General features: G+C 45.3%; 5 protein-coding genes and 1 long non-coding RNA gene across 11 annotated transcripts; 3 read left to right on the top strand and 3 right to left on the bottom strand.

Moving 5' to 3' along the window:
* The first annotated feature begins 51,289 nt into the window (after positions 1 to 51,289).
* On the top strand, positions 51,290 to 57,542 carry PCBD1 (pterin-4 alpha-carbinolamine dehydratase 1). Of its 2 annotated transcripts, none has more exons than XM_077350501.1 (4): positions 51,290 to 51,458; positions 55,650 to 55,781; positions 56,404 to 56,484; positions 57,057 to 57,542. In XM_077350501.1, the coding sequence occupies exons 1-4, from the start codon at positions 51,456 to 51,458 to the stop codon at positions 57,153 to 57,155; spliced, it is 315 nt and encodes a 104-aa protein (XP_077206616.1). In that variant the 5' UTR covers positions 51,290 to 51,455; the 3' UTR covers positions 57,156 to 57,542. The 2 variants fall into 2 exon arrangements, with proteins under 2 accessions (XP_077206616.1, XP_077206617.1); XM_077350502.1 differs by lacking the exon at positions 51,290 to 51,458 and adding an exon at positions 55,223 to 55,241.
* On the bottom strand, positions 57,503 to 109,297 carry SGPL1 (sphingosine-1-phosphate lyase 1). Its single transcript, XM_077350500.1, has 14 exons — positions 109,065 to 109,297; positions 88,726 to 88,891; positions 84,968 to 85,035; positions 82,533 to 82,680; positions 81,729 to 81,808; positions 74,764 to 74,892; positions 68,799 to 68,887; positions 66,822 to 66,927; positions 66,398 to 66,496; positions 64,754 to 64,903; positions 62,671 to 62,909; positions 61,246 to 61,392; positions 59,234 to 59,354; positions 57,503 to 59,137 (listed from the first exon to the last, which is right to left on the bottom strand). Exons 1-14 carry the CDS (start codon positions 109,065 to 109,067, stop codon positions 59,000 to 59,002), a joined length of 1,683 nt encoding a protein of 560 aa, XP_077206615.1. The 5' UTR covers positions 109,068 to 109,297; the 3' UTR covers positions 57,503 to 58,999.
* A 2,022-nt stretch (positions 109,298 to 111,319) lies between these two features.
* TBATA (thymus, brain and testes associated) lies at positions 111,320 to 136,431 on the top strand. Of its 3 annotated transcripts, none has more exons than XM_077350498.1 (10): positions 111,320 to 111,465; positions 113,826 to 113,882; positions 117,851 to 118,101; positions 118,658 to 118,831; positions 121,485 to 121,570; positions 124,821 to 124,985; positions 127,637 to 127,718; positions 128,762 to 128,912; positions 130,063 to 130,115; positions 135,486 to 136,431. In XM_077350498.1, the coding sequence occupies exons 2-10, from the start codon at positions 113,836 to 113,838 to the stop codon at positions 135,563 to 135,565; spliced, it is 1,089 nt and encodes a 362-aa protein (XP_077206613.1). In that variant the 5' UTR covers positions 111,320 to 111,465; positions 113,826 to 113,835; the 3' UTR covers positions 135,566 to 136,431. The 3 variants fall into 3 exon arrangements, with proteins under 3 accessions (XP_077206613.1, XP_077206612.1, XP_077206614.1); XM_077350497.1 differs by having other exon boundaries at positions 111,321 to 111,465; positions 113,738 to 113,882; XM_077350499.1 differs by lacking the exons at positions 111,320 to 111,465; positions 113,826 to 113,882 and adding an exon at positions 117,215 to 117,400.
* Positions 136,432 to 138,410: 1,979 nt separating this feature from the next.
* LOC143843825 (microsomal triglyceride transfer protein large subunit-like) lies at positions 138,411 to 171,883 on the top strand. Its single transcript, XM_077350496.1, has 18 exons — positions 138,411 to 138,601; positions 140,311 to 140,498; positions 142,886 to 143,020; positions 143,923 to 144,030; positions 144,451 to 144,567; positions 146,910 to 147,049; positions 147,854 to 148,004; positions 149,101 to 149,258; positions 150,959 to 151,127; positions 152,560 to 152,667; positions 152,801 to 153,013; positions 155,067 to 155,281; positions 158,963 to 159,063; positions 160,254 to 160,375; positions 161,762 to 161,986; positions 164,396 to 164,520; positions 167,432 to 167,596; positions 169,565 to 171,883. The coding sequence occupies exons 1-18, from the start codon at positions 138,535 to 138,537 to the stop codon at positions 169,707 to 169,709; spliced, it is 2,652 nt and encodes an 883-aa protein (XP_077206611.1). The 5' UTR covers positions 138,411 to 138,534; the 3' UTR covers positions 169,710 to 171,883.
* LOC143843827 (uncharacterized) lies at positions 144,888 to 157,379 on the bottom strand. Its single transcript, XR_013233705.1, has 3 exons — positions 157,320 to 157,379; positions 145,926 to 145,976; positions 144,888 to 144,927 (listed from the first exon to the last, which is right to left on the bottom strand). It is a non-coding gene; the product is annotated as an uncharacterized LOC143843827 (long non-coding RNA).
* A 13,072-nt stretch (positions 171,884 to 184,955) lies between the features above and the next one.
* On the bottom strand, positions 184,956 to 271,309 carry ADAMTS14 (ADAM metallopeptidase with thrombospondin type 1 motif 14). Of its 3 annotated transcripts, none has more exons than XM_077350492.1 (22): positions 270,958 to 271,309; positions 266,731 to 267,149; positions 246,623 to 246,779; positions 243,733 to 243,929; positions 224,561 to 224,644; positions 222,788 to 222,944; positions 210,723 to 210,828; positions 208,500 to 208,643; positions 208,095 to 208,227; positions 206,844 to 206,957; positions 204,999 to 205,147; positions 202,567 to 202,742; positions 200,802 to 200,935; positions 199,744 to 199,867; positions 198,388 to 198,471; positions 196,763 to 196,926; positions 195,908 to 196,073; positions 194,150 to 194,282; positions 192,531 to 192,738; positions 190,255 to 190,384; positions 188,947 to 189,057; positions 184,956 to 186,360 (listed from the first exon to the last, which is right to left on the bottom strand). In XM_077350492.1, exons 1-22 carry the CDS (start codon positions 271,043 to 271,045, stop codon positions 185,750 to 185,752), a joined length of 3,789 nt encoding a protein of 1,262 aa, XP_077206607.1. In that variant the 5' UTR covers positions 271,046 to 271,309; the 3' UTR covers positions 184,956 to 185,749. The 3 variants fall into 3 exon arrangements, with proteins under 3 accessions (XP_077206607.1, XP_077206608.1, XP_077206609.1); XM_077350493.1 differs by having other exon boundaries at positions 222,797 to 222,944; XM_077350494.1 differs by having other exon boundaries at positions 266,731 to 267,097.
* Between the last annotated feature and the right edge of the window lie 1,742 nt (positions 271,310 to 273,051).

Genomic DNA, 273,051 nt, shown 5'->3' with positions numbered 1-273,051 from the left:
ACTCCATGGCAGGGGTCCCTAAACTTTTTGAGCTTGCAAGCACATTTGAACTTCTGACACAGCATAGTGGGCACAGCACTAAAATGTCTGCCACAAAATGGCTTCTGCAGGAGGTGTGGCCAGACACAAAATGGCTGCCACAGCTTAACTTTAGTAACAGCACAGATCCTTGTACTGTGGTGGCAGTTGCTGCCAAAGCAACATTTTAAAAAAATCTGTACAACCAATTAGATTTCTAATAGTCAGTTGGAAGCTTTGCTGGGCTAAAGCCCCCTTGCCCTGCCCACTTCCTATAAACACAGAGGGCATCAGAAAAGGTGTCAAAGGGCACCATGTGCTCACGGGCACCACATTGGGGATCCTTGCTCTATGGCTTTATACCCACTGAAGTCCCTCCTCTCCCCAGGCTCCATCCCCAAATCTTCAGAAATTTGTCAATCCAGAGACCCAGCTTGGTGTGGTGGTTAAGGGCAGCATCCTTGAATCTGAAGAACCAAGGTTGATTCCCCATTCCTCCTCCACATTCAGCCAGCTGGGTGACCTTGGGCCAGTTCTCTCATAGCTCTCTCAGCCTCAGCTACCTCACAGGGGATCTGTGGTGGGGAGAGGAAGGGGAGGTAATTATAAGCTGCTATGAGACTTCTTTGAATGGTGAAGAGCAGGGTCTTCTTCACATGGTTTCCTTCAGAGTTTGCAACCCTAGTAGACCAAGCAGATTCCTCCTCCTTGACATTCCAAAACACTGTATTTCTTTACTTAAATATTTCCAAGTCTCAAACATTTTGAATGAGTGGTCCAAGACAGCCATTATAAGCCCTGCTTGGAAGTATAAGTTCAGCTCTGGATCTTGTCCCATCAATATTTAGTATTAGTATTAGTATTAGTATTAGTATTAGTATTATCAATTTATATACCACCGCATTTCCTAGGAACCCGCAGTGGTTCACAGAATAAAACATTAAAATACAATAAAACCCAATAAAACCCCAATTTACAATAAAACACGCAAGTGGTCAAAAACACCAATAATCTATCCCATCCCACCAGGGGTAGTCAAACTGCGGCCCTCCAGATGTCCATGGACTACAATTCCCAGGAGCCCCCTGCCAGCGTTTGCTGGCAGGGGGCTCCTGGGAATTGTAGTCCATGGACATCTGGAGGGCCGCAGTTTGACTACCCCTGGTTCAGACGGTTCAGATGGTTCATATCTCTTTCCCACGTCTGACCCTGCTCCTAGGACAGGGTGGCTCCCCTGATTTATTTTTATTTCAAGGCTACAGGCCTGGGGATAGAGAGGCGATGATCCTAGGCATTTCATACTCCTCTAACCCCCAACTCACAGAACTCCCAAGTTCAAAACCAGACCTCTTATGTTCACCTGAGGCAAACTTGTAACAATTCATTCTGAAAACACTGAAACCTCCCTGAGATTCTTCTGTTCAAATCAATATGGATTTTGATGACCTGAAGCCAAACGCGGGTTAACTGCGACTGTGTCAACAATAGGTCACCTTCAGTCAAGCAAATAAAACACAGCAGGCTAATATGGGATGCAGATCCCTATACAACAGTCATAATTTTTTTCACTTAATAGTAAGGAGTTAAGACTTTCCTCTCAAGCCTTTTAAGTATTTGGCTACTGTTGCTTTGATCTCCCTATCCTCCCCCCCCCCCTCTCCAATAAACTGTATGGCTGTTTGCTTTTGGCTCTTTTGTAAGTACTGTTTTTTATTAATGCATTTGTGTTGTTATTATTATTGATTCTACAATTGCTTTATGATTTTTAATCTCCTCTGCCACCCTGGGCATGTTTCTGGGAAGGAGGTTAATAAATCTTAGGACGAGTCTAATAACAAAAGAGGCTTGTAAACAGGAGCCCACCAGGGATCCTTTTGATTATAGGGTGAGGGTTGCCAAGATCCCCCCTGGACACGGAGACAGGGAGGCAGAGTGGCCAAACCCAGCCTGGAAAACTCCTGGAGATCTGGCAGGGAGTCTGGGGAAGACAGGGGCTGTAATGGGGTGTTGGAATATGCACCATCTATAGTGTGCTGACTCAAAGTCATGTGAAGAATATCCTGCAGGGAGCATTGGAGGAGATGTGTATTTATCATACTTAGATTAGTAACTTCTTGATATTTTTCAGCTAGTCTCCTCCTATGACCTGATTGACTCATTTGGAGACTCCCTGCTCCTTTGAGCATTTCCTCCCTGCTTGCCTCCAGAAGAGGCTGAATAAATACAAAGCAACAGTTAGACACTCAGTGAGGTCTCTTCCCCCCTCTCTTTCCTTACAAAATGTTTTCTCTTCTAAATAAAACTATTTTATTCTTTTAAACCGGTTGGTGCTGCAACCCCCTTGCATATTTAAACATCCACCCTCCAGATCATCCCTTTTCTCCAGGGGAACAGATCTCTGTCATCTGGAAGTGAGTTGTGATTCCAGAGCATCCTCAGTCCCCACCTGGAGCCTGGCATCTCTAAGGAGCTTGTGTATATGTTATCTTCTTTTCTCAAAACCTCATGGTGCTAAGAAACCTACAGTAATCTAAGGGCATTCCAGTTGTGTTACCCCATATGCTTGGTATGTTGGGACTCAAGACATGTGCATGAGAGAGGGGGATGGATGGATGGGTGAGTAGATGGATGGATGGATCTTTTGCAAGGAACACTCATAGTTCCCCTCCCCAAATCAGTTTCGAAAGGCACTGCTTTTCTTTTATCCTGTATAGACTTGAAGACGACATTGCAAATGGTGTCAAAACTCATTCACCATCCTTAATAGTAGGTAGCCCACTGAGAAGCATCCCAAGCATGCCACGTGTGCAAAACTGCAATACACCCATGCAGAAAAGGCACCATACACAGGTCATCCTTCCACATAATTATCCATCACCATATGATGTTGCTGAGCCAGCTTGGTGGAGTGGTTAAGAGCCGTGGCTTCTAGCCAGGTTTGATTCCCTGCTCCTCAATATGCAGCCATCTGAGTGACTTTGGGCTAGTCAGAGTTCTCAGAGCTCCTTCAGCCCTACCTACCGCACAGGGTGTCTGTTATGGGGAGAGGAAGGGAAGGTGATCGCATGCTGCTTTGGGACTTCTTTGGGTAATGAAAAGCAGGGGTATAAAAACCAAGTCTTCTTCTTCAAAACAACATCAATGGACCCCCAACACACTGGACCACTCAGGTCAGGTGAGGTGACTTCACATGTCCTGCCCACACTCTCCTCTCACTGCACTCGGGGATGAGTGAAGAGTTTTAATCTGCCCGGGTTGTCATGCTCTGGCACAGCTCCCACAGTGTCCTCCTCCTCTTCCAACAAACAAATCATTCTGCCACTGAAATCACCGCTTAAGCATCCTTTCGAAAACAAATTGCCTAGCAGACAGTAATCAATTCGGTGTCTCCGGGTTATTACAGCTATAACGGAACCCTAAAAATTAACCTGTCTTTTGGGAATACCTTTCAGAAGACACAAGTGAGCAAATCTTGAAAGAAGAGGCGATTTGCCCTTGTTCTGTCCAAAGCAGGGGCACAAATATCTTGGCCCTTACAAAACAAGGATCCCTCCTGGCTTGCAAAAGGTTTACCTAATTCTGGAATTCAGTCCATGGGTGGTAAGCAATTTCAGTTTTGAAATATAATACTCAGAAAGGACTGAAGGTAAGCAGGGTGGTGGAAAGAATAAGAAGTATTGGGTCGTTTTTACCCCACTTTGTACTACCTGAAGGAATCTCAAAGCGGCTTACAATCGCATACCTTCCTCTCCCCACATCAGACACACTGTGAAGAAGGTGGTGCTGAGAGAGCTCTAAGAGAACTGCTCTGAGAACAGCTCTAAGAGAATTGTGAGTGGCCAAAGGTCACCCAGCTGGCTGCAGCCCGCAGAGAACTGGGGAATCAGCCTCTCTAATCTCCAGATTAGAGGCCAGTGCTCTTAACCACTACACCACACTGGCTCTCAAAATAGTTGGCCATATGAAAAACCTCTACCTGAGACCCTGGAGAGCAGCTGCCATGCAGAGCAGACAATACTGACTTTGCTAGACCAATGGTCTGACTCAACATAAGGCAGCTTCATGCGTCCACACAGCTAGCACAGAACCAGATTGGCTCAGGGCTGCTTTAGATCAGAGGAAGGCTGAGTGGTCTAAGTGGCTGAAAAACCTGTGGAGATGCCGGTGTGCCAACCAAAGGGCAGGGGAAGAGATGAAGGTTTCCAGTCTCTCCCATCAAATGCATGAACTTGCCTTATACGGAGTCAGACCCTCAGTCGGTCAAGGTTAGTCCTGGCAGCTCTGACTGGCAACCCCTCTCCAGAGTCTCCAGAAGGGCGAATTCTATTCTTCCTGTCCTCCCCAAACCCCGTCCTCCATAGGATCCACCTCCAAATCTCAAGGTAGGGTTGCCAGCTCCAGGCAGGGGGAAACCTGAAGACTCTGGGGATGTAGCCGGGAATGGGTGGGATGTGAGATGATGAGGGACCTCAGTGGAGTATAGTGCTGATGGAACCCACCCTCCAAAGCAGCCATTTTCTCCCGGGGGAAACGATCTCTATGGCCTGGAGAGGAGCTGCAATCCCAGGGAATCACCCGGAGGCTGGCATTCTTATCTCCAGAAAATTTCCCTAGTCAGAGTTGGTGACCCTAGCAAATATTACTACAATAACACAGCCAGAGAGCCTCTTGTGGCGCAGAGTGGTAAGGCAGCTGTCTGAAAGCTTTGCCCATGAGGCTGGGGGTTCAATCCCAGCAGCCGGCTCAAGGTTGACTCAGCCTTCCATCTTTCCGAGGTCGGTAAAATGAGTACCCAGCTTGCTGGGGGGTAAACGGTAATGACTGGGGAAGGCACTGGCAAACCACCCCGTATTGAGTCTGCCATGAAAATGCTGCAGGGCGTCACCCCAAGGGTCAGACATGACTCGGTGCTTGCACAGGGGATACCTTTACCTTTACTTAACACAGCCAGTCATAATTGAAAGAGCCCATTTCTAAATGAACTCCATGCACCAAATGCTATTTTATGTATCCCCAACCTCTCTGGAAGGAAGTTATGGTGACCACTCACCAGCACCCTGGGCCTCCCTCCCACCAGCACCCAGAACTCCCACTCCTCCAAGCCATTCTGTATTTTTATGATACAGCTCAGCAGGGAAAGAGGGGAAAGATCTTTAAAGGGTTGTGGGGGAGAGAATCACACATGGCAGAGCCTCCCATTTAGCTGCACAGGGCAGGGAAGTACCTGCCCCCAGCCCCAATTCCCCACCCCTCAGAGAAAGAGATGAGGAGAGACAGCCTGGAGCACCATCTAAAAGTGACATCATGTCCCTCCCAAACTTCACTCACCACAAGGAATGCCAGCCAAATATCCCAGTGTTTAGACACAATCAAAATGGGCACCAGCCAGAACATTGCATGGCTGAGGGAAGCAGTGCAGGATCATGGCGACAGCTGTGCCATGAGATCGCCAAGAGTTGGACACGAGTGAGTGGCTGACAACGACAATAACCCCAGAGCATGTCAGGGGTAGTCAAACTGCGGCCCTCCAGATGTCCATGGACTACAATTCCCATGAGCCTTCATGGGAATTGTAATCCATGGACATCTGGAAGGCCACAGCTTGACTACCCCTGCTTCAGACTGTCTAAAAAACCACACAATTATAGCACAGATTAGGATGATCACTAAACATCAAAATATTGTCCTCAGAGAAATTCTTATGGATACATATTTCAGCCAGGCTGCGAAAGTTGGACCATAAGGAAGGCCGAGCGTCAAAGAATTGAGGCTTTTGAACTCTGGTGCTGGAGAAGACTCTTGCGAGTCCCTTGGACTGCAAGGCGAACAAACCGGTCAGTCCTAGAGGAGATCAGCCCTGACTGCTCTTTAGAAGGCCAGATCCTGAAGATGAAACTCAAATACTTTGGCCACCTCATGAGAAGGAAGGACTCCCTGGAGAAGAGCCTAATGCTGGGAGTGATCGAGGGCAAAAGAAGAAGGGGACGACAGAGAATGAGGTGGATGGATGGAGTCACTGAAGCAGTAGGTGCAAACTTAAAAGGACTCCAGGGAATGGCAGAGGACAGGAAGGCCTGGAGGATCATTGTCCATGGGGTCGCGATGGGTCGGACACGACTTCGCACATAACAACAATATTTCAGCCAGATTAAAATCAAAGTCTGGGAGTGGGTAGAAATGGCAACACGGATCTGAAAGTTTCAGAGTCTGTCTGAAGAGCTTTGAGGCTTATGCCAAATTTATTTGCAGTATGTTACAGACATTCTCCCTCTGTCAATATGCAGGTGTGAAAAGCAGAAGGGCAGAAAAACAGACTCAACGGATGGCCGTGCAGAATCTTCTTGCACTACATAATGCATGAGTAAATTTGGTGTTAGTTAATGAGCTTGTGGTAATACATGCAGAAAGTAAAACAAAGATGATGAACTTTTTTGTATCCTGCTTTTTGCTACCCAAAGGAGGCTCAAAGCAGCTTACAATTGCCTTCCTTTCCTCTCTCCCTGTGAGGTAGGTGGGACTGAGAGAGCTCTGAGAGAATTGTGACAGGCCCAAGGTCACCCACTTTTTTCTCCTAGGGATACATTCATCCTCTTATCTCATTATATATTGTACAAACACATGATCACAAAATCCCATAATGGTACCTCTGAATCTCATGTCCATGTCAACAAAACATTTCACCATGTTTCTTGCTGGGTATGCATTCATAATGCATGGACATTTCCGCTCAATCAGGTTTTTGCACGACAAACGTGTCTTTGCTTTCCATTTGTGGCACGACTTCCCTCAAGATAACACTTTCCTTCTGAGGATATTACATTTTCTTGACTTCTCAAAAGTTCAATATTTTTGTGAGGAAAAAGTGAGAGTCGCCCCCTGAGAGCAATAGCTCTTGCGGTTGCTGAATAGAAAGTGATCGTCTCCGAGGGGGGTTGGGATTGTCTGTGCTTCAGGAAATGCCATGCCTTGTTTAATTGCTAATTTGAGATTTGGTCTTTGGCCCGCTGTTTCTGTGTGGCAGCACAGCATTCGCTGGATTTTGTAAAAAGGTTTTTCTCCCCGTCTCCATATTTCTTAATTTGCAGGTAGGATATCATGGTTTTGTGTGTTTTCCACTGCTCAATATCACCTGTAATAGGGTCACAAGACAGCTGTAAGATCCTTTATTGGGAGCTGGCATTGCAAGCTGCTATACGCCTGTGCCATGATCTATGAAGTCCTCAGTTCAAATGCAACCTTTGTCATGAGGTCAGTGCCATTATTATTATTACTATTATTATTGTTGTTGTTCGATTAATTTCCCGCCACTTCTGAAGCCGACTTGTGGCGGGTTACGGTGTCCATTAAAAACCCATTAAAACCCCGATGAAGAAGAAGAAGAAGAAGAAGAAGAAGAGCTGGTTCTTATATGCCGCTTTTCTCTACCCGAAGGAGTCTCAAAGTGGCTTACAGTCGTCTTCCCTTTCCTCTCCCCACAACAGACGCCCTGTGGGGTGGGTGAGGCTGAGAGAGCCCTGATATCACTGCTCGGTCAGAACAGTTTTATCAGTGCCGTGGATACGCAACATGACAAATTTATATGAGTTTTATGAAGCCTTATCCAAAGAAATCCTGGAAATCTTACTTAATCAGATAAGAGAGCTAAATTTTACTTAATCAGATAAGTCACTATTTGAGATGTTAGTCGTCTACACCAGGGGTAGACAACTGTGGCCCTCCAGATGTTCATGGACTACAGTTCCTAAGAGCCCCTGCCAGCACTGGCTGGCAGGGGCTCATGGGAATTGTAGCCCATGAGCATCTGGAGGGCCACAGTTGCCCACTCCTGCTCTACACAAAACTGCAGTGTTGGTGTTCCCTGATGTCAAGAACTTTTCAAATCTGCAATAGGGATATGCCCTTAAACTCATTAATTTTGCTTGAATTTCATTTCCTGAGCATATGAATTCTGGTCTGTTGCCCTTCCTTTTATTTTATTTTTTTTTTAATTTTTCATCTCAGCACAAGTATTTCTTCCTGCGTCAGGAGTTTCATTATATAAACAGGTACAGCTTTGCTGAAAACAAATGAAGTTGATTTAAGGGGTCTACATAATAATTAGTCCCCTATGTTATTTAAGAATATCGACAATTTGGAGGCCAGGCACAAAAAGCAGTTTATTTTCATTTCAGCTAGTAATTGAAAATCAGTGGCTTCGTGCTATTCAATTACTAATTATCCTCCTTCCCTTCCCATATCTCCCCTGCCTCCCATTCACATTTGGCTACTAAGTCACCACCCATGCTTAACAATGTGAAATGCTCTACCGGGACAGACATTTTGCTCGTAGTTTATGGATTTCATGCCATTTTACAAATATGCCTGCAGTCTGACAGAACCGATAAGCGACCTGAGGGAAAATATAAAATAACCACATTACACGATCTTCCATTTTATGTTAACTGTATACCACCATGCTTTGGAAGTTCATTATCATACTTAAGCTATTTCTCTTCTCCATATATTTCAATTGCGCTTGAGTTTCCCCCTTCTTTTTCACCTCTCCTCTCTTTTTACAGTCGCAAAGGGTGAAAGAACAGCAAAGGTGCTTGTTAAAAAGAGCAGTCGCTCCTCCTGGGAGAACACTGCTCCTGAGATTTGATGCTTCTTTCACACTGGATTCTATTATGTGGGGTTTTTTCTTCCCAAGTTTTTAAAATATGGTGCCGCCCACCCAGCAAGTACTGGAAAGCAATAGCACATATGTATCAACAGTTATGAGGGTTTATATTTTTCCTCCACCAAAGAGGGAAGGCATTGATTGAACGAGACATCTCTTTATACCTGGGGAGTTAAGGGACTGCTGAGAAAATGTGAGGCCACAGTCAAATGCTGCCTTCAGGAAGACAGTCCACAGCAGACCACAGAAAATATGAGGGGGAAATAGTACATCTGCTGTACTGTGAATGAGGTATCTGAAAAAGCATTAACAGACTAAGCAAGAGTATTAACATTTATCCTCCAAAGGCCCTCTAAAGCAACCCAGCCTTATTCTTGTTCAGAACAGAAAGCAGTGAGGGAAGAAAGTAAACTTCTCCAACCAAAGACTTGCCTTACTTTGAACTGAATGCTGAGAACACTGTCTAACCCCATGACAGAGGTTCCAAACAATCCGTTCTGGAGGAAAGCAGGGAGGAAGGATGCTCAAAAGAGCAGGAAGTCTCCAATTGATTCAATCAGTTTGCTGGAGAATATTTTAAAAATATCAGGAAATACCTGATCTAAATATGTTAACTACACATCTCCTCCCATGCTCCCTGTAGGATACCCTTCATATCCTGCTGAATCATACACATGTGCAAGAGCATACACATCTTGCACATTCCAACACAATTTACTAAAAAAAAGGCTGCCAAGGGATCAGTCACAAAATGTTTGGAAGTTCCAAGTTAAGCCTTCTCTTGGGACAGGCTAGCTGTTTCTGAATGAGTGCTCCCTGAAGACATAAAAGCTATTCCTTGTGGGGTCTTTTGAAGCCTCTTTTCTTCCAATGATATGAAGGAAAGCCAGGATTGGCTTTTTGTTTGGGGAACAGATGCTTTGGGGAGGAAAGAAGTGGGCACAAAGAAATACATTGATGGACCCAGTCATCACAATGGGGGTGACTGCCATTGGATGTGTATAGGTAGTTCTGCAACATTGCCAGTTTGCCCTGTCCATTTTTACCTGTGCTGGCCACCCTGGGACTTCCCTGGTCCACAGTACAAAGTAGCTGGGATCAGATGGAAGAGCTACATTCTCCACCACGGTTTCTCTGGTTCGCTGTACAGACTGGATGAAAGTGAACTATGTTAACTCAGTCCCACTAATGAATTCATGAAGCTGTGTAACACCACTTCAGGTCAAATTTTCAGTCCAGTGGCTCCTTTAAGGCCAACAACATTTAATTAAAGTTGCCACTGGACTCAAACTTGGTTTGGTTGCTCCAGACCAACATGGCTACCCACCTGTAATGATCCATCTCAGATCATTGATATGTCTTGTCCAATACTGCCTAGTCTGAGTGGAGGCAGGCTTCTGGAATCTCAGGACTCAATGATCTCCCTAACCTCTCTAGCCACAGCAGAACACTACCCTGAAAGAGCATTTTGCTCACTTTGTCAATCCACACCTTCCCTGGTTACTCCCTTCCCAACTAGCTATTAAGCTCTCACCAAAGGAAATGCTTTTCTAACTGTAACTTGACAAATGTAATCATTCCCAAATTATTTTTTTTTTACAGACTGCAGGTTACCAATAAAAATGTTAACCTAACAGTATTTTTCACCTTAATGTAACTTCAAATTAAAAGGACGAAGAGGCCAACACAAACTCTAATACATCTTGAAATCTCTCCAAATGTAATTTTCTTCCTACCAGATGCCAGCTGCATTTTAACAAGTCCACTTGCTTTTTTTTTTTTCCTTCTCATCTTTTCACAGTTTCAATCCAATCTAATTTCTGGGAACAAAATAATGTTTTCCCTCAAATTCTGGGAGAAAAAAAATCCCATTGAGTTAACACTGAGCAGAAACTCCAGAGAAGCGAAAATGGAACCCTGCTGTTTTGTAGGCCCAACTTTAACGTCTGAAAAAAGGTGACGTTAATTTGCAAACCATCTTTCTGATTTCTAAATCAAACAATGGGTCAAAATGCAAGTATGTAGTCCATTCTGTCTTAATAATGATTTTTTAAAATCTTCCTCTTTTTACAGAATTTTATTAGCTAGAATGATTCACAGAGGTCCACCACAACCTGAGACCCACACAATTGAATCCATTGTTGTGTGGCAACTTTAATAAGTCTCCAGCTTTCGTGGTCTCTGATGGACAGAAAAAGTTTAAGGGGGGGTTATTAAAGCCTTAGTGTGCTGCCATCCATATCTGCAGTGAGTTATAATTATCTTGGTAAGTCAGGACTACTTTAAGATGTTGCTCTTCTTGGACATCACACTGTTGACGTGGCTGTGTTGGTAAAAACGGACTGCCCAGAAGCAGCAGTGATTGTTGGATGAAGAGAAAGAACCAAAAGTGGAGCTTAGTGGGTAACAAACATCCATATTCAGGAACATTTACTTAGCCTTTCCTGGGAAAGTTTTCTGTGCTCTTCAGTAGTAGTCAACTGAAAGCCAAGTGTCTGGCTTCTAGAAGTCTAAATCTTGGAACTGTTTCTAAGAAGAGCCCTGTTGGATCAGACCAGAGGTCCATCTAGTCCTGCAACCTGCCTCAAACAGTGGCCAACCAGTTCCTCTGGAGGTTCAACAAGAGAGCATATAGGCCCATGATTTTTCCTCCTGGCTCTGGCATTAAGAGATTTTCTCCCTCTGAATGTGGAAGTTAGGGTTACCAGGTCCTCTCTAGCTCCGGTGGCAGGTCGGAGCATAGAGTTGCCAGATCCAGGTTGGAAATCCCTGGAGATTTGGGGATGGAGCCTGAGGAGGGCAGAGATCTCCATGAGATGCAATGCCACAGAGTCCACCCTTCAAAACATCCATTATCTTTAGGGGAACTGATCTCTGTAGTTTGGAGATGAGTGTAATTCCAGGGGATCCCCAGGTCCCACCTGGAGGCTGTAATCCTTAGTGGAGGTTATGGCTGTGGTCCTGAGGAGGTACAGCCATGTCAGAAGAAATCTCAAGGAGGAAGCCACATAGCCTCAGCTGAGGCAGGGTGAATGTGTTGGGAACCAAGCAGTTGAGACCCGGCAGATTGACACAACAGACATCACTCTCGGGCTTCAGGCTGAAGCTTTAAGTAAAAGTCGTTATTTGGAGAATCAAGACAAAGATCAGCACTTTACATAAGCTCATAGACAGGATCCTTGACAGAAATGCTGAGGAAGGGGGTTGCATAGCATATATACCTTGGCTTGGGGAGAGGGGCATAGGGGCAGCATTTGGCAGGAACATTGATTCACACAGAAAGAGCAATACAGTTTCCTCTGGTCTACAAGGTGCCAAAACAACCCATCCGGCCATCTGGTATTTAGTCTGAGCGAGGACGGCCTTGTGAGAAAAGATAAGGAAGGGAATACAGGATGAGGCTTTAAAATGCAAGCAAGGGATGGGAGGGGCGCTCTCGAAGGTGCCACAACTCAGCGGTCCAGGAAGGTGCCACAACTCAGCGGGAGATCCAGGAGCACCAAGAAATGAAGGGGGCGAAAACTACGGGTCAGGAACTAGGGTTCATGACAGAATGAGAAGAGGAGAATAAATGGCATGGAATAGATGGTATGGAGATGATGGTCACCTTCCTCCTTGATTAGCAGATGTTCTTCTTCTTCTTCTTATGTTCCTGTTTGCAAATTTTGTTTGCTTCTTATCTGTTTTATGTCTGTAATACATAGACTATTGGTCTGTGACTGTGAATAAATAAATATATGAGAAATGAGAAGGTGATGGTGGGACTGAGAGGGGCAAAACAACAGAGGCAACCTGGCAGAGAAGGTACAAGCAGGAAGCAGTTGTGGCTAGTAGACTGACAGTGTCAGAAGGACGCAAAAGCAACAGAGAAAGAAAAATGAAGAGCCCTTAGGAGATCCACAGAAATCAACAGAGGGACCAAGGGAGACAGAACAGGCCTGAAGGGTGAGGGAGATGACACTAGATAGGCAGAGACCATAAATACCCGGCTATGAAACAGGAGCTTGAGACGAACCCATTCTTGTACGAACCCACTCTTCAAACGAACCCACTCTTGTCTGGTGTGCATGTGAAATACACATGGCTTTGCCTTTCCTTTGATTTACAATAGCACAGAATAAAAAAGCTCTACCAGAAGAGCTGGTACCAACCACGAGTCTAACTTTCAACACAAGGCCTCACCAACCCATGTTAAAATCCATCACTGTCAGTCATTTCCTTACATCAAATTCCCCCTCCTCAGACTGTTGAGATGATATTTGGCCATTTACAGCTGCTTCTTTTTACAAGCACCATGTGATGTATATTTTTATATGGAAAATCTATTTAGGCCAGTGATGGATGAGGTAAGATAAACTCAGGTGATCCACATTTTCCTTTAGGATTTCTTACGCCATCATAAAAAAAGAGGTTATAGTTTTCCAGAATATTAGTTATAAAACTAGACCTTGTTAAAAATTACAATCTGAGGATGTAATAACTCAGTTATTTCAGTCTGTGGTATAGCATGGGTCTCTTCTTGGGATATTTGGATTACTTGTGTGGTATATAGCCTTGGGCTCCCAGGACCACAGCTGTCTTGGCAATCACATGGTGCCTCCCTTAAATAATGTATTCCCCTATAGTTCTAGCTCTTGACTTGTTCAGAAACAGTGTCTTTAAAATTTAATCAGTAGCTTTATCATTGCCTGCAGGCAAAAGGTGCCAGAGCAAAAGTGCCTTCAGAGCAAGGAAAGCAGACATCTAAAGGAATAACACCTTCTTTTGTTTATGCATTTTCATTTAATCCTCATACAAAAATATTAAGTCTTTCCAAAAAAAGGGGGGCATGGGAGAACTCTGGGCATATGGTAAATATCTGAGTATGTTTCAGTAACCCCACTTTAGGTAGGGCATAGTAACTTGCAGAAGGGGAACCAACGGTTATTTGTAAGAGTCCAGACTGCACGAAGAATGAAGCAGAAAAATTGACTGCTGTTTTTTCAAAGGGCATCCATTTCTTTTGGTTTTGCTTTTGGTTCCCAGCATGCCACGGGTGCAACCCGATTCCTACTGGCCACAGGAATCCTACCAGCCAGCCAGCCAGCCTGCAAAGTCTTCAGAACATTCAACATAGGGTATCTGCTTAAGTCAGCAAAGGATACATGGGAGCCTTACGAACATGACCTGTATAAATGGGCGATTGGTGGTCCTTGGTATGAGAACTAGCATATTTCAAGCGTGATTCTGTTTCATCTATGATCTGAAATGTCAGAGGACATGGTGGGCATAGGTCTCCATCTGGGTCTCATTCCAGTCTCCTTACCTGGCTAGTGTTTACATTGATTTTAAGGAAACTGTTTAGTTTATCTAGTAGGATGCTTCAGTGTTTTCAACAACAACAACAACCTAAATGTTAGATTATTTAAGTCCGATAAACCTAAGATGGTTTTCAACTGGTTTAATTGTAAGAAAGTCTCGCTGTCTAATTTTGTAAAATTATCTGTTGAAATGTGGAGTCAGGGTGTAACTTTGCCCTTTGCTCATGGACCCAGTACACTATATAATCAGGTGGTCTATAGGCATCGGCCCATTACGTACGTACCTCTTACTGCAGACTTTCAGAACAGTAAGTCTTTAAATTTGACTTCAGATTCTGTGCACCATTCTTTTTCCTGCCAGTGTATTTATTAAGCAGCTACAATGGGAAAAAATGCACTTTGCTAAATTGGGGCCGAACATCACTTGTGACGTGTGGGTGTGGCATCCAACTTTGTAACAAAAAGTTTACACAGTTGCTTTAACATACACCTTCCATTTGAATGGACATGTTTCAGGTTTTGCACATGCATTTTGGGGTTAATTCATTGAATGGAAGTGAATAGAAAAGAACACAGGCAAAGGCAAAAATTGAGCAGACTCTTTGTTTGTTTGTTTTTTGAAATTGAAAAGCAGCTGTAAAGCCCTGTTTCCCATACTGTCAAGCACTAGGGGATTTTCTGCTGATTTATCAGCCACCATGAAAAATGTGACAGAGCACATAATCACATAATTTGGGGGAGCATTTTGGGTGTGCAGAATGCATGGCAGAATCCACTGACACCGAGACTACAAGCTGTGATCACTGGCAATGTGTGTGAGGGTGCATGCGTGTGCCTGTACAAAGTCGGCTGCAACTCCACCATGCTTTGCACAGGGTTGCAATTAGTATGGAGGCTGCCAAAATGTCCCCCTCCACCAAAAATTGTTAATTAAAGCATTAAAGGGGGAAATGTTTTAAAGCATCTCATCCTAGTCTGTCTGTCTGTCTGTCCGTCCATCCGTCCGTCCATCCATCCAGGGGGGGGGGAGCAATCTGAGTAAATCTGTACATTCTTTAATTTCCTTTAGGTTGGAAGTGAAACAAGGAGAAAATCAGCAAAAAAGCACTCTTGGAAACCCTGCGGAAACGGCAGCCAGAAAGTGAAGCAAGATCTGAAAGGAGGAAAATCAATGCAGAACAACAAAGAAAACCCGACTGATATAGCAGACATGCATAATCGGCTATCGTTTCCTCCTGAACTAGTCACAAATCGCTCCTGTCAGATCAGAGAGACTGACTGGTTAAGCCAATGCTGTTCAATTAAACTGTTTTCCAGTTAAAAGCTCCCTCCTGCTCTCCTGCCCCCTCATGTTTTAATTTAGATTGTGACTTGGCAAAAGAAACCTGTCTTACATGCAGTTCTTAATCCATTTTTATAAAACGTTTAAGAAGAAAATAGGGGTGATGATAGATCCATATGGGCCACCAGCATGACGGCTATGGCTAGCACACCATCAGTAGCACAGAAGATTCTGTGGGCAATAGAAAGGGACAAGGGGTCACAGAGATAACAGAACATCTTGAGAATACCCACTGATATGGCTCACCTGTGCCTGTTGAGGAGGCAATCATTATAAATCATTGTCAAATGGTATCTTACTTTCATTAACTCATTAATACCCACGAGCAGGTGTGGTATAAAACAAATGTCCCACCAGATATGCAGTGAAAGTATGCATATCCATGAACCAATATTTCTGGGTCTATGTGGACAACATAGACTGGATGGTTGGCCACCACAGAAAGAATTCTTTGTTTCCATTTGAGTCTACCCTGCTTGTCTGCTAGAAGGCTCAATGTCATTCAAAAGACTTGCTATTCCCCTGCTCCCAAAGTGTTCTTATGAGCCGTATGACCTTCCATGTCAAGAATCAGAAATGTGCCACTCATCACTCTCAGCCTTAGAGAGGGGAAACAAACATGCTGCGTGCTGGTCTACTTCTCACCCATCCTGGTGGTGAGCACATCTGATTTCTCTGGTTGACTGCAGGGAATGTCCTGCTGGCCTGTGACACCCACTACAGGGGAGAGCCTCAATCCTCTTTGTGCCGAACCGCCTTCCACTTCAGGAATGTGTTCAAATAGACCTCAAAACCTAGAGGGATGACAAAGGCCGGGAAATGTCACAAACTTCTCTGAAATGTGACACAAATTGACTCGTGGGCAAAATTAACACAACTGGAAGACTTCACTCACTCTTGTCAGCCTAACGAAATGTGATATGTGCGGCAGAATGGCACAATGCGCACAAGTTTGGACCACACTGCAGCAGCCATACCCCCTTCAAGCAAGTAACTTCCTTGCAAATTTTAAAATAACCTTTGAATGCAGAATGCCCTCGAAACCGAAAGAGCATTATTCTCTCTCTGTGAAAGTGAATATATTTTCTATTTTTAATTTCTCGGCTGCCTTTCCATAAAACAAAATATGCTCAAGGCAGCCTGCAGTCTACAGTTTAATAACGTCTCAGTTTAAAACAAATTAAAGCAAAATTTACAGCAGCGGCACAGTCTTCATCAAACTGGGGCTCTGCTAAATATTCCCCCTGTTTTGATTTTTAGTTGAAAGGGGAGGACGGGACAGGGAAAAGGACAGGGAGGGTTTATTGTTAGAGAGTCACTGGTTTTCATTTCTGTCTGGCGCTGTAGTTTTTCCTACCCGCTGCTGCATCGGTGCCATTTTTATATCCTCGTTACTCCATTTTATATTCCTTGATTACTGACATGGGTGGTAACTATAGTGACACAACTATGCCATGCAGCCAAGACAATCCGTTGTGGCTTTGTGTTGAAATCATAAAGGGCAAAGGAAGCCTACTGCAGATTCAGGCCAATGCTTCATGGAACAGCTATACAAGAGATCCCAGAAATCCGAGATCCCATTTTACATTTGATGACGTCAAGATGATGCAAGCCAGTTGGCTTTTCTGACAGGCTGACTGCACTGGGACCGTGACATTCCCCCAGTAAAACCTAACATGGTTTTGAGTGTTGTGAATACCTCCTTTGAAGGAAGCTCTTTGATGGTGGTGATGTTTTTTTTTCCGCTGTCGAGTCACGGCTGACTTAGGGTGACCTTGTAGGGTTTTCAAGGACAAGAGGTGTTCAGAGATGGTTTCCCATTGCCTGCCTCCATGTCACAAACCCAGGAGGAATCAGGCTAGCCTGGGCTATCTAGGTCAGGGCTCTGAATGCTTCCATGACTCACCGCTCTTAGTGCCCCGCTTTGGTGGTGCTGTATATGCCACCTCTGGAATCTTGTCTCAAGCCTGAGCAGCTACAAAGAGAGGCATTGTGCAGTCTTTCCAGGGGCAGTTTCAGTTTGGAAGACCATTGTAAGTTCAAGGAGTTCAGTTGGCCTACCACAGTTCATTCACCTGTACCCAAGATGTCTCCTGAGCAAGGCCTGAAGATGTTACAGTTTTTCCTGCTCATGTGCTTTCATCTAATCTTTATGACTGGTTATTTTACTTGGACATGGCAGAGAATCACCAGACACAGCTATGTTCCTTAACTGCCCCTTTACTGGATTTTGCAAATGTCCACACAGGCTTCCTAAGAATCTCCGTTCCCTTCACCTGCCTGCTTTTGTCCCTTCAAAACCTCAATGTGCTTGGCCTTGAGGCTATTCCACCAGACTTGTCCCCATTTGGTAGCCTTTTCTTGCCCCAGCTCCTCCTTTAGGTCCCTCTTTTCTTTGCACCCTTTCAGTCTTGCTTAGCCAACCTTCCCTGTCTTTTGGTAGACTTCCCCTTTTATTCCTGGGGCTCTGCCCCTCCCTTTTCTGAGCCTTGTTGCTCTCTGAACCCCTTCCTTGCCTTGCCCCACCACAGCTGTGTTTGCATAGGGCTAGCCAGAGGCTTTGGATGCCCCCAGTTAATGCCCTGGGCTGGCGAACCTCCTCCCACTGCTGCTGGGCCCAGCTACTGCCTGGTACGAGGCAGCCTGCCCTGCAATTGCTACATGCTCCTCCCTGCTCCTGCTGGGCCCATCAGGCCTCTCCTGCTCTTTCACTGATGCCCCGCCTTATCCTGGAGTAGCAGCTGCCCTTTGTCTCCTCTGCCCTCCCCCCTGCAGCCTCGGGGCCTCATGTGCTTTCTATGAGTATTGTTTTGTTTACATTGTAAGCCTCCTTGAGTTCCACAAGGCAGAAAGGTGGCTAACAAAAGTTTTTAATCAATAAATAAACTGGAGCAATGATGTGCAGTTTGACTGATCCAGGAGCCTACTTTTCATCATTTGGGGAGATTCCTGACAATAGAAAGTGCATAAGTATGTAATGGTGCAGCGGGCTGCAGCAAATCAGTTCCTGGCGTTTTTTGGAGGAAACATCGGAACTAGATCCATTCCAGTTTGGCTTCTATTCTGGCCACGGGGTGGAGACCATGCCGGTTGTTCTGACGGATGATATCCAGTGCCAGGATACTGGATTTGGCTGGTATCAGCAGAGTTGGATTGGGGAGATTCCATTACTACCAGTCTCACAATTGAGGGACATTGTGATCCATGCTATTATCTCTGGCTCCTGTAGTGTCAAAGGATCATTTGCCTCTTGGCAATGCACCAGGTGTGAAGAACTCCTTGGCATTATATATTTATTTATTGGACTTATAAGGCCTCCCTCTCAGCCCAGCCATCTCAGGGTACTGTTCAACCATGAAAACATATAATAAAACACCAGCTGGACTGGGAGCAGCAGCATAAAAGTAGGACAAACAGATCCATAATCAGTTACTTTTTAAAACAGCATTTGGCATCCTTTGTTCCGATGGCTTGCCACATGACTCACAATGTTTCCCCCCACATTCCTTGCCACATCCAGGGTATTATGAGAGACAGTGTTTCAGAGGGAGGGGGAGGTCTTAGATTATAACTTGAAGCTGGGTGGTCTGTCTAAAGCTTTGTTCTTCTTGCTCCCCTCCCTCAACTCCTTTTCCCTTTTCTGAGACAATTTCTGAGACAGCCAATGCTATTGTTTTTTTTTAACTTTTGGATGTTTTTTTCCAGAAGAAGAAGAGTTGGTTCTTACATGCCGCTTTTCTCTACCCGAAGGAGGCTCAAAGCGGCTTACATTCGCTTTCCCTTTCCTCTCCCCACCACAGACACCCTGTGAGGTGGGTGAGGCTGAGAGAGCCCTGATATCACTGCTCAGTCAGAACAACTTTATCAGTGCTGTGGCGAGCCCGAGGTCACCCAACTGGCTGCATGTGGGGGAGTGCAGAATCGAACCCAACACGCCAGATTAGAAGTCCGCACTCCTAACCATTACACCAAACTGGCTCTCACTTCCAGATGACCATCTTCCAGATGACCATCTGAATCCCATATGAATACCGTCTCTGACAATGTGACAGATTTTCCACCTAATTGATTTGGCACAACAGAGTCTTTGTATAAATATTTTAACTGCCCCGCCTCCAAATCATTTAAATGTGAACGATCTCATTATTGTGCCAAGTTCAAGCCATCCTTTGGGATGCACTAAGACACAGGGGCTTTTCGCACCGGGATCTTTGTAGCAAATTGGTTGCTGAATGAAAAATCGCCATTTAAAATAGTGGAATTCGTCGTTATGCATACCTGCCTTTGTAGTGGAATCCAGTTGCGTTTTGTAGCGTTTCCCACAGGCTTCCGGTCTCGGCAAAAATCGCTAGAAAGGAAGCGCTCTTGCCAAGCTCGTCCCGCCCCTGGCCGTCAAGCAGCCAATGGGCAGCCGTTAGCATGCTTCCAAACAGCCCCTTTCCCTTTAAGAAAGTTTAAAAAAAAAAAACAGACCCATTGCAATGAATCTGTGTTGATTTGTTGCAACGGAGAGACCCATCCAGCTGCCTGGTGTGTTTGAGCTGTCATTTATTCGTTGCCACGCTCCCTCCGAGTGAAAAAAAAAATCCCCCCCCCTCTCACGGGCCCGATTTTCGGCTGAAAATCCAATGGGCAGCCGTTAGCATGCTTCCAAACAGCCCCTTTCCCTTTAAGAAAGTTTAAAAAAAAAAAAACAGACCCATTGCAACGAATCTGTGTTGATTCATTGCAACGGAGAGACCCATCCAGCTGCCTGGTGTGTTTGAGCTGTCATTTATTCGTTGCCACGCTCCCTCCGAGTGAACCCCCCCCCTCTCACGGGCCCGATTTTCGGCTGAATGAATGTGTAAAAAATAAAGGGAAAATACATCAGCAAACGGGCTTCTCTTGTTTGTGCTTAGTGACTGAAGGGGAGGGACTGAAGCCGGGGAAGCCTCTAAACAGAGGCTCGCTGGTGCGTTTATCCCCGCTCGCTCGGAGAAAAAAAAATGGCGATCGCTTCGCCGGAAGATCAGAGGAGAGAACCAGGGGGAGGGACTTTGTAGAAACCGCAACAATGTTAACGCACAGGTCTTTTTCGCTAGTGTTGCAGATTGGTTGCAGGAGTGTATCGCTTTCCGGAGGGTGAATCCACTTTTGGGGATTTCCCTGAAAGCGCTACAAGGAAGCGCTTTTTGCAGATCATTTTCAGGTGTGTGGCAGATTGTCAACGACGTTGTGCATAACGGCAAATCAGTAGCGTTTTCAATTGGCAACCATTGTGCGATTTTGAAGGCGTGCGAAAAGCCCCACAGTCACCAGAGTTTGGTACTTGGCCATTGGCAGAGTCTAAATTTGCAAAGAGGAGCTGAGCACCAAGCTGTTTAAAATAATAAAATAGCTTTGACTGGCAGGTGGTGACTAAACCCCAGTTTCTTGGCAAATAACATGGCCGCAGCCTTTTATTAACAGACCAACCTCCAACAGAGGGTTGGCCGTATGCTGGTGAGCAAGCCTGACCCCCAGTCAGCCGTCCGGCTGCTTGCCATGAACCGCGGCGCTCCGGCTCCACTCCTCACTCCCAGCCAGGAGGATGGGATGCCTTCCGCCGCAGAAACCCAGGGAAGTGGCTGCAAGAGACCCAACGGGCGTCCGTCTCCGCCTCTTGGCCCCCCGGGCCCCTGGCCCCCCAGCCGGGTAGGCCGCGCCCGGGACATTGCCGGTCTCCTTAATGAGACCCCCAACTCAGGGAGCCCTGCATGCAGGCGGGCTCCCTGCCAACAGGCTCGCTACCAAGCATACCCGCAGCTGCGACAAAAGAATGCTGGTTACCCATTCCTTCTGCGTCTTAAACACAGGGAGGGAGGGTGGGTGTCTGTTCCGGCGAGCGGCTGGGGCGCGAAGAGGGCGAGCAGCCTCGTGCTTGGCCTTTTATAGGCCAGCTGCCCCGCCCCTCTTCAGCCGCGCTTCAGGCGCGGCCGGATGACGCCACTGGGAGCCGCGTCATCTCGGGGGCGCCCCGCGGCGTCAACGGCGGCCGCGCCGAGCCGCGGCTGCTATTTATTGTGAAGAGAAACAATTAATATAGGAAAGGAGAGGAGAGGGAGGTCTAGTATTCTAACTGGCAAAGTGTTCTGTTGTTTATTCTGTCTGATCTGTTGGCAAGCAGGGAGGAAGTGTGTTCAATTGAGACAATCAGGACACAGAGGAAGTTATTTGAAAATATCAGGAAGTTCCCAGTCTATGTTAAATATACATCTCTTTTTATGCCCCCTGAAGGACATTCTCCATATTCTGTTTAGTGATGCACGTTGTAGATATATTCCATAGGCGACGTATTATGGAATCTGAGGCAATAAGCTCACACAAGGACCTATAAATTGTGAGAGAACCCTGAATTGAGAAAGGCCACTGCATAATAAAACCTTAAATCAGTGAGGATTGTGATTAAATTAAACAAAGTTGAAGGGGTCAGTGTGAACATTGACACAGGTTTGCTTCTAACATAACACCAAACTGTGGTTCAGACATCAATTATGGAAAGAATAATTAATTATGTGTGAGAGGAGGAAACATGCATGGTCATGGCTCCAACAGGTTCATTCAAATCTGAAGCAATACACACATACCCCAGATCAGTGAGAACTACACTTTTATATCATCGTGTTTAAACAGCTCAAGGTCGTATGAAGGACTTTGATAATATGATCGCGCACAGGACCTTTTAAAAAAGGGGACTTGGAGAATATCTCGGATCTGATGATAGATATGGACAATCTGTCCACTGAGAATTTGGAAGCATAATTAAAATAAAATGTTAATTCCTCTCAGCTGGGTTGCACAAGACCTTTCACTTGGATAGATTTCAAAGTTGATCATGTAGACCTTTTACATTTTTGACTGGGATATAATCATTTTCAGTCTCATTGTTGCTGGATCCTACGGGTTATCTTTCTAATTACAGGAATTAATGTGAAGCCTTGTCTGATGACTATTTTGTTGGATTTTTTTGGTAATCATTTTCAAGTTGTTCTGTTCTGATCTAGTCTTAGCAACAAAGATTTTCTTGGCCAAACAATGGAGACCAATAGTCATGCCAATAGGCAGCAACTGGCCAGCTATAGAGCTTGAGATTGCTTAGATAAACATATAGACAAAATTGGTAAAAATAATAATAACAACAACAACAACAACAACAACATTTTTACAGCCTGCTCTTCCCGGTTGGGTCAGGGCAGGTAACAACATGTACATGCAATGATAGGCTTACATCCTAGGTTCATTTTGGGGAAAATTGATATTGTTAATTGCAGAAAAGATTGGGATCTGGGATCATATAAGGATAGAAAAGCCCACCCTCCTCTGTTTATGGTTAAATCTGGTTGTAACTGGTTGTGGTTGAACTATGTTCTGGTTTTATGTGTTATATATATATATATTCTGTCACAGCCAGCAGTTTGCATGGAAGGGAGCCTTTGTTTTTTTTGAGGGGGGGGGTCCAGCCTGCGTGTCGGACTCCCCATGTTAGGGGCCTTTCTAAAGAGTCGGCAAGTGGTGAGCGAGTGCCGACCTGGCTGGGAAGGCAGGGGCTCCTCTTGCCAGGTGGCCTGGGGGAAACCTGAGGAGGTGAGCACCCCATCCTGGTTCCCCAGCTAAACACTTCCCTGAGGGTGGGACTCCTACAGCCAGGAGGCCCAAATTCCTGACTGGGAACAAAGCGAGAGTTCTGTGTGCCGTTTGGTATCCCTGCAGGGGTGATTGGATTTCACCCATCCTGGCTCCCTCTTCTATGCAGGGCTAGCACTCCTTTGGGTTGACTGTTGGCATAAAATCCAAATACATGTTCTGTGTCCTTATTGGAGCCCCCCAAGATGCTCTCCCATGCTAGTCAATTTGGGAGGAAAACCACCAAGAATTCCAGGGTCACTATGCAGAAGCAGGCAATAGCAAACCACCTCTGAACGTCTCCTGCCTTCAAAACCCTACAGGGTCCCCATAATTAGATTTCATTTGGAATTAAAAGAAGCATTGATGCTTCTATTTGCATTTGCATGTTGAACTACTGCTGTATGAATGCATGAACCATATTACAAAAATGCATGGCTCCTAAAGGGAATTGCTGTGCCCAAAACGCTACCTGTTGGGATGTACAGTGGAAAGACTGGTGGAGCCAGTTTGGTGTAGTAGTTAGGAGTGCGGACTTCTAATCTGGCATGCCGTGTTTGATTCCTCGCTCCTCCACATGCAGCCAGCTAGGTGACCTTGGGCTTGCCACGACGCTGATAAAACTGTTCTGACCGAGCAGTGATATCAGGGCTCTCTTAGCCTTCCCCACCTCACAGGGTGTCTGTTGTGGGGAGAGGAAAGGGAAGGTGACTGTAAGCCACTTTGAGCCTCCTTCGGGTAGAGAAAAGCGGCATATAAGAACCAACTCTTCTTCTTCTTTTTCTTCTTTTTCTTCTTTTTCTTCTTTTTCTTCTTTTTCTTCTTTTTCTTCTTTTTCTTCTTTTTCTTCTTTTTCTTCTTTTTCTTCTTCTATCATTTCAAAACAGAGGGGTGAAATCAGGATGAATGGCAGCCCACACATTCACAAGCAACACTGTACTCTGTTCCTTGAAAACCGAAAATATCCCTTTTTCTTTGGTGCTACCGAAGAGCCGCCAAAGCTTATTCGCATGTGACCCTTGCAGACAGCTATGTTCATTTGCTTTATCAGTCCTGTCACCGCAAGTAAAGATGGATGAAACCATTTGGCTGTGCTCCAAAAAGTTTGGGCAGAAAGTAAAATGGAACCATTCGTCCCTGCCTAAATTCTGGAGTGAATTGTGGAAACTAGAGTGGATCCCACATTCTAGCCCGGGCAAACACAAAGGACGCTAGTATAATCAGCCTTTTCCTACATAACTGGAAGGTATTTGCTCTGGCTCGGCCTCACTTGGAGTAGTGTTCAGTTTTCGTCACCACAGTTGAAGAGAGATGTAGACAAACTGGAACATGTCCAGATGAGGGCAACAAAGATGATGAGGGGTTTGGAGACCAAGACATATGAAGAAATGTTGGGGGAGCTTGGTCTGTTTAGCCTGGAGAGGAGACGACTGAGAGGGGATCTGATAACCATCTTCAAGTATTTAAAAGGGTGCCATATGGAGGATGGAGCAGAATTGTTCTCTCTTGCCCCAGAGGGACAGACCAGAAACAATGGAATGAAATTAATTCCAAAGAAATTCCGTCTAAACATCAGGAAGAAGTTCCTGACAGTTCGAGCGGTTTCTCAGTGGAACAGTCTTCCTCGGGAGGTGGTGGGTTCTTTATCTTTGGACATTTTTAAACAGAGGATAGATAGCCATCTAACGGAGAGGCTGATTGTGTGAAGGCTCAAGAGGATGGCAGGTTACAGTAGATGAGCGATTGGGATGTGAGTGTCCTGCATAGTGCAGGGGGTTTGACTAGAGGACCCATGAGGCCCCTTCCACCTCTATTATTCTATGATTCTGCTTGCATACAGGAATTGTTAAAACACTGCTCCATGGAGGTGTTCTGGAGCAGGGGGTGGACTCTGTTCTTCTTCTGTGACTGGACAATGGATGACCCTGTTACCAAGCGCAGACTTTTTTGTTCCATAAAATCCTGACAGGTTGACTTTTGGTCTTCATCCAACCCACAGCCCTCTGGGTAGCACTGTATAAACCAGAAAGAGAAGACAACAAAACCACAAGCAATGCTTGACTCTCAAGTGTAATTTTTCAGAGCAGTCTCAAAGCACGTGTAGAGTGCAGCCAATACCCAGTGGCCAGAGCGGTCAAAATAAGAAGAAAGGATGTTTATTCAAATGTGCAAAGAAGATAAAGAAATGCAGATTGGATTAGGGAACAGTGGCTTAAACATCAAGCTAATCATAATGCAAATGACTTCACCAAGGTAAAAGTCCTCTCACAAAGTATGCACCTAACTCTAACTTGGTATCGTGTTCTTTTCCAGGGTCCTCTCTTCTGCTGGAGGATCTGGGCAGCACATAATTGCCAATCTCCAGATGGTGGCTGGGGACCTCTTAGGATTTCAACTAATCTCCAGGCAACAGAGATCAGTTCACCTGGAGAAAATGGCTGGACTCCATGGCATCATACCTCATGGAAGTCCCTCCCCTCTTCAAACCCCACACTCTTCAGGCTCCACCCCCCAAAAAAAGATTTTCAGGTATTTCCCAACCAAGAACTGGCAACTCTATTGAACTGGGTTGCCCTTTGGGAAAATGCATAAGAACAAAGACAAATGATGCTTTTAATCCAACATTTTAATTCTTAAAACCCTATTGTGGGATTCACTGCTCTACTCCCATGGTTGAAGTTCCTGTATGAGCTTGTTGGGTATAGTTCCTGCCTGAAAACAGAGGAGAGGCTGCTCTAATCTTCTCCCAGGGAGTAATGATCATTGGTGATGGCCATCTGCTCAATGACCCAATGGTGTATCTAGGGTTTGGCAACCATGGCACCTGCCCTGGACACCACTTGATGGGAGCACTGCTGCTCATGAACAGGGCACCATCCCAAAAACCACTGGTGGTACTAGTCTCATGCTCCTGAATTCAAGGGCCTCCTCAGGGCTTGGTGGCTGTAGAGTGGCTGACCAGGTGACTTTTCCACACCTGACCTGGCCCCATGCCTCCCATCCCAACCTCACTGGAGCCCTCTCCTCAGGATGCAGACCTTCTGTTGATTACTAGAACACCCTTGCCCCCCCCCCGAGAGGCATGCACTTGGTGCCCAGCTGTGTGACTCCATAATGAGGGCATCTCTAGATCATGCTAATTTCATCCTTTGCATCTGCTTCTCACATGACATGGAATGGTAAAACTGCAATGGCAACAGGCCAAGAACCAATCATATTTTGGTCCTCCCGGATTCTATCATGAAAACGGTTGCTCTTCAACTAGCATCCAAGGTTATGAAACAGACATCAGGTTTGCAGAACAAAGTTGCTTCTTTATTTCTGAGTTGAAGTTGATGATTTGGAGAGGGGTAGGGATCACCCAAGTCGAATTTATTTGTAGTTCAAAGGACCTCATTTGCACCAAAGGTGCACTTTGATACAAGAAGCTATAGAGTAAATTCACCATCATCTCTACCTTTTTAATGGGAGACTTCTGACTGGCATGATTCTTCTTCTTGTATAGCCCTGAATGGTCCAAGCTAGCCCAATCTCATCATATCTTAAGCTAAGCAGGATCAGCCCTGGTTACTATTTGGATGGGAAACCACTAAGAAATTCCAGGGTTGCTACACAGAGGAAGGCAATGATAAACCAACTTCATAAGTCTCTTGCCTTGATAATTTTACAAGATCCCCATAACTCAGATGCATTTGATGGCACTTCACATACATACATACATACATACATACATACATACATACATACATACATACATACATACATACATACATACATACATACATACATTAAACAAATGGAAAATCATGTATTATATTTATTATAATCACTAGTATTATAGTTGCTTGAATTTGGAAAGCCCAACCATGACAAAGAACGTGAAGACTCCATCTTGTTCTGAAGCTTATGAAATACTTTTTAATTCCCCAGCTCCCAAATGGTTAGGAGAAAGAAAGAGGTAAGGACAACTAAAGGGTGAGGAATGCAGGTGGAAAGGAAGATGGAGAGATGAAATAATCCTACTATTTCCACACAAGTGCATTGTTAATTAGGAGCAATCCCCGTACAGGATTCAGCCAGGTGCAAACCTAACATTCTCAGTTAATAGAAGTGAAGAGAGAACATTTCACAAGAATCTTAATTGCCTAATTAAAAGCCACCTGAGCTGGAGGTTCAGAATGAGCAAAACTAGTGAAATGTCCTCATCCGATATTTCTGGCTTATCGCTTCTCACGGGGTCAGTCTGGTCGTTAAGGCAACTGTGGGTAGCTGTCTGGTGAAGGAAGAGGCACAGAAGGAAGTTGAACAGCTTCCTGTGCAGTATATGAAGGGCAGGAAACACAGGCTGGGGACCGGCAGTTGGATTTAAGAAAACTGAAATGAAGTGGGAGGACGTAGGCTTTGCTGGCAGGACCACTGCCAATGAGGGCCCTTTGCTGAGGCCTTCTTCTTGAGAGTGGGCCCATCACAGACCAAGATGCTTGACTAGGGTTGGCTGGTCCAGGGTGAGAAATTCCTGTGGATTTGATGATACAGCTACAGAGGGTGGGGTTTGGGGAGGGGATCTATCTCTGTGGGGTATAATGTCATATAGTCCATTCTCCAAAACTGCCATTTCCTCCAGAGGAACTGATCTCCATAGTCTGATCTGTTATAATTCTGGGATATCTCCAGGCCCCATCTGAGGGTCACCACAATGAGCCAATGGACCCCAAGTTCCATGTCCATGCCTCAGCTCCATCATCTTCCCCCCATGGCTAGCATTGCTGCTTTTACCATTGAGATTTCCTCGATTCCCACTCTAGCAGTCTCCAAGTGAAAACACCCCTCAGTACATTTTTTGCTTGGAAGGCCAAGTGGCTTGGGCTCAACTCTACCTAGGGTTGCCAGTTCCAGGCTGGGAAATACATGTAGATTTTGGTTGGAGCCTGAGGAGGATGGAGTCTGGGGATACAATGCCATAGAGTCCACCTTCCAAAGTAGCCATTTTCTCCAGGTGAATTGATCTCTGTTGCTTGGAAATCAGTGGTAATCCCCAGAGGTCTCTAGTCACCACCTGCAGGTTAACAACTTTACCCACCCCAGTCCTCCTTTACTAGAACTACTTAATATATGTTTGAGAGATTCCAGGTTAGATAACATAAAACAGAAGCCACAGTATTTCTTCCCCATTCCTCTTCCATACAAGAGTCTAAGACCTTTCAGCACTGTAGATTTCCCTTCCCTTTGGAATACTTCACCTTTTATTTGTAAATCGGGCCACATCTTTGGTTAAATTCTTTCCTGTATTATCAGACTTTTTTTTTACACTTTTCTGTTTAAAAGTTACTGCAGACTACGCTCTGAAATTAAATGTATCCCAAGTACTTTATTGAGTGAAACTTATTGAGTTACGGCTTGGCCTGTGAAAACACACAGTGTAAAAGAAAACAATATTATGGGTCAAGAACGAAAACTGGAATTCCTTCTGACAGGAACTGCTTCAAAGCTGGCTCAGGAGTGGTAGGCGGAGCCCAGAGTCAAAAAGAGCCAATTTCACTCTCATTATTGTCCCATTCAAGAAAACTGGTAATTGTAGCTATCTGGAGAACAAGAAGATCTCAGTCAGAGGATTGCCAGGACCTTCACAAAACTATAACTTTCAGAATTCTTTTGAGAATATACAACCTGACTGCCCAGTGAATGACCTGTGTATACTCCGTGCAGATTTGTTGCTAAGTACCCTGTGAAAGCTCTGTGTAGGTGGATCTGAGAGCTGTAAGGAAGAATCCAATGTAAATAGAATAACTAAGTAGATGAAAAATGAGATTTGCACAATTGGCAAATTGCTTTCTCATGATTGTAAATATCTATATTAGTTAAAATACACATTCTGGGCTCGAATGCAGCCAGCGTTCCAGTTTGGTGTAGTGGTTTGGAGTGAGGACTTCTAATCTGGCGAGCTGGGTTTGAATCTGCTCCTCCCACACATGCAGCCAGCTGGGTGACCTTGGGTCACCACAGCACTGATAGAGCTGTTCTGACTGAGCAGTGATATCAGGGCTCTCTCAGCCTCACTCACCTTGTGAGGAGAGGAAAGGGAAGGCAAACGTAAGCCATTTTGAGACTCCTTCAGGTAGAGAAAAACTGGCATATAAGAACCAACTATTCTTCTTCAGAGTTCAACTCAAAAGCCACAGGACTCCTAAGCCAGCCTTCTTGTGCATTTCAAGAAGGGGCTGGGCCAGAATGACATTCGAAAAATCCAAAAACCCAAATGCAGGGGAAGAAATGAAATCCAGATTTCAGTCCCAACACCTCCACAAGCATGATGTGTCAGTTTAGGGAATTTTTCTTGCTGCCTTAAGGAAAACACATAAGATGGTTTTCTTCCAGGAGACCAATGATGGACGATGGACTGTTTTGGCAGGTAGGTCTGTGTTTTGAACTGTGATTTTTTTTAATAGCGCATTTTAATTATATATATATATATAAAGTTTTGCTGAATGCTTATTGAAGATGGGCAGGAGAATGCAATTCAGTTCATGGTTCATGGCATGACTAGTTCATGAATCACAAACCATCAAGAATTCATGAGGCCAAATGAACTGGTTCAGTTTGTGGGGTTTATAAGGTAGTAGAACAGCCCCCTGGAGTCTTGGAGAAACCAAACTCATAGAAGTCCTCTGTCTGACTCTCCTCCGCCTGCTTGACAAGTTTGGTGAGAATTGTATTAATGAGGTCTGAGTTACAGGCCTCCCAAAGAAGATGTTATCAAAAAAGTGCTTTCTAGGAAATTGACAGGAAGTTCAAAAGCATATAGAACTGACCCTGCACAAGCTAGAGACCTCAAAATCACAGGGGATCACCCCCAGCCCCCAAGTTCCATCAACTCATGGCCTGTAGTTTTGCCAACTCCGCTTTGTTCTCTAATGCAGTCACTAATCTGCATAACTAAAGAGCTTCTCTGCATGGCTGATAGTTCATCTCAGGCATGCAGAAATGAATCGGTTAAAAGCATCTTTCAGAAACAAGGCTTAAAAAACGCTTAAAGAACCGAAGAGGCGGTTCCACTATGCAGAGCAAAATCAGTTTTGCAGAGTAAATTAACTCTCCTGTGCAGAGATCAGAAAAACAATGAGGTATTTAGTGAGTTTTCATCAGCTTATCCATCATGCAGAAGAGGCCCAGGCCATTCTCCCAAGATCCTCATCTCCACTTCCTTCTTACTCATCAATGGCCCACCCATCATCTGTGTCCTTGCAGCTTTTGCAACTTTGTTTGTGTCTTTGTGTCTCAGGCGACAGGGTAGGTATAAATATTTGAAATAAATGCAATGCCATTTAGCCAGATCCTCTTTATCAGAAGAATCTTTACCCTCTGGTACATGCAGAGCCCTCCATACATTTAGCTCTATAGATACAAAGAAAGTCCTATAAGCATCCTCCTGAAATTCCCCTTCCCTTCTGGCTCTCAACAAGGGCCTTGCCAAATACCATTGTCAACAACACATGCCAAACACATGCCAACAACACTTGCCAAATACCATTGTCAACAACACATGGTCCTCTTGTACCTGGCCCACAGTTTATCCACCAGACCAGGCCTGTTTGCTACGAGCCATAACCATAATGTTTTGGTGTGGGGTCATGTGGATGTAGGCATCATTATTTAAATGAGCAAAACCCTGAACATGCTAAAAGTTATTCCATTTGTTGGGTTTAATTGAATCAGATTTTAAATACCAGGTGCCCAGGTAGGTCTAAATTCTAGGGTGACCACTGACAAACATTTTCAGCTAGGCAGCCAGGCCAGTCGACAGTAGAAGAGCAAGATCTGGATCCAAAACCTTCAAGACTAATGAGATCCCCAGGGTATAGGCCAGAGGTAGTCAAACTGTGGCCCCCCAGATGTCCATGAACTACAATTCCCATAAACCCCTGCCAGCGTTCGCTGGTAGGGGCTCATGGGAATTGTAGTCCATTGACATTTGGAGGGCCACAGTTTGACTACTCCTGGTATAGGCTTTCAGAAGTCTAAGAGGCGTCTGACAAAACTATCTGTCAGAGGGACCTAGCACTCTCAAATGTAAGTTTCCTGGAAATCTTGCTAGTCTTTTAAGTGCTCCTGGACTGGTTCCTCAACAGAGAAATAGATCTTTCAAAATAAAAAGGTTAAGTCTTGTCAGCATAACATTTCCAGTCCAAGCAGTGTTTGTGTTTCACAAATGTTGAGAGTAACTCTAAACAGCTGAAGGAATGATGCAATACTTTTATTTAAAAAAATGAAAATGTGTACTTCTGAAAAATCTGAACTCAATTAAGAGTGGGACATTTACTTTATCCAGTACAGAAAATGGGAAAGTTAAATGTATTTGAAAGGTCTTGTTGGAAAGCAGACAAACAAGCAAGCAGCACAGTTTCTAAACTGCCTTCCACTGAATTATACACGTTGTTATTAACACAGCTCAGGAAGTATTTTATTCCAGGTATAGATTTTTACCTCGGGCAGGTCCCTTTAAAAAGAATTTCACTGACAATATTGCTGCAGAATGTCTTCTGAAATCCCCTAGATTTACAATTTAATCAGAAAGAAATAACAGCCGGAGAAGTGTGTGGAAAATTAAACATATACAAACATTAAGAAAGACAGTAAGTGATGTATACTGCCCAATGAAACTTTATAGTTTGTGACCGATAGCCGTATCTGAATGTGTGATTTACAAGTTTGTGTTAACAGCCTGGATCTCAATCTAAACACTATAAATAACTTGTACTGGTAACTCCAAGGAACATTTTTCAGCAGAGTTCTGAGACATTAGGCAAATGTTTTGCATTCAAAACTATTGGGAGGAATTCTTAAAACAGAAAATAGAGATGGTTTCTGAGTCTTTCAGTCCGGTCAGGAGGGAACATTTATAATGGAATTAGGATTGCATTCTACTACAATGATTATTCTAGGCGTTATTTTCTCCTTTTACAGCATTGCCTTCTACCTTCTGAATTCCACTTGTTACGCTACTTAGACATGATGATATTTGCGACACATCTGTGGTGTGCATGATTCAAAAACATATGAAGACTATCCAGCAGGAGGCATCAGAGGAGATGTGTATTTAGCATAGAGAGATTAGGAACTTCCAGATATTTTCCAAACAGCCTCCTCTCGTCTCCTCTTTAGGAGACTTCCTGCTGTTTTGAGCAAACTTCCTCCCTGTTTGCCTCCAGAACAGACTGGAGGATATAGAACAACATACAAGTTAGTTAAGACTCCCCCCCCCCCGCCCCTTTCTATACAAAGTTTGTTCATCTTCTAAATAAAATCATTTTGTTCTTTTAAGCAGTCTGGCGGTTAACCCCTTTTGCATATTTAAACTCTGCCAATAAGGCAGGCTGTTGCTCCAGTTCTCTTTTTCTTCTACAGCCCCACAACAAGTCTCCAAAGACAGATTGAGAAGGACAGAAAAGCAAACATGACAAGAGACTTCTGACAGCAGTTCCCCCCAAATTACCCCCCCACACACACACACACACAGATCTTGGCAGGCCCCTTAATCCTGCCAGACCAGTGGATGTCAGTGTGTTCCCTTTAGAGTGATTAGTGATGCAAACTGTCTTACATAGTAAAGCAAGAGTCTCTTGCCCAACCAAGCATTACAGATTCAAGAGCTGACGTAGTACCTGGGGACTATTTCAAGTATGTTCCTAAGTAATAGTTGTGCCTCTAGGGTTGCTTCCGTAGTGCGTGTTACGACTGGCTCCTCTACAATCTCTCCAAATCAGAAGCAGATTATATTTCTGGGGTCCCAGGTACAGACCCTCCTCCCAAATAATTCTCCCACCCCTCCTGAGTGTGAACATCTCTGTGTCGTGAGGGTAAAAGAGGTGCCATGGATCACAGTGGGCCACACTCAAGCTGCCATGGATCACAGTGGGCCACCCCCCCCCCCCAAGAGGTCCAAAGGGCTTTGTGGAGGGCCCCGGAAGCAGCCACTTGCCTTGCTGTCAGGAAGATGACTGCTGTGGATGGCCAACCCTTCTCCCTCATGGAGGACGTAGCCTTTCACCAGCTGCAGTGGGGATGGTCAAGGCTCAGGTCTCCGGAGGGCAAGGCAGAACTGTACACTTCACAGCAGCCTTCTGAAGCAGCCAGCCCAGTGGAAGTGTCAAGACATGGCCCAGGCCCCAGGAGGGGACATTCCTGCCACTGGGCTACAAAGTGGCGATGCTCCATGTGCACAGAATGGATGCAGACCACATGGTGCAAAATATCACCACTGCCATATGATACAGAGCAGCACTATCAACTGTGGCTGCATCATCACGAATGCCGGCAGCAGCATGCTGGCAGAAGTGAAGCATATGCCCCTCAAGGGTATCATCTGTTTGGTGCATGTATTTCAGCTGGTGGTGAAGGATGCTCTGGGGCTGAAGAGCACTGTCACAGCCCCCTGGGGCACTGCCCTCCTTGAGATTCAGTCCTTGCTCAAGATTTGGCCATGCCTGACCACCCACTTCCAGTGTAGCATCAAGTCTGCCTATATGCTTCGCAAGAGAAACTCCACCTGCGTTTACCATATATGGTGAACATGTAATGAAGCCCCCAAAATGGATACAAATGCATTCATTGATCCAAAAGATTTTAAAGATTAATGCGCAATTGAAACCAGAGGTTTTTCTTTTGGGACTAATGGACAGGCAATTAGAAAAACGCCATGGAACATTGTTTACATATATGACCTCAGCTGTGAGACGATTAGATGCGCCTAAATGGAAAGACACAACATGACTCACAAAAGAGGAATGGTTGGTAAAGAGGATGGAATTTGCAGAGATGGCCATGCTTACCTCTTTGATCAGAGAAAAAACAATATCCCTATGACTGGAAACCCTTGTGTGGAGGGGAAAGGAAACGTGATTGTAAGCTGTTCTTCCTAATTTTTTGTGCAGTTTATGCTAGATTTTATCTTACTTTTTACTAAAAAGAAAAAAGCTTTAATGAATTTTTTTTAGAGGAACTCCACCTATGCCACGATTGCGCATTTGGTGGCGCTGAAGAGTGCCACGCAGGGTGCGCTATCCTGCACAGGGAAGAGGAGCTCAGCATCAGTTCCAACAACTGCCTGACCCCCTCCCAAATGATGCTGGGCCTCACGCTCTTCCAGGAAGCCACCAACACACTGTGGCACCCAGACCACCAGCCAGGAGTAACCTGGACCAGGGGCTTGCCATCCACGCTGGAGCCAGCTCATGGATCACAGCCTCAGCAGAGAGGCTGCAGGAGAGCCTCACAGCCAGATTGCATCCTCTCTGCAAGAAAGGGGAGTTCCAGCAGGCCTGTATAGTCTGGGACCACCTGGATAAAAGGCCGCATGGCTCTCCTGGGCCTAGTCCGCACACAATAGATAATGCACTTTCAATGCACTTTAGAAGTAGAATTTCCTGTTCTGCACAGGAAAACCCAGCTCCCAAAGCACATTGAAAGTGCATTATCCTATGTGTGCAGACTAGGCCCTGAACACAGAACTCTTGCAACGGAAGCATGAGCTCTGCAAAGGCTGTGGAGGCAACAGACCAACAGATGCGGCCGGAGGGAACCGTGTGGATGGAAGCAGATGGAGAAGAGGAGGAGATACAGCACCGAACTCCGCCTCAAGGAGCCCATCCAGAGTGAAGCCCCACTGCTGGTTGTCAACAGAGAACTGGGAAGTCAGCAACAGCAGGGATGCCAGGTGCGTGGTGGCAGAGGATTGGGGAGAGGTGATGGTGAGGGGGTACCTCACTAAGTCCCCTGAGATCACCAATGCCAATCCCTTGAAGTCCTGCTCATGTGAGGCTGCCATCTGGCCCTCACTCTCATGCATGGCCTTGAGTCCCAAAGCCAACTAATACCCAAACCCCAGCAGGGGAGCGAAATGCACCGTCAGGAGGGGATACATGAATGTGCTCTGCTCGTTGGCTTTTAACAAGTTCCCTGCCTCTCTGTGAAACTGCGATGAGAACAGCCGACAGACCAAAAGGTGTGCAGCTGAGATGAGCTGAAGATATATATATATAGCTTTCTGATCCCACAGAGCAGAATGGGAACTTTGTTACTGGCAGCCAGCAGTGCCTGTCAATCTTTGGAGGGCACCTACTGGTGTTTCCAAGGCTGGAGAATTCCTTCTCTCCTCCTGTCCGCCCCCCCCCCAACCTGGTTGCCTTGGGGGGGGAGGGGTTGTAAACAGTTTAATTGAGCAAAAACTGCCTGGAAATGTATTCATTCACTGCTACAAAGAGCACCAAAGGTCATGGAATGTGCATGCCAGACACCCTTCTATGAGCATGACTTCACAAACCACAAACGGGACAAAATTTGCAACAAACTTCTCTTCAGGGCAGATTCATGCCCATCTCTTTTTTGGCAGGCGTCAGAAACTAAGCAGGGTTGACCCAGTTTAGTATTTAGATGGGAGATCACCAAGAGACTTGAGAGTCACCAAGCAGAGGCAGGTAGTGGGAAACTGCCTCTGAGCCTTGAAAATCCTACAAGATCGCCTTAAGCCATCAGCATTTTGATGGCACCATCTGTGTTTTGATGGCACTTTCCGTCATCGGCAAAGGAACACTGGCTATATGGACTCCTTGGCTCACAACAAGGCCTGTTTGTAGTCCCCAGATGTCAATAATCTTGCCAACAAAATGTTTTCCACAGACAGATTTAAAAGGTGCCCCTGGACACAGACTTCGTTCTCAGGCCTGTTCATTAGCACTTGTATTTGTATGCTAATTTACAGCCATTACCAACCACCTTAATTTACTGCCATTACCAACCACCTTAATCCAACCGCAGCTATAATCTTCCAGTTACTTATGCATCTTGACTCTAAATAGCCCTTCATGGCAATGACCACCCACCCACCCGCCCACAGAGAGAGAGAGAGAGAGAGAGAGAGAGAGAGAGAGAGAGAGACCTATATGTAATGGCTGCTGAAATTTTTTCACTGCATCTGCCAAAGTATGCATGTACACAAAAGCTTATACCCTGGACTCAAGACTGTGCTCTTTAAAATACATGTTCACACGACTATGTTATCATTGTGGAAAAATGCTCCAGAACGTTAAGCTTGAGTGTGGGGTATTATTTGTATGATTTCTGTTACCACCAACATGGCTAAACAGTGTTTTTTCCTCTCAAGCCAATGGCCTACCTAACCAAGCACGGTCCGGCCTAACTAGGAGGTGTGGGTAATCCAGTGTCATGGTACATGCCAAGGCCCACTGAGCCATTATGCTCACTGGGCAACCTTGCGCTGATCGCTACCTAGCATACTTCAGACTTTGTTGTCAAGGCAAAACAGGGCCGTCTTCCCAAAAATGCTACTGCGAAGCCACAGGGGAATGGTGTCGTACAAGTGGGATTAATCATCAACAATAAGCCAAACCCTAATAATTAGCCCTTGTCCACTAACAAAAGATGGCATAGACCAGGGGCGGCCATACTGTAGCTCTCCAGAGGTCCATGGACTACAATTCCCATGAGCCCCTGCCAGCTGGCCACCCCTGGCATAGACTGAGCCTGGGGGTTCCGGAATGCCAAGCAGCTGCTCTCCTTCTGAGCTCTCACCTCGTCCTGTCTGTTCTCTGTACTTCATGCAGTTCCTCCACAATAGCAAGGTGCTCAATCACGCCGCTGCCTTTTTCTCCTCGCAGGCTTCCTCTGCGCCTGTCAGGCCAAAATCCAGCAGATGCACTTCTCCTTGTAATGAGGTTGCTAATGACACAAAATCCCCACCAAAACTTCAGGTGACAGCCCTAATCACTAACTGTAAAAATAGTCAGACCTGAGAACCCAAAGACTGCTGCCCTTGGAATACCTGCAGTTTAATCAAAGAGACAGCAAGCAATTCACTGCTGGTTGCAACAACAGAATTTCTTCTTTGTCGAGGACCGCTGGGATTTGTTGGTTCATATTCCTTACAGTTGTATACAACTAAAAGTCTCAAGAGTGCTTCCTAAGTATGTTGCGGGATGAATTGGCACCTCAAGCCTTGGAAATGCATGAGAAAAGACAGTTCTCTGGCATTATAGGACACCATATACATGGGAGTCTCTTTATGTTTTTCTCCAAAGCAGCTCACAATCACATCCTCTTCCTCTCCCCATAACGGGCACCTTGTGATGTGCAGTAGGTAGGGTTGAGAGAGCTCTGAGAGAACTGTCACTGGCCTAAGGTCACCAAGCAGGCTTCATGAGGAGGAGTGGGGGAATCAAATCCGGTTTTCCAGGTTAGAGGCTGCCACTCTTAAGCACTAGACCACACTGGTTACCCCACTGGTTCTGGGGACATCAGACAGAATAAGGCCTAGTGCGTAGCTGGAAAGAAGGTTCTGTCATTGTGAAGACTCAGGAGGAGGGGAAGGAAGCCATTTCTGCCATCCTCAAGATGAAAACATTTTACAGCCACTAGGACAGAGGCAACGTTTGCACGAAGGGCTTGCGGCTCCAGACCGCGCACGACTCCTGAGGTCTTCAGGTTATTTCCCAAGCGGATTCTGCTGAGCAAGTGGGGAAGTCAATTTTTAAGTCTGGGAGAATAGTAATTCAGATATCAATGAATATTGATCTTCTTTCTTGACCTACGAAGACATTCTCAGATTACTTACAAAATGAGGGAAACTATACATTATTTATCCACCTCTTAAAAGGTTCATTTCTCCATTTTTGTCCTGAAGCGACACAAGCCAATCTGGAGGGAGGGAGAGAGGTGATGAAAAGGCACAATTATTCGGACGTACCTGCCTGTTTAGGACGCTCTTGTTTAGGCATGGTCTCCCTTTTTAAACCCCATTATTCCCCCTTTTTTCCCTTGTCTTCTTTTCTTATACTTAAAGCCCAACATTAAAATTAACCTTCTATCATGTCTATAGTTTCAGGTAGGCATATTGGTCTGAAGTAGAAGAGAAAAAAAGGTGGGTAAAAATACTATTATTATTCTTAATAATAATAATTAGATTCCAATAGCACCACAGAGACCAACAAAAATATGAGTTTTTGGGAGTCAAATCTGATACCTGACAAAACTCATATTCTGAAAATCTTTTGGGTTTTGAAGGTGCTACTAGCCTTAGATCTAGCCATCAAGTGTCTATAGCTCAAGAACGTTGTGAGAAAGGGAAGATGAGACATTGGTCACTGAAGCGAGGAATGTCTTTGTTGTGATCTGGAAATGGACCAATGATTCCAATTTTAAGAAGCAACCTAAAAAGTATCCTTACCGGTTGTCCATTGATAGCAGAAGGTAAAAGGGAGGAATCCATAGAAGAAAAAGGCCAATGGCCATCCATCAGTCCCTCTCTGGTTCCCGCATGAGAACATTAATGAAGATGGATGGAGCCATCCACACAGTTGGCCTCTGGGTACTAATGAAAATTATTTAATGGTCAAGCGCTGTCACTGGGAGAGTTGATTCATTAGCAGAGGATGCAAGGAGAGGAACTCTAATGGCATCTCGGCTACTAATAATAGAGATCCAATCAAGCCAGGTGAGCTTGTGTGTAAAGTTGATGAGAGGAGAGCACAGCTTTGCGCTCACCTTCAGCACCAGCCACAAAGGCAGCAGGTGCCCTCGGTGGCGGCCTGACCCCTGCAACAGAGGGACGGCCCAAGATAAATTGCTGCCTTCTCCAAAATTAACTTTAGCCTTAGATCTGAAAAGCCATATGGCGGGGCCCTTGAAGGAAAGAGCTTGGAGAGGCATAATGGTGTTTAAAGGACACTGTGATGCCCGTTGATTCTCGCCCGCCCTCCCCACCCCCCCCCCCACCCCGACCCATGCTCCTCTCTGTTGGAAGTCAAAGAAGGCAAAACATGAAACTCGAGGCAAGGATACTTTCCAGTGCACTCCCAACAGACCACCTGTCTGGATTCCCTCCTCCACTCTGCCTGTCACCTTCCACTTTTAATACCCTCATCTTTTCCTCTTCCCTCCCCTTCATCTACCAGCTTTTCTCCAGGGGAACTGATCTCTGTAGTCTGGAGATGAGCTCCAATTCTAGGGGATCCCCAGGTGGTCAGGACCCCTTGGAACTGAAGGCTCAGAGCTGGTAGGACAGTGGTAGGGGCAAGAAATACTAGAAGAGATGAGAAAGACTCTCTTCTCTCTCTGTGTCACCTTGTTTGGGCTTTGCCTCCCAGAAGAATAGCCTTGTTAGTTTGCAGAACAGGCACCTCCGAACAGCCAAGCTGCTGTTTTTGAGGAGTTATTTTGTTGCGGTTGCTAGACCAAAGTCAATTTATTTCAATGAGTGCACCTAATTCGGCATAGAATTGCATCTGTGCTGCACAGTCCTAGCCAAAGTTAGGTCCTCTAAGCCCTTGGAAATCAAGAGGCTTAGGCACGCCGGATGCTGCATAGAGTCGGGCTGTTCATGTGATACTTCTTTTTCAGACACTGTAAACTCAGATTTTCCCTCTTGGTTCCGCAAAACCCAAATAAAAATGACAATGCATGTCCTACACATTATTGATAGACACGGATAAAGACAAAGATCCCTTTGATACAATATCTTTCCCTCCACCTTCTTCATCCTCATGCATCCCTGCACAATTTACAGGCCCAGCATCCTCCTCATGAAATAAGAGTGACATCTGGATTTTCAGTTCTGGCATTGTGCATACAGATTGCTCAGGATTTTTTCCCCTCCTGCAGCTGGGGAACAAGGTGAGCACAAAACTTCTCTTTTCATGGAGGCATTTGAACTCATGTTAACTGCGGTGTGAGTTTTGTGAAAATACCAGGGAGTTTTTTAATCTTCTTGGGAAATATAAGCCACTCTTCAGAACACGCAGGGACCAATACATCATCTCAGTCCTAAAATATTTAAAAATAGGCTTTTAATAAGTTATGCTCCATCTGAGCTCTAGAAGTTGTCAGTTCAGCAGAGCAGTAAACCTTTCGGAGAGAACCCATATGGATTCCAGATTTTATTTTGTATTTGCTTGATGACTCCAGGGATTTCTCTCTCTGGTGCTATTCCAGGCTCTTTACATAACCCCCCAAAACATGTAGTTAAAGAAACTCATGGGCATTACGCCTCACTTTGTTGCTTGCTAGAATACCCATATTTATTTCTATAGCTAACAGAAAAGCCCATTGTACCTAAAAATACAATGGGTGCTAGGCTAAACCCACCGCCTTGCCCCGGGCAGGCCAACTGAGGATTGGCCAACTGTGGGCCTTTTCAAGGCAGAGGGAATGCTGGTAGGGATTCCAGAAGCGGGACAGATGGGCACCTTACACTGGTGGGGACTCTATTCCTCCCCCCCCCAACTAAAGCATGCAACAACAGCAAGCACCTTCCCACCTGCCACACTGAATGCTACCCACTGCAGATGTAAAACCACATTGCTCCTTTTGAATGGTAAACAAGTCGTCCATCAAGGCATAGATAGAGTTTAAGAGAAAACCAGTACTTTAGCAAAGCACATTTGAATTTCAAATATATCTTTTGTGGCAATCACAGTATCACTATGTACAATGGTGGTGGTGTGGGGGACCCAGGAAGTAATTTCAGAAGATAGGTTGTATCCTTGACTCAGCAACATGTATATATAGCAGTGGACTTCCACATATACTTTTCCCCAGGGCCTGGCAAAACGCTCTGCTAAAGGAGATGAGGGCCCTGTGGGACCTCAACCAGTTCCGCAGGGCCCACAAGACAGAGCCCCGCCACAGGCCTATGGTTGAGACCAAACAGGCCATCAAGAAGTTCCAGCCTCACTGCCAAAACAGAGGAAGATCTGATCTCCTGGATTTCAGATCCCACCCCCCCCCCCACTCAAATCAGACGGGGGCTACTGTAAATTATAAACATGCTTGAATGTTTTAAAGTAATATTGATTTTATTTATGAGATTGTTTTAAACCATGTTGTCACCCACCCCCAGCTATCTATGAAGGGCAGGATACAAAAATAAAGTTATTATCATATATTAATGTTGATGCTTTATTGGGCTTTGGATAAGCTGCACAAGCTTCATTAACACTGGAAAATGTCTCCTGTCCCCTTGAAGACTAGCAAATGTATTGGGGCATTAACTTCTGTGAGCCAGGTCACACTGCACCAGATACACAAAGTACTACACATGTTTCAAATTATGAAATTATTCATGTGATAATTTTTTAAAGAATACACTGATTCACTATGAAGCTGGATTGGGTGTGTTTTATAACTCACTGGTGGGTGCTTTCAGGATTTATGCAAAGGGGCATTGGCATGATATATTTAAAGGGTGCAGTAAGACTTTGGTGCTCAAACCCTTCACCCGCATTGCCCCAACAATACTCACCGTACTAGCTCTAGAGCAGGGGTAGTCAACCTGTGGTCCTCCAGATGTCCATGGACTACAATTCCCATGAGACCCTGCCAGCATTTTCTGGCAGGGGCTCATGGGAATTGTAGTCCATGAACATCTGGAGGACCACAGGTTGACTACCCCTGCTCTACAGCACAGCTGGCCAGGAGGAGGTGCAGAGTCATGGAAGCTTACTAAGGTACTGATCAGATTGACCCAGAGACATCTGGAGCCTCTTGCAGTCTCTGAGTCCAGTTCAGTATGATGGACATTCTGCATCTCCACCCCTCTTATGCTGCTGGACAAGAATCAAGGAGGCTTATTTGAAGAAGAGTTGGGTTTTATATACTGCTTTTCGCTACCAGGAGTCTCAAAGCGGCTTACAAGTGCCTTCACTTCCTCTCCCCACAGCAGACACCCTGTGAGGTAGGTGAGGCTGAGAGAGCTCTGTGAGAACAGCTCTACCAGGACTGTGATGGGCTCAAGGTCACCCAGCTGGCTGCACGTGGAGGAGTGGGGAATCAAACCCGGCTCACCGGATTAGAAGCTGCCACTCTTAACCACTACACCAAGCTGTTTATCCGAAGAGCTCTACCTCACTTTTGTCTCCCCTGGAGGCTTTTGCTGCCCAATACTTTACTAGTTAATACCTACAATTTGTTACAATGCAGTAGGAGTCCATATTTGTATCATAACAGAATTTCATATGCGTTAGTTGCCTTGTGTGTTCTTGTGCGTGTTCTTTTGGACAGGAAAGCAGGCTATAAATGCACGTGTGCATGTGTTAAGTGCTTCAAATTGCTTTTGACTTATGGCGACCCTATAAATCAGCCTTTCTCAACTTTTTTACCATTGAGAAGCCCCTGAAACATTCTTCAGGCTTCGAGAAACCCCTGAAGTGGTGTGATCATGCAGAATATAGTTGGGTAGCATAGCTGTGTATATATGCCCACCTTGGGCCCCTCCCTTTCCCACCCCCTCCAGGCCCTGACAATTTACCTTTTTACCCTCCCGCATCTTCCCAAATCAAAATCAGCTCTACATACACACTTGTTAGCACTTTAAAGGTGGGGGGAGGGGGAGAGACAAGTATCTAGTATCATGCCTGTCTTTTTATTCAAAGAGCTGTAACTGTGCAGTTTTGTACACCAAACTTGATCTGTTCTTTCCGCACACTGCTCGCAATCCCACTGGTGCAAACCCAGCCAAGAGAACCATACTGAGAGTGCTGCTTTGAGGAGAATGTGCCCTGCACCTCCCATTACTACAGCCAAACACCTTATCCCGTCTCCGCTGCAGGGACCGTATGATACCACAGGCAGAACATATTGTTGCCCGGCTAGTCCCAGCAGGTAGGTCAGACCTTTGAAGCGCTGTCTGCTGAGCAAATGAAAGAATCATACCACCTATTCTTACATCCTGGGCAGAGAATCAAGGGCTCAGAATAGATTCCTTCATATCCTTCTCTACTTTGCCAAGTGTAATTTTGGCCAATTCCGGAGCGTTGCCTGGGGAAAACATATGCCTGGAGGCAAAAAGATGACTCCCAAAATACATTTCGTGAATAAGAGGACAGGCCCGTTCCCTAGAATTGGTTTTAGAATTCTCAAGAGGCAACTTCAACATGAATTTGAAACAAAAATCTCACTTTGGATCAGAGCGAGGAGTACATGGAGATGAGGTGTACAAGGCATTTGCCAGGGAAACTGATTACAACCTCTTCAGTTCCTGAAGTTTATTCTCTCTGCAAGTGCTGATGGGAGCTTTAAGTATATTATGTTGGCTACCCCAGGGAGCACATTTTAACACATTGACAGAAGGTCTGGACTGTGAAAGGGGGTGGGAACCATCAAACAGTAAATTTTCTAGGTATAATTTTCCTTTAGATTCCTAATTGAGTTTACATGGTTGTCACTATCTCAAGAGCTTTTCCCTTTAAAATAAACTAAACTAAACCGAGGCTCTTCTTATAAAGCCACTCTTAGAGATTCTCCAGTAGCTATCCCCTGACCCCTAGTGGCCAAAGGAGAGTTGTTGCAACAGGTAAACAAATAGTAGACCAGACCTATACAAGGTGCACTGTTCTCAGTGGGGAGTTGTGAACATGGTAAACCCCCTGATTGTATTGTATAGTTACCTTTAAATCAGTGGTCCCCAACCTTTTTATCACGGGGGACCGGTCAATGCTTGACAATTTTACTGAGGCCCGGGTGGGGGTAGTCTTTCGCCAAGGGACGTTGCCGCTGCCACCTGATCCCCTGCTCCACTTGCTTTCCCGCTGGCACCCCTAACTTCCTGCCGCCCACTGGGGGGCACTGCCAGCAGCAGCTGCGCAGTGCCATGCCGAGGGGGAGCCCCAGCCATGGTGACCTCTGGAGAGCCCCAAAGGTGAGCTGGCGGCAGAGTGGCAGGGCAGCCCCCGAGGCAGCAGCCGGGGAGGAGAACGAGGAGGAGCTGTGGCCCGGTACCGACTGATCCACGGACAGGTACCAGTCCCCAGACCGGGGGTTGGGGACTACTGATTTAAATGATTTCTTGAAGAAGAAAAAACTTTGCTTTAGTTTTACTTTTCACTTATGTTGGTCGCTGGTTGTGGCTGGTTATGACCTAGCAGGGCCTAGACCATAGGGATATGGCTCAAGGTGGGTCCTAGGGATCCCCCAGAATTACAGTTCATCTCCAGACTACAGAGTATGGTTGCCAACCTCCAGGACATGGCTGTAGATCTCCTGCTATTACAATTATTCTCCAGGCAACAGAAATCAATTCACGTGCAGAAAACAGTCCCTTCACTGAAGTCAAAATCTAATACAATTGGTAATTAAAACTCAATAAAAGTGCTCCTCAGGAAGGGGATTCTTGTGGTGTAGGGGTTAATGAGTGGCAGACTGTAATCTAGAGAACCGGGGTTGACTCCCCACTCCTCCTCTACATGCAGCAAGCTGGGTGACCTTGGGTTAATCATAGTTCTCTCAGAGCTGTTCTTGCAGAACAGTTCTCATGGAGCTCTTTGACCCCCACCTACCTCACAAGGTGTCGGTTGTGGGGAGAGGAAGAGAAATGTGCTTGTAAGCCACTTGTACATCTAACATAAGGTTACAGGACAACTGCCACCCCCTGCGAGGGACAAACCTTGTCCAGCAGGAGGTGGGTAACAGTGGTCACTAACTGCATGAGCCCCAGAAAGAGGTGGCTGGAGCAGCTATTCCCCCTAAGAGCTCGGCGTGAGTGGCGACAGTGGGAGCCTGCACTTTTTAGCCCTACCTGAGCCCATGAACTGTAAGGCAGGGGTAGGCAACCTGTGGTCCTCCAGATGTCCATTGACTACAATTCCCATGAGCCCCTGCCAGCAAATGGGAATTGTAGCCCATAAACATCTGGAGGACCACAGGTTGACTACCCCTGCTGTAAGGGTCCTCCCATGAATGGAACCCTGGGCAGCTGTCCCTTCTGCCCATTGGCTAAGACTGCCTCTTGTTACCCAGGCAGGGTTGCCAACTCTGGGTTGGGAAATACCTAGAGACTTCAGGGGTGGAGCTGGGGGTGGGCAGGATTCGGGGCAGGGATGGTCCTCAGTGGAGTATAATGCTATGGAGTCCACCCTCCAAAGTAGCCGTTTCCCCCAAGGAACTGGATCTGTCTCCTGAAGATAAGCTGTAAAACCAAGGAATCCCCAGGTCCCACCTGGGAACCAGCATTCCTATACCCAAGTTTGGAAGGGAGAGCCCTGAAATGAAGCCCTCCAGTGTTCAAATCAATTGGCAGATGTACAGTGATAATTGTAAAAAGTTTTAACTTAACATGGGATTTTAATGTTATTTGTGATTGTATTTTACTATTGTGATGTAACCCGCCTGAGCCTTATGGGAAGGGAAAGCAATAAGCCTAAAGTTTAATAATAATTAAGTCCATTTTTCCTTCACACACAGGCCCAGTAAAATTACATTTGCCTTTTAAAAACATTGAGGAGGAGGGAGGGCCAGGTATAATATTTTTTGCAGCATAATATTTGGCTTTGAATCTCACCACATTCAACCAGTATTACAGGTAAGGTGGCACAACTTTGCCACTTTAAGCTTTCTCTCACTTCCCGCCTCTGCTTAGGCTATTTAAATTCATGTTCACTTTCCGCAGTGATCCATTTCCTTTCTTTAAATTAAAAAAAACATTTTGGGCAAAGCGTAAAAATGTATGACTGTTCCCCAGCATGGTTACAACAGACTATATGTCCTCAAACGTATTTTCAATGTCAAACTCTTCAAAGTTTAGAAAAGTGAACTTTGACAATTATTAACACTGTGGCAACAGGCCGGGAAAAGAGCTCTTGTTTTCTGTTGCTCTGTCATGCACAAAGTTTAGTTTAGGAGATTTAAACCAATCTAATAATGAAAGGGGAAGGAATGGCAAACCACCCTGTATTGAGTTTGCCATGGAAACGCTAGAGAGCGTCACCCCAAGGGTCAGACATGACCCTGTACTTGCACAGGGGATACCTTTACCTTTTACCTTTTAGGAAATGGGTGCCAGTATTAAGGGATGGGAACCAGGACAAATATCTGTGAGCCACTCATGACAGGGATTAAATGCCAATATCAGCAGCTTTCAAAATCTGTGCAGGATTTTGAGACTGTTTGGGTCCCTGGGTGGAAACTAGGGATGCCAACTTCTAGGTGGGACCTGGAATTACAGCTCATCTCTGTGTCTCCGGAGAAAATGGATGCTTTGGAGGATGGCCTGTGTGGCATTGTGCCCCACTGGGGCCCCTGGCCTCCTCAGGCTCCATCCCCAAATCTCCAGGAGTTTCCCCGCCTGGATCTGGCAACCCCATTCCCTCATCCCCCTCCGGAGGCCGGCAGTGGGTGGGAGCTGACCCCCCCTAGTGGAAGCAACAGACATCTCTGTGTTTACATAAATGTTTAAGGAGATCCAAGACACAGTCTAATGTCGCTGGCCATGATTCCTGCTTGTCTTTTGGGGCTAGTTCCCTCTGTGTCCTTTATACCAAGGGTAGTCAACCTGTGGTCCTCCAGATGTTCATGGACTAAAATTCCCATGAGCCCCTGCCAGCAAACACTGGCAGGGGCTCATGGGAATTGTAGTCCAGGAACATCTGGAGGACCACAGGTTGACTACCCCTGCTTTATACAATTGAAATCGCATCAACTACTACTTGAAAGCCGTTTGGCCCACAGTGAATCACAGTGCTGCAAAGCAGCTGTAAAGCTGCCATAAAGCATACCACTGACAAATGTACTAAGTCACGAAAGACAGAGCTCTGCCTGAATAGCATCCTGACTTATAAGTAGCCAGAGGGCTTCTGCAGGGCTCAGTAATTGCCTGAGCATTTCATCATCATAACCCAACCATCATCTCCATAACCAGTTAGAGATACCGGCCCCCAGGTGGGACCTGAGAATCCCCTGCAATTACAAATCATCTCCAGATTAGAGATCAATTTCCATGGAGAAAATGGATGCTTTAGAGCAAGGATCCTCAATCTGTGGTCCTCCAGATGTTCATGGACTACAATTCCCATGAGCCCCTGCCAGCAAACGCTGGGAATTGTCGTACACAGACATCTGGAGGACCACAGGTTGACTACCCCTGCTCTGAGGCACCACACCCCACTGAGGTTCCTGTCCTCCTCAGCTCCATTCCCAAATTTCTAGGTGGTTCACAGCCTGGATCTGTCAATGCTGATCCCTATCCCCTGCTGGTGGCTAGGGAGAGGTCTCAATCTGGATGCAGGAGAAATTGTCCTTTGAAAATGGAAATCCCTTCCGTCAGCAGAAATTACAGAACGCTCTATGCCTTTGAAACTACTGGGTCTAAGAAGCAAAAATAATTCCATACCAAATTTTATGTATCATGCAGTACAACCACAGGAGATTTAGATCTGTTTGTGAATGTATGCGAGTCCTTCAGTCTATTATACTCCCTTTTGCAAGAGGAGGGAGGCTCCTGTTTCTAGAATTGCAATGTGGTTTCTGCATTGTTGAACATCTAATATTAATACTTGTGCTTTGTTTCAGCTTGGTTTCAGATATCCTCAAAATCTAACTGCATTGTTTTTTAGATTATCTGTCCTGTTGGTTTCACTGACTTCTACTGTATAATCAAGCCTTCAGTCTCGGTATGAAGGTGGACTATAAATAATATGGAGGGTAGGTAGGTAGGTGGGTGGGTGGGTTGTGGGGGACTTCAATATTCATGTCAAGTGCACCTTGTCTCACTAGCTCAGTTCTCATGGTCAGGCCTGCCAAAGGCATGAATGTGTTTGTCACTTCCTTTTAGATCCATCCGTAGAGACTTATGAACCTCTTTAATGAAAACTTTTAGAAGGGAATTTCTGTTGGAATTTTTAGGAATTTAGATGAGTTAGCAAAGTGCTCAAAGGCTTACTGCACAGTAGAGGCCATCTGGTCTGTGGTCATATTAGTTGAAAAAGATAAGATATTTTCGAACTAATATGAGCCCTTTAATATAAAGAACCCCATTCTAGTCAGGGTAGAGAAGAGATAAGAGTTCTAATCTAGTCTCACAACTAGGAGGGGGTGGAAATGCAGGAAGCCATTGCATGATGCAGAAAAGATGGTGAACAGGCTGAGGGTGTGGGGAGAAAAAGTGTGTGTCAAGATGGACGAAAGGAAGATTCCTGGAGATAAACTATCTATACGTCAAAGGGATACCAGCAGAGAGTGGAAGACGTTCTGCGTCTTCTTTCTCTCTGACTCTATTGTTGTGCCCCTCTGAAGTCTCAGCCTAAGAGACAGCATTGCATTCATATTCTTCACAGATTGCGTCTGTCATTACACTGGGGTGAGAGACTTAAAGGGAATATGCTTCTATTGAATTGAATATGCTTCCGTGGACTCTTAAGAAGGGGGGAGAGGTACAAATGTCTTGAAATTCTACCTGAGTCCAATTTTCAGGACTGCCTGTATCCATTTCATCCATTTCTCTGAGTGACTCCAGAGTCCTCAATGACTTTGGGGAGGCAGCCTGAAGAGAGAGTGTGGTGTGGAGATAATGAATAGATTAATAACTTATCCCTGTTTATCTGGCTCCGTGGTTGTTGTAAAGGTTGCCCCAAATCTACTAAATCCCAAACACCGGCTTTTAATTAAGCCCTTTGCGTGACAGCAGCAATGTTATAAATACTAACAGAAGAATTGGAAGAAACTGTACTCCCTCTATTCAGGCCCAGCGCAATAGAAATGTCTCTGGCTGACAAGTTGGCAGAAGCTGTAGCTGAGTCCCTGCCCCTCCTTAGCTTCGTTGTTTCCATGTCTTCATGTGGAATTATGCCCATGCACATAACACGTGCTCTTATTTTAAAACGGCAAAGCCACGACTGTTATTTTTCTTGTAATTAAGCAATCCAAAAGTGTTTTAAATAAATCTGTCCCTTTGTGACTGCCTCCTTTCTTATGAGGGGGGGGGGCAAAAAAGTAACCCAACAGAATCTGCCTACAGGTAGAGAATGGACCTTGGAGTGTCTTTGAAGTGCTCGGCCAAGGAAATCTCTTGTGGGCATTTGGCAGGTGAAATCAGGTGTTTCCTGGTTACCGCTGCTTGTTCTCATCTATATTATTTCTGTTGCTGTATGGGGAGTCTATTTAAAACGGCAGTCAGAACTGCCCTTTATTTTATCATGCCTCTCCTGGTGTGTTCCTCCCCATCTTCTCCAATAACCATCAGAATTTATTCTGTCTGTCCAGCATCAACAAGGGGAGGGCCTTCTCAGTGGAACCCTCTGGCTGAAGAAGTGCATGCCTTACTAGGGCTCCGTGGATTCCACGGGGCATGCAAGGCCGCTTTTTTCCCCAGCAACCTTTGGGTGATTGCGATCCATCAGGCAGCTGGCAAATTGCGCCTCAGCTGTGTCTTCACCATCCATCTATCCTACTCTGCTTGATAGTGAATAGATTTTAACTGAGACTTTCCATCATTTCATATTTTTAAAGTTTATTTATTGTATCTTTCACACTGTTGTATCAGGTGTAGTTTATATGCTCTTAGCCACCTTAAATCCCATTCTGAGAAGAGAAAAGGATACAAATTCGATAAATCAAGCAATCTGAACAGTTTAAAAACCAGTCATCAGCTGAGGATCCCCCAGCATTACAGCTCATCTCCAAGCAACAGCGATTTCCCTGAAGAAAATGGCTGCTTAGAAAGTGGACTCTTAGGGCATCGTACCCCATTGAAGCCTCTCCCCTCCCCAAACCCCACTCTGCAGGCTCTGCCTCCAAAGTCCCCCGGTTTTTCCCAGCCTGGAGCTAGCAACCATAATTTGAAAAGTTGCTACCTAGAGGAGGGCAGGGAGCCACCCGTATTTGCAGGACTTGCAATTCTGGATTTGAATTCTGGGCAGATGGGTACTGGCTCGATATTAGTCCGTGAGTGGGGGGGGGGGGGATTTACAATAATAACATAAGAGAAGCCATGTTGTATCAGACCAATGGCCCAGCCAGTCCAACGCTCTGCATCACACAGCGGCCAAAACTCAGGTGCTATTAGACTGAATTTGAAGGATGCAAATGAGAGTAAGAGTAGGGACCAAATGTGAAGGAGCTATGCCAAAAATATCCTCGGATCTGGGGGGCTCAGGCTAGCCCAATCTTGTCTAGATCTTAGAAGCTAAGCAGAGCTGACCCAGGTTAGAACTCAGATGGGAGAACATCAACCAAGTCCAGGGTTGCTACACAGATTCAGGCAATGGCAAATCTCCTCTATTAGTCTTGTGCCTCAAAAACCCCATAGGGTCACCCTTAAGTCAGCTGCACCGTTTCCACCTCTGCCACTTTGAGTCCACGTCATTCTTTCTGCCCCACAAGCACAGTATCTTCTGTGCAGCTGATCCTGCTTCACGGCCCCTAAGAGATGCAGTGAAAAGAGACTACCTTTTTCTCTCAAGCTGGGAAATTCTGAAGGCTGTCAATGGGAAGAGTTCAGACTTGGAAAGGAGATCGGAGCTCTTAAGCGTGGAAAGCAAATTCTAACATTGAGAAGATAATTCCCCCTCCTGCCCCCAATACGCACATACATGTGACACACTTTTACCCTTACAAAGCCATGCTATCCAGAGGCTGTGGCTGTCTGGCGTGGAAACAGGGCCCTGGCTTGTCCACTGAGGTGGCTCAAAAATCAACAATCAAAGGCTTTGTGAGACAGAAGGATGCATTACACAGAAAGGTGAACGGTTGTTCTAGAGTGCCTTTTCTCTTTCCATATACAGCAGAAACGATCCCTATGTCAGTGGTTCTCAACCTGGGGGTTGAATGACCCTTTCACAGGGGTCGCGGCAGGGCAAGCAGCTTGGCCAGGGGGCACCATCCACACAACAACCTTGCGGGGTAGATCGAGATAGAGTGTTCATCTGTCTGGAGCCTGCCTAAAATGAGGAATTCCTGTCCATCATCTTCCCTGTCGTTTTCCTACACACTGCTACAGCTGCCCACAACCCCCCTCACTTAACAAAGCCTCCACGTGTGGAAATGGGCAGGAGAACCTTTTCATGGAGGAGGGGCAAATACAATCTCTGTTTTTTGTTTTGTTTTTAATACCCGGCTCTGAGGGCGGGCGTCCCAAAGCGGCTTACAAGCGTCTTTCCCTTCCTCTCTCCCCAGCAGACACCCCGGGGGGTAGGTGGAGCCAAAGAGGGCGCCAAGAGAACCTGACGAGGAGCGGGGAATCAAAGCCGGCTCTCCAGGCTAGAGGCCGCCGCTCTCAGCCCCTCCACCCCGCGGCCTTCCGAGCCAGTGCCGCGGCTACCGCTCCGAAGACGCGTGCCCCGAAGCGCTGCCTGAGCCCCGCTTCCGAGTCTCCCCGAGCCCGTTTCCACACGCGCAGCAGCGCCCACGGGCACGGGACTGCGGCTCTCCGCGGCCCACTGCGGAAGGAGGACCCTTGAGCCCCCGCTCTCCATCTCGGCCGCCCAAATGACCCCCCGCCCGCCAGTCCCCTCGGCCCCGACGGCCGCCCAATGGAAGGCAGCGCCGGGGCCGAGGCCCTCCACTCCCCCGCGGGCTCGGCATTGGCTCAGCCTCCGCGGCCCGGCCGCGCCCTCTTCCGCTCACGCAGGGATCGCGCCGGGCCTTAAAGGGACGGGGCGGGCGCCTGTTGCTCGTTTGCGCACCCGAGGTGGGGCCGGCGGCGGGATCGCGGGCTGCAGGCATGGTAAGCGCGGGAGGCGGCGCGGGGGAAGGTGGCTCGGCCAAGGCCTTCGGGGCTGGGCGCTGCCCGGCCAACGAGTAAACCCAAGGGACGCGCCTTGCTCGCTCCCTGCAGGACCTGGGCGGCCACGCTGAGCGGCTGAGTTCCGGCGTGGGGGCGGGCAAGGAGCGGGTTGCCGTGCTCTTCCGTGCTGCCATCCTGCAACAGCTTCGGCCACACCGCCCCGCAGGCAAAGAAAAACTGGGTGATAGATAGATGATAAAATAGATAGATATCCCGCATTTCAGTACCCGAAGCAATCCTAAAGCGATTTACAAACGCCTTACAACAGATAACCTGGGAGAGAGCTCTAAGAGAACTGATCCAAGGGAACTACGACAGGCCCAAGGCTACTAAGCGTGTAGAGGAGTAGGAATCAAGCCCACTAGTTCTCCAAATCACAACATGCTGGAGGGGTGCTTGGACTCTGCTCAAAGCTGGACTCAGATCAGTCTTCCAGGGGTTCTGTGCTTGGACTAGTAAAGGTAAAGGTATCCCCTGTGCGAGCACCAAGTCATGTCTGACCCTTGGGGTGACGCCCTCCATTGTTTTCATGGCAGACTCAATACGGGGTGGTTTGCCAGTGCCTTCCCCAGTCATTACCGTTTTACCCCCCAGCAAGCTGGGTACTCATTTTACCGACCTCGGAAGGATGGAAGGCCGAGTCAACCTTGAGCCAGCTGCTGGGATTGAACTCCCAGCCTCGTGGTCAGAGTTTTCAGACTGCATAGGTTTGCCAAAGCTAAAACAAGACTGCGGGGTGTGATCCAAGAGGCTTGAAGCAAGCAACCTCAGTTCTCGATTTGGAGGTAGAGGGGTTTTCATTGGGAGTGGGGTGTTACATTTCCAATTGTGTTGGGGTAATAGGAGCTGGGTTAAAGCTTGGAGATGCTGACCCTCTTAAACTAGGAGCAGGATAACGGAGAAACCTCTCAGTCTATGTGGTTTCTATGTTGGTTCACATTGGGGCTTCCTCAGGTTAAAACGCAACAAGGTTGACGTCACCCCAACTGTTTCTGGCCCGCTGCAATAAGATGCATGTGGCCTTCAAAGATCACAGCAAGCATCCGAAAAGCGCTACTTTCCCTGGGTGGAAGGAGGAATCCCGTGTACGAATCAAATCCCCGAAAGAATTGAGACAGCCACAAAATTGAGCAGGCTGAGAAGAGGTAAAGCAGAAGGTGGTGCCCCTTTTGGGGCGTGGGAAGATGATACTTAGAAAAGGCTGGAGCTTTGCTGAAGTAGTAGAAATGAAAGCTTGACGTTCTAAGATCCCATTTAAATGGGATTTTATCCCATTAAGTCAGCACAGGGGCTACTTTGTGTAATACGTAAAGGGACCGGGGTGGGGAGGGGGAGAGGCATGAAAATCAATATCTTCCAGGTTTCGTGATCACTCGTTTCTCTCTCTTCTGCCATGATCAAGGCCAGGGAAGGGATGTGTGGCCATGCCAGGGCAGTGCTGGGTTTTAAGTGGAAAGGGCCTGGATCCATTGCGAGGGCCCCTCACGTTGATGCTTGCTATGGACACAGACCTTGAGCAAACAAGCTTAAAGAACTGTTTGTCCATTGCCACATATCCTGAATTCTCAAAATATTACCATCCTTTGAGCTGTGACTGGACGGTGGGGCTCCCGTCAGCCTGCTTGTCACCTTCCCTCCCTGGAGCCCCGTTGCTAGGATACTCTGAACAAGCTTATCGAGCGATCTCTCCCCAAGGGCAACGGCTGGACTTTTTTGTGCTGAACAGCGGCAGCCCTGTGGACCCTCCTCTTTACCAGACAGGGCTTAACTTTGGCTGGCGCAGCAATCAAAGTCAGGGGGCTTGAAATGGGGAAACCGTTCCTGGGCTGGTGGAGCAAACAGCATGGGTCAAAAATGAACAGGCCAAGTTGCCACCCACATAGGGAGCCTGCGCGGCCCTCCCTGGGCCGTGGGAGGTTGCAGGGTGGCCACGTAACAGGTTTGCTTTCTTTTGGACAAGATTTTAGGGTGTGCCTGTCATCTCTGCACCCATCTTCCTTGACCTTTCTTCAGACTTTCTTTAAACCTGTCTTGTGCCAGAAGGCTGACTGGTACTGGGTGTACAAGATTTTTTGCAGTCAGTCGCAAGGGAGGGAGGAAAGTGCTGGCTTAATTGTGCTGGGTCCTTCATAGCTGTGGGATCACCTCCTCCCTTATGCCTTAACCACAGCCTGTAAAACAGAGCTGTCCCACCAGGCCTACACTTGAGGCCCACATATTGATAACAAAACAGGCCATACACAGAAGCCACATAGGAATAACATCAAATGCTAAATAACGAGACCAACGCAGCAGCCCCCTCTCCATTGGACAGACATTTTGAGATTTTGAACATGAGACATGAGATTTTGAACAAATTTTATTATAATATGTTGTAAGCTGCCCCAAGCCCATGGGGAAGGGTAGCATAGAGATGGAACAGTAAGAATTGTGTCTTTTAATTAGCTCCCTGACAGATTCGTGTGGATATATAAATGAATCAAATAGAGTTTGGAAAGGGCCGTGTGGGGTCTGGAGCCACTTGCTAGCCCCTCAAGGCCATCTGTACAAATGCCATCCAGTTGTGGGCAGCTGTGTTGGCCCGAAGCAGCAGAACGAAGTTTGAGTCCAGTGGCACCTTTAAGACCAACAAAGGGCCTACACAAGATTGGTCTTTAAAGTACTACTGGATGCAAACTTGGTTCTGTGTACATACTTGTGTAGATTATTTGTTCTTATTCCCTGCCTCCTTCCAAATGGAAGGCAGACACACAAAACTTCAAAAGTTGCACAACAATTACCCTTCAAAGAACTATTTAAAGAGTCCCAGATGTGGTACGGAAAATGCTGAGAATGGCTGCCATATAGTCTCCCCAAGCGGGAAAGAGCAAACTAACCATTAACCACACAAACTGGCTAATAGGGAAGTGTTTTTCCACTCATAGAAACAGATGCCTGCTAGCTGATGGCTCCAGCTACCATGTTAATCTGGTTTCTGTCTAATCAGATTAAGCTCTAATGTTGTCTAAGCATCACTATGGAACCTAAAGGTTGAGCTACTTAACATATGAGCAGCAGGCAACACTGAGAGTGGTGGTTTTTTAACATTTCACTATTTATTATTATTATTATTATTATTATTTGAATGTATTGCCCGCCACTCTCAGCAAAAGTGGCTCGTGGCAGGTTACAAGATAACATAAGTAAAATACAAATCCCCTGGAAACCCCCCTAAAACACAAGTTAATAAAATACAAACCCAGCAAAAACACAACGGTAGACCAACCCTCCACCTCCCCCCCCCCCACTGGGGACCAGGGGAAACAGCTGGCCACCATTATTAGAATATGGTCTGATAACCTTCCCTCCTTACTCCTCCTATGTGGGCTCCATATTAGACATTCTTATATGCAAAACGTATTAGTTGGAGCATTACTTCGTAGATTTATTTACCACCTAGTAAGTAAGCTCTAACATTATATATTTCTATACTGTGTAAGTGCATTTAAACTTATTTGACCCCTGAAGAAGATCCCAAAGGGGTCAAAATTCATTTGGGTTTTGGTCTTTACATGTTCCATGTGTTAATGTTGATTCTGCAGTTTTCTGTATTACACAGTATGCTCAACGGAGATTTTATCAATGTTTTTAACTTACGTTTACACACAATTATAATAACAATGTTGATTTTAAACAAAAACATTTCTTTTTTGCAGCTCAGCCTTTAGGTTCGTAAGTTGCCAGGTTGGTTTTTTGTTTCCCCTCTTGGTTGTTTAGTTTAAGCATCAATCACAAGAATTATGTGCTTGACTTACCACTTTATGCAACTGACATGGCAATGTGAAGCCGCATTACGCACAGTCCTCCACTGACCCAAATGTCACCAGGCCTTTCCCATCGTGTGTGACCTGATCTTAGTAGTGGACTGCTAAACCTAGAACTTCCCACTACACAGCATGTGCTTCCCCACCACCACAAGTCAGCCATCAGACTCACCTTCAAAGCATGATACTTCTCAATTAAAGCAGAGATGTGATTTTGCTGAAATCCTCTACCAGGCTCCTACTGCAAGTCTGTTTCATGTCCTACAAATTCAGCTGAACGCTTGAGTCTCCTCCATCCCAGCGATTCCTTTTTCCCCCCCTTTCCTAGGCAGGGAAGGCCCACCGACTAAGTGGCGAAGAGAGAGATCAGTTGCTGCCAAACCTCCGAGCTGTGGGGTGGAACGAGGTGGAAGGCAGAGATGCCATTTACAAAGAGTTCCACTTCAAGGACTTCAATCGGGTAACCGGATTCTTTCTCATTGTTTTTCCACAGGGAAACTTTAGGCAGTTAGCTGCTGGTACAGACGTCAAGGCCTTGGCAGGGGTGCCAATTAGCAACAAGGGGCGTGGGGAGAGAAGCTCTGTTTGGGTGCATGTGTGGATAATGCTTAGGATCTTTTGCAACACCGCAGAAGATACTGGGGTGCTTGGATGCTATAACCGTTTTCTGTCAACCTGGAAATAGCTGCCGTATCAGGCTACTCCAAAGCAGGACAGAATATCATGGGTACAATCTGGCAAACCATTGGCCTCTGTAGTCCCTGCTCTATTTCTTCACAGTAGTGTGATGCTGTATATGCCATTTTGACTTTGGGAATTCTGTTTGGCTATTTAATAGCATTCTAGGGTGCTGATTAGATCAGCAGTTTGGAATGCTTCACAGCTTGTGCAGAAGCCTGCTTAGGACCCCCGTTTCAGATTTGCAGGGTCTGTTATCAAGCACTCAATCTGGGTACCTGAGGCTCAGCTGTGCCTCCACCTGGAGGGGGAAACAGATGAGTGTTCCAGGGTCAGCTTAGGGTTGAGTCATTCTCGGATTCATGACATGGGTTTTCCTAAATTGCCTTGTCTTTCATTGGCAGGCTTTTGGATTTATGACCAGAGTAGCTCTCCAGGCAGAGAAACTGGACCATCACCCCGAATGGTTCAATGTTTACAACAAGGTAAGAGAGAGGCAATCTGGTGACAGCTCTCGCGGAGTATGCAAAATGACCATCCCAGCAGAACGAAATGCATTCTGCATTCGCACCAGGCCTGAAAAGGCAGGAGCCATTCACCTGGCACAGTGTTTGAAAAGCGGAGGGGGGCAGCTTCCTAAACGCTCCCACCCACTTGCTGTTCTTAGACTTAATCACCTGGCAGGCTCAGGTCAAGAGTCACGTGGGGGGGGAAATAAGTCGGGAGGGGAGGGCTTCCTCCAAATCCTTTTCCAAGGTGAAGCCTGACTGAAGGCGCAGGGGCTGTTGGCTGCTACACACCCCTGGCTGCAGTACCATGTGGTTGCCCTTCTCTTCGAAGGAGGAGAATTGCCTTCATTTGCTGTTTCAGGTGTTTCAGTGTCACCTGATACTCTCCTGGAACCCAACTGAACCAGACTCCTGCTCCTTGTACAGACAGGAAGACAGCATGCTTTGTGGTGTTAACAGTGCCTTAATTCTGAATCGTGCAGCTAGCTCTATTTCAGGAAAGTCTGAAGTGTAAGGTGTAGTTTAACTGGATGCTTTTTGTGTTGCAGGTTCATATAACCTTAAGCACCCATGAGTGTGCAGGCTTATCTGAACGGGACATTAACCTGGCCAGTTATATAGAACAAGTTGCAGGTTCTTTGTCTTGAAACCACAAAGTACCCAAACCTGAATCAAGTAAGAAAAACCGACCCCTAGACCCTTGTGGCTGAAGAGCATCTTGGCAAATGGACTGTCTGAGCAAACAACGTTGATGCAGATGTTTGTTAACCCCCTATCAGTATTGCTGTTTCTTCTCAGTTATGGAACTCACCCTTGACTGTACCCATCCCAGTTGCCTTGGTTAAGGAATCCATCCTCTTACATTTTTTTTTTACCTTCAGAAAAAATCTCGGGTTAAGTTGCTGGGTTCTGTGGTTGGTCTGTGTTTGGTCAAGAAGTATCCCTTCAGCCCAGTCAAGGTTGAGTTGCCCAAATAAAAACTACAGGCACCATGTTTGTCACAAAGTTTTTCTTTAAATAAAATCTGAACGGAGTTTGTGGCTCTTATTTGACAAGAAAGATCAATGCAGAGATGGAAACACTGGTACATTCAGTTTGCTGGATCAATTATACAGTGATAATGGTTCCCTTTTGAAGATTAGGTTTTGGTTCCCACTCAAACAATAGCCCTCCCATTGCGTTGCATGCAAGTGGGTCCCGGACAAATGTTAAACTAGACTTTAGACAAGTGCAGAAGACTAATTACCCTGGTTCTGAACATATTGAGGCTGAGAACGAGCCCTCATTCAGATCTCATTTGCCTGGGCTTCCATAAGGTAGCAGACATCTGTTAAGCTCTGACTTCAAACTACATCCCACCCTTACTTCAACCCTTGGGGGGGGGGGACCAGCTGCAAACTGAAAGGGCTACAGGTTAAGGTGACTACAATGCAAGGAGGGGTAACTCTGAAATTCTAAAAAGAGGTCAGGGTGGGACAACAATACATAGAGGATGGAGTGTGTTGTACCTGAGGCTGTTTTCAGTGTAGTACCGTCAAGCAGTTCATCAGTGAACAGCTAGCTGGTCTTTGGAATCCCAAAAGGACAGCTATCCGCATTAAGGCAAACCTGTAAGTCCCCTTTGAAAACAGAGACAACGGCTACATAAAGAGGGTCATGCTGCACTCAAAGCGGCAGGCAGAACGTTAACGGAGGTCGTGCCTATCCAAAACCTCCCCCTTGCAGAGCTGGAGTACGGTCCAGTAGCTGGGCTGGTTAAAATATGATGCTGGACCCAGGAATCCTGATTAATTTTCCAGGGAGGCTGCCTGCAGCATCTTACATTCACACACACTCTTCAGAATTAATACTGGGGAATGAATGACCATTTTGCTCTCCACCACTCCCAAGATATGCTCAGTTCAACAAGGTGGTTTTGTAAAAACTCCAGAGAGCAGCAAGGCTGCCAGGGTAGACCCTGGGAGTAAAACCCATGAGAGTAGGGAAAGGAGCCAAAAATTAGGACCACGGGCATTACAACCAAGTATTCCACATGGTGATCTGAAAAACCATTCCTCTTCTCCGAAGAAAAGTTAGTCAGTGGCTGGCCACTCAGCATAAGAATTACAACACATAAAATGCAGGAAAGAGAAGGAAGTATAGGATCAATTCAAAGGGAACAAACACCTGAGTTACGAGGGATTACAGAACGATTTAGCCATATGGGTGGCTATTTCTTGCAGGTCTATGGCAGTGTGCCCTAACCTGAAAAATAAGCAATTAGTATTGAAGGTTAATTAGTTGTGAGAATTCACAACAAATAGTTCCCTGCAAAAAATTTTTAAAAACCCTAACATGACATCTATGCCACTTTCAAACAGATGGATGACAGCAAGCCGCCACATAGCCTGCACCTGCAGGAAGAACAGCGACTAACACACGTTCTCTTTCCATGGAAATCTTGAGAATTTCCCGCTATCTTGAGAACCACCCGCTAGTTGGAAGGCACAAGTCACTGTGGGGACCCGTTCAGGACCTTGTCCGGAGCAGCTGGGGTCTCCGTGCTGTACAAGGCATCCAAATAGACATGAGAAATATCCGTGATAATGCTTCTGTCAGGGATGGCTTGGGCCAGACCGTAGATGGCGCCCTATAAATTCAAACACAAAATATAATCAGATGTTTGGCCCAAACAACTATATTCCACTCAAAGGGCCATCTAAACTTGCTCTCAGAATTGACGTACCACACCAGTGGTTTTGGCTTTGGGGTCCTTCATGATCTCGGAGACGGACTCTCGGATATCCTTCAAGAGTTGTTCCGCCACGCCAGGTTTTGTGTGCAGTAATGTTAAGGATATGTGGAGACTAGGGAAGAGAGGGCATGTAAGAAAATATGTTAATTTTTTAATTTTATTTTTTGAAAAACAAAAGAAACTCTTTTGGTTTGGGCATATACCCTTCTTTAGAAAATCTCTGGGAAACTTGAGAAGGTTCTACATCATCCAATACATCAAGAGTACAAATGGAATTTCCAGTTTCTACAAATTCCAGCTGCTGCTTGACACAGGCCTAACAAGGACTCACTGCTTGGGCTCCATCTTTCCTTAACATCTAAAGAGGGATAATCGCTCCAGGGAGCACAGCATTCATCACGAGGTTGCCATGCCCCGCCTTTTGAATACAGAAGGCACCTGAGTGACTTTGTTTAAAAGAGTGGAACAGTTTGTGCACCATCAGTATCATTTCAGTTCACGGATTTCAAGCCTTTTGCCTTCAGCTGAAAGTGCCAATAACCTGAAAACAGATTCTACAAGGATGTAGATTTAAAGTGGGGGGGGGGGGTGACTGGAGAAACCAGTTTAACCTCTGGAGAAACTAGACCTGCCTCTGAACTGGTCATCAGAGGTTATTCTCATGAGCAGTCCTGCTAAGTCCTGGCAGAGAACTAGAAGTGCACACCTGGTAGGAAACGAGCCAGGTGCTCAGAGAAATGGTGCAGTCCTGGACTCAGGAATTAGATCCAAGAACAGTCCGGGGAAGAGAATGTGCTACCTGGTCTCCCATCCCTGCCTCTGCACCTGGTTCTAACCACAAGAAAGGGAGGCATCGCAAATCTCCCTCTTCCAGACTATTTGATCAGAATTAATAAGAACCTTTCAGCATAGCTTAAAAACTAAGTAGGCAAAAAAGGAAAGTATATATTTTGTGTGACCAAAAGGAACATCCATATGCAGCAGCTGGAGCCTTAGAATACCTTGCCCTTGTAACATAAAAACGGACATCTAAATCTTTCATTGCTTTAAACCTGTAGAATTTACCCTAAAGCAAGGGCACATGTTTTAGCACACACTTTTAACCCTGACTTTTCTGAAAATAAGAAAAGGGAGGCAGGGATGGAGACCTGAGGAACAAACATGCTTCGCAAAAAGTTCCCCTCAAATAGTTAATTTCACAGAAGTCCTATGTCCTATAAGAAGGAGAGCGACTTTTTTATGCCCCACTTTTCACTACCCAAAGAGTTGCAAAGCGGCTTACAAAATACCTTTCCTCTCCTCACAACAGCCACGGGCCGGCACACTGAGAGAGGCGGGGTATAAATCATCACATAATATAAATAGACACCCTGTGAGGGAGGTGAGGCTGAGAGAGCTCTGAGCTAAGTGTACCTGATCCAGGGTCACCCAGCTAGCTGAATGTGGAGGAGGAATGGGGAAATCAAACCCGGCTCACCAGATTAGAGACCCCTACTCCTAACCACTACCCCAAGCTGGTTCTCAAGGCACATGGGACAGCAATACAATAAGGTTTTCAATAAATCTATTGGCTCTCTTCTGAGTACCACCATGGTCATATAAATAAAGCCTAAAGAGATAAATTAAAACATGGATCGATTCAATGGTTGTCTCCCCTTCTCCTTGGGAACACAACGATGCTTTCCTTTCTAGGCAAAGCTATGGACAGACCCTTTCAATACTCATTTCTGATTACAATGCTACAGTCCTGCTGTTGTCCAGATGAAGCAGTTTGCAGAGACAGGATCCAGCCCAGAAGGCAATAGCTGTCCAACCATCTTGCAGAGCAGTCCTTCTGAAGGCTTTTAAAGAGGGATACGTCTCTTTCTGATATTTTCTAAAAGAAGAAGCTGTCACCTGTGCATGTATCAACCTCGCAGGACAAGTGTCCACAGAGAGAAGGCACCGCCCCCCCTCCCCCGATGGCTGGTCACCAACCGCGCTTAGGATCACAGGGAACTCACCCTGAAGGGTACTGAAGTGTCGTTAAATTCCATCCTTTAGACAGCAGCATATTTCCCAACCGGAATATGTCAAATGTGTCAGACCAAAGAGAGATCACAGAGACCTCAGGCTTCCCAAAAACGATGATGTGGTCGGTTTTCCGCAACCTTAGCAAAAATGTTGAATGTTACAGACCATGTTATAATACTGCCAAAAAGAAAGCAACGGAGAAAGCACAACACGCATTCCCATCCAGGCTCTCTCTCATCCTTAACACTGGCAACAAGAACCCCCGGAAGGCCATGAATTGCAACATATTTTATTCCTATGCCTAAGTTCTCTAAATTCTGAGCACCCTTCCTTGAAGGATGTCCTAGTGAGGGAAGAGGATGCCAGTCAGTGGGCGGCAAACTTCCCATGCCGGCCCAGTCAGTAATCAGTTCAGTATGCCTGCCTGCATCTGAAGGGGGGGGGGGTTGGGGAGTTTTTAAAAGTATTACCGCCATGTTGTTTTAGCTCTGTTACGATTTTGTTGTCTGCTTTTAATGGGGCTTTATTGGGGGTTTTATTAGACATTTTCTCACCCACCAAGAGTATTTACTCTTGGGAGTAAATACAGACAGAAGGGACGGTTTGTAGTGTCTACACAAAAAGAGAAAAAAACCTATCCCAAGGCGACTAACAATATTAACAAAATTAATACAAGATAAAGAAAAGTAAAGAGCCTCTTGTGGTGCAGAGTAGTAAAGCAGCCGACATGCTGTCTGAAGCTCTGACCATGAGGCTGGGAGTTCAGTCCCAGCAGCCGGCTTGAGGTTGACTCAACCTTCCATCCTTCCGAGGTCGGTAAAATGAGTACCCAGTTTGCTGGAGGGTAAAATGGTAGCGACTGGGGAAGGCAATGGCAAAACCACCCTGTATTGAGTCTGCCAAGAAAACACTACACGGCGTCACCCCAAGGGTCAGATATGACCCGGTGCTTGCACAGGGGATACCTTTACCTAAAGAAAAGTAAAAAGTCTCTTCTTGCCTCCATGATTTACAACAACGCTGAACGCAAATGGAGGTCCTTCTCTCCACAGAGAGCACCACTGCCAGCAGCCGCTCTTGAGTGACTAGATGGGTGGTAAACAAGTCATCAAGCTATGAAAGCTATAAAAACCCAAGAGAATGATAGGGGGGGGGAGCCAAAGAGGGAAGGAAAAGACCATTTCTCTCAGCCTGTGAGTGGAGGAAGGGGAGGGCCTTTCTCCCTTCCAATCCGATGGTTTCATGGCCGATAGGAATATAGCTTAGCCGACAATAACACTTGTTTGTGACATTGACAGTATCTGGGTCCTAAAGCCAAACAGCTACAAAACAAAAGAGATGAAACACTGCCTGTCTTTGTGAGGAGGGGAGAAGTGAAATGAGGGGGGGGGGGGTCCTTGAAGCCGCCTACATACTCTGATTCGATGAACCGTGCTGTTGAAATGATCTTCCTCGTGGCTTCCACATAGCCATCTTCTCCAATGTGCATCATGGTTGCCCAGCAACCTGCAATGATGCCACCAGACCTGGAGCCAGCCATGACAGGGGAGGCGTAGATCCCTCCTTGCCAGTCAGTTGCCACAAAAAACTGGTAGTACCGATATTTCTTCTCACGGTACATTATCACCGAGGAGCCCTTCGGGGCATAGGCATACTGGGAAGAGAACAACAAGTTCAAATTGCAATACAGCTGACATAAAACTTCCAGACAAATGCCTTAATGCCCCAGGCAGACCTTTAGAGAGCCAGCTTGGTGTAGTGGTTAGGAGCCTGGCAAGCAGAGATGCTGGTGATGCCTAATCTGGCGAGCAGACTTTGATTCCCCGCCCCTCCACATGCAGCCAGCTGGGTGACCTTGGGCTGGCCACAGCACTGATAAAGCTGTTCTGACCGAGCAGTAATATCAGGGCTCTCTCAGCCTCACCTCCCTCACAGAGTGTCTGTTGTGGGGAGAGGAAAGGGAAGGCGACTGTAAGCTGCCTTCAGACTCCTTCAAGTAGAGAAAAGAGGCATATAAGAACCAACTCTTCTTCTTCTTTATGAAATAACGGCTTGGGTCCAACCAAGTGTTCTTGGTACACAGGGTATTCCCATATCCTGGTCTGCTCCTGCAGTCCTTACAGACCCTGCGAAAACTGACTTCATATGAATAGATTAAATGATGTCACCTGCTTTCCCATCTTCACTGTAGCCTTACAACCTGTGTGGCTTTTCTTCCGTACAGGCTCTGTGACCCCAGGCATTCAGGAGTCCAAAGAGACTGCAGGAGCACAGGGGCACATAAATTGAGACCTTCCTACAGACCATACGTGGGATTCACGCCAACAAAATTTCTCTTTCATAATATAAAGTGTATGTATATACCGATGTATATATGTATATACCGATGAAGAGCCTCTTGTGGCGCAGAGTGGTAAGGCAGCGATATGCTGTCTGAAGCTTTCTGCCCATAAGGTTGGGAGTTCAATCCCAGCAGCCGGCTCAAGGTTGACTCAGCCTTCCATCCTTCCGAGGTCGGTAAAATGAGTACCCAGCTTGCTGGGGGGTAAACGGTAATGACTGGGGAAGGCACTGGCAAACCACCCCGTATTGAGTCTGCCATGAAAACGCTAGAGGGCGTCACCCCAAGGGTCAGACATGACTCGGTGCTTGCACAGGGGATACCTTTACCTTTTATATACCGATGTGCTTAAAGATCAAGCTTCACATGTGTTCCCAGCATCAAACAACCTAGATTCAGAAGTCATATATTTGGTGTTCATGTCTTTGGGTTGTTTGGGTTGTTGTTTTTTGTTTCATTTTTAATTACACAGAAATTTTAGTACACGCAGTATGCCAGCTTTGCATCAAAATCTTAAGATGACATTCCAATGGATTTTAATGAAATTTGTTTTCAAGAACCCAATTTTAGGGCTGAAAAATATCTTAAGACATTTGAGTTTCAGCCAATGGGAACTAACAGTGTAACCTCCTCTTATACCATAAAGAGTTCACATTAGGAAGAAGAAAAGTTGGGTTTTATACCTTCTTTTTCATTACCCAAAAGGATCTCAAAGTGGCTTACAATTGCCTTCCTCTCCCCAAAACAGACACCCTGTGAAGGCAGGTGAGGCTGAGAGAATTGCTCTGTGAGAACAGCTCTAACAGGACTGTGACTAGCCCAAGTTCACCAAGTTGGCTGCATGTGGAGGAGCAGGGAATCAAACCCAGCTCTCCAGCTTAGAGGCTGCCACTCTTAACTAGGTTTGTGCGATTCAGCCACTTTGGCGGCCGTTCCCTCCGGGCGCAGCAAGCGCCGCGCCGTGGGGGGGGAGGGCGGTGTCAGCAGCGGTGTGACAGCGGGCACAACCACGCAGGTGTGGAATTCAGCCGAACCGCACAGCCCTACTCTTAACCACTGCACCACGCTGGCTCTCTAATGCCCTAGAATTCTAGCGCTGCTTCCAAACAGGAGCTAGAATGTCTGATCCAGTTCATGCCAAACTTATTTTCACTCACTTTGTGGGTATCTGCAGAGATGCTGGTGACGCCTTTCACTCGGAAGTCAAACCGATGTTTCAAAGGAAAACCTGCCTTCTCCATGAAGACAATGAGAAACCCTCCTAGGCAGGCATCCACATGTAAGGGAATATCGTATTTCAGTGCGAGCTATATGAAAATTTAAAAGCAAAACGGTACCAATTAGGTCATGCACTCAAAACACTCTAAATATTCTCCACAAAGATCTGAATGTGCGTGGTCCCAACTTTGATTGCGGCCTGCTGCTAGCTGGCTTTGCTGGAGTTAGAAGGGAAAACAACTCGAATTTCAAGCAGGAGGCTTCCGGAGACTCCATCAACCAAGGCTTGTTTCCTGGTCAACTTCACCCACAATGAATCCCTTCTGAAGTGACATGCTGTTTTCCCCAGAGCCCCCTGTCTGGCTCCATTGCCAAAATCCCATTTGCTCCCATCTCCAACACTGAATTTTGATACTCTTCCTTCCTACCTAAGCAGTACATATGAATGAACAAGCCTAGTCAGTTGATTAGTTTGTGTATCCCAACGTTCACTGACATTCCTTGCAGCCACTGAATAATTTTATTTTATTTAGTGTTTTTTTTAGGGGTGGGGGATTTATCCTGCCTCTCCAGGAAGGTCCCTCAATGTACCATGGTGTGGGAGTTTTCAAAACGGCAGCTGGAGAGAACATGCCCATCCTGTCAAAGAAAAAAGGATTTTTAATTCTTTTTTAATCTACCCATTATTTGGGCAGGGTGATCCACCCCCTTCCAAAGTGGTCAATGATGTGCCTGGGGGAGTGGGAAGGGGAGGGGGGCCAGCCCTTTAAGCATCTGCCACCCAAGGCTCCTCTCACTTCTTGGGGCATGGCAGGGAGGCGTGGCCAGCTGACATCACTTCCTGGTTCCTCGAAGCCTGAAAAATATACCAGTGGTACCTCCATGGTCCCACATTGGAAGGAGGCTGGTTTAAAGTAACAATTTCCAGAATAAAACTGTAGTTAAAGATCATGAGAAGGTGCCATTAAGTTGCAACTCCAACCCAGGCAAGAGAGGAAGAGGTCACCTTCCTCCTTGTAGTATCCCTGGCCTTCGTTGGCAGCCAAGGACATAATGTGGCTTCACCAAATTCGGGTTACCAGGCTGTCCAAGTGGCTCATCAAAATATCAACCCCTTGCTTCAAAGCCTGCATCATCTAACAACAATCCAGGAGAGAGCAAACAGGGACATGGTTTATCGTCCAAGTGTTGCTCCACGGCTGAGTGGCATCATTCTGGCAGTGCGTCTGTGCAAACTTGAGTCCTTGCCTACATGAACAGTGGCAGTGTTGCAAGCCCACAAAATTGGGATATCAAACCACTCACAACTGGAAGCGAAGCAGCGTTCAGCTACATCAAAATCAGGCCAGTTTTTGCAAGTGCTTGGTGTGCTCCTGGCCAATAGACCTGAGCATGAAAAAGGACTTTTCTATCTACAAGGGGGCAGGTTGAACCATGCATGCTTAACAACGCTCCCTCCTACAACCCGCAGCAGTAATCCTGTAGGAATGCAATCTCCCGGACTGCAAGGACTGTATTTACGTTCCGCTTTCACTGGAGAGCTACAGCAATTGCGTGTGGAAACTGCAGGGAAGTGCTATTACCTCTGCCACCTCCTCAACTGGGTCTACGATCCCATGAGGGAACTGGGGAGTGGAGCAGACGAGCATCGCTGTGTTTCTGGAAATGGCTCTCTTCATTGCCTGGGGAGGGAAGGGGGCACAAATAGGAAATTATTAGCTACTCAACGTCCTCAAAATTTCAAGAATTTCAAAAGCTTATTCTTCATTCCAAGTCATTTTAATTCAGGGGTAGTCAAACTGCGGCCCTCCAGATGTCCATGGACTACAATTCCCATGAGCCCCTGCCAGCATTCGCTGGCACTGGCTCATGGGAATTGTAGTCCATGGACATCTGGAGGGCCGCAGTTTGACTACCCCTGAATTAGAATCTTTCAACCCAGACCTAACAACTAGCGGAGCAATGCTGAGAACATATAATCAATGTCTGGAAAGACCAGAGCGATACCTTCACGTCTACTTGCATGTTCTCGGTCAACGGAATGTGCACCATCTTCATCCCGAAGTAATGAGCAGCTTTGTCAAACGCCGCGTGGGCGCTCACTGGAGCCAGGCTGAAAGGCAGAAACGGAAACGACACTCCTCAGCAAGGGTCTGCAGATGGTCACAAGCCTCCATGCTCACCTTACTGCCCCCACTGGGGGGGGGAGGGAGACAGGAAAATGGGGCTTTGGATACATCTTTATCAAATGGACAGTTTTTAAACTCGGTGGGAGTTTGGATTTGGGGTGTTTAAATTGTACCCACATGCAAAGATACAACTCACAACCCCTGCTGCAGCATTGCTAGGTCGTTGCAGCCTACAAACTTATTCTACACGCTCAGCAAAGATTTTGCATACAGAAAACAGAGAGGGAGAGGGTATGAAAAGCAGGTGAGTTTCCCACTAGCTGCACGAAGGGGCTGATGTTAGCAGACTGGTTAAAATCACTCCAAAGTCCTGTAGGATATGCATGAATCTCCGAATCTAAAGCTCTCTGAATTTGCTACTCTGTATTGAGTTTTTTTGCTCAGAAATAGTAGAGAAGACCAAGGGCTAAGTGGCAGAATAAACACTTTACAGTGCAAAAGGTCCTGAGCTCAGCCCTGGGCATCTCCAGTTAAACAGGCGACGGGAAAGACCTTTCGTTGCCTCAAGTGCCACCATCACGTGATGCTGGCCTAGAGGGTCTTATTCACAGGTGTACAGACCTCTGAGCAGCATCCCCTCAACTCTGCCTTTGGTCTGCCTCCTTCCATAATTCTGCCGAGTATTTAAACCAAGCTGATGCAAAACAGCCTGACCTGGATAGCCCAGCCTAGGCTGATCTCGTCAAATTTCAGAAGCTAAGCAGGGTCAGCCCTAGTTAATTACTGGATGGGAGACAAGCAAGGAATATCAAGGAAGAGGCAGGCAATGGCAACCCAACTCTGAGCATCTCTTGCCTTGAAAATCCAATGGGGTTGCCATCAGTCAGCTGTGACTTGAAGGCAAAAACAAAAGGCAAAAACATGCAATTTATGAGGTATCCAGTAGATGGCACTGGTGGGAGTTTTAATCTCTGCCTACTTTCCATACCTGCTTTGCAGAGTGTTAAAATACCAGAAGGGACAGCATCCTGAAAATATTCAAAACATTGACTCTCTTTCACATTAAGGTCTCCTACTTCAAACAATACCCACCTACTTCACAAGAGGAAGAAACTGCAGGCTGTGAAATCAGAGTCCAGTGGCACCTTTAAGACCAACAAAGATTTATTCAGGGCGCGAGCTTTCGAGTGCAAGCACTCTTCGTCAGTCTTAAAGGTGCTGCCGGACTCTATTTTTGTTGTGCTACTTCAGACCAACGCGGCTGCCCACTTGAATCTATCCTTGTGGCAGGCAGGGAGTATATCATCTGCCGTGGTAGAAAGTGCCATCAGGTCACTGCTGACTTATGAGGACTGCTGGCAGGGGCTCATGGTAATTGTAGTCCAGGGGCATCTGGCTAGCCACAGTTCAGCCACCCCTGCCATAGGGCTTTCAGGGCAAGAAGCATGCAGAGGTGGTTTGCCATTGCCTGCCTCTGCGTTATGACCCTGGTATCCTTGGAGGCCTCCCATGCAAATCTAGCCAAGGCCGACCCTGTCTAGTTTCCAAGATCTGACAAGATGAGGCTAGCAGAGGCAAAACTCTGTCCAGCAGATGCAGAGCCCAGAAGGTATGCAAGCAGCCCTGCTAGAATGTACAGAGCTGTACTTTAATCAGAATGTTCTAACTCAAAAGGTTTCAAAATGGCTTTTGAACCTGCTTCCCACAATATACATCTGGGTTACATTTGAAAGCTTAACTAAGTAATAACTGGATGGGAGAGGTGGCTGATAAAGGTAACTTGCCCCCCAACTGAGAATGGGGGTGGGGGGTTAACACTTTCTTTTTTAAGGAAAAAAGAGAAAGAGAAGCATACATTTCTGGGTGCGTGATTCCTTTTTCATGAGCCATGTCCCTGTAGACTTTACAGGCCATCAAGATGCTCTCTGTCCCACCAGAGGTCACCTATTAAAAAAGAATTCAACACACGCTTACATTTGGATCATCACATAACCAAGCAGTAGCACAGGGTTACACAGCACTCGATTGTGAGCTGAGTTTCAGTGGCCGGTTCCAGAAGGAACTTCAGGTTTAACAGAGCAAAGGAGTCTTACAGGCCAGCTGTGTTTGAAAGCGCAAGACTTTTTTTAAGCAGCAAAAAGGGCCCATGAGAATCTAAGCAAATGTTTGCCCATTGAAGGGTTCCCCTGAACCCCTTGCTTTTCTCCACCGTGTAAACACTGAGCAACTACTGGGTCCAGCTGCAAACCATAAGAACTGCAGAACCTCAGCGCATGATACTCCCATCGCCTGCTGAAACCTCTGCCCTCAGACTTGACCCCACAGTATTGTTTGTCTGCCTTCTTCCAGCAGAGACTGCAATCTCCCCCTTGTTACAGTGTGAATCACGGTCACAAGACACTTCCCCTGGCCTTTGCATATGATTCAGCAACAACAGCTGACAGCCTCTTCAGACATTCTTCCTCTCCACTTCCTCCAACTAACAACAGAAGGAGGCTTCGGCAGGCAACAAGCAGAAACCGGACAGACAGCGCTTGTTTTGGAATGCTGGTCTTATGTCAGCTACAAAGCGCAATCCAGAACAAAATCCAATGGCACCCTTAAGCCCAACAGGGTTTTATTCAAGGTGAGGGCTTTCATGTTCAGGCACGCTGCCTGAGGAAGTATGCATGCACATGAAAGCTCACACTTTGAATAAAATCTTAGAATCATAGAGTTGGAAGGGACTTTAAGGATCATCTAGTCCAACCTCGCACAATGCATGAACTCCCAACTACCTGCCTACCCCAATTTCATGCCTAAGTGATCCCTCCACCGAAAATCTCCAGGGTTCAGCCTGGCCTGCAGGGAATTCACCTACCATCCCACAGTGGCGATCAGCCATTCCCTGGGTATGTAAGGAAGGGCCACAAGAGACAAAGACGGGCACATCCCTTCCTGCCCACCCACTCACAGTCTTGTTGGGCTTAAAGGTGTCACTGGACTCAGATTGTGTCCTGCTACTTCAGACCATCATGGATATCCACTGAATCAAAGCACAAGCCAGTTCTTGACAGCATAAAAACTTTTTTTGTTTGGCTTCAAGGGAAAAACAATATTCAAGGAAATAAATGGATGCTACAGCACAAAACTTGCTTTATCGTTCTGATTCTTCGTTCATAGCTGCAATGAATCTCGATTCCTCTGGACAATTGTATACCTTTAGCAGTGGTTATTTTTCATACAGATAAAAGGATCTTTCATAAGAAACAAACACTTTATCACGTGTTCCTGCCAGGCTGACTACATTTCAACTTATTCCACAACAAAACAGCATCCTAAGTTTCGAAGAAACTTAGTTACTTCCTTGGAAAGTTTGTCTGCGGGACACAAAGATGGCTCTGTGAAATCTCAACATTTTGTTTCATTTCAATAACACAACTAAGGATAATGCAATAATGCAATGGCAGCAGCTGGGGGAGGGGCGGGAATGCAAAGCTCTATAAACCCACACACACGAAATTGGGGTGCGTGTGTGCTACACATACATGTTTGAAAACAAGCACGTGTGAGTCTGAGGACTGCAATTCACATGCTGCTCTCAAGCTGCACCAGTGGGTGATCAAGCATTTCTGCTTAGCAAAGATCTGGGAGCCCCGTGCCCCATGTGCTCCTTGGAACAGAAGCCCAGCAAGTCCTTTGGCTTGGGCTGAATTTACCTTTGCAACAGGCTCAATGTATGCAACTCTTGGGTTTCCCCTTCCCTTTCCAGAGTGAACAGAAAAAACGAATAGTCTTACACTTAGAGAGCCAGTGTGGTTAAGAGCAGTGGCCTCTAATCTGGAGAACCAGGTTTGATTCCCCGTTCTTCCTCCACATGCAGCCATCTGGGTGACCTTGGGCCAGTCACAGTTCTCTCAGGGCTCTCTCAGCCTCCCCTACCTCACAGGGTGCCTGTTGTAGGAAGAGGTGTTTGGGAGTACTGAAAAGTGTGGTATAAAAACAGCTCTTCTTCTGTAGGTTTGAGAGATCGACTCTCAGGGCCATTTCGCACGGCTTCAAAATAGCACAATGGTTGCTAATTGAAAACGCTACTAATTTGCCATAACCCACGACGTCGTAGACAATCTGCAACAATCCTGAAACCAATCAGCAAAAAGCGCTTCGTTGTGGCGCTTTCAGGGGAATCCAGAAAAGTGGATTCACCCTCCGGATAGCGATACACTCCTGCAACCAATCTGCAACAGTAGCGCTAAAGACCTGTGCGTTACCATTGTTGCTGGTTCTTCAAAGTCCCTCCCCCTGGCTCTCTCCTCCAAACTTCCAGCGAAGCAATCGCCATTTTTTTTTCTCCGAGCGAGCGGGGATAAACGCACCGGCGAGCCTCTTTCTGTTTAGAGGCTTCCCTGGCTTCAGTCCTTCACCTTTAGTCACTAAGCACAAACCACTTAAAAGCCCGTTTGCTGAAATAAAGTCCCTTTATTTTTTACACATAAATTCAGCCGAAAACCGGGCCCGTGAGAAGGGGGGGGGGGATTTTTTTTTATCACTCGAGGCAGCGTGCAAACAATCATACAATCAAACGACAGCTCACATTAGGCAGCTGGATGGGTCTCTCCGTAGCAACGAATCTACATAGATTCGTTGCTATGGGTCTGTTTTTTTTTTTTAAAACCTTTCTTAAAGGGAAAGGGGCTGTTTGGGAGCATGCTAACGGCTGCCCATTGGCTGCTTGACGGCCAGGGGCGGGACGAGCTTGGCAATAGCGCTTCCTTTCTAGCGATTTCTGCCGAGACCGGAAGCCTGTGGGAAACGCTAAAAAACGCAACTGATTCCACTACAAAGGCAGGTATGCATAACGACGAATTCCACTATTTTAAATGGCGATTTTTCATTCCGCAAACAATTTGCAACAAAGATCCCCGTGCGAAAAGGCCCTCAAAATGCACAATGAGCACAGACTATGAGCCAATAAGAAACCAAGGGGTTTCTTAGCCATGCAACAGCAATATTTTTTACTGCTGTCAAGTAAGCAGTTTCCTCCAGTTGTGTTTACGCACTAAGGTCAACATGTTTTCCTAAATGGGAAGTAAGGGCTAGAAGATGTTTACTCACTGGGCCTTGATGTTTGGTGGATCCCTAGCTGCCAGAATTCACGACATGTGTCACGTGTTTGGGTGAGGTTGAAAGGGGAACAGGTTAGAGATGGAAGGGTCGGGGGGGGGATCTCAAAGGGTTTTTGCAACGGTTCGACAGGTCTTTTCTAGAAACAGACGCTGATTTAAAACACACCACCCAGCGGGCAGAAATCATTCACATGTAATGTACACGTGGCATCAAGGAAAGGCACAGAACTAATCACAGCCATTGTGGATGCTGGGTTGCTACTAGAATGCTTAGAAAAGGAGAGTGGGAGTTATATGCTTTTCCATTTTTGTGCATTAGCCTGTGAGAATGGCCTTGGAGCACATCGAGTTTAAGAGCAGGCCGAATGATTCAAACAGAAACAAGGCAGCCACTTGGTGTGATATGAAAGAACAGGAGTAGGACACTGAGCAATTGGCCCACACACGTTTTAGCTACATGAAAGAAGTACCAGCAGGAGGAAGACAGAATAATATAGAGCAGTGGTTCTCAGCCTAATATAGAGCAGTGGGAGTCAGGACTCCTTTTGGAGGTCGAACGACCCTTTCACAGGGGTTGTGGCAGGACAAGCAGCTTGGCTGGGTGGGCACCATCCTCACAACAGCCTCAAGATAGAGCGTTCATCTGTCTGGAGCAGCGGGAAAGAGCGAGATTGGTATGGTGGGACAAGAGGCAGAATGGTACTGAGAAACCCCCAGGGGGAGGGGAAATTATATACAATCATGAACAATGGATCTTCACGCCATTGGTCAATTTTGGTTTCATTTCTGTGAGAGAACACTTGCATAAGTTTATGGTTGGGGGTCACCACAACATGAGGAACTGTATTAAAGGGCCGCGGCATTAGGAAGGTTGAGAACCACTGATACAGAGGAAGAGATGGCAATATGAAATCCACCCCAGAAGCATCAAACTCATTTGTTACGAGGCATGGAACTGTCATAAATGTGACTGTCGGACCGGCCTGTGTGTGCCATAAAACATAATGCCAGGCAACAGAGATAAAATTGTTATAAAGGACAGCTGCTGGCAAGCTCCGAGTTGGTGTGTCCTCATTGCAGGGCCCCGTGGAGCGAGAAACCTTATCTCACACTTCATCTCCAGCCACATGCCGCACTAGCTGCACATAGCAAAGTCTACTGACCTCCAACCTTATCGCCAAGTCCTTTTAACGGTTAACAGAGGCTTTCAAAGTTCTCCTCTGCATGGGCTGCTGCTTCCCTCCAGGTTGCTAGAGATCGGGGGCAAACAGGCAAGGGCAATTTAAGGAAATTGCAAAGAGTTGGAATCACCCAGCGGTTCCCTCGGGCCTTCCTCCGCTGACAACCTTGTAAGCACATTCCACGATGACCTGCAACACTCACAGCTGAAGTCTACGCAGTTATTCCAGCCTAACCCCAATGAAATCAGGGGCCTAGATTAGCATGACTTCACATAGGACTGCACTGCTACGGCCTTCCTTATGCTCCTGTCTGAGAGCTGTCTTGCTCTGTGCTGTTGACACTCTTGCACTTAGGCTTAGCTGGCACGGGATGGAGCACAGAGGCAACTGCTGACTTCCTGGCCCTTCTTGCTTTGGAGGTTTGCAGGGCAGCAAGGTTTTATGTGTTGTTCGTCCAGGTGGAGAAATGGCAGCTGCATCTCAGGGACAGAAGACTGTCTTGAGAACTGTGCAGAAGAGGATCTAAGAGCTCCATTTTCCCCCCTTGTTGGTAACAGTCCATAGAGAATGCCGATATTTCCAGAATTTCAGAAACCTTTCTACAAAGTGGTCCAACTTCAAAACAAATCTGGCCCGTGTAACCTAAATCAGGGGTAGTCAACCTGTAGTCCTCCAGATGTTCATGGACTACAATTCCCATGAGCCCCTGCCAGCAAACGCTGGCAGGGGCTTATGGGAATTGTAGTCCATGAACATCTGGAGGACCACAGGTTGACTACCCCTGACCTAAATGACTAACAAGGCAATTCTTTGGCAGATTTTCGTCACCAAACATACACAATGCTTGGATATTCTATTTCGGTAGAAACTGCAAACTAAGGAAGTACTTACGATTACGTAACTTCATGCTACATACAGGACGACGACTGCTTTTATGAATGCCAATTACCAGCAGCTCTCAGCCTGGCTGAGCAATCAATACACTTCTATATTGGCAGCAGGAGGAGGCTGAGAATAGGGCTCCCCCCTCCAGGTAATGCGGGAATATCTGCCCAGTGCTGCACCACTGGCTCTTCAGTTCGCCCACAGGGGTTTTTCTCTGCACTCCCCCCCCACACATACACACACACCCATGGGGCCTGGCAGCAAGCAAGCAATATACTCCTGCAACCTATGTACTCCTGCATAAGGTACCCATGATAGCAAATGGGTTTGCCATCTGTTTATTTTTAAGATTTGCATTCTGCCCTCCTACTTACAAAAAGACGAAGCAACACAGAATCAGTGTGCTAGCAGTTTTGGGAAAGATCAAGGGCATATTGCTCCAAAGGCAGTGCCAATAGCGACCTTGGCACAATGTAAACCCATTTGTAGGTGCCAATTCAGCTGGCGAAAGAGCCTTCCTAGGGTGTTTTGCAAGTAAGTCATTGAAAAACTGGCCTTCAATGTGGAGAGGAAAATATTATCATTGCAGCCAGTAAAGAGATTAAGAAACAAAGCTATGCTGGGAACCTCAGGAGATGGCTTTACTTACTGCGCCACAAGAATTGGGCCCACCATGGAAGAGTGTACAAGTCATTCTGACTATTTCTGCTTCCATTTTCCTCACGCCTGGGAATACATCTGGATGAAGAGGGTTGCTCCAGGCAAATTCTTCATGAACCTTCAGGAAGAAAAAACAGCACATTTGAGCTAGAGTGTGATCACACCAGAAACATTAATAAAATCACTCCACACACATACACACACACACACACATCCCAAATAGTGATTAGGCTGAACTATTCAAATGTTTCTTGTTGCAGAGAAAAGTTGTCCATCTTTGTGTCCATCAAGGAACATTTCACTGGGTGAAAATTGACAAGGATATTCCATGGAATTTCCCTAGGAAAGTTTCAAAAATCCTGACCACACCAGCCATACAATGAATGCTATTGCTTTACAGCTTCATTTCCTACAAAAAACTGGGAAGCGGGGGGGGGGGGAGTTCAGATGTCACATCAAGCCAATATGAAGCCTACATGTACAAAGAACCAAGTTCAGCGATGTACTTGTGCGTCTTTCCTCTCCTTTCCTGCAGGAAGGAATGCTGGTTAAAAACTAACTTCAATTACCAACGATGTAGCAATTCCGCTGCTGTGGCTTAACTAAAATTAGCCCCCTCATTCATCTACCCATAAGGAGCCTCAGCCTGGATTAAACCTTGATTTGCGGCCGGAAAAAGATAACTCCAGTTAAGCTATGCGCCCACATCTGTATGTCGCAGATAACTGCAGTTATGTTTTGCACCAGAAATCTTTCTGTTCTCTGGTTACATTCTAAAGAACTGACCGGAGAAGCAGCAGATACACTTTTTTGAAATGTAAATATATATATTTGTTTCTTTCCTCATTGAGCTCCCCATTTCATGAGATTAAAAAAAAAAAAGAAACATTAATGGTTTCCTGACAAGAAGCATGGTAACTTTAAAAGGGGGTGGGTGGGGAAGCATTTTACAAAGCCAGCTTGGTGTAGTGGTTAGGAGCGGCAGCTTCTAATCTGGTGAGCTGGGTTCGATTCTGCGCTCCCCCACATGCAGCCAGCTGGGTGGCCTTGGGCTCGCCACGGCACTGATAAAGCTGTTCTGACCGAGCAGTGATATCAGGGCTCTCTCAGCCTCACCCACCTCACAAGGTGTCTGTTGTGGGGAGAGGAATGGGAAGGCGACTGTAAGCCTCTTTGAGCCTCCTTCAGGTAGAGAAAAGCGGCATATAAGAACTAACTCTTCTTCAAAGATGGCTGTCACACACTGGGGCACAAACTGCATTGACATGAGTAGTTTCCACTGACTTGCAGCACACTCAGGGAAATTGGGGTGGGGGGAAGAAATAAGCACAGTGTACACACACAGCTGACATCTTAATGATGTGTTTTAGTGCACAAAACTACTTGCCTTTAGTCCACACACCTATTTCCAAATTCTGTTCACCATTTGCCAGCACAGAACTGTACAAAACAGGTGTAGGAGGATTTATGTAAATATTATATGCAAACCTCTCTTTTTTTAATAGAAAGAAAAATAGAAGAGCGATGTCATGAGAGTGCAATTTAAAATGGCCATGTAGCAGATTTTTCGAATACATATTTCATCTTTTCTCTGACTAATGCTTCCTTATTCCAAATTTTGGTAACATAAGCAGGGGAAAGGATATTCCTCCTAAGGAGTCTTCCCCCAACTTGGGCAGCTCTTCCATCGCACAAGGGCTCATGAGGAAGAAAGGAGAGATAAACAGGGTAGGCCACAGTCAGTACTTAAATAGGAGGCTATTCAGGAAAGCTGGGGTTGCTATGCAACAGGAAGACCACCTCTGTGCATCTTTTGCCTTCAATGCTCCTTGGCTGGAGATCAACATGAGTTTATTGCAACTGTACAGCACAATCTTCTTCTCCATGCACATGTTTGCTATTGTGAGCATGTCCTGGAATCCTGGTTGGGGTGAGAGGGGGGCTATCATGGCACTGTGCAACAGAGGATTAAACACCCCCTTCCTCATTCCAAAGCGGCTTTTAAGAAACTGTGTGTGTATGTGTGTTAAGCTGTAATACTGTCACATATTACAGCACAATACCTAGTTATGTCCTAATCTTGATACTATCATCTTTTATGCATCATCTGGATACTTCTTTGGGCTGATCCTGCGTTGAGCAGGGGGTTGGACTAGATGGCCAGTATGGCCCCTTCCAACTTTATGATTCTATGATTCTATGATTCTTTAACAGTGACTCTACACACAACATATCCTCCCTTTCCTTTTCAGATCCAGCAGGTCATGACCACGCCCCGAGGTAGTTCAACTCCCAAGTCCACAGAGGGAATTACTGGAGCCAACCCATTTTATGGGTCGTAATAAATGGGTCGTAATAAACTCCAAACAAGTATAAAGTGAATAAGAAATAAAACCACCCTCCCATCAAAAATATGATCCTAACTCAGGCTTTCCCAACCAGGGTTTTGTGAAAACCTGGGGGTTTCTTGACAGCCCTGGAGGGGTTTCCTGAACGGACAGGAGTAATTAATGAATTAATTCAATTTTTAGGCCGCCTCTCTCAAGCGACTCGAGGCAGGTTACATCAGAGATAAAACCTATTAAAACCCTTACCCCCATGAAACCAAACATAACCCCAACCACAAGGCAGCGTAAAAATCCCCCCCCCCACAGCCAACCACCAGGGAGGGTTCGCTCAATGATACAGTGTAGCCTGGGGGGGGGGGTAGATCTTAAATCTGGCATCAACCAAAAATTAACTTTAATATATTATTTAAATTTGTTAAACATTTATTGGGTGACAGGACCATATATGGCCATGTTGACCCATCTACCCTTCCTTCCAAAATAGCCAATTATGGGCTGCACTATTCTGCACAATCACACAACTTCTGGGGTTTCTCAAAGGCTGAAGAATGTTTCAGGTGTTTCTCAATGGTAATAAAAAAAAGAAAAGGTGAGAAAGGCTGTCCTAAACAAAGGGGAGAAGATTGTTGGGTGGGGGAGAGAAAGAAGAAGAGACTGGTGGGTTGGATACTGGATTAAATGTAAGCCGCTCTGAGCCTTCGGGGAAGGCGGTATAAAAATATGAATAAATATGAATAAATCTGAATAAATAAAGGAACATGAAAAACAGGAAGCACTGTGCATCCCAAGCACTTTGCATTTAAAATGAACCCACCAATGCAACAGCTACTTTAGGTGGATGTTAACCATTAAGTAGTGCTACTTTATTCATTCCTACAGATGGATAAAGTCCAAAAAAAGTTTCTGATTCAACATCAGCTGTCATGACAGACTCGGATACAAGCACTGTATAATTCTGTGCCTGGAGTATAAACAAACATCTTGCATATATTTTCACCTTTTTTCTCTTACATTGATATGGGGTAAATATCAACCATACCTAATTTTTAAAAGAAAACTCTGGTTCCATCTAGATTCCATTCCAACAAGCTCCCAGAAAGTGCCTTTGACAAGGGTGGGGGAGGTTTAGCCGAGCATGTGTGCTTATTTTGCCTCCATAAGAATACACCAGCATGTTTCAGAAAGCACAGAGACTTGAGAGAGGACCCAGGGGATTTACATCTCTCTCGGAAGTTAAATTTTGTTTGGAAACGCCACGCAAGAACACAGAGATGGTGCAGACCGGCCCTGCAAATGTGGGTGGGAACTAAAACAGAAGGACCCATAAATATGGCCAGACCCACCCCCCTTCTTGCAATGAAAGAAAAGAAAACATATGGAGATGAGGGAAGGCTGGTGAAGACATACCCTAAACAAACAATAGCCACATGCCTGCTCACCAGCTTCTCAATATAAGGCTTTTTCTCCATAGTTCTTAAGAGGATTTTATTGGAGGGCAGTTATGCCACATTTTGAGACAGGACAGGGAAAATCCCAGGCACCTAGAAATAAGAAATATTTTACCAGCTTGGCTAGGTCCCTAGTAAGAACATCCATCTTCACTCATACAAATCAACAGTTTCTGCTTCATGGCATTCAGCCATGTACTCTCCCAGTGTCACCTTCTCCCAGCATGCCCCTGAGAACCGGAATTCAAGGTGACTCCAAGGTGAAATGTACCCCTGTGTAATGGGAAACCCTTGGGCAGGGCTTTCAAGTGCACAGATAAGCTTTCCACCTTGAATTTCGATGCTCTAGGAAGCAAAAAAGAAGCACGTCAAGTCTTAGATTTGGTATACTGATGCCCACCCCTCCACACCCGTTTCAGTTCAGAAGAGCATCGCAGTGGGGAAGATGCAGTGGCACAGTGCAGGCACACACTCTCCCAGTCTCACATCCTCTTGCTCAGTGTGCAGTGAGCAAATACTTAGAAGAAATCATAAACCTCGTGGAAAACACCGACAGTTGATCGACTGAATAAAAGGTGAAAAAAGAGGTGCGAGGCAGCACTGGGGCACACCGCAAAGAGACAAAGAAAGACGGGGAATGATACTGGGGACGAAATTCAGTTGTCTGAGAACCTCTGCAGTCATTAAGCCAAGATGTCTAGAATGTACAGCTAAAAGATACTCCTGACGGTGAGTAATGCATGCTGGAATCCCAGAAGCTAGAAGAGTAATCGAATAAAGCGGCCGGTGGCTGGAGGCAGAACGTCGATGAATAGTTTCCCTGTCTTTCCCCCAGTCCCAATCAGCATGTCCTACAGAATAATCACTGCAAAATTATGCAAAATACAATTAAATAATACAAATTGGCTCAAGTTGTATAATTCTGCTTCTCTGGCATGCTGTATATGCTGTACATACAACTGTGGCTTACATAGATCGCAAGCTTAAAGAAGATGCTGAAAAGCAATCTTATGAATTCATCTGTGTTAAGTAAAAGTCCAGGTGCTCCTCTCTATCATTATTGTTATTATTAATTTAAAAAGCAGATTTCACCCATAGAAACATGCACCGACAACGGTCACTATTTTGGGTGCCATCTTTAGCTTCAAAGACTATCTCTCCATCACAGTTCATATGCAGGCCACTGTGTCTTGAGACTGGTTTTACTCCTAGTCTGTTGAGGTGGGACACAGTCAGCAAAAGACCACAGAAGAGCCAGTCAGGGGCTAGTTGTGTGGCACAGCCAGACTTGGAATTCTCCAGTTCCTCTCCAGATGGGCTACAAACCCCCGCTGTGATCTACACCAGGGGTAGTCAACCTGTGGTCCTCCAGATGTCCATGGACTACAATTCCCATGGGCCCCTGCCAGCAAACGCTGGCAGGGGCTCATGGGAATTGTAGTCCATGGACATCTGGAGGACCACGGGTTGACTACCCCTGATCTACACCACTTCCTAAATCATTAAGCTGTTTCTGCAGCCACCTCTCAACTAACGCTTCTCATTTCTTCAACGCGATCTCAGTGAGATAGTACTGTAAATATCCCTCTTCATGCAAAGAGGGACAGGACCATCTGACCGTCCATGTCTGGTCTGAACTAGTACGGGAGTCTAGTGAGTGCAAAACAGCCTAGCTAATGGAAAGCAGCAACATCAGGAAACCTGTAAGAAACATCAAAATGCCACTGCCCCCCTCAAACACAAGACTGAGGATACCCCCACTTGTTTTTTCTTGAGGAAGGCAGGACAAAACCAAACCAAATATGTACACTAACGTGCCAAAAATACATTGTACTTTGGTGGCATAACCTTGCTACTAAGATCGCTGGCCTGTTAGGAAGCATATGTTACATAAATTATGGAAGGTGTTGTTGTTCTCAATTCCCCTTAAGTAACAAAACACAGCTGGCTGGCTTTCATTTAAGAGGCAGGGAGTGGAAAGTGCCTACCTGACAAAAGAAGCAAAACACCCACTGTCTCTAAGGGAGCGTGAAAACCTGGATGCAGGAAGTTTTAAGCAATTATTCAGTCAGCCACAAAGAGAGAAACAAGGTGCTCCGTTCCCACATTTCTAGGGCCAGGTTTAGCATTCCACAGAGCAGGAGGTGTATTAATCTAGCAGAACTGATCTACTGAATTGCCTTTTGAATTAAGTGCACAGTATCTCTGTAGAACAGAAAAATGGGTGAAAGTCCATCTTATGTTTCCCCATCCTAAGTAGTCATTATTGTGTTTAGGGCAGGCTTTCTCAAGAAACCCTAAGGTTTTTTGACAGCCCTAAATGGGTGTGAGTTAATTTTTTTAAAATGTGTTCAATATTTATCAGGTGATACAACCATATATGGTCATGTCAACCCATTCCCCACCCCCAAATGATGGGGGACCCTGGTGGGGGTGGAAAGGGGAGGGGCCCCGGGTGGGCATGTACACAGCTGTGCTTCCCAACCATCTTCTGCATGATGGTGCCACTTCTGGGGTTTCTCGAAGCCTGAAGACTGTTTTGTGGGTTTCTCAATGGTAAAAGAAAGTTGAGAAAGGCTGGATTAGGCCAATGGGAGGGAAGAGACCAACCTGAGTCCTTTCCACTTGTCACAGATGTAGCTTGAACATTTACAAGCTAAGCTGAACCCTAAGTGGACAGCAGGCACCACAGGAGAGCTGCCTACAGAAACTCAAGACTGGCACAGCTAGTTTCCTTCCCTGCAGTACCAAAATGAATTCGCATGGCTTCTCAAGACAGTCCTATTAAGTAGGATGATACAACTGGTGCCTCATGTTATCGTTGACTGCAATAAAGACACAGCAGGACACAGCCAATAAATACATTCCTTTCTGGTGCAAGTGTTGAAATATGTTCAGGTCTTTTTCCAGGGTACCGACAGCAATGTTCTGCCCAACACATCTTGCGCAAATCTATTTTACTCTGCAGCTATTTCACCAATACTTTTCCATACCTGCACTTCTCCAAAGTTTTGTCTTCATCACCTGAAGAACGTGGGGGGGGGGGGGATTTTTTAGTAACTATCTTACAGGACAAAATCCAGAATAACTTTTGAGTCGAGTGGCATCCATTTTTAAATGCACACACATTCAATAACCTTAAATGCGCACTGGATTACCTTCACTAGCAGTTTAGTCAGTCTGTCTTCACCACTGTAAACCGTCCCTGAAACCCTGCCATCTTCCCAGCGCAGCGTTCCTGGAAGCAGTGAGACAAAAACAGGTAGGCATTCATCTTATTTAACAACACTTTACTGATCAATTCTGAAGTTTATCCTTTTGCTTTGCAATCACTACAGAAGTTGACATTCTGCCATTTTCAAACTGCAACCCAAATGCATCTTAATCAAAACAGACAAGATCTTGAACTCTCTCAAATCTTGTGTAGGCATTTGGCAAATTTTGCCAAATAAGCAATAAGGTTTTTTCTTTTTTGCTATTACAGAAACTAAAGGTCTAGATCGCTGAACCCAGGTTCAGTAAGCAACACTTAACCCTGGGTTTTTGTTTTTAACCTTTACATTAAGTAAATTTAAATTTTTTGAAGTCTTTCTGGTAGAGAAAAAGCAGGGTATAAAAACCAATTCTTCTTCTATATGCACAATAATAATAAAGTAAAAGTAGCTAGTTATTCCTCTTATGTCAGGCTGAGCTACAAAACTCACAAACCAACGTAAGATTTCCACATATACGTAGAATTCGGTGCCTTCCACCATTATTATGAAACTCCAGCAAGGCTTTCTTGATCTACCACAACCATTGTCTCTTTCTCTTTGGGATCAAAGGGAAACTATTTAAAAACAAGGAGGGATGTCAGATAATGTCAGTCATGTAATACCAGGGCTTTCCCTGCACAGGCAAATGGTACTCATGAAACTGACTATTTGAACACAGTTATGAAGCCAGCACTCTCTCAGACATACCCACTGAGCTGTAATCTTTCAGCTTCTCTAATACTTCTGGCTGACTCAGGCCTTGGGCAGGCAGCATTCGGACATATGGCTTTCCAGTGTCCAGAAAAGACAAAGCAGAAACCACATCATTCATGGCCTTCTTCATTTTCTTTGTTATCTACAGGAAGAGAAGAGCACAAAACTTAACAGGCTGAATACTTACAGGGTGAATACTTACCATCCTAGAGATGTTTTCAAGGGCAAAGCCCTTGCAACAAACTTGATCACCAGCACTGCGGCACTCTTGCAAGCATGCTCCGTTTTAAAGAATGCTTGACTATCCCAATGGCGATTGGAACTTGGATCCTGTAGAGCAGACACTTCATTGGCTTCTGTCTTCTGCACTCTCATGGGCTCTTCAAAGTGCAATTCTGTGGTAACGGACCCAGGGACTAAGAGCGAGTTGTCTCCACGGTGCTAGAGCTGCAACCGCATCTTCCCAGTCACAACCCTGAGTGGTCATGAAACTTGCTGAGAGACTTCAAGCCCGTTTTTCGCTCTCAAAAGGCCAGCAACTTACGGCTCAGGAGCAAAATGTGGCACAGTACGGAACTAAATAAGCTCTGTGAGGACATGGCTCTGTGAGGATCACCCCAAGCCCCTAAGTGGAGGGGCGGTACAGAAATGGATTAATAATAATAATGGGGAGAAAGACTCACTTCCTCCTAAAAATCAGACAGAGGAGGAGGAAGTAGGGATGGAAGCCTGACAATATAAAGGAAGAAAGGCACTCTTCCACCAGGCATTTGGTTGAGGCCAAGGTTGCACTGCTCCTAAGGACTGCTCCTAAGGACTGTTCCTTAGAAGGCAAGATCCTAAAGATGAAACTCAAATAATTTGGCCACCTCATGAGAAGGAAGGACTCCCTGGAGAAGAGCCTAATGCTGGGAGCGATCGAGGGCAAAAGAAGAAAAATAAAAATAAACCAAGTAGACTTTCAGAGTATGAGCTCTAAGGAGCTGCCAGATTCAAACATGACATAATGTTTACTGCACATTGCTTCTTAATTGAGGTTAAAATCTTCCATTTGTTTGCAAGTGTTGATGGCTTGTTATCAATTTATTTTTTCTGGTTTTCCCAACTTTAATCTATCCTTAGGTACATTAGGATATAGTACTTGCCATTCTATCCATTGACATTTGGGCAGATTTGTATTGTTGTGTTAAGATAAAGATATTTTTTGATTTTTAATTTCAGAAATATAATCAAATGGTACAACTTTTTGTCCTATTGTTATATAGATTAAAAAAATATATATTCATACATCCTCTTTTCTCCCAAATAACTAGAACATGAGAGCTGGTCTTGGTTCCTCTTAAGCTAGCAGCAGGATTCTTAAAGGAACAAGCCAGATGTTAAGAATGTACCGCAACCATTTTCATTTCTTCTCAATTTTCAATCACTGACTTTGAAATAAGAAGCTGCCATTTTCTCCACAGCATTAACATTTTTCGAAATCTCACCTCCCTAATTCAAACACTACTATAGAAGTGCAAATATTGCTAGCAATTTTATCTCGCAGTTGCCTATTTAAGGAAATAAGAGCTAAATAAACTTTTCACTTTTCAAATGTCGAAAAGCCAGGGATTTGTTCAAAGACATTTTGGAATTCTCTTGTTCTTATGAGATGTAATCTCATCTCATAATCTCTGTTTTTACAACAACAAAAAGTATTTAGAGGCTGTTTAAACGATGTAAGAAGTACTGGCTACTCCAAGATCATTCTAAAGATTCTCTGGCCACTTGGGTCCAAGTCTTCCAGTTTTGAGCACTGGAATCCCCAAGTCATCTTGCATATAGACATGCAAGGCAGCCACTTCTTACTGTTACATACCAACGATTCTCGGCACAGTTCTTCAGGCGTTCCCTGATACATGATCATCTCTTCTAACACTGGTCTTCTATATGATTGCCCAATAACCTTATCGTGGACGAAGATATGTTAGAAACATCTCATAAGTAAATATCCTAATGGAAGGGGAATCTGATGCCTGTCATCTGCCTCCTGTCCCTTGGAGGCGTTGCTATATAAACTTCCCTAGAAGTCAAATATGTCTGGAGATGCTATGTTTTTACATCTTCCCTTCTCATTTTTTGTAAGAGTATGACGTCTTCTCAGTTACTAACAAAAACGGCATACCTGCAGCTTTTTTTTACAAATATCGTTATTATGTAGTTTCCAAGCTTTTGGACCCAACCGTTGGACAAGGGAAGATAACCGGCTACTAATCTTATTTTTTTCATTTAATTTTATGTTAAAAGTACAAGGCACTAGCAGTTACCTGGACATTTGTATATAGCTGTGTTCATTTTGCGACTTTGAGCATTGAAGGAACTGATACAAACAATAATCATAAGACATTCTCCTGCTGCAGAATTAACTAGGTGGCTATGTCAATACTTACCAAAGAGCCAATAATGGGCATTTTTCGTACCATTCTGAAGAATGTTTTTTTAGCTTGTGACTTTAAATCTACAAAGAAAGTACAAAAGAAAGTCATATAAGCCCCTGGCTTCCGAAGACATATATCCTATCACTCCAATGAGCAGAATTTAAACTTTTCCTCTAGATCAGGGGTAGTCAAACTGCCACAGTGTATAGTGGACAAATAAGCATCCTGGTCACACCAGCCAAGGTCAGGTCTGTTTTCTGCGTTTCTGGAACTACATTAATGTTCTAGACCGGGGGTCCACAACATGGTATCCGTGAATGCTACAATCCCCCTAACACCTAATAAAATGGAGGCCTCACTTCATAAAGGATGCAGACAAAATGGAGAGGGTTCAGAGCAGAGCGACAAGGACGATCCCGGGCCTGGAGACGAACTCGTATGAGGAAAGGCCAAGGGACTTGGGAATGTTCAGCCTGGAGAAGAAGAGGTTGAGAGGGAACATGATGGCTCTCTCTAAGTATCTGAAAGGCTGTCACTTGGTGGAGGGCAGGGAAAGGTTCCTGTTGGCAGCAGAGGATATGCTCTGCAGTAATGGGTTCTAATTACATGGAGAATGGTACAAGCTAGATATCAAGAAAAAAATTCACAGAGTATCCAGCAGCAGAATCAACTGCGTAAGGAGGTGGTGAGCTCCCCCTCGCTGGCAGTCTCCAAGCAGCAGCTGAACAGATACCTATCCTGGATCCTTTAGGCAGATCCTGTGTTGAGCAGGAAGTTGGACTAGATGGCCTGTATGGCCCCTTCCAACTCTATGATTCTATGCTTGGTGCCTGCCAACTGCTTTTAGAAAGTGCCAACTGCTTTTTTTCCCATCAAAGCTACTGATTGGTCACTGGAGATTTGGCGGTGCAAGTTTTTAAAAACATTGCTTTGGCAGCAGCTGGCACTACGGCATGAGGATCTTCCACACACACACACACAAGGCTTTATTAGCGTGATTAAAGAGACAACAGAATTAATAAAACCATTACAGGCATGGAAAGGTCAAAGGACAACAATAAAATTAATAGAACCATTATACTCACATAAAAATAATGGAAATAAACAATTCTCAACTTTGAAGTTTAACTACACACATCCTAATGGCAGCTGACAAAAACATCGCCACCCCCTCAATCAATACAGGGATCTGGCTATCCATTAAAAACAGTACTTTAGCTTGGTCAGAAGACCTGGCACACCTAGTTAAAAAGGAGGATAAAAGTTTGACTCAAATCCCTTTATAAAATGGACAATACAATAGAACATGCAAGACAGATTCAATACAGCTCAGTTCACAGGGACAAATTCTATTTTTATACGGAATGTTGTTGAATCTCCCAGTTAGCAAGGCAGAGGGTAAAACATTTAACCTCGCTAACATAAAAGCCCCTCTCCATTGTGGATTGATTAATCAATAAAAATACGGGACTGCAGACTTGAGTCTAGGTCAAATTCCTATACTAAGTGGGGAGCATGTTTTATCAGCTACACTAGTTAATTCTTGTAATTCAATTTCCAGAATTCTGCACTTGATTTTCCTATAAGCAGACCTGAATGATTCTAAATATAATGTGTCCAAAGGTATTCCAATGGTTCTGATTTTATGTTCAACCGTTTCTATCCAACTGGATTGGTTTTCTGTGAGCATTAAATATGTAAGGCTCGTTGTTTCCAACTAAAAAGCAAGCGAAGCCAAAATTTAATGGTTATCAACCAGGCTTTAGTAGTCAAATGTATTTGGTTAAGTTCCAGGCATAGCACTGCATGTGGTACACAGTCTGGAACACCTAAAATCTTTCACAGAAAATTGGATTGCACATCTTCAAGATCTTGATTGAGTACATTGATCCATATAGGAATTCCATATAGCAGCTGGGGGCAAGACTTGGCATTAAGAACCCTTAGTGCTGCAGGCACATATTGATCTCCTTTTGTGTAGAAAAACCAGACTACTGCCTGAGAACTATTTTTTGCAGTATTTATAGCATATCTCCTATGTGTAGCCCAGAATAAATTATACTAAAAATGAAGCCCAAGATACTTCAAATGTTTAACTCACTCCAGCATATTACTCCCTATATTCCAAGTTTGGGGTTTCCAAGCCTTGGAAAAAAACTAATATCTTATATTTTTCGTAATCCAGTAGCAGCTTGTTTACTTTGCAATACTCTAACCATCCATAAAGCAAACATTTCAAACCAATGCATCAGCAAGAATGTAACACAGCATCACCTGCATACAGAAGAGCAGGGAGATGTAATCGCCCAAGCTTTAGGCAATGTCCATCAATGCTGCACAGGGTAGGAACAAGATCGTTCAAAAAAAAGATTGAAGAGAAAAGGAGCCAAAACACAGCCTTGCTTTACACCTTTATTGGTTGTAATTTTAGGTGTCAGATTTCCAAGCTGGGTGTATCTAACTTGACAGCTGGTTTAGAGATGTAACTTCTTTAATAAGTATAAAAGTGTACCATCAATCTTTATCAGAACCAGTTTATCCCATAGTAAATCTCTAGGGATAGAATCAAATGCTCCCTTCAAATCCAGAAAAGCTGCATACAACTTTTTGCCGTATCTCCCACTATATTTGGTAACTAAATGAGTAAGTGCAGCACAATGGTTTGACACTGGCTGCCTCCACGCTGCCTCCAGATCGTTATGAGCTTGCGCGTGTACGCCACCGCCACAGTTGGGGTCGTGGTGTTACAGCAGTTGAGACTCACTGATTTAGATGTTATATTTCCATGTACGTCATCGATGATCCCCTTATTAAAGAAGCTAAGCAATTCCAACAGATATGCATATATTATTAATAAAACCTCTAAAGAGTAAATTAGCATCCACAGTACAAGATTAATTAAATCTCCCGGCTTTTATACTCCCAGATTTTTTGTTGTTGTGTTTGGAAACAGTTGAAAGAGTTACATGAGTTTTAAATCTTACTCTTGAAGTATAAAGTCCCTTCTAACTCCCCAGTCATGAATCTGCTGGGGCCCACAGAAACCCCTCCCCATGAACGGAAACTGAACTATCCAAGCAATGGGACCACAGTCAACAGGTTGACATTGTTATAGTTAGCTAGTGTTGGAATCATTATAGAAAAAGTTACTGGACTGTCATTGAAACCACTTTTACTATTGTATGTATTGAATTATACCGTATCATTCCTACGTTATATGTAAACTGCTCTGAGCTGCAAGGGAGAGCAGTATATAAATATAATAAATAAATAAATAAATAAATAAAACACATGTCTAGAATGGCCATGCCCTTCCTGCACTAGGTATGTTCAGGACTAACAGACAGGTTAGAAATAACCTTGAACTGGAAAGGGCACTACTAAGGGATGTGATCTCTGCAGATTGACTGGCTTTATTCTATAATATGCAATGAGAACCCCAGTCAGTTGTTGCAAGATCAATATATAGTTTTGGAAATAGTGAAATAGGACACATTTAACTCATCTCCTTTCTGAGTATTTGCATGCTTCCTTTTATATTTTCCAAGCATCTCTTTGCAATCATGAGGGCCAGCTGCTTTTTGACACAAAGTCTAGCACTATGCTAAGTTGTAATTGCTGCTCCAGTATCTCAAAGGGGTACAACTCAACTTTGTCACCAGGTTTCAAACCAGTATTCATCCTCAGAAACATTGATTAAGGCACAAATCACATTCAAAAGCATTGTATAGTCCAATGCTTATCTCTCTTTAGACACAGAAAACACTTACCATCTAGTTGGGTGAGGACCATATATAGCCATACCACCAGAAGGGTAGTTGCAACCGTTACTGCTATGAGTTCTGATGGTTCAATCCCAGCAAACCTTTCATTTATATGACTTCTTGCTTTGCTTAAGTACTGCAGGAAGATGTCCTTGTACAAAATAAGAGCATCCTAGAATAGAGAACAGACAAACAGTTAACATGGAGTTCCGCAAGGCCTGCAAAACAGTAACAAACAAGGTTAGCTAAAGCAGCACTGCCACTGTCTACGAAAGATCCTCCCCTCGCATCACCTCCTTCTACTGCTGCTACCCTTCAGGGATTCCTCCATCCCCATCACCACTACAACTGTTTCCCCATCAAGAGAACACAACTTGCAAAATAGCCTAATCTGTGAGATGATTTGTATTCAGCAGAAATCTCTCAGCTAGAGAGACTGTCTACCCACAAAACCATAATCCTAGGAACTGTAGTTAGACCCCAAACCAGACCAAAAGTCCACGTAGTCTGGCATCCTGTCTCACACAGTGGCCAGCCAGTTCTTATGCTAACAATAGGGCACAGGGAAGTCGAGGGAAGATGAAGTATCCCACACCATTCTTCGTGTACTTCTGATTCAAACTTGGGTAACAGCTACTAGAGGCGTGCAAAAACCCCCTAACAAACCAGTATTCCTTGGGTTTATTGACCCGCCACCTCTCCAAAAGAATCAGTATTTCCAAATCTGAATACCAGTATGGTATTCAGATTTAGTAAATATTTGAGAATCCGGAATTTTTGGTCCCCAAACTTTTTATCACCGGGGACCACTCAACGCCGGGGACCACTCAACGCCTTTTACTGAAGCCCGGTGGGGGGGGGGGGTAGTTTACTCCTCTACTCTCAACCACTGCCCTAGCGCTCTCTGATCGCTATGGTAATGTTTAAACATCCCTTCAAAATAAGATACAGACATGCCACAACAATGAAGTGTGTTGTAAAGGGCTGGGGGGGATGAAGTAAAGGGCCGGGGGGGGGGGAGAAGGCGTCTTTCGGGGCCCACCTCCAATTAGTCGAAGGACCACATGTGGTCCGTAGCCCACAGGTTGGGGATCGTTACATTAGAGGACCATTATAGTCAATATTCACTTTGGGTATAATGGAGAATCAATCCAAAGGTATCTGGGGCTCTGTGGGGGCTGTGTTTCATTTTTAATACTTCTTTATGGTTAAGAAAAAACCTCCTCCGCCTATTTCCTCTGTAGCTGTTAAACAATTTCCATCTTAAAATATTCCAGAAAGTGTCAACAACAGAGTTGTGCAACAAGAGTCCTCTGTCAACCAAGCCTATCTTTTGTTCTGCCTATCTCCCATTACAAAAACACACATTTGCCTCACCCCGCATTGCTCCTCAGAACTGTTGTTCGGTTTCCGACCTTCCCAAGGCTATTCAATAAAAGGTGACTGCCCAGATGTGGTATTTCATTGATTTCATTGAGACATAGTACCATCATGAGCAACATGACATATATTATGTAAACTCTGCACCTCAGTTTGACATTTGCACCTCCACAAATGGAGAGATTAGTCATGAGACTAAGCATCTTAAGCATCTTATAGGCCTGCTTATTTTTAAGTATTCATGTTCCATAGGTGTGCCTGACGCTTTGCGTAACACTTCAGGAAAGGGACTGCAGTTCTTTTTGTTGCAACCGACACACAATAAAAATAAAATTAATCACAAGAATTGCAACCAGCTTTAATTTCATAACTGCATTATATTATTGGAAATTTCTTCAGGTGGTACATAAGTCTCCTGAATAAAATAAATGGGATGAGTACTAGCCACCACAAAATCAAATTATTTCTAGAAGCATTATCAGATTTATGTCCTTCTAACAGTCTCTTTTAGTAAGAGTGAATAACAGGGCTGTTGTTCCCTGAATGTTTACATTTGGTTTAACAACTCTGAAGGTCCACTGATGGCATTTCAAAAGACTTTAAACAGAACAAATTTGTTCATTTAATTTTATTCAAAACATTTGAATGCCACTTTTCCATGCACTAGGGTCTACTTATCAAAATGCGTATGTATGCAGACATGGGGGGGTGGGGGGATGCTGGATTCAGTTTTAATAATATTTCATGGTAATTTGATATTCAGCTGTATTTCAAAGTCCAGCTTAAGCATTTCAAAAGTTTTCACATTTTGCTTTTGAAACTGACCTCTTTAGAATACTTCAAAATAAAAAAAATTAAATTGGGAACTAACCAATGAAGTATGTGTTAATGGGAGCATATAGCAACTACTTTTATGAACACCTAATCTGTTTTGTCGCTTGATGCTGAAAATGTTTTTAAAACTTAAAATCTTAACTTTAGCTGTTGGATGCAGGAAACAGGACCGAGTTACAATCTGCTTTCACAGCCCTTGTCCCTTTCAAGACATGCCCACCTGTTTTCCCGATGCTACCTATCTAACCTGAGGAATTCACACTGCCTACTTTTTGGAGCCATACAGAGGCTCACATGAGTTTGGCAGCTGTAGATGCAAGACGCACATTTTGTTCGTTTTACGGCCAGCTCTCAAAGGAAAGCTGACAGGATGCCCAGGGGTGGGCAAACTGTGGCCCTCCCTGCATTCACTGGCAGGGGCTCATGGGAATTGTAGTCTATGGATGTCTGGAGGGCCACAGTTTGCCCACCCCTGGGCTAGTCAATGAACCTGTTTGTCTTACACATCTGTGCTTTTATGCCGCCGTGGGTCACATTCCGGTTTCACAGAAGATCGAAGTCCATCACGTACAACGCCATCTGCTATTTGTCAGTATATCAATACAGATCGAACGATTAAATCCTGCTAAGCCAGTGTTTTCTACTAGAATACAAGAGATAACGATTCCCTTAACTTGTAATCTCCTCCTTGAGAGGTCTCATATATTTTATTGCTGCCTTACAGCTGCATTGCACAACGGAACTGCTGAGCTCAGAGGGACAGGGAAGACACCCATCTGCCAATCTCTGATAACCTTCCAAATCCACCCCCTGAACATTCCATGCCCAGACCCGGATAGCCCAGGCTAGGTTGATTTCGTCAGGTCGCAGAAGTTAACTGGGCGAGCCTTGGTTAGTGATTTGGATAGGAGACCAAGGTTGCGTTCTGGAGGAAGGCAACAGCAAGCCACCTCTGAGGAGATATTCCATTCCACCTGCTGCAAACTTAAGATTAGCAGCAGCAAGCAGTATTATTTGTCAGGTGTGCAGAATCATTATTTATTTTAATTTCTGGCCCTCAGGGAAGAGAGGGTTCCCTGACTGTGAACAGATTCAGAATATGGGGTTTCTAGTGTCAGTCAACTTATTGATTACAGTCTGAGACCAGCATAAAATACAAAAAAAGGAAGGAAAAAATATGATTGATATAAAAAGGATAAAATTGTCAATAAAAGTGACAACTCAATAGTCATTCAAACAAACACAATTAGACACATTCAGATTTACTGATATATGGCTCCAAGCCAGGTACAAAAACACCTCAAAACCCAGAACAATACAGTAACGATCACAAAATATTGTAAGCCAGTAGAGAATTGCAAGAATAGGGAATCTGAAATAATAATAAACAACTATTTTATTTTTGATTTTATTTTCTTTCTTAAATTTATTCCTCGCCTCTCCCCGAAGGCCCGAGGCAAGTTACAACATATAAAAATCCCCACTAAAACCGTACAATAAAACATATAAAAACATATCTTACACAATTCCCCACACAATAAAGCAAGATGCGGTAAAAAAACTCAGCTCAGAACTACACTATCCCTCGATACCCCACTAACGAGGGGGGAGAACAGAGGGTGCCAGATGGACTTCGCTTTTAAAAGAAAATTAAAACACCAAAATTCATAGCAAGTTTCTAGTCCTAACATATGTTTGACATAACCTGTAAGATGCAGAACATTTAGCTGTTTAGAAACATCAGTGTTTTCTCCCAAGAGAAGCATTTTGATTTTTCCTACCTCTGATGCTCCAGGAGACCGACGCAGAAGGGGAGCAAATGATCTTATTACAGGCATACCACATGAAGTAGGCACCTAAAGAAAACATATCCAAGGGTCTCCCATTCCCTTGACTCATATACGCATGTTCTCTTGGCCTTTCGGAATCTTTTTGTATCACCCCTCTAACGTTGCAGATGGCAGGACAGCAATTAAACATCTCTGCCATAAAGCGATTAAACAATCTTAAACAAGTGACCTCTCGGCTTCTTATGAAAAGCGGCTGGATCCCCTAGGTTACGGGTCAACATTCCTTTATAATTAAACAGTCAAATTACATCAAACAACAGAGCGTGAGATGAACGAAGAAGAGCCAGTGTAAGAAGGCCCACGGCATTAAAGAAAATATACAGCATTTCATTACAGACAGTAGCATGTTGATTAGGAAGTAATCCATAAAGTTTCTGTTTCTTGCAAGTACACTATTGGTAAAAGGCTCATAGCAGGTTTCACAATATGCAATCTACACAGGCTAGTCCTGCACAAATGTTTTAGTACAGTGGCATAAATCTGCATACAGACCACCGTCAACTATTCACCTCTATTATGTCCCTTTCTATGATAATGATGATGTTATCCATTCAGCCAAAAGTGGCATAATCAGCCATACCCATTGCCCTTCAGGTCGACCAGAAAGAAGGGCAAGAACTGAGAAGACAGCCTGGACCCAACCCCCCCCCCTCCATCCCATGCCACAACCAATTCCCCCCACACTTTGATTTTAACACCCATGGTCTACCCACTAAGACCTCTGGGTGGAGGTAGTCAGTTCCCTAACTTGTGGCCAAATCCATTTAGGCAGGCGGAGAACGGCCACAGACCCTCTCTGGAGCTCCCGTGGACCCCTGGGTTAGGAATCCCTGCTCCAGAGCCATAAGTTCTATGCTTTTAGTAACATTATTTAAAACACATTAAAGAAACTGACTGACGTATAAGGAGTGTGTCATTGTGACTGATACTATCACTAGCCAATAAGAACCACACCCCTGTTCTAAACAGGGGGCAGAATAACTCCCTCCCAGCCAATCTAGACTGGCTGACACAAGGGCCTACCAATCAGTGCTGTACAAATCCGGCTTCTGATGAAATCCAGGAAAACCAGTCCATTGGGTATGATCCAGTGGAGGAAACAATACATCTCTAAATGGTGATGAATATGCTTTCAGAGTGAGCTGGCTCGTGCCGCTCCGCAAGTTCATATGCTTGCAAGCTTTGTATGCAGCTGTCAGCACCTAAGACTCAGCTCTTATGAGGAAAAACCCAGTAACAACTAGTGGCCAGTTCAATGGGAACACTAAAGGCTCGTGTAAACACAATGGCCTCTTCAGAACAAAAATGCTTGTCATGCTCAATTTAAAGGCTTGTTGTGGTTAATGCTGATGCCATCACAGAACACAGCCATTTCTTCATAATGATCAGGGAAGGCGGGAAGAAAATCCTACAAGAGATGGGGTAGACTAAGAGTGGTGAAGCACACCATCCTACATCCTACTCATAAAACTCTTCAAAATCATAGTTAGTAGTCTCAAATTGAGTACTGGATGGTGGGTTTTTGTAGATGGCAAGAAACTTCACGTATTAGCAACACAACGACCATCCAGTCCCCTGTGACCGTGCCAGTATTATAGTATTTTGATTAGTTGTTTTGCTAACTAAAGATTCTGATGAGACCTTGGAACAGCACAAGGGTCTTCAGTGAGTACACACATACTACCCTGAGTATGTAGCCATTATGTTTTCAATGCCAAAAATTAATACAGCAGATATTCTATGGCAGCCTCACAGATACTGCCCAGGCTTGTCACCAGGTACACCAATTGCTCGAACAACAGCATAAACTCCAGCAAACTTCTTGTCTGGTCCACTTCTTGCCTGAAAGAATAGTTATTTGACCCTGTCAAAATGATGAGCAATGCTTCTAAAGGTGGAATGAGATCCCGGACAACATCAGGGCCCTGACAGAGATAAGCACAGTTCCACAGGGCTTGCAAGATGAAGCTCTTCTGCCAGACATATGGTTGAGGCCAGTCTGCCCGGAAGATCAGAACATCACATGGGCCTCCCCTACCAGTTTGGAGTCTCCTCCTACATCCTCCCGCATAATAAACTGTAGGATATTTATTGTTAGCTTTAGTGGTTTTTACTGTATTTATGTGTTTATTTGTTTTATCTATAATGCTGTACACCTCCCAAATACAACGGGGTCAAGAGGGGCAGCTTAGAAATCTAAATAAATAAATAAACTACAGGATTCCCCAACCATCAAAAGCAGCACCTTACATGGCATCTCAGAAACCATCAAGGATCCTCCATGTGGCTTCCAAGGTTATTGGTGAGGTTGCTTTTGCCTGCAACCTCTTCTTCCTTCCTCAACAAGAGCTGGTGGCATCAACAACTTCTTGCCTTGCTAGCTTCTGCCCCCTCTCCCCTACCCACTCCGTCTAGGAGTCTTCACATGCATCTGTACCTACAAGAGCTGGAAAGTGGCCCCTCGGGTTGAGAGGAAAGGAGTACTCTCTTAGTGGGGAGCCTTATGGAATTCCCCTTCCCACATCTTCCTCCAGCCAAGTTTCCCTCCCACCCTCCGTGGTTGCCATTTTTGCTTCTTATGATTAAAGCCAGGCTGGAAGGCAATGAAGTATATGTGCACCCTGTATATAATTTGAAACCAGCTTAATGGCGTAACCTCTGCTCCAGCTGAGCTGCCCTTTCATTCACTCTCTACCTGTCATTCTTTTCTCTTTTTTTATCGGCCCCAATTTTTACAGCATTTGTATGTGTAAATTTAAACCATAAGGCAGCATATTTATTAAGAAATAAATCTCACAGTATTCCATGTATTTAGGACTGCAATTCTGCCATCCAGTAAGTCCAGTAAATCAGATTCATAATCCAGGGTATTTTTAAATTCTTCCTAGCCTATGCATATGCCACAATACTCCTGAAAACTGTAGAGCATGGTTTTTTCTTTGCCATGGACAAAATGAAAATCCTCAGCTAATAGCAACTAGAGTGAGTGGATTTAATAGGAGAGTTGGGCCTCTAAAACTATGCTTTTCATCGTGTTATTTATTCAAGGATTATACTGAGACTCTGAACCTGCTGCTCTGTTAAAAATTCCGTAATATAGCTGCAAAAAAGCGCTGTTTCGAAGTAACGAAAAATTTCAGATAAGCACCATGTCCTTAATGACAAACGGACCATTCAGTGCTTCTTTGTTTTTTAAAAAGGATAAAGCAGTTTGCCTGGTATGTCTTGGAACTGTCTCTGTATTAAAGGAGAACAAGGTTAAAAGGAACAAGGAGAACAAGGTTAAAAGGCTCTTTGCATCCTGTCACAAGAGCTACTTATTATATCAAGGAGATGTGCAAATGACAAAGATAAAATTTCTTTTTTTAATAAGTGTTTTTGCAGCAAAACAGATTTAAAAATTACATTGAAGAGAACCTGTCTACTGTAAGGGCCAGGAATCAGGCTGCTAGATTTATTGCTGAGAGTGGCAAACCATTCACTGATGGTGAATTTGTTAAAATACAAGTAATGGAGGAAATGTGCCATAAGGTATCTTGTGTTAGTTGTGCCAATTTATCTTCATCTACAATCACCACGTATGTTGAAGAACTAGAAGAACTTCATATGCCTCTGATTGTCAAGGCTGTCCCTGCCCCAAGATACCACAGTGAGGTGTAGTATATTGAATGAATGAATGAATGAATGAATGAATGAATGAATGAATGAATGAATGAATGAATGAATGAATGAATGAATGAATTTAAAGGTGTGGTTTTTTTCCTTTGGTATTAGATGAGAGCAATGACACCTCAGACACCAATCGGAATTACTGAAGAATTGTGTACACTGCAAAGTCTGAAAGGCTGTGCGCTACAATGAACTAAAATTTGAGGACAGGAATTTACAGTTCAATGTTGAAAGCCACATCAAAGCACTGAACCTATTGCAGGTGACTTTGCAGAACAGATTCACTGATTGCCATAATTACGGAAAGGAAATAAGAACGTTTCTCATTCAAATGAAGTAGAACCAGAAGATACACGTAACTTTTTTCAGATGGAACTAACTGATTTGCAAGACTGTGATCATCTCAGAGACAATGATGAAGAAAATAGTCTGCTTCGTTTCTATTCTGGTCTAGCTGATCTATTTATCAACCTAAAGAAATTTGTTCATATAGGAGCCAAGCCAGTGCCGTGTAACCGGCAATACCTGCACTTTAACGCCATTTAGCACCATACACACAAAATAACACAGGCATTCAGTACACTCCTAAACAGAAATACAACCCCTCCAAGTCTATTCAAGCCAATGGTCTTAGAAGGCACAAACTCTCTTCATTTGTTTATTTCAGCATTTTTAGGTAGGTTTTTTTTTTTCTCCCAGAAGAACTCGAAGCAGGTTTACGAAAAGATAAAGGTGCCTGTTTGCTAAAAACAAGTATCAAACCAAAGGAAATCTAAGCTGGGCTGGGCCTGGCAAGCTGCAAAAGAGTACATAGTTTGACAATTCATTTGCAAGTCTACTTGTAGCATGAGGGCTAATTCATGCATACCCAGGGCATCACGGAAACAGCTTCTGTTGAACCTCACTTAGCTCTGCTAACTTCTATAGGTAATAAACACTCTAGTGCAGGGGTAGTCAACCTGTGGTCCTCCAGATGTCCATGGACTACAATTCCCAGGAGCCCCTGCCAGCAAATGCTGGCAGGGGCTCTTGGGAATTGTAGTCCATGGACATCTGGAGGACCACAGGTTGACTACCCCTACTCTAGTGAATCAAATCGTTCCATGGCTAGATGCTGTGCCAGCAGTAGCTCTAGCAGCAGCAACACAGGATGCAACATCAGTCACTCACTCATTTGCATTTTGTATTTTTCCCACATGATTGCTTCCCACTCGCATTTACGGGAGCTGCAGGAGTTCCAGCACAAACAATCTTCCGCACTGCTCTGAAAAGCTGCTGGCCTGGGTGTTCATATTTTAGCAGAACCGTCGTGGGTTCAGATGTATTTATGCACACACAGAGATTAGCTCGCCAGATAGAATGCAAAGTTTGGGAATGATGTAACAGTTACAGAAATATTAGGCTTTTCTCAAGCCCACTGGGACATTCCTGAACTCTTCACGCGCACAATAATTCTGTGTACTGTATTGTTTAGCATCGAGAGGTTTTAATGTCTGATGTTCGCCAATCCAACGACCCATTCGGGTGAAAAGGAATCAGAGAAATGGTTTAAATAAAAGGAAACTACTCTAGGCACAGCAAAATGTTGATCACCACCACTATTATTCAGTAGCAACTTTCTACATTCAAAGTTTGCCTAAAACATGGGCACCAAACAGCACAACAGGAGAGCTTTGCTATCACGTGCCAGGATGTTTACATGGACCCGAGTCATTCTGTGCACCGTCAGATCCGTGAACAACAAGAGCAGCAAGACAGTGAATACCGCTGAGCTCGGCATAAATGGAATGCAAACATCCAGTCACAGGTTTCCGTCTCCCAGCTGTGCAGTTGTTTGCAGGGCCCGGCCTATTTCTTCCCTCACTTATTTTTAGCATTTTCAGCTCCTCCTTCCCAGAGATATATTCCAGAACCTCTTTGAAGAAGCACAGTGGTCATAAAACGTATCTATTTATTATATATTCGTTATATGCCGCCCTCCCCTGTGGTTGTGTGTGTGTGTAACTACTTGCACTCTACACGGGGAGAGGGGACTGTGACTAACCCTAGGCCACCCAGCTGGCTGCATATGGACCCACAATATCATGAATAGTTGCAGCAAGCCATAGGGTGTTTTACACCACACAATACAGAAATGTTCACCCCAAAACAATGAAAGGGGGTAGAAGAAGAAGAAGAAGAGTTGGTTCTTATATGTCGCTTTTCCCTACCCGAAGGAGGCTCAAAGTGGTTTACAGTCACCTTCCCATTCCTCTCCCCACAACAGACACCCTGTGAGGTAAGTGAGGCTGAGAGAGCCCTGATATCACTGCTCGATCAGAACAGTTTTCTCAGTGCTATGGTGAGCCCAAGGTCACCCAGCTGGTTGCATGTGGGGGAGGCGCAGAATCGAACCGGGCATGCCAGATTAGAAGTCCACACTCCTACCCACTACACCAAACTGGCTCTCTGGGTAGGGGGAAGAACATGGCAAAGGACTTTTTATTGTGCATATGCAGAACCCTGTTTGGACTAAGGAAGTGAAGGCAGTGCAATTTCCCTCTCCCTTCTATAGAGATAGGCCAAGTCTTTTTGAAAATGAATGAGAAACTCTGGCTCCCACACAGGATCAGTCCAGGTAAGGTGTTGCACACAGCAATAAGAACCAAAACAATGGACTATGAGGAATGCCCATGAAAGTTCATGGAGAATGATCAAAGACATTCTCAAGACCTTTCTTTCCTCCCTTCCCATAATTAAGAGCAGAGAATTTCTAGAACTGCTGCAGTCACTTAGCATGCCCTGAAAAAAAATGTTCCTTTCTCTCCGTTTGTTCTTGTTCCTTCTAGATTTAAGGAAAAACAGGCAAAGTGTCAAGGATCAAGGGACATGCTAAGTCCTAAGCTAAATCAGGCACATTAATGGAATTAAGGACAACTTGCCCCACATTTTGTATTCGAGCTGGCTGGGCCTGCACTTACGCTGCAAGAACAGTGTCATCGTTGGTTTAATGCTATAAGGGGAATTCTGGCAGCTGATTTTGCTAGATGCTCCACCATGTTGAGACCTTGCAGATTTGTAAACAATGAAAAACCTTTAATGAATAAAAATTTACCTATTGTACAGAAAACATTAAGCAGTATTATTAGCAATCAGCACAGGAATGAGACAAACACAGATTAAAAGATATGTTTAGAGCACAGAGAATAGTCTCGGAAACCGCGTCCTCGTGAGCTCCATCACACCAAGGTACCAAGACATTAATTAATCCTACGGTAGGCATTCTACTGTACTCACTCTCACTTGAACAGCCTGATGTAAGTTCCACACAGCTTTAAAAAACTCCACAACTATTTCTCCATAAATGTAATAACTTTGTTATTTCTGAAACCATTCACCCAGCACATTTGGCTTCACAATTTATTATGATTCCACAACAGAAGTTATGAAAAACAAGACGACACATACGACCGAAAACAAAAGCCCTATGCAAAATGCCGCCTTCTCCCTTCATGTGGTCTAGCAGCACTTCCTGCCATTGCAGTGTATTATTAGGTAAGGGAGTGGAATTGTGGGGAAAGGACAATCAACTGATTGTAGGCTGAGTTTTTGCTTCCTTCTCTTTGCAGGTAATTAAACGCTAATTCAGCCAGAAGCTCTTTCAGCAAGGGAGGAGAACTGGAGAAGATGACTTGCAGCTGATGGGTTAAATGAACTCGTGGGTTAAATGAAAGTCTCAAATTGTTATCTTTTAGATAGGAGATAAAAACAGAGTCAGATCATCTCTCTCTGACTGTTTCTGCATTTGGAGATATACCTTGTTTTAACCTCGCTTTGGATTTCCTTTGGATGCAGTGAGTCTAGCTTTTCTGTAACTGGGCTTATCACCCCCCCCCCCTTATTTCCCAGGCTGAACTTTGTGACATGCTTTCCACTGAGTCCGATGGAGGCAGCCTCTCATCATATTTTGCTCCCTTTCCCTTTGCAAAATGGTGCCTGCTAGCACCTTTGTTTTCATTGCACCCCTTAATCCTATCATTCAGTCCTTTAAATACTGGTTATAAATTCATTTCCATGCTCAGAGGGGTAGTTCGTTAATTAACGTTTTGAGTGTCCCTTATTCTTTCAACTGGCTAAGCAAAATGTCAAAGAAATTTCAAATTATGGGTCTGGACATCTCAACCCTTAGCATGCAAGACAAAAGGACTATCCTAAAACTAATATCACAGAGCCCAGAAGATCAGGATACTCAGATTCCGGGCTCCAGTAATAACAGTGTATGTTCTCCCTGCTTCTGGGATATACTCTTAACATACAAATCCATGTATCTCCAAATTTTGGAGACACACCAGTTAAGAAGAGCATTTCTAGTAGCTCGCTTAAACATCTTTCCCTCAAATGTCACCCGAGGTAGATTTTTGAAGATCCCTCCTCTGGAGAGATGCTGTTAATATGGATGTAGTGTCCCTGACACGTTGTACTATATACTTCTGGTGTGTCCTAAGTTTGAAGTATATCGTCGCCCGTTAGCTAATTATTGGAAGAAATTGAAATTCAGCTGTGTTAATGAGAAACACTGGATTAAAATGATACTAAATGTGAGGGATTCAGCAACTATTATAAAAGTAGCAAAGTTTTTGCTGGCAATTTTAAATGAAAATCTTTTTACGATGGATTTACATCTGGAACTGTTTGAAATTTTTGTTTTATGCTTTGCAATTTTATGCCAATGAAGGTACTCTAAATCTTAAAAAAAAAAATCCTATCATTCTGCACCCTTGATCGCCTTCCCCCTTCCAAGTGTCCCAAATGTTATTAAAAAAAAAAAAGAACCCTGGGTTATAATGTTATAACGCTGCTGTGCAGGACTGCTTTTTTAAAACATAGAAACAGAATTGTAAGGGGATCGCCCCCCTTTTTTTTAAAGGCAGATTTTTCGGAACAGAGGGAAGGGAGGAAGGAGGAGGAAGGATGACGATGAGGAAAGGGGCATGCCCAAGTGACTCAAAATGGCAGGCACACATTTCCACACTGGACAGTCCCAAATCAGACCCCATTAGATTCCGCTTGAAAAGATTAAATTGGTTTTCTGGGGCTTCCTTTGCTGTGGAGCAAGTGAGGGGACAATTCAGGACTGCACCTGTAGATTCCAGTCCAGCATAGGATGCTTAGAGTAACTTTTATTTCTGTTTATCTACATTGTATTTTGCTCCTACATCCCAGAATCCTATCCCAATATTTTTAGTAAAATGCTTTGGATCCCCACTGGGGGGGGGGGGGGGAGTTGGACCAGAAATAACCTAATAAATAAATCTCAGTGTTTTTCTGCTTCACAGCACTGCCAGGCTGTAACGGGAGAACCTAGTTCTACCATTCTTTTATACATAATACCATGGGAATCAGCCTTTTCTCATTGTTTACAGTCTTTTTTAATTAACTGAGTGCCAATGTGTTCAGGAGGGAAGGCTGTGGGAGCTACAAGGAAGATATACTGGACAGGTTTACAGCAAACTGAAGCCGGATCTTTTATATCTGGCTACCTGATACCCATTAAAAGAAATGGGACAGGAACACAACATGATCGCATTACTTCCTGAGGAATGAAAGAACTCTGGGCAATCTACCTCAACACCCTCTATGTAATGCATGCTTGATCCCACCGATTTCCAAGGCCTGCAGCACAGTTCACAGACCCTGATTGTGAGCACTGCAAATACAGTCATTGGCAACAGGGTCCATTTGCAGAAATGGATGTTTCATGACTGGCTGGTTAGTTCACCCACTGCTTCTTGATCCTGATTACCATGCTAGGTCAGTTCACAACGTTGAACTGGCAGCATAAGCCACAACGTAAAGGTCTTAAAGGTGCTACTTCAGACCAACACAGCTACCCAACACAGCTACTTGAATCTACAGTATGCATTTTACTGAGGTCTATCTCAGTAGACCCTGGTGCAAGTTCCACACACCTTCAAAAAGCTCTACAACTGTTTACTCCATAAATTGAATACTTAAGTTATTTCTGAAAACATCCACTCTGCACTTTTTTCAGAAGTTCAGAAAAACAAGCATTTATTTAACTCTCCCCCCCCCCCCCATCTCCTGGTCCCTTCCTCACCAAAGTGAACCAAAGGGACAAGAGGATCTGGTAAAAGAAGCGTAGATTAGTAATTACACATGCAAAAGGGGGATTGAAGAAGCAGACAGTAAAAAGCTCTAAGAAAACAATATACACTTTTTAAAAAATATCCAGTCCACGAATCCAGTTGGCCACTTGGATGGCCAAAGAATAAAAGAACTGCTGAATGAAGACGAGCAGCCCAGGCTGGCTGAATCTCATCAGATCTTGGAAGCTACCCAAGCCACAGAGAATATTTTCAGGAACAGTCACTGGAAATAGTTCTAAATCTATTGGGGAAATTTTAAAAAAATGTCCAGGTTCTTATAGCATACATCTGAACAGCTCAAAGGTGAAAATTGTTGATTTCAACAGTTTTCACACTTGAGCTCTTCAGGTGTATGCCCTAAGGACCTGGGCATGTCCCTTGTTATTGTACCTGGTCTTTAAAATCAGCCTCTGTACCAGAAGGGTGGAAAGTAACAAGATGTAACCAGATTTTTTAAAAAGGGGTCCAGAGAGGAACCAGGAAATTACAGGCCGGTTAGCCTAATGTCTACCCTATGCAAATAACTAGAATGTAATTAAACAGAACAGAAGATCAAAGACAGAAGATCAAACTCCGCCTCACTAGCCTTTTGGAGTTCTTGGAAAAAGCAAGCAACGATGAACATAATGATGACCCAGCAGAGAGTATATCAGAAGGCTTTTGACAAGGTACTTCACCAAAGACTCCTGAGCAAGGTTAGGAGTCATGGAATAAGAGGTTAGTCTATGAACAATGAAATCAGTGAAAGAAAGCAAAGAACAGGAATGAACGGACAGTGCTCTCAATGACAGGAAGCAGAGCTGTTTTTCTGTACCCCACTACCCAAGGGAATGTCAAGGTGGTTTACCATCGTCTTCCCTTCCCCTCTGCACTGTAGGTGATGCTCAGAGATCTTTGAGGGAACTGTGACTGGCCCAAAGTCACCCAGCTGACTATATGTGGAGGAGTGGATAATCAAGCCTGGCTCTCCATATTAGAGATTTCCACTCTTAATCACTACACCAAGTTTTCTCTGGGAGTTAATATCAGTATTAGGGCTGCTGCTATGTGATTTGTTCATAAATGTATTTATTTATTATTATATTTATATACCGCCCTCCCCAGGGGCTCAGGGCGGTTTACATAATAACATAAGAACAATACATGGAACAGTCTATAAAACATTTGAATAACCGTGCAATAATAACTAATAATTTTAAACATATAACATTATAATTGTATAACCAATAAACAATACAACGTTGCAACATACAAACAGGTCCAGAGTGTATAGGTGGTGTTCTGAGGGGGGGGGGGCGGGGAGCAGGGGCCTTTGGTCACTGTTGGTTATATATATCTGGTCTCAACCAAATGCCTGGTGGAAGAGCTCCTCCTTGCAGGCCCTGCGGAACTGTTTAAGCTCCGTCAGGGCCCTGATCTTCTCCGGGAGCTCGTTCCACCAGGTGGGGGCCAGAACAGAGAATGCTCTGGCCCAGGTTGAGACCAGGCAGACTTCTTTAGGGCCAGGGACCTTTAGCTGGTTGGTACCAGTGGAGCACAGGGCTCTTTTGGGGATGCAGGGAGGGAGGCGATCCCTCAGGTACACTGGGCCCTGACCGTGTATGGCCTTGAAGGTAATTACCTTTAGTCTGAGCCAGTTTTGGAGAGGACACGATATTATTCTAGGCAGCTACAAAAACACAGCTGTGAAGAGCTCCCGAGAATCTGTTTCAACAAATCAGGTGAGTGAACAACCATGAAGTATATGACATTCAATGTAGATAAGGAGGATGTGAGAAACATAAGAACAGGGAAAAAAAACCCAATTAGGGGTGAGCGCGTTGGCACGGTTCAGCCGCCTTGGCGATCCCCAAAGCCCGAGGCAGCCAGCACCGCGGCGTGGATGGGCACAACAGTGCCAAAACGCTCACGCCTAATTCCAATATCTGGTGTATGTGAACAGGGTCTGAACTGGCTGAGCTGAAAGAATCTCTGGGGTCACAGTAGATAGGTCAGTGAAAATGCCAATCCAGTGTGCCATAGCCCTGGAGAAAAAATGAAACTATGCTGGGAAATATTAGAAAAGAGACTGAAAATCAAACACCCAATAATATAATGACCTTGTGCAGCTCTATGGTGCTACCTCATTTGGGATACTGCATGTAATTCTGGACACTGTATATCAAATAGGACACGGCAGAGCTGGGAAAAGTATAGAAGACGGTTACCAAGGTGATCATGAGGCTGAAGCATCTTTCCTTTGAGGAAAATAGATAATTAAGAGTGGAAAAACAGAGGTTTATAAAATTACGGGAGATGGGGGTCATTAAATTGATGGGAAGAATCCCATTTCCCCCCACTACACACACACACACAGCTGACCTTTCATGATTGCAGCTCAACCACCCAGTGCCGGCCGCCCCCCATGGCAGGGTCTCAAAACACCTCCCAGTGCCAGCCACCCGCTCCAGCAGGCCCCAAACAACTCCTGGCGTTTGCTGGCAGGGGCTGATGGGAATGGACATCTCCATGGACATCTGGAGGACCCCAGGTTGACTACCCCTGCCTTTGGAAACAGGCTGCACACAGGGCTACACCTTTGCTCCGTTTCAACATACACTATGTGACCTTACTGTATTACTAACCTACAATAGAAAATATACCATACATGTACATCAGTCATCTGTAAGCATTTTCATTTTCAACTGTCTCCCTTCAAATTCTGTAATTTGCTGTTCATTTGTATAGTTTCTTAATCTATTCTGGCACATCTAGGCTTGCATCTCAAGCCAAAGAGTGCACACAACTTACTTGGGCTTGGTTTTTCTGTTTACATGCCATGCGTTTGTCTTTTCATTTTTAATTAGAGGTTTGCAACCCCCTTTTTCTGCAGACTCGACTAGTCTCACCAGTGTGATTAAAGGCATTTCTCATATTCTAGGAATGAGAAGAACTGCAAATGAGGATGAGCGTGTAGATAAGAGGCAGATTGGTGTAGGGGTTAGGAGTGCAGACTTCTAATCCAGCAAGCCGGGTTTGATTCCCTGCTCCCCCACATGCAGCCAGCTGGGTGATCTTGGGCTCACTACCACACTGATAAAGCTGTTCTGATTGAGCAGTGATATCAGGGCTCTCTCAGCCTCACCTCCCTCACAGGGTATCTGTTGTAGGGAGAGGAAAGGGAAGGCGACTGTAAACCGCTTTGAGCCTCCTTCGGGTAGAGAAAAGCGGCATATAAGAACCAACTTTTCTTCTTCTTCTTCTAGATCTCAGACCTTTATGTGTCAATTGTCTGTTGGGAGGATCCCTCTAAACCACAGCATCGAGACAAGGAATTTGCTTCCATCTAATGATAGTTATGATGGACACTTTCAAGAACATCTCGTGGGCTAGCTATCTGAATAAAATTTGAGTCCAGTGGCACCTTTAAGACCAGCAAAATTTTATTCAAGGAGTGAGCTTTCATGTGCATGCACACTTCCTCCACCAATGGAACAAGAATCATAAAAGTACAGTTATGAGAGAGCAAAGTAGTAGTAAATTAGTAAAAAGCGTCACAACAAATATGCAGCATAATGAAGATTGGATAATTCCTTGCTAGAATAATAAAATCAGTCCTTTGGGTTCAACTGTCATTCACAAACAAATATAGGGGGAATAAAGGTTAGTGACTAATGGCAGACGCTTTCCCAGTTGTGAAAAGAAGTAATTAAAAGAGACTTGTTGCTAGTCCCATCCGCCTCCACCCAAACACAAGTGACAAGCCCTGCTGTGTTTGTTCTCCTGTATGAAGCAGCTACCAACCTGAATATATCATCTGAATGTTTATTATCTAACACTGAACACAGTGCTGCTGTGGGCCAATCCAATTAAAAAACCCAAACGCATAAGCAGGTTTTTGTGCATACTGATTAAAATCTGGTTTCCTGTAACAATGCTTGAGGATGAATACGTCATCAGATGAACATGCGCATCTCACAGACACTACTACATAAATGACTAGAGCAGAATTCCCGCCTGTACTCTTAAAATTTAGGACTCATTTGCAGCTTACCCTGAACAATGGGATAGTAAAGGGGAAAAAACACAACCTGAAACACACACTTTCTGAAAGGGGCACTTATGATAAGAATGGGTTTTATACTAGGAGCAAAAGTAATGTCATACCGACCTGATCCCCCGGGGAGGGTGGTATATAAATATAATTAATTAATTAATTAATTAATAAAATTAACCTGTGGTCCTCCAGATGTCCATGGATTACAATTCCTATGAGCCCCTGCCAGCAAATGAACATCCGGAGGACCACAGGTTGACTAGAACACTCGGTTCAGCATGCAGGGCCAGTTCTCCACCCAGCCAACCGAAAGTAGGTATCCAAAGCACCTGGCAGTACTACTGGAATCAGTAGCAGAGGAAAAGAGGCATGGTTTATGCTCATCACTGTTCCAAGCCACCAGCTAGGTCTCAGGTGAGCCCATTGGCAACATTTATTAGGGCTCGGCTAGCACAAAGTACAACTTTTGTCTCCTCACTCTCCTTGTGCTCTGAGCCCCAAGCATCTTCACAGGTAGAGTCCACATTCAGCCCAAAAAAGCCCATTCATCCCCAGTTTATATAACGGGGGAGCAAATAGTTAAGTGACCACACACAACTACCCATCTTTGCTCCAAATTCACACCTCTCCCCAACCATTGCATTAAAAAGTCAGTCCACATTTAGGCAGCAGGGGCATGTACACAAACAAATAGTCATTTCACACACAGGCTCCCACTGATGACATGTTTGAAACACTTCTGCAGGCAGTTCCACCCTTTGGCCATTTTGAATGTCCAATATGAATGTCACCTATGCGTACCCCATCATCTGCAACCAATTAACATCTCCCCACTGCTAGGTGAACAGGTACAGCAAAGCCATGGTTGAGCCCAAATACTCAGGGACTTGGGATCATTGCCCTGGGCGATCTTTGTTCTCCATGGTAGCAGTAACAGATGATCACATGAACAAACAGTGCACAGGTTCACTCTGCATCCATTTCTGCAATCCTGACTATGGTTTCTCAAGCAGCTCTAGCAGCAGGAATCAATGCTTCATTTTCAGCCCAGTTTCTCCTTCTCAACAATTCCCAAGTACACATATTGAAAGAGAGAAACAATAAGTTTTGCTGTTTTGATGGTGTACTAAAGAGGCCCATTTTGTAGTGGCTTCTGCGATAATTTTCTTTCCGGAACCGCTAAAACCACAAGAATTACCGCAGAATGCACTTGTGTGATACTGCACAGAGAAACGCTGCTCCATGCAATTATGTACCCGAGAACAGTATGCAAGGAGGAAAACAAATAGAAATAAACCTGCCTTTAGTTTCCCCAAGTACCAAAACCAACACCAAAACCACCCAATCAGTCTCTTCATGACAATCACCGTCAGAGGTTAAGCTCTGATACTCCTCTGAAGCTCTCTGAAAGAGCTATATTGAAAGATTAAACTTCGAAAGACATTTTGATCAGGGCCTTGGCTTCCCCATTTTCTTCTCCTTTTATCTTATGGGGCTTCCTTATTCAGAAAGGGGGGGGGGCTGTCAGTTTCCACAAGGGCTAATGCCTGCAATTGAGGGAATACCCCTTTGAGTCAGTTTCATCATCTCGTCTATGGAGGGACTTTCTCCTCTTTTTTTTACTGTTGGGCAAGGAAGGGGATTCACAGAACAGAAAGAAAAAAAGAGAAAGGGGGGGGGGGATGAAAAGATAACTGACTAGAGAACCAACACAGCAAAGCACAAAGAAGGGAAGTTTGAGCGCTGGGCTGCTAACTCAGACTTTGGAACATCCATCCAACTACGGAAAAGAATAAAATCCAGGGAGAAAATAAGCACGGATAGGGTAAAGCAATGGCATTAAACTGTGGGGCAGTCGTCGCCCCCCCCCCCCAATTAGGGAATCACTCCATCTCTAAAGGAAAGAGAGAAAAACTGAGGCAGAATGAACCCAAGCCTCTCCCCTCAGCTCGTAAGCAGCAGCAACAGCGCTGGATCCACGAAGCAGAGAGCCCTCCTAGCCTAGATTCGCAGAGGGGGGCGGCTCCCCCCGCCCCACACTTGCCCCATCGACTTCCAAGTGTTCTGAACAGGCCCGTTTGCTCCTCCTGAACTTGCCCTCTTCCGAGGCCGGAGACCCCCGGGCTGCATCGCCTTCAGCAGCGCTGCTTTAGGACGCCGCCCCCCCCCCGACCCTGAGCGCCCACAGGACGAGGTGCTGGGGGGCAGGGGTAGTCAACCTGTGGTCCTCCAGATGTTCATGGACTACAATTCCCATGAGCCCCTGCCAGCTGGCAGGGGCTCATGGGAATTGTAGTCCATGAACATCTGGAGGACCACAGGTTGACTACCCCTGCTGGGGAGGGGGGTCAAAAAAGAACAATGAGGAGTCCTGTGGGGGGGGGGTGGCCCTGCCTCCCTCGCAGGTGCCCGAACTCCCCGCTCACCCACCATGGCTCTCTGTTGCGTCGCGTCGCTCGGCTCCTACTGGCGCTTCTCCGCCTCCTGCTGCCCGCCGCGGCTTCCTCGAGTGTCCTCCTGCGCAGCGGGAGAGAGGCGGCCGCGGTGCGCGCCAGTGTCCAGGAAGAGCCGCCCCCTCCGCGGCCCGCGGCTGAGATTGGAAACAAAGGCGCCGCCCTCCGGTCCGGAAACAGGCCCGGGCGCCCTCCTCGCGCGCGGCCGGAGCGCCTCTCGAGCCCGCCGGCGGCCACAGCGCCCTCTGCTGCACACGAGCCCGCCTTCCGCACAGCAGCGGGGAGCCTCTTCGGAGGAGGAGGAGGAGGAGAGTTGGTGGCTCGCCCCGAAGGAGGCTCCAAGCGCCTTACAAGGGCCTAGCAACAGGGCCTGTTCAAGCACATTCGAACAAGTAGATTGGCCGGGTCCACACAGGAAGGTCCACAGCTGCAAAAGCAGATTGAAAGGGCATTAGCCAGTGTGGGCACGATGGGTCCCCGGCCCATTCCGCATACATTGGATAGTGTGCTTAAAGTGTACTTTTGCAGCTGTGGGTTTTCCTGTGTGGAACAGGATAATCTACTTCTGAAGTGCTTTGAAAGTGGGTTGTTCACAATTGGGACAGCGTGTGCCATTCATCACTAACCTTAAGATTTTTATTCCCTTTATGTTTTTGTGAGTGGCAACTGAACCCAACGGACTGATGGACTCCATTTGTTCTTCTAGCTGTTCTTTATTCTGCTACACATTTGTTGAATATCTTCATGGTGCTGTTTGCTAATTTACTAACTTCTTATATCTGTACTCTGATGATGCCTATTTCATTGTCTGATGACACATGCGTGCACACGAAAGATCACATCACACCTTGAATAAAAATGTGTTGGTCTGAAAAAGGCTCCCTGGACTCCAATTCTGTTCTGCAACATTCCAAAGAGGAAGTTGGCCTCTGCTTTCTTTTTGCAATGGAACAATCTGTTCTTGGCCCTCTGCTGTTCAAGGGTAAGCTTATCCAACATCATGGCTTTCAATATCACCCTTATGCAGATCAGACAAAGTTCTTCACTACCTCAAAATTTTCTTCCTCCATTTAAGCCGACCTCACCAGCAACCTGTCTGATATCTCTGCAACTCAATGCCTTTGAGCTAATTTCCTCATCGGATCTTCCAAACCTCCTCCTTTGTGTTCCATATCAACAGGCAATGTCACCATCACCACTGTGTTAGACTCAAAGCCTTGGCATTATCTTTGATGCCTCTTTTATACCCTATACTTGGGCTGTCAACAAGTCAAGTAACTTCTGCCCACACAACAAGTACATCCATTTCTTTCTGTCCCCTTGGCAAAAACTCAGACTCTCATCATTTCTCATCTTGAATACTACATCTCATGCTCTGTGGCCTCTGCTATCAGACCCCATACTTCTCACAACCAGCCCAGAACTCTGTCATCAGTATATCTAACCATTCTAATAACTGTACAAGATTGTTGGGGTGGAGCCTTGGTAGGGCTAGGGTTTGGAGATGGATATATAATGCCATAGAGGCCACCCCCCAAAGCAATAGCCTTAGAATATCAACTGGAAGAGGGCAACTTGATAGAGAATGCTCAAATATGGAGAAAAAATCCTCAAATACGAAAAATCAACTTAGACATGCCATTAGGATCTACAAGCAAAAAGAAACAAATATTTCTTTGAGCTCCATATAATAAATATAAATGTCTAGTGTGGGTGGGAGAGTAAGAGAATCTTGGCAAGAGTATCTTGTCAGTAAGAATTTTGGCACCTAAAACTTCAGAGAGAAAGTACACCATGAATTAGATTTCTATATATCCAAGGACCACTGAGAAGAGCACTTTTCTTAACTATTTAATGATCAACTCCATGAGAATAGCATAGTCAAATGCCCTGTGATGATGATTCCATTAGCTAAATCACCTGAGTGCCCCCTCCCTGTATAAATAAAATCCCTAATCTCTCAGATTAAGAGTAATAAAGCCCCCAGTGATCTGGATCCTGGGCTTATGCCTCTGTTAGGTCATCCGTTGCTGCTTTGAGTAGCTGTTTTAGCTTGTCTGTAAAAAAACACAAACCAAATAGTTGGCTTCTACTGAATGTCTCAAAGGAAGCCAGAATGTGACTTAGGTTTCTTGAGAAAGGGGAGGAGGTACAGCCCTAAACACAGGAAGGCAGAACAGATTTGGAGGGGGGGGAGCTCAGGGAGAGAGGGGGGATGTGCTTGGCTGTTGTCAAGAAAAAGTGTTCCCTAGCAACTTTCACACAATCCGGAACAAAGCAGGCAAACTTTTGTTATTCACAAGAGAGCTTATTTTCTAGCTGTTCTCCAGAATGTAAAGCAAAAGTGGACACCCATGATCCTGGCAGCAGTTTAAATGGTGAGTAGCTCCTTTATAAATATTTAAAAGAAGCACATTCACTTTGGCTTATTTTCCTCCCCCAGATATTGCATCTGCAGGCCAAATTCTTTTATGCCAATCCTCTTAAAATGATAGCTTTCTGAGAAGGGAGGTACAGATGGCACCTGTTACGTCAAGTATATATTACTACACCTCACCTTGTTACAAAAGTAGGTTATCTTGATGGGTGTAACTGGGAGAGAGGAGCATCTAAATGTTTCTTTGAATTTCATTCTATGCATGTAAATCAACTGGACAGTAAACCAGCTGCTTGGTATAAATCAAGGCGAACACCAAATTTTAATAATTATAATGATACCAATTCAATCACATTAGGTGGAGAAAGTAGAACAGACATTCTAGTTCTGCCCATTTCCACTTTTGAAACCAGGTGTTTCATGGGGTTATTGCCAATGAGTCCTGGATAATACTTCTGACAAATTACACATTCTCACTCCCATTCCTATGCCCAGAAAATCTGTTGCTTTTAAAGATTATCTCTGCTCCTACTTTGTAGAATAAATAATGTGTAACCCTAACTGCGGAGTATGGGGTGGGATGGAAACAGTCCAGCCTTTTATGGGACGGGTGTTGAAATTAACTAGGCCAAAAGCTGCTTGTAAGTGGTAATTTCCCCATCTCATTGACTTGTATGGAAGCGAAAAGAAAAGGTCAGGCCTTCCCTCTGCCCCTACAGATATCAAACTATGGTAATGGATTAAGACAAGTGCTGCCACAGTAGCAGTAACAGGAGATCTGTGATTGCTGCTTCAGAAAATAATAGTCTGTAAATGCAGATTGAATTTCCTCCTGCTCTGAGCCTACAACTGCTACCCCATCCATCAAACTGTCTCCTTTTTCCCTTTCCTGTTCTCTATCGAAGTACATTCCTTTTTAGAAAGACCAGTCCGTACCACCTTTTATCTTGTTCTAATTCACCACACCTTCTCTGGTTCACATTATTTCTTCATCAAATCTCATATCTTCTTTCATGTTTGCAGCACACTTTGGCAAAGCACCAGTGGTAGGTTAGCAGTCCACAGTGTGTCTCTGGCATGATTAATCCGCGGTGACCCTACCTTTCCCCCGTGAAATCCAGGAGCAGATATAAGTTGCTATATTTGAAGAACCAGCTTTTAAAGCCCCCAGTAAGCGTAGATGTTCTGCATTTTGCCGAATTAAGTTCCTCAAACACTGACATAGCAAAGCAGTCTTCCCTGATTGGCCTGGGAATCAGTTCAAAGACTTCCTGGTTCCCAGTTACAAGACGTCCCTCCCAAGACTTATTTTTGCCCTGTTTTAAAGTGACCGCGCTTCAGCAGAGATTTGCCTTGTTCTCTGTGAGGCTGCTGGTGCTCCCCCCTCCCTTCAAGAAAAGAGAAAAGAAGCAGCATTTGGCTCCTTTCCCGGCTTGCTCTGGTTTGGAGTCAAAAGTCAAGGCATAAAGTGCTCTCCTTTAACGATGGTTGGATTTCACCGGAACCCCCCCCCCCCTCACTGTTCAGGAAAAGAAAAATAAATAGTAGCTTCGTGACCACCATTCCCCTCCTCGCTGTGAACTGCCTCAATCAAGTGCAGAATGAATAGGAAGGGGATAGGAAGGGGGATAGGAAGAAGACCTGGGTTCAAATCGATCTGAATTCAGCAGGATCGACAACTGAAAAAACAAAGTAAGTGCCGAACCAGAATGCGGCACAAGATGGATCACCAGTCTGATCCAGCAGGCTTTTATTTATTTTATTTATTTATTTATTATATTTATATACCGCCCTTCCCGGAGGCTCAGGGAGGCTCTTAATATTCTTAGGTACTACTATGGGAAACCAGCAGTTTAGAAAGATGGGCCCCATCACCTGTGTCATACAGAACATCTAGCACTCTCTTGATGATGTTTACATAATTAGAGTAATAATAAACGAGTAGCCCTTGAGCAGGCACCCCACCTCTGGTTCCCTTCGAGTGCTTATGCTTTTGTTGTTCAGTATGCAAGCTGGAGAAACAGGAGAATGCTCTTGATCTCTAAGCCAACAAATCCTCTGGTCATGAGTAGCCTTGCATTGTCTGGAAATTGGCATACGAAGAAATACAGCAACATTCAATCATTACAAGATCAAATCCAGACAATGTAACTTCATTTTTATAGCAGCCCTCAGGAGAGAATGCCGACTTCTTAGCTGATGTATCACTTTGGATTCGCTGTGCTATGCTGTCCTCTGGCATTCAGAGTTCAGGATACTTCCTTGCCTTTCAGGTGACATGGAGTATCTCCCTATATCCGTGCAACTCCTGTGTTCCAGAAGGGAATGCAATAGTGACAGCTCACTCTTTTATTGTTATAGACATTTTAAAATGGCTTCAGATATGAAGAAATCCAGCCTTCATCTACAGCAAACAAAGTGAGTATCCGTGTCCCACCACTTCCCCTATTTAAGTAGGGATGGGTCAAGACAGCTGATCGGGGGAGTAGAACACACACACACCTTTATTCTGTTAAAAAAGTAGTTATTTGTATTACAGAGGCAAACTCAGACCTTTGGCAAAAAAAAAGGAGTTTATTTCAACAGATAACCAACAGCATCACAGGACTCCTGTAATGCTAAAGACTAAAGCAATGGGGATCAAAAGGCAATTATAAAGACAAATCCCCATCACCATCTGTACACAATTCAGGTTAACACAGGATGGTCATTATCTTCAAAGGACAGTACTGTTTACAGCTTGTACCTTTAGGCCGGAAGGAAATAGCCAAAACATCTGAAGATGGGATAAATGGCCATCTGGCCCAGAGCATGGGAACAGAAATGTACAAAGTGGGGAGGGGGGGGGAGTAGCGCAGTTCTCCACCAAGGGTCCAGAAATTCATGGTAGGAGCCAGTGGCTACCTAACAATTCCAAAATTCTGCAACAAACTGCAGAATGAAATTCAAGTCTGATACTGGTTAGCTGTTGCTGAAATAAAGTTACCAAAACTGGCTGGACCATTTTTGTGTGTGTAGACAGGTGTGTTTTCCCCTCCACAAAGATAAATGAGGTTTGCTTTACACTTCCTTGGGTGGTACAGGTCAACGAATAACGGAACAGTACATTTTGTAGGTGCACACCCTACCATGATCCAGGACCTTTGAGGATACGTATCCACAAGCATGTTTGGAGGAGACACCATGGAAAAAATAGAGGAGGCAATTCTGAATTCCCAGGTTCCACTTTGTTGGCTACAATGGAATAGATCAAAAGACACATAAGTATTTAAGAATACAATGCAAGCAATTCACTGTATAAGCAACAACAACAACAAAAGAACCAGCAAGAACCAGTTCAACAAACACTTGGTGTTATGAAAGGAACTTGCCACTGTGCCTTCCTTGTTGTGGTTGCATGAAAAGAGTCCCCTAAATCCAGGGGAACAGGAGGACTACATGAAGAAGAGAGGGGTTCACCAGAAGATGGAAACTTTATTAGAGGGAGAGACTTAAAAGGGTGGTTGGAGAGAAGGTCACCAGGGCTGAGAAGTCTTTGGGGCAGAAGTGCAAGGGATCAGGATGGGGATGAGGCCCACTAAGGCGATGCTTGAGCTGGGGAGTTGCTCAGAGGAGGAATAAAAAACAGACCCCTTTGGAAAGTAGGAAGGAAAGAGAAACATGGCCAAAGTTGAGAGGGCAGGCACAGAGAAGCAGAACCACTAAGGATTGACTAGGACAGAGAGGGAGAAGCAGGGAAGTAGGGAGGGAGATGTGGGATTGGCCAGGAGCAGATTTCCTGACAAAGGGGAGAGGGTGAAAAGAAGACCAGGGTGTTACAAGTACAGTTGCCAGCTGCAGACTGGGAAATGCCGAGAGATTTGGGAGCAGTGCCTGGGGAGGGGAGGGCCTCAGCAGGGAGTAATGCCAGACAGCCCACCTTCCAAAGGGGCCATTTTCTCCAGGGATACTATTCTCTGTTGCCTGGAGAACAGCTGTACTAATGAGAGATCTCCAGCCACTGCTTGGAGGTTGGCAACCCTAGTCAGAAGGAAGTCCTCATTTGCCTGGTCTTGAAATAGGAGCATTCTTCAATGCTCAGGTGCAGAGGCACTGTGACACAGAGCTGTTTGGGGGTGAAAAGACCTTCCATTTATCTTTCAGGTTATGTGGCTGGAGAGAAGGGCCTGGGATTCCTTCACTGGGTGTTACGGTGGGGTCAGGGGCCATCAAATGCAGAAGGCAGGTTGTTTAATCCTGGACGGGAGTTTGGTTGCCCTACCTAAATAGGAGCAGATATGTTGGCATCCTTATTTTTATTTATAGAAGTCAATGTTTGTTTCCTGCTTTGCTCCCTGAAGTGACCCACCATGTAGCCACAATATATAACCCACAGGCAGGCAAAATAGCAAGCTCTGTCTTGACTGTGTCAGGCTTCAGGCACTGACTAAGAGCAAAAGAGCTACAAGTCCTTTAACACTTGCTGTTCTTCAGGCACCCGAGGTTTTGTGTTTCTCGGCGCAGTGGTTAAGAGTGGCAGCCTCTAATCCGGAGAACCAGGTTTGATTCCCCACTCCTTGACACGCAGCCAACTGGGTGGCCTTGGGCCAGTCACAGTTCTCTTAGAGCTGTTCTGGCAGAGCAGTTCTCTCAGAGCTCTCTCAGCCTCACCTACCTCGCAGGGTGTTAGTTGTGGGGAGGGGAAGGTTATTGTAAACCACTGTGAGGCTCCTTCAGGTAGTAAAAAGTGGGGTATAAAAAACCCAGCTCTTCTTCTTCTCTGGCCACATCCAAGCCCCAATGGTCAGCATGATGTTCTTCCTAGTCACTCTTGCCCTCCTTGCTGGGGCCACAGGGAAATCGGTCAGATGTCTCACTGCACTGGGGACATTTCAGCAACTGACCAGGACAAGCCTCCTAGCTGAGAGGTTTCAGGACTTCATTCTATTTTCTTAAAGGGTCTTCTAAAGTTACCTTGAGTTTGCCAAGATGAGCCATGCCGCTGCACTATCGGCACAGGACTGTCGTTTGAAAATCAACGTAGGTGGAAATGCTAGCAAATGCTGGAAGGCGTCCTTATGCAATGATATCACCAATCCACACTTTCTGGGACTGCAGCACTGAAATGAGCTTCCAGCCCTGATCTTGGGCTCCAGAAGTGTCTTGCTGGCTCCATTCACCCCTGCTAAAGCAAAACAGTCTAAAACCCCCACATCCTAACTTAATTACACCCTTTCCAGGGAGCACATGCTGTGTTTATCTATCCCATGTTCTCTAGTCAGGAGATCCAAGGAAGGTCTGGCAGCCAGGCGGAGGTGGTTTGCCATCGCTTGCCCCCATGTCATGATCCCTAGCGTCCCTTGGAGGGACTCCAAATCCTTGGACGTCTCCCATCTAAATTCTAGCCCTGCGTAGCTCCCAAGGTGTGATGGGGTCGGGCTTGCCTGGGCTATCCGTGTGTCTCTAGCAGAAGGAGGGTAACATCAACAAAGCAAGGGTTGTGCTGAAAGGTCATCTTTCTCATTTATGAAACATTGCCTGTGGGAACAAGTGAGGCAGCGACGTAGTGGTTCAATGGTTCCTCACAGTGGCACCTTCTCTTCTATTTATGCTTATGATGCAAGGTCCCTTCTGATGACTGGCCAACAAACATGTCCTGGAATGATGGGGGGGGGGGGTGAAATCTGAGAAGAGGATTTCACTAAATGGTCCAGAGAAGGCCCTTTGTCATCTTTGTAAAACATGAGAAGAGAAGAAGTTCTTAAATGTTCAGCTTGTGCACATTCTTTTGGAGCGTGCATGTCTCAAGTTCCACGCTCAGGCAGATCAGGGGACCTCATATAGCCTTTTGGGAGTCTGCCTCTTTAGTATACAGTGGGACTTCACGCGTACCTACAACTATACCACACATCATCATTCTGTTTCTCAAGATAATCCGTTTCACAGCATTCTTGCAGGTAAGGGCTAACTTCATAAAGGGGGGAAATATACCCCCCAAAAGGAGTCTGATTCTTGGGTTGTCTAAAGTACAGGCTATCAGGCTAGTTGGATTCATTGGGATATAAATGACTGCAAAAAAAAAAAAAAAGACAAAAGTATTGTTATTGCCAATGTTTAGCTCTCTCAACAGTTTCAGAGTCAGGGAGTTAAACATGCCTTTTTTGTTTTCGGAATCGCTGGGGTTTACAACGGCTCAAAATCTTCAGAACCATCTCCTCTGCAGCATTCCTATGGAGAGAGTTTCACTGGTTTGGAATGATAAACCTGGAAGGCAGGATTGTATTACATAAATGAGAAAAAGGAACTAAACGATGTTGCTTTCCTGGAAGATCTGTCAGATTCTAAGGTGGATCTTTATAACATCTCCATTCCTATCCTTCTCCCCCCCCCCCCCCCGCCCGACCAAGAACTGAGGACACGTCAACTACAGAAGAAATGGAGAAGCCGAAGGGTCCTCCTGTTATGAGCACCTTTCAATGCAAGGCCATCGCCGCTTTAGCGGGGAAGTTGAAGCACATGGCTCTAAATGTGCCGCTCCGGTTTAGCGCTCAGGCCCTGAGGCCCCAGTCAAAGAGCGCCGCTCGGTTTGGTGGTCTCAGCCATCACTCCTTCTTCTCACGACACAACCCCCACCCGCACCGAGTGACTCACATCCAAGGTAAGCATTCGGGGTCGAGGAAAAGCATTAAAGGACTTGTCTTGCGCAGCATTACTTTCCCCTTTATTTATTTGTTAACTGATGTATATACCACCTCTCTCAGACATTGCCATTAGATAAATTATGATATAAAACCAGTCATATTAATCTACGAATAAAATCAGATTAATAAGCTTTAAAAATCACAAATAGGACCCATCGGCACCACAATAATTACTGAGATTGGTAGTATTTGGTAGTAATTTCAGCCAGCAAAGATGTTAAAGGTAGGGAGGAGTCGGAGGGAGGGAGGTCTGGAATTTAGATGTTTTTCTGGCTGGCCTCAGCCTCAAGCCCAGCAGAAGAGCTTCGTCTTACAGGCCCTGCAGAACTTAGCAAGCTCAGATAGGTCCAGATCTCCCCAGGGAGCACACTCCAGCAGGCAGAGGCCAGGGCTGAGAAGGCCAGATGTATTTCTTTAGGGCCAGGGATCCTTAGCTGATTGGTGTTACTGGATCAAAGAGCTCTCTGGGGAACATATTCAGAGAGGTACCATGGCAGTCTCATTCTTTTGCAGGCCTGAATGGTGCTCCTGTTTGCAAAGTTAATGACGAGTGGGCCGAGCGGATGGCGCTTCCACCTCCTCCCATGATAAAAAGCCAGTTTCATACTTCTTTGGTTTTGGGAGACCCCGGAGTCCAAAGGCCCATTGGAGATCCACAGCCTTTCCCAGTCCCCATGCTAACCATAGGTCAGTATTTGCATGTGTTCTTCAGCTAGATTTATGCTCAACAAAGCTGCTGTGTTCAGGGCTGAGAGACACCTTCAGCTGCAAACAAGGGGCTGTAAAGCCCAACTATAGTTCCTCCATGGAAAAGCAGTATCGGTGGAGGGGGGCAACTTTGGAGGACAGAAAGAACAAATGACCCTGCCATTTCCCCCTCCTCTGGATAGCCCAGACAAGCCCAATCCTGTTAGATCTGGGAAGCTAAGCAGGGTCAACTCTGGGTAGTATTTGGATGGGAGACCTCCAAGGAGCACTAGAGGTCATGACACAAAGGTAAGTAATGGCAAATCACCAACAAATGTCTTTTGCCTGGCTGCCAGACAATGTGCAGATCTGCTGGGCAAACTACACATGTCATAGGATAAATAATGATAATAAGGGCCATTCCGCACAATTTAAATGTAGCCGAAGTCTTACCTTTTGTAAACGCTATTAATTTAACGTTCTGCATGACATCGTAAACAAACCGCAAAACTCCAGCCAAACTCCAGCCAAACTCCAGCAACAATTGGAATTTTATAGCGCTTAGAGGGAAATCCAGAAAAGTGGATTCCCCCTGAAAAAAACGCTATACTTCTGAGCACAATCCGCAACACATCAGTGAAAGACAAGTGCGTTCTCAAAATAGCGTTAGAAAGAATGTCCCAACCTCACTCTCACCCCCGAACTTCCAGTGAAGCTGTCACCATTTCCCCCCCTTAAACCAGTGAAAGCAACGAATAAGCAAGGCTTCTTCGTCTGAAGTCCCTCCACAGAAGTGCTTAACAGTAAAACAAAGCTCCCTTCTGCAATTGTCTTTAAAGATTCCAAGCACAATACAGCCCCCTGTTCGACACTGCCTGTAATTTTGGCCATAAATTGCGCCCGGGGGGGGGGTTACTTGAAGAGCGTGTAAACGATTAAGTGCCAGATCCTATGCCAGCAAAAAAGGTCTTTCTGAGACAATGGATGAACAAATATTTGTTGCTACTGGTGTTTTCGGGTTTTTAAAAAACAGTTTTTAAAGGGAAAGGGGCTTTTCGGGAACACAAACACAGCAGTTCATTGGCTGTTCTGTTCGATTGACGGCCAGGGGTGGGAAGAAGCACGGAAAAATATTGCCTCTTTTGTTGCAATTCCGGCAAGACCGGAAACCTATAGAGAATAAATAGACCGCTACTGGGACTTCAATATTCTGCTAGTATTGAAGGTGAACGGAATGACGAAATTCCACTATTAAATATAGTGTTTCTGCATACTGCAAACATTTAGCAACATTGATCCTTGTGTGGAATGGCCCTTAGAGTTGGTACTTATATGCCGCTTTCCTCTACCCGAAGAAGGCTCAAAGCAGCTTACAGTAGCCTTCCCTTTCCTCTCCCCACAACAGACACCCTGTGATGGAGGTAAGGCTGAGAGAGCCCTGATATCACTGCTCATTCAGAACAGCTTCATCCGTTCTGTGGTGAGCCCAAGGTCACCCAGCTGGCTGCATGTGGGGGAGTGTGGAATCGAACCTGGCTCGCCAAATTAGAAGTCCACACTTCTAACCACTGCACCAAACTGGCTCTAAATAACCCTCCCCCTTGAATATGGCAATGGTGATGTCCATTTTCCAGGAGCCATTGTTCATAAAAAGGTGGTAATAGTGCTGAGACTTGCTGAGTTCATTGAGGTCTCTGACACTAATGCTGGGTAGCAACTTTCACTGGCCACTGTGAGCAGTAGACAAAGAGTCTTTGTGTCTTTGACAGAGAGATCATTTTGCCCTTGGCATAGGAAGCAGGTCTCCTGTGGCCTCTGCTGCAAGTTTTCTCTGACCACACAAAGCACATGAAAGCAAAGCTAAGCTGATCTAAGAGCCACTTCATTGCCTGCAATCTGTCCTAATCAACAAGAAGCATCGGAGTAATTAAACCACAGTCTTCACCATTAAATATCGTCAAGATGAAAAGGGTTTGCCTCCCGAGAATGCTCATGATTAGCAGAATCTCAATTAAAGCAGAAAGAGAAAAATTATTTCCAGGGCTGCGTTCCAAGATCTCAACAGATTATATTGGGGCTCTGGACCATTTTGGAGCCTAAATAAGGACAATCTCCTCAAGCTTCCATAGAACGTAATGTAAGATTGAACAGTAAGATTTATTAAAATAAAAAACCCAAGGCTTAAAGTGTAACCTCATTAAAATCAATGTTTACATTCCAGCACATTAAAATCCAGCAAATCAGGAAGAAAGTGAGGGTAAAACATGATGGGAGTTTTCCCAAGAAACCCAGATTAGGCACTAAGCATGCATTCAGCAAGGAACACACCCCGATCCTGGTTTCATACTTGTGAAATACATGTGTTTACATATATGAATCTCTTTCTTGCACCCATTGCATTTTTAGGAGTAGGCGTATTGTTGAAACATCTTAGGTATATTCTTGAAAAACGCAATGGGTGAACATGGTTTTACTGAGGGCTTTTCCGCACAGTGGTCAAAATAGCATGATGCCCACTGGGTGGCAAAGCACAATAGTTTATTCGGGGCTGAACATGGGACCGTATGCAAACAAGTGACTGCATTCTGCCACTTAGTAGTGGCACCTTTTCTGGTGCCTCCTCCCTTTCTTTTGGATCTTCTCTTTGCAAAAGGTTCTTTGTCTGAGGCATGGAGGGATGAATTGCGAGAACTCACTGCAAGACTGAGAGCTGCTTCCTTCACCAAGAAAAAGGAGGCGGTACGTATTTGTTTTGATTTGTCTGTGACGCTTCTCTCACTTACCAGTTTGATGCTCTAGCCAGTATACAGTGATGTCCCACAAGCACAGATACTAAGAATCAGTATCTAATTTTAGTAAGGCATGAAAATGAACAGGATAACATACAAAGGCACATACAATGGAGAAATTTTACTTAACAAAAAAAAAGGATCACTTGCATAGTGAGTTTAAAACTGGGAGAAAGGTGATTGGCTGGCTGCCCAAGGTGATTGGCTGGCTGCCATGATTGACAGGCAGGGGGAGACTCACGGGTATAGTGAGTCCCTCTCGTCTGCCATTTTAATCAGCCATACGGAGTGCCAGGAAGCAAGATTTTTTATAGCGTTAAGCAATTGCGCTGGCTTAACGCTATGTTCTTATATGTGTGGAATGGCCCCCAGTGTAGCAGCAGTTGGTTCTACTACAATAAGTTGTTATAATAAGGCTACATGGTCCAAACTGGTTTAACAAATTTACTGGAACAACTGCTTGGGGCTTGTGGTCTTTACTGCATATTGTCCTCTTACATAATTTCTGTACCACTTAATGGGTTGTGTTAATGTTTATGCTTTACTTCTGTTCCTTCTGGCAGTTCCAGCCTTCTCATGTCCTAACACACTGGTTCCTGAATATCCAGTTTTGTTGATTATACAGACTCGTTCCATGTACTCCGCCTCGAGTCCATATGAGTAAGGCAGACTATAAATAATGTAACTGCGTAAATAAAAGAGTTATGCACACTTTATGTTGTATTGAAAACAAGGGGGCTTCGGCATGCAGAACTTTCAGGGGTGGCCAAACGGTGGCTCTCCAGAGGTCCGTGGACTAAAATTCCCATGAGCCTCTGCCAGCTGGCCGTTTGGCTGCACCTGTGATGGTGACCGTACGTCAGGGCTAAAGGTTTTTTTTTGTTTTTTTTATAGAAGATTTTTATTTTTGTTTTCCAGAATTAAAGACAGTGAAATACATGCAATCTACATTGTCAGTACAAAAAAAAAAGAGGGTTATGCTCTTCATTTAATACACTTAGTTCCCCGTTTCTATCCCTTTTGTATTATTTTCTTAAATAGTTCAGGTAAGGGCCCCATTGTTCTTGAACAGCCTCTTCTGTTCTTCCGTTAACTATTAGTGTCAGTTTAGCCATCTTGGCAAAGCCATCTTGGCAAATGCTCTGATTTATTCAGCCAGTCTTCTGTCAAGGGTAGTTCTTGCGTTTTTCATTTCTTGGCCAATTCTAGTCTTGCTGCCGTCGTCGCGTAGAAGAAAAAACTCTGTGTGTGGGTTGGGAGGCACTGCGGAGGAACACTTAATAACATAGATTCAGCTTTCATAGGAAATCTAAGACCCCACATTTTCTGCATAATAATATGTATTTTTGCCCAAAACTTATAAACTTTTTCACATCTCCACCACATATGAAAAAAAGAACCTATTTTATCATCACATTTCCAACATTTGTTGTTACAATTTTTGGCAATTTTAGCAATCACTTTTGGTGTTACATACCACCTATAAAACATTTAATACCAATTTTCTTTAAGTATTTGACTATTAGTATACTTTGGTATTCTAGACCATACTAACTCCCATTGTTCCATTGTCACATTAATCTCAATATTTTGCATCCATTTGATCATACATGGCTTAACCCATTCCATTTCTGTCTCATACCTTAATAACAATTTATATATTTGGCCCTGTAAATGTGGTTTATCTTGGATTACTAAGTTTTCAAACTCTGGTATTGGAGCCTCTAGATTTAACAGTTGCTGAAACTCTGCTTTGAATCTAGATATTAGTTGGTGTACTCTAACCATTGAATTTCTACTCCTTCTTTCTTTATTGTTTGTATGTCCTTGAACTTGCCGGTCTTTGATATTAAGTCTTTGTACTGGAGACAAGTCAACCTTTTCTGTTGAGCTTTCCCAAAATATGCCTCAATTGGCGATTTCAATATTGATGGTGCTGGGGATAGTCTCTTATTATATCTTGACCATACATTCAAGAGCCCACTAGCCCAGGTGTTTGCTACTGCTTTTTGTTTTTGTTTTCCTGCTGGCCATAGTCTTTTATGGAAACTGTTACCCATGGTTTTTCTTTCAAATACCAATTCTCTTGAGTGCGGTTCCCGAATCCAGTCCACTATGTATGTAAGTGCTGCTGCGTCTTTGTATAGTTTTAGATTAGGAACACCTTGGCTTCCTCTCTCCTTCACATCTTGAAGTATTTTAAAAGCAACTCTTGGCCTTTAGGGCTAAAGGTTTTTAACAACTTCCAGGTCCAGAAATACCAGCACTGGGATTTTTCTGATTCAGTACAAGAGGCAAGGACACCAGTCAATTCTTGAAGCATTCCCGGTAGCCTAATCTCTGTGGCTAACATAGTCTAACCTCACACACACTCATATCCCCCCCCCCAAATGCTCTAATTGTAGACAGCCAGTTTCAGAACCACACTAGAGAGAAGTGATTTATGGAACAGAAGTATATGAAAGAGCAGCAACAGAGCAGTAGAAGCAAGGGGGTATAAAAACAGTAATTTTCACAAACAAACCTGAACAAACAAACCTCAATGGGGGTGGCGGGCCAGCCACCACTCCCTAGAGACGCCTCTGGTTCTGTTTCCCTGTGGCAGTCCCCGCCCCCTTTGGAGAATTCTTGTGGTCTTTTCACATCCACGGACCTCTACAATGTGCTCTCCTTTATAAACAGCAGGCTCAACATGGCTGCACTGAGCTGTCTTTTCTTCACAAATGAGAACTATTTAGACACAGAGTGCTTAAAAGCAGGGGTAGTCAACCTGTGGTCCTCCAGATGTCCATGGACTACAATTCCCATGAGCCCCTGCCAGCATTCGCTGGCAGGGGCTCATGGGAATTGTACTCCATGGACATCTGGAGGACCACGGGTTGACTACCCCTGCTTTAAACCTCCCATCTCCGTCTCTCCTCCACCCCCAGCTGGTCAACAATACATGGTCCATGAACTTCAGTCCTAAATAAAAGAGTATCGTAACACCAGTTCTATGCAAAGGGAAGTATAAAGGGAAGTATAAAAGGGTTTTTTTTTAGAACAACAAAAGATAAGTTGTTGCCTGAGGACCAGACTTCCCATTGCTTGGCGGGTGGAACCTTAGATGTCTATTCCAGCTGCTAGAGCCACCCGCATCGCATTCTACCTTGCCTGGCTTGTGGGACTCCTAATGGGACAGCATCTGGTTGTGTTTGCAGACTCAGAAGCCTCAGAGAGAGACTCAATACTCTGAAGAAACCGGGCGTCTCATCCCACCTTCCTCTCGAGCCACAACGCGCCATTCATCCCGCCGAGTGCACCGGAACGAGGCCGGGAATAAAGGCAAAGATCCCATCATGCCTTTCCAGGACCAAGAACTAATTGTAAGCAAAGTGTAGAGAGATGGAGCAACTACTGCCTTGTGACTTAACCTCATATTGTCACCCCAGGCCATGATTTAAATAAAGCTGTATTCTGAGACCCAAGATGAGAAATTCTCCTCAGAATTATTCATTCTATTAGAACTATAAAACTGATCATTATTTCCGGCTGCAGTTAGAAAGCATGGCCCTGATGTTTAAGCAACAGAATGGTCATACCGTGTTTGGAACAATGGGGGTAGGGTTACCCACCTCCAGGTGAGCCCCAGGTGAGTCTCCCACTATTAACATTGATGGCAGAGACCAGTTCCCCTGGAGAAAATGGCTGCTTTGGAAGTGGGTTTTGTGGCATTACATCCTGCTGTAGCCCCACCGTCCCCAGGCTTCACCCCCCAAATCTCCAGGTATTTCCTCTCCCAGAACGGACAACCCTAACACAAGGGAGTAATTACTATTTTTTCTCCCACACATGCAAAAATGTCTCTTGTGCTTTGGGAAATTAATGATTAAAGCAGGGAAATGCCAGGCGGAAGAGCTGAAGCTGACGTCAGTGACTTTCTAACACACACTCAGAACCTTATTAGAATTATCTGCACTAGGAAAACCACGGGAGTGTGATTCCAGATTAGTCTTTTTGCAGCATTCCCTCCCCCCAACCTGTGAATCCTGAGGGCCTTTCCGCACAAGGACCAATGTTGCCAATTGGTTTCACAAAGCGGAAACGCTATTTTAAATAGTGGAATCTCGGCGTTCCGCATACCTGCATTTGTAGTGGAATCCAGTAGCGTTTCATTCGTTCCCCACAGGTTTCCGGTCTCACAAAAATCGCTAGAAAGGAAGTGATTTTTTCTGTGCTTGTTCCCGCCCCTGGCCATCAATCAAATGAACAGCCAACGGGCAATTGTTATCATGCTCTGGAAAAGCCCCTTTCCCTTTAAGCACAGGTTTAAAAACACACACGTTGCAACGAATATGCCTTGATTCTTCCTAACGTAAAGACCCATCTAGAAGACCCATCTAGCAGTTGTGTGAGCTGGCGAGTCATCGTTACCATGCTCCCCCGAGTGAAACCCCCCCCACACACACACAGGCGTGATTTTCGGCCGAAAATAAAGGGAACTTGCAAACAGGAGGCTGTGTTGTGCTTGGGGACTTAGGGGAGCTTTAAAGCACTTCTATGGAGGGACTGTAGCCGGAGAAGCCTTGCTGGGTGAATGAAGCCTTGCTGGTTCGTTGCTTTCCCCGCTCGCTCTGAGGGGGAAAAATGGCGATCGCTTCGCTGGAAGTTCGGAGGAGAGAGCCAGGGGGAGGGACTTTGTTGCAGCCGCTACATTGAGAACGCACAGGTCTTTTTCGCAAGTGTTGCAGATTGTTGGCAGGAGTGTAGCGATTTTCTGAGGGTGAATCCACTTTTCTGAATTCACTGGAAATCACTACAACGAAGCAATTTTAGCGTTAGTGTTGCAGGACTGTTTCAGCTTGTGTGCGACGTCATGCGGAACAGCAAATTAATAGCATTTACCATTTGTAAGCCTTCTGCTACTTTGAACTCGTGCGGAATGGTCCTGAATATTACCATGTAGTCTGGAGATTCATGTGTTTCAGCTGAATTGCACAAAGGGAGAAGCACGTGTTGCAGCATTCCTTCATGTGAAACAACCCAATCTACTGTAAAGGGCGCCACTCAAGAGGATGCACCTTGTTACTCCTCCTTTCACGCTTCTCACTCACCATTTAGGGGGAAAGGAGCCAGAGTTTCTTCCTAATTCAGCCCCATGCCTCAGCCTTTCTCTGCTTTCCCACCATGCCTGTTTCCTGCCCCCTTTTTCTTGCTCACAGATAGGTCCTTCATCTCAAGGAATCCTTTAGTTGTGAGCTAACATTGCACACAAATAGGCCTCCCTCCTGCTCATAGGAACAAATGGAGAATAGGTTTAGGGACGCCAGCCTCCAGGTGGGACCAGGGGATCCCTCAGAATTACATCCCACCTCCAGATTACCAAAATCAGTTCCCCTGGGGATAAATGAATGCTTTGGAAGGGACCTCCAGGGTCATTGAATCCAACCCCCTGCAGAATGCAGAAAATTCACAACTACTTGCCCACCCACAGTGACCTCAATTCCCGATTTCCCTAGAAGCGCTACAACGAATCGCTTTTCGCGGGACTGTTTCAGGAGTGTTGCAGATTGTGTGCGATGTCTTGCGGAACAGCAAATTAGTAGCGTTTACAATTTGCAAGCCTTCTGCTACATTAAAGTCGTGCGGAATGGACCTGAGTTAAGTAAGGTGGCCCTTCCAGGGTTCAATAAATGTCCTAGTTGCTGCTTACTTGGATCTGCAAAACTAGAAAGAGGTGAATAGCTACTGCCCTGTGTTTGGCTTGGTTGGCGGCAAACTACCTTCTGACATTTGCATGTCATCTGCCCACTTCCTTGCACAGATTTCCAGAGTACAAGTTGAGAAAAGGAACACCGACTGTCTTTCCTGATTCCTCTAAAGGTACTCCATTAATGAGTCACAAGGACAAAGTTCACAGTGGTGCAGAAAACACCTCTTGCATGCATCCAACCTCTTGAGTCTGTGTTTGCTCTGTCCGAATGTCACTCTGACCTCATCCTGCTAATATTTTCCTACTGTATTCATCTGTCAACAGGTTTTAGAGCTGTTGTGTCAGATCCTGCAGACAGACTCCTTGGCAACTATCCAGTGCTGGCTGCTGACTGCTGGTCAGAAAGGTGAGGGGACTGTGGAGCCTGCAAAGGACATGAGGGCCAACATGGTTGCTTCTTTCCTTTTCATACTTCAAATCCTTCATTGTCTTTCCCTTGAGTCCAAGAGCCTTGTCCCATTTCACTGTTGAAAAGAATTCTTGCACTGAGGCTGCTCTCTACCGGTGTAATTGGGACTCTCAGACTATGGCCTGGAATGCCATCTGTAATACATGTGCTTTAAAAACTTTCCATGTGTTACACAATCGCGGACTTGATTTGCATCAAAGATTGCACGTGGTAGGGGCCAAAAGCCAATCCCTTACCCCCAGGGTTGGGTTCCTTTATGACACATGCTGCTTTAAACCCATGTGCCACATTTATGCCTAGAATTTGGATATGTAAGTTGTTTCTTGAAAACTGATGCAGGTGGAAAGGACAAATTGTTGGGACCATTCACAAATGCATGGGAAAGTGCAGGCCAATGAAGGGAAATCCTAGCATGAAATGTTATGCATACAAGTGGAGCAGGTGAGTTTTTCTGATTCACAAAAGCTTTTGGTTTCATAGATTCATAGAGCTGAAGGGGGCCCATTTTGCCCCCAGTAGATAATGCACTTTCAATGCACTTTAGAAGTAGATTTTCCTGTTCTGCACAGGGAAATCCAGCTACAAATGGACATTGAAACTGCATTAAGCAATGTGTGCGGAATGGGCCCTCGTCCGACCCCTTGCAGAATGCAGGAAACTCCCAACTACCTGCCCACCCACAGTGACCCCAATTCCATGCCCCAGTTCCATGTCATTCCTCTCCAAGAGGATGACAAACCATTGACAAGCACCCTTTGGGTACAATCTGTCAACCAGTTATCGATCCACCTAACAGTAATAGGATCCATATCACATTTTACCAACTTGTCAACTAGAATATTGTGTGCAACCTTCTCAAAAGCTTTACTGAAACTGAGATAAACTATATCCACAGCACTCCCCTGATCCAGCAAGGTAGTAATTCTCAAAAAAGAGAGATAAGGCTAGTCTGACATGGCTTCTTGTGTCCTTCCCTGCAGAGAAGAATCTTGTTATGGGACTGCTGCAGATTGCAACTGCCAACCTAAATCTTGAGGCCCAGGAGATGCCCACAAGCTTGGAAGAGAAATTTCCAACACATAATGGCACAGGTTCTGCTTCTAGAGAACTCAGGAGAAATAATCTAACCAGGTGTCATTTTAAAAACTTTTTTTCATGTTTGCAAAACAAAATTTCTTTACAGGAATGTTTGCACTCCCCCCAAAAAAAGTTCTTTACAGATCTATTGGAAATGGCATCTTATTGATTTCAGTGTCTACAGATCATAAACTTTTAAAAAAGATCCTCCATAGACAAATAGTTCAGATTTGTCTAAATCAGTCGCCTCTGTTGGATATAATGGAGGGATGGGGGTACCCCCTCTTCGGGAGCCCCTAGACATGGACCCCTTGGATCAATCATTTTGAAATTTGGAGGGGAGTCAGGGAAGAGCCTCCTGAAGCTACCCTGAAAGTTGGATGCTGTACCCCAAACCACCACCACCACCCCAGGTCCCAGGAAAGGCGGGAACGGCAAAATTCCCATTATAGTCTAGGACAGGGGTAGTCAAACTGCGGCCCTCCAGATGTCCATGGACTACAATTCCCAGGAACCCCTGCCAGCATTCGCTGGCAGGGGCTCCTGGGAATTGTAGTCCATGGACATCTGGAGGGCCGCAGTTTGACTACCCCTGGTCTAGGAGAAGTATGATTTTTAAAAAATTAATTGGCATCATGGGACCTTTAAACTGCTGGAGAAAGGGAATTGGTTGCCTGAATTGATTGACAGGTGGAAGCACAACATGTATAAGGTGCATTGCTCTCTTCTGCCTCTTCCAGCAGCAGGTGAGGAGGGTAAGATGCGCAAAAAGAAGGCTGAGAAAGGCGAGACAGTTGAGGAGGAAAGGTTGAGGAGGGCCGGGAGGGCGGCGATATAATGTCATGCTTTGCCATTCTGCGGGCGTGACGCTATTTTTACTATTGTGCAGAAATGCCCTCAGAATTGGTCTTTTGATGTTTACCTTGTATGTAAAATACAAAATAACCTATGAAAATACCATATCTGAACATGAGGCCTATAGGTCTTGTCAGAGATGGTTTTATTGATTGCTTCTGTTGGAAAGAACAGCTCTTCGTCACCTGTGGAAACATATGGAAATTAAGGAAATAAACAAGTTGTTGGGACAGATGATAAAGCGATATATTTCTATTGCCAGTTTTTTATTTTCATAACTGTTCTGTTGTTTAGAATCAAGAGGTGAATGCCATTGTTATTGTGTCAGCTCTGGTTTATGTTATTACAGGCTGCCTGCAACAAAGCTCAAAAAACAATCTAACCCAGAGGAAGAAATGCCAGGTAAAAACACCACTGAATGCTCTTTATTATCATGTCAATGGGTAGAAATACTTTGAAAGACATCCAATGGCACCTTTAAGATCGACAGTTTTATTCAAGGTATGAGCTTTCGTGTGCACACACATTTCCTCAGATACAATATAGCTTGAAGCTAAGTGCGGTGGCAGATTATAGCACCCTGATGCCAAAATGTGCTATGACCACTGATGAGAGTCTTTAATGGACATTCACGTGAGTGTGGGGCTTTGATCCTAAGCAACTTTACTTGGATGGAAGTTTGACTGAAATCACTGGACACATATACGTGTGATAAGCAGCACTGTGACATGTTACCATTAGCAACATAGGTCACGGTGACTTGTAATGTACAAGAAGAGGAGCAGCAGGGTCTGGCTGCCTCTACCATGCTGTGAAGTTGCCTGCTCCTTATAGTGATTAGCAAAAAAAACCCTCCCAAGGTGGCTTGGTGAGCATTAGATGTAAAATAGAGGTCACTACACTAGTACTATTCCATACCTAAGTCTGAGTCCAGTGGCATCTTTACGACCAACAAAGATTTATTCAAGGCGTGAACTTTCATGTGCATTGAATAAAATGTTGTTGGTCTTAAAGGCACCATCGGACTCAAATTTTGTTGTGCTACTGCAGACCAACGCAGCTACTCATTTGAATATACCCAAGTCTGTATTTCTGACACATGCCCATAAGGTTGGCCATAGAGTTGCCAGCTCTGGGTTGGGAAATACCTGGAGATTTTGGGAGTGTCTCCATTTGCAGTGGGCCCTTTTACATTGTCCCATGGGAATCGTAGTATTACACACATGCCAGTCTCATTTAATGACCTAGAATCATAGAATAACACAGTTGGAAGGGACCTCCTGGGCCAGTCCAACCCCCTGCACTATGAAGGACACTCACAACCCTATCGCTCATCCACTGTAACCTGCCACTCCCTTGAACCTTCACAGAATCAGCCTCTCTGTCAGATGGCTATCTAGCCTCTGTTTAAAAATTTCCAGAATGGAGAACCCACCACCTCTCAAGGAAGTCTGTTCCACTGAGAAACCTGGCACAACTGTGCAGGCACAAAAGTGGCCACAAAGAAGGAAATTATCACAACCAGTGAAAAACAGATATGTTCACCTGTCAAGCGTGGCCATCATGAAGTATTCATATCCCTAGTTACAGCCCAGGAGGCTTTGCTCCAGTTCTGCAGATTTTAGCCAGGGTTGCCAACTCTGGGTTGGGAAATACCTGGAGATTTTTGGGGGGTGGAGCCAAGAGTGGGTGGGATTTGGGGTGGGGAGGGACCTATATAATGCAATGGAGTCAACCCTCCCATGCAACCATTTTCTCCAGGGAACCGATCTCTTTACTCTGGAGATGAGCTATAATGACCCAGGTCCCTCCTGTCAACTAACATCCCTACTTGGCCACCATAATTTTTGATGTATGAAATGTGTACAAAGCACTTTGCTGGGATCCTGTGCTATCTCCTGCGATCTCACTAGGCATTGCCTTGCATGTGTTGTGAAGCCTAGTAACCAGGAGCTAGAAAACAGATTGTTTATGTGAAAGATGAGGTTCACAGGATCCTGTACTTGCTTACACAGTGAAATGTTAACTGCTGGCCACATCTCAAAAAACTCCTAAGTAGAGATGGATTTTCTTTCACCTTCTTGTGATTTATGCTAAAATCAAAGGGGAATAACCATTACAAAATAGATGCCAGGAATTGATCTTGGATTTCTAAGAACATGTCATAACCTGAGCTTTGTTTGAAGAGCCAAACTTTTAAGCAATCCGTATCTATTAAAGAGCAACACTGGCACTTCCTCAAAAGTTTCAGGCTTATCAAATTGATCTTTGACTTGAACAAGTTTCTGTTTGCTAATATATATATATTTTAACCTTGGCATTACGGCTGGTCAGAATCCACAAACGCTATCTTCTTAGGGAAGGATTTGGTCTTTTATAAAAAGTCACACAGCTCCACAAATATGTGGTCACCTGAAATGTCCCAGGCAATTAAAAGACATGAATCATGCATAACCCAACTTAGATAGCCCAGGCAAACCTGATCCTGTCAGATCTCAGAAGCTAAGCAGGGTTGGCCCTGGTTAGCACTAAGAAGGGCAACCTCCAAGAAAGACCAGGGTTGTGACATGGGGGCAGGCAATGGCAGGCCACCTCCAAACTTCTCTTGCCTGGCAGCCTGACAACCTTAGGATCTCCAGGTGATGTTACATGCATGCCATATGATAAACCACAAATATCCCTTGCTAGATAAGGCGTTTTTCCTTAGATAGCATTCTGACACACTGAACTTATTATGAAGGAATTTGTGAACTCACCAGCAATAACGGTGACTTGACTTCTCGTTATTGTCTGTGAAACAGAAGTAGGTTTTCTTCTTATCAGTATAAGAGAAATACAACAGATGTGCCTCTCTAGAGCAGCCTTTTCTAAGGCTTTGGTCATGGATGAGCCACAGAAATATTTTTCAGGCTTCGAGGAACTCTGGAACCAGCAGAAGTGAGGTCAGCTGGTCACGCCTCCATGCCACGCCCGAGGAGGACTGAGAGGGGGAAGAAAGGAGGCGGTTTAGGGCAGGAACGGGAACCACACAAGAACGCCACCCCATGGCCAATGGAAGCAGTCGGTTCTGTCACAGCAATGCCAGGAATAGCTTACGGCCTAGTCCATTAAGGCAGGGTATAAGGGAAAGGCTGGGGAGTCCTTGAGGAGCTCTCATGGAGCCCTGGTTGGAATCCCTGCTCTAGAGAGACACAAATCATATGTGGAAATGGGGCAAAACCTTATTAAAACCTCGTAAGTGCCAGTGTGATGCAGTGCTTAGATTATCATGGTAGAGTCTGAAAGACCTACATTCAAATTCCACTTCTGCCATGGAAACTTGTTGGGTCACCTTGGGCCAGTCATACACTGCAAGTCTAACCTACCATATAGGGTTGTAGTGAACATGACATGAAGTAGCAGAGAATGATGTGAGCAGCTTTGGGTTTCCATTGGGGAGTAAATTAAGTGAATAAAATAAATTTGAAACCTAATAGAAGGAGGCAGGGACCTGGCACATTTATCTTATGGCATACAAATATTTCAGATAAATCAAGAGACATGTTTCACCTGCTCATGGTGCTCTTGAGGTTATTAAACTGGTATCTCAAAAAAGCAGCCAGCAGACTTATTAAAACTCTCCTGCAGGTTATCTTCCTTAATGAATTTGCCCTGATTTTATATAGCATCTGTGTCTATATGTAGGGTTTTAATCAGGGCTGTTCCTATAGTTAGGCAGGGTGAGACAACCCACATCAGAGGGCAGATTTTGTCATATGTTACGTAGGTTGGCACTTTAAAAAAAATGACTAAGTTTATTGATCTGTGTTCACTATCACTTGTATCATTTTGATCTTCTGCCTCTAGCATCCAAGTGTATTGTCATTACTTTTTACATTCCGTCCTGACATTAATTCATTATATAACTGCCCCAGTTTTCAGCCACACATTAGCTTCCAAAATCGCTCACTGGAAACTAACACCAATGACAAATTTTAATTGAGTGCTGATTCTGGCATGAAGAATGGAACATGATAACCCAGATATATGCCATACTGAGAGCCAACTTGGTATAATAAAGAACAGTGGCCTCTAAATTGGGGCAACTGGGTTGATTCTCCACTCCTCCACTTGAAGCCAGCTGGATGACCTTGGGCTGGTCACAGTCCTCTGAGAACTCTCTCAGCCCACCTAACTCACAAGGTGTCTGTTGTGGGGAGAGGAAGGGAAGGCGATGGTAAACCACTGTAAGACTCTGTTTGGTAGTAAAAAGCAGGGTACAAAAACCAGCTCTTCAAATGGATATAGCAAATAGTTTATCATTCATGCAGACTACACTAGTAAGACTGAGCTTGGGAGCCTAACTTTATCAATTAGTGGGAGTTTAGAGCAGCAAAAAAATTAATGAGAGTACGACAACAACAATAAAGCCTTTATTGGTGTAACAGAAGTAAAGATTTTTTAAAAAGCCTTGCATATGGATACTCTCCAAGCAGGATGACAAATCTTAACAACCCATGTAGGCACAGCCTTTGGGAAACAGGGGTCTTATTAAATCTGCCTTTCATTAAATTAGGAGTTCATTCAGGCTAGCAAAAAAGCTCTTCTTGAAAGTGAATTATCTAGTGTGAAACGATAGGGATGTATTTCTCTATAGTTTGTTGTTATTCCCTAGAGCTTTGGCCAACACAAACTTAACTGCCTCAGATCTCAAAAACTGAATTCCAAGATCCTCCAGTCTACGGATAGCAGCAATATTGACTTCTCATCATGGCCAATGAGAAACGATAGACCTAATCCCATTGTGGCTATTTTCTGCTGGACTGACGCTGACCAGTTGGACACAAAGGGATCTTCCAGTAAATTAGAAATCAGACTCCCCTGGTGGGTCTCAAAGTACAACCCAAGCCAGTACTTAAAACTTTGCTTCCACGCTCTTGTTGCAATCAGGCGCTGACCAAGTTCCACAACCAGAGTTTTATTGCTATCACAGGGAATGTGGAACATATGTCTGCTCTGGGACTCCCTCGTTATGACCACCACCCTTGCTGTCACAGACATGTGCGCACGCATGCACACCCAGTCACAGACTCCTTCTCCCCCCGCTCCCCCCGTACCTCTCCCCCTTACCTCTCCTTCCTGGTCCCTCTCCCAGATACACACACAGAGACTCCTTCCCCCTCCTTACCTCTTGCAGCAGGAGGGCCACCATGTTCTGTGCCCTCTGCCTGCAGTTGGCAGCTGTGAGACTCTTTCAGGGCTCTGGTGGTGGCATGGCAGAGCATCCAGCAAGGCTCAGGGCTGGGCCTCATTGTTCTGCTGCTGCTGGTTGCGGCTCTCCTCTTCCAAGGCCGGTCCCACTCTCCTGGGAAGACTGACGGCATGGTACCAGAGCAATGAGGCCCAGCACTGAGCCCTGCTTGTTGCTCCGGTGTTGCAGCTGGCGTTGAGTGTCTTCTGAGGCTTGACCTGCTTTCCGGAGGGTGGGACCAGCCCCAGAAAACTGGCCCCATCAACACTGCCAGAGCAGCAAGTGGGGTTCAGTTCTGGGCCTTGCTGCTTCAGTTCTGCCACAGCTGCTATGGGACAACTACTGGCATGCTACCTGAGGTGGGACAACAGATGTCACATCCATTATCATTTCCATGACAGGGACCACACCAGTAGATGTGTTCCACATCAATAATGATTCCCTTTGGTTTTTTGGTTTTAAGATGACCACAATATCTGGCTCTGATAAGTGTAATGAGTTAATCAAAGCATCCTCCTCTCAAACATGCTTTCCATTTTCAGTGTATGTTGGCACAGCAGAGGTTCTCCACCTCCACTTATCCCTGGATGAGAAGCAAAATCAACCAGACCAACCCAACTAAAGAGAAATTATACTATGCCTGCCGCGTGTTTCTCTCCAGCTGGTCATCCAATGGGAAAGAATGAAGAGCAACTGCCATGAGACCTAATACCACAGAATTTTCATCATGCAGAGCTGCCATCATGCATCATCCCAACATATTGCTTATCGGGCCCCTGGGGAATTCTAAGATTGCTGAAATTACCAATTCTACTACAACGTGTTCCATCTTGGCAAACACCTTAGCAAGATCCCAAAGGAGGACACAAAATAGGTTTTATGTATTAAATATATATAGTAGAAGCAACTTTGCAGAAGGGTTCTAGAGCTTGTAGAACAGACTTCAAAAGCATGCAACTGCTTAAAAAAAATACAACTAGAATGTTATATGTACAGTCCTTTAGGGTTGAGCATGCAGTCCTTTAAGGAGTTTAGGGTTCATTACATACATTGTACTGAAATTATTATGTTACCTTTCTGCTATAGGACAGATTAGTAGACCAGGAGGAAAGATATAGGAGTCTGAATATATGTTCAGAGTCTGGAGGATACCCTCGAAGACCAGAATGTAAGCTTAATCAAAGCAGATGAGTTAGCATTCTACCACTGTGTATATTGTCACATAAAAACTGACTTGGAGATTGCGGGGGTAGAGCCTGGGAGGGCTCCTGCTGTAAGGCAATGTCACACCATCAATAAAGTTAAGCTAACTGCCCGCTTTTATCCCTTATACATTGCATGCAAGATTAGCCCCATGTCCTATAGAATCTGCTTTTTATCTTTTAAAATTTTGTAACAGCCAGCCTGACAAAGAGTTCTGGTTGAGTGCAAAAGTTTCCAGAATGTTTTGTGTCCAGTTGGTTAGTCCTAATAAAAGGCATTATATGATTTTGGTTCTTGTTTTGGAAAACTCCTGGCCAAACTGACACTATTTATATCCCACTAGGTAATGGTAGTTGCCCTGACTTGGATAGATAGATCAGACTAGCTTGATCTCGTCAGATCTTGGAAACTAACCAGAGCCGGTTAGTAGTTGGATGGGAGACCACCAAGTAAGTCCAGGGTTGCTATGCAGAGGCAGATGATGGCAAACCACCTCTTGCCTTGAAAACTTCACAGGGCCGCCGTATGCTGGTTATGACCTGACAGTGCTTTGCACACACACCGTCATAGCTATTAGAACTCTGACCTAAAATGAAGGTTCTTTTCCGAGGTTTCTAAAGTATGTGAGAGCGAGCTGGGAAGTTTTATATTTCCCTTTTGCCATATGATGAGGATCTTGATGGCCCAAATGAAATGAAAAAAATAAATTCAAAATGTCCTCAGGTGCCTGAACCAGGGACCGGGACCGCTTATTTCCTTATGTCCCCCCCGCAGGGCACTCTGCTCTGCTGGTATGAATCTGTCGACAGTCCCCCGGGAAGCATGTCCAGCCTCAACCAGGGCCAGGGCTTTTTCAGTCCTGGCCCCTACCTGGTGGAAGGAGCTCCCGGACGAGCTAAGGGCCCTGTCGGAGATCTCTGGGTTCCGCAGGGCCTGCAAGACGGAGCTCTTCTGCCAGGCTGTTGGTTGAGGCTGGGCTAAATACCAGGCTATGAGTATGGGTCCTTCCCCATCCCTGTGTGATCTGGATCGCCCCCACCCCCACCCCGGGACCAACCATCGCCCTTGGATTTAAAACTCCCTAGTTGCAACTGGGAATGGACGAGGAATGAGGGCCAATAAGAGTAGTACTGATGCCATCTTGTTGTTTTGTTGTTGTTTTATTGTTGTTTTATTTTTCTACTTATATCTAGGATGTTGTACTGTCGGTAAAAGGGCATAGCTTGCCGTCTTAAGGGGTTAATGTTTTTATCATTATGCTGTGAACCGCCACGAGTCGGCTAGTCCGGGAGTGGCGGTATAAAAATCCATCCAATAATAAATAAAATAAAAATAAATGAGGGGGGAAAACCCAACTAGAAGTTCACATCACATGTCGCCCCCTTAGTTTCTCCCTCAGCATCCATTACTTATTGGAAAAGGCTGCTCTAAACAAATGACAAAGTCTCTAAACCATCTAGGTCTTTCAATGGAGGCCTGAAGCTGCATCCCACAGCCGCTTAGCCATCAATTAAAGATCCCTCCTTCTTTGCTGGGAAAGCATCTAGCTTTTGTGCTGCCACCTACTTACCGGTAACATTCTCAAATTAATGGTATCAAAAGAACACTCCAAACTGCCTAACCTGGTCTACAATTGTCTACCGGCATGCAAAAGCAGCACCCTCCCAATTTTAATATCTTTTTGTTGTTGTTGTTGTTGTTCTGCGTTAATTCCTTCCAAGCGGTTCCCTTAATGCATATATGCTAGGAAAGCTCTGTGCGCAAACCGTGAACAAGCCTGGCTGAACAGGCACCACCTTCACAAAGCCTTGCTTCTTCCTCCTTCACAGACAGCCCCTGGAAGTAACTTGATCCAGGCAGCTGGAACACTGAAGCTTCTGATGCTGAGGGAAAGAGGGAGTGAGAGACACCTCCTCTCCTTCACTTTGGCTGGTTCCCTTAGGAGGAAGGGCGGGGGGGGGGGGCTTTGCTGCACTTTCCCAACAGAGGCGGCTGATGGGAATGGAATACAAAGGGTTATTTGACAAAAGAGGGAGAGAGAGCTGTTCTTTGCATAGGACCTACACAGGCAAATCCCCAGGGCTGGTCTGTGCCACTTTCTTTTTCTTTTCTTTTTTTTTTTGGCACGAAAGCTTTTTCACACAGATTCCAGTGCTTGAATATCTTGCCGCATCTTGTACGGTTGCCGATTAATCATTTGCTTCCCTCTGTGATGTGTAATTTAGGGATAGGGAGCGGATCAGGTCTGCCCACATGGCACTGTGCATCTAACTGTTTCAGCCGTTCTTATAGGGTCCCTCTCTTGAGCTCGCCCACCTCCCCGAACAGGCTGGATTCTCTGTCCAGCAACACTGCCCTGCCTTTTGATTTCGGCACACAGTCCACACCATGACCTGCCAGGCAGCCTCAAGATACATCTGGCTACTTTTCTTTACCTTTCCCAGCACCACAACAGGTAAGATAGCATTGACATTGGGGAAGGGGAAAGCAATGCGAATATATCCAGTTCAGGGGTGCATGTGTGTGTGTGTTTTAAATTGTCTATAAAGCACACAAAAGGTATACAGAGTTATCAGGTGCTTGTTGCAACTGGGAAAGTAGTGATTACAACATAGCCAAGTTCTAAAAAGGCTGGCTTTTCTTGTCCTTTTCCGTCCCAGTTACTGGCATGGCAACTAACAACAAGTGAATCTCCAGGGTTTACAGACAGTTCTCTTTGAATCTCTTTCAGATTCTTGGGGCTCCAAAGAGGATCTCTGAGTTTTCTCAGGGTAGTGGGCACCTGTTGGCTTCACTGATGCTGAGAAAGGCAAAACGCTAAAAAAGTATGAATACTATTTGCAGTGACTTAATGGTCACTGCACAGGGTCCCTGCACATGTGGGAGGTATGCTTTCCTGTGCTTCAGATAGGGCTAACACATCAATTATCATGGCATTGTATCTTTGATCATCTCAGGGGCAGGGGAGTGATGAGACTGGGCAGATGGGATGAGTGGCATGTTACAAGTTTATGAGTGGCATGTTACAAGTTTATGTTGTCGTCGGGGACATTAGCTTTGTGCCATGTCAATCCTGCACAATTATTTACATCTTTGCAACGTCCTTCTCCTCTCCTCCATTTTTCATCTTAGCAACCACGCTGCAAGGTAGGCTCTGCCAGGAGAAATAGATTGGCCCAAAGACACCCAGTGAGTTTGAATGGCAGAGTAGGGATTTGAACCTGGCTCTCTCAAGTCCTAGTCTGGCATGCTGACCACCACACCATGCTGCCTGAAGACGTATCTCCCCCACCCCTTGATATCTGAATGGGGCACCTATGTGGAAAAAAAATGCAAGTACCTGCCCCAATCGTATCAGCTTTGGCCCTGAAAGACTGAAGTTTACAGGCACATGTCAACCCATCACTACTTTGCAGGTTAGATTTCATTAACCTTGGGTCTGCTGTGAACATTTTAAACATGTGCTTCCGAATTCCTGATTTGAAATTGATTATTTTATTATTACAAACATTCAATCATGCATCGACAAAAAATATATATAATATAATCTTTAAAACTAGAATGAAATCAGGGAATTTGTTTCAGTTCCCACTTCAAGAAGAAGAAGAAGAAGAGCTGTTTTTTACACTCCACTTTTCACTACTCCCAAAGCAGCGTACAAGCAGCCTCTCGCCACAACAGACACCCTGTGAGGCAGGTGGGATTCAAAGATCCCTAAGAGAACTCCCCTGCAAGAACGGCTCTAAGAGAACTGTAACTGGCCCAAGGTCACCCAGCTGGGTGCAAATGGGGGAGGAGTAGGGAATCAGGTTCTCCAGTTTAGAGTTTGCTGATTTTGAATCAATACACCATGGTGACTCTCGACAACAACCCCCAGGAAGCTCTCTTGCAGTGCAATCCTATGCACGCTTACCACAAGTAAGCTCCACCTGTATTCAAGGAGGCCTACTCCCAGGTTAATGTGTACAGAGCTGTAATGTAAGTGACCTTGAGCCACTGACTCACTTAGACTACTCTCTCTCATGGGCCCACTGTGACCATTAAGCAAGGAAAGGGGGATTCCTGGATCCTGCATTTCCAGCAGACCCGATCCCAATCTTGCTTACCTGGAACCGTTTTAACTCACACTTACCTACTGCCGTTTAACGTAGGGCTCTTTTGCAGGGAACCTGGAAGCTCCATCATTCCAGCCCGGAATCCTGTATCAGTACCGATACTCATTGGACACCCAGTTCAGTTATCTCTCCAGGTCGTCATGGCAGAGAACCAAGGTCCAGGCCGAAGCATCAGTTCATATCCACGTCTTACAGAGGAATGCCAGTGATGCAAGGGGTCATCTTCTCCAAGTCGAGGTCAGTGACTGGAATGGTTTTGCCAGCTCTAGGTTGAGAAATACCTGGAGGCTTTGGGGTACAGCCAGGAGTAGGCAGGATTTGGGACAGGGAAGAATCTCAGCGGAGTATAATGCTATGGAGCCCATCCTCCAAAGCAGCCATTTTCTTCAGAGGAACTGATCTTTGTCACCTGGAGATGAGCTATAATTCCAAGGGATTCTCAGATCCCACCTGAGGACTGGCATTCTTTGCTTTTAAGCCACTGGGGAAGACACCGATACTCCATTACTATTGAATGCTGGGGATTCCTTTCACCACATTCACACATTATGGGCTAGCTTCAAAGAACTGGGAGCAGAAGGAAAATAGTCTGCAATCCTTTATTAAATCATTCATTATTGCAACATTTACATCATGTCTTTCCCTTGGGGCCTACTATTCTAAATTAAAAACATCTCTATTGAAAACACTCAGAAATAAAACAACCTCTTGGTGCCTCCTAAAATCCTCAAAGGATGGCACTTTCCTCAGGGAGCCCATTGGAAAGATCTGGGCCTGGGCAGGCACCAAGCAAGAAGTCATCTTAAGGGGGGGGGGGGGCAACGGCAAGCAGGAGACAGCTAAAGAACTGCAAGTAGGTAAGATAAGTCCTACACCATAAGAGATTTTAAAGATCACAAACAGCACCTTGAATTGGACTTGGAAACAACCTGACAGCCCACACTCCTGCAAGTTCCTGCCCTATTCTGAACCACTTGCGGTTTCTAGCTTGTCTTCAAGGACAGCTCCATCTAGAGCTTGTTACAGTAGTCCAATGGGCTTTATGATTATGGATGGATTAGCATGGCCAAGTTGTCAGAGTCTCAGAAATGGGAGAGTTGGTGAATCAGACAAAGCTGACAGAAAGTCCTCCCGGCTAGCATGTCAAGCTGGTTTACAAACAGCATGGCTGGGTCCATGCGCATTGCATTTCTGAGCTCTCCAAATGTCAGGTCCACTCCACCAAAACAAGCAGATCTAATCCCTCCAGTGCATCAGCCTTCCTGACCAGCATCACCCCTATCTTTTCTTGACTCAGATTCAGTTTCTTCTGCCTCAGATAGCTGACCAAAACCTTAAGCTTTGCCTCAGGGGTGGACATATCCTGAGGTTACACTAATGAACTATGCAAGTGGGTTAAGGTGGAGAGCCATATCAATCTGAAACAGCAGAACAAAGTTATAGAACTAGATGTTATCATCATATTGGGGTCTAGCTGCTGGCCTCTGCTGGGGAATAGACATCTGGCCATGCAGCTGGCAGAAACATGAGGCGGGGAAGGGCCCTGGACAGCTCCGTGGCTCATGGGGTGGGAGGGAGGGGAGTCAGCCTTGGCTTAGCTGCTAGCTGTCACTGGAGCCTAGATTTCAAGCCATGCAGCCAGCAGAAGAGTGAGGCCAGAACAGAAGATTTATTTTCCCCATGATCTAACAAAGTAGGAAAAGGATGCTTCCCCCTGTCACCCTTTACATGCATGGTACTGGAATGTTAATCAGTTTTAGTGGTTACACATGTAGAAAAGAAGTCAGAACTCCCAGTTCAGGCACTAGATTATTGGATTATTGTAGTTGTCGCTGCTGTTGTTATTTATTATTACTGCTGCTGCTGCTGCTGCTGCTGCTGCTACTACTACTACTACTACTACTAGCAATAAAACCCGTTGCAGCCTGTGAAGCTAGGTGGGAGTATTGAAAGGGGGCATGGGCCACGTTACAGCGGTGGGGCTGTCAGCTGTAACGCAGGGTCCTGGTCCCTTTAAACGCTCCCTGCCAGCCTGCCAAGGAAGGGGGAAACATTTAAACACAGCAGGCCCCCTGCATTATAGCTGTTCATGGCAGCCCTGCAGATGTCATGATCAGCTGTAACATGGTAGCTGATAAGGTATCCTAGGTGCAAAAATGTGTCTTGGATTTAAGAACTGTATACATTTACAGCTTGCCCACCTTGTTGTTAAAAGCATTTCATTTGATCTAAAAGACAAAATGTTTCACAGAAGGCTTTTCTCAGTACTCCCCAAAATTGCCATTTTACTCATCAGAAAAACATGGGGAGGGAGAGAGGATGGGAAAAATGGGAGAAAGTGTCCCTTCATGTCCCCTCTTCAGTGATTCCACTGATTCAGCAATTCAGCTGATTCAGACCATTTATATTTAACTGACCGCAATGTGGCATCATCACTTCTCACATGCACCACATCACAGCAATGCTCTGGTATTTTGGCCAAAATGTGGAAAGTGCTTAAATAAATACATACATACATAAATATGATGGCGTAAGGTCACTTCCCTTGAGGCCTGTGACTATCAGAATCCACACTACGTGCACTGAATCTTCCTAATGTCCTTCTGTTCATTCGTGTAACTTAGATACATAACCTTCAAGTCCATCACAAGCCAGAACAGAGGAAGAGTCAGACTATTAGCAACAGTCCCTCCAAAGAGGTTTCTCCAAACATCACTGAATTGCAGCAGCCCATTTTCCTTCACTGGGATCATGGCAAGGTATGTTAATATTTCTTGGTGTATGTTAATAATCTTGTTTTCATTCTGACTTCTGATTCACGCAAGTTAGCCAGCATTCTTCAAGATGCAGATGAGTTACAGTCACCCTTACTTAGTGGGACGGTAATCTTGATTTGCCTAGCAGTAACCCCAGTAAGAGAAACTCTTCAGAGTCTATAAAGACTGGTTTCCACCAGCTGGTGGGAGTAACTGCAGCCTTAGTGGCGACTCCCTGCTAGCAAAAAAGCAATGCCCCCTCCACCCCCACAGTCTAACCACTCAAAGCTCAGAGAAGGAGACTGCAGTGATGGTATATGTGATCACCGTGTAATAGTTCAATGTCTCAATCATTTTGTGCTTTTACATGCTTCTTAGTTAAAAATAGGCTAGGACTAGTCATCAGTCCTTGATGTTTATAGCTAGAATGGTTGTTTATCAGATGTTATACAATATACATGATAGTATATTGATACATGATAGTATACACACAGCTCAGCCCCCACTACATATCCATAGGGAAGAACATTCATTAAAACCCGTTTGTGAAAGACTGGCTCTTCAGATGCACCGAAATGAAATTATTGCCTCCACAGTACGGAGCATTCTGCACACAACTGTGCCAAGATTGAGTTTTACTTGTTCTACCACTAGCATGTATCCCTGACACATAGATAGCAAAAAAAAACAAACCCTGATGTTTTCCATAGTTCTTACAGTTGCACAAAACTGACCTATAGTGTCTACCACTTTATACCACAGGTATTCCAGAAAAGGTAGCAAAGAGAAGAAATAAGAATTAGTCATTGGTTCACTGAGGCTTTGTAGCATGCCAAATTTTCTTGTGACTCTTTTCTCAGTTTCATATGGATTCTTCCTCATAGAACTTGACTTTCACTTTGCAGGTTGAAGGCTTTTATGAGAACAAAGCCAGAAGTCCTCTAACTTTGGAACTGAAGCGAGGCCTCGCCAGCCTTCTCCAGTTTCAGACACATCCTGGAAAAACAACTGAGGTAAATAATGAAATTTTATGTCACCAAGAATCCTGGGCTGATTCTGCACTTACTTTGTTTTTCCCATTGTGGATCCTGCTGAATAAACGAGGAAGAGTAGGTCATAGTCTCCAGGCCAGTTTATTGGGGAAGTAGATTTTTTAAATGGCATTGAATCCCAGAATCCTACTTATAAAATAATGTGGATGAAGAGTAATACATTTCACACACATTGAAAGATGCACTTGCAATGTGCTTTTGCAGCTGGATGTTCCTGTGTGAAACAGGAACATCTACTTCCAAGGTGCATCAAATGTGCATTATCCAATGTATACAGAATGAGCCCCTCCAACTCAGTGTGGTACCATCAAAGCAGTCACAATGAAACATGCAATGCTAAACCAAGAACTCATTTCATCCTGTACTATTTGTCTTGTTCAGGAGGACATTTCTGGAAGTTGTCAAGTAACCTACACCATCTCCAATAATTCTATTCTGAAGACAAAAGACCTTCATAGCTGCAGAAGACCAAAATTTGGATTCAGCTCTGTCAACAAAGCAAGTCCATTTATTTTACTGTTTCTTCCAATATTACTTCTTTTCTCTTACCACCTGCTTTCACACATGCTCTATAATGCAGTTTCAATACACTTCAGCAATGCCATTTCACACATTAAATTCCAGTTGCAAAGCTAATTGAAAATGCATTATTTAATGTGCGTGACATTTTGAAAATACCACCATTTTGAAACTATTTCAGACTTACTTCAAATCATTTCTGATTGTGAAGTTTGGGTGCTCTCTGCTTGAAGAATCTGTGATCTGCTCCCAAATCAAAACCCCGTTCCTCAGCAAATCTGATCAGTAGACAGAGCAGAGGGCTAGAAGTACTGGATTTGTCGGAAGGCTGAAAGGAGACTATCAGAAGGGAGGAAGAGGAAATATTAGATTGTTGATATGATGGAAGAACTTTCTCCACAGAACTTTTGCTCTAGGGCAGTGGTCCCCAACCTTTTTATCACCGGGGACCACTCAACACCTTTTACTGAGGCCCGGTGGGGGGGGTAGTTTACTCCTCTGCTCTCAACCACTGCCCTAACGCTCTCTGATTGCTATGGTAAATGTTTAAATATCCCTTCAAAATAAGATACAGACACGCCACAACAATGAACTTAAAGAACATTTTATTTTCATGGAAATTTTAACTCATGACAATGACAAATCAATGGGAACCCTGAGCTTGTTTCTCTGCAACGAGAGTGGGAGTGATGGGAGACAATAACACCCGAAGTGTGTTGTAAAGGGCCGGGGGGGGGTGAAGTAAAGGGCCGGGGGGGGGCGGAGAAAGCGTCCTTCGGGGCCCACCTCCAATTAGTCTAAGGACCACATGTGGTCCGCGGCCCACAGGTTGGGGATCGCTACTCTAGGGTATACACAAATTAAAAGACCATTCTCACATTAAAATTTAATTATTTATTTGTTGTATTTATATAATGACAAGAGCCTCTTGTGGTGCAGAGTGGTAAGGCAGCAGACATGCAGTCTGAAAGCTCTGCCCATGAGGCTGGGTGTTCAATCCCAGCAGCCGGCTCAAGGCTGACTCAGCCTTCCATCCTTCCGAGGTCGGTAAAATGAGTACCCAGCTTGTTGGGGGGTAAATGGTAATGACTGGGGAAGGCACTGGCAAACCACCCCGTATTGAGTCTGCCATGAAAACGCTAGAGGGTGTCACCCCAAGGGTCAGACATGACCCGGTGCTTGCACAGGGGATACCTTTACCTTTTTATATAATGACACTCCCATAGGTACTGGCTCATGGCGGTTTACATATCAATAAAACCCCATACATATAAAACCGGTAAAACATTCTAATCAATAAAACCTCAATCCCAATTAATCAATAAGATAATTCTAACCTGTGACATTTCACTGAGCCTGGTTCTGAGCCTGGTTCTCAAAGGAAATACCTGGTGAAAAATCAGTATAGTTTCTATCACAGCAATTCAGGAAAGATGGGGTGGGGTGGGGAGTAGCAAAATGGCTCTTTTCCCTAGTGATACCCTTCTTGAAGAAAGGTTGGTAGACCCACTGTATGTGTTTTAAAGACAGAAAATCTAAAAACTGATTATGGGTGCTCATCTCATTTGGTTCACCCATCACAACCATCTTCAGGGCAGTTTACAACAATGTTAAAATACAATACAGTTAAGTTACAATGCAATTAAAACACTTAATTAGAATAATAGGTTAGTTTACAAGATGGTTGGTAATCCCCAAGAGTTCTTCTGATTGGGGCAGGCAATGAGCTATTGGGTTGCAGAGGGAGAGGCCCATATTGTTCATTTTTTTTCCAAACTGGCCTCAACCGTAGGCCCCGTGGAAGAGCTCCATCTTACAGGCCATACAGAATTATGTGCATTCCACTAGAGTCCCCATGTCACCAGGGAGCTTATTCCACCAGGCCAGGGCAAGTCAGACCTCTTTTGGGCTGGGGATTACCAGGCAATTAGATGTTGCAGAGCAAAGTGTCTTCTGAGGGACATATTCAGATAGGAGGTCCCTTAGATATGCAGGGCCCAGACTGTGTATGACCTTAAAGGTAAGAACCAAAAACCTTGAACTCCACAGGGAGTCAATGCAACTGCTGCAGTACCAGTCTAATATGGGCCCTCCATGGTATCCTAGTGAAGATTATTTTAATCATAGTGTTGAGCGTTCTCAGGTGTAAGCATTAGTTTGGCTGTTACTGTATCAATTTTTTAAATAAATATATAAAATAAATACTGCACAGAAATATCAGAGAGGAGAATTCCACAGATGAAATAAATAAATGAACATCTTTCAAACGTATACAACACTAAAAAGGATAATGGAGAGGGGGCGACCCTTACTTTCCACAGATTTTTGGACTCCTGTGGCAACCAACAAGTAAAAGTCTTTATTCTATGGAAGGAAGTCTCCTCAAATCTGCATTGGCTGAAGAAAACCATGTGATCTCACTAAGTCTGAAATCCTCCATTGGCATCAACATCACCTCCAGGTAGGTCCCACATTGATTCCTTCAACAGAGCCTGAATGTAAGACGCTTAATGACACCATATTAATAAGGTTAGAAAATGGAGTCCTAAGTAATCTTGCTGCCCTCCATGTCAAAGGATGACCTTTGGGTTGCCAGCGCTGGGTCAGGAAATACATGGAGGTTGTGGGGGTGGAGCCTGGGGAAGGAAAAGACCTCATCAGGGTATAATGCCATGGAGTCCACCTCCAAGGTAGCCATTTTCTCCAGGGGAACTAATCTCTACTGCCTGGACATCAGTTGTAATTACAAGAGATCTCAAGGTGCCACTCTACTTGGTCATGTTCCCAAGTTGATCCCTTATGCATTTAGGAAAAAGCTGGGAGCTCCGTGCAATGACCTCCCAGCATATTATCTCTTAGATCTATGAAAACCTCCAAGGGCTTGGAGAGCCAGCATGATGTAGTGGCTAAACAGCAATGGACTCTAATCTGGAGAGCTGAGTGATTCCCCTCTCCTCCATGTGCAGCCAGTAGGTGACCTTGGATCAGTCACATTTTCTTAGAGCTGTTCTCACAGAACTATGCTCTTAGCCCCACCGAACCCACAAGGTGTCTGTTGTGGGGTGAGGAAGGGAAAGGCGTTTGTAACCTTTTTCGGGACTTCTTCAGGTAATGAAAAGTGGGGTATAAAAACCCAGCTTTTCCTCTTTACCCACTTATATATCTCTTTCTCTTGACTTCAGCATACTGAAACATGATTGGACTATTCACACAACCAAGTGGAGACAAAAGCTCTTATCATCATTGGCTTCTTTTCTTTCCTTAGGCAACATCTTGAGCTTGTGACTCAAGAGCCTGGATCAAAAGAATTACCTGGGAAGAGTCTTCAGGAAGCACTGGCTGCCATATTGGAGAAACCTCAGCCCACTGATATAGCGAGTGAGCCTTCCAAGAGGATCTGCAGGCAATGCCCAACAGTGAGTAGCAGCAAAACCCTTACCTAGGTCTAAATTAACCCATATGCTAAGTAAGAGTACAGGGACCCAGCCTAGAAACTCTCTCGGGATATTTTAATATCAAGAGCTCATCCTTTGGTTCCCTTCATGTTGCTCACGGCTGTGAATCTAAGGTCTACTGCGGGAGCGGTATCTATATTCCCATGAATAAATTCCAAATTAGTTTCAGATCATTTTTGGCCCTCAAGAAAAGCATCAGAACAAACAGATCAATCTAAGTAAAATGAATAAGCAGAATATTAATCAATCTTGGGAATGTTTTAACTTCCCCATATTCAAGGCCAGTTTATACAGCCAACAGAATCAAATGGTAAAGGGTTTGGGTTTTTTTTTATCTTGGATTAGACTATTTTAGACTTAGAGGTGTAGGGTCAGGCACTTCACTGCTCTCCCATGAAGACAAAATCTCACACACAGGGAGCTTGCATGCCAAGCAGGGAATGTTGTCCTGTCGTATTCTTTTTCTATGGGTACAGAGTTTGTCTGATTGTTTATTTGGGAAGCACAAACAGCCGTAATCTAAGTTCAGTTTGAAAGGCTACCACTGAAGGAAAGTTTTGTCACTTGACACTGTTCATTTTTTTATACTTTCCTTCAGAGTAGTGGAAGGAAGTAGGAAGTAGAAAAGATTTCTTTTCTGTGGCCTTACATAGGACTTTTGTGTGTGCATTGCTAATCACCATTACTGGGTACTAGCGCCTTTTTTCAGGGCTCTCCAAAGTCCTGATCCTCATGTGCCAGTTTGCCTTACTCAACCAGAGAAAAAAAGCAGGCCCTCAGTACAGTATCTTGAGAATAATGCAGGCTCACTCTGACATTCTTCACTCAACAACAGCTTTATAGCAACACCACAGGCTAATTCAGAGGCCTGGGGAGAATAAGGCCTCTGCAGCTAGTTTGGAAATGAGTTCCCACAGAGACTTCCAAGCCCAAATGTGTCTACAAGCCCCTGTAGCAGAAGCTATAATATAGTTTAGCTCTCATGCTCAAATGCCTGTGTAGTCAGGGCATGATTACATTTTGGAACACTGGACATTTTTACATCTTTGTTTTTCAGCCGAGGAACTACTTGAAATTGCTTGGTAAAAAGAAAATCAAAATAGATGTCTCTAAGGCATCAACCACTCGGAAATTTCACAGACTTGTCCAAATGTTACGTGATGCAAACAAGAGAGACATTGTTGTCCTGCTGAAGAAAGCACCAGAGAATATGGTGTAAGTAAAGATGGGGTGTAAGTAAAAAAGTCCACTCCTGGAAGTGCCCTCCAACCTGGGCAGTGATCCACACCAATGTCTCCAAGGGACCTGCTGACAAAGTGGAAAGGTTTGAAAGGAATACTGAGAGTCTGGAGAGAATGAAAACTAACAGAATATACAGAAGACAGTAATACAGCTGAGCAGGAGCATAAGCAAATGCAAGCTGTTGAAATAATATAGAACGCACAGCAATAATACCTAGCATTGTAAAGACTACTATAAGGAACTAAATAGTCTAAAAACCTTCTCACACACTGTGCCTAAAGCATATAGATTGACCAAGTATTGTAACAGAGTAAAATATGGGCAATATTTGTGTCAAATCAGCTAAGGTACAGTTCCAAAGGCAAAGTTACAACCACCTGAACATCTAGAAGGCAGAACAAAGGATTCATGCTGCAAGGACAAAATCACATGAGCCAAAAGAGGATGGAGACACATGATGAGTCAATGGGGACACATCTAGCAATTCCAGCGTATGAAAGGAGCAAAAGCATATTGGAACTGAGCCCAGAAGGATACTGCACATGGGAAGGCAAAGAACCTACAGAATACCATTTGGTGGCAGGTTCTGACTCTGGCTATAGGGCTTTTAAGTAAAAAGATAAAAGATAATTATCTTTCAAGGCTTGGGAAGAGGGAATGAAGCTGTTACTATATGTTACCTGACTGGCTGAGGAAGAGTGGAGCTTCAAGTCCTCCTGGGATTGTTTTTAAAACAAGAGGGAGGTATAACCAGGAAGGGCAGGAGTATATTTGGGAGAAGTCTTGGTTACTTCAGAACAGGGGTTTGAGCTAACAGTTCAAAGAGTCTAAGTTATATTAATGGGACTATCTGACCTATCCGTTGGAAATACTAATATTCCTTCTTTGGCAGAAAATAAATATGGCAAGATCATTTTATAACTAAAAGCTTGGTGTGAGTGCTTACAAAATCAAGGCCAGGATGCACCATCTTTTTTGCTAAAAGCAGAATTCCCTTTCTGCTACAGAGGAGGGGATGGCTCTTCTATGACAGTGCCTAGTATAATGTATGCTCATCTAAAAAGCAAGGGACATACTATTTTCTATTGTTTTATGCATACACAGATTTAATTGATTCATTCCTTAAAGCTCATGTGATTAACTGATTATCATTTCCTTAACTGGGTAATACTATCCTTCTGATCTTTAACTTCTTCTAGTTCATAACAGCAGCAAGCCAATGGCAATAATCTCCACCCAGTAATCCACTCCAATAATCTCTTTCTGTTAGCGCTCAATCAGTTGTTTGGATCATCACCAGGAACACATTTACTTTCTCATGGCTGTTAGGTACCCATGACTGCAAATATGCACCAGGCCAGACCTGCTAAATGCAGCACACAACTCATATGATGGCCCAGAAGAGGCACATTACAGTTCCTGCTAGTGTTGCCAAAGACTTGGGTAGGGAAAGTATACCACAATACACAGGTAACAGGATATCTGCAGGTTGGTGGATTCACAAGTTGTGCAGGTCTGATATGCATTATATCCTTCAACTGATACTGTAACGGTTGTAACCACTCCTCTAATTGATACTGATGTACAAGTTTTGGTATTTGCAATTGGCTTGAAAATCTCAAGTGCTCCACAATGTTCTGTCCACCTGATCCTCCCTTCCTCTCTCATTTTAGTTCCTTCTATGTAGAGGCTGCAGTGGCTGCCCAGTCACCAACATCTTTGATGGCACTATCTGAATTTCTAGATTTTGAGAGTAAGAAGCAAACGCCCTTGCTGGAGAAGTTCCTCTATGCAGCAGCATTATCCCCTCGGCCTTCCAAGGAGCTGTTCAGTTTGGTGCTAGTAAGTAGGAGACATTCCTGCTTGCTTCTCGTCCTGTTATTAGCTGTTCTTCTCATTTACAATTTTGATTCTTTATGAAGGAGAACCAGTGAGTGCCATGAAGTCAGTCAGTGTTCCAGAGGGGAAACCCAGGTTCCTATTCCCGTTTGCCTATTTAGCTCACTGAGGGACCTTAACTTAGTCATTAGCTGTCAATCGAACATACCTCCCAGGATTATTGCCAGGTTAAAAGAGGATAGCCCCTATGTAGGATGCCAGGATGGAGGAGAAAACACCTATGTAGTGAGTGAATGAATCTAGCCCCCTCAAGGGACCTGGAATACATATAGTGGTCTATTGGGATTTGTTCACAATTGTATGTGTGTCAGTTTCATATGCTGATTACTCAACTTGAAAAAGGGGAACTGGATCCATCCAAAAAAATAGCGTTATGCCAGCGTAATGGCATAGCACTAAATATTATAGCACCTCCAGCCATTCCTCACCTTCTTGCTGTCTCACTTTCGTCAGCCACCTTTTTGTGCTTCTTACACTCCACATTGCCTGCTGGAAATGACAGAAGAGTGCAATGCACTTTACACACAACTCTCTTCCGCCTGTCAATCAAGCCAGGCAGCCAATCCCCCTTTTTAAATAGCCTGCGATGCCTGCTAATTTTTTAATTCAATACTTCTCTGTTGAAACGCCTATGTGTCTAATCATAGGTGCATATTGCTTTTTATAATGCCACCCCTTATGGAATCACTTGATACTTAAAAAAAAATCCTGATTTTTTTTTGGAGGGGGGGTTAGAAAGGCATGCTTTGTGTCACAACTTTGGGGAAAAAATATTTTTGGCTTTTCCTGTACACTTGTATGCCTATTTGTTGCTCCAGGCAGTTTGCTTAAAAAAAAAATCCCATCCCCGGGAGAAGGGAGAGGGAGGTGGGTGTGAGGGCGGGACATTGGAGGTGGAGATAGCGCTTCTTTGCTTCCATACATTTCTTTGGCTGGTGGCCTGCTGGTTGCTGTCCTGTAGCTCATGCTTTTTAGGTCAGGGAATCCACTTTATGCAATTCCCCAACTAGTGCTTTAAAATGGAGGATGTAGTGAGCTGTTTACTGCCTGAATGCTGGATGTTCGCGATGTCATGTGGAGCAGCCGGAATATAACGACTACCTAAGGTGAGCATTTCACTACATTTAACGGGTGCGGATAGGCCCACAGAATGGCCTAGGATTGTGCAGAGAAGCTAAATGTGAGAAATAGAGCTCCTAATTTTATAGGGTTCTTATGGTTCAAATAGACATGTTGCTCTTGTACCCTGTTATGTATACCCTTTTATGGAGTATATATTGTTCTCACTAAAAATCAAATAATAATATTTTTTTAAAGGGATTGCACATAATTCCTTTTTTTCTCTTTTTATGGCCACCTTTTCCTCCTCGTCCAGGATAAGATGAATGGGAAGAAACTAGACGCAGGCATCTGGGAAACAGGAAACCTGGTCATTGGCACTTTGGTTGGCAAGCTGTGTCGGATGAACCTTTGTGGGCTGAAGGTAAGGGCAAGCTCCATCATGTTAGTACCAAGAGACCTCCGGCTCTCAGCACTGATCATTTGGGTTTGGGTTGGTCTTGCTTTACTGCCCTCCTCTTTTGTATTTGCCCATTCCCTTCTCTCCAATAAAACAGGAAGTAGAAACTGGAATGGAGACTATCCTGCAAAGTCTCGAACGCACCAGAGACAATGCCGAGAGGGTGATTTATTTGCTAGCCCTGAAGAATGCTCTGCTCCCAGACGCCATTCCCATCCTCCTGGATTATGCGGAGGAGGGCTCTGCATCTGTCTCAGCAGCAGCCCTCTCTGCACTGCAAAGGTACTCCACGCAGCATATTACCAGCCAGGTATGAGATGGCTTTGCTACAAGGCAAGGTTTTCCCCTCCTTAGAAGTTTAAAATTTAACCGAATGTCCCAAGTACCTGGTAATAGAAGTGCAGGAGCAGTTCAGTTCTTCCTGTATTTAGTGTCTGGCAGAAAGCAATGCCACCGATTCCATGCACCTGTTTCTTTTTTCTTGAACTGTTCTAGAAGATTCTACCTGCTTCTTCTCCATTTCCCTTTCTCACACACCTGCACTCCTGTTCCAACCAGCAGTGTCCAGCCCCGGTATTCCTGGAGGGCCCAGGCAAGGTGATGAAGTGCCCTACTGTCAGGGAACTAGTAGCTACCAAAGGTGGATGACAGCAACACCAACTACAGCTGCCCTGCCCCCTCCCAGATAGTGCAGAGCAGCACATGCAGCCCCCAGTGTCTGATCCAGGATAAAGGGAGAGGGATAAAGTGGGAGGAAGAAGCAACCATGAGCACTGAAGAGATGGAATGAGTCAGACACCAAGTTCAGAGAGAGAGAGAGAGAGAGAGAGAGAGAGAGAGAGAGAGAGAGAGAGAGAGAGAAGCAGCAAACTCTCAAGTGTTCATTTGGAGGAGGGGGATTACGGTGATAGAAACCCCTTCTCCTCCTCCTTCCAGAGCTCTTGAGGAAGAAGCAGGATGGTGGAAGGGGCCGGGGCAGCAGGGGGGACAGGGGACCAGGGGCCTGTCAAGTAGCACCTAAACAGTGAACCCATTTTGAAATCTCAGAACATTTATGCTTTCTTTCTTGAACTCTTATGAAAAATTCTACCTGCTGCTTCTCCATCTCCCTTTGCCTGTTAGACCTGATTACAGGCTGATGTGTGTCCCCCCCCCCCACCTCACTTCCCAAGCTAGGAAAGGTGGAGGATGCAACTCTGTGTTCAGGAAAAAGCATGGGTCATGTAATATAAATGTTAAAGACAGGCATCAAAATACAAATATTCTCTGTTAGTTACAGAGTTAGATCTGTTGATCTCCGTGAAGCTGGTCTGAGTGTTCCCAGTGCTGAAACTTGACTTGAGATTTTTCTAAATGGGTATTTCAATATATAAAATGATACAGCACCCAGAATCTCATATGCCCTAAACATCATGTTTAGGGGACCTCCTCCTCCCCAAGGAGATACAAATTGTGCAACGTAAGAGAATAATGAAGCAACCAGTCATGGACCAAGGATGTCATCAAGCCTCACTCACATGGAAGGCAAGGGAGTGTCTCTTGGTTGCAGAGGCCATAGAATGCTTACTCACACGCCTGCACCCAGTCCCAACCAGCAGCACCAAAAAAGTGAGCCAGTTTAGAACTCTTAAGTCAATGTTTGTTTTGAGCATCCACAGGTGCTGGTTGTAACTAGCAACCCAAATATAATGTAAACTAGTATCAAAGCCCGTTTTAAAATGGGCTTTGAAAGGGGTGGCAGGCAGGAGGGCATGAAAGGGTGGCTGCGGCTCGCTTTGCAGGCCAAAGGGAGTGGAAAGCCCCCCTCCCCTGTCGGTGGTAACAGAGCTTTGCGGCCCACAGGGAGACTCCAAACTCCTCCACCAGCTCTCTCCCAGCAGGAGCTTACCTGCAGGACACAAAGCCCCGTCAATGCCACTCTCCTTGTGGGCGACAATGGAGGCCGCAGCCACAAGGCTTCTGGCAGGCAAGGAGGGAGGGTGGGAGCTGGAGGGGGAAGGCCAATCAGGGTAGACCTAGATGGACAGGGCCCCGGACAGTCTCCTCCCAGGAGGCTGTTTCCCAAATATATAAGGGAAAGAAATAGTTAAGAATGGCATGATGTTTGCCTATGAAATCGAATACCCTTCATCTTTTTATTTAAAACCCCTGTCTATAGAAAACTAGCACATAGAGAAACCTGTAACCTGGGATTGTCATCCGTTGGCATCTAGAAAATCATCATGCCAGCCTAGTTGCCAGACAATTATCCATTGGGGGTTTACGTTAAAAATTATGACAGAAAACCAATATTCTGAAGATAGATATGTTGTACGGTGAGACATGGAAAAGAACTGAATTTCCCCCCTGCATTCTGCCACTAGATTAAAATGGCAATGAATCGGATTTTCCATCAAATTTGGAAACTCTATCCGAAGACTTCAAGACTGATTGCTGCAGAAATCCTACTAGACAATGAGCCCTCACCCATGGACTTCATCAATATCCTGTTGGCCACTAGAGAAGTAGAGCCAGAAATGTCACGATTGCTGCTGTCGAAAATCCAAAGCATTCTACACTCCCACCAACATCCAACCAGGTATTGTACCACCTGCAGAACACAGGCACTTAAGCAAACCAGGGCTGCTGCCTTAGATGGATGGTTGCTTTCTCTTAACTGGTGTCTGAGGAAACAGCAACATTTCACTAACAAGAAACAAGTCTGATACCCTTTTCTTTCCTTACCAACATCTGACCACCAGAGACAGAATGGAAGTCCAGAACAAGTATTCTGCATGGTTCAATTAACTCGTAGTGGAATAGTAAAGGTAAAGGGTAGCCGTGTCGGTCTGAGGAAGAGTACATGCACTCGAAAGCTCATGCCCTGAATAAATCTTTGTTGGTCTGAAAGGTGCTACTGGACTCTGATTTTATTGTAATATTAAACATGTAGCTAAAGGTAAAGGTAAAGGTAAAGGTATCCCCTGTGCAAGCATCGGGTCATGTCTGACCCTTGGGGTGACGCCCAGCGCCTTCCCCTTTGCCAGTGACTTCCCCTTTCATTACCGTTTACCCCCAGCAAGCAGCTGGGTACTCATTTTACCAACCTCAGAAGGATGGAAGGCTGAGTCAACCCTGAGCCGGCTGCTAGGATTGAACACCCAGCCTCATGGGCAGAGTTTTCAGACTGCATGTCTGCTGCCTTACCACTCTGCGCCACAAGAGGCTCTTTAGTGGAATAGAGTGTAGTCTAAATTTTAGTCTTATCCTAAGCATGGTGTTGTGAAAGTAAGTTCCATTTCAAACAGCAAGTAAGATTTACAGAAGGCCTGGGTCAGACCCTTGCCTGGACCAAACACCCTGTGTACTCATGAGGGAGAAACAACTACATGTCTCTTCAAGACATAACAAATTACATAGGTATTCTGTTGCATATGCCTACACACACAGAGGACCAAACAGAACAATTTTTCCCTTTAAAAAGAATACAGAACACCAGATGGGTGTCTTCTTGGAACTAGTATTTATTTAGAGAAGAGCTGTTTTTTTATACTCTGTTTTTCACTACCCAAAGGCGTTCGAAAGTGGCTTACAAAGATCTTTCCCTCCTTCTTCCCACAACAGGCACCCTGTGAGGTGGGTGGGGCTAAGAGACCTTTAAGGGAACTGATAAGCGAGAACAGCTCTAAGAGGACTGTGACTAGCTCAAGATCACCCAGCTGACTGCACGTGGAGGAATGGGAAATCAAATCCTGTTCTCCAGTTTAGAATCTATCACTCTTTAACTCTTGTGTCCTCTGTCTTCCCAAATCCTAATCAGGAAGGAGGGAAGGTCTCAGAAAAGCAATATAGTTTATTGGCCAAGAACCACAAAGGATATATTCTATCATCACCTACAGCAGTGGTCCCCAACCTGCGGTCCTCTGCTCGGTGCCGGGCCACGAAGGCCAGGGCGCCGGGCCGCGGTTCCCTCTCCCCGCCCCCCCTGCAGTAAAAAACTTCCCCGGGCCGCAAGCTTGAGGCCCGGGGAGCTCCTTACTGCGGGAGGGGGGGAGAGGGAATCAGGGCCGCGCCTCGCATCGCGCATGCGTGGCCTGGCCGCGCATGCGCCATGCGTGGTCGAAACCGCGCATGCGGGAAAGTGCAGTGCATGCGCAATTTTGGCTGCGCATGGCACATGTGTGCATGGCACGTGTCCGGCACGGGCGCGCGGGTGCTCTGCACGGGCGTGGGTGCACATGCACCCTGCGCGGGCGGGGCAGTTGCCCCGCCGGTCCCCAGCCGGAAAAAGGTTGGGGACCACTGACCTATAGATCGAAGAGAATGTGTGCAGAACATTCACAGTTGCCTATATTTATACAAAAAAATTAGGAAGTCCACCCATTTTGAGTCAGCTGTAAACTATAATGTAATCATAACATTAGAACATGCACCATAAAACATACCATGAGTCCTGTCATAAACCAGATCTTTCACTTCTTCCCTGGTAATATGTTTGCATCATCTCTCTTATACTGGCACAAGCATTTTCCTAACATTCCCTTTTACTATAAAATATAATATCATTAATCTACCTGCATTTCATTCTGACATCTTTTTAAATTAAGATCCGTTTATCTAATGAACCATTATCTTACCAGTGAAATCCTCCAGCTCCTGGGGCTCATCTTTACATAAGCCTCTCAGACAGAGAGAGAATGCTTGTGTGAAAGAAGGAGGAAGGAGGGCTGTTCAAAAGCTGAATCGGCTAACACAGTCTCCTTCAGTATCTTTCTGCTCTCTACTTTCTGTCAAACATATAACAATGTCACAAATATTTCCTATTAATGTTGCAAATATCTAAACATTTGTTTAATTGGATGCCTTTATTTTCGGACCCTTCATACCCACTATACCACGCTGTCTCTAAATAGAAATTTAGAAGATTTCTATTCCACTTTTCCAGAGAATCTGCTCAAACTGCACACATTACATATTACCTTTTAGTACTAGAATTATTTCCCTGTGTTTAATAATTCTGGAGATCACTATTCCCCTGCCATGGAAAAACAAGGGCCTCAGACTGGACCAAGTTGAAGAACCTGTTTCTCTTTCTTGAACATGTTTTTCAAGGGCTTTACCCAAAGGGGTACAAAAATCAAAAAACCTGGCTACTGCTGCTGCCAAAACAAATTGATTCCAGCAACTGGGCTACTGAAGAGGAAGTGGACCCCTCTCTTCCCAGATGTCCCATTGGGTGGGGGAACTGGGAATCTTCTCTGGTGATTTTCTTCATCCATAACAACTTCCTGCAACAGAAAAGAGCAAGAGTCCAGTAGCACCTTACAGACTAACAAAATTTGTGGCAGGGTATGAGCTTCTGTGAGTCACTGCTCACTCCTTCAGTGTGGCGGTAACTCACAAAAATTCAAGCCCTGTCACGTCTTTTGTTTGGTCTTGTCTTTACGGTGCTACTAGACTCTTGCTCTTTTCTACTTCTCCAGACAGACTAACACAGCTGCCCATCTTGATTTGTATCCTGTAGACCAGGGATAGTCAACCTGTGGTCCTCCAGATGTTCATGGACTACAATTCCCATGAGCCCCTGCCAGCAAATGCTGGTAGGGGCTCATGGGAATTGTAGTCCATGCACATCTGGAAGACCACAGGTTGACTACCCCTGCTGTTGACCAGCGGTTCTCAAATACCGCTTCTCCGTGAGCCCTATAGCAGGGGTGGCAGCGGTGGCGGTGTGTGCGCTCATGTGTTTGTGTGCGTGCATGCGGCAGTGCACATGCCCATATGCCACTGTCTCTCCTGCTGTAGGGGTTGCAAAGCAGTGATAGTGGCAACAGCAGCATGACGCTGGCCTCCTCCACGCCACCTAGGAGCTTACCGAAGTGGCGCTGAGGAGGCCAGCATCACAGGAGAGGCAGCGGCAACAGCATGGTGCTGGTCTTCTCCTCCTCGACCCACCCGGGAAAGGCCAAACAACCCCTTGGGGGGTTGCAACCCCCAGATTGCGAACTGCTGCTGTAGGCAGTTCCAAGGTTGGTTTCAACCTACCTCAGTTACAGCTTTTAAAAACCAGAGTGGATGAGCGATTGAACACACCAGCAAGCACAGGATCTCCCTTCCCTGGTTTCCATCTCTTTTTCTTCCCAGCCCGGGACAAGCCATTGCATGCCTTGCTTACCCGTATTTATCATTCAGTTCTAAACTGCAACTGGATTTTCTGAGATGTGCAGCTCTCTCGTGTCAGTCCATTCAGCCTCATTGCTGTGTCTTAATTATTTTCCAGGCAGATTATCAAAGGTGTTTTCAAAGATCCACAGATCAATAATTACTACATCCTCTCATCCAAGGCTGGAAGCTCTGGCTCCTTCTCAGGACCACTGGCAGGTGACTGACTGATCATACAGTTCTGTATAATCTTTCCGCAGAAAAAGGGAAAGAATTCTGTGGTGATATTTTTTTTTTTTTACCATTGAGAAACCCCGGAAACATTCTTCAGCACCTGAAAAACCCCAGAAGTGGCATAATCATGCAGAATATTGTTGGGAAGTATCACTGTGTACATGCCCACCCTGGGCCCATCCCCTTCCCACTCCGTCCAGGCCCATCATTGGCCATTGAGGGAGGGGGAGGTCAACATGACCATACATGGTCATATCATTTGATAAATGTTTAACATCTTTATATGTGTGTATGTGTGTGTATAAACAATCAATTAACTCCCACCCATTTAGGGAACCCTTCCATCAAGAAACTCTGGTTGAGAGCCTGTTATAAACAGTGGGAAGCATAGAGATGTAGTCTAGTAGGACAGGCAACAGGAAGCAGACAGGAGGAGATTTGGGGTGGTCTTACACTGAGTGGTTCAGCTGTTATTATGCCCGTTTAAGAAATATTATCATTTGTATGATGCAAGATCAGCAGTTGAGGATATCAACAAGTAAAAATAGATATGCTATATAGAAAATGTGCAATAAATACAAATAATAGTATTACTAACATAATGGACTAGGTTCTTCTGCCTTGCAGAGAGAGCAATGATGTGTCTTTGATTCACACCCATCCTGACTGGAACCATGAGGGTCAGATGACCTTGTGGGTGGCATCTCACTGACAAATACTTGTTCTCCTGTAATGTGTATATAAGGACAAGCAGTCTACAGTCTACTATGGAAGTTACTTGTTTTAGCTATAATCTGTTGTGTGAGATATTATCGAATGCCATCTTATAATCAACAAAGGAGGCATAAAGTGTCCCAAGTGGTATATTTTCCCACCAGATTAAGCAAAATCAGGCACTGATCCATTATGGAGTGACCGCTTCTGAAATCTGCTTCTTCCTCAGCTAAGATGTTCTCCCTTAATGAGCCAAAATTTCCACCATAGATGTCTGGTGTAAAACTGATCCATCAGACTAAGCAGACTAATTGAGCAGTAATTGTGAAACTGGCCTATGTAAATGTGGTTCTCCATAAAAGCCATACACATTTATTCTTAAGTCTTCTTAAATGCAAGTTTATATTTCTCCTCTTAACTCTATGCATGTCTTCATATTGGGTTCTCTTTTTCTCTTTCAGTCACCAGTGACATTTTCTCTACATATGGCCAGGAGATCCTGTTCACAGACCATGGTCTCCCGAAGAAAGGCATCACCAGTTTCAATCTGTTAAGCAATGGCCATCGGCTCCAAGTTGCTCAGGTCTTACACTTTGACTCTCTTCCTGAAGCCTCAGACATTTCTCAAGGTCTTTTGTTCAGAGGTTACCTTAGCTTCATGCTAGAATGGTGGGACATTTCCAACCATAAATGACTGGGTGGTGCTAATGGGTCAGCCTGGCCTGTTTTATACTTTTGTGGCCTAGAGACCTGAAATTAGGGTTGTCAGACAGGAGTTTTTTGGGGTGGAGGAACACTGGGGGAGGCAAAGAACAATGAAAGTAGTGAAAAGACGTGATATCACTTCTGGGTGAGTACCAGAAATAACACAGTGTCACACAATGCTCTAGGAATTCCCCTACAGATGGCGAGATTCCCAAAGCATTCTGCAATGTTCTAATGCCACACCCAGGTATGTCTTGGCACCACACAACATCACCCCCTTCTCAGTTCTGTGACACCCCTTTACACTCACCGAAGCTCCCTGGTGATAGTGGCTAGGTTAAAATGGGGGAGGGGAGAATGCTGCACACGGCTTTGGGTCCTGATTGGGGAGGAAAGCAGAGTATAAATATCAAAATAATTTAAAATTAGAGGTAGAGGTAAAGGTAAAGGAATCCTCTGTGCAAGCACCGAGTCATATCTAACCCTCGGGGTGATGCCCTCTAGCATTTTCTTGGCAGACTCAATACAGGGTGGTTTGCCAGTGCCTTCCCCAGTCATTACCGTTTACCCCCCCCCCCAGCAATCTGGGTACTCATTTTACTGACCTCAGAAGGATGGAAGGCTGGGTCAACCTTGAGCCGGCTACTGGGATCGAACTCCCAGCCTCATGTTTAGAGCTTCAGACAGCATGTCGGCTGCCTTACCACCCTGCGCCACAAGAGTTACTGCAGTGTAAATCCATGAGCTTAGATTGGAATAACTCTGCACCGAACTGCACTGCAAAGTGCTTTAACTTTCCCCCGTTCATTCCTTCCATTTACTTTGTCAACGCACAAGCACTGGCACTTCCACTATGGAGAATCAGAGAGAGGCCTCCAAAGTAGTACTCCTCAGTAAACTATTTTATACTTACAATACACCTGATGCCCGGAACGTGTTCCCAAAGGATGGGAGTATAAGGCTGTAAGGAGATCGTTAGGTTTGGAGGGTGCTAAGTCTTCCCTCTTAGGCCCAACCCTACCTGCAGGAGGGTGAGAAGAAAGACAGTGGGGGTGGGTGGGCGGGCGGGCTTGGCCTGACTGTGGTGGGTAGAAACTTCTTTCCCTTTGGGCTTCCCTTCTCCATAACTGAAGAACTGAGCAAAGGGTGGGTGGAGTACACACTTTTAAAGAACAAATTATATTATGTATAAAGAAGAAGAAGAAGAAAAAAACACTGCTATTGCTGAGTGTGCCTCACCCTTTTCTTTTTCAATGTCCCCTAGGTGGTGAATGAAGCAGGAGGGTTTGAGAGCATGTTGGGCGGTGGTGCTGAGGACGAAGAAGAGCAAGAACTCATGGCTGGCATGTCGTCCATTTTGCTAGATGTCCAGTTACGGCCTGTTACTTTCTTCCAAGGGTACACCGACCTAATGGCCAAGGTCCTGACGAGTAGCGGTGAGCCCACCACTGTAGTCAAAGGGAACATGTTATTGATGGATCACCAACAGGTATGATTTTATTTCCCATTCATCCCAATGGCATCTGGCCATGTGGCAGTAGTCAAGAATTGCCACGAGGGGACTTTCTGTCCAATAGTTCTACTTGGGTCAGAAGTATTGTGAACAGGATAGTATATTCCTATTCAGCATCACGCCTGTCTAAGCCCATTGAAATCCACATAATGCAAAATTCCCATTGTTGACAACTGGAGAGACTAGTCAAAGGGCATTACAAAACGGAGGCATTGTAAAACAGAGCTCTTCCATCAGGTCTGTGGTTGAGGTCAGGACGGACAGGGTGATCTATATGGCCTCCCTTCCAGGATTGGATGGTTGCTAATAACATCTGCACCCTTCTCTCTCCTACTCCTTTGGTGTTACTGGGATAAACTGAGTTTTGAGGGTATTGTTTTTTTTCTGCCATGCATCTTTTGTGAGCTGTTTACTGTGTGTGTTTTATACTGGGATTTTTATTGTAACCCGTCACAAACTGTAAGGGAGTGGCGGGCAATAAATCAAATAAACTAAACTAACTAAACAGATAGATGTATTCACCCCTGGTGATAGCGTAGTGCAGGGGTAGTCAAACTGCGGCCCTCCAGATGTCCATGGATTACAATTCCCAGGAGCCCCCTGCCAGCGAACGCTGGCAGGAGGCTCCTGGGAATTGTAGTCCATGGGCATCTGGAGGGCCGCAGTTTGACTACCCCTGGCGTAGTATATTAGGATTAGCTTTCCAATTACTGTGTATTGGGAGTAGTACTTCTGACATGAATCTCTTAAATCTTTTTCTGTCACAACATGGAGCTCCTTCTTCTGGAAAGCTTACTTGGTCCAGCGACAGCCTTTAGTTTTCTGCTGCAAAGTTGTGAAGAATTGCCCGTGGGTGGGGGGGATGCATTTGGTATGGCCATTTAAAACAACAACAACAAAGGTTAATACATTTTTTAAGGTAGACAACATGACAAATTCCCGGGATAAAGGGTCCCTCCACCCACAAAGAAACTAGCCATCCAAGCCATATAGTTGTGAAAAGTCTGACCAAATGCCCTCATGTTTCTTGTACACATCTCTTCCGCTTAACACTATGTGCTGTTTTATAGCAAAATCCAACACCCTTTCTTTCCAAAGTTGCATTTATGGCATGGAATTAGATTTCTAACACTATTGCTGTTGCCCACAAGATTGGTAACTGGTTCTTCCTAAGTGAATCGCTAGATGAATGGAGCAATAAATGTGCAGTTGCTGGCACATTAAAGAGCATCTCTAAAAGAAAATTCATCTGCTTTTTTGCTCCATGACCCAGTGGAGCTACCAGTGAGGCTAGCTTAATAGTTTACAAGATTTCTGTACATTGTGAAGGACTAATTTCCATGACCACATCTTTCCCCCAGGCCCCACAGATGTTTAGAAGCCTAGGGCTTAGCTCTGAATGTGTATAGCCATTTATGAGGTTGTTGCAGAGGTTCTATTAAAAGTTAATATGATGTAGTGCAGTGGTCCCCAACCCCTGGACCGGAGACCGGTACTGGTCCATGGATCAATTGGTACCGGGCCGCGGCTCCTCCTCATTCTCCTCTCCAGCTGCTGCCTTGGGGACTGCCCTGCCACTTGCTGACAACTTAGCTTTGGTGTTCTCCAGTGGCCGCCCTGGCTGGGGCTCCCCCTCAGCATTGCACTGTGCAGCTGCTGCTGGCAGCGCCCCCCAGTGGGCAGCGGGAAGTCAGGGACGCCAGCGGGAAAGCAAGTGGAGCAGGGGCTCAGGCGGTGACGGCGTCCCTTGGCAAAAGACTACCCCCCCCCCCGGGCCTCAGTAAAATTGTCAAGCGTTGACTGGTCCCCGGTGATAAAAAGGTTGGGGACCACTGATGTAGTGGTTAAGAGTGGTGACCTCTACTCTGAAGAGCCAGGTTTGATTCCCCACTCCACCACATACAGCCAGCTGGGTGACCTTGAACCGGTTGGCCCCACCTACCTCATAGGGTGCCTGTTGTGGGGAGAGGAAGGGAAAGTGATTGTAAGCTGCTTTAACACTCCTTCTGATAGTAAAAAGCAGGGTACAAAAGACCAGCTTTTTGTTCTGTTGTACGTACAACCATGAAAACCTCAGGAGTTTCACTGTTTTGCTTTTAATCTGTTCTATATATTTGATGATAGTTTTATTGCATTTAGTTGTTTTTGCGGTATTGATTTAGTACTTGGTTGCCCATTTTATATTTATGCTTTAGGAAAAAGCAGGTAAAAACATAAAAAGAAAAACAACAACAACCGCCTTTCAATCTGTATCCACACTGATAGTCGTCTTTATGAATGTTACTTTTCTGTTTCACGGACAAGAGGTGACTTCAAAACATGTATTAGCTCTAGATAAAAACGTGTGTAATTCAGTAACTGAACACAGACTATTGTATTGTACAGGCCATCCCACTGCAGTCCGGTTTGCAAACTGTAATTACTGTCCAGGGAGGACTTGGACTAGACATTTCAGCCAACATCAATGCCAATTTGTGGGAGCAGGAGTTCCAAATAAGCACGGAAACAAGGTGTGTGGATAAGCCCCAATTTCTCTCCCCCAGGCCTAAAAGGGAGGGATGAGACTTCTGTTGGCTGGCAGCTTCCTTTCAAAGCAATTTTTTATCCTTAGCATTGAGCTAAGTCTGAGGAGTTTGAGAGAGTTTTGAAGGTTGTGTGTAACATGAAGGGATACCAGCCAGTTATACCTCCACAAATATATAGGATCAAGGGATTTGTACGACATTAGGGGTTCTAGCCTTTGGCTGTGGGAGACAGGGGGGAAGGGGTGTGGATGCTGTCATACTACCTGAGAGAACTCGTAAGTGACATCATGACACGATCTCACTTCTGGTTACACCCCAGAGTTGGCATCATGCTGTAAATGTTGCAGCAATATTTTAGAGGGGGGGGGGCAGGGGCTCAAAGTGGAGACTCTCTCACTGGAAGCATGAAAATGGCAACCTTACAAGAGATGTAAGTTGGGAGAAAAGGAAGGGGAAAGTGAGGTGAGAAATGTGGATTTATAATCTGAATCTTTGTTGGAAGGAAATGACCTCACATAAAGGAAGAGATGGGAAAGTGACCTTTGACCTGGACATGACATCATACCCCTCACTGAGTTCCCCTCCCCAAACTCTACCATGCCTTCTCAAGCACCATCCTACATCATCGGGCATTTCCCAAGTTGTAGCCAGCAATCCTATTTCCCCAAATAGGATTGCTCTGTGATTCTCCTCTTAAAGGATAACTAAAGTATACTGTGATATCAAAAAGACCCAGGGAAGGTTTCCTGGCTTTAGGGACCCCTGGCAAGAATAAGAGAATGATGACTTTCAGTTTCTTTGGTAATCATATACCCTTTAATAAGATACTAAACAAAAAATGCCATGGAGGAAATGCATTAGTAGCTATTTGGCAGAAAGATCATTGTAGAAAAGGACTGTGGGCAAATAATCAGATGCAAAAGTGGTGAAAGATTCCTTTGTATAAGCAGAGATGCTTGAACATCTGCTGATTTGGCACATGTTCTGTTTACCCTCTTACAAGCAGGGATCTGGCTGCTCAGCAGGGAGTTGGACTTGTTTGCAAGTGGCTCAGGCCGGTTCCCAATCTGCTCCCTGCACATGCAGACAGTTGAAAGCAGCGACATAATAAAAGAACAGGAGGAAACTATTATTTGAGGCTGAAGGGGACAGTATTACATATCTGTATCTAGCCCTCCATTTATTAGCATCTTCTCTGCTTTTCGCTTTTGTTGGCCAAACTAGCTGAAAAGAATTCTGTTGTTAGCTGCTTCCAATTCAAGCAGGGCAATGTTTGATACACCAACAAGGAACACTCAAATTTCCCTCTCTCTTTTATCAATGTATAGGGCCCCTTTTACATTACCGTTCCTGAAACTATTACTGAAACTATTTCAAAGAGTGTGGCTTTCCCCTCACACCCTTTTTCATGGTGCAATCTTCCTCAGTCCTCTTTTTAACATTCTAAACTGAGTGCTATAGTGATAGACCAATATAGCGGTGTCAAGTCATCTCAAAAGCGCTGCTATAACACTGAAGTGCTATATTGGTTTAACACTATAGCGCTCAACATAGAATGTTGAAAAAATATTTGAGGAAAATTTGCCATGTTAAAGGATGGGGGGAAAGCAGCATTTTAGGAAGCATCATGGACATATTAAACAGCACACCACAGTGATTCAGAAGCCCAACAAAGAGATGAGAACAGAAGGAATCCGTTTCCCTTCTAAACTGCTCAACTATGCTGGATACAAGTGGCTTTGTCTGAAAAGGTAAATAAAATCCATTAGCAGCTGGTTACTAAAACAGGTCTGTATGAAATGACACACAAAAAACTATTAGCAACCAGCTACTAAAATGGAATACAAAGGCTGTTTGAAAGGGGACTAAATCTATAATAATCTGGAGCAAAGGGTATGATGAACTCACCATTATACTAAAGAACTCTTTTCAAAAGGCATAAGTACAAGGGTTTCATTTAGCTAAAAATGGTGCACAAGGCATTTGTAATAAGGTGACTAGATGTACCGCTTTTGGCGGGACTGTCCCGCCTTTTCGGCATCTGCCCTGCCTCCTGGGCCATCCAGCAAATGTCCCGATTTAATAATTTAAAAAAATATATATTTTAAAAAAAATTGGCCGTGCGGTGCGCAGCAGCCCAACAAGCAGTCTGGGCAAGCAGCCGAGGCTCAGGGGGACCCCAGACAGGCGCCCAGGCTCTGGAGCGGGGCTTGCAGGGCACCACCATTGGCAAGTGCTGAGGGTTGGGTGGGAAGCGGCGGTGGCTCCTCACACTCTGCGTCAGAGGCAGGCGTCAGAGGCAAGCATCCGTACCCGCTGCTGCCGCCTCCAGGCCCATCATAGGCTATTTTGGGAGGGGGTTTGGCATGACCATATATGGTCATATCTCATGATAAATGTTTAACAAATTTAAAATCTATATACAAATTAATTAACTCCCACCCATTCAGGAAACCTTTCCAAGGTCTCAAGAAACCCCAGAGGTTCACAAAACCCAAGTTGAGAAATCCTGGGCTAGTACTATTGAATTTGTGGGGGGTGGGAGAGAGATACAGGCATCTCTGCTTCATTTCCAGAGGAGTCTCTTTGATATACAATGTGATGAATAAGTAGCAGAGCCTGCAAAACATCTTCAGGTAAATAACATTTAACACAGCAAGCTGAGTTGAACTCCTCAATTAATGGCTGCTTATCCTTGCTTCAACTGCTGTTCTCTTTCACATTCTCCATATAGTCTGGTATTTTGTATTCCACTCCGGCCAACTCAGCTTAATTCTTGTGCCCTTTTAAGGAAAACTCAGACAGATCTAATGTAAAGAAAACATCTCAAAAAAATTACCTGTTCTCCACTAGCCACGGATCCTTGGAAAAAAAGGATTGTTTTCTCCAACTACAGGGCTGCAGTGATTATGGATTTCCAAGCAGAACTGGATGCCCCGTTCTTTCAAGCCACTGTCCAAAGCCAGACAGAATTCGAAACAGCCATAAATTTTAACACTATTCTACGTCTTTCTGAGAATCCTGTCTGCCTGCAGATGACAGCGGAACCTGGCTCTTGTAGGTAAGCTATAGCTCTCCAGTTGGGAGAAGGACCTCTAGAGATGGACGCCCATGATGCTTGTTCCAGTTGGAAGAGATCTGGGACTAGCTGCAGCTGTTGGATAGGAAGAAGAAACCCAGGTTGGCTGCCTTGCAATTGTGGCCTGGCTCTTGGTTGGATGTGGTATCTGCCATCCTATAATATTCTCTGCCGGTTGCCAGCCTGCTGCTTTTGACTGGGGAATATGCCCTGCAGCTGACCTGGACTACTTTATGGCCTGAGGTCATGAGAACAAGAGTTTGGTAAGAAAGCAAAAACTACTGTCATAGGAAGGAAGGCTGGGGCATTCCTTTGCTTTAAGTGCACCCATGTTTAGTTGGCCTTGTCTTTGGTACCAAGTAAGAATGGTTTCAGTACCACCGATTGAGCCAATGCAGGTTCTTTTTGGACTATCATCTGCGCAGTTTATGGGGAAGTCAATGGAAGCCTTGGGTGATACCCGATCACAGAGCACTAAGCAGAGCCTTCATACAAAGGAGGCTGGCTTCTCTGTTTGCCTTGTTGAAGAAACGAATCCTTTCTGCAGCACTGTTATGGCTGCATCTAGTGCCAAGATTCATTTCCCCTACCAGACACAACATTGCAGCTTTCTTGCTCCTGCTGATAAATCTTTCATGGCTGCCTCTTGACATAAATAGACTCAGAGCTCTTGCTTGATGGCAATAATAGCAGATACACACTTGGCAAGCTTCCCAGGGTTAATTCACGCTTGGTTCCCAGCAAAAGGCATTGGTTCGTTCAGCCTCCTTAGAGACGTGTGAGAGGAACATCTCCCACGAGTTTAGGATTCATCCATAAGGAAAAAGAGGCTTTGTGTGACATCCTCACCCTCTTTCTTGCAAGCAGCACAGTCTTGCCATTGGACTCTGTCTGAATTGTTATTCTTGATTTCCTGGGGCTCAACTTCAGGGCCAGCCACAGATAGGAATTGCCAAGAGCTCCCAAGATAAAATATCTCTTGCCATAAGCCAGTTTGCAGAGGAGGACAACATCCACCATGTGAAACAGGGAATCAATGGTTCTAGGGAATATATTTCTCATAAGGCAAACATAAAGGTTTGAAAATAACATGTTTGGATCTAGATTAGAGTGTGATTTCCGCCCCTCCTGTTTGCCCTGTCCCTGGGCATCTCCTCTTCCCCAAGAAGAGTTAAAAGGACTTGGCAGTAGGTAACAGGAAAGACCTTGGCCTGGGACCCAATGCTGAGTAATCCAGTACTGGCTCTGGTGGACCATTGGTTTGACTTCACTTAGGGCATCTTTATGAGAGTCACCATATAGGATGATTCCTTCCAATTAGCATTTTTACATCCATGTCATAACAGATTGGGGGAGGGGTGCCATCAAGTCACAGCTGCCTTATGGCGACTCCATAAAGTTTTCAAGGCAAGAGATGTTCCAAGGTAGTTTGCCATTGTCTGGCTCCATATCATGACCCTGGGATTCCTTGGAGGTCTCCCATCCAGAAACCTGCTAGGGTTGACCTTTGCTTAGGTTCCAGGATTTGGCAAGATGACTATCCAGGGCTATCCAGCAGTCATTCTGTTCACATTGGATAATGCACTTCCAATGCACTTTAGAAGTAGCCTTTCCTGTTCCACACAGGAAAATTCAGCTGCAAAAACACATTGAAAGAGCATCATCCAATGTGTAGAAGGTGGCCACAGGGCTCATTCCGCTCCTGTAAGAAAATGCACTTTCAATGTGCTTTTGCAGCTTGATTTTCCTGTGCAGAACAAGAAAATCTACTTCAAAAGTGCATTGAAAGTGCATTAACCCAGGGCATCAGAACAGCATCCAGCACTAACTAATGTTCATCCAAGCGCTTCATATACATTTTCATGCTGTGGTAAACCATCCCACTGATGCTTGAATGTTAGATCAAAATCGGTCTTAACGTCAGTTTTGTTTGGTTTTTAATCTTCACAGAGAAATCTTCTCCTTGTTTGAATCCTCCGCAAACCAAACCACAACTGTCCATAGAGGAAGGAAGGCCACCATCCCTGGGCGGTCACTTCCCTTCCACACAGCCAATTCGGAGATGTGCAAAATCCTGCTTGCGAACGGAGAGTAACAAATGCAACATCCGTTCGCAGAGACTGAACCTCGGAGGCCGTGACCGGAGGGCACCAACTCTGACGTGTGATGCCTCTTCTCTGTTCCACCCCTAACTGAAGATAGCCAAGCTTTCCTAAAGAGTGCCAGCTTTTTAAAAACCCAAATATTGTCCAAATAACCACAGCCTGGACTGAAACAGGACACTACAGAGAGGTGGGTCAGAAATCCCTGCAACCCATTTTCGAATCTCACAGCCCAAGGTTTCGGCCCGTATCAGGTGGCTCAAGGCCATGTGCCAAAAGATGCTCCATACAACTTACATGCCGCTAACAAATGGCAGGATATACAAACTAAAGCAGAATACTAGAATGAGACATGGAGGGTGGCTTCTTCTTTTTAAGACATTTCCCCTCATTTTTCTACTAAAACTCCTCTTCCCCTCCCTTGCCTTTTGGCATCAAGGGGGGAAAGGCAGCTTGGAGGAAGGGATATTTTAGTAGCAAAATGGCTTGGGGGAAAGAGTGAAGATCCCTCCCCCATGTCACAGAAGGCAGGGAAAAAGTCCCATTTGTTCCAGTCATGTTTGCAACAACACAAAAGGGGGATTGATGACAAAGCAACATTTATCCATAATTTATCTTCCTTTCCTTCCTATAAAAGTCACAGTGCTGCATCAGGCAGGGGCCAGGCAGTTCTCTCAGCTGATGGTGGGGTCTGGAGATTTCCTGGAACTTCAACTCCTCTCCAGATGAATGAGATCAACGCTAGGCTTGGCAGCTCTGGGTTGGGGGTGTGGCAGTTCCCAGCCTACCAGAAGGAGACCTCACCACACCTTCCATGGAGCTTCCCTTGCCATTACTACTCATCCATCCTCTCCTGAGGGGTGTGTCCTATGAGCTCAACTTCAGCTCTGGCTTTTCCAAGAGGTGCCCAGTGCGGAACAATAGCATCAAGCCTCTGCCTGGTTAAGATGCCGTGTTGCAGTGTAGGTAGCGTATCTGCAAGTCCCTTTGCCATTTTCTCATTGCAGTGAGACCTGCCTGTGCCTAGGATGACGCCCGCAGCCACCTCTAGTCAGACAAAACAGATTTACGCAACTCATGGCCCAGAGGAGGGTGGTTGTAATCCCAAATTTACAGGGTTGTTATGCTGGGGTTCTCAGCTCCGGCTTGGGGAATGGCTGGAGATTTGGGGTGTGGAGCCTAGGAAGGCAGGGTTTGGGAATGGAAGGGACTTTCCTGAAGGTTGGGAGCCCTAGGTTACAAGGAAGATAGTTTATGGATACAGTGAAAGTGGCTGACCCAAAGCACTTTATAAATACAAGGGTTTGGGTTCAGTAATCTACAGGGCCCAGGCCTGGCGGTGGGGAAAGGACTGATGCTCTTGACTGTGGGCCGTAACTCTGGTGTGGCCTATTCAGGTCATTTCAAAACCAAAGGTTTCCTGCCCTTTCGTGATTCTTGAAATCCTGTGGATTGGATTAGGAGTAAATGTATTGCACTCGTGCTGCCATGCGCTCGGGCCATCTGTTATCTTATGCTGCTTCCACACGGCAGTGCTTTTATTGCCACTGAAAATGCTGAGGCCCTTACAGTAGCAATGGAGTATCCACACAGCAGATTTCTCTGTACTGTCCTGGCCTCAGCCCCGTCCCCCCCCCCCTCCCATATACATATCTGGCATTTCCTCCACACCATCAGAAAGCTTTGTGGTCCTTTTTTTTAAATCCTGCAATTCACATAGCACTATCTGTAAGAGCGGGAGCTGTTATAATATTTTGCTAAGGGCTAAGTTGGTGGAAAGTGGGCGTGGCCTGTCATAGACAGGGCCCAATTGGGACATACGAAGCACAGTCATTTTAAAACAGATTCCAAAATGAGGGCAAAAATAAGTCTTGTGAGGGAATGGCAACCCCAGGCAGTCTTTAAACTGATGCCCTGACCAATCAGCGACAGACTGTTTTGCTACATCAGCTTTGGAGGCACTAGGGAGGAAGTTAATCTGACAAAATGCAGAGATCTACACTTAATACTGGGGTTCTCAGAGTGGATTCCTCAAATGTAGCAAGCTATATCCGCTCCTGGATATCGCAGGGGAAAGGTAGTGTTACTGCAGATCAATCACAGACGTTGCAGAAGGAAAATTTAAAGTGCTAAGTATCAAAATGGAAATAAAATAACATGTAGATTACTTTCTTTAATTCAAGGTCACTGGAGATATAAAGCCCAGTGCAGATTCTACCCAGGTTTGAGAAAAAACTGCAAAGGCTGGGGTGGGGAAATGACGAAGGAGGCGATTAGGGGACAACATGGCACGTACAATAAACAGTTTGGTCACCAAACATCTGCCTGGAAGCAGCAAAATTAAAATGCTACAGTGATCAGGGCAGACATTCAGCTCATCATCAGAGATTCTCCTATCCCTCAGGATGGATCTCAGTTGATGAAACCAGTATCAGAGTCAAATCCGGGGTGAAACAGTGCTGGATATCATCGCCATCCATCTCCTTGCCGTGGACTTATCCATTTAAAATCTCACAGAAGCCATACCAAGTCAGGAGGAGGCCCTCCTATAAATGATACAGTGCAATTTCTGCAAACTTCTAGGCCCTCTTTATCCAACAAATACTACCTTAGCTTTCACTTTTGTCCAAGGTCTAAAAGTCACAATTGCTCTCTTATGTAAGTCAAAAGCACACACAACTTCCAGAAATGCTACAGGGCAGGAATGTCCGACTCATTTGTTATGAGGGCCAGATCGGACACAAGTGTTCCTTTGTCGGTCTGGGCCATAAAATGTTACACCAGAGATATAAGCTTTATAAAGGACACAGGCAAACCCAATTAATAATATTATTTTTACTCAGAATACAAACAAGAGCAATTGATTCCTAGCAGTGAAAGCACTTAGTTTACTGAGAAGCCCCAAAGATGAATTTTTTCGCTAAGGGAGACCATAAATTGGGGAGGGGAGTGATCTTACACTTCCATACAAATTAGCAACCTTTTTGTATATATAGCACTTTTAGGAGATGAATCACCATCCTTGCAAATGATTAAGGTAGTTTTGCTCCCCATCTTGCCTTTGAGGATCAACCACCCCATCACCACGACCACTAGCAGCAACCCTGTGAGGTAGGCCAGGCTAAGCGACCAGACCTGGGGGGCACCAATGACAGGGTTCCAGCTCAGGAGGAGGGAGGGGCTGAACCAGGCTCTTCCAGATGCCCCCTCCCATACCTCCCAGTTTTCATCCCTCCTGTGTTTGGGGCTGAGAGAAGACCTGATGGAGAGGCTGCTTCAGAAACCTCCCAGGGTACTTTTAGTCCTTTTACTATCCTTTTCCCTCACACGCTGCCTCCCAGTTCCACAGCTGCTCAGATGTGCAGCGGCAACTTCAGTGCTTCATTCCCCTTTGTTCCTCCACCAACTTCCGAGGCTGGAAGGCCTTCCCCCTCAGACTGGCATGCACAAGACAGCCCGGTTGCCTCCCAATCCGCATGCTGGCCCTCCTCCTGCTCTCTTCCTTGCCAACCCTGTCCCTTTGTCAACTAATTGCCATTCCAAGCACCTGCTTTCACCAGCCCCCCTCATGGTCGCCACATGGCCGCCACCCCCTACCCCACGTAGTGGCTTCTTGAATCCTCACGAGGCTGCAGTCACAGGTGGGAAAAACACCACACCTCTTCTGTCTCTGCCTTCCCTTCCATTTCCCACACAATATTTTACCTCAGCCTCATAGTCCTGACCCCTAGCCATTTCCGTTGTATTTCTTGAGAGTTTTGACCACAAACACCACATTATGCACACCTGTTAACCCCCCCCCCCATCTGCCTCCTCCCTCTCACCAGTTGCTCATGGGCTGAGTCAGAGCCCTGGATGGGCCAGTTCTGGCCCCCAGGGATTTATGTTTGATACCCTTGCTAGGGATTATGAGGTGTGTTTGAAAACCATTACCAAACTAACATCTGTATGACCTTCTTAGTATGATAGCTCAGGTATCCATCCCAAAGGCACAGATGTGGATATAGGGTTGCCAGCTTCTGGTTAGGAGAAACCTAAAGACTTTTGGGGATGGAGCCTGCAGGTTTGAGGAGAGAAGGGACTTCAATAGGTATAATGTCATACAGTCCACCTTCTAACCAGCCGTTTTCCCCATAGGAACTGAACTCTGTTGCCTGGAGATGAGCTGTAATTCTAGGGATCCCACTTGGAGGCTGGCTTTCCTTTGCTGATCCCATGCATTTCCCAGTATATAACTTTGCTGCTTCTCAGGAAAGATCTTGAAGAAAAGTCTTCTCTGTTTCCCCAGTACAGGGACTGGTCTCCATAATCTCTCTTAAGCCTTCATTCACTGCAGAAAAACAAACAGCCTAATCCTCTTGAAAGCTTACATGGAAGTAAGACTGTCGAGTGCAGTTCGCTCCTCAATATGGCTGGCATTGCAGCCGAAATGGTTCTTTTGCGAAGCAATATTAAGCACGAATAACTCAAGAAAGAATGAGACATAATCACACACCCTGAAGTAAGTGATGCTGCCATTCATTTTGCTGGACCTTGAGGGCCCTTGTTATTAAAACCTGCTGTCTGCAACCATTCCATAGGAGATTTGCCATGATCTTCAAAGAGAGGAGTTCTGCCCTCAAAGCCTATTGCAGGAAGTCTCTGTTGCAAACTATGTTTTATCAAAAAGACGGAAGGTGGGATCTTCCCAAATGTCTGACATTTAACCAGCAGTGACTAGACCAGCAGTGACCTCTAGTGATAGGACTTTCAGTACCACCCAGACGTCAACACTGCACACCTCAAGACAATAGGGATGGACAATATTTACACTTTAATATGAACACTACCCATGCATCCAGTATTAATAAGGACCTGAGATGAAATTGATGTGTACACATAGATCGGGGTGGCCAAACTGTGGCTCTCCAGATATCCATGGACTACAATTACTGCATGCTGGCGGGGGCTCATGGTAATTGTAGTCCATAGACACAGTTTGGCCACCCCTGCCACAGATGTTAAAGGAAAACAGTGATGTCTATAGGGTCAAATTGTAAGTTGCAAGTACGGGACCAAACAACTGCCAAAGGCACTGTGCTCATCATTCATGAACTATGCAGCAAATCCAGGCAGTGGAAAATTAAGCCATATTTTCCTGTCCACTCAGAAAAGTCTACAGTGTAACAGAATGTGCAGAATATTAAGTGGAATGTTGCAAACGTCAGGTTGGGAAATTCCTGGAGATTTAAGGGCAGGGACCTCAATGGTGTGTCTGATGTCATTGAGACCATCCACCAAACCAGCCGTTTCCTCTGGGGGTCTGATCAGTGTAGAAATCTGTTGTAGTTCCTAGAGTTGGAGGCTGGCAGCCCTACTTCAGTGGGACTTTTTATTGCCCAGTATGTGTGTGTTGGATTGCAGCCTAAGAACCAAATTACATGTTATGCAGGAGATCTAGGACTTTCTTTGGCCTGTCTTTCCCTCCCCTCCCCCTTTTTTCTTTTTGTAGCTGAAGAATAGGTGCATGGCCTGCCAGTTTGTCCTCAGCAGCAAGGAGTCTTTCTTGATCAAAATCACTCCCCACACAAACAGACACACATGAGCACAGCGAGAGTTACCTACAGAAAATACAGCTATCTGTGGTTGTGGAAATGCTCCAAGCAATCTCTTTATTGCTTCAGATGTTCTAGCTCTTAGCTCGTTTCCTGTATTTGTACTAGGACTACTAATCTCACCAGGGGGAGGCTGGAGTTCTCCCAAAATTACAACTGATTTTCAGACTGGAGAACTCAATTCCCCTGGATAAAATGGTGTCTTCCAAAGGCAAACTCTTTGACAGGCCATCCCCACCAAGATCATTCTCCTGTCAAATTCTGCCCTCCTCTAAATCTTCAGGAGTTTCCCCAATCCAATGATTTTCTGCTTGCCCCATAACAGAACATTGTTGCTCAGAAGCAACTTGAAATCTATCCGTTCAACTAGTTTAGCAGCTCAGGTTATGTAAGGACAATTAAGAATAGCTCTCCAAAAGATGAATGCCCTAAACAAAAGCAAAGCCCTGTTCTAATTACATTGAAACCAAGATGGATTGCAAAAATCTAGGGCATGGGGGAAATTTAATTGGTGCTAATTGTTGTTTAGCAAACCACAGTGTAGGTGCAAACAACCAAGCAGGTGCCAAAAACAGAGAGAGATCAGCGCTGTAATCTGGTGTTGAGAATGGACGGACTCAGTAGCAACAAAATATAAAAACTAACTTGTAAGGGAAAGAGTCCACTTCTAGGCAAGTTGCTATAATTTGTGCCATTGCATATAGAGTGTGTTCAAAGATAATTAGTGGTTAAGAATGAGGTCCCATTATTTAAAACTAACTTCAGTGTATCAATATTGTTTTTACACTTTAAAATATGTTTTATTCTATTAATGCTCTATGCATGTATATTATGCTCTGACTAAACAATGTATTCAATATATTCTATCCTGTTCTGTTCACTTGCTCAGGACTTGGCCTGATTGCCTTATGGCTTCAGCATAGTGCAAGCCTTTAGCTTTAGTCTTGTAACTGTGATTCATGTTAATTATTAAATATGGAGTTCTTTAAAAATAACAGCAATGGCTAATGGCCATAACTCCTGATGATATTGCACAATAGCTTCGGTTCTTCAAAATGCACTTGATCAATAAAACATGGTGCATTCTTTTACTGCAGTATAATGTATCTGTGAGATGTCTTAGCTTCCTTCAGAACAAAGTTTGAGTTTAGTGACGTTATTAACGGTGCATGCATACTTCTTCAGATACAATGAAACAAAATCTGGGGAAGTGTGTGTGCACACAGAAGCTCATACCTTGAATAAAACTTTGTTGGTCTTAAAGGTGCCCCCGGATTCAAACTTTGGCGACCACGTTTCCTTTTGCCACTGACCTTGCATGGTTCTAAAGGAGGACATTTGACCTGGTCTGTCAACTCTGTCAAAGACCTGAAGTGTGCCTGTAACTGATTTCTATACGAATCAATAAAGACTTCTTTGCTGCTACAAGAGTCCTGTTATTGGGAAAGTTCAGCAGGAACCTCACAGGAAGAAATCATCTAGAAAATCCCAAAATAATTAACTCAAATAGAAATAATACTTAACCATCAAAGATCAGGTTGGCTGGTTGTGTATTCATAGCTTTCAAGAAAGTTTCATAAAGAATATAGAGGTGTACACAGAAGTTTTAAAAAACTTCTGTGTGCACCTCTATATATTGCTGCCTCTGAGTGCCTAGCATGCTTCCCACCAGAGGAGGAAAAATCTGATTTAACGTTCTGATCCAAAGAAGAGCTTCTGAGTAAATTGGCAGCAACACAAGCGACTCAAACGTGGATACCAAATCAAGGGAAGATCCATTTGGGTGCCACTGCTCACTTGGATAGGGAGTTCATTATAGCATGATGGAAGGTTCTATGTGAAGAGTAACTGGGATTACTTGGTGAGCAGCTCTGAGAACAGCAGCATCTCAAATTGGTGGTACAAGTGAAACATTCTGTAGTGTGGCAAATAAAAAAGAATCCTACAGTGCAGAATTAAACACTCTCAAATTCCCAGAAGAAATTAGGAAGACCAAAGGACCAGGAATTGAAAGGGTGGTCAATCAACTTCTATCAACACAGCTTGAATGTGACCTAGCAGTCAACATATGGCAACCCCATAGGTTTATCAAGGCAAGTGATAAAGCAGAAGGTGGGCTACTACCTTCGCTGTAAAGTCTTCCTTGGTGGTCTTCCATCCAAGTACCAGCTTACTTACCTTCTGAGATCTGATATCAGTCTTTACAAAACCCTTCCACATCCCTGATGGTTGCACTTGGTTAGAAGGAAGGCGGTAACCCCCGAAGGTGCTCTGGTGATGTTTTATTCTTGTGATAACACAGTAACAGCAACAACATGATTTGCAGAACTAAATTTGAGTCCAATAGCACCTCAGAAACCAACAAACATTTCAGGTTATAAACTTATCCTCATTGCTGGTCTCTATGGAGTTGGATAGCTCAGGCTGGACTGATCTTGACAGGTCTCAGAAGCTAAGCAAGGTTAGTCCTGTTTATTTCTTGGATAAGAGGACTACCAGGGAAGTCCTAGGTTGCTACACTGAGGCAGGCAATGGCAACACCTCTTGCCATAAAAGCCCTCATGGGCTGCTGTGATTTGGCCACAACAACAAGGTGTTACTGGACTCAAATTTTGTTCTGCTACTATTGACTAATATGGCTACCCACCTGAAACTATCAGCATGATAGTCGGTAGTTAAAGCAGTCCAATACAAGGCTTGAAGAAAGCCTTATGGCAACAGTTAGGCTTCATGGAGAAGTGGTACAGCAGGGTGCAAAATCACTTCTTAAACATTCCAACTGCAGAAGAAATAGGTACAGGCAGGGTAAGTTCTAGGGCTGTACGCTTCGGCTCAGTTCGGCTGCCTTGGCGATCACCGCAGCCCAAAGCAGCATATAGGAGGCCAGCGCTGCCGTGGTGATCACTGAGGCACCGAACCGAGCCGAAGCACACACCCCGAATGGTAACTCTGAAGCCTGGGGCAACCTGAGCTGTTGAATACAGTGGTTTGTGGGCCCTGCCATCTGGAATCCTACTTTCAGTCACTTGCCACAGTGGCACCGGGTCTCTCCACTGAACCTGTGGGCACGTGAGAATAGGATTTCCATCACAGTAGTTCCAACAGGACAGGCATTTGGGGGCCAACTTCAGCTGCATATCTTTTCTGCTACGTGCCGGCCCTCATTTCAGAAACGACTCGACCAGGTTACGAGTGATTCACAGGCTATTTGACTCTACCCTTTCAAAAATGCGACCGACCTCAATCTTCCAAAAGGGTCACTTCCCTTTCCCTCCCAACAAAGGACAACTGAAAAGTCAGCAGCATTAATAAATATTTCTTTAAAAAGCTCCAAATCTCATATACATAAAACTCTTATACATTGTAACATCAGACAAGGTTACAGCACAAGCACGGTTTTGTCTTGACAGCTCTGCCTAGAGCAGAGGAAATTTCCCCGGACATTCCAGCCTCCAAAGAGCCGTACCTCAATGAGCAAGAAGCAAAACCAGATTGTGCCTGGCTCACTGTATCTGTAGCAGGGAGCAAAGTTTTTCCATGGGGTCTCTTTTACAGACTTTCAGGTCAATGGATGCACTCTGCCTGACAACTACAACCTGAGTAATTAACCAGCACTCCACAAAGAAACCTGTTTGCAAAAATAGCCCGTTAGGGACAATTTCTTGCATTGTGGCAGTGCAATTCGACCACCTTTTTCTTCAAAGGGCAGCCTCAGTGTATCTAACAGAACAGGTGATGGGGGCAGTGTCCTTGGACCCCTTGTTACGATTAATTTAATCACTTTGTTGTGCACATGGGGCCTCCCAGTTAAGTTCCAAAGGTGAAAACTAACACCGTGGAATGGTGCAGCCGGAAAAGAAGGGTTGAGACCATGAACTAGGAAGTCCCTTCCCAGTTAGTATGTAACTGACCCAAATAATCCTTTGGTATCGATGTGAGAAGTACATATGTGAGCTTCTGAAGTGTTGCTTTACTTGTGTGCAGTAAGGGTCAGAGGATTTCCAGTTTAGTTGGAATCCTCCTCTCCAAAGAAAATAACTTGTTTTAATTAAGACTGCACTTTGTGCCACAAGAACTGCTGCAAGTGTAAAGCAGCCTGTTTCCCCACCCCCACCATCCCACCCCTGTGTCTTCCTAAACCAACTCTTGCTTGTTTTCCTCATCCAAAGCCAAAAGATCAAGCCGGGTTCACTTTCTGCAATGCCAGTCATGTCTCTCTGGTAGATATTGCCACTATACACCTTTCTGCTTGACTTACTTAAATTTAAGTTATTGATTTATCATATGGCATATTTAGTATATCCAGGAGATCCTTAGGATTGTCATGTCATTATGTTATTTGGAGGAACCACTGCCCAAATCCTTGGAGGTCTCCCATTCAGATATTAGTCAGGGTCAGCCCTGCTTAGTGTCTGAGATTTGGCATGATCAGGCTGGCCTGGGCTACCCAGGTCAGGGCTGGTATGTAAAGAACCTGCTACACTGATTGCTACAACAGTATAGCACTATAGCAATATTCTAGTGCTGATTTAAGAATTTAAAAGCCCCTGATGGCAGAGTGAGAGGTATGGAGAAAATGGCTGCTGGGGAAACCAGGTCAAGGAAGATGGCTGCCATGTGGGTGGGAAAATCCAGCCTTTACTGTCATCTTTCCCAAAATGTCAGAGCAAAGCCAGTTTGAGAGTGACTGGGGAAACATCGGGGAACCCTGGATTCATATCAAGGCATAACAAGGAAGGAAGCAGGAAGAAAAACAAGCATACTTCCCAACAACATTAAACTCAAGGCAGATAATCTGTGTTAATAGCCTCATTTACAAATACATTTTAAGAAACAGGTTCTTTTGCCTGTTTCCTACCTTTACAGAGTGATGTCCAGTCACCAACAGTACAGAGGCAAGTTGGGTACCACCCTGTTCCTGGCTACAAATGCTCCATACCAAGTAAACATAGAGCTTGGAAGGATGAAAGGATGGTCAAGAAGAGTAAGCTAACACTTTTTTTAAAAGCCAGCCCTCACCGCTGTTTCCCATAATAAACAAACCAAGAGAATCATGTTCCATTTAAAAAAAAAATGATGGCTGTATTGTTGCTACTGAACAAGTCCACCAATCATTAAGTTGTCAAGTCTTTCATCTGACCACTGTTGAACAGCCAAGGGGTGGAATGCACATAGAGGAAGGAGGAATAACAAAGGCAAGTTTGACCCTAAACCAACGCATGTCCATTGGAGTGCTGGAGTAGACATCCTGGGCTCTTTCTATATGTGGATGGGGATAAAGGCATATTCCTAGCTTACTTACTGCTTCTCTTACTTGCAGGTCCTCCCCCCCACCAGCTGTAAAAAGAGGCCTGTCCTCTGCACAGGCAGACAGTCATGGGGGTTGGAATTGGGGGGCAATTTACTGAACCAAAGGGACAGTTGTGGGAGTATTCTTTACCTTCGATTTCGTATTATTTTCATTGGTGCATCCAAACCAGCAATACATACAGATCATGCAAATATATAATGTAAATTCTTCTCTCACACACATATACCAATCTCAGACCAGGGGTTAAAGCTGCCTGCTGACAAAGAGAGTGGAAGACCACTTCAATCATCAGTGCTCCAAAAGTGCCAGAACCCTGACAGGGGACACACCTGGCACCTTAATTAAGCATGAAACCTAGCCCATTATTTCACTACCAATTCCAAATGGTTCTGTAAGAACCAGATGTTGGTCGACAAAGAAAAGGTTGGACACTAGTGTTAACCTGTGTACAATGTATGCTTGATTTTTCTTTGTTTGCTGAGTAATTCCCATGTTACACTTCATGCATGTACAAATAAACACGTGATCTAAACCCGTTATCCAGCGACTAGTCGGCAGTTTCACCTGAAAAGTGAACACACATTGGCTCTTCCTTACAAAACAGATCTTGCACATTCATGCAGGACATATGTGCATTCCCTGTAACACACAACAGAGTATGTATAACCTAGAGTAGCAAATAATGGGGAGAAAATAATTTATGTTTCATAAATGCTAACTGATGCATTTTAAAATATGTGCCTCTCTTTTTCTGAGAGTAGACATGCCACCTTTTCAGAGATTTGCCCTGCATTGGTCCTTAGAATCCCTGCAATCATTTGTTTTCTTGGGTCTTACAGTGCTGCCCTCCACATGGAGTCAGGCATGGTTAGTTTCTCTAATGCCACTGTGGTAGCCAGAACACCACAGCAGCAACATGGCTCCCACGTGGCAGGTTTCCCCGTGGTTCCCCTACAGTAGCAGCCATTTTGTCATTTGGCAACTGAATACCATTCTATCAATATAACATTATATGTAGATCTGAATTACATACGCGTGTGTGTCTATCTGAATTCCCAGGTTCAGTTTTTTAGAAAAGTAAATCTCTATCCCCTTCATTTGTGGAAAGATTCTTTCCCTCTTATATTTCTGCAATATGATACTCTAGAGTAGCCTTTCTCAACTTTTGTACCATTGAGAAACCCCTGAAACATTCTTCAGGCTTTGAGAAACGCAAGAAGTGTTGTGACCCTACAGAATATGGTTGGGAAGCATAGCTGTGTATACACCCACCTGGGGGTCCTCTCCTTCCCACCTCCTCTGGGACCAACATTTTAGGAGAATTGGTGGGTGGCTTAACATTATTTGTTAACATTACCCAATAAATGTTAACAAATTTAAGAATAAAATAACAAATAACAAATTTAAGAAATATATATAAAAATTAACTCGCACCCATTCAGGAAACCATTCCAGGGCTGTTAAGAAACTCGTTCTACAGACTGACTTGGGGATGATGAAGGAAATCTGGAAATTTTAAGAATCTGCTGCACATACCGTTATAATGCTATATCGATTTAATAGTATTCAGTTGCCATTTGAAGTCCAAAGACACTCCCGGGAAGCTGGGGGAGGGAACAACTGCTGTGGGAAAATGGTTGCCAGGGAGGGGGGAGGGGGGGAGCCTTTCCCAACAACACAACTAAACTTTGCTGCCATCTTTCCCAACATATCGGGGGGAAAGAATTTATGGCAAAGACTGAGAGAAAGCCAGGGAAACCCCAGGAGGTACCCGAATGCATCGCAACTCCACGGGGAAGCAGAGAAAAAACCCATTTCCAAACAACATGTTGAAAAACTGGGCAAATAAGCTGTGTGGAAACGGCCAGTGCCCACGTCAGGACCAGAGTCTTTTTGAAGCATCTCTCTCTGATTTATTTTTAAAGCATGCACAGGAGCGGCAAAGTAAAAATTCATGCCATTCAATGGGCAGTGCACACTGCCGTCCTGATCCCTGAGACGACACCTGCGGCAGTGATTGTAAGTGTCTAAAAAGGATAGATAATGCCCTTCAGACGGCATGGGGGTGTAAACATGTTTCAAGGGAAAACAGCAGGAGAGCCTTAAGTGTGTGAGGAGCGGGGGTGAGGGAAAGGCATGGACATTAAATTGGTCTGTTCACTTGCCTCTCTCTCAGCTAAAAAGTCACGGTAACACCTAGGCCTAGTCTGCACACAATAGATAATGCACTTTCAATGTGCTTTGGCAGCTGGATTTTCCTGTGCAGAACAGGAAAATCTACTTCTAAAGTGCATTGAAAGTGCATTATCTATTGTGTGCAGACTAGGCCCTGGAGTAGTAAAACAAACACTATTCAAATGATCCATGCAAAGCATCCCTACCTTCTTATCATTTTCCAGTTCTTTTCTGCCGCCACTGCCACGCCCAAGGCCTTCTGTATATTCAGATACGGCCAAAGCCATTGACCGCAGCATATCTCGCTCCTGGGGAAATGTCCCTACAGACCTGAGAGGCCACTATTCCCATATTAGGCATATATTGCTCAGGGCCATGGGTGTCACTTCCCATCCCAGCAGAGTCCAAAATAGAGCCTAAAAAATGCAAGAGAACACCTTCAAGCTCTAATCAAAAAGTGAAATGAAGAGAAACGTGAGAGACAGACGGTATCTGGCAGTATATCTAGGGCAGCCTTTCTCAACATTTTTACCATTGAGAAACCCCTGAAACATTTTTCAGGCTTCACAAAAACCACAGAAATGGCACGATTGTGCAGAATATGGATGGGAAGCATAGCTGGGTATACGCCCACTTGGGGCCCCTTCCTCTTCCCGCCCCCTTCAGGCCCCTCATTGGCCATTTGGGGGCATCGACATGACCATATATCACCCAATAAATGTTCAATAAATTTAAAAAATATTTTAAAAATTAATTAACTCCCACCCGTTCAGGAAACCCTTCCGGGGCTGTCAAGAAACCCCAGGATTGCACGAAACCCTGGTTGAGAAAGCCTGATCTAGGGTATTGGCAGCCAGGGCATATGCCCAGGGTGCCAGCTGATGGGGGCATAGGACCAGAGCTTCTTTCTCAGCTGGAGGACTTTCACTGGCAGCTGCAGTGCACACTCAACAAGGCCCTGGCCTGCTGCTCTTCCAGGTCAATGGGCAGACCTTGGTGACACGGGGGTAGACAGGAGTACAGCGGGGGACTCAGAATGGGGGCTGTAGCTGAGCCAATGCACCCTCTGCAGCCTGGGAGAGAAGCACCCAGTCAGCTGGCCCTGGGGGCCCTGGGAGAGAAGCACCCAGTCAGCTGGCTATGAGGGCCCAGGGACCACTGCCCGCTGGGATCCATCTGGTAAGGAAAGAGACTGCCGAGCAGGCAGCCACTCTCTGCCACCTCCATGCCCAAAGGCAAGTCAGGCCCGATGGATCTTCCTTGGCTGCTTCGTGCACTGTGTGCTTGCCCAGCACCTGGCAGTGGCTGGTGTCCTCCACCTTTCAGAATGCCCATGACAGCAGGGGAAGCCAAAGCCAGCAGGCATGCAGCTGAGGGAGCCTCTTGGGGAATCTGTCCCCAGGTCACCAAGCCAGGCCCATCCCCAGGTCACCAAGCCCCATCCACCTGCCCCAGGCCCTGAATAGGCTGGGGATGCTGCTGAGATGGTATCCAACCAGATGCTTTGCGGAAGTATCACTCTTTAAACCAGTGGTTCTCAACCTGGGGGTTGGGACCCCTTTGGGGATCGAAAGACCATCTCACAGGGAGGCAAGGCAAGCAGCTTAGCCGGGGGGGGGGCGCCCCCACGGTTGCTGCTCCTCCTGTAGGTGCCCGCACATGGTGGGACAAGAGGCAGAACTAAAATGAGAAACCCCGAAAAAAAATTTATATACAATCATGAACAATGGATCTTCACACCACTGGTCAGTTTCAATTTAATTTCTGTGAAAGAATACTTGAATAATTTTATGGTTGGGGGTCACCAAACATGAGGAACTGTATTAAAGGGTCGCGGCATTAGGAAGGTTGAGAATCACTGATTTAAACAAAGGGGTATCTGGCAGCATTGTTTCTGCACTCAGGTCCCTGGCCTGCCCCACAAGTCATGGACTTTCATTTCAGAGCTGCATGCAGTCACTGGGCAGAAATTGTGGACAAACAATGACTGCTACCAGCATGCCAGTTTCTGGATGGCCACTGTTGAAGCCGACACACAGGAGTAGCTGGATACTTTAGTTTGATCCTCCAAGGCTCTCTTTGTCACCATCTACCTCCCCTGCATGTGACCGACAAGCATCACTGCAACGCTAAACAAAAGCCATCCGGACCCAAAAGGAGAGTGTTGGTTTTAAAGAAACCGATACTTATTATTCATACACAGTTCAAGAGACACTCAATGTGAGCTGTGAAATTAAACATCCCTGTCCCCAAGAGCCTTAACACAGCACCTTAGCTACACATGGACAAAGGATAGCTGGTTTGGAGGGCTACTAGGCCAAGCACCATGCAATCCCTCCCGGTCCTTCAATTTAGGTTTCCTTGATCTCGCTCCGTGACAAACGTCAGTTCTCAGGGCCTTCTGTGACCGATACACCAGGCTCTACGCCCACACCACAAGACAGATGAGAACAGTGGTGTGTGCAGCACCATTTTGGAATCCACCACACTCCTGGTGGACAGGAACAGCAGCAGTGACGAGCGGGAACTGAGCAAGAGGGTCCTCCCGGCATTCTTCAAATCATATTGCTTGAAAGTCTATTTGTAGCACCCTTGAAGAAAAAGCCCTGCTGATCCAAGCCACGTGCTGAGGTAACCTAACTTGGGCGGCACAAGCACTGCGCGCTTAATTGCTCATGGTGGTTTGTGTCCGGAGAGACAGCTGCTGTGGCTCCCCCCCCCACCCACCCCCGGTCTCTTCCTTTGAATTTGTCTTTTTTTTAAATAAATGCATTTTTTAAAAGTGCCACAGACAAAAAAAAATTTTTTTAAAGAAAAATCACTTGTATTATTAAATTAACAAGACTGTTTGAAATTTCTATTTCTTCCGTTTGGGAAAGGGGCCCGGAAATGTGGTGGCCTTGCCCCATGTAAACCATGCGATGAGTGAAGATTCTCGGAACGAAACTCCCTCTCATGTCCCTGCGGGGGAAGAGGTCCTAAGGCTGCTGGCTGACTGCCTGGGATCTGTGCTCTCCTTCCTCCGTCCTGCTGCCTCTTGAGGGGGAAGAAGAGGTTGGCATTCTCTTTGTGACGTAGACAAAGGGTTGCCCACGGCAGCGGGGAGGAGTCGGGAAGCCGCGCTCCGGAGGTCTCTAGGGCCCCGCCCTGCTGTCTTCTGTCGAGTCAGAGGTAGAAGTCTTGACACACCAGATTTCAAAGAGCTGTTGCTGGAACTGCCCGGAGGCTGCGAGGCCGTCTTAACCTGACAGGTTCCCAGGGCAGTTGAGGCAGTGAGGGGTACTCGGGCTGCCTCTGTCTCTTTGGGAACTGTGCCTTTTATCCTCTGGAGGTGGCCTGCCACAGTGGGATGGACAGGCAGCAGAGAGAGAGGGCTGGGAAGACTGACACCCCCAGGTGTTCCGGTCTCCAGGACTCCTTGGTTGACGCTGGGGGGCTGGCTGGTGGCGGAGACTTTTTTGCTACAGGATTCACAGCAGAGCTTGTTGTAGCCAGGGATGGAGCAGTAGCGAGCCAAGACCTCCATCTGGCAAAATATGGACTTGTCTCCAAGGCAAGGCTCTCCTGCGAACAAGAAAAGTCACAAAGAGGGTTTTGTAAGTGGAGCGAGGATATTCTTCTGTCAGATGGGCAAGCTGCCACCGCATCCATTGGGACATCAAAGCACGGCACACAGAGAGCCTGTAAATGGCAACACTGTGTGGAAATAAATTCCTGTGTGATGCACCACATGAACGCGCTGGGGTCCGATGCAAGCCAACCTGGCCGACACAGCACTAGCGCAGGAGGGTGGCACATACTGAAACCTAGAGAAGAAAAGGTCAACAGGGGGGGAGAGAAATGCACAGACACAGAAAGCAAAGCCTGTGGAATGGGCATCAGTTGAAGCCAGCCATATGTGCAGAAATCCCTGCAAGGCCAGTAGGCCAGGGTGTCATAGATAGGTGGGGGTATGGATAAGGGGAGCTCTCCATAGCCATATTGCAATCTTGGCCCTCTATAGCCTTTTCACTCAGGAACTGGACCTTTGGGGCTTTGTGTTACCTACCCAAGCTTCCAATGCCTACTGAAAGGCTTGTGTTTTATTTCCAAAAGGTAATCTGCTGTAGAAAGACAAGCAGTGAGGATTTCAGGGGATGCCTGCGCAGAGAAAGGTGTTGCAGTCTTTGTTGTTAGCGGGAGACACGGTGCAAAAGACCAAACAGCATTAGGCTTATGGGCATGTCAGCAACTGCAGAATGGCAAGACCGGAGCCTAACTCAGGAAGACCGGGAGAGAAACATCAGGGAGAAGAAAGGGTGAAGGTAGCGTAAAAGGCAGGCAGGCAGGCAAGCAATGGACTTAGTGCACTACGCAGAAGAGGGCACTGGAGCTAAATTCTCCTGCAGAAAAGCCAAAGCACACCAGAGGGCACTAGAAGGCCTAACAGGGCTCCATGTTCAAAATGAAGCTCTCTAAGCCCGGGGTAGTCAAACTGAAGCCCTCCAGATGTCCGTGGACTACAATTCCCATGAGCCCCTGATAGCATTCGCTGGCAGGGGCTCATGGGAATTGCATTTGCTTGCAGGGGCTCATGGGAATTGTAGTCCATGGATATCTGGAGGGCCCCAGTTTGACTACCCCTGCTTAAGCTGTGGTGTCAATATTGAGCCCAACGTAGTCCTAAACTGAGACCATGCATTGGGAGAGTTGAAGACTTCCAGCATTATTCAATTTACAATTTACTGTAAGCTGAGGGAGGATGTAATGTCCCCTGTGCTACATGGGCCTGTTTCACCAAAAGACTGCTCATTTAATTAACGATAAGCACTCAGATTACAAGCACTCAGCTACACCCTCATTTGCTAGCACAGGAACAAAACTCTGGCTCATTTCTTTTACATCAGATTTATTTATAGCAGTCCAGGGTCACATCAAGCCAGATGCAGCTCCCCCAACATCGAATTAGCTTTCTGATTTTGCAGTCTCAGGCAGGGAGGCAACAGAAAAGGGTTCCCCAAAGCTAGTGTCATGCAGTAACTGTTGACACCTCTAGATTCTTTGGCCCGATGGCTGGACGCTGTGGTAGGGTGGCTGAAGTTGAATCCAGGCAAGATGGAGGTCCTCTGGCTGGGTCCACATGCCCCAGGTGAGGCAGGGCTACTCCCGGCTCTTGACAAGGTCCAACTAACAACTTCAGAGACTGTCAGGTGCCTGGATGTGGCTCCAGATGCCTCCCTTTCCAGGGACGTCCTGGTCCATGGAGGAAGGGCAACAATGAGGTAGACTAGACAGATACACAGGACAGTCTGCCAGATCATAGTACGTGACTGGTGAGTTGCATCAACACAGTGACTTACCAAACGTGCAAGCCTGATTTACTAAGCACTGAGCCTACCTTGGGAAATGTTGGTTTCCATCCACTGAAATTTGGCTACAGTAAGGTAAAGGTAAAGGTATCCCCTGTGCAAGCACCGAGTCATGTCTGACCCTTGGGGTGACGCCCTCTAGCGTTTTCATGGCAGACTCAATACGGGGTGGTTTGCCAGTGCCTTCCCCAGTCATGAGGCCTCTTGTGGCGCAGAGTGGTAAGGCAGCTGTCTGAAAGCTTTGCCCATGAGGCTGGGAGTTCAATCCCAGCAGCCGGCTCAAGGTTGACTCAGCCTTCCATCCTTCCGAGGTTGGTAAAATGAGTACCCAGCTTGCTGCTGGGGGGTAAATGGTAATGACTGGGGAAGGCACTGGCAAACCACCCCGTATTGAGTCTGCCATGAAAACGCTGGAGGGCCTCACCCCAAGGGTCAGACATGACTCGGTGCTTGCACAGGGGATACCTTTATCTTTACCTTGGCTACAGTATTAAGATGATATAACAGAGATCACCTCAGGGAGCATTCTGATTTTTCAAGGAAAGACTCACAAGAAGGGCATGACCAGGATGGCTGCTTCCCATGCTTATAACCAGCCACCCAAGAAGCGCTTCCTTTTCCTGAGAGAATATGCAGACAAGGCTGGAAGTGAGCTGCATAACTGCACAAATGGTCAAAGTCCCGGCAATAATTCTGCTCTTCTGCCGGCATAATCTTTCTTGAGTAGTCCAGGGTGCCCAGAAAAGAGGGGAAAAACAGATGGTGATCCCAGTGCAAAGTTCAGAAGCAGGATTATACTTACTTGATGATATCTTGGTGACTGGGTTTTTGGCACTCTCCTGAGGCACCCACTGAACCTTCGGAGTTACGTTCTCACTGATGTCTGTGCTTGTCGTGACGCTGGACAGCTTTCCTGCAGGGAAAAAGTTAGATCCAAGTACCTGGATCACTATGCGAGTCAAACAATTTAAAGTCAGGTGGAGCTTCTGGAGTCTCTTTCTTGGCCTATTCTGCACACAGTAGATAATGCACTTTCAATGCACTTTAGAAGTAGATTTTCCTGTTCTGCACAGGAAAATCCAGCTGCCAAAGCACATTGAAAGTGCATTATCCTATGTGTGCGGAATGGGCCCTTGTGACTGGGGAAGTCAGCCTCCAGGTGGGAGCTGAGAATCCCCCACGGTTACAGCTCATCACCAGACTACAGATATTAGTTCCCCTGGAGAAAATGGATGCTTTGGAGGGTGGACTCTGGGGCACTGCACCCCACTGAGGTCCCTGCCCTCCCCAGGCTCCATGCCCAAATCTCCAGGGAATTCCCAGCCTGGATCTGGCAGCCCTACCCCTCCCACCCCCATCAGTGGCCAGATGGGACGTAACAACCCTATTTTTGATACTCCTCAGTCTTCGATGATGCCGATTATTCTGAGGGTTTCACACAGCATGCCACAGACCTCAGGGCATTTTAACAAGTACCTCTTCCATCCAAGATACTGGTGGACAAGAAGGCATCAAAATCCCAAGCAAATTCACAGAAAAACATTCCAGCCAGCAGTATCAGACCCCAGGTATGCTAAAGTCATGGATACTCCTAAAATAATACTTAAGGTGCTAGAAGCTAAGAACAAATGTATGACTGAAGCGATTGACTGAAAAGTTAGTGTGGTCTAGTGCAGTTAACCCTTAGAACAGACAACAAGCCCAATCCTATCCTCTATTCCAGGGGTAGTCAACCTGTGGTCCTCCAGATGTCCATGGACTACAATTCCCATGAGCCCCTGCCAGCAAATGCAAATGCTGGCAGGGGCTCATGGGAATTGTAGTCCATGGACATCTGGAAGACCACAGGTTGACTACCCCTGCATCTAGTCTGTTGCTCTGGTCCCTTCTCCAAAACTGCACACCTTCTCCTGATGACCACAAGTTCATCAGTTCTGACTGCCACAGTTCCTTAGCATGCCATCCATGATGCAAGCAAATCACACACCATGCTTCTATAAACCGGCACAGCAGCCCTCGAGCAAACCTTTTATAAACTCTGCAGGCATTCTATCCGTGTTGCATGTGTGCATTCATACTTAGGGAATTCCTTGCACAATTCCAACCTCACCTGGGCATGCCGCCATTCTGCAAGCTTGGATGCTCTCTGGCTTCTCGTTCTCACACTGGCCAACGCTGTTGTCACTGGACTTGCACACCACCTGCCGTTGCTGGATCCCTTCTCCACAACTGACTGAGCACTAACACGAAGGGGAGGGGGGGGGAAAACACATTATCTCAGGGAGGAGAAGCAGAGATGGCACCATCAGCTCCTGGAAGGAAGTCTTGACGTACCGATGTTCTTATTTATTATGCAAATAATATTGTGAACACATTATGTTTCCAATAATAATATACACAATACATTCATAATAAGTGATGTATAATTTACACAATACATCACTTAATACATAAACCTTTAGAAGAAATTATTTGTGGTTTTGGAATTAGATTATGACTACTATTATTATTTCCTGCGGGCTCAGGGCGGTTCACAACATTAAACCAGATAGCTGAGCAATTAAAAACACATTGAAATATTATTAAACCCGATGTATTGTAAAACCCATTGGCTCATCACCTACAACAATCAGTTATTGCTGATGTTTCTATGGGCCCCAAGTATAGGCCTGATGGAACAGCTCAGTCTTACAGGCCCTGCAAAACTGGTTTAAGTCTAACAGGGCCCTGATCTCATTCAGGAGAACATTTCACCAGGCCAGCTCTAAGGCAAAGGAAGCCCTGACTCCAGATGAGGCCAGTTTCCCTTCTCTGGGACTGGGAATCTTGAGCAGATTTTGCGTGCTTCAGCATAAGCTCCTCTGAGGAGCATAGGGGAGTAGGCGGTCCCACGGGGACAAAGGCTCCAGTGAGGAGCCGGGCTGCTGCCCTGTATAGAGCAAACTGCAGCAGGCTAACCTGGAGATGTCCATGGAACGGATCATAGTGATCAGGACAGGTGCTGACAGGTAAGGTATAACTGCCGTGCCTGGAAAAGTTGGTAGAAAGCCTGCTGGGCAGCATTCATGACCTGGGACTCCGATAACGAGGATTCCAGGATCGTCCCCAGGCTCCTAACGGTGGCTGAAGTTGTTACCTGGACCCCAGGAAGAGCTGGGAGTTGCAGCACCTCACCTGGGGCATGCTGACCCAGCCAAATGGCTTCCATTTTAGCGTTATTCAACTTCATTGAAGCCAATCTGTCACTGCCTCCAGGCAACAGGGTCAATGTTCTTGAGGGTGTAGATGGATGGTCATCCATTAACAGACACAGCTGGGTGTCACTGGTATACTAATGACACCCTAGTCCAAAACCCTGGATTAGTTGGGCAATGAGGCCCATGTGGATAAGAAACACCTTCAGGGAGATAATTTCTCCCTGCAGGACCCCACAGGCTAGGGCATATTGCTGGGAGGTGCTTTCCCCTATTGCCACCCTCTGCCCCCAACTTCACTCATCTGAGCAGGGCCTTCTGCAGGGGCCACCCTGAAAAAAGACAAGATCAACAACTGCCTGTCCAAATGCCTTCTCTGTAGTGGCTCCCCATCCTGTTGACATTTGAGCCTGAAGATTCTAACAGGAACTTTAGATCCTGGGGATCCTAACAATATCTCTTGAGGGACTCCAAGGTACGTGACATTCCACATCCAAATCCCAGGCTGTAGCCTATGATTTGCAGGTTAAGATTCCTAGTCTTCAAACAGTTCCAGTGAGAGCTCTGGTTTAAAGTTGACTGGGTCACTTGCTCCCTCCCAGTCTAACTTACCTCACATGGTTGTTGTGAGGGTAAAACAACAGGAACATGGCTGCTACCGACAAACAGCATTGTTCTGAGATTTGTTTATTTTTGCATAAAAACAGTTTTGAATAATTCAGGATAAAGTTGGTACTACACGCCATGAACTAAACAAGGCTTTCCCCCAACAGCAATCCCGATTCGACAGGCTCTGTGGCTCTGAGGTTTGGGGCATTCAAAAACAGTCATGCTTCAAAAAGGACAGAGCCTCCGTGCTATAAAAGGAAATGAAAAAGCCGCAGGCAATGAACAAGGGGCTTTGGCAGCAGCAAAGAAGGAGACCTAGTAGGCCTAAGATAAATGCAGAAAGCTGCCTATTAGGAACCAGGAAGCTGTATGAGGTGGGGGAACCTGAGAAAGAGGCAGCTTGGTGAAGGGGAAGTGAAGTTGTAAGTGGGAAACCAAAGCCCTGCTGCCTGGATCAGACAAGGCTGTCAGACCTAGAAGCTCCACAATGAGGTACAGAAGCAGGAAGGGGATGGAGAGGTTCATATTTTGCCTCGTGTGCCAAACGTGTCAAAGCCAGCCACACTTGACAGCATCTTCTTACCTGCGACCAGGCCCCTGTTCTCCACTGTGCAGGACACGGGATGCGACTGCAGGGGCGACGGGTGTCTGGTTTGTCTCCCAGGCAGTACTTGGTGTGCACTGTCCGGTTGGTGCCATTCTGGAGGTTCTGGATGCACTGTACCACCCTGATCTGGACTCCCAGCTTGCCACAAGACTTGCTGCAGGCTCCCCATTCCTCTGCCCCCCAGCTGTAGAGAGAATCATAGAATCATAGAGTTGGAAGGGGCCATACAGGCCATCTAGTCCAACCCCCTGCCCAATGCAGGATCAGCCCTAAGCATCCTAAAGTTTATCCTAAATCATAAACTCCTTGAACTCTTAGCCCAGCAATGGGAAAAGACTCACCTGCCAAATTCTTCCCTGTGCAGCCCTTCAAGCTGCAGATATAGGCTCACATAAATGAATAACCCTCCATATAAAAATAAATAAATACCTGCGTGTAGAAAACTAAGTTAAAGGGAAGAGGATTTTAGATTAGCTTTCTCCCTGCCATGCCAGTTTTCTGTGTGCAGGAGTTCATTCACTTGGAGCAGGGAAGCAGCTGGTCTCATGTGCCCCTTTTAAATCATAGTGGTGACTCAGGGAGAAGTAGGCCCCTCACAGTTGCAAACCAGATAGGGGCTCTGATTTCAAAGTACGGGACCATACTTAATATATTCTGGTTGCCTCCACCAAAAACCAAACACTGGGCTACACAGACCTTTTCTCTGAGCCAGCAGTTCTTATGCTAGGAAGAGTTCTGCAGTCTAACCTTCTCTGGAGATACTGTTAAATTATTCCACTCAGGTTAATAGGCATAGGATTTACAGATAGATTAAGGTGATCAGATTGTCCCACTTTCGGAGGGACATCTGGGGGCACCTGGCAAATCATCAGATAAACTTCAGCAGACAAATTAGGCTCTTTTTGGTAAGAGCATGTTTTAACTTGTTATTTATTTATTTATTACCCTCTACTCTCATAAAACGTCTCGTAGTGAGTTACAGAATAAAACCCCATATCAATTAAAAACATTAAAAACAATATAATTAAACAAGGTAAGCTCTGGCAGTGAAAAAAATCAAGAACTCATCCTGTATCCACCCTCTCCTGCCCCTCCCCCAGTCAACCTCCACTCTCTCAACACCTCAGGGCATAGTTTTCAGGGGGGGGGGGCGACTATTGCTCTAATCTGAGGAGGGGGCCCTTAGATCTTCCAGGCGCCAGCCTCAACCAAAGACCTGGCAGAAGAGCTCCATTTTGCAGGCCCTGCAGAACCACGAAAGCTCCTGCAGGGCCCTCAGATCTTCCCGGAGCTCATTCCACCAGGTTGGGGCCAGGACCGAAAAGGCCCTGGCGCTGGTTGAGGCCAGGCAAACGTCTTGGGGACCAGGAATCACCAACAAATTAGTACCTGCTGAGCACAGAGCCCTGTGAGGAGCAGAGGGCGGTAGGTAGTCCCCTCTGGCCTGTGGGTCCCAGACCGCGAAGGGCCTTGAAGGTCACTACCAAAACCTTGAACCTGATGCGGGCTGCACCTGGCAACTGAGGCTACTGCCTCAGCATCGGCTAGATGTGGGCTCTCCAAGGAGTTCCCGATAGGAAAGGAGAAGAACTCACATGGGCTGAGAGCATTCCTGCATGTTACATCTCCGACGAATGGGCTTTGGTTTCTTGCCATTATCACAGAAGTTCCGATGCACCATTCGGTTGTCACTCTTCCGACGGCAGCCATACTTGGTGTACTGGATTCCTGCAAAACAACAGGAGTGACACGAAAAGGAGGGAAATTCCATCTTTAAAACTGGTGAAGGGGAAGAGAGATAGGCTGAGTGTCATTCTCCCCTTCCCGCGCCAGGCAAGAGGGATGCGATCAGAAACTGTGATTCCACTTTGACTGGTGGGAGGGGGGGGGGTATTGTTCAGCCAGTTCACTGGGAGGGCAGTATAAAAATTAAATATTTTTAATTACCTGTAACTGCACACTCTTAACCCCACCACAAAAGTATTGGGGGGGGGGGGGGTAGGGCTTGCTGGATTAGAAGCCACTGTTCTTAACCACTCCACCAAGCTGGTGTGCAGTGATTAATATTTGGGTGATACAAGTTCAAATCCCCACTTGAGCCATGGGAGCTTATTGGGCAGCTTTGGGCCAGGAACACACTCTGAGCCTAACCTACCTACCAATGGAAACAATGTAAGCTGTTTTGGGCCCTCATTGTGCAGAAAGGCAGAAGAAGTCAATAAAGTAAGTAGGTAAAGTAAGGAGTAAAAACATGGGTCAGGAAATTCTGACTTGACTTTTCAAAAACCTACTTTGTCTGTTTAAATGCTCTAATTTATTCAAAGTCTGCAATTTCACAAACTTCCAAATCAGTATGGTGTGGAATTGCACCTTTATCTAAACTGAGAATTAATTTTCTTCTCCCGTGTACCTTTAGCCCACGGGTGGGCAAACTGTGGCCCTCCGGGTGTCCATGGCCTACAATTCCCATGAACCCCTGCCAGGGGCTCATGGAAATTGTACTCCATGGACATCTGGAGGGCCATAATTTGACCACCCCTGCTTTAGCCCTTTGCTTACACATCTGTGGAGAACCTACTGTCTAAGACCTTTCTCATTATGTTTAGATTGTCCTCTATTTGGAGCCAAGGACTGAATTTATAACTAGATTCCAACTGGGCCAAAATGTTTATGCTGACACAGATAAACTGGTCTTTCTGTCATCAGATACTAATCCTTTGATTAGTTATCATGTGTTGTCATTTCTGCTGGCTGCAAGGAAACTTCAAGCCAAATTTGCCTCATCAGAGAACTGTATGTATATTGTATAGGTTGCATATGTGGCTATAAACAATAAAATCTACTCGTTCATTCGATTTATTCTCTTTGAATTGTCTTAGATCACTTTGCAACCCTTAACCTTTCAAGCTGCCGGCTGGTTTTTGTTCTCTCCTTTTGGCAAGAACAATCAGGCCATCAAAAGAAGTTTCCCCATCCCCACCCCAGAAAGCTAAAATGGAATCCTAAAACCCTGCCCAGTGAGAAATAGGCTCAGAACAGACAAAACGAAATAATTCTTTACTCAATGACTAATGAAACCACGAAATCCACTGCCAAAAGATCCAGTGATTGCCATGAGGATAGCTTTGAAGGAAGTTAGAAAGATTCATGTTGGGAGAGGTTAGCCAATGCTTACTAGCCACGGCGACTGAAGGGAATCTCCACGTTCAGAGGCAGCAAACCCCTGAAAACCAGTGCCAGGAGGCAGCACCAGAGAAGGCCGTGGCTTCCGTGACTTGTTTGTTGGCCCTCTGGTCTGATCCACCAGGGCTCTTCTTATGTTCTTATATCAGGGAGAGAAGAAAAGAAAATACCTCCACCGCAAGCTTTTGAGCACTGAGACCAGCTCTTCAGAGCCCATTCATAGGTATCCATTTCTTCAAGGAGGACATTGTTGTTTCCAATGACCGGAAGGAGATCTTCATGAATGATGTACTTATACATGAGGCTGCTCTTGGAATCATCCTCTTGCGGGACAACCTAGGGGCAGAGGGGAGAGGAAGAAAGCGCTGTTTTCTCTTCACACAAATGTATATTGATGCACATGTACACGGGCAGCTGCTATGTCTACTGATCCAAGCATGGTCCCAGAGGAAAGTTTAAAGAGCAAAGTTTCTGGAAATTTTAAACCTCAGCAGGAACTTTAAAAGGAGGCAGGTGCAGTCCAGTGATCAGTGAGGACCTGAGAAGACATCAACTTCAACTTTTCATTTGTAAAACAAACGTAATGATGCTGACAGTAGGGTTCTCCTGCTTGGGCGATCACTGAAGCCCGAAGTAGCCAGCACCGCAGCGTGGAGGCGAGGAGCAGCACCAGCGCCGGTGCACCAGCCAGCGCCTGCATGCAGGCACAGAGCTCTGCACATGCGTGCAGGTGCCGGCTGGCACGCCGCCAGTGCCCCTCCCCTCTGTGCTGAGGTGCTGGCCGCTTCAGGCTTCAGTGATCGCTGAAGTGGCCGAAGCGTGCCAGAGTGCACAATCCTAGTTGACAGCCCTGCTTCGCATAGATCATGCATAATATAAACATTGCAAAGTGCTTCAAAAGTATATCTGTCTTATGAAGTTGTATACGTGTGTAGACTCAACAAAGCTTTCACAGAGAAGCACATGTGCAGACTTCATTGAAGGTGCTCATGCACGTCAACGCACTCTCTCTCACTGGAACTCACCAGCACGCTGATGGCTTCATGCAGGGGGCCACTGGTTTTCAAGCTTTCCTTGCTGTTTTCAATGGTGTATTCCCATTCCAAGCCCATTTCTATGAAGTTGTTGCTCTTGACGCCTTTGATCTTGGGATTCAGGATGAAGTTGCCGAAGGCCTGGTTCTTAACAGCTGGAGAAAGAGGTTCATGGGGATAATTTCCTCTCAATCAGCATGCTTTACTTTCAACAGAGCAAATGGCAATCAAAAAGTTAAAATTGATTATTGTTGGCCTTATGTTGGGTCTTTGGCCTTATTTGGTGCGGTGTGTATTTGTGCTTTCCCTTCCCAATCAAACAGGAAACCACAGGTTCAAATATCATGTCCCCCATGGGGAATTGTTCTAGCGACAGCAAAACTATGTGGTGAATTGCACACTCACACCTTGTCAAAGGGGCCCTGCAATATACAAGCCCTCCCTTTTTCTGCACTTTGTCAACTAGGATGGCAAGTATATTGCTAAAATTTAATTAAATCGTTATTTTAAGCCTTGACTTTTTGAGATTTTTTTTCTTCATCTGATAATTCTCTCTCCTCCCAACATGCCTATTGTTCCAAGTGCCCTCTGGTTTAAATTTTGCTTTTCATTTCCTCTACGGTGTTTGCTTGGCTTGTTTGTACCACTGACATACCAAGTCCTGCCTGGTATTCCAAGTCATCCTCTGAATTAATAGAGCTTCTGCAATGCAAGCAAAACATACACACTCTCCCCTTCCAATAAGCAAGAGAGATTTTGTTGCAAGCCCCAGCCTCTTCAGATTTGTTTAACACAGAGAGGAGCGTTGTATGAGTGCTCCATAAATGATCACACAAAGTTTCCTCTATTTCTACTTGCCAACTTAACAGGGAGCTTTAATCTTTAAAGCATATTGCACAAAGATTGTAAGACAGAAATAAAAATATATAATAATCCACACCTAGCACTCTTCGTATGCTGTAACTGACCATTGTATTCAGCTGAAGGTTCAAACCTTATATTTTATAGATGAATTTAAGTAATGATGTCAAAACGTTGCATCTTAATGTTTTGATCATAGTTCAGAATATTTTATCAGAGTTTAATTGCATGTATCCCCTTATTTATATACAGCTGCATGAATCAATCCTGCAGTGCTTATTTAAGCTATGGAAATGATTGTGTGTAATCGACATAGGACGAAATAGAGAAAAATTGCTATGTATGTGAGATATTATTAACAGGGCTGGATTGCATCCTGCAACATTTCAACAAGTTTTTCTACAAAGAACTAGCCAGTTAAATGTTCCCTTTGAAGAAGACTAGTAGAGTACAATTTTTGCAGGTTTTTATACCTGCTTTTCACTACCTGAAGGAGACCCAAAGCAGCTTACAAACACCTTTCACTTCCTCTCCCCACAACCGACACCCTATGAAGAAGGTGGGTCTGGGAAAACTGAACAGCTCTATGAATGGCCCAAGGTCACCCAGCTGCAGGAGTGGAGAATCAAACTCTGTTCTCCCAATTAGAGTCCGCCACTCTTAACCACTACGTCATGTTGGCCCTCACTGTTTGGCTAAACAGTGGTAGGCAGGATTCACTCTCGGTCTGCCTACCGTCTATGGTTGGTTCTTACCAATTGTATGGGTTGCAGGCTCCACTTCTTCAATTTGAACATGTCTAGCACCAGCTGGAATCTCAAACATTTTCAAAGCACCCACTGCAAAATGCAAAGAAAGGACACCATTCTCAAAACGGGCTATACTACACCAAACTTCCTTGTGAGACTCAACACTGCAATCATCTTTACTACAGGGGGGGGGGGGCGACCAGATTTTTTTTTAAGGATTTATCTTTTGGCTTTGCTGCATTTTCTGAGCCATATGACTTTCTTATATGCTCAGTTCCTTGAGAACACCTACTGCACAAACCACACTTAAATGAAGATGCTCCTGGTGGACTCCAGGTACAATAAAGCAGTGAACACTGTCCTGAGCCAGTAGGCAGAGGACCAACTATCATATTATTTGCTTTTTTATTATCTGATTTCTACACTGCCACTCCCAGCAAAGTGGCTCACGGCAGTTCACAGCATGAATATAAGAACACATTTACATAAAAAATAATCTTATAACAATAAAATCCCCAATCTTAACCCCATAGAATAAAATACAATCCAACAACAAAATACAATAGAACAAGATGGTGCTACAACTAAAGCACCTCCCCAGCCTCCAATGCAGTTGACTCAGTGGGCTGGCTAGGGATGTAGAAAATAACAGGGAAGTTCGAACATGTTATTTTTTGTACGCTGGCATTCACACTTGCACATGAAAAGCTCATGTTGTAAAGAACCAAATGGAAAACATGCTCAAATGGACAGCAAAAGTGGAAAATTTCACACGCTGCCCAGCCAGTCTACTTAACCTTCCAGCAATGTCACATAATCTGCACAAATTGACATATTTAAATAGGCTTCGCACTTTCTTGAACCAAATTCCCAATCCCAACATAGTTTGCTAGATTTATTCTCTTCCAATGTGTGTTGCCTCGGATTCCATGCACCCCCAAGCGTAAAGCACAGAGTGAAGTAAATTTTTCTTGTTTCTCCCAGAATCCAAAGTGGCAAAAGGTGACAATGAGTGGACTGTGTGTGGACAAAATGCAATGAAGAGAGGAAAGCAGGCAAAAATCCCTTCCCCCTTGTTTTTATTCATCAGTGGCATTTTTGCTGGCAAGGAATGTTCCTCCGTATAAGAGGCAAAGGTAGGTCCTTCATTTGCATATTGACTAACCAACATATTAAATACTGTAGGTGAGTTCTCATACCACCACCCCCCCATCACGTGGATGTTATGTATAATGGCCAGGCAGTACAAAGAACTGCACCTTTAGTTTGTATCTATTCTATCATTGCATTACATCACATGCATATATCCCATCACTGTCGCCAACTCACTGACTTAAAAAATAATAATATTTCTAGTCTCACCTGGCTGTTTGGGGGATTTGACCAAGGTTCCCTTTACTGTCCGGCAGTGGGAATTGTCACCCCCACAAACACCACATTTGTCATCTTCCTTCAGAGAGCCAATTTCTTTGTCACAGCCAACATGCTGTCATTAAGAAAACACAAAAAAATGGTGCTAAGAACAGAGTTTCAAAACGGCAACCTCATTAACAGGCTTCAGCCACCTTCCAGCTCCTGAGATCAGATCTGGGTTTCAGGACTTGGAGTTCAGCAGTCTTCCTTTTCATACTTTTACACCGGTCAGTTTGATCCAAGTGACATGATACTTTAAGGCCTATTCCTTTAATGATGGCTTCTCCCCAAGATAACCCATCTTACTGTTTGAAAACATCTTATTTTTGATATAGGGTAATCTACCAGCTTATTCCATATTTATTACAGTTGCATATATTACAACATAACATGGAAACTACCATCTTGTACAGAAGGCATTAATAAAACAGACTGCCAAATTCAGCCCATGCAATTCAAACACATGCTTTTTAATAATTCCCATTTCCTACCAATCAATAAGTCAATAACAAAATTAACACACTAATTCCACTCTCTAAACTTGTCCATTAATAATAAAACCCCTAAATATGATTAAAAGCCATTTGTAATATTGTAATAATGTTGATCACGTTATACTACAAACGATATCATTACATAGAGGCATGGAAAACCTGCTGAGAAAAACGGAAGAGAAAGAACCCATTTCTAATTAGAATTCCCAAATAGAAATATACAAAACTATGTGGAGATTCTGAGGTCTTCTGCTATCATACAAGTTATCCCATCCCAAAGAAGTCTAATTCAAGATTTATTATGTATGTTTCCCATAACAGATTTAATCTATTTAATTGCTTTGACTTATACCATGCTTTAGCCAGAACATACAGCATAGACTTATTTTATACCTTCTTCCCCCCAAAACGTATAGGAAAGCTAAAATCTGTGAAGGTAAAGTTGGCATGATGAAGGTGTCCTCCACCTGAGCTCATACTTTAAACTACAACCATCCAGGTTTAGTTACTTACCACACACTCCCCTCTCACACAGACACTGTATGGATCTTTATAGCTGCATCTGGTGCCATCATGAACAACCTGGTTCATGAATACCACATCTCCTGTTTCTTCAGACTGGCAAATCAATTCGCACTTCTGAGCATCTGTAGCAAAGTGAACACAGAAAACAATATGCACACCCGAAGCCATACTGCATGAAAATCTGGAATTCAACAACGTAACTAAACAAAGTTCAATAAATATATACAACTGTATTTAACTTGCATTCTGTATGCAAAATGTAAAAGTCTTGTGCCCTGGCTAAACAGGACCAGGAATAAAGAAGTTTGGATAACAGACAGAGGATCCGGCTCTTATCAAAGCCACTGAGGAAAATACAATGGATTTTGAGATCAGCTCTGCAGCAGACAAGTCCTCCTAACAGGCAAAATGCTTCTGATACTCTTGGGGGGGGGGTGTCACAGCTGGCTTTATTCTCAAATGACTGTTTGGTTCCGGCAATACTTTTGCTGCTGTATTAAGTGTGAATGGCTTTCACTCTCCCTGTATAACTGTGATCCACACACTTTTCCAGCACAACTGCAGTAAAGGATGAGGGTATGACAGCCTGGTGCTGTTTACACTGGAAGGAAGGAAGTGGAAAGATGGTTAATAAACTGTATGTCTAGATGCCAAATGGAAGAGAAGCGGGATCCCACTGAAATCCTAGTAAACATAGCTGTGTGTTTGGTTGCTATGGGAAATACTTTTTCCTCAACTTAGAACTCAGAACTGATTCAAATGCCTGTAGGAGCAGCAGAATTCTCATAGCCCCTTTCCATGTACAGGCTGGCTTGCTCTGGGCTGGATCTAATGCTCAAACGAGGTGAAATGTCAGATCCCAAGTCTTTATTGGTACACATCCCCCAAGTGCCATTTTAAGCCTTTTTCTAGTAATCAGTGTTTTGTACTACATATAAACCATATTTTAGCTTTCTGGCTAGCATCAAGTGGCCCGACATTTTGGTTGATCCTTCATACCCCTGTTTCAAAAACAATATTAAAAGTGTTCTAAATTCAGATTTTAAAAAAATAGTATATGCATATTGTTTCTTGTTATCATTTAGCAATGCCTTGTAGTTTTTCTTTATTCAGGCTTACGCTCCAGTCCTTGCTCAGTAAGTTCCCTTTTTGCTCTAATACAGTCCTTATCAAACCATGGCTTATTTGTTCGACATATCATTTTGCTACGGATAATAGGATTCTGAAGGAGAATTGATTTTAGCCTCTCCATGAGCGAATCATATTTGATGTCTGGATTCAGGGGGGAAGCTGCATTCAAGATTTCACGATAAAATGCCTGACATTCTTCTGTAGCCATCATTTGTCATTGCTGCTCTTCAAGTTGAGGCGACCATCTAGCTCTGCAGCCATGCATATCAGATCTGAAACTTCTAACCAGTGTACAGCAATCTTGACATGAGTTTGTCCATGTCAAACGTATATACAATCCCATTAGGATAGGGGTAGTCAAACTGCGGCCCTCCGGATGTCCATGGACTACAATTCCCATGAGCGAATGCTGGCAGGGGAAAAGGCTGGAGGGCGTCACCCCAAGGGTCAGACATGACCCAGTGCTTGCACAGGGGATACCTTTACCTTTACCTTTAGTTTGACTACCCTTATACTAGGACATACGCTAAGGCCAGGCACACTCAAAGAAGCCCACATTTCCATTTTCTCGGATATTCAGGCATTGCAGAGTCAACCACCAACTCAACAGTTTGCAGCTTACCATCATGGTGCTCATAGGGAAGCCAGGTATGCTTCAAGTTCTGGTGGGTATAGTAAGAATTCCGCTTGGAGCACTGCTGGGCACGAAAATCTTCGTAGGGCCCTCGACATTCTTCAGTGTTGCAAACCTGGTATTCATAAGTGGCACCTGGGCAGTGGCGGCCTCCGTAGGCTGGGCTGGAAAACAATGCAGGATTTTATTACACTTTCCTATCCCACCTCCAAAATATCATAAGCTGCATTCAGTGTGATGATTTCTGCTGTTATCGTTTTATAACAGAAGGTTGCAGTTTCAGGGCAGTTAAATCCAAGGACTGGCCCCCAAATAGATTGGACTAGACGTTCCTGTTCATCTACTGACTGTGGTGAAAGGGCCAGGTGCATCACACTCTGCAGTCGCCCAGTTTGCTTAGGTAGTGGATGAAAGCAGGGTATTTCAGCATCCCTCTATCTCTTCCTACTTCCCACTCCTACCACTTGGAGCTATTCTTTAAACTGTACATGCACATACACACACATGTGCACTTTACCAAAGCCTGTAGCGAAATTCCAATTGAGGGACAAATTACTCCTTGCTTTGATCTTGGTAAGTGGGTAACAGGCACAAAAAGTTTATAGAACACTTTAAAACTTTTGTTACATAGGAAGAATTTACTATGGAGAACACCACAGACTATCAAAACTTATTTTACTATCAAATATGATTTCGTATCATGAACTGGTTCTGAAGCCAGCATGAAGGATTCCCTGACTCAGTTGCTCAAAGACCTCTCACATACTGTGGTATTCTAGCATAGGCTATACAGCAGGGGTGGGCAAACTGTGAACCTCCAGATGTCCATGGACTACAATTCCCTTGAGCCCCTGCCAGCAAATGCAGTTTGCCTACTCCTGCTATACAGTAACCTTTTCGTTTAGGTAGAAATTATTTATTTTTCTACCTTTTTAGACCTTTTTCTTCAGCTTTAATCAGTACAGTCCGTGGCCCAAAAGAAGTATGTGAACCAGGGCCAAGGCCTTTTCAGTCCTGGCATCTACTTGGTGGAATGAACTCCTGTAAAAGCTGAAAGCCATGAGAAAACTGAACTAGTTCCACAGGGCCTGTAAGATGGAGCTCTTTCACCAAGCATTTGTTTGGGGTCAATGAACATCATGACAATACGGATTGAGCTCCCTCTATGCAAATACACCCCCCACCCACCCAAATACAGTCTTTTGGGTTCTTATATGACTAACCAACTGGGATGATTGATTTTAATATTTTAATGTTTTAGTGTCTAATGTATTAGTATAAATTACATATTATTATTATTATTATTATTATTATTATTATTATTATTATTATTATTATTATTATTATTATTATTATTTACTATGCGTATTTAAAAATGTTGGACACCACCCCAAGGCCAGACTTGCTGGGAGGGGCAGTGTATAAATCTCAAATTAAAATAAATTTAAATTAAGCCATGACCACCCAACTGACAGTTGTAACTGCCATTTTTTTAAACTGTAACTGTCTGCTACTCAACTGATTCTCCTCCAACAATATTCCAAAAGGGGTCTCCCTAACATAGTGTAGGGCTACCTATTCAGCAAATCACATTTCATTTCTTCCCCAACTAACAATTGTCTTGTATTACACCAATTTCAGCTAACAAAAATTACTACCTTTCCTACATACACTTACTCAAAATGGACCTGTGGGCGTTATAAAGTCTAAAACTGCATAATGAAGGAATTCTCCCACAATGGCTAACCCCTTTCCTTTGATATCAAAACCTCTACCTCTCCCCTTGTCTGACTCTCCCCTTAGAGCTGAAACAGATCCTCTGCAAACTCACAGGAATGGGGGATCCTATTACTTTGGCACGAGGGCTGGGAAATCATGGGTGTAAATGTTCACATCCATCCCATAAATATTTTTGAAAGCCTCATTAGTCACGCCTTTTCCATTGTGAATTGAATGGGCAGGATGGGTTTAAGCAAAGGAGCAATCAAACTTTCTCCTTCATACCTGTAACCCAGTAACTGATACAGGCATGGATCAGCAGACTGTGGACCTCAGTCCTTAATACATCGAGTCCTTTTTTAAAACTTCATTCCCAGGGAGAAGAGTTTCCTCATCTAAGGAAGGAAGTAAGCCACTCTCTTTCTCTCATCGGTTGCACCCTGTACCAAACCAGGTCCCTGCCCAGGAATAATGCCTACTATTTAAAGTTCTACTTGTATGTCATGAATTGTATTTGAAAAAATTATCATGGGGGAGGAGAAGGAAAAGTTCCTTGAACCCTCTGTCCTTTTGGTTTTGCTCTGCCTTTATCTCTCCCCTCTTTTTAAGACCGAACCCACTCAAGGGAAAGCATCCCCTTATGTCTCCTGCTGGATGCAATAGGCCATACAACGGCTTATCTAGAAGAAGGCCAAACTTACGGCGGGTTGTTGCAGTTCCTGCTGCGGGAGCGTACCCCACCCCCACAAGTCCTGGAGCAGGAACCAAATTTGGACCAGGAACTCCAGCTGCCGTCCTGGCTGTAAGGTTGGTCTGAAGTCTTCCAGATGCAGTGACCCTTGAAACACCACTGGAACAGGAGCAGAAACAGGGGTTACCTGAACACCTGCCTCTTCATAACTGTCCCGTGTTAGTGAGGAGAGCAGTTCTACAGCCACGGAAGCCCCCGGCTTTACAACATGGTTCGGAATCTGTTTCTCCCACTCTCCTAGGTCAGGCGGACAGTGACGACTGTGAAGTCACGAAACCTTAAAGTAATAAAGAAAGGTCTCAGGGGGCCTGGGTGGCACAGTGCAATCACGAAATAAGCCTGTCACCTCCGGAGAACCAGATTTCTACCCTGGCACAGACTCTAAACAGAAACGGCACTGCAGTCAACACTGCTCCTCCTAGTCCCAGGTTGCAAGCTGGCAATAGTCGCTTCTAAAAGCCCAAGGACCAGAACACTAATGTGTAGGTTCAAGTGGGTAGCCGTGTTGGTCTGAAGTAGCACAATAAAATCCGAGTCCAGTAGCACCTTTAAGACCAACAAAGATTTATTCAAGGCATGAGCTTTTGAGTGCAAGCACCCTTCGCCAGACGACGGGTGCTTGCACTCAAGAGCTCACGCCTTGAATAAATCTTTGTTGGTCTTAAAGGTGCTACTGGACTCGGATTTTATTGTGCTAATGTGTAGGATACATCATATTTTCCATGGCTGCCCCAGCATAAGCAACCATAAATGCACGGAGTGTGAGCAGCATATACCTGGTCCAAAAAATACAGTGGCCATGCCCTAGGGAGTTGCTGCCAATCAGGGTCCCCTAGCATGTGCCTCTGAGGTGTGTGCTGGCTCTTCATTGTACATGCTCACTATGAGCAATACCAGTGTAAAGCCAGCAGAACCACCGTAAGCATAACTGCTGTGTAATATAAAGCAGGCCTTCATATTTAAAAAAAAAATCCATTATGGCCTAATTTGCATTTATAGACTGCGTTTCCACCACAAGTTGATCAAAGCAGCTTGCAGCACAGAATTAAAACATTACAAGCCCCCGGCTTTACAACAGCATATACCTGGTCCAAAAAATACAGTGGCCATGCCCTAGGGAGTTGCTGCCAATCAGGGTCCCCTAGCATGTGCCTCTGAGGTGTGTGCTGGCTCTTCATTGTACATGCTCACTATGAGCAATACCAGTGTAAAGCCAGCAGAACCACCGTAAGCATAACTGCTGTGTAATATAAAGCAGGCCTTCATATTTAAAAAAAAAATCCATTATGGCCTAATTTGCATTTATAGACTGCGTTTCCACCACAAGTTGATCAAAGCAGCTTGCAGCACAGAATTAAAACATCACAAGTATTAAATTTTAAAACATTTCCTTTTTAAACAATGTAGGAGAACAACAAAAAAATGAAGAATGACAAAACTGTCAATTAATTGTTAAATTAATGACCTGGTTGAGAAGGGGTGGTATATAATAAACAAGCAAACCAATTTATTTTAAAAATAGATTATCAGTGGTGCAAATCTCAAACTGTGCTTGTTCTGTGCCCCTAACTACACATGGCAATGGCAGAGGAGAGAGCATTTGGATGCACTCTGCTTGTGAATGCTGCAGGCTAATACCCTTGCATGTCCCATTTCCTAAACATGTTTATATTCCTATCGGCAGATATATCTGTGTGCCCACATGCACACACACACATAGACATATGCAAGGAGGGGTACCAGTTTCCTGATACAAATGAACCTGACCAAAATCCTATTCAGCAACATGGGGTACCTTGCCTGATGCGCACTCTGTTCCATCCAAGGGTGGTCCTTTCTTTGTTTTGCAGAAGTAGGGATTATCTGGATGGCTGCACCACAGCTGCTTGCAAGGGTCAAAAGTTCTGAACTATGAGAAAGAAGCAGTAGATATAACATAAAGTCTTCCTGTACATTCCAACCTACCCAATGCGTGAGTCGCTCATTCGTAACTGCATCTCAAGTCGGTGAGCTGCCACGAGCCCATCACAAACCCAAGCTATGGGATATATACATATCCAGAGAATCTCAGCCATGGAACAGGCCAACAACTGAATATTAAGGCTGTGTCTCAATTAGAGGGTTGATCTGAAGGAAGAAAGGATTTCCTGACAGAATGCAGTGTAATGTATTGATTGCAGCACTGGACTAAAACTGGGGAAACCCAAACTCTCAGTCAGCCTTTAAGCTCAGCACAATCACTCCTTTCTCCCTAAAGAAGGAAAAAAGGAAGGAGGAGCAGGGGTACACTGGGCAACTGAAATTACACTGGATTGAAGGCCCAGATCTTTAGTAGATCAAAGGGTGAAGAATGAACTAGCGCTTTGGGCAGGAATCCTAAGCAAGTATCCATAGAATTTTTTTCAATAGGGCTTATCCCCAGTTTTCTGTTTCCTTGCATATGAACTTTTAAAAATTTAACATACTATAACTAACTCCATGGCTTCATGGCTCCACAGCATGCATTTCGGTGGGAATTAGAACTGTTTCCTTACTAACAAATATTTGTTCATGTGTGTAACAATATCTGCTGACTGAGAATTCACTTCATGCATTTGATGAAATAGATTCCAGTTAAGAAAACTGAATGGCATTGGTTGGATGCCACTCTAGCTTCACTGGGTTCTCAAAGTCACTTTGGTAAGGTTGGCATCTCTGGGCTGGGAAATGCCTGGGGATTTGGGGGGTAAAGTTAGAAGTGGACGGTATTTAGGGTGGGGAGGGACATCAGTGGAGTACAATGCTATGGACTCCACCTTCCAAAGTAGCCATTTTCTTCAGAGGAACTCTCTTTAGTCTGGAAATGAGCTATAAATCCAGGGGATCCCCAGGTCCCACCTGGGGATTGGCATCCCTATGACTTGAACCCTGGAAATTATGTATCCCCGGTCCCCTCCTTTTGGCAACCCTGGCTGTGGGGTTAAAATACTGATGGGGAGAACTATATATACACCCTTGGAGGAAGCACGATATAGAAGTGTAATAAGAGAACAGTTTCTGTACTCACAGCTGTGCAGGTTTTGTAGCCTACACCAAAGTCGAAGCGGCATTGCTCATCCATGGAGTAATTGATTCCTGGGAGCTCTGGCAGCTTGGGCCACTTGTGATCAAAGGGGTCATCCAAGAGGCAATCGTAGGAACTACATCCCAGAAGAACAAAGGCTGCATGTTAGGGAGGTAATTCGCCTTGCAATTCTAACCTCGCCATTCCAGCAATCCCAAAGATCCCGGCACTCTTAAGTTGTGAATTCTGAATATCTATAACTGCCATCTAAAGGTCACAACAAATTATGAATATCTTCTGTTTCCATGAGTACTTCCCGCCCCACCCATTCATGCGATACCAAGAAAAAGACCTAACTGGAAGAGCTAAAAAATCCAGTTGGTTGGATTTTTTTCAAAGTAGACCTACTGTATGTAACGGTTCAGCTCCTGCTTGCTACATCGAGACCAGTGGTAACGGTGAAATGCAGCCTGCACCAATGGCGCCATAATGCTCCCCATGCTGGTCTCGTCAGCACATCTGTTTCCTTGCCCATCGTGTTCCATACCTAAGCTGTTAAAAAAAAAGGCTGTTAGTGGGATGCCCAAGGGGAAACTGAACAACAACGAATCGTGAAACAGCTGAAGTCAAGCCACCACCTTTCCCATAGGGATTGCCTCAGGGCACAAGACTGGCATACAAGTGATCTTGGTAATCATTGTCACCGGACTTCTAGGCTAGATGAAAGATTTGTCTCAGGATGCATGTCAAGAGGTCCAGAGAAGGCTGCTCCTCATCAATGACATATCCGGCCTGCCTTGAGGCAATTGTGCTGGCTCCCAGTTGAATTCCAGATTCAATTCAGGGTGTTGGTGTTAACCTCTAAGGCAGGGGTAGTCAAACTGCGGCCCTCCAGATGTCCATGGACTACAATTCCCAGGAGCCCTTGCCAGCATTCGCTGGCGAATGCTGGCAAGGACTCCTGGGAATTGTAGTCCATGGACATCTGGAGGGCCGCAGTTTGACTACCCCTGCTCTAAGGCCATCCACAGTCTGGCCCCAGCGTATCGGAGGGATCAATTGACTGACTATGACCCCCCACCACAAAAAATATTACAATCATCCAGTTCTAACAAATTGGTGATCCCTGGCTCAAAGTCTGTCCTCAACTAAGGTCCTTCTCGTTCCTGGGCCTGACCTGGTGGAATGATCTCCCGGAAGAGCTATGGGCCCTGACAGAAGTGAGTCAGTTCCACAGGGCCTGCAAGATGGAGCTCTTCCACCAGGCATTTGGTTGAGGCCAATGAACATCATGGTGATACTAGATGGAAACATCAACATGGCTACCTCTATATCCTATATCCCCCCTCCCCCGAAGCCTGAGTATTGCGGCATATGTTGTCTGGCTGATCAACTAGTAGATTGATTGATGTTAATGTTATCATGTTTATGATAATATATTTATTATTCTGTATTGGTTTTAAAATGTTGGCGACTGCCCCAAGTCAACTTGCTGGGTGGGGCAGTGTACAAATCCCAAAATAAATAAATTAATTAAATATCTCATAAGACATGAAAACATACTTTATTTCATTCTTGTCTAGTTGCTGTCCCCATCCAGTTCCTTCAATATCATGTGGAGTCCTCAGCACTGATCATGGGAATCAACAGTACCATTATTTTACCCTTTTTTGTAAAGGGTAAATTCTAGTTCCATGGTTGTGCATGCCCCAGTAAATACCCACATTAGATTACTACAATGCACTCGATGCAGTCCTGCCCTTGAAGAGTGTCTGGAAGCTACTATTAGTGCGGAACCCCGCTGAAGTGGGTCATAGGGATCATATTACTCCCGTTTTGTTCCACCTGCGATGGATTCCATTTCCAGCTACAGCAGTGGCTCTCAACCTTCCTAATGTCACGATTCTTTAATACAGTTCCTCATTTTGTGGTGACCCCCCAACCATAAAATTATGCAAAGGTTCATTCACAGAAATAAAACCAAAACTTATCAATGGCATGAAGATCCATTTTTCATGACTGTATATATAAATTGGTTATAAATTGTAAATAAATTGTAAATAAACCTTCAGGAGGAGCGGCAACAGTAGCAGTGCCCCGCCCCCCCCACCAAGCTGCTCGCCCTGCCACAACTCCTGTGAAAGGGTTATTTGACCCTCTAAGGCAGGGGTAGCCAAACTGCGGCCCTCCAGATGTCCATGGACCACAATTCCCAGAAGCCCCTGCCAGCGAAAGCTGGCAGGGGCTTCTGGGAATTGTAGTTCATGGACATCTGGAGTGCCGCAGTTTGACTACCCCTGCTCTAAGGGGTCCTGACCCCCAGGTTGAGAACCACTGAGCCATAGGGATCAGGGAACAACTTGCAAAAACCCACAGGAAAACCTTTGACCCAATGATGGCTAGCAGCTCACATCGACCTGCTATGGTTGCCCAGACAGGAGTAGCCAGGTCCACTTTAGAACAATCCCATGCGTGCCTGGTGGGTTCCAACAGGTTCTCATTAAGTTCTCATTAAGCTTGAATTTTTTTAAAGAGCAGCTGGAAGAACTGGAACTAAATGCCCTATTAAGACTCCAAAGCACTAGAAGAGGAAGTGTGAGACACAGTAACTAGCCCAGCATGGCAACTTACACATGGCCAGTTTCATGGGCAACCACAAATGCAGAGGAGAATCCATCTTCATGGTTGAGGGTACAGCTGCGCAGAGGGTGGCACATGCCTGTGACAGGGGCATATCCTGAAATGAGGCAGAAAAGTACAGCAAAGAAAAAGAACCAAAAGCAGATAGAGAGGGAGAGAGAGAGAGAGAGAAGTCATATGAGAAAGAAGAAACCACATGCTGGAGATGTTCCAATCCTATTTCACACCCAGCTCCCTCTGAGGAATACGAACCTCACAGATGCCTGGGAAATATTAATAAAACCCATAAAATATTCCACTGCTCGTATTGCATGAAAGCAATGTGCTTGAAGGGAATTATAAAATGGTTTAAATCTCACCATACACCCCCATACGATAATTGCTTCACATTCATTTCCGTTTGGCATTCCCACGGAGACACAGCAGTGAAATCATTCACATCATCTACCAGAAACGGCAGACCAAGCTGAACGCAGACCACCAGGCATATACAGTGACTGGACAGGTGCCTGACAACTCTCCAGTTTCCACGGTCGTGGGTAGGCAGCAAAAGCAGGAAATCCATCCAGTCTTTGGTGGGTCACCCACCATATTTGGGTGGCAGGCTGCATTCAGCTTGATGAACCCCTGCAAGCCACATAGGCATGGAGCAGCCGACGATATAGACCAGGGGTAGTCAAACTGCGGCCCTCCAGATGTCCATGGACTACTATTCCCATAAGCATTTGCTGGCATGGGCTCATGGGAATTGTAGTCCATGGATATCTGGAGGGCCGCAGTTTGACTACCCCTGATATAGACAATTATTGGCAAATGGTGAAAGCTGTATATCTTGAGGCTCTTGGCTGCACGAAGCATCAGGTGTACAAATCTGAGATCTATGCACAGGAATCCTGAAATAATCTACTGGAAAATGGGACCAATGTCTATCACAAGGCTCAGGTTTGATCCCTACAGACTCCCTTGGAAAAACTATTCACACCCACTTCCTATATGAATTATGTAGATCAATGTCCAGCATCAGGCTCATCTCAACTTACAGCAGCATAAAGAGACCTCTGCTTAAAGCCTTAAGCCGAAAGGACTGTAGATGAAAGCATCTTCTCTTTAGCAATAATCTATTTAGCATCTGCATAGCACATTTGAAGTATGGCTCACAAGGCTCAGTAATCCTCAAAACCTACCTGTAAGAAAAACATTATCACCATCCCCATGTGGTTGATGCAGAACTGAAAGAGAAAGTTTGGGTCCCAAGAGGTTCCCTGTACACAAGTATCTCTGAATACCAAACTCTCTGGACAAGAGAAGGCAGATGAATTCATGCCCTGCTCATAAGTGGAATCTCAGCCTCACCTACCTCACAGGGTGTTTCTGTTGTGTGGAGGGGAAGGGAAAGGTGCTTGTAAATTGCTTTGGGTCACCTTTGGGTAGTGAAAGGAAAAATCAGTTCTTTCAACTATCACGTTTAGTCTTGTAACTTTTTTCTTTCACCTGACGTGCTGCAAGGGGCAGCAAAATTCAGTGGGCAGTCATGCCGGCAGTTATACTGCAACAAGAAAGGGAAAACAAACTCTACCAAGGAAGAAGAATAAACGAAAGACTTTGCTAAATAGCTGGTGAAGCATCTGGAAAGCTGCCAATGGGGCACACAGACTTGACTTCCTGTGAAGTCATCTTGGCTTTCATTGCCAAGGATAGAATTAGATAGAGGTTCCTAATTTTTTCCACAGTTTAACAGCAATTCCTTTTAACCAGTCCGTCTGTGTTGTTAAGTACCACAGCTGTTCGTTTTATTCTGCTTCTTCCTGGAGATAGTGGGCATCAAGGGGAATTTGCAGCTTCTTTGCTGATTTCGAGAAACGGTAATGTGTTACCTTAAAGATGAAAAAAAAAATGATTCTGGCATAAGCTTTTGTGGACTAGAGCCCACTTTTTCAGATGCTTTGAGTGGATCCCCCCAATGCACACAGTTTATGAAGGATGCCTGGAAACAAAACAACAAGGAACAAGTGTTCCTTCTAAAAATTATGTATGGGAAAACCCATCAGCTCCAGGATAAACTATTTCAGATGTTGGTGCTTCCTGGTTTGGGGTCAGTGAAATAAAAACATCTGACTGGGCCCTCCCTAATAAAATAGGCCCCTGAATATGCTGCAGTTCTGGAAGAACTATCTTCAACTGGTACTACTGATGCTGCTAGTAGGTACTAAGGCCTAATCCTTAAACCAGCCTTTCTAAGCTTTTTGACCATTGAGAAACCCCTGAAACATTCTTCAAGCTTCGAGAAACCCCAGAAGCGGTGCAATTGTGCAGAATATGGTTGGGAAACATAGTTGTGTGCACACCCCTCCCCTCCCACCCCCTCCAGGACCATTGTTGGCCATTATGGGAACGGGGTCATATATATATGGTCAATATCACCCAATAAATGTTTAACAAATTTAAAAAATATATAAATTAATTAATTCCTGTCCTTTTGCGAAATCCTTCCAGAGACGTCAAGAAAGCCCAGGGTTTCACAAAACCCTGTTTGAGAAAGTCTGACTTAAACTGTTGTTACTAAATCAATTTTAACTGTTTTAATTGGATCAGTGAATTGTTTTAAACTATTTATGTAAATATACATATACTGTAAATGTATGTATTATGTAAATACCATATACTGCAGTCCACTGGGAGGGCAGCATAGAAATTAAATAAACAAACAAACAAACAAAGGTCAAATGTCCATGGAATGCAGGAGCTACAGGGTGAAATTTGAACCTAACTGAGAAAAAAACAGGAAAATGTAGTGCCTGCATAATAAGGATCCATTCCTAGGATCTTAAAAAATGGGCTACACAAAAATTTATGCTGGAATAAAATTTGTTTACTCTTGAAAGGTGACACAAGCTGCTTCTTCTTTTGGGACTGGTCTGCCCCTCTGGAGTTAGTGTATGTTTAAGTAAACTCCACTTGCTTTGAAAGCCCTTTAAGGATCACTGTAAGTCAGCTGTAACTTGAGGGCACTTTCTATACGCCACCCCCTGGAATGATTGTCTGCGAGTGAATTCAGCCCACTTCAGTAAACAATGGAGACAGAAGTACATTATCCCTTTCACAATCAAAGATTTCTTTGGCTCGACTTTTACGTTTTTATGGTATTTTGCTTGCTGCGTTAAAAATGTTTAGCTCAAGGCTGATCCAGCAGCAGGATAGCAGGAATGTTGGCCCCTGGCTGGTCAAGGGAGTGAGTTCAGTTAGTGTTTTTTTTCACCTACCGTCTTATTAGTTTTAGTAATGTAATTAAGGGCAACTACATGGTTTTATTGTGTTTTTATTCTTTTATCGTTGTAAACCGCTGTGAGCCCAATTGGGAACAGCGGTATATAAATCCAAAAATAAAATAATAAAATAAATAAAATAAATTGCTGCAACTGCGTAAACGTGATGTTACCGAGGAGCATGTGAATCCTCTCCCCTGCCTCTTTGCCTGTGGGCAGCTGCTGGTCAATGGGGTATCCCAGAAATGCCTCGCAACCATTATTATTTAAAATTATTTTTAAAAGCAATACTCACTGCAGCTTAGAAAAATACAAAGCGAACAGAAACAAAGGTCCAACAGATTCAGAACAAAGTTCGAGTCCAGTGGCACTTTTATGACTAAGAAAGTGTTATTCCGTCCATGCACACAAAAGATGTATTCATCTCAAGAAGAACACCAAAGATTTCCATGCGGAGGGCAATGCACAAAGGAGGTACTGCCACAAAAACAGCCCTGTGCTGTGTTCCCAGTGAACACGGATGCTGGCACAGGACAAGACAGGCAAAGTGGTTTGAGTGGAGATTAAGCTCTCCTGAAGACTTGTTGTAACAACATGGAAGGGTCTGTACAAACAGCAAAGCACTGGTGAGGAATGAACCCTTCCCCCTCTCCCCATAGTAAACTGCCACACACCACCCCAAGCACCACATTCCAAACAAACAGAGGCCTCAGCATTTTGAAGCAGGCGGGATTGCCAAAATCAAACTGGAAAGTCAGGGAATGCTGCCAAAGTCATGAATGGCCACCTTTGTAACTTTGATCTTTCGTTTACAATACACTGCATAGCTACTGGCTTTAAAGGCCCAGAGCACTTTCCATTAAAGTAAATGGTTTTAGCAGGATCAACGCTAGGCCCTCCCGCCCCCCTTTTTTAAAAAGAAGGTCAGCCACCAGCGTGTGCGCTCTAATTACCACTGCAGTTTTGCTGACTAGCTCCCTTGGCTGCTATCCCCCGTGCAGAGCCCAAACACTGCGAAGTGACTGCTTTTTCCAAGAAACATCCAACTTTCGCTGACCTCTGCGCAATGCCAATATCTTTCCAAGTTGTTCATTCCACAGACACCCAACAGCAGCAGAGGACCAAATGTGAACGAATCAGGCAAAGGGCTCTATTAGCACAAAGGGGTTGTTGCCGAAAAGGAATAAACTGAGGGGCAAATACAAGTTGTTTCTAAAGAATCTTGGGAAGCTCATTCAAAACAAGTCTATTCAATGGCCATCTGGTATTTTAATAACAATAATGACAACAAGAATTTTATTCTTATATCCCATCCTTCCCTGGACAGGTAACATCAGTCATAAAACAGCCACTATAGACAAACTACATATACATACACACACATATACTTAAATTAAAACCTATAATTTGCCTAATGTTTAATTTTTATATGTATACTAGAATTAAAGCCTGTTGTAGCTGATACATCGGGTGCTAGCAGGGAGGAGGAGGGGGGAAATAGCAAAAAGAGAGGGAGGTAGAAAGGAAGAGAGTGATTAAGATAGAGAGAACTTGGCATTGGGAAGAGTAAGGTAAGGGGTTGTGCAGCCTGTAAGGGCATGAGGTTGAATATGTGTGTTGTGTTGTGTGGGGGGTTGTGGTGGTGTGGTGACAAATGAGGGCATGGGTGTGGAGAGATGGGTGTCAAGAACCTGTGGTATGGAATGTTAGTTGAGTATGGGAGAGGACTGACCTTTGGGAATTGTGGCATAGTGGTTACAGATGAGCTTTCCAGAGCCGTGTCTTCAGATACGTGAAGGGAAAATCAGTCTGGAGACTCTTCTTCTGGAGGGATTACATGGCAACCAATCCCCCCCCCCCCGTTCTGTGTTCAACCGCATTTCCCTTCTTGTGTGAATTAGGCCATAGACACCAAAATATCTTCCTGCCCTAATCCATATGGTGTAGTCACAGTACACAGGTGTCCACCCTCCTCCTTCTATCTCCATTTCTTCACTGTTGGTATAATTTTATGTGCCCACATGCTTCTTTCACTGTTGCCTTTAGAAGAAGGAGTCTCAAAGCGGTTTACAAACACCTTTTCCTTTCATCTCACCACAATAGATAACTTGTGAGGGAGGTGAGGCTGAGAGCTCTGAGAGAACTGAGAATGGCCCACAGTCACCCAGAAGGCCTCAGGTGTCTCTAAGCAGTTTAAAACCCCCTTTTCTTCCTCTCCCCATAACAGACACCCTGTGAGGGAGGTGGGGCTGAGAGCTCTGAGAAAACTGGGAATGGCCCACAGTCACCCAGCAGGCCCCAGGTGTCTTTAAGTAATTTAAAATCACCTTCCCTTCCTCTCCCCATAATAGGCACCCTGTGAGAGAGGCTGCTAGGGAAGGCAGTAAGTGTAGGGGCCTGCCCAATGAGGGCATGGCCCATATTCAAGGCTGGACACCCCAGATACGCTCCTCCCACAGGGGTGTTTTACAAATATATAGAGGAACCATGTATAAGGAGATATATATATATATACTAGATTTAAAGCCCGTTGTACTTGTAAATACAATGGGCGCTAGGTGTGCTTTTGGGGCCAGCAGTGGCACGGCCTTCCCCCTAGGCCCAGAAGCGCACCCATGGCCTCCTCGCGGCCGTGGGAGGGATTTTGAGCTCATGGGAATGGCCTCCTTTCCCCCCCGGGGAGTGTGGGAAAGGACTGACCTTTGGGAATTGGGGCATAGTGATTACAGATGAGCTTTCCAGAGCCATGTCTTCAGATATGTGAAGGGAAAATCAGACTGGAGACTCTTCTTAGGGGGAGATTATGTGGCAACCAATTCCTCCCAGTTCTGCATCATTTCCCTTCTTGTGTGAATTAGGCCACATACACCAAAATGTCTCCCTGCCCTAATACACACGAGGTAGTCACAGTACACAGGTGTCCACCTTACTCCTTCTGTCTCCATTTTTTCAGTTGATAAAATGTTATGTGCCCACATGCTTCTTTCATGATTGCTCCTTAGGAGAAGAACTGGATTTTTGTACCCTGTTGTTTACTACCCAAAGGAGTCTCAAAGCAGTTTACAAACAGCTTTTCCCTTAGTCTCCCCACAATTGACAATCTGTGAGGGATGTGCGGCTGTGAGAGCCATCTCCTCTTACAATTTAAAATCCCAACTCACTGGAGGCCAGTTGGGAATATCAGACAGCAATGTATCTGAATTCTTAGGTGTAGTCAGGATAGTAAATATAGCATAATAGTGGTTTCTTAGAGCATTTCCGCATATCAGTAAAAATAGCGTTATGCCAGCTGAATGGCAAAGTGCTAAATTTTATCACACTTCCCAGCCCCTACTCACCTTTACTGCTATCTTGCCTTTGCCTGCCGCCTTTTTGTGCCTCTCACCCTCCCCATCTGCATGGCGGAAGAGACCAACGCACCTTATACGCATTGTGCTTCCGCCTGTCAATCAATCCAGGCAACCAATCCCCCTTTTCCATATTTTGAAGGTCCCACGATACCCGCTAAAATAATTTTAAATCATACTTCTCCGCTGCAATGCCTATGCATGGAATCACAGATCCATAGTCCTTTTCGAATGCCACCTCTTATGGGATCATGAGACCTTTGATAATTTTAAAAATTAGTATCGTTCCTGATTTGGGAAGGGGGAGAAAACTTTTGAGAGGCATGCTGTATGTTACAACATTGAAAAAAAATCTTTTATTTCTGGCATCACCTGCACACTTGTCCACCTATATATTCATTGCTCCAATAAGTTAGCCTTTCTTAAAAAGAAATTCCCGTCCCCGGGAACAAGAAAGATGGAGGCGGGTGTGAGGGCAGGACGAGGCAGCCAACCTCAGCATGTTTGAGCCTCCATACCTTCCCTCTGCTAGTGGCCTGCTAGTTGCTCTCCAGTAGCTAGCACTAAATAGGTTAGTGAATGCACTTTATGCGATTCCCGAACTCGTGCTTTAAAATGGAGGATGTAGCGAGCAGTTTGCTGCCCAGATGCTGGATGTGGGCGATGTCATGCAGAGCAGCCGGAATATAAAAACTACATTAGGTAAGCATTTCACTATATTTATCGGGAGTGGAAAAGCCTTACTGCTGAACCCAAAATTATACAACTTGCATTTTCAACTGACCTTTTTTTATGTTCAATGAGCCTGAGATCAAATTCTAATTCAGTAGTTTTACTGGCATGCATAGAAAATAAATAATAAAATTTAATCCATAAAAGAGAGTTGTTGTTGTTATGTGCGAAGTCGTGTCCGACCCATCGCGACCCCATGGACAATGATCCTCCAGGCCTTCCTGTCCTCTACCATTCCCCGGAGTCCATTTAAGTTTGCACCTACTGCTTCAGTGACTCCATCCATCCACCTCATTCTCTGTCGTCCCCTTCTTCTTTTGCCCTCGATCTCTCCCAGCATTAGGCTCTTCTCCAGGGAGTCCTTCCTTCTCATGAGGTGGCCAAAATATTTGAGTTTCATCTTCAGGATCTGGCCTTCTAAAGAGCAGTCAGGGCTGATCTCCTCGAGGACTGACCGGTTTGTTCGCCTTGCAGTCCAAGGGACTCGCAAGAGTCTTCTCCAGCACCAGAGTTCAAAAGCCTCAATTCTTTGACGCTCGGCCTTCCTTATGGTCCAACTTTCGCAGCCATACATTGCAACTGGGAAGACCATAGCCTTGACTAAACGCACTTTTGTTGGCAGGGTGATGTCTCTGCTTTTTAGGATGCTGTCTAGATTTGCCATAGCTTTCCTCCCCAGGAGCAAGCGTCTTTTAATTTCTTTGCTGCAGTCCCCATCTGCAGTGATCTTGGAGCCCAGGAAAATAAAATCTGTCACTATCTCCATTTCTTCCCCTTCTATTTGCTAGGAATTGAGAGGGCCGGATGCCATGATCTTTGTTTTCTTGATGTTGAGTTTCAAGCCAACTTTTGCACTCTCCTCCTTCACCCGCATCAACAGGCTCTTTAGTTCCTCTTCACTTTCTGCCATTAGAGTGGTATCATCTGCATATCTGAGGTTGTTGATATTTTTCCCTGCAATCTTGATCCCAATTTGTGACTCCTCTAATCCCGCATTTCTCATGATGTGCTCTGCATACAAGTTAAATAGGCAAGGCGACAGTATACAGCCTTGCCGAACTCCTTTCTCAATTTTGAACCAGTCAGTGATTCCATGTTCAGTTCTCACTGTTGCTTCTTGACCTGCATATAAATTTCTCAAGAGACAAATAAGATGCTCTGGTATTCCTATCTCTTTAAGAACTTGCCACAATTTGTTGTGCTCCACACAATCAAAGGCTTTAGCATAGTCAATGAAGCAGAAGTAGACGTTCTTCTGGTACTCCCTAGCTTTCTCCATGATCCAGCGTATGTTGGCAATTTGATCTCTAGTTCCTCTGCCTCTTCGAAATCCTGTCTGTACTTCTGGAAGTTCTCGGTCCACATATTGCTGGAGCCTAGCTTGTAGGATTTTGAGCATAACTTTGCTAGCATGAGAAATTAGTGCAATGGTGCGGTAGTTTGAACATTCTTTGGCATTGCCCTTCTTTGGGATTGGAATGTAAACTGACCTTTTCCAATCCTGTGGCCATTGTTGAGTTTTCCAAATTTGCTGGCATATTGAGTGTAGCACTTTTACTGCATCGTCCTTTAAGATTTTGAATAGTTCAACTGGAATGCTGTCACTACCACTAGCTTTATTGTTGCTCAGACTTCCTAAGGCCCATTTGACTTCACATTCCAGGATGTCTGGCTCCAGGTCAGTAACTACCCCATTGTGGTCATCAGGGATGTTAAGCTCGCTCTTGTATAGTTCTTCTGTATAATTTTGCCACCTTTGTTTGATCTCTTCTGCTTCTGTGAGGTCCCTACCATTTTGGTCCCTTATCATACCCATCTTTGCATGAAACGTTCTCTTCATATCTCCAATTTTCTTGAAAAGATCTCTGGTCCTCCCCATTCTATTGTTTTCTTCTATTTGTTTGCACTGTTCATTTAAGAAAGCATTCTTATCTCTTCTAGCTTTTCTCTGGAATTCTGCATTCAATTGGGTGTATCTTTCTCTTTCTCCCTTGCCTTTCACTTCCCTTCTCTCCTTAGCTATTTGTAAAGCTTCCTCAGACAGCCATTTTGATTTCTTGCATTTCTTTTTCTTTGGGATGGTTTTAGTTGCTACCTCTTGTACAATGTTGCGAACCTCCGTCCATAGTTCTTCAGGCACTCTGTCTATCAGATCTAATTCCTTAAATCTATTTGTCACCTCTACTGTGTATTCGTCGGGGATATGATTTAGTTCATACCTGAGTGGCCTAGTGCTTTTCCCTACTTTCTTCAATTTAAGCCTAAATTTTGCAACAAGAAGCTCATGATCTGAACCACAATCAGCTCCTGGTCTTGTTTTTATTGACTTGATAGAACTTTTCCATCTTTGGCTGCAGAGCACATAGTCAATCTGATTTCTGTGTTGACCGTCTGGTGATGTCCATGTGTAGAGTCGTCTCTTGGGTTGCTGGAAAAGAGTGTTTGCTATGACCATTGTATTCTCTTGACAAAATTCTACCAGCCTGTGCCCTGCTTCATTTTGTACTCCAAGGCCAAACTTGCCTGTTATCCCGGTTATCTTTTGGCTTCCTACTTTAGCATTCCAATCCCCCATGATGATAAGCACATCATTTTTGGGCGTTGCTTCTAGAAGGTGTTGTAGGGCTTCATAGAACTGATCAACTTCATCCTCTTCAGCAGCAGTGGTTGGGGCGTAGACCTGGATCACTGTGATGTTGAATGGTTTGCCTTGGATTCGAACTGAGATCATTCTGTCATTTTGGGGATTGTATCCCAAGACTGCTTTTCCTACTCTCTTATTGATTATGAAGGCTACTCCATTTCTTCTGCGAGATTCTTGTCCACAGTAGTATACCTGATGGTCATCTGAATTAAATTCACCCATTCCTGTCCATTTTAGTTCACTGATTCCTAAAATGTCGATGTTCAGTCTTCTCATTTCTTGTTTAACCACATCCAGCTTGCCTTGATTCATGGATCTGACGTTCCAGGTTCCTATGGAATAAAAATCTTTACAGCATCGGACTGTCTTTTCGCCACCAGTTACTTCCACAACTGAGCGTCCTTTCGGCTTTGGCCCAGCCGCTTCATTCATTCTGGCGCTACTCGTACTAGCCGTCTGCTCATCCCCAGTAGCATATTGGACACCTTCCGACCTGAGGGGCTCATCTTCCAGCGTCATATCGTTATGCCTATTGGAACTGTCCATAGAGTTTTCATGGCAAAGATACTGGAGTGGTTTGCCATTTCCTTCTCCAGTGGATCACCTTTTGTCAGAGCTCTCAGCTATGACCTGTCCGTCTTGGGTGGCCCTGCACGGCATAGCTCATAGCTTCACTGAACTACGCAAGCCCCCTTGCCACAACAAGGCAGCGATCCTTGAAGGGGGATAAAAGAGAGTAAGCCATTGTAATTCAGACTCAAAAAGTCAAGAGGAGTTGTCGTGGAGTGTGAATAGGGACAGATATAGATATGTGGCAATAATTTCAGTCATCTGAGGGTGGCGATCTTGGAGAAACTAGTTAATTTCTTGGTGTCATGAGAGCCATCACTTCTTATTCATGGTTTCAGGAAACATTCTCTGTGGTGTTTATGTTGCTTGCAACATAAGAGAACATGCTCAATAGATTTTAGTGGTTTAGCTGAGAAGGTACAGAACCTCTCTGAGTATGGGACTTTAAGCCTGAGATCTTTAATACCTTGAAACTATTTGATTCTGAATGATCAAAAATGTTTCCATCACAACCTTATGCCTGTTTGCCTGCTAGCTTGGGCATTCAATTAAATCATGGGAGAATGGTGAAATATTTGTATAATCTTATTAGTCCACCCCTCTGCAGAGCGTTTATGCTGGCAAGAATGAGTTCACTTCCCTCAAATGTTTTATTGGGTAGATACTGTCATTTCCCAAGGAGGGAAAGATTGTACTCCAAATTCTCCCGATTCAACCCACATATTATTTTGAATTGTTAGCTTCATGAGACCCCTCTCAGGAAATTTCTTTCTCCCTAATTATCTCTAGGGGATTGGCAAATGAATAAATTGGCAAATAAATAATCCAGTTTCTTCTAAATGATCATTTGGCAGGGACTATATTGTGTATAGCCGAATTTTTAACAGATGTATTTTGAGTCAGATCTAAGACTTTTTAAAGTAATTTTATATTCACCTTGTTTGCTTGTATTAGCTTTTTGCTTGTTGTGTGCCAATAAATGAGAAGGAAGGACTCCCTGGAGAAGAGCCTAATGCTGGGAGCGATTGAGGGCAAAATGGGACGACAGAGAATGAGGTGGCTGGATGGAGTCACTGACGCAGTCGGTGCAAACTTAAATGGACTCCGGGGAATGGTAGAGGACAGGAAGGCCTGGAGGATCATTGTCCATGGAGTCGCGATGGGTCGGACACGACTTCGCACCTAACAACAGCAACAATGCCAATAAAGGTATTGTTATCAATATCATCGATTTAAATGCTTGCTGAGAGGGGCTAGTCAGTGTTTGGAGGGATTGGTTGGAGGATGGATTCTCAGAGCAGGGAGGCCAGCATCTTCTGTGTGAAGAAACACAGCTTTATGCCCTATGCCTCCTACTAAATCGAACTGCAACTTCTATGGACTTCCGTAAAATATCACAGCAAAGCCCCACAGACTGTGCCAATGGGCAGTGCTTCCAACCTGATGGCCCTTTCCTATGCCCAAGAAACGGCACATACCTGATGGCGATAAATACAGTACCTTGCATACCTGCGGGACCAAAATCTTGCCTGGTGAGGAACACTGCATGGTCGTGGTATTCAGCATGGTCCGGATTTGAGCGCTGCTGAGAGTGGGCCCAGCGGCAGACCTGCTCTAAGCTCCGGGAAGGGTTCCCTCGTTCTATTAGACTGATCGACTGTAGAAGGCAAGAAAAGGAGATTTTAATTCAGGACGAGTGAAACTGGCCAGGCCAGAATCTAGAAAGCGGTTTCAAAAACTCGAATTCGAAATCCTATGCTTGAACAACAAAGACTAGCACCCTCCATTATGCTACTCCAGTACAGACCGCCAAGAAATTTAAGACCAAGTGTGCAGAATTTTCTCAGGGTCCCCAGTGCTAGAAAGATTAAGTTGGCCTCAATCAGAGCCTTCTGCTTTAATCTGCCCCGAGCTGGCATCCCAGGGGGAGGGGAGGGAGGGAGGGGTCATAGAAATCCAGAAATAAAGGATGTTGATATCAAACTATTCAGAGGACAGATTCAAATGGGTAGCCGTGCTGGTCTGAAGTAGCACAACAGAAACAGAGTCCAGTAGCATCTTTAAGACCAACAAAGATTTATTCAAGGCGTGAGCTTTCAAGCTCATGCCTTGAATAAATCTTTGTTGGTCTTAAAGGTGCTACTGGACTCCGATTTTGTTATCAGAGGACAATGGGTATTAAAGGGGGTTCTTTTTTAAAAACAAAACAGTGTGTTTGAATCGCCTCTGCCCAAAGCACAGAGACACAAAAGCACGGCACACGTGACCCCCACTCCTACACCACACACATCCCACATTGACTCATTGCACAGGGGAGAAGAGTTGTTTTTCTGTATCTCACTTTTCACTCTCTGAAGGAATCTCAAGGTGGCTTCCGATCACCTTCATTTCCTCTCCCCACAACAGATATATCTAGGTGGGGCTGAGAGAGCTCTGAGAGAACTGTAGCTGGCCCAAGGCCACCCAGCTGGTTGCAGATGGAGGAGGAGCAGGGAATCAAACCCAGTTCTCCGGATCAGAGGCCGCCGCTCTTAACCACAACACCATGCCAGCTCTCAACAGGGGGGGGGGCTACAGATACAAATAGGCTGGCCTCTCTCCCTGCTAATAAGACTGCTTCATCTACAGAGTTGGACCAGAGATGGAGAAAGTGGCCACACATATGCTCCCTCCCCATGAATAGCAATGCTGCTTTTAGAACATAGATGATTATGGGGACGGGTATGTACCCTTCCTCCATGCCGTCCCACTCTGCAAATGATCAGATAATCATGCAGAGACAGCAAGCAGGGGGAAGGGTCAGCATGCTTGAACCCATTTTTCCTCCCCATTAAGTGAATCAATGCATTGGGAGGGGGAGTGTCAAATGGTCCAGAATCCTCATGCACAGAGCCAATATGTGTAGAATGGGCTTAGGTGGCAGCGAGGGTCCCACATCCACTCAATGGCCCAACCATCCATACATGTTTGTTGCACATGGCACATTGCCTGTCCTGCAGGCACCTTAGCTCCACTCCTAGGATCAGGAATATTTGAAAAGCAGCTTTCCTGACCATTGAGATGGAGAACGCATATGTACACAGTCTGTGCATGCTTAGGTGTTGAGCCCATGTATTACAAACATCTGTGTTTGAGGAGTGGGACCAGCACATCCAGTTACGAGCATGGCAATCGCTCATGCATGCTTCTCCATTAGGCATATCGGCTGTGTCCACACATACATTGAATGAACAGAGCTAGACAAGGAGATATGTGGGTATTTCAGTATTTTACCTGTCTGTATCCCACCATGATCATTCTAACCAGAACAATGTTGATGTGAACTCCCAGTGACTCATCATGGTAAATTTCGTCTACCTAAGAAGGGGGGAGAAAACCAAGTACACATATATTAAAATTGCTTATGTAACTGTCATTTTGAGTTTTACTTCATTCATTGTCACACCAACGGTAAAATTATTACCCTGTGTCTTGTTTCTCTGTAAAATGGGAGACATATCCAATTCAACTGAAGGATTCCACAACTAACTGAGGATTTCAACATGGTTTCCCCAGTTCTTGTTGAGGCAAGATTGGCCCATGATGGGGGCAATGAAGAAGAAGAAGAGCTGGCTTTTGGTACCTGCTTTTTACTACCCAAAGGAGTTTCAAAGTCGCTTACCATCGCCTTCCCTTCCTCTCTCCACAACAGACACAATGAGAAGTAGGTGAAGCTGAGTTCTGAGAGGACTGTGACTGGCCCAAGGTCACCCAGTATGTGGAAGAACAGGGAACCAAACCTGGTTTTCCAGATTACAGACTACCACCTTTAACCACTTCACCAAGCTGGCTGTTCATCGGATGATGACAACATATAAGGAGAGCTCTTCAGATAGAAAACTATCCTCCCGGAGATGACAGCAAGAGGTCTCTGAGAAAACTGTTCTAGTCACAACAACACAGAATATTTTCACACATGGGTCCTTCCTTCCACAATCCTTATCCATGGTTCTTCTCTATATTTGTGAAACAGCATGGGGGGTGGAACATGTCTGGCTGTCCAAGTTGGAATAGGGCCAATCAGAGTGCAGGCAGCAAAGCCCTGCCCCTGCAGCTCCCACCCTCCGTCCCTGGACTCTAGCCTCTTTGCTCTCAGATGCAGGGGAAGGGGTCCTTTCAAGACCCATTCTTAGGAATGGGCTTTGAAGCTAGTATCAGTATAATTACAGGACTTATCAAATGTCGCTCCCCCAAAAAAACTCAGCTCATAGGGGCTTGCAGACCAAAGTGTTGCACAGCGAGAAGGGTAATGTAAGTAAGGGAAGCATATTACTTTTCTTTGCCAAAATAATACACAAACAGGAAACTTTGGCCATCAACTTTGGACTATAAATTCCTTCATGTCTTCTTTTATCACAAAACAGAAATGAAAATACTTTTTAAAAAAATTCCAGTGGAATTATTCCAAAGAAGACAACCAAATGTGTCCATTAAATTGCTGGAATGATTGTTTCTGTAGAAGGCAGACTCATCCTCAAACATGGTAGCAAATAAACATTTCACAGAGATTTATTTCTTGGCAAGTACTCTCAACAGCCATATTTACATATTATTTCAGTACTTTTCTTTTCCTTCTTCCCTTTTCTTCCATACCTTTTCCCCACTACTTCTCTGCCTCTCCTCACCACTCCTACCCTATTTTGCCAGGTGCTGAAAGAGTATCTTCCCTTATAATAAACAGGCCAATCTTCTTGAACAAACAAAATGTGCAAATAAGGGTACAAGGCTAGATGATGATCTCACCAAAAGGAACTGAGAGCAGCTGGATTTCCTATGGGGAATTCATCAGCTATGGAACATCCTACAAGCATTCAGCAGATACAGAGGCCAGGAAATGGATGGAATTCATTCACCACAAGGGGGGAAAACTGTACATATCCAAATTCATCTGTACTTTGCAGAGAAATTGGCCTATTATTTCCCAAAACCAGTTAACTTTGAAGCCCATTTTAAGGCTAGATTCACATGTGCAAGAGACTGAGGTCACAAAACCAAGGTCACCCTGCCTTCAGATTATAGGTGGGGTTCCAGTTTTGAGTGGTTCCCCAAATTAAAAAACAAAGCTCTCTACAAACAGGACATAAGATAACAAGGAGAAAGGATCTACACCTTTTTATTTCCCAGTTTTCTATTGGTGTGGAGCTTTTAAATACACTCAGCATTCAAAACCCTGATTCTTCACCAGCAGTCTACACTGGAATGGTCTGTTCTACCACTGCTGCAGACTACCACCTCATTCACACCCCCAATGTGCCTAAACCAGGCTTCATGGGAATCTTGCTGGCTTCATTCACGTGTGCTGCATTGTAGAGTTGCTGAAGACGATGAAGCGGAGGGGAAACATTCATCCCCCTTCTTTCAAATCTCTTCAATCCAGCTCCCTGTGTGTATATAGACATCAGTTGTCGTGGACCAATGGAGACAACATCTAAAATTAATACGATCTTCCTGAGATCACTCCCAGGCCAGTGACTGTTCAACAAGTCTTCTCCAGCTGACCTCGAGGTAATGAGCATATTCACCCCTCAGACTTTTAACATTATTAAACACAGGCACATATGTTTCTATGAATTCACACAGGTAAATTAGGAGCAGGTTCTCCTTTCAGGCAGAGGAGACGAACCTAACCATTTTGCAAACTAGACAAGCTAATTTAAATATTTTCAACATATTTAAGACAGAAATATTTCCCTTCCACACAATTGTAAATTTCTACACGATTAATAGCTCCAATACATCCTTATCCATGGTTCCTCTATATATTTGTGAAACACCCTGGGGGGTGGGATGTGTCCGGCTGTCCAAGTTAGAATTGGGCCCCTGCAGCTCCCACCCTCCGTCCCTGGACTCTAGCCTCTTTGCTCTCAGACATGTCTCAGTGCCTGGAACCAGCACCAGGTAATGGGAAAGGGCCCTGGGCAAAGGATCGTGGTTGAGGGCTTGCTAACAAGGGCTCCCGGCCTGCTAAGCTCTGTCCCAGCCTGCTAACGAGCTGGCCAGCCCCCGCCCACCCCACTTCATCCGGCTGCTAACTGGGGCCCAAAGCCACCTTAAACTGCCTGGCCAGGGACCAGGGGAGGAGGCCCTTTCAAGGCCCATTCTAAGGAATGGGCTTTGAAGCTAGTGACCGATATATATTCTAGCGGTTGACATATGGACATAAGCAGACCCAGAACCTCTGTTTTCCACACCAGGTGTGTATTTGACAATATACATCATGGAACAGAAATACAACTTGGACTCTAATAAATGTCATGTGGAAGAGGCCTACGAGATTCAAGAGGTTGGCAGGCACAGTGGATGAGCGATAGGGCTGTGAGTGTCCTGCATTGTGAAGGGGGTTGGACTAGATGACCCAGGAGGTCCCTTCCAACTCTATTATTCGATGAGGCTATTGATCAGACTATCATGAACTCTGCCTCTTCTCTAACCTTGTAGGTTTCTTACAGCACAATCAGAGGGTCATAGGGTTGCCAGCTTAGGTTTGGGGAAATACCTGGTGACTTTGGGGGTGTGGTCAGGAGTGGGCAGGATTTGTGGCAGGGAGGGTCCTCAGTGGAGGATAATGCTATGGAGACCACCCTTCAAAGCAGTCATTTTCTCCAGGGGAACTGATCTCTGTTGTCTGGAAATGTGCTATAATTTGAGGGGATGCCCAGGTCCCACAGCCGACTGGCATTCCTAGTGGGTCAAGATACGCAGATCCAAAGATGACTGCATGTATGCAGACTCAGACTTTCACATACCCCTTCCCTTCTTGAGTCTTATGCAAAAAGTGTTTCATGCACAATATTCAGATCTGGATCTCTGCATCCATCAATGGGGGCTGCACACACATCCAAAAAGTACTGGATTTGGAACAGTGCATTCAACTCCAAAAAGGTGGTCAATGTTATACCCCCCCATCTACAAAGACCAGAGCCAGAGGTTTGTCCCGGCGTAAGAAACAGGCCATTTATAGGGCACGTGGGTACTACAATATGCATGCTATGTAAGTCCACAGCTATAGTTAGTTAAGATTCCAGTTGCATCAAGTCAGATGTTCACTTGGCAAAAACAAAGCCAAGAAAAGAAAAAAGCAAAAAGCAGAGGATGGCTCCTTAAACAATGTAATGAATCTGCTTGCAATCAGAAAGACCATATGGCCAAAATGCAGCCTTGTGAGCTCCCTGCCTTTGGGACACAAATAAATATCTATTTTGAAGGGTGTGAGGAGCGCACCAGGTCTTTATACGCATTGAGCGTGCCAGCATCTCTCTGAACCTGTCAGCTGTGACCTGAAGTGCCTCCAAAAAGCTTTGGCAGCTTGCAAACAAGGGTGAGTCAAGAAAAGGGGGAAAGAATGAAGGCCGAATGAAAGAAGAAAGAGCAAAACCTTGTCTTTAAACTTTAAGCTAAGCAAACAAAAGTGGCCGCCAACTGGTAGCACTTCACTTCACTCTGCCTTAAGAACCAAATTCCTTTCCCCTCCGCACCTCCAAAGGGACTGACTTGCTTGCGATACGTGCACATGATCCTAATTCCGACAGAGGCTGAAGGAGTGTGCGGAAGAAATCCTGACTTACTCTCTCTCCAAGATAATATGCCTTTATCCCCTTTTGCTAATGGAAAAGACAGAACTACTCTGCAGGGAAGAATCCTGGAGCTTGCTCAAGGCTGCCCAGAGTGGAAGAACAGAATCCCTACAGCTGGCAGGAATGTGCTGTGCACTTGTTCCTACATACCCCAGAGCAGGGGTAGTCAACCTGTGGTCCTCCATATGTTCATGGACTACAATTCCCATGAGCCCCTGCCAGCATTTGCTGGCAGGGGTTCATGGGAATTGGAGTCCATGAACATCTGGAGGACCACAGGTTGACTACCCCTGCCCCAGAGAACATTTTCATGGCTGGGAGGAGAGAATTAATCTTTCTGTTACTTTTTACAGACACCGGGAGCAGGGCAGCTTCTACGCATAGCACAGGTCATCTCTGCTAACTCTTGTAAGGTCAGACTGAAAGAGATGGTGCAAAAACTCATCCCCAGACTTCAGAGGTGGTTTATGCATCCCACTCTTCATCTGTTTGCAACTAATGTGCAGCTACTTAAAAAGGGGGGGGGGAATCAAGCCACTGACCAAAAAAGTAGCCCACAGTTGTCTCAATACTTCATACATATAAACAGGAGTTCCATGGTACAAAATACATTCCACCATAAGTCAAAGCTCGCTTCGTCAGATGCATGAAAGTGGTCATCCATGTCACCTATATTTATGCTTTGTAAGCCAGCACAGTGTGGCGGTTAAGAGCGGTGGCTTCTAATCTCGTGTGCCAGGTTTGATTCCCCCACATGCAGCCAGCTGGGTGACCTTGGGCTAGTCACAGCCATGAGACTGTTGTTTTGACCGAGCAGTAATATCATGGCTCTCTCAGCAGCACCAGCCTCTCAGAGTGTCTGTTGTGGGGAGAGGAAAGGGAAGGCGATTGTAAGCCGCTTCGAAACTCCTGATAGAGAAATGCAGCATCTAAAAACAAACGCTGCTTTGAAGTTATTCATAGTGACTCTGTGGACACTGAAACAAAAAGTGACAAGAAGTTTTCATTTCCGAGTCAGATAATGGAACTTGCAAGGGGCTCACACAAAAAAGGAAGTAATTCCATTAGCTGATCTACCTTAGTCTTTTGGGCATCTAACGTGCAGAATTAGCCTACCTGTCAGCTTCAAGCTATGACCATTTAGAAGTATTCTAGGGGAGACGCAAGAGAGAACTGAAATACACATTTTACTGTCAAGAAAACCACAGGCACTTTCAGTTCTCAGGGATTTGTTGAAACTTTAATTGACAAATGAGGGTTAAAAATTTTTCGCTATAGTCACTCTCCCTTGGCAAACCTCGGGCCCAAATCATTTTCTCTAGTAAGCAGGAAAACAGAAGGAGGTTTTGTACCATCTACTAAATTTTCAGGGCACAGCATGCTGCTAACATTTACTTGGGAAGTGGGTGTGCCTCTCAAGAGAAATTTCACAAAGGACAATTTAGGTCCATCAACAAGAACCTTCCCCAACCCTGCAGTTTTGCTACTACTGAAAATAATCTGTATTGCACCCCCAAACAAATAAATGTAATGAGTGAAATATAACCATTTTGTGTGTCACATCTGATGCCTGGGAGGAAATGAAAAACCTCCCACCAGCCTTCATTCTGTCATTCAGGCAATTCTCACAGGTGTTCATCATCTCCTCCCAACATAGTGCCTTCTACCCCTGAGGCCCATTTCCTTGGCTTAGCCTACTGAGGCAACACAGTACACATCATCAGTGTTTGGCGTCCAAAGGTTTTCTCTTAAAAGGCAACCGGGGGAAGAGGGATGAGCAATTTGTATCAGGGGCTGTCTCCCTGGGAAAGAAGTCTACCCCCCCCCCGGCAGCCTATGCTGTTTTCCTTACAAATCTCCATATTGTACTCTAGGGAGGCCAGCCTCCAGGTGGGAACTGGGGATCCCCTGGTTACACAGCTCATCTCCAGGGAACAGAGATCAGTTTCCCTGCAGGAAAAGGCTTATTTGGAGGATGGGCTGCTGTATGACATTATACTCCACTGAGGTCTCTCTGGGCCCCAAATCCTGCCCACTCCCAGCTCCACCCCCAAAGTCTCCAGTTTTTCCCAGCCCAGAGCTGGCAACCCTATTGCAGTGGCTGTGGTGGTTATATCAGGTAGGGAAAAGTTACAGTGTGGATTCAAATTACAAAGGGCCCACAGAGAAAATGTTGGCTTCCATTTCTAGGCTGAAATGGCATTGTGCAGAAGTCAATTTTACCACCCAGTGAGCACCAGGCCTTAGTCTTCTGCCTGTCTAAAGAGCCACACCTTAAAATTTGACAGAATACTTGGATATCTAAGAGAAGTGGGAAACAGAGCAGAGATACTGTAGAACTAGCTAACATCACTCCTTTTAAGAGGATCGGGAATGTGGGGAAATGCTCATTTGCAAATCAACAATCCATAGTTCAAGAAAGCCTGATGAGCATTAAGCATGATCACTGCCCTCTAGAGGCCAATGAATTTTGAGGGTCCTTACCAGGGCCAGTTTATCCATGGAGCATGTGCTACGGGGCCCGGACTTCCATGACTTCCCCCCGTGGATCAGGGCCACAGCCTCCCCCCCCCCCCCCACAAATACTTACAACATTCCTGGTCCTTACATGTTTGAAGATAAATAAGAATGCAGAACAGATGGAGGTGATTGGCCAAGGAGGGGGAAAGTGGTTAAGGTTAGATGTTTCCAGCCCCTAACCACTTTGAGTCCTGCTAGGGACTAATCAGGCCTCCTTCAGACTTAATTAATCTCACACATACAGCCAAGCCGCTCACCTAGCCCCAGAGTTCAGCACGGTTATTACAGCATGCAGGAAAGAGCATTGACCAATCCGTTATTTCTTCTGCAATTAATTTCCTCTCCTGCACTCGATACACATTAGGCCTGAGCTGAAAGCCCATTCACGTTCTCATTGAGCAATAAAAGCATTCAGAGGGCAAAAGGTTTCAAGCCCCCCCCCCCACACACACACACACACCACCCCTTCCTGCCACGCTTAGTTATTTCACTTTCTGCTACGCCTGCATCATTCTGGCTGATAGCAACTGTGGTCTGTATTGCTGTTCAGCTCCATTTCCCCCCATCTAATTTATAACTACAGGTTCAAAAGTGCTGCATCACGTTTGATCACACGTGCTGTCATTCAGGCAAATCTCATGGACGAGGCCTGTATCATCATAAAGTTAAAGGGGTCGAAGGCCTGGACAGTGCTTGCTGCCCTTATTGTGGCATACTGGGGGTAAAAGACCAGGGAGGAGATGTCCTCATGCTCAGCCTTCATGCTCTCGTGGGAAGGGATTTGACTTAGCCAAAAGAATAGCCAAAAGCAATTTACAAGTGTGGCGACTGGAGATTAAAGGTATTCTGGATCATCCCCTAGGACTGCAGGACTGAAGGGGAATTTTTCTGATGCACAGGCTGCACAGCTTTCTTTATACTTCCCGTCTAAAGATGTCATACAGACTATCTTAAAGCATATGAAGATACATGACTAGGGGAGCGAGGACAGTATCTGCACAAATTGATTTTCCATGTTCTACCTAAAAGCCACTGCCTGTCTGTCACTTATTCTCTTTTCCTTTTCTTACATACCAGGAGAAGGAAAATAAAGATTAAAAGGGCAATAAAGTCTGCATGCTGTTGGGGAAAAGGAGAAGGGCTTCAGGGAGTACTGTTCTTTCCATAATAATAACGTATAAAATGTTAACCTTAGTAATCACTTTAAAAAACATCCATGCACAGGATCCAGCTTTTTATTCTCTTCCACCGCATAAAATAAAATCCCCTTATGTTCTGTTTTCCCCTCCTCCTTTGGCAGAAACGACTTCATCCCCACTGCAACAGCCAATCTTTGTTCCTTGCCAAGCAAGGTCCTGTGCCGCACATCACGCAGAGCGCCTGGAAAAATATTGCTAGCTTTGGGATTAAACTGCAGTTTAATAGGGCCATATCCATTCATTTGACTGGCTTATTGTTTTACCTGGAATGACTCTTTTCAACCTGTTCTAGATTCCCCGGTTGGCTGTTTCTGCCCCCACCCCGCCTCTAGCTTCCTACATCAATCACCCAGGCACTTATGTCAGGCCCTTGCAAGATGCTCTGTCTTGCCTTCAGCTCTGATAGAGGGTCGCTATAAGAACATTCCCCTTACACTGACACAATGTTTTTGTGGGAGTGGCGAAATTGATACGAGAGAGCATATATTGTTCCACTGCCCTGCTTATGTAGAGATTCGTAGCAACTTGATTGGACCACTCCTTAAAAAGTTGCCAGAACATCATGATGTAGATCGAGCAAAGAGGCTGCTAAGTGATGAGTCCCCCCAGGTGACAACTCAGCTGGCTAAGTTTTGTGCCGCCGCCATAAAAATCCGATGCTCTGAAGTAGCATAATTTTAAGCTCTATGATCTGTTTTAAACTGCATTATATCAAAGGACCATATTCTTTTGGTCTTTTATGTATTAACTTCATACAACTTGGTCTGAACAACTGTAATAAAGTTTGAACTGAAGGCCCACTAATCAAACTGGGGCTTATCTCACTCATGTCAGGCCCACACAACTTGTAACTCACTAGTCTCCGAACAAAGCACAGCAGATATATGGTGGCCTATCAGGGTTTTTAATTCCCTAGTTTTGCTGCCAGGGTGGACTTACAAGAACAGGAGTGCAATCAACCATTTGGCAAGCCACAATACATAACGGGCGGGGTGTACTTAGCTTGGTGGGTTCAGAACTGCGCATTTGTGGCTTTCAGCATAGCAGCAACACTTACTTAAAATCAATATCCAAAATAATATTGCAGTACAAATGCCAGAAGGACACGTTCTCACGCTATTCTGTTCCAGAACAAGCCCAGATATCGCAACACAGAATATTAAACTAGCTTCCCCACCCCAACCCAATTAGCAGCAGCTAGCAGAAGGAATTTTACTAGTGGGGAGGTAAAAAGTGACCGAAATGTCTTGACTCGCTATTTCCCACACCCAATGTTGCAGCAATTCATGAACATGAAGTGTATCCTTGGCCATCAGTTGGGAAGATATTTTTTTTTAAGGATAAGCCAAATTCCTGGAAGCTGGGTGTATCAGTGGCACCTGCATGTTCAGAGGCAGTGCATATCTATCGGCCATTTCTGATTTGCTGGGGTTAAGTCAAAGGTTGTCACCCTCATGCACTGATTGAAAGTTGTCCTGATGTCCATGGCTGGGGAAAGAACATTAAATTCAGTGGACCTCTGATTGAACCCATAAGAGAATTTTGATATTCTTATTAACCGAGGCCAAGAAATACTGCAGAGAAACTAGAAACAAAAGATTTTCCTTTGATTTTCATGCCTTAAAATAGTTCAGGATGGGTGGATACAAAGATCCAGAACAGGCATTCCACTCACAGAATGAATGCTTTGCCTGTTTTCTGCAGCCCCCAAAACTACTCCTGTGGGTCAGGGGCCTCTGCATGAAAAGCAGTGTGGGGCAGGGGAGGGAAATCCCCCCCCCACACACACACACACACTTGCACAAGCAGAGGCGCCTTCTCCACATACAAAGATGTGTTTGGATCCTATCTGTTGCTAACAATGAACCTTGTCAAATGTGCATTATTACAAAATCTCTACCCTTCAAATTATGCTTTGTATGCTCTTGTTTATTACAAAAAAAACTTTAAAGAAGACCATGGTGGAAGAAGGAAAGTGCTCCAAGAAGAAAATGGATGGAAAACCAAAACAAAAGAAACAGACAGAAACAGTGGGAGAAATATATGTGTGATTCATTAACCAGTGTGCATGCTGATATGTATTCTGAAAGCCAGTGCTTGTAATGAGGGCTTAAAAACATCAGCAGCAGAAGATGACCTGGGTTTTTATACCCCACTTTTCAGTACCCAATGGAGGTCCAAAGCAACTTACAAACACCTTTCCCTTCTTCTCTCTACAACAGACAACCTATGAGGGAGGTGGGGCTGAGAGAGCTATGAGAGAACTGCTCTGCAAGAACAGTCCTAAGAAAACTGTGACTAGCTGTCAAATTGTTCAGATCGATAATAATCCATGTATAGTAAGTACAGCAGAGACCCAATTCTTATTCGGGGTGGGGGGGTGGAATCTGTATACCATAAAAGTTCTTCTGAACGTGCAGCACAAGGTTAAAATTTTCTCTGCATGCTGAAGTTACAGTTTTCCCATGTTTTGATGCTCCCTCACATCCCCAGTAGCAAGATATTCTCTCCGCAGAAGCAATGATCTACATTATTCCCCGTCATCTTTCCCACCGAGACTCATGACACATGAGCCGCCTGCCTGAAGGGGGAAGGTTGTGACCAGAGTGCTACATGCCACCCACCCAATAAAAAAATTAAGCCTGTTTATCTCTTTGTGAAGCTCATAAGCCACCTTTCTCGAACGATTCAAAAAGCTCAGAAACGTGTTGTGGTGCCAGCGCACGATGCAGCATGCCACACAGGGCAGAACAAAAGATGCTTGGGAAACATATGAGTTTGCCCCCAAGGTGTGCAAAGATACATCCGCTAGGAAGGCACCGGTCATTAATAACAACAGAAGGATGCCCTCAGAGTGGCAATGGCAGCAATCTGCAGGTAAGGCTAACTCGGCAAAGGGACTTTTATCCCTCTCACTCTCATAAAAGAAGAGAGCGGCTCCAGGGTTAACCACAGTCGGCAATGCTGAGGGCAAGAAATGGTGATGCAACAATAAATCAACCCTGCTTGCAGGCCATTGCCTCCCTGCTGCTCCAGAACAGAGCTACTGCTATTTCTAAAGCCAACATTCGGACCGCGGTGGCTAATCGGACCGCCTCATTAGTACCAAATGGCAACTGTTACAGATCCGACCCAGGCTCCTTGCAAGAATCCGAAAGGAAGGATTTCTCTCGCTAATCAGATTAGGGTGGCAGGAACTAGTGGGCCCTCCTCTGAGAAAAGCCAGCATTTTCACCTGAATTGTTCTCCAAACTGCTCTTTATCGCAACTCCCCACCGCCACCTTTTAAGGAAACACCTGCTGGTGCAAAAATCGGTTTTTAAAACACTTAGGATTTTTTCAGCTGTTGTGCAGGATGCATCCTTCGTACCAAGCAACTAAAGACGTTACTCTCTGAACTTTCAGCTTCATATTCAGTACTCAACAGAGCTACCCTTAAAAACGTCCATTTGCCAGAATCCGTAACATGGACACTTTCTCTGGTTAGCCTGTAGCGTTCTTAGGGAACATCCTTCTTCAGAACGTCTGCCTCGGGCACATCCTTGAAGAAACAACCATTATTGGTGGGGTTTAAACTCAGGGCTCACATATCCCCTTTTAACAATGAGCTGTGATGAAAATCTCAAAGGCCTTCTAATCACGTCTGGCCCTCGCTTGAGCTCTGCCTTGCTCTCTGGTCTCTATTCAGCCAGCAATCTCTGATCACTGCGCCTAGCCCAAGCGACCAGTTCATCAAATCCTTTCTTCCTACAATCGGACAATAGGCTAACCAAGACTCCTCTCTTTAGCCCGGCCTTGAACTAACAGGATTAGTGTTCATTTGTGTGGTCTTGGCCAGGTTGTGATTTATAGCTGCTGGCATGGTTCCCTTGTGTGCGCTTTTTCCAATGAACTCCCAACACCATTTTGTTCCCTCTGGGTCACCCGGCCCACAAAAGCACAGGGCATTCTGCTTAAGCGTGCATTCACAAGCGTATTTCCTACCAGAGACGGACGGACTGGCAGGCAGAGAACAAGATACCTCTGCAAAATGTTAACCTCCCAGCTTGCTCTCACCTTTCACACCATATGACCTCAATCCTCCTCTGATTAATGGCTGGGGTTCCCCCACCCTTTTCTGTTCTTTGCATGGCACATTTAACATTTAGAAAGCACTTGAGTGTTCAAAGCACTTTATTTATTACTTTTCCATTTGCAAGCAAGACTTCAAGCAAGGCAGCTTGCAGCAGATCAAACTTTTAAAAAACCCTTTCCTATATACCATCAACACAGTAGCTAAAAGCAAAACCAATCAATTTTCAACTGCTGCTAAAACAATCAATAAAATGTTGACTCAAGCCAGGCACCTAAATGCCTGCTGAAACAGGAGACTTTGTCAGTCTTTTCTAGAGAAAGAGCCCTGTTATGCCGCACTGCGCTTTACTGGAGATACTTGTTGCTGTTTGACCTCATTGCACTTTTGATTTAATGTATTATTTTATTATACTTTGTGCTTTTGGAGGTGTGGTTTTTATAACTATTTGCCTTTTACAATTGTGGGCGATATTTATTATTGTATTGTATTATTTTATAGCATTACTAGCCGCTTCAAAAGTCTTATGGAAAAGCTGGATGGAAATCTTTTAAACATATACTTAAAGCAAGCAGACATGATACACTTCTTTAGGGAAAGCACTGGCCTGGATGCTACCACTTAGAAGGCCCTACCCCTCTTGCTAACCGATGCAACTAGCAAACAAGGGACTCAGAGTTAAGCCAATTCTGCCAACTTCCATCTACACAGGTGGTCGTAAAGGAAGACATGACCCCTTGGTATCATGGATCTGGGCCACTTAGGATGCTGAAAGCTAACACCAGCACTTTGTGTTACTTACCGAAACAACCTGGGAGCCAGTGCTGTTCTTTCAGCACAGGAGTGATGTACAACCACTGGATCATACACACTGCTAAGCAAGGAAAATGCATGTTGGATAGGGTTGCCACCTCTGCATGAGAAACTTCCTGGAGAGTTGAGGAGAAAAGTCTGGGAAGGGAAGGATTTGAGGAAGGACAGAAGCTCAGTGGAGTATAACGTCATAGTCCATCCTCCCAAGCAGCCATTTTCTCGGAAGGAACTGATCTCTGTAGTCTGGAGATCAATAGTAGCTTCAGGAGACCTCAAACTCCACCTGGAGGTTGGCAGCCCTAGGGATCAACTAAGGTTTCTGAAAAGACCTTAAAGGGCAATCTCATGCCTCGTATCCATCAGCAATACTTACAACAACTCTGGAAGATTTCACAGTATCTTTATCATCCCTACGCTGTAGGTAGGGCGATGTAAATAATGGTTTATAAATGGTTGCCAAATACACTGATGGCAAAAGCTGAATTTGAACCAGGAGCTTCTTGGTCCAAAAAAGAGTCCCTCACCCACTGTGTCATGCTAAGTATCATCAAGTGCTTCTTTCTTATCATGACCTTATGAATGAATGACCTCCTATGATTAACAGTCTTGCAAGCTGCGGGCCATGGCTTCCTTAACTGAGTCAACCCATCTCATGTTGGGTTTCCCTCTTTTCCTGCTGCCTTCAATTTTTCCTAGCATTATTGTCTTTTCCAGGGACTCTTGTCTCCTCATAAAGTGATCCAAGTACAATAGCAGCCTTTTCATTATTCCAGCTTCCAGGGAAAGTTCAGGCTTGATTTGATCTACAACCCACTGAATGGCCTCTTTGCCCGTCCATGCTATGTGTAAAACTCTCCTCCAACACCACATTTCAAATGAAATCAACTTTCTTCCTATCATCTTTCTTCATTGCCCGGCTTTCACACCCACACATAGCAATGGACTCCCTCATAGATGCCCTCCCTGGTCTCCATCTCCTGATTTCTTTGCTGCAGTCTCCCTTTTGGATGATGGTGCCAAGGAACAGAAAGTCTTTTTGACAAGTTCAACGTCTTCGTCATCAGCCTCAAAAATGTGCCATTTTGTCTTCTTGATATTCAGTCCTAATTGTCAAGTCTCCAGGCACTGGGGAAAGTTGGCCACAAGGAAAATGGGAGATATGGAAAAGATCCCGTGTGAGGCAGAAAAATATATCCAAGTGTAATGCTTTTATTAAGACCACAAATCGTTGCAGTAACAAAATGTTCTTCTTAAAGCAAATACAAAATAGTTTTCTTGAAGTGATAAATATATTTCTCGAGATAATAGCCAAATATTAGAATAGCTCATCAGCTAAATACTATTTTCAGGATGTTTTACACTCATTTCTTCAGAAGAATAATATCTGTATATAAATAAGAAAAAAGGTTCTCATTGGAGAACCTTAATCATTTTTTTGTTATTTATATACAGATACTATATTTCTGAGGAAAAGTCTCCAGACACATCAGGGAGAGACATGCAGGCTTCCAGATAGTCCTGAAGGGAGTGCAAAAGCGTGGTCACAAAACAGAAGCCAAGCTCAGCAGCCAGAAATCAATCCCTCACATAAGCCAAGTTCGATGAAGGCCAACCGAAGGTCAGTCATGGAAGCAGTGTCCAAAAAGTCAGAGAGCAGGATCTGGAGGTGCAGGCCCGGTAAGAACAACACTGCCAGCACAATGGGCTTCTGCCTCCCACCTCTTTTTAAGCTTGAAGCGCAGCTAATCATCAACAGCTGCCTCAGTATTCAACCTGGACTCTGAGAACACTCCTGGAGGCCAGTTCTGCTCCGAGTAGCTAATCTTGCGCTCCTGCACCTTTCCTGTAAAGCAAAGTGCTGCTCCTTGCACCGCTTCTCTTTAGGCTCAGGAGACAAGGGTGGGGAGCCAGCTGCTGCCGAAGCTTCTGCAATAGGTTCGGTGTCGAAAGGCTGGGGGGGGGGGGGCTGAGTGCTTGTGCCTGGCTGTGGTTCAGATTCTGGGCTGGGTTCCATAAGCAGTTCTGGTGTTTCTGAGGCCGAGTCTGTTGGCAGGGGCTGAAGCTCAGGGGATGGTCCTGGCCAGACTCTCAGGTCTGCCTATTTCTCAGAGTCAGGCAGGGTTGCAGCTGGCTGAGGCCTATCCGCAATCCTGCTTCAGCACTTCGTCTGCTAAACTACACCAACTGCCCACAGCTACCTTCCCATTTGGACTACTATCTGGGAGACTCAGGTTCAAAACTCCCCTCTGCCATGGAAACTCACTGAAGAGTCTTGGGCCTGCCACACAAATTGAGCCCGACTTACCTCATGGTTGTTGTGAGGGGATAATGGAGGACAGCAGAATGACATAAGCTGCCTTGGGTCCTCAATGCGGAGAAAAGCAGCTTATAAATGAAATAAATAAATAAATAAATAAATACAATTCCCCTAATTTCCTCCCCACCCTCACCCCCACCCCCCCAATGTCATATGAACTGAAAAACCTGCCTCACCACTAATCTTTAGTCCTGAAGGCAGACTTGTCAAATTGTGAAGAGAGCGGCTTGGGAAACCATTTAGGCCCAAGCGCCTGCCTTTTGAAGTGCCCTGGCCCCAAACTGACGTCATGGCACAGTGGGAGTCCAGCCAGAAGAGAGGCTCTCAAAGGTCACCAGCAATGATGGATAACTAGCAGGAGAGGCCATTAAGCTGTGGGTGCTGCCTACTGATTGCCGGAAGACTTGACAAGACTGCAAAGGGAAAGCGTCAGCATCAGAAGCAGGGAACAAAGGGAAGGGCCTGCTTGGAGGCTGATGGAGGAAATAATGCTTTGGCAAACTATTCCGTTTTGCATCTTACCCAAAGAGGTCATGTTTTATTGATCCCTTCTTTTAGCTCATTAAGCCCTCCAATGGGTCCTTTCTCCCTCTGAAAAGGCAGCTGCCCCTCCTTCGGTTCCCCACACAGCATCCTGAACATTCACACAGTGAAAAGCCTTCCCTGCTGAGTATAAACCATGAAATGGGGTTGAAAATAAAGCTTTTGATTAAGCCTGACAATCTTGAGCTTCTCATGCCATCATCCTCCTACACACTCACGCACACACACTTTGAAATAAATGACATCATCCATGACACCAGCCAGGCAAGGGGAAAGTCCCTGTCGGGGAGTAGAAGCCGGGTCTGTGCTCCACAGAGGGACTGCTTGAACCATCCAGCGTTATATATGTAAGAGGTATCTGCATTTTCAAGAGTTCACCATTTGATTCGACCAGAGTTTTGAGAAACCCTGGATGTTTTTTTGATGGCCCTGGAAGGGTTTCCCAAATGGGTGGAAATGAATTAATTTTTTATGTTTTAAAAAAAATTGTTAAACATTTATCAGCCAATAGGACGATGCATGGTCGTGTTGACCTGCCCCCCCCCATTCCAAAATGGCCAATGATGGGCCTGGGGGGAGGGGGCAGGTGGGTGTGGACACAGCTGTGCCTCCCAACCTTATTCTGCATGATGGCGCCACTTTCTGGGGTCTCTTGAAGACTGGAGAATGTTTCAGGGGTTTCTCAATGGTCAAAAAGTTGAGGAAGGCTACCTTAAACATACAGATGACAGACGGCTGGCTGTCACATTTAGAAGTGTAAGCACAGAAGGACTAGAATGCGGAACGGTCCCTTGGCAGTTACCATATAAAATGAAAAATAAGATTGGACCAAAAAGAAAAAGGCCTTGATGGGCCATCAAATGCCAGTCCTTTCTAACAGACCTTCAGGAATGGCACAAGCACTTTTAAAAGAAACAAGAGAGAGAGGTTGTACACTTGAGTGTCATTAATCTGTTCTAGTGCTTTCTACTCCCAGCAGCAATTTGTTTGATTTTGAGAACAATTTCAGACAAACGAAGCTGTTGCAAATTCCATCCCATATCCAGATGTTGGACAGTGCCGTTCTAAGAGTGCTTTCTTGCAACTCGAGCGGGATTCTGAGCCCAAGACTGCACTCGGTGTTTGAGAGTCATCCAATCTTTAAGATAAATCTGCCTGTACAACGGAGATGCTGGAAAGAGCTATAAGGAAGACAGAGACCCCCTAAATCAGTAACAAAATCCTGAAATGACAACGCTGACTTATAGGAACCACTTGCAACCCTGTTACTCCCAGCCTTCAAATCAAATCTTTTGATCACCAATCATTTGCAAAACAAACAAAAATTACTTTTCAGCAATTCCCTGTTTCAGCTACGTTTCCTCCTTGGAATCTAATGGGAAGAATGCATTCTGGTCTTCTGCATCCCTGCTTTAAACATTTCCTTCTTCCATTCTCATCCACTTGCTATTTTTCTTTCCAGAACTAGCACAGACATTCTCCAGAAACAGGCATGCAACGTATGCGCCCGCCTGTCTTCTCTCCAGTCCTTCTCCCTACAGAGTCTTTCTTCCACAATCAATATAATTGCTTTTTTTCAAAACAAAATTCAAATAACTTAAATTAGAAGTAAATTGCAGCCTGTTCAGTGCCCTAATGCATAGGCTGAAAGACCTTGGAGCATAACTCCACTCATTTTAATCAGCAACCTTCAAACTGGGCTCACAATGTAGTGTGGATTTCTCTCCAGGATAACAAAACAAAAACAGAGTCCAGTGGCACCTTTAAGACTAACAAAGATGTATTCAAGGCATAAGCTTTCGAGTGCAAGAACTTTTCCCAGACTCAGAATGCTTGCAGTAATGGGTTTAAACTACAAGTACAACGATATAGGCTAGATATCAGGAAAAAAAATGTCACAGTCATAGTAGTTCAGCAGTGGAATAGGCTGCCTAAGGAGGTGGTGAGCTCCCCCTCACTGGCAGTCTTCAAGCAAAGGTTGGATGCACACTTTTCTTGGATGCTTTAGGATGCTTAGGGCTGATCCTACGTTGAGCAGGGGGTTGGACTAGATGGCCTGAATGGCCCCTTCCAACTTTATGATTCTATGATTCTAAGATCATTGCAAAGATTTAATACGCTTCTAGGAAGGCATGGGGCCGCAGTGCAAGAGAAGAACAATATGCAGCGATGGGAGAGAGATTACACAACATTGGCCAACCTCCACTCCATCTTGAACTACCCTGTAGTGCTCCTGCTTATCTGGCTGATGCTGCCCGGTGAGTAGCCCCTTAAAGCAGAATTCAAAGGAAGAAGCCCTCGTCTCTGCACTCCAGACAGAGAAGCAGCCAACTGGAGGGGCAAAAGAGGGGGAAGAATTCAAGGTCTATCTGGTTTTGAGATTCTACTTCCTACTGACTTCTATCATTCTACCCAGCCAGGAAGGATGGAATAAGCAAACTGAAATCAGAGAAAAGGAAACAGATTAAGATCTGCATGAAAGTGTCTGAAGATATTTAGATGCCAGAAGTGAAGCAGAGCAAATAAACTCTAATGTTAAGAGGGGGGGAATCAATAACTGTGTCCTACATTCTCAAGAACTTAGGGAGCATTCTCTTAGTGCAGGGGTGGTCAAACTGTGGCCCTCCAGATGTCCATAGACTACAATTTCCACACGCTGGCAGGGGGTCATGGGAATTGTAGTTCATGGACATCTGGAGGGCCACATTTTGACCACCCCTGTTTAGTGTATCCCTTCCTTGTGAATAAAAGAGTGAAGTAGAAGTACGCTTGAGCAATCAAGACTCTTGGGGGGGGGGGAAGATATCCCAGTTTTCAAAGGAGCCAGATTATTTTAGAGCAAGCAGGAGATGGTCAAACGCAGGAGAGAGAAACCTTCCAACTCATAGTTATTGGAATAAACAAGGCATCCTTTACAAGCATTGCCACTGAGACATCCTTGGTCCATTTGCATTAACTGTTTGCTCGATGCAAATATGCAGATGGGGGTGAAAGAGAGCCATTTGTTTTGAGAATGAGTATTGCAGCCAATGTAAATGCATATACACCAACTGAACTAAGAGGTATTTTAAAATCCAGTTTAGAAGCAACATTCCGAATCTCTGAACTGAGGGTGGAGCTGCAGATTTCCTCCTCTCCCAGTCCTTTTTGTCTTCTGTGCAAATCCCCCTCTTCTTTCCATGATTTGTTGTAATCACAGACATCTAAATTTCACACACCTTGACAGTACATACGTGCAAAGAAAGCAAAGCATGCACACCAGTGACAAGAAGACTCTGTCATCGTAACCAGGGGTGTTCACCATCACACACAACAGCCTTCTTGTTCCCGTTAGTAACAACTATAACACAACAACAAAAGTGCCTCACTATGTTCATGAGGGTGAGCACATAGTTCTGGACATGTTCCTTCCCATGGAACCGCACAACGGAATCATCCACGGCCAGCAGGACCTCTATGTTGTAGTCATCTTTCTTGGCGTGGCGTTTCTTCCGCTCTGCTTCACCAAGCTGGTCTTCAATCATGGCCAGAGTGTTTGGGAGCTGCCCCAGGCTAAAGGCTGGAACTACAAGGGTAAAAGAAAAGATGGAAGAGAACTTTAAAAACCCAACATAAGAAAAAAGAAACCTCAGTTAATATTCTGGCGCCTTCAGAGATAGCCGTCTTGCAAAACAAGCAGCAATGCCTCCCTACCAAGCAAAATATGAAAACTGAGCTCAAACTGCAACAGGCAGATAGTGCACGCAGGACCCCATGAGACTCACAAGTGGGGGGGGGGGATTCCATTCTTACACACACCTTTTGCTCTCTGCCTTTCTTCCAGTCTTCAAGGTTAGCACAGAGCAAGGGTTGCTCAGGCTTCTACTGATACACTGCTCTGCCTGCCCTCCTTCCCTACCTATCCATCTGCCCCTCCACCACTCTGCAGGGAGTGATGGGCAGAACAACAGAGCCTACTCTCCCCTCCTCTTCCCATCCACAGTATTGCTATGGCCTCTGTCTATCCAGCATATGCAACAACTGCTCCCCCTACATTTCCCGCAAACTCTGTCAGAGAAGCAGATAACATGCCCCCAAGGGGGGGAAGGTGGAATTTGACTTCCCTATTTTATTTTAGAACTTTTCTTTTTTTCTTTTTTTTTTTTTTGCAACCCTGGAGGGTCTCCCAAATTTTGGGGGAAAGGTCCCTTCTCTCTACATGGCCCCAATCCACAAATTTAAGTATCCGCAGATACAAAAGTTGAGAATTAAATTCATTAATTATTATTATGAATGAGTCTATCATCATCCCCAGTTATGCCATGGGTTTGACAAAAGATGACCTGAGCTTTTGGAATACAACAGCCAATAAGTTCTGAGGCAATTAGAAGTCGTTTTATAGATCAAATTTTGGTGCAAAAAGAAAGTGGCACAGGGAGAGCTACAAAGATTCTGGGCTAGGGTTTAGCTGGAAGCATCCTGGGACTGCGGGGCTGGGGGAATGTCACACCGCTGCCTTTGGAAACCAAGGCACTGTTAGCAGCTGTGCCTTCCTGCTGAAAGAGTCTACTGGCATCTATTATGCCATACGTAGTTATCCTTATCCATTGTTGTTCCTCTATATATTTCTGAAACAGCCTAGGGGGTGGGACGTGTCTGGCTGCCCAAGTCGGAATAGGGCCAATCAGGGTGCAGCCAGCTTTGTCCTGCTTGGCCCTGCCCCTGCAGCTCCCGCCCTCCATCCCTGGACTCTAGCCTCTTTGCTCTCAGATGCCTTCGTGCCTGGAGCCAGCAGCAGGTAAGGGGAGAGGGCCCTGGGCAAAGGGACGTGGTGGAGGGCTTGCTAACAAGGGCCTCCCAGCCTGCTGAATGCCTGCTAAGGAGCTCTGTCCCGGCCCTGTTAACGAGCTGCCCAGCCCCTGCCCGCCCCACTTGATTTGCCTGTGAGCTGTGGCCCAAACCATCTTAAGCTGCCTGGCCAGGGGCCAGGGGAGGAGACCCTTTCAGGGTCCGTTCTTAGGAATGGACTTTGAAGCTAGTTTGTCTATAAAACTAATGTTACGCTGACATCATAATTTTCCATTGCTTGCAAACTAAATTTTGATAGGATCACTGTCTCTGAACCTCTCACTAGTTGGGGAGTGGCAGCTACTTAGTACCAGTTGCAGACTTCAGAGCCTTATTGTTGCAGAGATGAGGAATTTGGGGCACAACATTTCATGTTCTGGGTATATGCAAAGACTCCTTAGCAGCTGGCAGAGATGGAGCCTCCACATCTCCTTTCCCTTTGTCCTGCAAAGAAGCCTAAGGTTTCTCTCACCACAGTGTGACAGGGATGGAAAAACTGTCCCTGCTCAAGATTACCCTATTCTGAGAGCATTTTTTACATACTGAAGCCCTGTCCCAATTGCAGTGTAGTCACACATGCAGAACAAAGATCAATTATTTTGATCAGGAAGTATGGTGGGCTTTAGATTCTGAACAGGTCAACAAAAGAGAGATTTTTCTGTTTAAAAGAGGTAAAGAACATGCAGTAAAGAAGCAAAGAATATTCAGGTTCCCCCTTATAAGAGTCAAGCTAACAAACAGGATGCCTCGCAAGCAAAATTGCAGTCTGGTAGCACCTTCAAAAGCAAAATGTTCCAGGGCATAAGCTTTCCAGGCAAGACCCCAAATACACTTATTATTATTATTTGATTTATTTCCTGCCACTTCTGAAGCTGGCATTTATCAGACAATGTCTGATAAAACCTATTAAAACCCCTAAAAGACATAATATCACAGAACATGGCAGAACCCCCCCACCCCCACTACTGGAGGGACAGGAAGGAGGTCAAGATGATTCAGTAAACTACTCACACCTGAGGGAGGGCTCAATCTTCCTCGCCAACCCCAGCCTCAACCACAGACCTGGCAGAAGAGCTCCGTTTTGCAGGCCCTGCAGAATGCCAGAAGCTCCCACAGGGCCTGCAGCTCATCCGGGAGCTCATACCACTAGGTTGAGGCCAGGACTGAAAAGGCCCTGGCTCTGGTCGAAGCAAGGAGTGCTTCCCTGGAGCCAGGAACTTCATGGCATGCAGGAAAGCAGGGTGTGCAATGCTGCAGCACCTATTCTGGAGACACTTTTCGGACTCTCTGCTCTGACGATGCTAAAGAAACAGGCCTTGCCTCTGACTCAAGGACTGCCAAGGCTATCAAAAGCAAACATGGGAGGAATTCAAATGACACTCAAAATGTGCCACATCTGCCAGACAACATTTCATGTAGGCACAGTCCTGCCTTTGTTGGGATGGTCCTTGAATGTTTCCATTTTCTCCCGTCGGGTGGTAGACCTGCGGTAGACCACGTGTGCTCTTCCGTTCTTTTCCTTCTCCCATTGACCCCGCTCAAGGGGTTCAATAAAAAACTCCCCGCTGTCTGTTCGTATCAGACCTGCCTGGAAAAGCACAGAAAAAAACAGGAACGTGAAAATAAGGAAAGAAATAATATACTTGTTCTCAAACTTTGTTCTGCTGCTTCAGACCAATGTGGCTACCCACCTGAACCTATCTATATTTACTTGCGGTATTTTGTCGGATGCACACCACAAAGGCATTTTCTGTCCTAGCCGATTGAACTAAGGACCTCAAGCATGCCCTGGACTCCCTTTCCCTCTAAAGTCAACATGCAGGCTTCAAACTGGTTGTGCTAATTATTATTTCTATAAGCCTGAAGACCATGAAGAGCCTAATTACATCATTTGCTAGCGAAGAAGTTATAATCTTCTTGTATTAAATACTCTAGCATTTAGGCATTATCTTACTGCTGAAAAGAAAATGCATACCATGCATCAATCCTGCCAGGTCCATGCCCACAACCAAATTCCCACTTGGAGATTTTTTTAAAATACAGCAAACACATTTAATACATTAATTCTAAGCGATTTATTGTTTATTCTAAACATTTTTATGTTGCCTTTCCGGTCCTAAGTGGGAAGTCTTCAAAACTATGCTTTCAGGTGGCTTTCCAAGCTTTTAACAGCATCCCAGTTCTGACATCCTGCAGTTTGAGCGGCTCAGGCAGAAGCTGCTTTAGAAATGCAAACTATCACAGCGATGAACAGCCCTGGACAAAGAAATGGTCGCATGAAACAACAAGAGACGTCAGAAATATTTGAGATGCCAGCTGTTAGGAATAAGAATTAAGCTTCCAGCAAGTCTGCACTGAAACTGCAATCTCAGTTATATTGTGAAAGTCCATGTAGTTACAGCTTTGGGCAATCGGAAGGAAGTCAAATCACATGCACTGCAGATGGATTGATTTTGGCAAGGATGATAATATTGACCTAGTGATCGACTGATTCTGCCTGCTCACCATCCACTTTTACTCCATCCGCTGGCTGAGAGGAACCGCTTTTGTAACACATACCAGAGGCATCCTTTGAAGCTCTGCCACAATCCAGACTATTTTTTTAAGAAATATTTTTTGTCGCTGCTAAGTCAACAAAACTCTTTGGGAATTTGAAACCAGGATCTGCCATGTTGCCGTATTTGGTGGTCTCCAGTCTATTACACTCCAGTGTTAACCAGTTACCAGTGTTACGTCCAAGCCTGTCCCTTTTACCACAGTAGGATTTCAATGGTATCAAGTACCTGTGGCCACCAGGATATTCAGGATGGCTGCGGAAGTCCCTACATCACATTACCCTACATGGAATTCACAGGGCTAAATGGTTTGGCATATCAAGCATTAAAGGTGCTTCTTGTATCATACCTTACATTTCTTTACTAGGACGCAGGTACTAAATATTTTAGGCCAACAAACTAAGGAACTCAAGCCTAAGTAACCAAAGTTGATCTATTTTAAGTCATTTTTAATCTCCAGGTATAAATCCTTGGAAGCATTCACCTTAGGAATTCATCTCCCTTTGCTCTTTGCACACACACATACAAATCCAGGAGTTGGCAGTCGTTCTCCTCTAAAGAAAAATAAGCCACAAAAAATAAGCTTGGCCTCTGGAGGAAATGTGTCACTTGGCATCAAAAGCCGAAGAAACACTAAGAGACATTGAAGAAGGGCAGAAGATGCTTGGAGAGACATATTTTTTAAAAGCTAGAAATTGACTCAGTTTGTTTACTTCTAAGAACCCAAAGAATCTATTTTTGTTTACTTGGAACTTCCCAGACGACATTTCCTTTGACCTGCTGCCCTCATGTTGTTGGCTGCACTGCATTTCTGCAGAGAATACAAACATCACCTTTTATGACATTTGGAAACTCCTTGTCATTTCTTACATATATAGTCCACATTCTGGGAAGACCAAAAAGTTAGCTAGTCTAGAAAATTGATTTTAATGATCTGGTGCCTTCAGAGGGTAATATTTTTTCCCATGATTTAATAGTTCGTCTGAACAGATTAAGGCCATGAAACTGCAGGTGGCACAAACTGCAGGTTGCTAAAGAGTGTAATCATGCACTATAAAAGACTCTCCAATCTTTGCAATGCCGAAGTGACAGATTCTACAAATAGACTATATTGTGCAAGCCTAGGGATGCCCTGGAACTATAGCTCATCTCCAGACTAAAGAGATGGCTGCTTTGGAGGGTGGACTCCACAGCATTATATTCCGCTGAGGTCTCACCCAAAATCCCACCCACTCCTGGCTCCACCCCCAAAGGCTCCAGGTCTTTCCCAACCCAGAACTGGTGACCCCATTCAAGCTAGACTTGCCATATCCCACTCCTTTCTTGTAAGAAATTGCCTGCAGACCCAATTAATCCAATGGCCTAGACCAGTCATTTTTCAGTCATCATCATAGGAAAACAGGTATGGCAGGTCTAGACTTGGGAAGGCAGTCCCTTGTGTTCAGTGGGACTTAACTCAGTCTCAGAGACGTGTCCTTAGGATCACCACAATAATTGGTCACATTAATGAGAGGACTGGCTCTTCTGTTTAATCCCTTGGTGGCTAGGGTATTGTTTTTTATGATGCATTTTGATATGTTTTAGGATTTACTGTGTTCCATTATTTCAGCAAGTTTTTCAACATCTTGAATCCCTTTCATAGGAAATGCAAGATATAAGCTTTGTAAATACATCAGTGTTTAAAGGGAATGGAGGGAAAGTTATACAGGAGATGGGACAACAGTATAGTGGCCAAGTGCTGTTCTTTCCAAGCATCCAATCAAGAACTCACCAACCCTTTATTTAATCGGAGTTACTTCTGATTTGTTTAATCTGAATTATTTACCCAAGTTCCTCTCCCCCAGCTAGCCCATCAAGATTTGCTCTATCCTAGAAACATGAAAAAGCAAAGGAAATCAGGAGGCTGCAACAACGAGAATGTTATATTTTTCATCTTGATACAGTCTAACCTAAAGGCTTAAATTCCAATTGGGATCTGTTTCTTATGAACCAAAAAAACACATTGTCTACATCCGTGGCCCTACATCCGTGACTGGGGAAGGCACTGGCAAACCACCCCGTATTGAGTCTGCCATGAAAACGCACCAAGGGTCAGGCATGACCCGGTGCTTGCACAGGGGATACCTTTACCTTTACCTTTAAGCCTTCGTCAAACTGAGAATATAGGGAGAGGAGTAATCACTGAAGAAATATTGGGAAAATGGGTTTGAATACTTAGGACCCCATTCTGGTTACTCTACACATCGGGATAAACTTGAGAGACTTATTGAGCACATAAGAATTGATTTGTCAGCCTCCTGATTTCCTTTGCTTTTTCGTGGACTTCTTTGTTAGGAACCATCGGTTCTTTGCTGATTTACTTCATTCCATCCTAGAAACATAACATGCCCTAGGAAAAGCAGCCAAGATGTAGTTATCAGCTAAACAGCACAGAGAAAAATCCTATGACATGATAGTTTTCAACAAAGCAAAACAAAAAGCCTAGAGCAGATCTTTTATTTGTTTTTCCTTGATATTCCAGGGCCAACCTTTTTTAGCCTCTAGGCACCTTGGAATTCTAACAGAGTGTGGTGGGCGCATCAACAAAATGGTTGCCACAAAATGGCTGCCACAGAAGGCAGAACCAGCCTGAAAAACATGCCACAGCTTACCTTCCCTGTGCTGTGGTGGCAGCTGTTACCAAAGCAACATTTTAAAAATTCAGTACAGCCAATCCAGTCTCTTGCAGCCAATAGCTCTGCCCAGCTTTTAAAAGCACTTGGCAGATACCAAGAGAGTATGGGGCCCATGTTTTAGGAGATGCAGTCCAGTCCAGTCTAGTATAGGGAGGCTACTTCACAACTGACAACCAGGGGATTTCCAAGATAAAGGGACAGCTAGTAGGGATGGTGCTGACAACTCTGTGTCCACACAGACCTTTAAATACTTTTTACAGGGCTTATTAGTAACTGCTGTATAAAAATACCAGGAATTAAATAGAGCAAAGCAGAGAAGCCAGCACTTCTTAAACAGACAAAACAATAGTCAGCAAACCAAGACAAAGCAATCCTTTAAATGAACAGCAAGAAAAAAAATCATCTTATGCTATTACCTTTCCACAAAGTTACTATAGCAAAGGCTGCATGAACTGGAATGGTCACAACAGGTTGCAGAGAAAATTTCACTGAGAAATTAAGTGGCTGGTGAGCTGCAGCATGAATTTTTTTTTAATTAAATGTCATCCTGCAACAATTTCAGTAGTTTGTGGTAATTTACAAACACCTTTTAATTCTCAGGCATTTTTATCTGATGGGGTGTCTGCACAGCTAAGTGTTGTATGTTTTCTGGACAGACTTATGAGTGACAGATGTAACTAGCATTTCTTTAAAAAAATCTTTCTGGACTGTAGGTCACCTTGCCAGCCTTTTCTGAGAGAAAGTAGTACATAATTTTTTAAAAGAATTAATTAGTTACCAAGATGGAGCACTGACCATCTCCAGCAGATACCTGCACTGCCTATATCACAAACCAATTGCAGACTAAAAATACATAAGAAATGACCTGGCTTAACCAGCATCACCATAACTACATGTAAAACACAGAATATAGTCAAAAGACAAAGCTGTAGCAGTACACTTCAGAAACACAATCAATTTTGTTGATTGAGTATTTCCCCCTTTCTTTTGGGTCAGGGCCAAAGAAGAAGAGTTGGTTATTATATGCTGCTTTTCTCTAACAATTGCCTTCCCTTTCCTCTCCCCACAACAGACACCCTGTGAGGTGGGTGAGGCTGAGGGAGCCCTGATATTACTGCTTGGTCAGAACAGCTCTATCAGTGCTGTGGCGTGCCCAAGGTCACCCAGCTGGCTGCATGTGGAGGAGGAGCGGGGAATCAAACCTGGCTCACCAGATTAGAAGTCGGCACTCCTAACCACTACACCAAGATGGCTCAGACATGCAAGCAAATGTCCCAAAATGAACCCAAACAGAAGCCTAATCCCATTATTTTCACTTCCCCCAAAGGACCTGACACCAGACGTTTCACTCAAGCGCATTCTCCTCTGGAATCCTGTCTGCTGAGCAGCTCCAGAGTCCAAAGCCAACTCCACGCCAAGAGAGATTTGCTTGGCAGCAGCTCCTGGCAGCCCCCAGCATGGGCACGCAGCAGACAGGGCTTCAGTAGTCCCTGCCAACATTTGCAGCTGCTTGCCAGCCCTCTGGTAAAGTGAGGGCGTGAACATTTTTAGTCAAAACGGTGGCAGCAATGTTTGGGCTGAGCCTTAAACTACCAGATTTTGCATCTCATGCACAGCCAAAGACAGTCATAGTGGATCTACGTGTTCCGAGCAATCACGTGACCCCAAGAATGTACCACTGCAAGGGGGAGGCTACATGTTGGAATGCTCCTCCCGTGTAAAGCAACTCTCTCTCTTCCTGTGGAAAGCCAGTGTATCAAGAAGTGTTACAACCCAGCTCCTTCTGAATATATAGGGAGGGAGTCTGAAGTGAGATGTACTTAAGCACTGTGATCCCCTCATCTGAAGTGCTGCAGTCCCAAGAGGACAGAAGACAGCGTGGAATGCCCTGATCTTGTCAGATCTCAGAAGCAAAGCAGGGTTGGTGGTTGGAAGGGAGACCACCAAGGAAGACCCTGTAGAAGAAGGCAATCACAGACCACCTCTGCTTTCCCCTTGCCTTAGAACCCATAAGTTGACAGTATTCTACACACATGTCCAGAGCCTCAAGAGCACTGAAGCCATATGTAGTCTTGGGTGACTTTTAGGGCATAAAAGCTTTTTTGGCTAGATTTCCAACAACCATATGAGTCTTCAGGATGCCACAGAGTTCTCAGTTGATCTTACTGTAGTGGACTGGCATGACTGTCCCTCTGGACTTTGTGGCCGCATGGCTTTTCTTAACTTGGAAAGTTGCCTGTAGTACACAGTGCTCCGGTATGGAATGATGCATGTCTTCCCCGCACATACACACCGGAACCTTTGAGGCTGCCAGCTCTTCAGGATCTGCATGGCCAGAGGAAGGAACTAAAAACCCTTTCTCCTGTATTCAAGGCAGTCTTCATCTGGTCACGAACAGCCAAAAGTAAAAAAGGGTTAGTTGCCATCCTGGCATGGGCCAAAGGCCCCTTAGCTCTGCCTCACAATTTCCTCCAAGCTATTTATGAGCACACCAGGAGAAGAAGGGAAAGGAAATTCTTCCCATCTCAACCTGCTTATTTTCCCACTAGGAGTCCACTTTAGGCCTCTTTAAACAATCTCTCCAACTCATTGCTGCCCTCCAGGAATTAAGGTTAATCTTAGCCAGGGTGCTTATTTTCCATATGACTCTGCTCTGCAACATGCAGTGACATCCAACCGAGTACCTGAGTTTGTACTGTGAGCCTGCAAAGCAACTGCAGCTCACCTGTACAGGTTTTGAAGTGAGATGCACTTAAGCATGTGATTCCCTCACCTGGTACATTTCAAGTTGATAATATGACTCCCATCATTGTGCTTGGAGAAGCAGAGCCTGAGGGGCCTCTGCTTGTCTACGGCCCGATGATGATGGAGGAAGAGGAGGAAGTAGAAGTAGTAGCAGCAGTGGAATTTGTACCCCACTTTTTACTACCTGAAGGAGCCTCAAAGCAGCTTACAATCGCCTACTTGTCCTCTCCCCACAACAGACATCCTGTGCGGTAGGCAAGCCTGAGACAGCTGAGGGGAAGACCTGTGACTGGCTCAAGGTCACCCAACTGGCTGTATGTGGAGGGTTGGGGAATCAAACCCGGTTCTCCAGACAAGACACGCCACTCTTAACCACTATACCAAGCTGGCTTTCTAAATATCTATAAGTAGCTACATAGGTTCCAGACTGGTGTCCAACAATTCTTCTCCCACAGGAGAAAAAAATTCTGACGTTCTAGGAACCAGCATGCCAGCAACATGAGGCCTGATGAGAAAAACACAAATACAGCATGACTGTTTCTGGCCAACCCCTTCCAAACAACTGCCAAGCTGGGGGGGGGGGGAGGGCAATGTCAGCATCCCACCTTATCTTCATTGTACAGCTTCAGTGAAAACTCTTGCCCTTGTCAAAGACCCCTGACCTGCCCAAACCACAGTGATCCACCTCAGCTCTTCCAAAAACACAGCCCTGACACCAAATGGGGTTCCATCCAAGGTCTGCCCAAGTCCCAGATATTTTTTAATTTTAAGTCTTGGCAATGCTAAGGCCAATGCATAAGCTCTGCAGAGTCTGTCTTTTGCTTATATGACTGCTGCATAATTTTGGTGGCGGGAAGTGCCATCATATCACAGCTGACTTATGGAGACCCTGTAGGGTTTCAAGCCAAGAGATGTTCAGAGATGGTTTGCCATTGCCTGCCTCCCTGTGATGACCCTGGCATTCCTTGGAGGTCTCCCTTCCAAATACCACTCAGGGTCAGCCTTGATTAGCTTCCAAGGTAGGGTGAGGTCAAGCTAACCTGGGCTAGGTCAGGACGTTCCATTTTAAGAAGCTGCTGAATTGGAATGTGGGGTGGGTTAGCTCAGTAGGTTAAGTAGGCATCCCTCCTGTCAGCTTTATGGAAACCATCCAGTTTTCTCCTATTTTGCTAATTCACCAACAACTAGGAAAGATCCACACCCACTCCAAATGGATAATTGAATTTTGTGACAAAATCTGGTTTTCATTCGTTTTCAGAAGCAATCTAAGGATACACACCTAAGTCCCTGAAAACTCAACCCAGAAGAAGAGTTGGTTCTTATATGCCACTTTTCTCTATCAGAAGGAGTCTCAAAGCGGCTTACATTCACCTTCTCTTCCCTCTCCCCTGTGAGGTAGGTAAGGCTGAGAGAGCCCTGATATCACTGCTCAGTCAGAACAGCTTTACCAGCGCCACAGCAAGCCCAAGGTCACCCAGCTGGCTGTATGTGGGGGAGTGCAGAATCTAACCCGGTTCACCAGATTAGAAGTCTGCACTCCTAACCACTACACCAAACAGGAAACTGATCCCTTCCAAACTCCCTTTGTGCTAATCTCTCCTCCCTACTAATTCTCCTGCTGTCCACGGCTAGCTGGACATACCATTTCATGCATCTGCTAACAATGCGTAACAATGAATTCATTCTTCTAAAGGTGTCACTAGACTTTGTTATTTTGGATGCACCAAAGTAATACAGCAATCACCATAGAATTTATCTTCCTGGGAACAGCAATCCCTATAAATCAGGATCAAAGAGCTGGTGAGCTGATGTCACATCTTCACGCAGCCAATGACGGCCACAAGCCAGTGCTTCCTTGTTTGTGCCAAACTGTGGGTGCCAAACCACCCATACCTGTACCACCATCCCCTACCCTCCTGATGAAACAAGCTCACAACCACCCTTACCCAATTGGCCGGTGCTTCCAGTCTCTTTTGCTGAATGACGCAAAGGGGAGGGGGCACTTTTGCCACTGCTCAGGCCTAGAATAAACAGGATCTTGCATGCTGTTGCTGCAGAAGAAACAGCAACACGTTCTGAGCTTTGCTTTATGTGGTTATAAAGCAACATCTGTACCAGCCGCAGATTCAGTGGTGTTTGTAAAGGCTACGGGGAAAGTTAAAAGCAACCTTCCATCCCTGTCCATTAATCAAAGTCCAACAAGTTCCCATTACACTCTAAATGGAATAAGGACTGGCGCACACATTTCGCTTACAATGAGTATATTCTAAAAAAGCAAAAAATCCAAACAGACTCCAGGAGCAGCCCTTTCAGCCCCTGCCAAGGAAGTTGGGGGCGCTTAACATTTTGCAGGCATGCCCATTTTAAAGAACAAGATAGCTTTATTTACATGTTTTCCCCTGTTCGTGCACAAACGAAGACGAGAAGAAACGAGTTCGTTTCAGAGGGGAGGTGTGCTGGCCGGCAGTGGAAGAGCTCGCTTCCATTTCAGTAGAGGCTAACAATATTTGGGGGGGGGGGGGGTACAACCATTCTTGAGTCAAAGCTTCCTTCATCAGATAACAAGGCTCTGCTGCAGAACAAGGTCCACCAACCACGCCTGCTGCAGATTCCAGTAGTCCCACCCACCCTAAGGAGAAAGAGGTCGAGTGTCTTTTCCTCTGTGATACACCATCATCCAGGGGTAGTCAAACTGCGGCCCTCCAGATGTCCATGGACTACAATTCCCAGGAGCTCCCTGCCAGCATTCGCTGGCAGGGGGCTCCTGGGAATTGTAGTCCATGGACATCTGGAGGGCCGCAGTTTGACTACCCCTGCGCATCATCCATCCTAGCTGGCCAGTGTAACAAACGGTTAAGCCTGAGGCTGCATTGGGAAAGTTCTGCCAAATTGCTTAAGGAGTCCAGCCCTTTTATCTGTGCACTTCTCTTTAGAGGTGCTGAGGAGGCTGAGTGTGCTTTGGGAAACTCCAGGCTTTGTGTCATTCGAGGCAGCCTTATCAAGACAGGCACTCCCACAATCTGCACTTCTTTGTCATAAGACTGCACATGCTGTCGATTCACTTCTTAAAAAAAAGCTAAACCAAGCTTATTCCAAACAGAGTGTTAAAAAGAAAGGATATGATGGAAAGAGAATAGAGGATGGACAGAAAAGATGTTGCTTGCTTGCTTCAAAAAAACAACCGTAATGGATTGTCTGCCTTAAAATACAGCAGTGGAATCCTCCAAGCTGGGGGCGCGCCAGCCTTTTAATGAAAAGTCAGACAGCTTGGCACAGCCGGTACCCATTGTGCCACAGATAAAATTACTGCCCTCTGTAATGTCTCCTCAGTAAATCAATAGAAGGGGAAGGGAGAGACGATGACACGGCTCACCCAAAACGCTGCCATTGAAACGCAGCCGAAATGTGAGAGACCTGATATTTCCCCCTTTTTTTAAAGGTACCTTTAGACAACAGGCCCAAAAGGCAAGCCACCTTGAATGGAACAGAGCAGCCCACTGAAACAAACATTTCAGTCAGATGAAAAGAGCCTGGCATGACACCAGCCAAGCAGAGAGGCCTTTACAGGAGACATACTAATCAGTCTAAGTTGGCAACTGGGAATGGCTTTCTGTCTACTGTTAAGAGTATCTGGGGAAAAACCTTCCGAGCTCCTGAAAAGGTTGCTTCCCCTGCCCTTTCACAGAAAGTCGAGACTCTCCCACAGTGACGGAGCTACAAAATTTTGTTGCACAGGAAAGCTCTAAAGGCTAAAAGACCAAGGCCCGAAAAATCGCGCACATTTTTTAGTCCGGTGGCATCTTTAAAACCAAAGAAGTTTTATGCACGCTTTCGTGTGCAAACACACCTCTTCTGAAAGAAAGAATCGGGAAAGAGAACTGTATTGGTTGCTTGTGAGCAGAGACTTTAAGAGAAAAAGAGAAAAGCTGTTTCCAAATGGCTATGACTCTACGGGGGGAAATGGCAGGGAGGTGGCTAAATGATACACTTCAGATAAAATGCATCTCCTGAAAAGCAGCACAGACACTCCGGAAGGCTGGATTTACCTTCCTGCATGGGTATCAACTGTTTAAATCCCCCAATGCAAGCCCATTTAAAATAGCCAGAGATTCAAAAGAGCTTGGAGGTGCGTGATTGAGATCTGTCTAAGCTACAACCCGGGAAACCCCAGTTCAAACCTTGTCTTTGCTACTCCGTCTCAACTTTCCCCAACTACAATGTGGAACCATTAACAACACTGGCCCACCTTCTCAAGCTGTTGTACAAAGAGAGAATTAATTCTTCTTTATCAAGACAGGCTGAGATTATTTTCATGATTGGCGTTAATATAATTCCGTCTCTCTGGAGAAACTTGCCTAGGGTAGCAATGGCAGCATGATATATATATATTGTAATTTTTAATTTGATTGAGGGTACAGTTGTATTTACACTTGAGGCTTACAATCAAACTGAACTATTGTGGTCTTCAACAAACGCACGCATTGATGCTATTCATGAAAGCATTAACGAAAACTTCCTGTTGAGTACATCTTAACTGGGCCAGGGAATTTAGAAGTAGGGAAACGCAGTGTGAACGTTCTGACTCCAAGTATTTGCAAGAGTATAATGGAAGTGTGTAGACTTTTTACATCGTGTCTGGCAGGGCACAAACCTATAATACCTATGGATGCTGCTCATTTACACCAGCCTTCTTCAGCCTTTTGACCCTGGAGCAGGCTTTTCAGGCTCTGAGGACCCCAGAAAGTGATGTCAGCTGGCCATGGCCCCCGATGTGCCTGACCATCCTCACCCTTCGCCCTTCCTTCCTTCACTCCCTCCCCCCACCTTTACTACCACTATGGAGGCTCCGCCCCATGTAGGCTGGAAAGAAGGGCAGGAGCTGAGAAGGCAGCCCGGAACCCCCATGCCACAACCAGCTCCCCTCCCCTTTGAATTTTACACCCACAGCCTACCCATCAAGCCCTGCAGGCAGAAGCAGCCAGTTCCCTAGCTTGTGGCCAAGTCCATTTAGGCGGGGCGGGGGGAGGCCATGGACCCCTTCTTGACCTCACGGGTCCACAGACCCGTGGGAATCCCTGCTTCACACACTTGCAGGTTTACGCTAACACAAGCACACATAACCCCAGTGATACATGTGTTAGTGAATATAGATAAAGGAAAACATTTCCTTCCATAACACATCCCTGCATGTAAAAAGCAAGCTGGGGATCACAGGCACCCCTGCTTGACCCAGGCGTGAAAAGCTCTCCTCCACGCTCGTGACACCACCAATATTTCTAATTACCTGGTGCAGGTTCCAAGTATGAGAGGCTCAAGTGCATGATGAATCAAACATTTCCCCCCCCCCCAAAGTTTTCTATGGCTTGCAGCCTAAAACAAGATTTTTCACATGTGAAGAAAACAAGCCAATCTTAAGCAGAGTTAGAAGAGGAAGAGTTGGTTCTTATATGCTGCTTTTCTCTACCAGGAGTCTCAAAATAGGTTACAATCTCCTTCCCTTCCCTCTCCCCACAACAGACACCCTGTGAGGTGGGTGAGGCTGAAAGAGCCCTGATATAACTGCTCAGTCAGAACAGCTTTATCAGAGCTATGGAGAGCCCAAGGCCACCCAGCTGGCTGCATGTGGAGGAGCAAGGAATCAAGTTCAGCTCGCCAGATTAGAAGTCCGCACTCCTAACCACTACACCAAAATGACTCTTACAGCCTTGTAAGGTCACTGAACTCTGTGGTAGGGTTGCCAGCCTCCAGGAAGGGCCTGGAGATCTGCCACTATTACAACGGATTGCCAGGCCATAGAGATCAGTTCCCCTGGAGAAATTGGCTACTTTGGAGGGTGGGCTCTATGGTATTGTGTTCCAGTGAGGTCCTTCCCATCCCCAGACTCCACCCTCTGCAGGCTCTACCCCCTAAGCCAGTGGTCCCCAACCTTTCTGAGGCTGGGGACAGGCAGGGCATCGGGCCGCGCCCGCGCGGGCCACGTCCACACATCAGGCCGCGCCCGCATGGGCCACACCCACGCATCGGGCCGCGCCCGTGGGCCATGGCCATGCATCGGCCGCACGGGCCACGCATGCGCAATGCGCGGCCCGGCCCTGATTCCCTCTCCCCACCCTCCCGCAGTAAGAAGCTTCCCGGGCTGCAAGTTTTTTACTGCGGGGGGGGGGGCGGGGAGAGGGAGCCGCGGCCCGGCGCCATGGCCTTCGTGGCCCGGCACCGGGCTGCGGCCCGCAGGTTGGGGACCACTGCCCTAAGCATTTCCCAGCCCAGAGCTGACAGCACTATTCCATGGGCGTAGCAGGGCATAGCTTTGCTCAGGGGGAATTTGCGCTTTACATACAAAAGGTTCCAGAGTCTACTTATTGTTCTTCAGTTTTAAAGGACCTCAGGTTGACCACATCTAGGAAACTGATGGCGGGACAAGGCTAAAATGGACGCATTCCCCAGTCAACAGAGGTAGGGCTGGCAAGGCTATTGGACAGGGGAAGGGAGCATAAGCAACTGATATGGAGCATGAATTGCCATGGGTTCTTTGCTACTGGAAGGATAAGCCTGGCACACTGTGAATCTACTTCCTCCACATACTGAAAGAGGTCACTGTGGAGTTGGCCCCACAGCAGTTCCGTCCAGATTCCCCAAGCCTGAGCAACTGCAGTTTGTCCATCCACCAAAGTTGTTATACAAACAGTCTACCTGATGAACTGCATTGAACACCGGAAAAGTTTCATCACAACGTAGGTTGTATTTTATCAAAATAGATTCGCATTATACCAGACCAAAACCCCAAACACAGCTCTGCCATTAAGGGGGATGCTCAGCATAAGCAATGGGATACCCTTAAGGAGGCAGGAGATTTTCCTCCTCCTCTCTTCATTGAAATAAATGTGCGGAGAAATATTCCAGGCAGGACTTGGGACCACAACATGTGCCCAGTCTGTTTCCAAACCTGCCTAAGACGCTACGTTCGATTTTTTCCTGAAAAGCTTTGCTGCTCCACTTCAAGGAAGGGCCTTCCCCTTCTCCTTCTGGTCTAGTGCCTGGACACAGCTCTGTCCATCACATCCGCTCAGGTTGCCAAAGCCTCCACTATTATGATTATTGGCTTCCTCTTTGTAGACAGCTCAGCCAACAGCACAAAAGCATGCCAAGATGAGGTGCCGGTTCTGTGATGCCTAGCAGACAGTTGCAATTTTAGAGGGTGTTTTCCCCATCTGAAATGCAACTTTGGTTCTAAAAACATAACCCACTAGGGATGCTCTGTGTAGTGGCCCCTTGCCTTTTCCCAAGAAAAGAGCCAAGCCTTGCTCCCGAAGAGAAGAGCCCAGAAGGCTCTCTGGAAGCCAGGTTAGCCCAGCCTCCAGAATTTGCCCCATGCTTCTGTGGAAAACCCAAGGAGGAGGTACACCCTGAGCATCAGAGATGGACACATGGAAGATGGGGAGGGGGGGTGCTTTGATAGTCCTGCAAATTGTAACAATAAAATTAGTACACACATCCAGCACTTGACCTGCTGAAGTATAGACATGGACACAAGAGATCTGCTGACAGTTCAGCACCATGCTACACTGCCACAAAACCACATCCTGCTACCTGTAATTCATGTTATTCTGACTTCAGAGTTGCTTTCACACACTTAGGAAACGGCACTTTCAACGCATGTTAGCCATCGTTTGCAAAGTTTTTGCACAGGACAATCCACCTGCAAACCATGTCTAGCATGTATTGAAAATGAGCCAAAAGTACATTGTTTAACGCATGTTAAAGCAGCATGGCCAGTCTCTCTTTTTCTTTCTCATTTATCGCAAAGAAAAAACGTATCGAGGGGACATCCATAGACAGATCACGATTTGAAAACAAAAACAACATTCCAGACCTCTTCGACTGGCCTACTGCTTACTATTTGCCAAATTATACAGGACACACAGTTCCAGAGGAATCCGAAGTTCTAATTTCCTAAATCACTTTGAAAGATCTCATTCCTGTCCGCATAATGATAAGACATGGCAGTACAAAGGTATCTTGGTGCCTGGGAAAATGGGGATGAAGGTGTTTTGTTCCTGCCTATCTTGTAATTATTGTTAGTTGTCACCTGATATTTTAACTTCAAAGAGAGGTCCACTCTGTATTTATACCTTTAAGCACAGCACTTCCTTGAGAAGGAGGACAACTTTTGTAAAACAGTTTATGAACCTTTAAAAAGGCCGAGAGGAAGCATGAATGCAGGTCAGCTGCCTTTCTCCTTGGTCACTGAAAGTCTGATCAAATAAAGCCAGACAACAACCACTTCCAAAGGACAAGCTGTTTTTCTTTTCTTTTTTAACTTCATGTATAGTAGTCCGAATTTTGATATCAGCCAGCCATTCAAACCGGAGTAAAATACTTGCTTAGAGAAGACTGGGGACCATCTATTTTAGAAAGAATTGACAAGGGGGGGGGGGGGACGGTGTTCTTCAAAACTCATTCCCCTCCCCATAAGTGATCTCCAGATAAACACTAAATTTTCAAACCTGGAACTCAAAAATTCTTTAAGTTCCTAAATAGGGTTGGGCGCTTCAGCGTCCGAAGTGGCCGTTCATGCCCGAAGCACGGGGGGAGAGGAGGTGGCACGGGGGAGAGGAGGTGCTGGCACCCTTTTGGAGGGGTGACACAAATAAGTGTTGGCAGAGTAAATCTGCAAGGAAGAGTTCAGCACCAAGCTGCTTAAAAGAATAAAATAGTGGGTTTTTTTTGTGGAGAGAAACAACTTTTGTGAGTGAGAGTTGAAAGAAAACCCCGTCTTACAGTTCTATTCTGCATCCTTTCTGCCTGTTGTGGAGGCAAGCAGGGAGGAAGTGTGCTCAAAGGAGCAGGAAGTCTCCAGCTGAGCCAATCAGGAGACAGAGGACAGTAGCTGAAAAATACCAAGAAGTTCCTGGTCTAAATATGCTAACTACACCTCTCCTCCAATGCCCCCAACTAGGATATCCTTCAGATTCTGTTCAGTCATGAACACTGCAGGTCTTCCCCATCCCAACAGTTAAGATCCCAGTAGTCTAATGCTTCCAAAGGTATGACAATTAATTACCTTCTGACAAGTTATCACGGCCTGAAGGCAAACCCTCGTGGGGTTTTCAAGGCAAGGCTTTGCCACTGACTGCCCCTGCATAGCAACTGCTGCCTTCCTTCCTATCCTAGTACGAACTCTGGCCAATCTTGCTTTGCTTCCAAACTCAGGCCGCTCTGCAGAAGGGATGCAACATGTAACCGGTCTAGGGCCATTTTTCCCATGCTCATTGTCTATTCTTCATTTATACCGGCTGATTCGGACTGGCAGCAAGCGAAAATGTTCCACGTAATTTGAGATACCTTCTTGCTCAATGAAATGCCTCACAAACAGAATTTGAAAAAGTAGCTCAGCAACTGTGGAAACCGTGGGCCTAAACATTGAGGACTCTGGAATAATTAATTTGGCCTAGCAATTATTTCTTAAACATTCTCCTCAAGGGATATCCAGGATTTATGATGTTGCTGTTGCAAGGAAATGTGTAGTTAAGTAACATGCTCAGGGAACTGTTGACGTTCCTGACAATTAGAGCAGTTTCTCAGTGGAACAGGCTTCCTCAGGAGGTGGTGGGTTCTCCTTCTTTGCAAGTTTGTAAGTAGAGACTAGATAGCCATCGGACAGAAATGCTGATTCTGTGAATTTAGGCAGATGGTGAGTTGGTGGGGAGGAAGGGATGTGTCAGTGTTTGGCTCTTGTGGCCCTTTCTTGCATGTCCAGGGAAATGCTGATCGCCACTTTGGGGTTGGGAGGCAAATTTCCTCCAGGCCAGAGTGGCCAGGCATTCTGGGTTGGGGGTTGAGGCATCATCTGGGCATGGATTTGGGGTCACTGTAGGTAGGCAGGTAATTGTGCATTTCCTGCATTGTGCAGGGGGTTGGACTAGATGACCCTGGAGGTTACTTCCAGTTCCATGATTCTATGAAGGCTTTCACAGCTGACATCAACTGGTTATTTGGGTTTCCCAGGCTGGATGGCCTTGGGCTGGTAGTTTTGGTCCCAGATATTTTGTCAGTAATTTTGGCTGGCCTCTTCAGAAGTCGGACATAGCAAGCTGGGAATCTCTCCATGTCAAAGTATGGAGTATGTAAATAAAGTGCCCAGCAACTATTCAGAATACTCACAACAACCAATGTATTCAGGCTTGCTAAAAGTCTTCCATGATCACCAAATCAACTCCAAGTGAAACTGGGCAGTAGATATGAGCTTCCTGCAACCAAAAGTAGCATCTATTCTGAGAAAAGTTTGCTCTCTTGCCAACTGAAAGATAAAGTGTGCTGAGAAGTCCTCGGCAGAATAGCACTTGTGGGAAAAAGTCTGTCTTGTTTCCTCCTTTTACAACCAAAAGCATCCATATATTTTTGTAAGCAGAGGTAGAACCATGGGGAATTCTGGAACCAGAGCAGACCTACAGGGTAGAAAGTGAGTGCAAGCTGCTGAACACAATACCATCAGGTACTTCCAGCTTGAATCCAAGATGGAAAACATGATTTACCTGCCAAACTTCCGACAAAACCCTCTGCACTCATTCGCTTAGCTGCCAGTAATGTGGCACTGGAAAGTACAGAGCACGGAGGCAACTATTCCGTCAGCCTTGTATACTCCCTGATAGAGTTGCCAACTTCCAGACCGTAGCAATACAAAAACAGTACCCAGAGTGCAAATTCAGGTGGGGGTAATCAGAGGTACAATATATTATCAGAAACCTGAACTCTATGATAATCAGTTACACATAAATGGAAAGCGAAGACTGGAGCACACAAATACAAATAAATAACATAAATGAATAAATACACAAATGCAGGGAAGCACTTTGGAAATATAATGCTGCTTAGATATAAAGTAATGTCTGGTTCTGTAGCTCTGCGTTTGAAGTAAGCGTAGCACTGAAGCGCTGCCTTAGAGAGCCAGTTTTGTGTATGGTTAGGAGTGCGGACTTCTAATCTGGCATGCCGGGTTCGATTCTGCGCTCCCCCACATGCAACCAGCTGGGTGACCTTGGGCTCACCACAGCACTGAGAAAACTGTTCTGACCAGGCAGTGATATCAGGGCTCTCTCAGCCTCACCCACCCCACAGGGTGTCTGTTGTGGGGAGAGGAAAAGGAAGGCGACTGTGAGCCTCTTTGAGCCTCCTTCGGGTAGGGAAAAGCGGCATATAAGAACCAACTCTTCTTCTTCTTCAACCTGTGTTCAGCTGTGATTGATTATTGTGGAGTTCCTGTTTCTGATACTAGATTGTACCTCTGATTACCATGCCTGAATTTGTACTGTACTGTTTTTGTGATGCCATTATCCCTCATGATAGCTCCCTCTGTATTGTGTTCAACCTACAGGTGATAGCCAGAGATCTCCTGGAAGTACAAGTTGTCTCCAAACAACAAAGATCAGTTCTCCAGGAGAAAATAGCCCCTTTGGGAAGGTGAACTGTGTGGTAAGTATAACCTGCTAAGGTCCCTCTTGGTCCTAAATCCCGGCCTCCCCAGGCACTGCCCCCCCCTTTTGAGGAATTTCCCAGGCCACAGTCAATAACCCTACTCCCTGATGCCTGACAGAGGGCTTTCTGTCTTTCATAGATTTAGAAATACAAAGAAAAGGAAGTAGTCTTAACAAATAGGGATAATACAAAGGAAGGGATGTACTATTAACAATGGTTTTCTAAGTGCGGAAAGCTGGTCCAGCTTTCATAAGTTTGCTTTCTAGTCTCTCTTTGATGAAGTTATAGCACATAGCAAATGTAAGGCACAGAATGAGGGTGACCCAAGTCACATTGCCTCCCCATCCTGGCCCTCCTCAGGGCACACACACACCCCTAAGCCCATCGAACATCTGTGAACTGACAACTGTGGCTGCAGTTCTGTGGGGCTCAGCTAGGAAGGCTTGCATTCGATATATATGACTTGAGCCAGCTTGGTGTAGTGGGTAAGAGTGAAGGACTCTCGTCTGGAGAACCAGGTTAGATTCCCTGCTCCTCCTCCACATACAGCCAACTGGGTGACTTTGGGCCAGTCCTAGTTCTCTCAGGGCTCTCTCAGTCCCATCTACTTCCCAGGGTGTCTACTGTGAGGAGAGGGAGGGTAAGTGATTGTAAGCTGCTGTAAAGGCAGTAAAAACAGGGTTAAAAAAACTGCTCTTTTTCTCTTAAGCAAATGCAACCCCAAATACAAGAAAATAAGAGTGCAATCCAGCTAGCTGAGAGAACTTTGTTGCATCTTTTCTGGCCTCTAATAATGAGTGAAAACCAAAACTGTAATTTTTCTCAATGATGGATTAACTGTGTGTATCCCACCATCCCACTGAACAAAATTAGAAGCCTTCCTCCAACTTAAGGGGCTTTTCCTTCAACAGAAGAAAACTGCAGAAGGACTTATTAAGTAGGACACATACCAATGTGAAAGCACATGCTTGGGTGTCACAGTCCCGGACTTAGATGGTGCACAGAGTGGCCAGGATCCAAGGCACAAAGAAGGCAAGAGAGCTTAAGACGTGCTTCCCCTCAAGAAGCATCCCTGCCTCCCTTCCCATGCTCCACAGCAAACTATTTTCAAGAAGGAGACCTGTCAGGGTGGGAGAGCTGCTCCAAGAAAAAGATCCTGATACCACAAAAGTCCATTGCATGAACCCAGCAGCTCTTTGGAACCAGAACAGGTTTAGTTAGAAACAAGAAGTGCAGGATTGTGTAAATGCATGTTGTTTCCAGATTTTGAAAAACAGCACAGAATTCCTGCAGGAATCTTCAACTGGGAGCACTGCCTTCAGGCCAGTCCACATGTGTTCCAGGCACACTGCTCTTTCAATGGGTCACAGAACAATCATGTCAAGGTCCCCCTAGGCCAGCAATCTCTAGCTCAGGCAGGGCACAAAGGGGATGACCACCACCACCCCTTTTGTTTCTCCCCAGCAAATGGTTTTCAGTGCCCCTTCACTGTTCCATTGTCTCCTCAAGTGCAACACACTTTCCCCTTCCATTCTGGACACAGGACCCCTCAAAAGACCTGCCAACAGAACAGAACACAAAAACTGACTTTTGAATCTACTGCAAGATTTGGGGGGGGGGGGTGTAAACGCCAACAGCAGCATTTCCAAGCATTGAGTTTGCCTCTCTATCATTTTACATGGTATTATCGGCAAATTCACATGTTCCTTCATTACCACCCAATGCAGGCTCCATTGAGCTGTGTCAAACTGGGCTGCAAAGGTTCAGAAGCAGGAAGTTGGAAGCGATAAGAGACATAACAATGGACACCACACTAGCTTAGTGGCTCAGTTCCTCCCTCCCTATCCATCATTGGTCACCAAGGGCCACTTCCTAGCCTCATCCTGGTACCCACCCACCCACCCAGGCATTTCTGGCTTTTGAGACCAGAAGTGGTAACCAGAAATGAGATCCATACCCAGTGAAGGCCAATTCTGTCTGCAGCAAACCTTGCAGTTTCTACTGGCCAAATTCATGAGGGAGCCCGAGACAAAACAAGGATGGCTTGAGAAAGATGAAAAATATATGAGGGTAGAATTACCCTTTTGCTTACCAGCCCGTCACAATTGCTGATGGCCACAGCGGCACCCGGCATGCCCGAGACACCTCCCGTGAAGATGCATTCCTGTCGCAGGGGCTCCCGAAAGACCTCCTGGAAGTCCTCCTGCCATTCGGCCAAAGCACCCGGAGATATCAGCCGCCGGTTGGGCTTGAGCCAGAGATGCAGATCCTTCCCCAGAACGGTGACATTGAAGTAGAACAAGCGGTTCCTGGGCATGCCTTGATGCAGAGGGGCGCTGCGGACCGCTCTGTGTCGACCTGAGCGTGGCGGAGTGGGGGAGGGACGGCGGGCTTCCCCCCTCCTTCCTGCCCCCGAGCCAGACACCACATGTGAGAGGAACCGTCCCTGGCGATCTGCACTGAAGGGCACAATCACACCATATTCACTTAGCTTCCCAGACAGGAGGAGCTCTAGTGGAAATAAATACAGATAGACACACTTCAATACATTCAAAACAGAGAGGAATACCCATTGGGTGAAAAGACGGCCCTCTTAGGGATTGCTTGTGGCTTCAGCAGTAGGGAGCCCGGTTCTTTCATCAACCGTTCACGTAAGTCAGGGGTAGTCAAACTGCGGCCCTCCAGATGTCCATGGACTACAGTTCCCATGAGCCCCTGGCAGGGGTTCATGGGAACTGTAGTCCATGGATATCTGGAGGGCCGCAGTTTGACTACCCCTGGCGTAGGGCTAAGCCACAGCTCCTTCCACATGACCAGTTTGAAAGAACTACTGCTCAAGATACCCCGTAATACACGACCAGGCCTGCACATGCTACCGCAGAAAAGTAAAACTAACAAAAATTAGCCTCTGAATTCTCCTTTTGCACACCCTATTTTATCTCCGCAACATTTATTTTGTATTGTTTATTATTTCACATCATTCACTCTGGGCTTGCTAGGCAAAGGGATGAGCTAACAGAAACCTGGAGCTTCTGGACAGGGGCAGCAGAACGAAGGGGCAGGAGGGGCTAAATCACTTCAGAACACATGTGGAGGGGGGACCATTTCTGAAGGTCTCTCCTACAATTATAAAGAAAAGAGGGAACACCCCCCAAACAGACAGCTATTGGCATAAATAAAAATATTATATAGTCTTTCCCCATGTTCATTGGTCTGTCTTTTTATAGTTGGTTTTAAGTTAAGAAGATGTTCAAAAATCCAATCCCCCTATATCATGCAAGAGATGGTGCAGTCCATCCTACCAGCTCCTTCCCTGGCAGTCAAGTACAGCCACCTATCAAAAGAAGAGTTCGGTTTTATACCCCACTTTTCACTACCCAAAGGCGTCTCAAAGCAGCTTACAACTGCCCATCCTTTCTCTCCTCACAACAGACACCCTGTGAAATAAGTGGGACTGAGAGAGCCCTGAGAGAACTAGGACTGGCCCAAGGTCATCCAGCTGGCTGCATATGGAGGAGTGGGGAATCAAGCCTGGCTCTCCAGATTAGAAGCCACCGCCCTTTACCGCTACACCAAACTGGCTCAGACTTCACATTCTTAAGGACTTGGGACTCTCTTTTTAAAAATAACATATTTCCTTATAACAAACTTTCTAAACAAATTGCAGTCTTGATTTTTAAATTAAAGCAGAAAGTCCCAGGAAGGTGAATTCTGTGCAACAGAATAGGTCAAGCCGTAAACATTTGCAGCTGATTGGCCTGACCTCATCATATCTCAGATACTTAAGCAGGGATGGCCACAGTTCATAATTGGACAAGAGACCATCACAGAGACATTTGTGCATCCAACTCTGCCCCATGAAATGTCTATAGTACTTACCTTCGCCCTGACCTCAGTGGCTCCGGCTAGCCTGATCTCATCAAATTGTAGAAGCTAATCAGGCTCGTCCTTGGTCAGTATTTGGAGGAGGGGGCAGAGACCACCAGGGAGATCCAGGGTTAGAGGCAGGCAATAGCATACCAGCTCTGTTTGCTTCTTGCCTTGAAAGCCCTCCACAGTCACCGTAAAAGAGCTCCAATGTGATGCCATTTTCCATGGCCACCATTCGTAATTTAACTTTTCTTTCCTTGATAGCAGTGGGCCACTAATAATGGGCTTTCCCCCCTGTTTGGGGGCCTATTGGAAAAATGGGCAGCTGTTCCTCCCACCTGCAGAACCTGTATTACTTCCCCCTCATGAGCTGTTGACTGGGTATGTGCAACATGGCAGAAAAAATTCACAATGACACACACTTATGCCTCTTACATGCCCGGCTCACACCAAGCATGCAAACTATTCATTGCACAGCACCCATGCGACGTCGCTCCTCTAAAATAAAGAATTCCACTGACATTCTTGTTTATTATTTATTTATTTTTATTTTTTAAAAAAACTTCTGTCAGCATTCTAACGCGCTATGAAAGAGCTCACAATCAGTTCTCGTGAATTGGCTCCCTATTCCAGTTTCCTCGGATGGCCAAAATAACTATAGCAGCACACGTCAAAGCCAGCCTCGCTGACAGTGTTTAAAAATAAAATTTAAAAAGACTTCTGTGTCTTAATTGAAAGGGGGGAAACTAGCCAGCCTTGGAAAAACAACACGTCTTAATTGCAGGATGATAAAATATGACCTCAGCAGATATCTGCGGGAATAAATGTGTACTGAAACCCTTGGGGCTGCCTTTCAAGGAAACTTCCTTAGAATGAGAGGTCAAATGCTTCTTTGAAAAGCTGGCCACCTGGGCACAGGGGCATCAAAATGTCATGCCAAGTGGGAAGCTTTGAGCAGGACTTTTCACTGCCATGCTTCACTCCCCTCCTTAAGAGAACTTGCACATGTGGAAAGTCATTTTCTTTTAATTGCTTTTATATCTCACTTTTGTTCCACGATGGCTCTCCAGGCAGCACGCCCAGGGCTCCCCAGAGGTCTCCCACCCACACCCTAGCCAGATCCAGACCTGCTTTGCTTCAGGGAGGTGGCTTTGCAGTGTCACTTCCAGCAAAAATAGCGCTGGTGATACAGAAAACGCCATGGTGCTCCCTCCCACTGAAATCCATCCACAAATGATACAGGCAAGCAAATCCTTCTGCATCTCAAAACACAATGTTCTTAGAGATGGAAAGCCCTGTCAAGAGAAAGCTGCTGGTGGTTGTTTTTTGTACCCTGCTGTTTACTACCCAAAGGAGTCTCAAAGCGGCTTACAATTGCCTTCCCTTCCTCTCTGCATAACAAGCTCTTTGTGCGGTAGGCAGGGCTGAAAGAGCTCAGAGAGAACAGTGACTGGCCCAAAGTCATCCAGCTGGCTGCATGTGGCAGAGGAATGGGGACCCAAACCAGATTAGAGGCCACCACTCTTAACCACCACACCACACTGGCTCTCACAACCAAATCACAAACAACTTGTGGCATTCCCCTGCAGGGTTTTCGAGGCATCTGGAGGTGGTTTGCTACTGCCAGTCTCTACGGAGTGACGCTAGACTTCTTTGGTGGACTCCCATCCAAGGACTAACCAGGGTTGACCCTGCTTAGCTTCTGAGATCTGCCAAGATTAGGTTAGCCCGAGCCACCCAGGTCAGGGCACGATGCTCTTAGAAATACACATTTTATATCCAGTCCTTACTGGTCAACTTGTTTGCACAAACACACCCCAGTCCTAGGGACAGTGCGGTGTAACAGTTAGAGGTTTGGACTAGAATCAGAGAGAGCCAGGTTCGAATCCCCCTTCCCCCAGGACGACTTGCAGGTGACCTCTCCACATAACTCACCATAGGGGGTGGTTGCTGTAGGCATAAAATGGGGGCGAGAAGAACCATGCTGTAAACTTCTTTGGGGGCCTCAGTGGGGAGGGAGACGTAAGGCACAAATGCCTACATACATACGGAACCCCCTCCCCATTCTTGTGGCAGAGGGACCGGGCTTGATGCAGAATCGGAAGTCTCTTTTGAGGGACAATTGGATCGCCCACAGGCAGAAAGCTGGATCGGGCTGGGGCATCACAGGCCCATCACGCCGCTGTAATAGAGGCAGCCGCTCCAGTGCTGACCCTGCGATCCTTAAGGACATTAACCCCCGCCAGCGGGACTGGCGCGCGCTTGTCCTAGAGACGCGCGTTTGCTTCACCTTCCGCCGGCCGGAGCTGGAGGCGCCTGGCTGCCTGCCTGCCTGGTCCCAGCACCGGAGCACCCTGCGGGCCCCCGCGGCCAGCACCCCGCTGCCAGCCAGATGCGCCCGGGAAGCGCCGGCGGCTCCTCTCCTGCCCGCCCTGCCCTGCCCGCCTACCTTGGGCTCTCGCGCCCCGGCCCGCGGCGAGCCAGCAGTGGAGAGGAACCAAGCAAGACAGCATCACATAGAAAGGAGGATAATCCATTGGGGGAGGCTGCCCGGCCCGTCCAGCGCCGGCGAGACAAGTGGCCCTCGCGCCGCGCCCGCCCAGTCAGTCAGCGGCACAGGAGCGCCCGGCTCTGCAGGAGCCTCTTCTGCAGCCGGCCCCCTCGTCGCGCCGCGCCCGGCCACGGCCAAGTCCCCTCCATGCAATGCCAGCGGCCGGCGGCCGGCCGAGCGAGCGAGCCAGCCAGGGGAGGGGAGGCGGCGCTTGCCGCGGCGGCAGAGCGGGTGCCAGCGGAGGCGAGAGCAGGGCTCTGTGTGTGGGGGGGGGGGGGCGGGGGGGTGTCCGCGCGCTCCGCCCGTGAGCGACAAGCAGGCAGGCGGGCCGGGGCGGAGGGGAGGGGGCCGCCAGGACCTCCCACCCGCTCTCCTCTCCCCTCCCGCGGGAGGCGCACCAACTTTCCATTGCACGTGGCGCTTCCCGCACTGCGCCACTTACTATTGGCCCGGCGGCAGCCAAACTCCGCCCCTCGCTCCAGCCCCGGGAAGGGACCCCGAAGGGCACTGGCCAGAGCCCCGGCGCGCACCTGGCCTCGCCCCGCCCCCCTCCTCGCGCACCTGCGCCTCGCGCCGCTGGCCACAAGCCCGCCGGAAGCGCGCGCTCTCCTCGCGCCTCCCTCGCACTCACCTGTCTGCGCGCCTCCTTGCCTGACATCACCCCACGCGGCCCAGGTGCCCGCACCGAGGAGGTGGCCCCCTGGAGGATTTGCGCTGGAGACCCGATCGAGGCAGGAGGCTTCCCCCAGCAGGAGGAGGAGGGGCACCTGCTTCCTTCCCACTTCTTATGCGCCTGTCCAAGGAGTCCCGCCAGGGAAGAGCTCTCTTCCTGGTAGTCTGGAACAGAGGAAGAAGAGCTAGGGTGCTCTTCTCCTTCCAACGGAGTCTCAAAGCAGCTTCTCTGCCTCTCTGCGCAACAGACACCCTGTGAGATACACATGTCTAAGAGAATTCTGGCAGAACTGTGACTGGCCTAAGGTCACCCAGCTGGCAGGGAAGAGCAGGGAATCAACCCCAGTTCTTCCAATTAGAGGCCGCTGCTCTTAACCACTACACCAAACTGGCTGTCGCAGGCAGCTTGTGACACCTAAAAGTCCTGTGGGTGATAGTCTTTCTTGGTGGTCTCTCCAAGGGCTAACCAGAGCTTACCCTGCACAGCAGCCAGGAGCAGGCCAGCCTGCACCTCTGGGTCAGGGAATGATAGGCTAACCCCTTGTTGGCCTGGAGCCTTAGTTCTACAGGGGCAACGAGTGAATCTTCAATAAGCTGACTTTTCAAGTAACTAGTTCAAGGCACAGGGAAAACAGGGGTGTGCAACCATGTAATGCGGGAAGCACAGAGTGAAATGTAATTATGTACAGAATCTAATCAGAAGTCATAGGCTCTATTAAGACGGTTAACAGCTGTGGTGAGTAAGCAGGTCCTAATTCACACCAGGAAGGAAAACCATGTAAGGTGACTTCCTAGCAATGGGTAGTCAGTCTCTTCCTTAACCTAATATTGAGGAATCCATCCATGTACTAAATAGCCCTTGGCAGGGACCATGGGAGCCAGCCAGTTCACTTCCCACTGCCCCAGAAGGCTAAGGCAAGCTGTCTGAATCCTTAAACATAAAGTAAGGGTGGCAAACGGGGGTGTTGCTGGTGCTGAGTATGCATCGGTTGTATAACCGCAGCCAGGGCATGCATGCAGGGCTTAGAGGTCAGAAGGGCTTGCGGTCACAGTGCCAGAGCACAGCTCTAAGAACCTCTCTGCTAATCCCTGTTTGGAACCGCCACTCTCTTGTTCAGACATTTATTTATAGCCTGCCTTTTTTACTGAGCCTCAAGGTGGCTTACACAGGGCAACTCAAGACAGTCAAGTAGCACGAGCTGCCCGACTAGAAACAGTGCAATAAGATCAAGACATAGGTTGTTTTAAAAAAAAAAGTTCAAAAAAGAATGGAAAGTGTGGTGTAGTGGTGAAGAAGGGCAGCCTCTAATCTGGAGAGCT

This window comes from Paroedura picta, chromosome 8, assembly GCF_049243985.1.
Source record: "Paroedura picta isolate Pp20150507F chromosome 8, Ppicta_v3.0, whole genome shotgun sequence".
NCBI classification, from domain to species: Eukaryota; Metazoa; Chordata; class Lepidosauria; order Squamata; family Gekkonidae; genus Paroedura; species Paroedura picta.
Note: the sequence above shows the minus strand (reverse complement) of the source record. Positions and strands in the feature narration are given on the sequence as shown.

Bases quoted from the DNA above. Each gene is read 5' to 3' on its own strand.
- PCBD1 (XM_077350501.1), top strand. The intron at 55,782-56,403 runs GTAACCGGATTC...TTTCATTGGCAG, and splicing joins ACTTCAAGGACTTCAATCGG to GCTTTTGGATTTATGACCAG. The intron at 56,485-57,056 runs GTAAGAGAGAGG...TTTGTGTTGCAG, and splicing joins GGTTCAATGTTTACAACAAG to GTTCATATAACCTTAAGCAC.
- SGPL1 (XM_077350500.1), bottom strand. The intron at 82,681-84,967 runs GTAAGTATTGAC...CTCTTCCTGTAG, and splicing joins TGCCCATTATTGGCTCTTTG to ATAACAAAGAAAATGAAGAA. The intron at 61,393-62,670 runs GTATGTAGGCGG...ATTTTTGCTAAG, and splicing joins GCACGGTTCATCGAATCAGA to GTTGCGGAAAACCGACCACA.
- TBATA (XM_077350497.1), top strand. From the start codon at position 113,743: ATGGAGTATCTCCCTATATCCGTGCAACTCCTGTGTTCCAGAAGGGAA. The intron at 118,102-118,657 runs GTAAGCATTCGG...ATTCTTTTGCAG, and splicing joins CCGAGTGACTCACATCCAAG to GCCTGAATGGTGCTCCTGTT. The intron at 118,832-121,484 runs GTCAGTATTTGC...TCTTTGCAAAAG, and splicing joins AGTCCCCATGCTAACCATAG to GTTCTTTGTCTGAGGCATGG.
- LOC143843825 (XM_077350496.1), top strand. From the start codon at position 138,535: ATGACCTGCCAGGCAGCCTCAAGATACATCTGGCTACTTTTCTTTACC. The intron at 140,499-142,885 runs GTCAGTGACTGG...CGTGTAACTTAG, and splicing joins GTCATCTTCTCCAAGTCGAG to ATACATAACCTTCAAGTCCA. The intron at 144,568-146,909 runs GCAAGTCCATTT...TACTTTCCACAG, and splicing joins GATTCAGCTCTGTCAACAAA to ATTTTTGGACTCCTGTGGCA.
- ADAMTS14 (XM_077350492.1), bottom strand. From the start codon at position 271,045: ATGGATTATCCTCCTTTCTATGTGATGCTGTCTTGCTTGGTTCCTCTC. The intron at 198,472-199,743 runs GTGAGACTAGAA...TGCATTTTGCAG, and splicing joins CAAATCCCCCAAACAGCCAG to TGGGTGCTTTGAAAATGTTT. The intron at 196,927-198,387 runs GTAAGAACCAAC...CTCTTTCTCCAG, and splicing joins GCCTGCAACCCATACAATTG to CTGTTAAGAACCAGGCCTTC.